Here is a 288,358-nt window from a genome sequence, read left to right on the forward strand (position 1 = left end):
CTTGCCTGACTAAATGCATATACTATGCTCAACAAACTGCCCTGTAAGCACTTTACTTAATGTTCATACCCATATATTAAGGCTACTTTCACTTTTGGCTAGAGAAGCTTCCCTTTTCAGATGGTGGTGACCACTGGGATGACCCAACAGGCACCATAGCAATGACAGGAGTATTTAGCACTGAAATATCTCTACCATATCTTCCGAAGTTCAGAGTCCACTGAGGAAGAGGTGGCAGAAATAACGTCAGAGCCAAAGGAAGGGCAGGACTGCTTACAATGCACTGCTCCAAACAGAAATTGGCCACAATATCCATGACCTCAAAGTACCTCGCAGTGCCTTCACAAGACCCTCATAATAGGAGGAAACGATGACATCAAAATAAAAGAAAGACTAATGGAAAGAGGGAGGGGATATGATGGAGAATGGAATTGTGAATTGGAAAGTGGGGGGGGGAGGTAATTAACATGGTTTATTGCCTGTAACTATGGAAACTATAAATAAAAAGTTTAAAAAGGGGATCAGTTGGGATGATCACATGGCTCAACAGATTATACTCTTGCCTGCAAAGCCTAATGACCTAGGTTCCATTCCCCAGTATCCAATTAAAGCCAGATGCACAAAGATGCGCCTGGAGGCCATGACATGCCAATTCTCTCACCCACACACTCTCTCCTCTGCTTGCAAGTGAATAAATAAAAATAGTTTTTAAAAGAGTCAATTTTTCAATGTCTGTACTTTCACAGTCACTCAGGACACAAATGCTTATCTCTAGGGGCAACAGGGAAGAATGAGATGTATAGGCACAGAGGGAGAGAGGAGAGCTATATCTTTGTACCTCTCTTCAATGTCTGAATCACATGAGCTCTTAGAAATTTTAAAAATGTGGCTAATGTGGCTGGGCATGAATGGATCATACCTTTGATCCCAGCACTCCAGAGGCAGAGGTAGGAGGATCTCTAAATTCAAGACCTCCCTGAGACTACATAGTGAGTTCCAAGTCAGCCTGAAGTAGAGCAAAACAGTTCCTTGAAAAGCCAAATACATTTTCATCCATAGTTGGCATGTGGCTCAAGGTCACATTATTGTCATAAGATGGATGCAAAAACCCCAGGCATCCTCTACATCTTCAAGGAAAAAAAAAAAAGCTGTTGGGCGTGGTGGCGCATGCCTTTAATCCCAGCACTCAGGAGGAAGAGGTAGGAGTGAGTTCGAGGCCACCCTGAGACTACATAGTGAATTCCAGGTCAGCCTGGACTAGAGACCCTACCTCAAAAACAAAACAAAAAAGCTGATGCACCAGCTTAGTTAATCCTATTTAGAAACTTTCCAATAATCTCCACCAAACAACTTCTACTAACATCTCAGCAGAACTCAGTCACATGCATGTCCCTAGTGTACAGGAAACTAGAGCCAGGTGCTGTCCTGCTAAAAATAAATCAGAGCTCTGATACTGAGGAAGTAGGAGGGCTACTGATATAGATCACTGGTATAGGACCTTGGGTTCAAACACCAATACAGATGAAGTAAACAGCTAAACTGCTGGGGATATATGCTTGGCTGAATCTGTTGCTTCAGCCCTGAAATCCCATCTATTAGGCGGATTAGGAGGAGGATGACAAGTTCAAGACTAGATTGGGCACCTTAATAGAAAAATAAAGAAAGAGGGGAAAAAGGAATGACAATTACCTTTACTTCAGCCACATAGGAGAGAGAAAAGAAGCAATCAGAAACTTTAATGTTCCACCATCAATTCTTGATATTTGTTGGTTCATGAGCCAGGACCTTGCTATGAAACCTTTAGTGGCCTAGAACTCACTACGTAGCCCAAGCTAGCCACAAATACAAGGAAATTCTGATGCTCCAGCCTCCTGAGTGCTGGAATTCGAGGAGTGCACCATAAAACCAAGCATTCTACCACCATTTCAACATCCAACCTAAACTTGTCCTCAAACACTGACTGCATCCTGTGTCAGTAGATGAAGATCATATTCCATTCCAAGGCTGGCTCTCCAGTAGCACACTTGGTCCTTTCATGGGAAGTTCTTCATCCAGGTGCAGTCGTGCACACCTATAATCCCAGCTACAGGAAGGTCACACGTTTGAGGTCAACCTGGCAAACAAAGTGAGTTTCTGCTTCTTTCACAACAAGAAGGGAGAGGCTGCAGATATGGCTTAGCAGTTAAGGCACTTATCTGCAAAGCCAAAGTCCCCAGGTTCAATTCTCCAGGACCCAAGTAAGCCACATGCATAAGGAGGTGCATGCATCTGGAGTTCATTTGCAGTTACTGGAGGACATGATGTGCCATCCTCTCTCTCCCCCTTCCTCTGAAATAAATAAAAATTAAAAAACAATAGGATGGAAATATGGCTTAGCTATTAAGGCACTTGCCTACCAAGCCTAAGGAACCTCTCTCCCTCTCCCTCTCCCTCTCCCTCTCCCTCCCTCCCTCCCTCCCTCTCTCTCTCTCTCTCTCTCTCTCTCTCTCTCTCTCTCTCTCTTTCTCCAACCCCAATAAATGATAACAAAATATTTAAAGAAAAAAGAATTGAGCAATTTTTTTAAAATTTAAAAACATAGAGGGCTGGGGCAATGGCTCAGTGATTAAAGGTGCTTGTTCACAATGCCGGTTGCATTAAAAAAGAAAGAAAGAGAAGGGACCTTCCCCAAAGAGAATAGGATACTCAGTGTAATGGGGATGGGGTAGAGGGGATACCATGAGAGGAATAGGATCAGCACATGATTTGTTCAGCAGTGAGGTTCATAATTAATAAAAATAATTTAAAAAAGACAAGAGGGGAAACTCTTTAAGATAGCAAACTACTTTCCTCATGGATTAAAGCCGTAACCAGGAGCCTATATCTGACTCTGTATCAGATCCAATTCATTTTTTTTTATTTTCAAAATTAATTTATTGGAAAGGAAAGAGCTGCTACAAACAAACTACATATGTAGCTGGACATGGTGGCACATGCCACTAATCCCAGCACTTGGAAGGCAGTGGAAGGAGGATCACAATGAGTTTGAGGCAACCCTGAGACTACATAGTTAATTCCAGGTCAGTCTGAGCTAAAGTGACACTCTATCTCAAAACACACAAACAAACAAACAAAAAAAAAAAAAAAAAAGAAGAAGAAGAAGAAAGAAAGAAAGAAAACTACAGATGCACGCACGCACCACTTTGTGCATCAGGCTTTACGTGGGTACTAGGGAATCAAACCTCAGTCATTAGGCTTTGCAGGCCAAGTATCTTAATTGCTGAGCCATCTCTTCATTCCCAAGACCAGGTCAAACTCCCAAGAAAACTGAAGATGCAAATGTTCAGAAAAGGGAAACCTGTTTGCCTGATTTGTCCCCTGGGACTGAGTACATGAATACTTTTTAATGGGGTTCTTTAATGGTGGTTTGTGTAAGGGTAACTACTATAGTTTGTATCTTGGATGCTCCCCCAAAGTTGAAGGCTTAGTCTCATAGTCTGTGACATGAGTGGGAGGTAGAGCATTGAGGAGTTGGAACTCAAGGGAAGGAAGATTAGGTTAGTAAGGCAATGTTCTTGAATCACTATAAAATATGGGATTAGTAAAAATAATGAGACTACTATGAAGATAAAGCCAGCATAATTTATTAATATGGAATAAATGTATGTTGAGAATGATTGCAAGTTAATAATGGTTCTCACTCACCACTTCATTTCAATCTACAGTCAATTAGCACTACCAAGTCCCATCACTCATGGGGCCCGGTGCATGATGGCTGCATCTCAAAGAAAGAACAAAAAGAACCACGGTGCTTGTGGAACAATACCTGAGGTTGTCCTCTGGCCCCCACATGCATGTACACACATGCATACGTGCCCACATATATGTGCATCCACACATGCAATGAACAAATGAAAGCCACATTCACAACTTTGGTGCTAGGCTAAGCAGTTCAGAGCTAAAATTCAAGAAGTGAGAGAGAAGACAACTGAAGGGATAGTGTATAAATTATTTTTTAGACATAATGAAGTATGATTTGTCCTTAGGTATAAAGATACTGATGGTATGATAAATACAAGTTTTCTGACATCCTACAGCATGGTGGTAAAATTCAAAACCTTTCACCTGTCTACAACACCCTTTCTCCCATTTCCAGCTCAGTCTGTCTCCCCAACTACAATGGTTTAAAAAAAAAAAAAAACTAAAGGAAAGAAATGAAATTATCAAACAGAAATAAGTCCTCCAAGCAGAGAGGATGGCAATTTCCATGCTGCAAGATTTTGGGTGCCTGGCTATGTGAGAGAAGGGATGGCAGACAAGTGGCTAAAATGGGATGCAGTTTGATGTTGAAGTTGGAAGACACTGGATAATAGGGCAGGGCTAGAATCCACAGGCCTCATGGGTTGGTTATTGATGAAATTTGGAAGGTTTTTATCTGAAGGCAGTTACCCTTGTTTGAGTTTATTCAAATTTTCTAATTGTGTCTCTGTATGAAGGAGATTCAGGTAATTTAGGATTTTTTTCCCTAGCACTCAGATCATCTGATTTATTGAGGTATAGTAATTCATAGGATGGGCTCTCTCTCTCTCTCTCTTTTTTTTTTTTTTTTTTGAGGTAAGAATCTCAGTCTGGCCCAGACTGACCTGGAATTCACTATGTAGTTTCAGGGTGGCCTCAAACTCATGGCAATCCTCCTACCTCTGCCTCCCACGTGCTGGAATTAAAGGCTTGTGCCACCACGCCCGGCCTATTTATTATTTCTGGTTAAACTGAGTGCTTGGCAATAAATGGAAATTTTGGGAATTTTTTCCAATAACAAACTTTCATGTTTCCTGATTTCTCAACTTTGTTTCTCTCTAAGGTTACTTTTTTCCCCTACTGCTAGATTTAAGTTGTTGCGGACAGGATCACATTGCTGATAGAAAGCGCCCACACAGAGCAGCTTGTGGGAAAAAAAGGAGGGCTAATTTTGTCTTACAGGCTCAAGGGAGGGGGGCTCCATGATGGCAGGGAAAGTGATGGCATGAGCAGAGGGTAGATATGATCCCTGGCCAACATAAGTGGACAATAACAACAGCAGAATGTGCAAAAAACACTGACAGAGAAGGATGTGGTGGCACACGCCTTTAATCCCAGCACTCTGGAGGCAGAGGTAGGAGGATTGTGGTGAGTTTGTGTCATGAGTATGTAAGGACAGGCTTGCCTGTCCAGAGTAGATAAGTTAGAAATTAAGAGTGAGGATTTGCAGTGACGTAATGATAGATAAACAGACATGTGTGCATTAAGATTGATAAGTCTTAAAGTGTATAAAAAGAGACCTGAAGAACCGAAAGCGTCTCTCTCTCTCGCCACGATGACTGACTGAGACACGCAGTTCATTAGTCCGAGACTGAGAACAACATCAGCGAGCCAATCCGGAACGCTCATCAACGCAAACTCCAGATCGTCCGTAAGTCAATCCAAAGACTTATGCCGGCGGATCAAGACTGCAGCCGATCCAGTCACCGGAGGCATCGCTACGGTGAAATCGAAACTGAACATCGCAGCTCGAACCTCGCTCGGAATCAGGTCGTATGATGTTAGACCTAATCAAGATATTGTTATGTTAGGATGAGTATTTGGATTTATGTGTTTTTGGCTTTAGTTGCCTTTTGCATGATATGGTCTTGCTTGTGTGTTATAACAACATCAGTAAACTCTCTTGCAAACTTACCAGCATCTCTTGTGCCTTCATCTGCGGAATCCTCTCTGTGTAGTGATAATCTAGAGAGTGCTCACGACAGTTTGAGGCCAGCCTGAGACTACACAGTGAATTCCAGGTCAGCCTGGACTAAAGTGAGACCCTATCTCAAAAAATCAAAATAAATAAATAAAACCACTGGCAGAGATGAAAACATGCCCATACATGCACATGTAAATAAAAAGGAAAAGGGGGAAGGGAGGAGGGCTGGAGAAATAGCTCCATGGTGTGTGGGAGCCTGCCAGCTGAAAGGGTTCGAGCCTGATGGGGAGTGAGGATTAAGGAAAGACAGAAGAAAGACTGAAAGCATGGACCCCAGTCCAGGGCTGAAGCAAGGCCTCAGGCCAGGACTGAAGACACGGTTTATTTCACAGCATTCCTTTTTATATCTTTTTACAGTTTTTCCATGGACAAAGATTTTATGAACTTCACAAGTTTCCATCAAAAAACCCTTCCTGTTACAGAGTTTTTGCACTTCAATCACTTCTCAGTACATTGAAAAATCGGAGATTCAATGAAAACTATGCCAGATGGGTCCAAGGTTACAAAAAGGCCTAAATGTTTGTCGTTCAAGTGGATATCCTAGACAGAAATATGGACGTGACTTACATTTGACCCAAAGATATTGCTATCATTTTCTGGCAAGCAAAGATATCATTCCAGTACAATACCCAAGAAGCTGTCTGGAAAACTGGAGTCGCTGGTGTGCAATGTCGCCCACAATGTCACCATAAAGCATACTCATGCCTGCTCTTTACTTGCAAGTCACATGGGAATTACTCATGATTGTGAGGGGCATGTAAAGCCACAACAAATTCTCACTGTGTTCACAGTGGACCGTGTGTTACGTACTTATGGTAGTTCCCTTGATATTTGTGAAAGTGACTCAATGAACGGGGGCACGGCTATGACTATCCAATAAATACCCTTCTGGTTCTTCAATCCACCTACATACATGGTCGGGCCAGGATGGTTCTGGAGAGCCTGCAAGCGGGATATGCAAACCCTCCGAATACATGTTTGGACCCCGATGCTCCTAATTCTTTCTTGCCTGGCTTCAGCAATTTTTCCCTGGGCCTAGAAGGCATGAAGTGTAAGACCCCCAGAACGAGGACCCCACGCTCCGCCCGGAAATGGCGACACCCCAAATCACTCATGAGAAATGGTCTTGATGCAAACAGCAAGAGGATTTTTATTCCAAGCGCGCTGGGGCCCACAGTCGTACACCACGCAGGGGTAGAGGACTGCAGAGCCCCAAATGCAGGAACAGGACAGCTTTTATATGATTTCTAACAAAGCCTGTGCATTAAAACCAATCATTCTTAGCATCAGGAGCCTGCGCAGTGCAGGCCAGTCAGTTAATGCCACTCCATAGATTCTAAAACAAACATTTTAAATTACTCAAGCCCATGCTCCGTGGACCAATCAGTTTCCCATAACCTCAGCGGTCAGCATTTGCGCGGGCTCTTGGGTGGGGGTGACAAAATGTGGTTAAGACAGGCTATTAGGGCTTATGGTGCAAGCAGTTTACAGAAGCCAGATAAGCGGTTTAATCCGTTACTCACTTCCCATCCTCAAGGGCCTGTCTTATGCCCTTTTACCTAGTTTTATATCGAGGGTGGGCTCTAACAATAAGAAGAGTGACTTTTTAATTACTTTCTAGCAGAGAGTAGGGCCTGGAATTTGAGGTATGCAGGGCACTGCTAAAGCTTCTTTGGGAGCGTGATAGTATTTCTGGGCTCCTGGCTTCTTGGGCCTTTCATTTCCCATTTTTTCTCTTGTTAATAGTTCTAATCCTAGAACTGGGAGGACTAAATGCCAGTTTCCTTTTGGCTTGGAAGGCCCTTGTACTGTTGTCTAAGTACCATGATCTGGACCGCACTCACTCATTCTCTAACAAAAGGAATAAACTTACTAATTATGCAAGGCCCAACTGTAAGCATCAGGAGCAAAACCATTAAGGGTCCCATTAGAGTAGAAAGCAGAGTGGTCATCCAGGGGGACTTGTTAAGCCATCCCTCAGACCATCCTTGGTCAGCTTCCCTCTCCCTTCGACGTTTCTCTAGCCTTTCTCTGAGCTTGCTCATGGAGTCTCTGATAGCTCCTGAGTGATCTACATAAAAGCAACATTCTTCCTTTAAGGCTGCACACAACCCGCCTTCTTTTAGAAACAGTAGGTCTAATCCCCTCCAGTTTTGTAGGACCACTTCAGACAAGGAGGTCAGGGATTTTTCTAGATTGCTAACAGATTTCTCTAAGGCTTGGAGATCTTCAGTTATGACAGCATGTAATTCACCAAGTCCTTTTTCTAATTGTTGTGGTCCTGTGACCAGGGCTGTGGTCCCTGTCCCTACACCGGTGGCTATCCCTAACCCAAGCATGACTGCTAGGGTAAGGGCCACAGGCTCCCTTTTGGATCGAATAAGTCAATAGTCATACTCATTGATGACCACTTCCTCAGGATGGTAGTAAACTCGAGGGACAAGCTGGACCATTATATAGAAATTTTTGGATTGGTTAAAAACTGAGGTGGAAACACAGGGAGTTAACCCAGTATTGCATGCCCATCACCTGTTATATCCTGGCACTAGATATTGGTTATCTGAGGTCTGATTATAGATCAGTGTATTATCTTTGGCTATACATTTCTCTCTGAGTGTTTAAGACCATGCAGATTGCCGAATTTAATTAAGGATTAATTTTGGAGGTCATTAATGGCTCTCCAAAGAGACGTTAGGGATCCAGGAGTAGCCCCATAACTTACTGGTGTCTTCTGTCAGGATGAGTCAGGGCCATGCTGGCCAAGTAGTTTTCCCTTCTTTGGGAATTCTGGAGGACTGATTGTTCCTCAATTGTGACTCTCCTGTTTTAGACTTAAATTTGATAAAGCTTAAGCACGCTGTCCCAACATATCCCAGGAAGATGAAGGTTATTACTGAAATTAAATCATTTAAACCTAAGTGATTAAACCTAGTTATGACCATTTAATAAAGTCACAATGTCTTTAGGTATGAGTACTTTACCTTTGGAAATTAATCACTTCTATGTGAGCCCTTATCTTAAGAATAGTTAAAACCTTGATGAAAAGAGGAATCTAATTTATTTTACTGAGCAAGTCTTAAAGCCAGTTTTATAACCCTTAAATCATAACAAATTAGCATCAGTGACCTGTTAATGAGTGAGGCCTTATCATAAGACTCAGTTTCTTGTGGGGCGGGGAGGGAATTAACACGGGATTTTTTTATAATCATGGAAAATGCTAATAAAAAAAAAAGACTCAGTTTCTCCACTGGTTAAAACCTTGGCATCAGGTAAACATTGGATTTAATCCAATTAAATGTTTCAGTAAAGGGGCCCTTACCCTGATATACACATTAGATAAGCCTGATGTTTGTCTTATGTAAGGAGTTTGTAAGCTGATCAAATACCTTGATTCAGTTTACCTATTTAACATTTTGTCTAGTGAGAAACTCTATCTAACAGATGTGACTTTAGGTGTTCAAAAGAGAAGAACTAAAGAGAGCCACAGTTATATGTTGTACTCCTTTTAATTTGTCAGAGACAATTGGCCATTTTGTCTTTAGTCAGAGGGCTTAAACTTGCATGGGGTCTGAGATAAAAGGGGGTTTCATTTGTTTTTTTCAGAGTCCAACTTTCCATGAATTTAAGTAGCATATGTTGGAAAGCAAGATAAAATGAAGTTACACAGCCAAGAGATAAACATCCTGACATTCCTTATCCTATTCTGAAGTTGCTTTTACATAGCAAATTCACCCATTTACAAAACACAAGGTGATAGACTCTTGTCTATGTTTAACCTGGTTAAACCTCTAATTATATCTGTACTTATAACTTTGTGACCCACCTACTATAGGCATCACCTGTGTCTAATATAAGATGAATTTAGATTAAGACTATGTCCCTATATAAAACTTTTAGAGTATCCTTAAGAGTCTGGAAACAGTTGAAAAATCTCTAACTTTAGGCATGGTGTTTAGGTTTAGCCTGAAAATTTTTTCCTATATACACACATCTTTATTTAACTACTTTAACATTTTTATCTAAGTACCACTCAAAAAGCATTTTTAATGAACATTTTATGTCCAAAAATTGAAAAAAAAATTTTTCCCAGTTCGTTTAATCAATTTATCTTATCCCATTATTAACCACCTTTCTTATAAGGCTGTTATGAAAAACTACGCAAAATTAATTAATCTCATTGCTCATTAACAACTGAGTAGTGTAAAGACAATAATATGTCATTAATACCAATAAGACATTAAACTAAGGCAAAAATGGTTGTTATCTTGAGGCAGGATAACTTTTTTTTCACTTGCTGCTTTTTGGTGCGCTGTTGCGACTGGGTGGGGCTTGTATCACCTTAGATCAGCCCTCCCTTACTCCCAGCATTCCCCAGAGGTCCTGTCTAGTACACATGAAGGTGATGGCCAAGATGACTGCTGAGTACAGGCCCTCACTCACAAGTGGTGAGCCTACTGGGATGGGGCTGTATGAAATGTGAGGGAGCAGGGCACGGAGGGTGTGTTTCTCTGGGAATAAGAGAACTCCAGAAAGTATCCTTGAGTTGGCTGGAGGAGAAGGGCCACCCCGAGCGCCAAGCCAGCTGATGAAGCAGGAGAGCCTGCCTCACATATCAAACATTCAGAGATTTGAAAATCATCAGGAATGTCTCAGTCCACTTCCATGGACTGCTCACTTAGCCTTGTCACTGGTGATGATGAGGTGCCACCTCTCCTGAAACGTGTGGGGATGCTGGTCCAGGTGTCTTGAGAGAGAGCCTGACAACTGGAGGACTTCTCAGGAGCGCTGTTTCCTTTCCACCCAATGACAGAGGCCGCAAGGCTCTTGCTTGGGGGTTGAACGCCACTCCCACAGGTTCTTGACTTCCTTCTTGACTTGTCTTGGATAGGAGTTGATTGGCTTACCTCCTACCAGAATAAAATAGCGAAGTCCACGTGACGGGAGCTGGCCAAGGAGGCCCTCTCTCTTCAGAAACCCGTGTTGAGCACATTTTCACCCGCTCCCCCTCCTCCCACGCAAGGGGGGTGATTTTGACTTCTTGAACTATGAGAGAGAAAGTGATAGATCAAGAAGAGAAAGGGACAGATGCAGGGAATGGGCACACCCAGTGCCCTAGCACACATGAGCACCCCCTTGTGTCTCGGGATTGGGTGCGTCCCGTGCCAGCAGCTAGAACCGTGGTCCTTTGGCTTCAGAGTCAAAGGCTCTAACCCCAAGCCATTTCCCAGGTCTCATGCCTCCCGTGGCTGCCTTCCTTTGCCCTTTCTTTCTCCAGCTAGGCTTGATTTCTAGTATCTGGTGACCTGTAATTCAGGATGTAGCCACAGGGTGGTGGTCTTGTCATGCTCATCCTCTTCCCTCTGCTGGAAATCAGGTTGCCTGCCGTGACTTCAAGCTCCCTGTGTTTATGATACTCAACTGCTCTGGTCATTGAAAATCGGATATTCACTGAAAACTATGCCAGATGGCTCAAAGGTCACACACAGGCCTAAAGGTTTGTCCTTCAACAGGGATACCATAGACAGAAATATGGACGTGACTTCCATTTGGTGCAAAACATTGCTATCATTTCCTGGCAAGCAAAGACATCATTCCAGTACAATGCCCAAGAAGCTGTTTGGAAAACCCTAAACTCTAACCCCTAACCCTTATCCCCTAACCCTAAGCCCTAACCCCTAAACCTTACCCTAACCCCAACACCTAATCCCTAATTCTATACTCTAATCCCTAACTCATGCCCATAACCCCTAACCCTAACCCTAAACCTTAAACCCAAACCCTAACCCTATCCCCTAACCCCTAAAACATAGCCACTAACCCTAAGCCTAACCCTAACCTCTAAACCCTAACCCCTAATGCCTAACCACAACCCTAAACCCTAAACCCTAAACAGTAAACCCTAAACTCCAACTCCTAACACTAACCCTCACCTTGCCGTCTAACCCTCTATCCCTCTAACCCAAACCCTAACCCCAATCCCTAAACTCTAAACAATAAACCCTAACCCTAACCTTAACCCTAACCCTAACCCCTGACATCTAACACCTAACCCCAAACCCGTAACCCTATCCCAAACCACCAATGCCTAATACTCTAACTGTAACTCTCTAACCCTAACCTAACCCGAACCCTAAACCCTAAATCCTAATCCAAACCCCCAACACCAACCCCAACCCTAACTATAACCCTAATCTTAAACACTAACCAAAAACCTAAAAGCTAACACAACACCAAACCCTAACACCTAACCAGTATCCCATAACCCTTAACCCCAAACCTAACCCCTAAACCAACCCCTAAACCAACACCAACCTTAACCCCTAACCCCATACCCAAAACAACCCCAACTCCAATACCAACCCTAACCCCTAGCACAACCCCAACTCCAACCACAACCCTAAACCCTAACCACTAACCCTAACCCTACTCAAACCCCTAACCCTAGCCCCTAACACTAACCCTACCCCTAGTCCTACCAATAACCCTAAACCAACTCCTATCCCTACCCCTACCCCAAACCCTAATCCTTTATTTACCTTTACACCTAACCCTACTCCTACCCATACTCCTGATCCTGACAATAACACTGACCCTGACCCTAAACCTAACAACCCTAAGATTGACCCTACCTTGACCCTGACCCTGACCCTAACCCTAAAAGCCTAACCCTACCCCAATCCTAACCTTAAATCAATCCTAACCCTAACCCTAACCCCTGACCCTGACCCTAAACCCTGACCCTAGACCCTAGACCCTGACCCCTAAACCCTAACCCTAACTCCAAACCCTAAACCCCAAACCCTAAACCCTAACCCCTGACCCTGACCCTGACCCTAACCCTCACCCCTAACCCTGACCCCTCTCCCTCTCCCTCACCCTCACTCTGACCCCTCACCCTCATCCTCAACCTCACCCTGACCCTGATTCTAACCCCTGACCCTGACCCTGACCCTAACCCCTAACCCCTAACCCCCGACTCCGACCTTGACCCCGACCCCAACCCTGACCCTGACCCTAACCCTAAGCCCTAGCCTGAGTGCTCAGCACACGGTGAGCCCAGCTCTGGACGTCTAGGAGCAGCATCGGCACCATTAGTGCAACTGCAAAGTCCCATCTACTGCTGTCACCGCCACTGCCACCAGAGACTCGGATCCATGGGTTACAGGGGTTCTGTTCCCACCCAACCAGAAGTCTCTACTACCACCCCTCTCCCCTCCCTAGCTCCCTCCTGGGGGATCTTGCCTTCCTCCGGGTGTGGACACACTCCCCACCTGTATCCGGTCTGAACATGGGAGTTTAGTGCACATCCGTTGGGGAGGGCATGGAGACTTGCGGAGAGGGTCCAGAAACCCAAGGAGGTGTGTATCCAGAGCAACTAGAGGCTGAATGGAAGCAAACACCTAATTTTAAAGTCTTAGCTGTGGAGCAGACACCGCCTTTCAGGGAATCCCAGCCCTGGGGGGCAAAAATGGATTTCAACAGTCCTTTGTGATAGATTGAGCAGTAAACATTGACTAGACACTTGATAAAAGTTCATGTTTTCATCTCTCAAAACTGCAAGTGACCAAGTTGAAGTCTCAGGGGTAAAATGTTGGGCTAGTTTTGGTAAAGGAGTCTGCCATTTGGGAGTAGGGAAGGGATGAGGGGGAAATACATCATAATGGAGTAGATACGTGCAGTAGGTAATAATGAAAACATTCTTTATTACAGCAGAATTATGGAAAGGATGGCTTTGCTGGTTCTTGCAGCCACATGACAGCAAAATCAATGGCTGCCCCTCCCAGCTGCAGACTTAGGTCACTTCTGGTTCTGGTGGCAACTGCTCTGTCCACCCTTTTATCTCTATTGTTGGTGGAAACATTATAACTGCATTCAGGAAAAAAAAAAAAAACACGACATGGACATGTAAAAAGATTCTTAAGAAAAGAAGAATTTGTTTTCTGTCCTCTTGTATATCTGAAAATCCAGTTTTAGCAGCACAGTTGAGAAATGGTTTCATCCAACTGAAGCTTGGTTTTTTCTTTTTCTTTTTCTTTTCTTTTCTTTTCTTTCTTTTTTTTTTTTTTTAAAGAAAACTTCTTGTGATCCTTAGGGGCTTCTCTGGAAAATGTACTACAAGGTTACATTCCCAACTCAGAAGACTTTGGGGAATGCTGTATTTTAAAGGGATAATTTGTAAGTTTGACTATAAAGGAAGCTGAGGCCATGTTTTGATGATTATGGTTATGTTTTCCACACTAATTCTAATGTGCTATAAACAGTTCTGTGTTCCACTGCTGTTGGGAGCTGTAGCTGCTCTTTGACAGTGGGAACTGCAGCTGGTCTTGGATCTCTGGGCACAGAGGCCTTATCGTACAGCCTTGATAAAGCAGACTTCAGACCCAGAGGCATTGATGGCCTTGGTGGAGCAGACTTTAGGCACTTAGGCATTGTCTAGAAAGTTTTATTTTCTGTATATAAGCTTGTGCTTGCCTGAATAAATTTGAGACCTTGATCAGACTCTAGACTTGGTCTCCTTCTTTGTGTCTGTCTTGTCTCTCATCCAGGTTAATTTCTCCTTGGGTCCTTGTTTAACTCCCCTCTGGCCAGGGCACACTGCAAAATAAAAAGCAGCTAGCACATGCAAATGTAGTATCTGTCTTTCAGTCCAACATGAGGGAAAGTGGGCCTCACCTGTATAACCTATATAATTGATGTATAATTGTTAATTGTATAATTGATGGACACTCTCGCAAGCCATGACTGGGTGAGAAGCCCTTAGACGAACCTGAGTTGAAGAGAGCTGAAGCATCACTCTGGCATTCTACATTTAGTTTGTTATAGGTAGAAAACAATTTTACTACCTAATGATGTCAACTATTAGTTTTCTATATTTGAAATTAATCATGTTGTCTTTATCTTTTACTGAGGGCTTAAAGCAAGATATATATGGCTTGTTTTTCCTAAGTAGTGTTAGCTCTATTATTAACATCATAGATGTAGATCTTCAAAATCAGATCCTAAGATGCCTCATGCACTGACAGAAAGTGCTGCACCACATTGCTGTGGGAAGGCATGAGGAAAAGTATCCAACCAGTATCATGTCCTGAAAAACAAACGTGCATACCTGTGAGGAATAGATGACTGCTTGTAAGTATTCTGCAGTCTGATGGCACTTTGTGCAGTTGGTATACCCAGTACCTATTTCATTCACGTTACCTGACAAAGGTAGCTCTGATTGGGGAAGGGGAGTGAGATATGTTGCTCTCCCTTTCAAAGCTGATTCCTGCCAGGCTGCAGTCATTTTCCTGATTGGTGTCTACTCCTGGTTATAGTGTCTCAGCCAATGTTTAGAGAACTTTGGTATGAATGCCATCAGTGATAGAATGTGACAGTGCAAAAGGGAAAGATGGTTTGTGGAGTTAGAATGTTGACATGGGGTTTGGGTGGCGGAGTTGACTAGTATAGATACACACAATGGGACGGACTCAGCATAATGCATGTGGCTTCTCAGAGGTGCATCTACTACTCTCTTGAACAGATGCTAAAGTGCGTATTTGAAGCCTGGTTTCACATGTCATTGTCAGGAGCTGCAACGATTGCTTATTGGAAGCTGTGCTTCACCCAAACTGAATAAAGAGAAAAAAGCCTCTTCCATCCACAGGGTCTGGGAGCATGAGCTTGTTTTCTACCTGCAGAAGGCTAGAGGAGAAAGACTAGCCCATAATTCTTGATAAGATTACCCTTTGCCCATTTAGGTTTGCTTTGGGAAATTAATGGGCTCTGTAGAGAAGGGGAAGAAATCTAGGAAAGCTAAGAGGCAGACCTATCCATTTTGCTCATTTGTTGTTGGAAGTACATTCATACTCACATACTAATGAGTACCAACGTCAGCTACTCAGCACCAACATGTTTCAACTTCAGGATTTTTTTTAAAGACAAATGCTTTCCATATCCAAGTGTATTTATCAGTGAAAAGTCATTATGACTCTTACTTTGTATATATATTCAATGTGTCAAAAACATTTGGAATGCCAGTCACCGTGAATATTTCTTACAGAGCATATTTTGTTTTAATTGAGGTATCTCTACATATCTACACTGAAGTAATTACATATGGGTTGTATTGGAGTGATCCACTGTAGAAAGCTATTGAAAACCACTGCAGCATACAGCAGCTCTATGGCCACAGAGGAAACTGGAACCCTTGAAGTTAAAAGAGCAGACTTCGGCAATGGATTCATGGATTCAACATACAAATAAACTTTGAATGTTGGAAAGCTTGGAAATCTTGAGTTACCAAATCCTCAAGTTATAAACAAGTTACTAACTAAAGAAACAGTGAGAGGCTGGAGAGATGACTTAGTAGTTAAGGCACTTGTCTTAAAAGCCTAGGACACAGGTTCAATTCCCCAGTACCCACATAAGCCCAATGCAAAAGGTGGAACATACATCTGGAGTTTTTCTCTAGCTGCCTCTCTCATGAAATAATATAAAATATATTTTAATATTTTAATAAAAAGAAACAATGGAAAGAATCTTAAATGGGGAAAATAAATTACAGAGATAATTTTTTTTTTTTTAAAGCTGACTCAGTAACTTGTCATTCAATGTGATGTCAGCTTGACATGCTGAGATTAGAACACTCACTTGTTCCTGGGGCTGGGAAATGATGGCAGTGTTTTATTCATCTGACTTTCTCTTGGAAAGCTTACAAGCAAGAATTGTTCACCATTTTTTTCTCCTTCAGTCCCATATTTCCATATCACAGGTATAGGAGCTGCTGGATGAGCTAGAGTTTCAAGAAGCATCTCATTATAGTTGATCTTCTGCCTCAAAAAAACACAAGTTTAAGTTCACTTAGGACTGTCAAAGCAAGTCTAACCTTGCCCTACTTACTTCAGAGAGATGCTTTCACATTTATTACAAGCACATCCATTCAACTTTGATCTTGAATATCTTTGACCAGAATATGTTTGATAGAGCATAGCGAATTGTAATAGAGTCTAGGAAGGATGAAATGCACAACACAGAGAGGTAATAAATAATGCCAACTAAATTTTTTTTATTTTTCATTTTGCAAACCTCTAATAGACATAAAAAGTTATATTAGTTATTTGTTACTAAACATAGTGAACTATATCCACATTGCCCTATTTGAGGGCCACAACACTGAATTTAGGAGACTAACTCCTAGAATTTTCTTACACAGAAATGGGCAAACTTTTCAAAGAAGAGCCTGAAAAATAGACTAACCCTTAGAATTTCCCCACCCAAGGATCAGTAAACACCTTTAGGAAGTAGCCCAAGGAAAAAAAGAAGCTAAAGAGAAGTTTACTTTAACTTCCATGCATATTGATAGCAAACCATTATCAACCCATTTTGTATAAAAGGAAACAATGTTTGTTAGTATATTCCATGGTGGAGGAAGCCAAAAGGAATGCATACATTCTTTAGTGTTTGCACAAGAGGCTAACATAATATTCAAACATCACAAAACTACCTCCTACATCTGAGCAATCAAACTTGTACTTTCTTTTTTTTTTTAATTATTTATTTATTTATTTGAGAGCGACAGACACAGAGAGAAAGACAGATAGAGGGAGAGAGAGAGAATGGGCACACCAGGGCTTCCAGCCTCTGCAAACGAACTCCAGACGCGTGCGCCCCCTTGTGCATCTGGCTAACGTGGGACCTGGGGAACCGAGCCTCGAACTGGGGTCCTTAGGCTTCATAGGCAAGTGCTTAACCGCTAAGCCATCTCTCCAGCCCACAAACTTGTACTTTCATGAGTAGTAGCTCCTCTGTGGGTGTTAGTAAGAAAGCATGGTCCTAGCCAGGTGTGGTGGTGCATGCCTTTAATCCCAACACTTGGGAGGCAGAGGTAGAAGGATCACCGTGAGTTCAAGGCCACCCTGAGACTCCATAGTGAATTCCAGGTTAGCCTGGGTTAGAGTGAGACCCTACCTTGAAAAACCAAAAACCAACACCCCCCCCCCAAAAAAAAAAAGAAAAAGAAAGAAAAGAAAGCATGTTCCTAATATCAGTGAGAGGGAAACATGTGAGTTAATCTGGGGACAATACAGTTGTCCTGAAGGATCAGAACACATGTGAGAGAAATGCATCCTCTACATGTGGAAAACTCCTGAAAACACATGGAGGCCAGAGAAATGTTGCCTCTCCTAGCTGGGACTTCTCAACAAAGATCACTTTCCCCTCACCCTGGCTCTGAATAGGCTGGTGTCTGGACATATTGCTTATAAAAGAATTCCAAAAATATCCCCCAAATCATAAGCCTTCTTTTACTATACTTCTATTGCTAGCATGCATGAAGCAGAGTGAACAGCCACTGAGGCAAACCCATGGGTTAGATGTAAAAATTCATGAAGTAACAGAAAAATCCCATGTATTAAATTTTACACAGCTTCTCAGCAGGACTTGAATTAAACCAAGAAAATAATTCAATATCAAGGAGCACTGCCCACAAGACAGGGAAATTCTTTGAAGCAAACTGTAATGAACAGTGTGTCCTTGGTCCCCTGGATGAGGGCAAGGAGAAAAGGCACATAATGAGGATAACTATAAGGCAATGAATTTCAGATTTCTGAAGTCATTTCTTTAACTCTGTAAGGACCATCAGCTATTTTTGAATTGAAAAAAGTACAAAAGAAGTGCCTAATTATAGTCAGAACACAATCAAAGATGACGGGATGATTTATGGTTTGGTTCAACAGTTCCCACTTTTGTTTTTCTTCTTTCCTTTCTTCCTTCCTCCTTTCAGAAATGGCTTTAATGGAAGTTGTTAATTTAAAAAAAAAAAAAGGAAGAAAAAAAAAAAGAAATGGCTTCAGCCGAAAGCTTAGTAATAACAAACAAAATTCCAAATTTAGCAAATAGAGATAGATGATGGATAGAAAGATGATTGACTGATAGATAGATAGATAGATAGATAAACTGATGGTGTCTTACAACATGCTAAAAAAGCCCACAGAATCTTCACCTGTCCCCAAAACACTTGGCTCAGTCCAATAACCACCAATCATTTTCTTAAATTTTGTTTGAAGTGGGGACTCATTCTAGCCCAGGCTAACATGGAATTCATTATATAGTCTCAGGCTGGTCTCAGACTCATAGCAATCCTCCTACCTCTGTCTCCCAAGTACTGGGATTAAAGAAATGTGTGACCATGCCTGGTTCCACCAAGTTTAACTTCTGAAGTCCCTGGGTTCAAATTTCCAAGCATCCACTGGATTTTACACTTCTTTATCCAACTCTACTTGAGCTTTAGCATCTGTTATATCTGGTGGACATCAGGTATCTTTGTACCTTGCTATTAAAATGAGTCATGATGGAGACCAATGGGATGAGGAATGACCAAAGAGGAAAATGGTAAGGGTAAATATGAGCAAAGTATGACGAAATACGTATGAAAATGTCATAATGAAATTCAATGTGTGTACATTGCCTTGAAAAATAAATTTAAAGGGCTGGAGAGATGGCTTAGCAGTTAAGGTGCTTGCCTGAGAATCCTAAGGACCCATGTTCGACTCTCCAAGTTCCACATAAGCCAGATGCACAAAGTCATGCAAGGTGACACATGTGCATAAGGTGGCACTAACATCTGGAGTTCAGTTACAGTTGCGGGAGGCCCTGGTGTGCCAACTGTCTCTCTCTCTCTATCTTGCTCTCTCTATCTTGCATAAAAAAGGCCAGTATGTTGGGCTTGCCTAAAAAAAAATAAAATTTAAAAATTAATCCTGCCCTGTGACTGGTTTTGACTGCTGTAACGGCCACACTGGTGCACATATTTGGCCAAGCATGGCAATCTGAGGCCTGGAAGCAAGGCCTGGGCTATCTGTGGTGACATTTCTGGCTCTGGCCGAGGGTGGAAGATTTTCTTTCTCTCACATGGGAGGTGGTTTTGCTGATGTACCCATAGAGACTAGGATACATCTCATTGGATATCGTCTAAAAGAGCTTTATGAACTAGTGACAATATCAAAGTGAAGGATCGCATCAGTCAGGGAAAAAAAAAAAAAAGGTGTGACTTTCTTTGAAGCTGTTCTCAAGGAGCCCAAATATTCTTAAGTTTCCTTTGGGGAGGCTGCAGTTCCAAAATGGCCCAGCCAACTAGAGAACCTGTTTAACAAATGTGCGGATTGACAGGAATTGGACCTGCTTCTCAGGACACCAGGACTGCAAGTGTTCCGGCTATGGCCAGCACCCAGTGCTTGAGGCAGATTAAAATCTCTGTAGACTCCCTAGTCTTGAAAAGGCAGAGCTGCTGGGACCAGCTGGTCACTCGGTTTCTTTGGGGACAACTGTTTGTGTCTTAATACAGGTGTCTGTGGAACCAATCCACGCATGCGCCCTCCGCGGTCCAGGAGCGCAGGTCCTCCTTCCGGGAGATGTAATTGCGGCCGTCATAGGCGGATGGATGGTACCCGCAGACCCTGCACTCCACCGCCCAGGTCTCGCTCAGGCCCAGGGCGGCAGCGAGCAGCAGAGGCAGCGTGCAGAGAGCCATAGCTCCGGTACTGAGCTCAGGGACCTTTCGTGTCCGGGCGCGTAGGCCTTCGGGCCTTAATGACCCGGGCGGAGCCGTGCTCAGATTGGTATTTCCCCAAAAAAACTCCAGCCAATGGAAGCGAGGGTTAAAACGCGTCATCAGTGTCCGGGCCGAAGTAGCGGAGCGAGGTTGGTGGAGGGAGAAGTGAAAGTCCAGGAGATGGGGAATCCCCAAGGCTGGGTTTCCGCTCCGCGGACCCTCCCGAGCCTGACCGGGGACTGTGTCCCCCTGTCCTCCTAACCCGCGGGCTCGTCACGTGCCAGGGGAGGGCGGGTCTTAGCAACACAAGTTTTCTTATGTTTTCCTCCTTTTCCGAAATAGCCTTGTAGGAATTATGTCTGTACAGATGTCTCAGAGGTTAGAGGCACTTGCTTGAAAAATAGCCTTGCTTAGTTTTCTAGAACATTCAAATCAGGATAAAATTTCAAAATAGGCTACCCACTAAATTTGTTATAATATTCAGTAAAGTACTCATGTATTATTCTCTATGCTTCCAAACGGCTTGTGTCTCAAATTGCCTCGATTCGACATTTTCTTTGTCTTTTCCCCAGAGTGACGTGGGTTCAGAGACTCTGATGGAAACTCCCTTCGGTGCAGATAAACACGGGTCTGAAGGTCAAACTCCAGCTTTGCTGTGCTTGGGGCCATGACCAGCCACCAACACTGAGACACTGGATATCCATCTGGAACAAAAGACCAACCCATGAAGAACAGAAGAGGACAGAGACGCTCAGAGAAAGTGAGTGCCAGTCCTCATCCAAGCTGGCTGTTCTGAAGTTACTTTCGTTTCTGGTTGCATATTGTTTCTGCGTTTTAATTTTTTAAAATATTTTAATTAGTTACAAGCACAGAGAAAGACCGACACACACACACACACACACACACACACAGAGAGAGAGAGAGAGAGAGAGAGAGAGAGAGAGAGAGAGAGAGAGAAAGAAAGAAAGAAAGAAAGAAAGAAAGAAAGAAAGAAAGAAAGAAACAGCGCGCGCCTGAGTGAGAATGGGCATTTCAGGACCCCTGGCAGTTCAAATGATCTCCAGACACATGTGCTCCATTTCCTTAATTTTTGCAGGCAGGCTCTGTAACCGTTGATCAGTGTGTCCAGTCCTGTTTTCAGTCTTGATCTGCAAGAGGAGAATACAAACATGAGAAGGCATCAGAGAGGAAAGAGAGGAGGTGAGTAGGGAGGAGGGGAGATGAGGGTCTCAGGAAGCAGGAAGGACACCAGGAGGAGAGTCATTGGAAGGCTCCGTGGTCATCTGCAGACTGTGCAGGACACCCTCTGTATGTCACCTGTCTGTTCTGGTGAGGTGACTGCAGGGAGCTCTACTTCTTCAGAGATGCTCCTGTCACAGCTGCCGCTGGGTGGCACTGGTCACCTGTGTCACTCCTGTGAGATCCCAGCTCCATGGAGACCTCCTGTGGTGAAGAGGACAGTGAGCTGCTCTGCCTGTGGGAGGCATTTTCATGGTAGCTCTTCCTCTCTTTTAGAAAATTGCTCCAGATCAATCTTTTCATTCCGGCGTGGTGGGGGTAGGGGGGTGAGGAGGAATTACAGACGCTCAGGAGACTCAAGACCTCTACAAATCTGGCAGTACTGAAATTTTGAATGTCATAGTACCTCCTCCCTAAAGTCACATAAAGGTCCACAATGCTGGGGAGATTCTGCAAGCATTTGAGCTGCCTCCCAGTCCTGCAGTGAGTCCCAGAGATCCCATTTCTCTGAATCCATGATTCAGCTGTGTGTTCTGTGCTCCTGCGACTGACCCCTCCTCACCCCCATGCAGGATGTGTGGGTACAGGGAGGGATTTCCTAAAGATCCAGGAGATGCCAGATCTGTGTTTCCCAACTTTTGGGTCCTTTACCAATTTAGGAAAGAATTTTAAAAGAAAATCTGATAAAAATTTATGAATTATGAGGTTTATTTGAGGGAGAACTAAAGTACAAAGGAATGCTAGCTGAAAGACTCAAGAGAGAAAACAAATTCTTGTCCAGTTTGACAAGGGATAATGGAATCACTCTTTTTGGTTTTTCAAGGTAGGGTCTCGCTCAGACTGACCAGAATTCACTATGTAGTCTCAGGACGGCCTCAAACACATAGTGATTCACCTGCTTTTGCTTCCCAAGCACTGGGATTAAAGGTCCACCAGCACCATCATACCCAGCATAAATATTTTTTGAATAGTTTATTTATTTATTTGAGAGAGGCAGATATATAGAGACAATGGGTATGCCAGGTTTACTTCAAAGGAACTCCAGACACATGAGCCACCATGCGGAATTGAAGCTAGGTTCTTTGGCTTTGCAGGTAAGTGCCTTAATCACGAAGCCATCCTTCCAGCCCGAATCATTTCCTTTTTAAAATTTATTTTTACTAATTATGTGCAGTCAGAGGAAGAGACAGAGAGAAATTGGTGTTTCCGGTTCTCTAGCCACTGCAAACTAATTAGACACACTGCCACCTTGTGCATCTGGCTTTACATGGATACTGGGGAATCAAACTTGGTACATTTGGTTTTGCAGGCCAGCACCTTAACCGCTGAGCCATCTCTCCAGCTCCTCAGGTCTTTTTAAAAATATTTTTATTTATTCATTTACAAGCAGAGAGAGAGGAAGAATGGATGCACTAGGACCTCTACCCACTGCATATGAACTCCAGATGCATAAGCCATTTTGTGCATCTGACTATATGTGGATACAAACACCTGAACCACAGAGCCATGACTCCAGCCCCAAATCACTTCTTTCTCATAAAGAAATATCCAGGGAAGAAGCCTATGGTGAGGACACACACTTATAAATACACACACACACACACACACACACACACACACACACGTGGGAAGCAAAGCCTGAGAGCTGAAGCCTGTCACCTTCACATAGGGGGTCAGAAATGCTGAAATTTCTAGTGAGGACTCAGAGCTTCAAGAGAAATCTTACAGGAAGCAAAGCGAGACATCACCCAAAGCCTGGACAAGAAGGAATTCCCAAACGAGGATGAGGAGATTCCGGGCAGGAGGAGAGGATGGGGAAATGAGTAACACATACCTGCCAGGCCAGGTATGCATGTCCCACATCCAGTTAGGATGAGCCTTGTCCTCAGACTCAGGTGCTAAAGGGAGAGGCCTGACTAGTTGGTGGACTCAAGGCTGTGTGCTGGAGAGCTGGGTCCTGTCAGTCACTCCTGTGCAGGGTGGGGCCTGGGGCCTGTCAGTCACTACAGTCAGGACCTGGGTCCTGTCAGTCACCTCTGGGTAGGACTAGACCTGGGAACTATCACTAACTCCTTTGCAGGGTGGGGCCTGTGTCCTGTCAGTCGCTCTTATGCAGGGCCTGGGTCCTGACAGTCATTCCTGTGCAGGGCAGGGCCTGGAACCTGTCAGTCAATCCTGTGCAGGGCGGGACCTAGGTTCTGTCAATTACTCCTGTGCAGGGCAGGGCTTGGGTCCTTGCAGTTATTCATGTGAAAAACGGGTCTCATTCCTCTGTCCTTTCTTTGAGGGCAAGGCCTAGGTCCTGTAAATCACTCGTGTGCAGGGCGAGGCCTGGTTCCTGTCAGTCAGTCCTGTGCAAGGGGAGGTCTGGGTCATGGCAGTCAGCTTCTCTCTTGGGCAGGGACTATGTCCTGTCAGTCTTTCCTGTGTAGGATGGGGCCTGGGTCCTCTCACACACTCCTGTGCATGGCCGAACCTGTGTCAATCACTCCCGTATAGGGCAGGGCTGGCTCCTGTTAGTCACTCCTGTGCAGGGCAGGATCTTGTTCTAGTCAAGCCATTCCTGTGCAGGGAGGGGCCTGGGTCCTGTCAGTCACTCCTGTGCAGGGCAGGCCCTGGATCGTGTCAGACCCCACTGTGCAAGGTGGGGCCTGGAACCTGTCAGTCACTCCCATGCAGGGCAGTGCCTGGGTCCTGTCAGTTATTCCTGTGCAGGGTAGGCCTTCAGTCCGTCATTCAGTCCTGCGTAGGATGAGGTCTGAGTCCTGACACACCTAATTGACAGGAGAGCAATTTTAGGCTCATGTTTTCTCTCCTGGCCCTGATCTAATATTATGAGACTATCTTCCCAGGAAATGTCAGACCAATCCCCAGAGCATGACTTTACCCAGCTTCATGCCTGCCTGTTGCTGGAGAAACCTTCACTTCAGGCACTCCTGTCTCACAGTCCAGAGACACCAGCTCCCTCTTAGGTAGTGATCTCCCTTCAAATGCAAATAAAACAAATCCACCCATTCCTTTGTACTGGTGGAAAAGAGACAGGGGGATCAAAGACCCCTTCCCCAGAACAAATTTACCAGAAAGACTCCTCTCACCCTCTTGACCAGCACCAGTATCTCCTCATTCCTGAGGCCAGGAAGGGTGTCATTCCTATAGTTAGGAAATTTTTTTTTAAAAGCCTATTGATTAAATTCTCTGCTCTGCATGACACCCCATCTTTGGTGACAAATGATTATTCCCAAATCTTAGTTGAGATTCAGTGGGTTCAGGGTGGTGTGGCTGAAGACAGTAAAAGATCTTTGATTAATGAGGTAGTAGTTCCCTTAACCACGTGGTTCCATGTCTATATACTCTTGTAACTCAGTTCCCCTCTCTCATGACTCATTATTCTGTGCAGGCTCTCAAAGTCACTAAGAAGACCACGCTGTCTATGGTGCCACCACAGCACCATGAGCCCTGGGAAGTGATGGTCATGTGGCACTGATACTCACCAATAAAACCACACACACTTGAAGGAAACCACAGTGTGAGGAAAAGAAATTCTAAGCATTCTTTCTCAAGGCAAAGCAGAGAGAAGACTTACAAGTCTGTGAAGAGACATTCCCACTGTGCTGGTATGCAGGGAGCTGCTGCAGCAGGCTGGGATCCTCAGAGCTCAGGGTTTGAGGGGATCATCCCTAGGGACCACTGAGGGACAAAGAACTCTGGGCTGTTCTCACCTGCGTTTTGTGAGGTTTGGAATTTAGAAAACCATGGAGTCACATTATGTATGTATGTATTTTGGGGTATTTGAGGTAGGGTCTTATTCTAGTCCAGGCTGGCCTCAAACTCACAGCCATCCTCTTACCTCTGCCTCCCAAGTTCTGGGATTAAAGGAGTGCACCACCATGCTGGGACCCACAGTATTTATTAAAGACAAACAGGGTGCTAGTGGCCTCTGCATCTCAGAGAAGACAAGGAGGAGGTCCTGAATTACCTAGGAAGAGAAACGGATCATTTTGAAGGTCTACTGGACAAAGAGCAGGGGTGGAGAAAGCTAGTATTCTGCACTGGGGGGAGTCTGGCCCATGATGCAAGTGCAATCACTTTAACATGGAGATGGTAGAACGTGTGTGGTCTGTGTTTAAGTTCTGTGTCCTTACTGTCTCTTATCTTCTCTGACCCCCTGTCTGAAGGGGTTCTGTTGGTTTGGGCTCTCCTGTTTGCCTTCCATGTATATGTGAGTGTGTATTTCCCAGAGGCCTCTATCCCAGATACATTAAAGTAGATTTTCTCCATCTTCCCTTCTTTGTCTTGGGCTTCCCTCTTAGCCTTCCCTCTAATCCTAACTCTCCCTAAAGTGAACCTAATGATTCACAATTTACACTTCCGTGAGTCTGTGTTTTCAATTCTTTGCTAACTTGAATGAGGACCTAAAATTAGGGTCTACTGACCTGGGAACTCCTGCATGTTTATGGAATTTAATTATTCCCTTGACCCAACGTTCTGCATCACTGACATGGCTGTCCCTGCCCATGTGGTATGTGGTGGCTTGCATGCCTGCGGTGATGAGGCTTACATCAGGCATGCTATGGGCAGCAAGACATGGCACTAAGGCTGATCTCTCAGGAGGAAGAGTGTCTATAGGACTCCAAAGGTGGCTGTCTTCCTCTAAGTGGCATACCCTTGTGAAGAGTGGGGTCCTCTCGGTGAGTATGGGGATATTCTGAAAATGGCTGAAGGTTCAAAGGAAGTGTTGAAATCCATGCATGTGGAAGAAAATGATTAATAGTGTGACCAGGCTGCAATAGAGGGGCTTGGGCTATAGTTATGGGTGATAAGTGATGCAGCAGAAGCTGAGATGGCTGCCCTGACCAAACTTGTGTGAGTAAAAGAGGAGTTACAATGAGAAAAGGACATGTGGAATGTGCTCTGCATTAGCCTCTGATTTGGCAGGTAAATTGGACAAAAGAAAATGTGGTAGAGATGATGGCTTAACGCCTTGCTAGTGCACGACGCAACTGCCAAGCCAGACAAGGTGGTGGAAGGGACACCTCAGCTCTATGGGTGCCTGGTGCATGACTGGTACAGGCAGGAGCACCACCCAGGAGTGGGCGGCTGCAGCAGTGCAAATGGACACAGATCCCTGTGGACAGAGGGAGGAGAAGGAAATGGCAGCCAGTTGTCAAATTGAGAACAGTTTTTATGGCGAGAACTCGTGAACTTGCCCAAGACAAATTCTACTGGTAGTTGAACTGTGTTCTGAGCCTTGACTTTATGGATGGCCTAGTGGGAAACCAAGAACTGCCAAGTACTGGGATGGCCACTGTGGGGACAACAGATGTGGAAGGAGACACATAACAGAGTCCTACAGGAGTCAGAGCCCCTGGTGGCTCTCCACATGGCAGCCCAGGGCCCACTGAGCCCTCTGGAGACCAGGAGACAAAAGGATGCCCTTACAAAGTATAGGTCTAAGCTGGGCATGGTGGTACTCACCCTTAATCCCAGCACTTGGTAGGCAGAATGAGTTTGTGAGTTTGAGGCCACCCTGAGACTACATAATGAATTCCAGGTCAGCCTGGGCTACAGCAAGGCCCCACCTTGCAAAATAAAAAAGTAAAGTACAGGTCATTAACTGCCGTCAAGTACCACTCAAAGCTGCTCACTGGGTTTAAGTAGAGATGGTCGTAGTGGAGCCAACATGGGTAGCTAAAGCAGCTTGCATTTTGCTGAAATAGTCTCATGCTGCATGCTTGCTGGGCTCCTTATCGCTCAGGTAGTGCCAACCCAGAAACCTCTCCTGGCCACCGGAGAAAAACCACACTGAGTCTGGAGTCTTTTTGAAGCAGGAACTCACTTTATTGTTAGAGGCTGGTGTTTAAGGAGACTTTAGGGTGGGATGAGATGTAAGGGCCAATAGTATACCGAGACCTCTGAGATGATTGGTTCTAAGCACGCATGAGTGGGGACTCTAACTTCCTGTGCGGAAGTGGCAGGTCAGAGGCCATTTGGCCCCCTGCTGAGTTCTAAGTGCCCACGGGCAGGAATTCTAATTTCCTGTGTGGAAGTAGCAGGCCAGAGGCCATTTGGCCCACTGCTGAGTCATAATTGGGCGGAGGCAGTTAGGCTCAGGAAGTTCCACTAGGCCTCAGGTCCAGGCCTCTCAAGGCCCAACACATGCTGTCTAGTACATGAAGCCTGTTCTCCGTTATGAGGTGGAGAGATGGATGCTGTGATGGAACAGGTACATCAGTCAACGTGCCCTGTGGCAGAATGGCAGATAGACTATAAAGGGCCTAAACCTACCAGTGAGGGGTACATATATGTTCTGACCTGTGTGGACCCTGCCACAGGACTCCTACAAGCCTTTTCCTGCAAAGGAGCCACAGGTGGGGCCACCATCGGGGTGAAGTAGGAGGCTCTCTGCTAGTCTGTGGCTTCTGTGTGTCCATAGAGTGAGTTTCAGGGCAGCCTGGGCTAGAGTGACACACCATAAAGACAAACAAAAAGGCAAATAAATCATGAAGACAAATCACCACTAATAACGTATACAAATTAACATGAATATCCAGGGCCCCCAGAAATGGATCAGGAGGTGGACAGCCAGAGGAAAGGTGTCTATCCTTTATTGTCTCCTACCTCAGGTGGCCCAGAGAAAAGATTCCCCCAAAGACCCATGTTCCTGAGGGGGAATTGCTTTTACTCCAGGGAAGACCCACATTGGATTGAAATAGTAGCCAGTGGACTGCATCTGGAACATCAGTGGAAAAAACATCTGTCTCAAAGTGTCCTCTCTCTTTTGAGTTATTCTATATCACTAAACCATCCTTAATATAATAAATGTAAAGCCAGATGTACAAAGTGACCCATGTGCCTGAAGTATGTTTGAATTGGCAAGAGGCCCTAATGCACACACATACTCTCCTTCTCTTTGTGTCTAATAAATATAATGAAAAGATTAAACAAAATAATATGTGTACTTCAAGAGTCTGAGTGGTTTTTCAAAACTCACCTCTTAAAAAGAGTCTAAGCTGGGCATGTGGCTTCATTTGTAATCCCAGCACTGTGGAGACTGAGGCAGGAGGATCACATGAGCTCAATTCAGCCTGGGTATGGTGGTACTCTCCTTTAATCCCAGCACTTGGTAGGCAGAGTGAGTTTGTGAGTTTGAGGCCACCCTGAGACTACGTAATGAATTTCACATTTTCTTTCTTTTCTTTTAAATCCTCAGTTTTGTTTTTATTTTGTATTGTTTTGCCTTTAAACAATTTTGTTGCTTTTTAGTTTTTCTTTTTCTTTTCTTTTTATTGACAACTTCCATGATTGTAAACAATATCCCATGGCAATTCCCTCCCTCCCCCCACTTTTCCCTTTAAAACTCCACTCTCCATCATATCCCCTCCCCCTCTCAATAAGTCTCTCTATTATTTTGATCTTTTCCTCCTATTATGATGGCCTTGTGTCGGCAGAGTCAGGCACTGTGAGGTCATGGGTATCCAGGCCATTTTGTGTCTGGAGGAGCACCTTGTAAGGAGTCCTACCCTTCCTTTGGCTCTTACATTCTTTCTACCACCTCCTCCACAATGGACCCTGAGCCTTGGAAGATGTGATAGAGATATTTTGGTGCTGAGCACTCCTCTGTCACTTCTCAGCACCATGATGCCTTCTGAGTCACCCCAAGGTCACTACCATTTGAAAAGAGAAGCTTCTCTAACCAAAAGTGAGAGTGGCATTAATTTATGGGTATGAACATTAAAAGAAGTACTGACTGGGCAGTTTGGTGGGCATAGTATATACATTGAACCAGACAGCAGCAGACCTCATACCCCTAGCACTCATGACTAACCCTGTTGTAGGTTTTCAGTATCAGGGATGTATTCCCTCCCATGGAGCAGGGCCTTCAATCAAATTAGAGGGCAGTTGGTTTCCCCCATAACAGACATGCCACTATTCACTACCCATTGGCTCATTTGGCCTGGCTGGCCAAATATAAGGCTTGTAGTGAGACACACATTTTCTTTGCCTCTGGTCCTCCAGAGAGCAGCTGTAGTGTGTGAAGGACCAGCGCAGCCTGGAGGAGGAAAGTTCTATACTCCACAGTGGTTAGGCCTAGGGTTAGGAATGTGAGGGTTGGGTTTTTGGGTTTCAATTACACCTATGGTTAGGGTTATTGTCAGGGTTAGGGTTAGGGTAGAGGATCAGGTTTAAGTTAGGCTCAAGATGAGGGTTAGGGTTAGAGTTTCAATTGGGTCTTTGTTTAGGGTTATTATTAGGGTTAGGCCTAGGGTTAAGGTTTCCATTAGGGTTAGGGTTAGGGTTAGGCTTATTGTTAGGGTTAGGATGAGGCCTAGGGTTAAGTTAGTGTTTCAATTAGGCCCAGTTCAGGTGGGGGTTACAATAATGTTTTTTGTTAGGGTTGTTAAGGTTAGGGCTAAGGTTCAGGTAATTAGGGTTAGGGCTGGGATTAGAACTGGGGTTAGGGTTGTTAGTGTTGGGTTTAAGGTTAGGGTTATTAGGGTTAGATTAGGGTTAAGGTTAGAACTGTTGGTTTTAAAGTTAGGATTGTTAAATCTAGGGTTGGTACTAGGGTTGTTAGGGTTAGGATTATTAAGTTTAAGGCTAAATTTAGGGTTAGGGTTTGAGTTATGTTCCATGACATTCCTGGACAGCAGCAGCATTCTCGGAAACGCTGGGAAACTTCATTCCTGTTGACAATAGACACCTGGTCAGCCCAAAGCCGAGATTTTCTGTTCCAGCTGCTATGGCGACATCCACATAAGTTTTTTAATTACTTATTATTTATTTTATTATTAAGTTATTTACTATTTATTTTTTTACCTCATTCATTCATTTTATTATTTATTTATAGTTATTTGGTTTTTTAGCAGGTTCCCATAGTGAATCTGTTCATTGTTCTGGGCGATCCTCGTGTTCCTGTCCCAGTAGTCTGCCCCCTCCTGCCGCATGTACAGGCTCCGCAGCTCCATCCTCGGCGTCCCCGCGGGACACAGCGGTGAGGAAGTAGCGCAGAGTGGGCGCCTGGGGAGGACGGGCACTCCAGGGGCGGGGCGGGACCACCCGGCGGTGACCCCCAGGGAGGGTCTGCGCGAGCGCCGACGCGCGGCGTCTTCGGGCCCTGTGCCATGTCGGTCCCTCCTTTTACCCCGCATTCACCCGCCCAGGACTCGCTCAGGCCCGAAGCGGCCACGAGCACCAGGAGCAGCGCGCGGGGCGACGTCGCTCCGTACTGCACTGGAGGACCTCTGCGTTCCGGCGCGTTAGCAGTCCTTTATTACTGCTGACCAATGAGAGCGAGCGGAGGAGCCGCGTCATCAGTGTCCCGGCAGAAGGAGCCGAGTGGGGTTGGTGGCTGGAGAAGTGAAAGATGGGGAGTCCTTGATGCTGGGCTTCCCCACTGCGGACCCTCCCCACCCTACCCGGGACTGTGTCCCCCAGTCCTCCAGACCCGCGGCCTCGTCCCGCGTGGAGGGGGCCGTTAGCAGCACAAGTTTTCCTTTTATAATTTGTAAAAAAAGCCTTGTGGGAATTGGGTCTGTGGAGATGGCTCCGTGGTTAGAGAGACTTGCTTACAAGATAACCTTTACTATAAATTTTCTATAACGTTCAAAACACGGTAATTTCAAAATAACCTATCCACTAAATTTATTATAAGATTCCAGACAGGATTGCCCATCTATTTTTCTTTATGTTTCCAAACAGCCTATGTCTCAAATTGCCTGGATTTGACTTTTTTTGTGTGTCTTTCCCCACAGTGACGTGGGTTCAGAGACCCTGGTGGAAACTCTCTTCTGTGCAGGTAAACACGGGTCGGAAGGTCAAACTCCAGCTCTGCTGTGCTTGGGACCATGACCAGTCACCAGCACTGAGACGCGGGATATCATCAGGACAAATGACCAATCCATGGAGAACAGGAGAGGAGAGAGGGACGCTCAGAGACAGTGACTGTCAACCCTCATCCAAGCTGGCTTCCCCCCGGGGTGTGGACAGTTCTGAGCCACCTCTCAGGAGGACTCTGTTACTTTCGCTCCTGGCTATATAATGTCTCTGTGTTTCCATTCTTTTTAAAAAACAATATTTTTATTTATTTGCAAGCAGAGAGAAAGACACACTGAGAGAGTGAGAATAGGCAAGCCAGGGTATCTAGCCACTGAAATGAACTCGAGACGCAAGCGCCCCTTTTATGGATCTTGACTTTTTGGGTACTGGGGAAGCAAACCTGGGTCGTTAGGTTTTAGCTAACGGCACAGCTGCTGCTGGTGGCAGTGGTCACCTGTGTCACTTGTATGAGAACCCAGCTCCATGGAGACCTCCTGTGGTGAAATGAACAGTGACCTGCTGTCTGTGGGAGGAGGCATTTTTACATTAGCTCCTCCTCGTGCTTAGCACTTTTTTCATATTGCATGGTAAATTCTTCCAGACTGAAGTTTCACTCCTGCTGGGAGGAGGGAGGCTCAGGACACTCAGGAGGTCAAGTCAGGGGATGCTGTAACTTACAAGGTCACAGGACCACTCCCCAAGGTGATAGGATTAGTAAAGGACTTCTGAGGGTTGGACTGACAGTGCTGGGTAGCAATTTTCTCTGAATTGAACATTCCCTCCTGGAGGAGGATGGAGAAGCAGGAGTTCAGCCAGCCTGGCAGACCTGAAATTTAGAAGGTGGCCAGCTGCCTCCCTAAGGTTGTGTACAGGAAAACCACTGCTAGGGAGGCTCTCCCAGGAGCAGAGCTGTCTGCAGGTCCTGCAGTAAGCTCCAGAGAGGCAGTCCCCAGGACCCATGTTAGCCAGATGCACAAAGGGGCATATGCGTCTGGAGTTCGTTTGCAGTGGCTGGAGGCCCTGGAGTGCCCATTCTCTCTCTCTCTCTTTCTCTGTCTGTTGCTCTCAAATGAATAAAAAATATTTAAAAAAAAAATTCCCTATTTTACCAGTTGTCTAGCCTACAACCCACATCCCTGTTTTTAGGTTCTTGGTCTTAGAACCTGCTTTTGATGACTTTTGTTTTTTGCAGGGCATGTGTAAGTAACATGAAAATGGCTGTCCTTAGGCTAACTTGCTGGAGACTGTTTCACATAGACCAAGATGGCTGCCCTGACCAAACTCCTGTGTGTAAAGAGGAATTACAATGGGAAAAGGGTATGTGAAGCATGCTTGGACTCTTACCCTCTGATTTAGCAGGTAAATTGGATATAAGAAAATGTGATCTGCATGCTGGTTTAAGCCCTCCCTAGTGCACAACTCAACTGCCAAACCAGACAAAGTGGTGGAAGGAACAACACCATCTCTGCGGATGTGTGGCCTACAGATGGTACAAGCAGGGGCAACACACAGGAATGGGTGGCTGCAGCAATCCAGGTGAACATAGATCCCTGTGGATAGAGGAGGAGAAGGAAATGGTAGCCAATAGCCAAATGAAGAGGAGTATGGGTAGTGAGAATTTATGAGGTTATCATAGGCAATTTCTTCGGATAGTTGAACTTTGTTCTCAGTTTTGACTTTATGGATGCCCCAGTGGGACATGGAGAAGTGTCATGTACTGGGATGGCCAATGTGGGGGCAACAGATGTGGAAGGAAACACATAACAGAGTCCTACAGGAGTCAGAACCCCTGGTGGTTATCCATGCGACAGCTCATGGCTTATTGACCTCTGTGGAAACCAGGAGGCTGACGGATGCCCATAGAAAAGTACAAGTCATCTCCCCTCAGGTGCCACTCAAAGCTGCTCCCTGGGTTCATGTAGAGTCAGGTCACAGGGGAGCCAGCACAGGTGGAAAATAGTTAAAGCTACTGGCATTTCAGTGGAATATTCTCATATCCTCCATATTGTCCATAATTTGAGGCCTGTTCACAGTTAAGGTCTCCACGGATGGATGCTGTGACAGGATAGGTACATCAGTCATCATTCCTTTATAGGGCCTATGCCCACCAGTGATGGGTACAAATAAGTACTCACTTGTGAGGAACCTGTCACAGGACTCATGCAAGCCTTTTCTGCTACTGAGCCACAAGTGAGGCCATCATCTGGGCTGAAGAAGGAGGATCCCTGCTAGTTTGTAGCTTCTGTGTTTCCATAGAGTGAGTTCCAGGACAGCCTGGGCTTGAGTGACACACTATACAGAAAATAGATTTAAAAAAATCACATATACAAATTAATATGAACATCCAGGGCCTTCATAAATGGAGCAGTAGGAGGAGAACCAGTGGAAGGGTGTCTGTCCTTTATTGTCTTCCCACCTCAGGTGGCCTAGAGCAAAGATCCCCCAAAGTACCATGTCCCTGAGGGGGGAATGCCTTTTACTCCAGAGAACACCAACATTGGATTGAAGTAGAGACCAGTGGGCTGCATCTGGAACATCAGTGGAAAGAACATGTCTGGTTCATAGTGTGCTCTCTCTTTTGAGTCAGTCTATATCACTAATCAATCCTTAATCTAATACACAAAACCCAGATGCACAGTGACCCATGCATCTAGAGTTTTCAGAGCCAAAGGTCCTAAAAATATGAAACAAAATAATACATGTAATTTTTCAAAGCTCACTTAAACAAAAAAGCCTAAGCTGGGCACGTCAGACTCCACTGGTCATCCCAGCACTGTGGAGGCAGAGGCAGTGGAATCACATGAGCACAAGCCAGCCTGAACTCATGGTCCTCCTCTGGACCAGGGAAGCAGCTGCAGTGTGGGAGGGGCCAGCATGCCCTGAGGGGAGGGCAGTGCTGTGTTCTATTTTTTTCTAGGATTAGGGTCAGGGTCAGAGTCAGGTTTAGGATTAGGGTTAGGAATGTGAGGGTTAGGATTATAGATTCTGTTTGGCCTAGGGTTAGGGTTAAGGTTTCAGTTAGGCACAGGGTTAGGGTTATTGTTAGGGTTTAGGAATAGGGTTAGGATGAGGTCTAGTGTTAGGTTTAGGGTTAAGGTTGTTAGCATTAGGGTTAGTTGTAGGATAAGAATTAGCATTTTGCCAGGCATGGTGGCACGTGCCTTTAATTCCAGCACATGGGAGGCAGAGGTAGGAGGATCACTGTGAATTCAAGGCCAACCTCAGACGACATAGTGAATTCCAGGTTAGACTGGGTTAGTGTGAGACCCTACCTTGAAAAACCAAAAATAAATAAATAAATTGGGGTTTTAGTTAAGTCCAGGGTTAGAATTATGGTTTCAATCTGCTCTATGGTTAGAGTTATTGTAGGGTAAGGGTGAGGCCTAGGTTTAGGGTTATGGGTATAATAATGTTTTTTTGTTAGGGTTGTTAAGGTTTGGGTTAAGGTTCTAGGGTTGTTAGGATTAGTATTCTTAAGGTCAGGGTTAGGGTTAGAAGTTAGGGTTGGGGAAAGGGTTAGAATTTAGTTTTAGGGAAAGGTTAGGATTAGGGTTAGGATTAGGATTGGTCGTGTTAAAGTTAGAATTGTTAAATTGAGGGTTAGTATTAAGATTGTTAAGGTTAGTGTGGTAGTTTGAATAGATGTTTCCCAATATATTCAGTGTTTTATTAGTTTTTAGTTTGCATCTGCAGCCACCTGGCTGGATTAGGTGTCACTGGGCAGATCTTAAGGTGTGGTGGTGGGTTTGGGATTTCAGTCTAAAGATATGCAAAGTGTGCCTAGCTGGAGTTCCTGAAGTGTGCTGTGCTGTGTCACTTTTGGTCTGTGCTTCTCTTTCTCTGCTTGAACCTGTGAAGGCAGGCCAGCTTCTTCTGCCATGTATGGAATTTCCCCTGGATCTGTAAGCTTCAATAAATATCCCTTCCTCCATAACTGTGCTTGGTCTGGAAGTTCATCTCAGTGAACCTAAAGCTATCTGCTACAATCAGGGTTAGAAATAGGGTTGTTAGGTTTAGGGTTATCCTTAGGTTAAAGATATTTTGCTTATGGGCTGGAGAGATGGCTTAGCGGTTAAACGCTTGCCTATGAAGCCTGACGACCCCGGTTTGAGTCTCAATTCTCCAGGACCCACGTTAGCCAGATGCACAAGTGGGCGCACGCATCTGGAGTTCGTTTGCAGAGGCTGGAAGCCCTGGCACGCCCACTCTCTCTCTCTTCCTCTATCTGTCTTTCTCTCTGTGTCTGTCGCTGTCAAATAAATAAATAAATTTTTTTTTTTAAAAAGATATTTTGCTTAGGATTAGAGTTCAGGTTGTGTTTTAGGTTATGGCTACAGTTAGGATTAAAGTCAGATTTACTATTAGGGTTGGGTTTAGTTAGGGTAAGGGTTATGTTTAAGGTTAGGGATAGGCCTAGATTTAGGGCTAGTTTTAGTGGTAGGTTAGAAATAGGGCTAGAGGTATGGATAGGCTAGGGCTCTATCTATGTTTAAGGTTAGGGTTAGTACTACATGTAGGATTAGGGTTTGGATTTTTGTAAAGGGTAAGATTAAGTCTAAGGTTTGGGCTAGTATAAAGTTTACAGTCAGAGTTTTGAAAGTTAGGTTTAGGGTTAGGGAAAGGGGTTTTCTTCCTGCTTGTTTTGGGTGCTTTCCTGCTGTTTCTCTCCCTCTCTCTCTCTCTCTCTCTCTCTCTCTCTCTCTCTCTCTCTCTCTCTCTCTCTCTGTGTGTGTGTGTGTGTGTGTGTGTCCCAACATCCTTCCCTATGCACACATTAATTTCTCTGTCTCTCTTCTTTCTTCCCATCCAGCCTGGAAAAGGAGAAATTTTATTTGGCTTGGGCTTCCCAGCTAGAAATCTCTGTAGCTACTTACTCTTCCTAAAATAAATCTCAGAATTCATAATTTATCCATTTCTGAGTCTGTGTTTTCAATTCATTGATAACTTGGACAAGGACCCAAAGTTGTGGTCATGGGCCTGGAGTCTCCTGCATCTTTATGGACATCTCATCCCTCCTGGAACTCCAGCAATCCCCACAACAATGAGGCCACCATCAAGGGTCTCACTTATCTCACTGTTATGATGGATTGTGTAAAAGAAGTGACAGTGACAGGGCTTCATATCACAGTTATGTGCAGAATTGAACTGAAGACCCACAAGTAAAATGGTACTTCCATTCTCCCTACATCCCTACTGGGGCAGCCATGATTAAATGCTAGAAAAAGCCTGGGTTGGGTATAGTGTACTGGGTGCCAGTGAGTCCATCACCCCTCTGGCTGCTTTAGGTCCCTTGTGTCCCTGTGTGTCCTCTAGCTTGCCCTGCCCAACCTGGCATGGGCAGTCTTCCTGGTCCACACTGATGTGATATGTCTGGGGAGCCACGACTACCAGGACTGCAAAGATCATGTCCTGTTCTGGGTAATCAAGATGGCTTTCAACTGATTCGAGACTTGGTTCAGGAAAAGACAATGAATCTGAAGCTATGAACATCACCAACAACCTTGTGCATCTGGCAGGTACTGGGGAATCGAATCTCAGTCCTTTGGCTTTGCAGTCAAGTGCCTTAACTGCTAAGCCATCTGCTCAGCACCAATGAAGTATGCTTTGAGAGCCAGGTGTGGTGGCATAAGCCTTTCATCCAAGTACTCAGGAGTCAGGTTTAGGAAGATTGCTGTGAATTCAAGGCCATCTCAGTTACTACATTGTGAATTCCAGATCAGCCTGGGGTAGACTGAAACCCTACCTGAAAAAAAAAAAAAATCAATGTGTGTGTATAAACTCATGGGCATGGTTTCTTTTATGACCAGTATTTATCTATTTATTATTTGTTTGTACATTTGTGTATTTATTTGGAAGTAGGGTCTCACTCTAGCTCAGGCTGACCTGGAATTCACTCTAGTTCCAGGCTGTTTTTGAATTCAAAGTAATCCTCTTACTCCTGCCTCCCAAGTGCTGGAGTTAAAGGCATGTGCCAGGATCTCTGGCCCCCCAGTATTTAGTATAGCCAAACACCGTACTGGTGGTCTCAGAGATCAGAGAAGAAAGGAGGGGCCCCAGAATTGCCTAGGAAGAGGAGTGGAAGGTTTTGAAGGCCTTTCGTGGAAAGAGTAGGGGTGAGTGAAGTTAGTACTCTGCACTGGGGGGTGTCTGGTCAGTGCTGCATGTGCTGTCACTTTAACATGGAGATGGTAGATTATGCTGGACCCATGCTGTCCCAGTATTTCTAAGGTGGGCCTTGATCTCTGTTTAGATTTCACAGATAGTCACTCAAGGCAGGGGCTGTTTCATCCCTTGCAAGTGAGGAAGGCTTGGGAACTACCTTAACAGAACATGTTGCTTCTAGGGTCCTAGACTAGGGCCTGGGTTGACTTACAGGGACGAAGTAGGAACCACACTTTGGAAACTCAATTTCAGAATTTCAGTTTGTGAGGGTGAGCTCAGGGAGAGACATATTAGCATTTGATTTGGAAGCTAAAGTGGATAAAAGAGCAGATGAGATAGAAGTGCTGGCTTCCTGTCTCTTATTACAGTTTTGAGACCAAGAGGGAACAAAGCATGAATCACCTTGGTGTTGAAGAGCCCTTAAGGGATCCCAAACTTAGAAGCCTTGGCTGGAGAGGTAGCAGTGCTTAAAGTAGCTTACAATGCCTGACAGCCTGGGTGCCATTCTCCAAAGCCCACAGAAAGCCAGATATAGAAAGAGGCGGGGCTGGAGAGATGGCTTAGCGGTTAAGCGCTTGCCTGTGAAGCCTAAGGACCCCGGTTCGAGGCTCGGTTCCCCAGGTCCCACGTTAGCCAGATGCACAAGGGGGCGCACGCATCTGGAGTTCGTTTGCAGAGGCTGGAAGCCCTGGCGCGCCCATTCTCTCTCCCTCTTTCTCTCTGTGTCTGTCTCTCTCAAATAAATAAATAAATAAAATTAAAAAAAAAGAAAAAAGAAAAAAAGAAAGAGGCGTATACGTTTGGAATTTGTTTGCAGTGGCAAGAGTTTCTGACATTCTCTCTGCAAGTAAATAAATCAATATATTAAAAAAATTAAGCTGGGTGTAATGGCACATGTCAATCCCAGCATTTGGGAGGCAGAGTTTGGAGCATCTCCATGACTTTGAGGCTACCCTGACATTGCATAGTGAATTCCGGGTCAGCATTGGCTAGAGCTAACCCTACCTTGGAAAAAAGATAGGAATAGTGGCACAGGCCTTTAATCCCAGTGCTAGGGAGGCAGAGGTAGAAAAATTGTTGTGAGTTCCAGGCCAGCCTGAGACTTTATAGTGAATCCAGGTCAGGCTGGGCTAGAATGTAAAACCAAAAAATAAAAATAAATCAATATATAAATGAGGCTAAAGAGATTGCTCAGTGTTTAAGGCTCTTGCCTGAAAAATTTAATGACCTGGGTTCAATTGCTCAGTACCCACATAAAGCAAAACATATCTGGAGTTTGTTGATAGTGGCTGGAGATCCTGGGGCACCAATTCTCTCTGTCATCTCTCTGTCTTTCTCTGCTTGCAAATAAATAAATAAACATTTTAGATAAATAAATAAATAAAACTACCTGGTATGTGGTCACACATCCTCTGGACTTTGAGAGGATTTGGGGTGGACTACATTATTTCATCCACAATACATAAAAGTTCTCAGGGTTATGAGTGGGAATCTGAAGGGTCTCTCAAAGGTGCATGTATTCTATTGTTGTCAATGAAAGCATCCTTGGGAGTGTGCTATCATGAAATGATAGGGCTTGGGAGGATTTGTTAGGATTTAGTGTAATGAGTTAGGGTGGGAATGTGAGGGTTGACGGCTAAGGGCAGGTTGGGGTGAGTGTTGAGTTAATGTTAGGATAAGGATGTTAAGAGTTAATAGTAAGGATTATGGGCAGGGCTAGGTTAGGTTAAGGTTAGTGAGACCCTATCTTGAAAAACAGACAAACAAAAAAAATCTGGAAGTAGATCTACCATTTGATCCAACTTAAATACTCCTGGCCATGCACCCTAAAGCTTCTACTCTTTACTACAAAGATGCTTGCTCAGCCATGCTTGTCACTACCATTGAGTGAGATTTCTGTCTTCCTGACATAACCAGGCTTGTCTGTACTTCAGTTCCTGTTGCTGTAGACATCCTGCTTACAGTCTGGATGACCACCAGCACTGCTGGCAACTGTTTGGAGGTGGATGTTGAAGAGGCACATTCTCTCTCTAGTACTGGCTTGCTCTGTGCAGTGGCAACTTAGTGGCTAGAGGAGTACATATGTTCAGTGAAAAACTGAACTTTGAGTAAGTATAGATTAAAATAAAGAATTCACTGTCAATATCACAAAGTCAACGTGAAGAGAACTATTATTTTCTTTTCAAATTTTTTATTAACAACTTCCATGATTATAAAAAATATCTCATGGTAATACCCCCCCCCCCCACTTTTCCCTTTGAAACTCCATTCTCCATCATATCCCCTCCCCCTCTCAATCAGTCCCTCTTTTATTTTGATGTCATGATCTTTTCCTCTTATTTTGATGGTCTTGGGTAGGTAGTGTCAGGCACTGTGAGGTCATGGATATCCAGGCCATTTTGTGTATGGAGGGAGCACGTTGTAAGGAGTCCTACCCTTCCTTTGGCTGTTACATTATTTCTGCCACCTCTTCTGCAATAGACCCTGAGCCTTGAAAGGTGTGATGGAACTATTTCTTTTCTTTTTAAAAAATATTTCTTTTGTTCATTTTTTATTTATTTATTTGAAAGTGACAGAGAGAGAGGGAGAGAAAGAGACAGATAGAGAGGGAATGGGCACTCCAGGGCTTCCAGCCACTGCAAACAAACTCCAGACGCGTGCGCCCCCTTGTGCATCTGGCTAACGTGGGTCCTGGGAAAACAAGCCTCGAACCAGGGTCCTTAGGCTGCACAGGCAATCGCTTAACTGCTAAGCCATCTATCCAGCCCTCTTTTATGTTTTAAAAAATGAGATGAAGAAGCAAAGGCCAACCTCTAGGTTGTCTTCTGGCCTCTACACATGTGCTATGGTGCTCACATATCCATATACATGCTCGCAAACGTGCGCACACATATTAGCAAACAAAGATGTAGTCTTAAGAAATTAACTCTAGAAGTAGTTAATTGTACACTTGTTTCAACTTAAACTAAAATAATAGGTAAAATGATGTTCAAAACTGTGAATAAAATGGAGTAAATGTGGGTTGGGGAGATGGCTGTCCAAGCATGAGAACCTGACTTCAAATCCCTAGCATCCACATAAAACCTAGGCCCATGATGTGCACCTGAAACCCCAGCACTGTGGAGGTGGAGACAGGAGGACCCCCAGGCCTTGTTGGCCAGGTCATCTAGCTGAATAAGTGAGCCCTGGGATCAGTAGAAGACTGTCTCAAGAACTAACATGACTGATGACTAAGGAAGACATCTGATATTGGCCTCCACATGCATGTATGTACACATGTTCCCACCACATCTGGATACACAGGCAAAGATGATGGAGCAATGCAGAGTGCAAAATCAAACAGAACAATAAGCAGCCCAAAGAAAATAAATATGTAAAGCCAGGGTTCTGCTGTGGTTTGGATAATAGTCCTTAAAGGGTCCTATGTAAAAAGTTTGGTCCACAGCCTACAGCATTATGGGGAGGCGTTGGGAACTTTAGGAGGTGGAACCTAGTAGAAGGATCTTAGGTCACTGGTGGCATGACTTACATGGCACACTTACTGGCACACCAGCCCCTCTTCAACCTCGCTTTGCTCTGTGCCACCACCAAATGAGTAGTTTGTTCTGCTATGTACTCACCACCACAATGACCTACTTTTTCACTGATCTTGAAGGTAACAGGACCAGTCCGCTGTGAAAACACAAGCCAAAACAACCCTTTCTTCCTTTAAGTTGATCATCTCAGGTATGTGCCACAGCAATGGAAAGCTGAGTAATTCAGGCCTTGAGTTTTAGTTTTATGGAAATGGCACAGATGGATGCCCAGGAAAAAGTAGTCAAAAGGATGATGGGGAGGGAGGGGGAAGAAGTGAGGAGGGAGGATGAATACAGGGGGAAAAGATAAGCTTATAATAAGAGCAAAAAGTGAGCTGGAGAGATGGCTTAATGGTTAAGGAGTTTGCCTGCAAAGTCTAAGGACCCAGGTTTGATTCCCCAGAACCCATGTAAACCAGATGCATAAGGTAGCGCATGTTTCTGGAGTTCATTTGCAGTGGCTATAGGCCCTAGTGTGCCCCCTCTCCTCTTTCAAATAAACAAATAACAGGAAAAATTTTTTTAAGAAGAGCAAAAGGTAACAGAGGGTAAAGAAAACTCAAGAAACCCCATTGCAGAAGAGTAGGATACCTCTCATCCCCCAGAAAGAACTCCAATGCAGCTCTACCCATGGAATCATGAGGCTTCCTGTATCAGTTTTTAGCAGCTCTCTGGCTATATCAATTGTAAAAGATGACAACATCTGATCTCAACATGACCCTTTAAAATGTAATTGCTGACAGAAAGGAGCACAGAGTAAACCTAAATCTTCCTTCTTTTGCACAGGGCTGTGAGAACACAGGGAAGAGAAACAGAAGGGGTCACATGGAGAGTCGAAGGCTGCCGTGTCAGAAAATGCACACATGCAAGCATGCCTGATTTTAGTAACAGAAAAAGGACAAGGAAAGTAGAGTATGTACCTTCAGCCAAATAGCATGCCACAGTGCTGTTTTTTTTTTTTTTAAATAGAATTTATTTGTTTATACTTGGTAGACATTACATGGCACCAGGATATATGATAATAGGGATCTTCCTTTACTATTTATACCCAACAAGCCAACAGAGTGGAAATGATCATGTTTAAAACATAAATGAAGCTACTTCCAGCTTTAATATTTTATTTTTTTAAACTTTTATTTATTTGAGAGATGGAAAGAGGCAGAAAGAGAGATAGAGAATGGGTGTGCCAGGGCTTCCAGCCACTGTAAACGAACACCAGATGCATGGGCCACCTTGTGCATCTGGCTTACGTGGGTACTGGGGCATTGAACTGAGGTCCTTTGGCTCTGCAGGCAAGTGCCTTAACTGCTAAGCCATATCTCCAGCCCCTACTTCCAGCTTTGATAGAGGCCTGTCCTATAAATTGAGGGCTTGGGTCATTGGCCTGTTGACAGTGACAGTCAGTGTGTGGAGGAGACTCTGTAAGGACTGCCTTCATAGCTGAGGCCTATGCAGTCTGTTTGCTCCCTTGTCCTGTCCTGCTTGGCCAGAGCTGTGTTGATACCAGTGCTAGAGATACTGAAGTTTGCCAGTCTCTAGTGTTGTCAGGGTCCCCTTGAGTGTTCTTTCAGAGTGACTAGCATAATGACCCAGAGAAAGTTGCCTTCTCTGACCTGAGGACTATGTTTGCCCACCCCTGAAAATATCCTTGAGGCTCTACCCCTATCTTCCTAGGCCTACATCCTTAAAAAGTCCTAGTCCTAAACTCCTAGACAGAACCTTTTGTTATCTCCAGTGAGCTAGTGAGGCCAACACCTCACTTCACATCTTCCAGCTGCCTGTTTTTGTATGTGTGTGTTTTGTTTTGTTTTGTTTTGTTTTTCAAGGTAAGTTTTGCTGTAGCCCAGGTTGACCTGGAATTAGTCTCAAGCTGGCCCTGAACTCATAGCAATCCTTCTACCTCAGCCTCCCAAATGCTGGGATTAAAGCTGTGCACCACTACGCACAGCATAAACTTTTTTTTCAGGGTAGGGTTTTGTTCTAGCCCATGTTGACATGGAATTAGTCTCAGGCTAGCCGCCCACTCACAGCGATCCTCCTATTTCAGCCTCCCCAGAGCTGCCACCATGCCCGGCAGCTGTCTGTTCTTAGTTTCTGCCTGGGCCACCTTGGCGTTGATTACATAAGTCTCCCTACATTGATAGTAAGGTGACTTTTGTTGAGCTGAGGGAGGTTTGGAAAGGATCTGAGTGGCAAGCTTTGAATCTTTCAGCCACTTGCTGGTTCTGCTAATGCAGCCTGAACATCTGCAGTGTCTCATCCTCTGAACAGAGCCCCTGAGTATCTGAGCAGCCAGCACATGAGCCTCACAGGGCTGACACTCAAATTCCCAGTCAAAGCATCTCTGAGCACCCCAAAGACATGTCCCATGCAGGTGGGATTGCTGTCTGCTGGCCATGGTCCCTTGTGGGACCCTTGACCTTTCACAGAGATTGATTTACTTGCTTTTCCTAAAAACCCAGTTTTAAGAAACTGGATTGATTGTGTGACTTTCCAGTTGAAAGATGGCCAGAAGCCAGAGGTTGAACCTGGGGTCTTTGGCTTTGCAGGCTAGCACCTTAACCACTAAGCAATCTCTCCAGAACTACCCTTTGGCTTTTTGAGACAGGGTCTTATTGTGTAGTCTAGGCTGGCCTTGAACTCGAGACCCTCCTGCCTCATTCTCTTCAGTTCTGGAGTTATAAACATTTGTCACCACACATTGCTTCACTCTGCCATCTTTAACACGGGGCTTCTAAACTTGTTTGATGGCTCCCTAACACTCTGAGAAGACAGCAGCATGAAGAGGGTATGTGGGGTGTCATTGGAGGCAGAAAGGCTAGGTTCCCCACTTTTTAAGGCCCAGGATGACACAGCTGAGATCACTGTAGACAGACTGTGCAGCAGCCGGGTACCTGACCACAGCTCTGTCAGAGTCAATGAGTAGGAAACAGAGTGGGTATGTCTTCAGCTCAGTGTAATTCTAAGCACTGCACTCCAACACTATTGTTTAACATTCTAGGGAGACTCAAAGGGTCAAATGGGTCCCCAAGAGAATCACCAGGACTATACAGGCAGGTGAGGAGACTCCAAGACATATTGGAAGTATGTGGCCCCAGGTTCTGAGGCACCAGGAGAGAACACATCTTTATCAAACATGTGACAGAAAACCTGTGGGGTGGAGAGAAAAGTAAGTGAACTGTACTTGGTTAATTTGGCTTGGTGCAATTTACAGATAGTATTATGGTTTAACATCAGGAGGGAATGATGGCATCATAGCAGCTGAATCTATTCACAACACATAAAGAAACACTAGTGACATGTGGAGGAGCTGACATAGACCTGGCCATTCATCACAAAGGGACTATATCTCTGAGTCATATAGCAGGTTCTGTTCTATCTACTGAACTGAGCTTTTCTATGCCCACTGAGTAAGTTTGGAATAGAGACAAGGAGACTGCAATGCGATGGGTATCACTGGTATGCACATTTGTAGTTCCGGAGAATTTAACTTTCAGTACTAACTCTCACCATATAAAGGTCACCTCTGGCCCAACGTTCTGTGGAGCGGACAAGACTCAGCCCTCCGTCTAGCTCCCAAGGCCAGTGTGTTCTTGAACCCCATCCACTCAGAATGCAAGACAAGACAGTATTTTACAAAGAGTTTTGCCCAAGAATAGCCACTATCACCTCCTTTAAAAAACTGATGTTGCGGGCTAGAGAGATGGCTTAGTGGTTAAAGTGCTTGTTTGCAAAGCCAAAGGACCTTGGTTTGATTCCCCAGGACCCAAGTAAGCCAGATGCACAAGGTGGCCCATGCATTTGGAGTTCATTTACAGTGGCTAGAAGCCCTGGTACACCCTTTCTCTCTCTCTGTCTCTCCCTCCCTTTTTCCCCCCTCTCTCAAATAAGAATAAAACTGATGCTGAGCTAACAAGTTGTTTTATTCATAACAAAGTCAAGACTTCTTGTCCTGTGAAGAGGTTCTCAAGTCATTGAAAGCATATTCTTTCCTAGCCTTAAGGCAAGGAAATAACTTATCTAAAGAGTACCAGGAATATACCATTGTCCTGACCTAGCAAAACGAATGTTTCCATTTATTTTTCAGACTCCATCAGTAAATGTGGATCCAGAAGTAGGAAGAATTGGACCTTGTTGATAACTATGTCCTACCAATGTTTCCCAGCAAGACAAGCCATTCATGGCAAAAACATGCTGACATTTGTGTTATTATTATTTTTTTGAAGAGCAAGTTGTCAGTTCACTCAACCATAATATCAATGATAATTGTTTTTTTAAAATATTTATTTACACCAGCTATATATCTGATAGAGGATTAATATCTAGGATATACAAAGAACTTAAAAAGTTAACTAATAAGGAATCAAACAAGCCAATCAAAAAATGGGCTATGGAGATAAATAGAGAGTTCTCAAAGGAAGAAATATGGATGGCATATAAGCATCTAAAAAAATGTTCTACGTCACTAGTCATCAGGGAAATGCAGATTAAAACTACATTGAGATTCCATCTCACTCCTGTCAGATTGGCTACCATCATGAAAACAAATGATCATAAATGTTGGCGGGGATGTGGAAAAAGAGGAACCCTTCTACACTGTTGGTGGGAATGCAATCTGGTCCAGCTATTGTGGAAATCAGTGTGGAGGTTCCTAAAACAGCTAAAGGTTGATCTACCATATGACCCAGCTATAGCACTCCTAGGTATATATCCTAAGGACTCATCTCATTTTCTTAGAAGTACATGCTCAACCATGTTTACTGCTGCTCAATTTATAATGGCTGGGAAATGGAACCAGCCTACATGTCCCTCAACTGATGAGTGGATAATGAAGATGTGGCACATTTATACAATGGAGTTCTAGTCAGCGGTAAAGAAAAATGAAGTGATGAAATTTGCAGAAAAATGGATGGTTTTGGAAAGGATTATACTAAGTGAGGTAACCCAGGCCCAGAAAGCCAAATGCCACATGTTCTTCCTCATATGTGGATCCTAGCTACAGATGATTGGGCTTCTGCATGAGAAGGAAAAACTCAGTATCAGAGGCCAGTAAGTTAAAAAGGAGATATAAAGGGAAGAGAAAGGAAGGGAGGAGGGTACTTAATAGGTTGGTATTGTATATATGTAAGTAGAATGATTGAGATGGGGAGGGGATATGATGGAGCATGGAGTTTAAAAGGGGAAAGTGGGAGGGAGGGAGGGTGTTACCATGGGATATTTTTTATTTTCATGGAAAATGTTAATAAAAATTGAGAAAAAAAAATAAACGCTAGTGAAACCTAAAAAAAAAAAAAATAAATTATTTACTTGAGACAGAGAGAGAGAGACATAAAGAAAGAGGCAGACAGAGAAAGTATGGGTGCCAGGCCTCCTGTCACTGTAAACAAACCCTAGACACATGCACCACTTTGTCCATCTGGCTTTACATGGGTACTGGGGAATCAAACCGAGGCCACCAGTGCTTGTAAATGAATACCTTTACCACAGGGCCATCTCTCCAGCCCCAGTGACAGTAGTTTTAGACAATACATTTATTTATTTTTGAGCAGAGAGAGAGAAAGAGGGTGGGTGTATGGGTGCACCAAGGCCTCTTGCTGTTGCAAATAAAACTATGGATGCACACGCTACTTACATGGATACTGGGGAATCAAACCCAGGCCAACAGGCTTTGTAAGCAAGTGCCTTCAACCACTGAGCCATTTCTGCAGCTCAACAATACTGGTTTATAATTCAAGCAGTGTCCATGTTCCTGAGGCTTGGCCAGTTTGTCCACTTGTTTTTCTTGCCACATGCCTTGCCCATGTGTGTAGTGGTGATATGGCTTACTGATACATAGTACTATAAGTCCAAAGAACCTAGAATTCTTGTACTTCCAGTGTGATTGGATCTTACAGAATATGAAGGCAACTCTTTCCCTTCCCTCCTTCCCATTTGGACTTGGTGCAGTGGAAAGTAGAAACATGCTGCAGGGCCACCAATGAGGCTAGAGTCACTCTGGGTGGAAACCAAAGTTATTCATGATATCCGGCTTCTACAGGGGCTCAGAAAGCTTCATGCTGTGGAGAATTCATCTTGAAAAGACAGCTGGGGAAAGGAGGATACAGGAGCTGAGCTAGAGAAATGAAGAGTCTAGGAATAGTCTTGTCATAATGCACATGGCTGACTGTGGACATTGATACTTGAAAGTGTTTCTGAGTTAATACCAATTCAGTTTATACTAATTTTATATGCCATATAACCATCTTAAGTTATTTACTGCTGGGCTTGGTGGCACATGCCTTTAATCCCAGCACTCAGGAGGCAGAGGTAGGAAGATCACCATGAGTTTAAGGCCACCTTGAGATGACATAGTGAATTCCAGGTCAGCCAGGGCTAGAATGAGACCCTACCTCAAAAAACAAAAAAACAAAAATCAATTTAATTTTATTTTTGCTTTGAGTCACTTGGAATTGTAAGAAATAATATAGAAAAAGTCCTACATGCCTTTTACTTGGTTTTTGTCAATAGTGACATTTTGTAAAGCTGTAGGGCAAGGTCTACAACATGACAAAAGCAAGAAACAGAACCTTCCATTGCCAAGCTCCTGCTAGCCTTTCTTAGCCATGCTTCCCCTCCTCCACACCCAGTACTTGTTGGCCCCGGCAGTGCTGATTCTACTCTCCACTCCTATTATAACATTGTTATCTCAGGAATATTATATAAATTGAATCAGGTTGAGCTCAGAAGTGTCACAGTATCTGATTTCTTTGTATTCTGGAATATAATTAAGTATCTTGAGGATGGGACCCATGTGTAAACACAGAATGCATTATGTCTCATATATACCTTATTCACACAAACGGAGGGTGATGGCATACAGTATTCTAATAATTTTATACAGGCAACAAAGTTCTTGTAGTGTGAAATTTTCCACTGTGGTCTCATGTCACATTTTGGATTTTCAAATTAAGGAAGCTTGACCTGTAGCATGTACCCCTTCAAGATGGGCAGTGTGTGCTCGGCCTAATTCTCTGGGGATTTACTCAGCATCAAAAGTCCTTTCCCCTGTGTTGTTGAGTACTGCTCATCAGCAGGGAAGTACCCCAGTTTCCTTCACCCCTCAACAGAAGATGTCTGTAGGGTTCCAATTCAGAGGTGGAACTATGGATGCTCAAACACAGGTCTTTGTTTTATTTTGGTTTGTTGAAGCAAGGTTTCATGATGTACACTAGGCTAGCCTCTTCCTGCCTAAATCTTCTGGGTGCTGGGACTATTACTTTATACCACCACAACTAGCTATATGGGAATCTAAGTCGTCATATCTCTGGGGAATGAACAAGGGTATGATTTTGGGGCTATGGCTTTTCATGATTTACTTTATAAGAGACTGCCATGCTACTTTGCACAATAACTGTAGCAACTATGTACCTACCTGCAAGGTCTGTGATGTGCTGTCTGCCCATGCTGGCATGTGGTGGTGTCACTGTAAATTAGTCATCCTCAGGTTTGGAATGATACCTCATAGTGGTACTAATTTGCACTTCCCAATGGCAGTGATGTTCACACCATGTGTTTGTAAATTTTCAAATTTCTAACTGGATTCTTGTGCTTTTACTATTGATGTCCAAGAGTCCTTTAGACAGAGCAGTCCTTTGAAATATGTATGGCCTGCAAATATTTCCTTCCAATACATACACTGTTGTCTCATCTTCATAAGAGTCATTTCAGAGCAAAAGTGGTTTTTTTTTTGTTGTTGTTTATTTCAGAGCAACAGAGAAAAAGGAAGAGAAAGAGAATCAGTGCCTCCAGCCACTGCAAATGAACTCCAGATGCATGTGCCACCTTGTATAGCTGGCTTACATGGGTCCTGGGGAATCAATTCTTGAACCAAGGTCCTTAGGTCACAGGTAAGTGCTTAACCACTAAGCCATCTCTCCAGCCCACAGCAAAAAGTTTTTTTTTTTTTAAATTTTGGTAAGGTCAAATTCATCATTATTTCTCTTGTGGATGGTGTGGGTGTTCTTCTTTACCATCTCACCCAATGTTTTAAGTCTTGTGTTTTGTATTTAAGTCTTGTTCATTTTTAGTTATTTTTACATAAGGTGGGAAGCATAGGTTGACATTCTTTTCTTTCTCTTGCTTCTCATGCCAAATGTGAGTATAACATTGTTTAAAAAGCTAAGTTTTCTTCACTGAATTGTGTTTGGACTTTTGTCCAAAGTGAGTTGGTCAAATTAGTGTGAGTTTATTTCTGGGACCTATGTGTCTTCCCCTCTGCCATTGTCATATGGCATCACTGCTGTGGTTATGTAAAGCTCAGCAGCTTTTGTGCCAGGTACAAATCCCTCCCTCTTCACTCAGACTCAGCATTGGAGGAGCCAGCAGCCTAGGAGCATTACAAATTGTGTTATTTACAGATTTTATAACAAGAGGATCAGCCCCTGCAGGGCAAAAGGTGTTGATGTGTATCTCAGAGGTCAGCACACATTTCTGAACACATGGTCAAGGTTTCTTACTCCTGCCTGGCAGCAGGGTCAGGATGATGGCAAAACAAGCCACTAACTTGTATAAGGATACAGGCAGGATGATCCCTGGGGTCCTAACTACAGAGGCCCTGGGCCATTCTGTTGAATCCTTGTTGAGCACACCTTGACAACTTGTGTGTGTGTGTGTGTGTGTGTGTGTGTATGCATGTGCATATAGTATGTGTGGTGATGTGTGTGTGTGTGGGGGGGTGTATGTGCAGATGTGTTACCTCACGTGCACATGTGGAGGCCACAGGGGAACATCAGGTGTCCCCCCTCATCATTCACCCACATGTTTCATTGAGACAGAGAGGAACTTTCCATTTCCATAAGCCCCAGCAAGTCTCCAGTCTCTGCTCCCCACAGGACTGGGGCTTACACATGTGCATAGCCAGACCCAGCCATACACATGGTGTTGGGGTCTCAGCCCCCCACACTCTCAAGCATTGAAGCATTCTTTTTTTTTTAATTTTTATTTATTTATTTATTTGAGAGCAACAGACACAGAGAGAAAGACAGATAGAGGCAGAGAGAGAGAATGGGCACGCCAGGGCTTCCAGCCTCTGCAAACGAACTCCAGACATGTGCGCCCCCTTGTGCATCTGCCTAACGTGGGACCTGGGGAACCGAGCCTCGAACCGGGGTCCTTAGGCTTCACAGGCAAGCGCTTAACCGCTAAGCCATTTCTCCAGCCCTGAAGCATTCTTAATTGCTGAGTCATCCCTCTAGCCTCCTAAATGTTTTTTATTTTTTATTTTAGAGAGAACAAGAGTTAGAGAGAGAGAGAAAGACAGTGTGAGAGAGAATTGGCATGCCAGGGCCTCAGCCACTGAAATTGAATTCCAGGTGCTTGCGACCTTGCACTTGCCTCACCTTTGTGCATCTGGCTTACATGGGATCTGGAGAGAGACCGAACATGGGTTCTTAGGCTTCTCAGGCAGGTTCCTAAACCGCTAAGCCATCTCGCCAGCCCTCCAAATGCTATTCTTATAAAGTATTTCCTAAATCAAGATGTACTTAGAGTAAAATGAAAAAAAAAAAGAATTTTTTGAGCACTCTGTTTCCCTTTTTGTTAAAGTAGTAGTGTTCCTTAAAATACTTGAATTGATGGAAAACTGTGTAACACTTGTCTTTCAGTATATACGATTACATAAATGTATTTGCGGTGTTTTGAACTACGACCTCCACCAAAGGCAACAAATGTTGGTCATTCCTGGCAAACTAATACAGCAGTTTATTTGTTGTTTGGGCAATAATTGCATCCTAATCATTGGAAATTCAACTTTCATGAGCTGCACTAGAAAGAACTTGGCTTTTGTAAATAAATTATGTCTTCACAGTAACACAAAAGTACTTGATTATACACATCGCATCACAAGGGCTAGTCTAGCATACATCCAAAGGAAGAGGGAGGGGCAATAATAGTCTACTTGATTGAGGCCTGTATTCCAGGAAGGAGTAAATCAGTGACTCTAGGAACATTGCTTCTTATGAAGTTATCTCAGCCAATCCAGTATAATCCATGGGAGCAAAGAAATCTTATCTTGGAAGAATGTCTGAGGTAAAGTGCTCACCCTCTGGCTGTTCCTGTCTTACTAGCATTCATAAAAGCAAGTTTCGAGGAAATACTTTGGAGTAGGGGTGGTAAAATTATCTCCTGGCATCTTCACATTGCCCTGAAGACTGCCTGGCAGAGAAGGACCCACTGTGTGGTGAGGCTCCTGAGCTCAGCAAGAGCCAGGAGCAGCGACTTCTCTGAGTGAAGACCAAGGCAACTGAGTGGTAAGAAACAGCCAAGAATCACCAAGTGAGCAACAGCGTTGGGCACAAGGAGGCGGTGTTGGCTGTCAGCCCTCAGCATTCTATGGCCATGACTCACTTAAGCAAAAAGGACAATGTGATCTGCAGGTGGTTATTGGTAACCTCAAGCACCCAATCCTTTTAGTTTATAAAAATTTTTTAAAAATCTTAAGTTATTAATGGTTAAGACGAAAAACAGCTGCCTGAAGTTAGGAAATTCAAACGGATTGTTTTCTTGGCTGCCATCATACAAAAGGCGGTCTGTTATGCCAAATCCAGCAGCTTGACCTGTTCCAACCCTGCTTATTCCCAGCAGGGCCCACTAACTTGTGATGTGGAAACTGGGCACTGCAGGGAGAGGCCTACATGACCCCACTGGCTTTTAATGAATGTCTCATTTTGGTGATTGTTCAGAAACAACTGTACTTCCAACACTGCTGCTAAGTGCTTCTGTAATCACATGGCAGATGTTGTGTCCTTAGAGTGTACACCCAATGTCACCATAGTGAACTTGCTTCTCAGGTATTAGGAAATCAATATAGGGCCCTGCCTTGGTTTGTTCCCCAGCACTATTTTTAACGTGCCCTTGTGAGTTTTTTGAATTCATTTTTTAAAAACCTTTAGTGTAGGGCTGGAGAGATGGCTTAGCAGTTAGGCGCTCACCTGTGAAGCCTAAGGACCCCAGTTTGAGGCTCGGTTCCCCAGGTCCCACGTTAGCCAGATGCACAAGGGGCACATGCTTCTGGAGTTCGTTTGCAGTGGCTGGAAGCCCTGGCGCGCCCATTCTCTCTCTCTCCCTCTATCTGTCTTTTTCTCTGGGGCTGTTGCTCTCAAATAAATAAATAAAAAATGAACAAAAAATATTTAGAAAAAAACTTTAGTGGAAATGCTTCTTATGTACCACTGGTGACATAGTAACTGGCTTTTAACTGGCGATAAATTCTTATTTTACAAAAGCAATCCCCCCCTTTTTTTTTGAAAGAGGGGGGGGGAGGGAGGGAGAGAGAGAGAGAATGGGCATGCCAGGACCTCAGCCACTTCAATTGAATGCCAGATGCTTGCGCCACCTAGTGGGCATGTGTGACTTTGCACTTGCCTCACCTTTATGGGTCTGGGCAATGTGGGATCTGGAGAGTCAAATATGGGTCCTTAGGCTTCACAGGCAAGTGCTTTAACTGCTAAGCCATTTATCCAGCCCTCAATCCCTTTATTATTATTATTGAATTTTATCAACTATAACTATGGATAAAATCAAATGATGCTTTACTCCCATATTTTGAGCAAAGGGATAATGTTTTAATACTAAGACTTAAAACCTGATTTATACCTTATGGAATATTATTCTTTTAATCTGCTGTTAGAGCCTATTCACTACCATTTAATGTGGATTTTGGGGATTTTTAAGTTGAGCTATTTTTGTATAGCTTGTGTAGCAATATGTTACTTGTTTCATAAAATCACATGTGGAATCAATGTGGAACAGTTCACAAAACACTCTGCACTAGGCTTTCATGATGGCTTGATAAATTTTCTTTGTTTAAACTTTTTGGGTTTTTTTCTCAATTTCTTTTTTATTAACAACTTCCATGATTATAAAAATACCCCATGGTAATGCCCTCCCTCCCCCCACTTTCCCTTTGAAACTCCATTCTCTATCATATCCCCTTCCCATCTCAATCAGTCTCTCTTTTATTTTGATGTCATCATCTTTTCCTCCTACTATGATGGTCTTGTGTAGGCACTGTGAGGTCATGGATATCCAGGCCATTTTGTGTCTGGAGGGAGCACATTGTAAGGAGTCCTACCCTTCCTTTGGCTCTTACATTCTTTCCACCACCTCTTCCGCATTAGACCCTGAGCCTTGAAAGGTGTGATAGAGATATTGCAGTACTGAGCACCCTAACCTGTCAATTGATGAGAGTGGGGTGTTGAAGTCACCCACTCCAACTGTGTTTGGTGTTATCTGTGACCTTAGTTCTAATAGCGTTTGTTTGGTGAAGTTGGGAGGCCCCATGTTAGGTGCATATATGTTTAGGATTGTAATATTTGCTTTTTGGACTGTGCCTTTAATCAGTCTAATGTGACCTTCCTTATCTTTCCTAACTAATGTTGGTCTGAAGTCTACCTTGTTAGATATTAGGATAGCAACCCCTGCTTATTTTCTAGGCCCATTTGCTTGAAACACCATTTTCAAACCTTTTACCCTAAGATAGTGTCCATCCTTTGTAGAAAGGTGAGTTTGTTGGTGGCAATAAATTGAAGGATCCTACTTTTTAAACAGCCTACAAACCTATGTCTTTTGGTTGGGGCATTGAGGCCATTGATATTAAGAGATATTATTGAAAGGTGTGTGTTTATTTTTGCCATTTTTTGTAGTTCTTCTGGTTTTACCTTTGCTCTCTTGTATTAACTAGTATTTGAATATGGCTTGTTTTTTCCAGGTTCCTTATATGCATGTTTTTCTTTCTTTTCAGCATGGAGGATTCTTTCAAGTATTTTCTATAGAGCTGGTTTTGTCTTCAAATATTCCTTTAGTCTGCTTTTGTTGTGGAATGTCCTTATTTCTCCATCTATTTAAATGGATAGCTTTGCAGGATAAAGTAACCTTGGTTGACAGTTGCTATCTTTCAGAACTTGGAATACATCACTCCAAGCCCTTCTGAGTAATCTGCTGTGATCCTGATGGGCTTGCCTTTGTAGGTAACTTGATTTTTCTCTCTAACTTCTTTCAATATATTTTCTTTGGTTTGCATGTTTGGTAATTTAATTATAATATGGCAAGGAGGGGTTCTTCCCAGGTTTTGTCTGGTTGCTGTTCTAAAGGATTCCTGTATCTGCATTGGCACCTCTTTTCCAATTTGGGGGAAGTTTTCTTCTATGATTTTGTTGAAAATGTTACTATGCCTTTGGAGTGAAATTCTTCTCCTTCTACTATACCCTGAATTCTTTTTTTTTTTTAATATTTTTTGTTCATTTTTTTAATTTATTTATTTGAGAGCGACAGACACAGGGAGAAAGACAGATAGAGGAGAGAGATAGAATGGGCGCACCAGGGCTTCCAGCCACTGCAAACGAACTCCAGATGCGTGCGCCCCCTTGTGCATCTGGCTAACGTGGGACCTGGGGAACGGAACCTTGAACCAGGGTCCTTAGGCTTCACAGGCAAGCGCTTAACCACTAAGCCATCTCTCCAGCCCTACCCTGAATTCTTATGTTTGATTATTTCACAGTTTCCCAAATATCTTGAAATTCCCATTCTTCCTATTAGTTTGTCTTTCTTTTTTTTGGATTGTATTAGATTTGCCACCTGGTCTTCTAGTTTAGATATTCTGTCCTCTCTTTCTTCCATTCCACTGGTGAGATTTTTCTACAGTTTTTTTTTTTTTTTTTAATTTCATTGACTGTGTTCTTCATTGCTAGTAATTCTGGCTGGGTTTTCTTTATTATTCCTATTTCTTTATTTATGTATTGTATTGACCTCTTAATTTCATTAAACTGGTTTCCTGTGTCTTCTTTGATTTCCTCTTTCATTCCTTTGATTTCCTCTATGACTTCTTTCAGCATATTTGTAATCATTCTTTTGAAATCTTTCTCAGGCATTTCCTCTAACTCATTCTCACTGGAAGTCATTTCTGATGCACTAATACTTTTTAGTGGATTTATATTGTCTTGATTTTGGGAGTTTTTTGTGTTACAATGTATATATTTTTGCATTTTGGATTAATTTAATGTTTGGATTTTCTAGTTAACTGCAGTATTATTAGATGCATAAATCAGTCTGATGTTATAGATCTTCAGGGTAGGAACTTAAGGTTCTAGGTGTGGCTCTCAAGACTCTCAGAGTATCTACAAAAGTGACCCTTAATTTTGGGTTTGTCTGTTATGAGAGTATGAAAATAGGCTGAGTGGAGCAAAATACAGGCAGATTCTAAAATTTAACTAAACAATGTACACATTCAATGAAAAATGGTACAGGGTATTTATGCAAGAGTAGGTATTATGACAACCAGATCCTCTATCAAAGTCACTGTCCCTTAGTGTGTGTGTGTTGCCCCACACTCTCAATCCTGCCAAGTAGGAGGTTACGATTTCTGGTCTGTTGAGGGCTCCAAGTCAGCTTGTGACCAAGTGAGACCCTTCCCTAATGAACAACAGAAGAGGAAACAAAGCCACTATAAATCAAGAAGCAACAAGTAACAAGCCCAAAATATAGCTTATTTAACAATGGCAAATCCAACCACCCATCAGATTTAACATATACTTTATCCTGATATGGAAGGTGCAATTAGCACTTCTGGTTCAGGCCTCTATACCAGGCTTATGTGGCAGGTACTGACCTGGTACAATCCCAGTTACCTTTGGGGATGATTTTGGTCTCAGTTATGCTATGCTTCTGCTTGGGTCCCTCTTTAGTGCATTGTGGGTTCAAGTAGGCTGTCTGGGTTGCTGGATCACTGCTCTGGTTGCTGGTGCTGGGTTCTGTGAGCTCCCTTCCCCAGGTTTCTGATGCTTGCTGGCACCTGTGCTGGTAGGGGGAAGGGGAAGCAGTGGATGGTGGCTCTAGTTCTCCTGCTGGTCCACATGATCCTCTACCTCATGATCTGCTCCTCCGTTGGTCACTGTGGTCCTCCCTTCACATTTCTTGAGTGTGCGAGGAGCTCTGGTGTGAGTGGAGAAACCCCTCACCTGGCTTTTCCTGCAGCTCGAGCACAGCCTTGCAGCTGTGGCCCTGTGGACCTGCTGCCACTGCAGACCTGTTGCTGCCACTGCTGGAGCTGCTTCTGCCTGCCTATATGGGCTCTAGATGCTCTGGATCATGCCTTCTCTGCTGCCATTGGTAATTTCTTATACACCTCATTTTTTAGTAAAAGAGTGTATTTTGCTGGTTTTTTTTTGTTTTTGTTTTTGTTTTTTGTTGTTGTTGTTTTGTTTTTGGCTTTTTCTCCCCTGGGCTGCTTTGGCATGCATGGTTCCTACACTGCCATTTAAGTGGAAGTCCTAGGATCATTTAAAAAAAAATTATTTTTTATTGATTTATTTGAGAGCGACAGACATAGAGAGAAAGACAGATAGAGGGAGAGGGAGAGAATGGGCGCGCCAGGGCTTCCAGCCTCTGCAAACAAACTCCAGATGCATGCGCCCCCTTGTGCATCTGGCTAATGTGGGACCTGGGGAACCGAGCCTCGAACCGGGGTCCTTAGGCTTCACAGGCAAGCACTTAATCGCTAAGCCATCTCTCCAGCCCCCTAGGATCATTTTTTAAAAATGTCTTTAAGTATATTTTTCAGTTTGAAACTTTTGGGCTTTTTATAAAGGAAGGATTACATGAGTTATACATATTTTAAGCCTGGAAAAGAATAATATACAGGAATATTTTGATTATTGTTCCTAAAATCAATTAATTGCTTTAAATTTTTTTGATTTTAAAATTTTTAAATATTTTTATTTTTATTTATTTATTAGAGAGATAGACAAGAGATAGAAATAGAGAAGGAGAAAGAGAATGGGCACAGCAGAGCCTCTAGCCACTGCAAACAAACTCTAGATGCATGCGACCCTTTGTGCATCAGGCTTACATGGATCCTGGGGAATCAAATATGGGTCCTTTGGCTTTGCAGGTAAGTGCCTTAATCACTAAGCCATCTCTCCAGCCCAATTGTGTGTGTTTTTTTCTTTTTCTTTTTCTTTATTTATTTGAGAGTTACAGACAGAGAGAGGAAGAGGCACAGAGAGAGAAAATGGATGCATTGGGGCCTCCAGCCACTGCAAACTAATTCCAGATGCATGCACTCCCTTGTGCATCTGGCTACCATGGGCCCTGGGGAATAAAGCCTCAAACCCTGGTTGGGTCCTTAGGCTTCACAGACAAGAGCTGCCGGGCTCCTCCCTGGCGGGTAGGTAGTGCTGAGGAGGGACCAGGCCCGCTGGTTCCTCCCAAGGGTTGAGGAAGAAGGGATGAACATCTGACGACTCAGAACCTCTCCTAGTCACCAGAGAAAAACCACACTGAGTTGGGAGTCTTGTCAAAGCAGGAACTCTCTGTTAAAAGCAGTTGCCTATATAATGTTGAGAATGAAGGCAGGGATTTGAGGGGGGGATGGAGAGGTAAGGGCCAATAGTAAACCGCGACCTTTGAGATGATTGGTCCCAAGTGCGCCCACGGGAATTCCAACTCCTACACGGAAGTAGCAGGCCAGAAGCCATTAGGCATAGCTGGCCCGAGGCAGATCACCAAACTTTAACTAGGCTCAGGAAGTTCCATTAGGCCTCATGCCCGGGCCTCTGAAGGCCCAACAAGAGCTTAACTACTAAGTCATCTCTCCAACCCCCCGTTGTTTTTAAATTTTGTTTTGGTTTTTATTTTTGCTTGGTTTTCTCAAAGCTTCATCAATATATTTTGTTCTTTTCTCTGTTTTCTCTTCCATTCTTATCAAATGATTCTATTTCATCTTTGTCATGTTCTTGGCTTTGCATTCTGCTTTCAAATAGGTGCTTTTTCAATTTTTTTTGTGAGAGAATATTTCTTACAATTTTAACCTATCCATGGCAATTATTCTCAAAAGTGTGCTCCTCACTGCTTTCTCCTTTACTTGTTTATACTGCTTCATTGTTGTTGTTTTTTTTTCTCTGCAACATTTCACTGTAACTACTCCCCTCTTCAGGGGCAAGCTTATCTTTACACAAGGAAGTTCCTCCCAGGAGGAGAACTGGAACAAGACCATGAGCCAACAGCAGGTGGTGCACATTCTCCCATCTCAGGGAGCACTCTCTGCCACTTGGACAAGTAAACATGACCACTGGCAGGGCATCTCTCTGGAGGCCAGAGAATTTGCCCCTGGAATGCACTTAAGGGAGCACGGTGCACGTCTTTCTCTTCTACTGTGTAACCTAGCACATATATGAGCATCTGTGTTGACCGTGGTTGATGAGTGGTCTATAGACCACCAATGTTTCCTCCATTAGGCTCCCACAGCAATGAATAGCTCCTCACAAAGATGGCTTCTTGCATGTGCTCCCTCCATTCCTTGTGTCTGCAGATCTGTGTCACTAGGGTTCAAGATTTCTTTAACTCATTTTTTTCTCTCTATAATCTTTTCTTCCCCAACAGAGGTGTCTGTGGTTGGCACCTGCGGATGCACTGTCTAACTTGGAGAACTGTGCATGCTCTTGGATGTGGTAGCACCCTTCCCCCCCTCTGACGTCATTCTCAGTACCCGGAAGATTTTGTAGGATCTATGAGGTCATATTCTGGGGTGTAGATAGCCTCTATCTCCATTCCTGCTTCTCAAGTCTTTTTGCTGATTGCAGTTGCCGATAGGGGTGGAACACTTATGTCATCATATTAAACTGAAAGTAAAGCCATACATGTTAAATTATTTGCAGTTTTTCAGTCTAGCCAGAGCACATCTTACCACTAAGTTTATTTTTGGAGGGTATCTATGCAAATTGATCTTGGAATTTGGAACAGTAACACTTCTAAACCAACTCTAGAAAATAAAACATATGCTGAGAACTGGCAAAAATAATTTGTGTGTTCTTACCTGAGTAGTGTGGTACCCTGCAATGCCCACTATGGAACCATCTTCTGCATCTGACTCCACCACCCTCCTGAATTCTGTCTCCAGGGGAGGAAGTTCCAGTCTGTCACACAACTCATTAATCTTCAGTAGAAGTTCATCTAACAGACTGGAAAATTCCTCCAAGTAATAATTCTGAAGGGAAAGAAAATCAGATTAGTAAATACATTCAAAGCCTATTTCTTATTTTTCCCTCATCTGAAACACCTAGTGGTGCTGGCTTTCGATGGATCATGCTATGTCTGAAAAAATACTTGGCCCTGGAGTCAGAACCTGTGTGCTGTGCCTTCTCTGTACCTCAGTTCCATCATTTATGACATGCACATGCTCACACACACATAACTGCTACAGCATTGGAGGAATTTAAAAGTAATGGAGGGTGGGGATGCATGTGACAGGCAAAGCACACAGTGTCATGATTGCACACGATGGGCTTTAGAACTGCACTGGATGCTGGGTAAATATCAACCATGGAGGAGAGTTGAGTATTCAGTGTGCAAATAACAAGCTTTCATCATTTGCATAAGAGTTTCCAAATTCAAGGTGGTGAGGGCTCCATGTTTTAGGTACAACTCTGGGTGTGGTAGCAGGTGCCAAAAGCAAGTGACTAAAGGTTTTTAGAAACATTAGCATATATGTTTTCTAGGAAAGATGAGACACTCCACATGTCCTACTGTCTAGGGTCATTACAGGAACGCAGTGAGCAATGGAAAAGGACACACTTGCCAGCCAGCTGAGTGCTTTAGGCATTTCAAGGGGAGCTTCCAGGAATTGCACTAGGGTTGAAAGCTAATGCCAGCCAAGCCTCTGCAGAGGTCGTACCACTGAACTATGGTGGTACTGATGACAGAAAGCAAGACTGTGAGGTGGAGCCAGCAACCTAGTGTGCCTCTGTCTGTGCTCGCTGCACTGAGGTCCCACAGCTTACATGCTCTGGAGCCAGCTTCATCTCTTCTACCTTCGGTGTTTCCAGCCCCAGGAAGGCGAGGACGTTCTGCCACATATAGCTAGCAATATCTGTCAGTGTCACAACGGATTTCCTGTGGAGAGACTTTCTTTTTCGGAAAAAAGTCACCAGGAAAGCTTTTAACTAGAGAGGATGAAAAACAAAGTTCTGTGTTACTAAACTAAAATGAGACTTTGTTAACTTGGTAAACTATAAAATAGAGATTATATCTGATGATGCTGTATCATGAATTTTTAGTACTTGCATAGCAAAACAAAATTATGAAAATACCACTCAGGAACTCTATGACTGAGCTTCATGACAGTGAGTTGAGCCTAGCAACAGAAATAAACCTTTTTCATAAAGGATGTTTCAGCATCAAACAGTTGTTTATTATATCCCCACCTTAGCCTCAACAGTCCCTGCTGAGCTTCTGTGGGCTGTGGGCTGTGGGGAGCCCCTTGCAGGAGTGTGTGGCCATGTCTGGGCAACAAGCAGGGGCCAGAGTTCAGCAGTGTATTTTGTTCCCATGTGTGGTGTGGTAGTAAGTGAGCCAGCACCAGCCCCGGGTGTGGGTCCCTTGGTTCTTTGTGCTCTCATTGCAGGCCGAGACCTGTACTCTCAAATGTTTAACCCCATTTCTTTTTATAAATAGCCCAAGCAAGCACATTTTGTATATCCTGCAAAGCCTCCTGTTGTGCTACTCCATATAGAGGAGCCATGGTGATTCAAGGACTCAGGAACCAGAGGGATGCCATGACAGGCTTCAGAGTCACCAGTAGGCCTAGGTTTCTGTTTCCTGGCAAGGTTTCTGTATCCCAGCAAGGTTTAAATAAGAATTTAACTGTTACTGAGAAAAGATCACAAACTGCTTATGCCATATATTTCTATAGTCATAAAATAAGTTGCTTAAGTTCCTCAAACACACATAGCCAATCACAGTAAAGGTTACCTAATCTGCTTGAAATTCTCCTAGCCCTCTGCCCACCAGCTTTGTCCCCCCAGCATCCTAAGCCTATCAGAAAAACACAAGTGCAGTTACTACTTAAATCGACCAATAATGTAACCATTCCCCTACTTCTTTGTTCAAATCCCTATAAAAAAACCTGCCCTCCCCCCCCACCCCCTGCTGCTCAGGGCTCTTGTATGGACCCACTGCATTGGTGAAGTCAAGAGTCTGAGCTTAAGCCCAAAATAAAGCTCCTTGCCTTTGCTTGCGTGTTTGGTTCTCCTTGGTGGTCACTGGGGGTGCCGAGAACTGGGCATAACAGTGATAAGGCCCAGATGCTGTCCCTTGGAATTCACTGACCTAGAGCCTCTTCCTTGCCTGTTACTGAGTTACAAACATGACAGTACCCCTCCCAGAAATTTTTCTTCCCTTTCCTCTCTGGGTTTCCTTTGATTCACTCTGCCATAAGCCTGCAGGTGGTCTCATGGTGTAAAGGTCATCCCCCAGGTGGTAACCTGTCCATACATCACTCCAAATAATCTGTGTGTGTCATTGTCCCTCATGGACGTGTCCTGTTTCTTGTTCAGCCTTGGCAGAACTGTTCAGAGACCCCCAGAGCTGAGAGGACGAGGAGATACACACATGTCTTCACATCTGAGACTTCCTGGCGTGATCGATTCTCTACTTCCCATCTACATAGATCAAGTGACTCACATGGCATTTTTGGCTCTAAATCCTTCCTAAACCTTAGGTCTGCTCATCTCAAAACCCTAATACGGACCTCCCCTAAGGCTGCTGTTCTTACACAGTCTGTTTCCTGCCTAGGATGTTGTCCTAGCTATTGCCCACAAGCTGAACTCACTGAGCTTCTGAAGTTCAAGTCAAATACTTCTCCTGCCTTGTGAAGACTTACTGGAGAAACCAGGAACAACTGAGTCTCTGACCTAAGTTTCTCACTCTTTGAGAAACATCTAGGCTTTAAAACTATGTATAATTATGCAGTATCTGTACACCCACACCCACACCTAAGTAAATAGAGAGACATTGTAGAATTCTAGCATTGAAAATCAACAACTTTATTCAAACCTTAACATACATTGTAGGGAATCAACCAGGTGGGCTTCTTTCCATTTCTAAATGATTATTTTATCAGGTAAATTGAACAGTAAATTTATCTTAATTTGCAATCTAAAATAGTGACCTGAAATTTTCTGGTGTGTGTGTATGTGTTGGCTTTTCCAAGGGGGGATTCTAGTACCTATGTGGAAAGGCAAAAGGAGTAGAATCGCCAATGCCAAAAAAAAGCAGACTTGGTGCAGCCAAACACTTGCAGTACTACAGGAGTTTAAGACTGTGGGTTTGTTATGAAAAGATGAGGAAGTAGAAACCGGAACTCAGTGTGACATAGTCATTGTTCTTTGACAAGATAAAAACCCAGTTAAATGGAAAAATAACATTTTTTTATAAAATGGTGTTGACCAATGGGATATTCATCTATTAAAAACACAGGCTGTTATCCATTCCTCATCCTTACATTAAAATTAACTGAAAATAAGTCAATTTAAACGTAAAACATAAAACTGTGAACATTCTAGACATAAAGAAAAGACTTTCAATTTAGGACTTATTGTTTGACAACAAAAGCATAATCTACAAAAGAAAAAAATATTTTTATCAAAATTAAAAACTTCTGCTGCATATAGATAACTGTGAGAGACCAGCCACAGATTGGGAGAAAATATTCCCAAATCACATCTCCAATAAAGGAATTGTATTTAAAAAATGCTTAATGTACTTATGCTTAGAGTTTTCCCTATGGGCTGTGATACCATTATCTTTGTTTTGCTATTGTCTGAATGAAGTAGTCAGGGGTTGAAAATGTACGTGGATGAACAGATGCTTGGGCAAATGAATAGATGAACTGAAGACAGTTGAGTGGGTGGATGAGTGGGTAGATTAGTGGGTAAGTGGATGGATGATGATAGCCTGAGTGTCGCGAAGGTGAGAGCACATGCAGTCACTTCTAGTTTCAATGTTAACCCAATGAGAATAATCAGTAGATATTTTAAGACAAAAAGAATTTTAAGTCATGAAGAAAGCTTGCATGTCAATTAATTTAACTCCTAGTGGGCTTAATCAAGGAAGGTAGAGTATCTTGGCATACATGCTGTGAGTGTGGCCAGAGTTGAAGGGAGACAGGGAAAGACCACTCAGGGCCATGGTGCAGTAAGTTTTGCTCACAGACTGCAGGCATCAAGGGGAGGACCAGCTGGCTGAGACCCAGGAATGGGAAAGCAACACACTGGACACTGTCCTGTAAGAATAAGTGTGGAGGGAAGGAAAGGGCTCAGTAGGATGGGGAGCATAGCTTCCCTTCTTCTGGCCAAGCCCAGAGCAAGGCTCCCAGTCCTAGGTCTTCAATAGGAGCATCTGAAGGACTATTCTCAAATCAGAGGTGACTGACCTAGTTGTGAAACTGATAGAAGGAAAAAAGAGAGGTTAACATGCAGAGACACCATGCAGCCTGAGTCTAAGTTCAGTGTGAGGAGATACAATGCAGAAGGTGAGAAGCCCAGGGAGACTTAATGGGAGAGGGAATATCCTCGATGGCTGTAGTGCTGATGGACTGTTTCAAATGAAGAGTCAGGCTGACTGTACTTAATTCCTGCCCAGGCCACATCGGATAACATTCAGGGATTCATTCCCATGAGATCTGGTTTGGGCATCTTGGAACTATCCGTCCATTATGGACAGAGAGCATTGACTCCCAACAGCCAATGAAACTCTTCACAAATGTTGATCCCCACAAAGTATAGGATGATCTGTGCATCTACTTACCATTCTGAAGCAAAATGTGGACAGCAATAGAAATAGGAATCTACAGTAACAAGTCATGGCTCGCTGGCCAGGCTCCAAAAAGTCATGGAATAAGTCTTTTGGGCTTCTTCCTAGAACACAAAACAGCAGCCCAAAAAAGCCATCTGCAGAGGTGCCAGAGGAAAGCATCCAGGTGAAGAGCAGAAATCCACCCAGGTAGGCGTGGGTGACCAGGAGCAGAGTCCTCACCAGCTGCAGGATAAAAATACCATAACTGACCGAGTCAATTCTCCTTCCAGTGAAAGACTGCTTTGGGGTTTCCAAATGCTGTCAAGCAGTGAAAAGCTTGGAGAAAGGTGAAGGGAGAAATTCTGAAGGGTGGCTTAAGCCCTTCCTAGTTTAAGAGCTCATCCCAGAGAGTCTCCACCCTGCCAGTCCTCCCAGGCCTCTGTGTGCTCCTACCTGCCCCACACCCTTCCACCCCAGCAGCTCTGCCCCTCCTCATGGGATTCCTTCTGTCACACACCACTGCTCTTCTCCCATTGCAGCTTTGGAGGCCATTCTGTGGCCAGATCACAATACACACATACAGCCTGTGTGGACCTGCAATAGATAACCAGCTACAAGGTCCAGCTCCCTTCTCTGTGTTCGACATCACCTCTTAAGCCTTTGGCCATGGGCATTTTGCCTGTGCTTTCCCTATTGGAAGCCAGTGCTACCTTGGGGAAAGGTCTCTCCTGTATGTCCTCAGCACCCAGCAAGGCCTGGGCACAATAGATGACTCAAGAAGCAACAAGAATGGCTATTTTGAAGCAAATTGGTTCTGGTTAAGTTTGTAGTCCCCCCTGTAACAGGCAGGCATATGGCATGGGTTTCAGTTGAATCACTTGCCCAGTTTATTTCTGATTTCATCCATTCAAATCAACCGGTGCTGGAAATCACTTTCTCAGGTTGATGCAGACCATTAGTCTGCTGTATATCACAGACCATACTGCCTCCATTTGTCCCCTTGGCCCTGCACTCAGACTTTTCATTACCTGGCACTAATTTGAGTCTTATTTACTCAGGACTTGAATAGGGCAGATATGTTGGACTCAAGTAAACATGGTCCATGCTAGACATATGGCACAGGCCTACAATCCCAGCACTTTGGAGGTAGAGGTAGGTAGGTCAAGAATTCAAGGCCATCCTTTGGCTACATAGGGAGTTCAAGGCCAGCCTGAGCTATACGAGAATCTGTCTCAAACAACAACAAAGTGTCATTCAGTAGTCCACAACTCAGAAAACAAAGATGAGGGGCTTGCTGGGACCACCTCCCCACCAGGCCCCACAGTGAATACTTTTTGGATTTAGAATGCTACTACCTAAGTTAGACAACATTGGTTATATCTTGGGCTTCGTTTTTCTTAGCATAAGTGCATTTTTATATTTTACCAAATAATGTTAATAAAGACTAGCTTTTACTGCTAGTTAAATTCCACATATAATTTCTACGTTTGGCACATACCAGCAATGAATTTCCAGGTGGTGGAGGTTTAATTAACCATCCCATTTGTGGTCACATTTGCGAACTATGGAGGGGGCAGGCTAAGTTTGAACACAGCTCTCTGACTCCAAGGTCTACTCTTTCTACACTCATTTGTTGACATGTCCCTCCAAACCTGGGACAGCAAAGTATGGGGACCACAGATCTGTGCTTGCTGTTCTGTATGCTGCATGAGCCCTGGGCTCTGAGAACCAGAACCTTCTTACTGAAGCCACATGGCTGAGCGGCTCTCTCAGCTTCAGCGATACTTCTGGGCTGGTGGGGGTGGGGGCACCCATGGCCCCATCTGGCTAGAGCAAGCTCCATCCATGCAGGACCTGGTAAGAAACATCAGCATCCAGGTTCCTCATCGGGCCTCACGTTGTAGTGTGGACCTAATGATGTGAAGCTTCACTGTCCAGCCTAGATTTTAGGCCAGCCCTGGTGGAGACCTGCCTCACTCTGGGGTTAGGCCAGGCACTGCTAGGTATCCATGCAAATAGCTGAATGCTATCATCTTTGCTGTTCTCTTTGTCCTAACTAGTTTTCTTCTGTGTTTCTATTGACAGTGACTGATTCCACTAGTGAATTAAATAACACAAAAACAAGTTCCAATGTAGTTGTAGGAAGGTCTTTGGGTGCAGAACCAGGGCTATGTAAGTACCTGTAAGTTATAGTTCCCAGGCAAGTCTTATTCTCTTTTTGTCACTTGTTGCTCTATCCTCTAAAAACCAGTTATTCCTACACACAGGCCATTATGTTCATTAAATGTTGCCCAGTACACCGTTCCTGACACCAAGAAAGCTCTGTAGGTGATAAGACCTATTTTATAATCACAACCATACGATGCTCTGGGAGAGTATGATCCAGATCAAGTGTTAGTAAGTCATAGCTACTACCATGAGCATAATTTATCAGATAATAATGATCTCTTTTACTTAAATTCCACTGTAAAGGATTAGATGGCTAGAATTCTGAATGGTACATCACCATGTGGGAAGTTTGTTTTTCTCTGATGAGAATAAGCCTGGGAAACACTGGATAAGGGTGCAAATTCTTACCGCCGGTGCAAAGACTCTGGAGAGAAAGGAGCATGTTGAAGAGGACGCTGTCATCTTTAAGCAGCCAAGAAGATGGAGCATGCATCTCAGTGTGCAGAGGAAGAGAAGGGTCCCCTGGAGCCATCGTGCCCTCTTAGGGAAGATAAAGTAGATCAGCGTGTCCTGCCAGTGGCTACAAGGTGCAGACTCAAGCATATACCAGGGAGTCATACTGGAGTACAGGGTCATTAATGAGTGACACAAAGTCTCTCAGGGACACCAAGAGTCAGTGTCTGCCTGGGAGAATGAGTCAAAGCAGGAGTAAGTACAAAGTATGTGTCATGTCGGAGTCCTGGCCTTCCACTTCTGTGATAAGAGGGCAAGACTAGGCGTGACCATTTCTCCTCTGAGCCTCAGGCTTCTGGGCTGCAAGGAAATGGCCATAGTGGTGGAATGTGATAGCTCTCCTTCCCTTCATTTGTATGATCTATTCCTTATTAATCAAAAAATTTCATGTAGACTTTAATAATTTCTTCTTGTGATAACTGAAAGCACTCCTACTTTATACCTTTGGAGTATATGGCTCAAATAAATGTGGCATGACAAAAGCCACATAGCAGAGGGCCACATCCAGCAATCCAGAGCCCAACATCTGTGTCCCACCAGCAGCTCCATCAGAAGGCTGCATACTTGTGAAGGCTTTCTGGGAAAGTGTTTTTGCACGTGACCTCATCTGCTCTCACCAGATGAGATATAAGAGCTGTTTCTTAAAACTCCACATGGGTGGGGCTGGAGAATTGGCTTAGCAGTTAAGGTGCCTGCCTGCAAAGCCAAAGGACCTTGGTTTGATTCCCCAAGACCCATGTAAGCCAGATTCACAAGGTGGCACATGCATCTGGAGTTTGTTTGCTGTGGCTAGAAGCCCTGGCAGGCTCATTCTCTCTCCCTCCCTCCCTCTTTCCCTCTCCCAAATAAATAAGTAAAAAAACTAAAAAAACAAAACAAAAAACTCCACATGGGTAAAGGACTAAGGTTTTCTGTTTATTTGAGTCAAGGTCAGCAATGACCTGTGACAACCAAGACCTACGCATCTCGGCAAGTCCTATGCTGTTATGCCTATTGTCCCTTTAAAGCAGGAAGACAGAGCTGTGCTTGAAAAAAAAAAAAAAAAAAAAACAGGGATAAGGTTATAGCAAGTACTGGTCAGGAGCAAGCTACTAGTGGAAATTTCAAATTTCTTGCTGGCTGCAATTTAAAATGCAAATGTAAGCAGGGACATTTATTTTAGATTTTATTTAAACTAACATCTAAAATAACACGTTTCAGCATAAAAATTGAGATATTTTTCGTATTAAATTCGGTAAGTATTTCACACATGCAGAACATGTCAAGTTTGGGCTGAACACATGTATGTTCTATAGAGCCACACTTTGCTAATAGTTGTGGTGCTAGACAACACAGCTATGTCCTCCCCATAGGAAGGAGAAATGACCCCTTTCTTGCCTATGTCTGATTTGAAGAACACCAGAACACCTTCTTAACTGTTTCCATTACTATAATGTTTACTTGATAGACATTGACTACATACCAAGCTCCAAGGTAGAGTGGTATGTATGTATGTAACACACACACACACACACACACACACACACACACACACACACACACACAGACTCAACTACTAGCAAAATTTTCCAGGAAGAGATTGCTTAGTGGTTAAGGTGCTTGCCTGCAAAGCCAAAGGACCCAGGTTCGGCTCCCCAGGACCCACGAAAGCCACATGCACAAGGGGGCGCACACATCTTGAGTTCATTTGCAGTGGCTATATATATGTATGTGTGTGTATATATTTACACACACATACACACACACACACACACACACACACACACACACATTATATATATATGGCCACCTCTCCTGTGTGTCTGTACTCAGAGTAGCTCAGCCCTACCTCCACCAGTGGATTCCATCTGATGCAGCATCTCCTCTGCCCTGCAACCATGTCTGTGCGTGGGTCTGGGCTTTCAATGCCAACTTAGTCCAGTGTTTCTTCATCTGTGCCCAGAGAACCCATATGGCTGGCTTTTGTGACACACTTTGTAAGATGCTCTTTTCACTGTTGGTGGGCAGAGCAGCTTTTCTAGAAGGGGTGTCATCAGGGCAAGCAAGAATCTGACAGAATGTTCTTAGTGAGCAGCAGGAATCCTCCTGATTCCTGGCCCACAGAAATGGATTCCTCTTTCATAGTCCTCTTTCCCCATGAATGTCCAGTCTTTCTCACCATGTTCCCTGCCCTTGCCAAAAAATAATTGCCTGTAGAGATTCCCTCTTCCCTAAGGGTTCCGTCACACCCTGGTGCCAACTTCAGCTTCTTCAACTAAGCTTCTGAGTAAGAACTGTCATGTTCAACCTTACTCTTACCAAGTGCTCTCCACATTTTATCAAATCATCTACCGTCAAGTGACGCACTATCTATTGAAGTAGGCAGTGCTAGTTCACCACTTTACAAGTGATCACACCTATGCTCTGAGAGGAGAGACAGCCATTTACTTAGAAACAGCTAGGGAAATGGTCCCTGGGACCAGGGCAACCAGGTGTTAAGAGAGTGAGCTGTGATGCATGGGAGACTTTGAAGCACACTATCATTTCCTAAGCCCAGAACTGCTTTTGTGTGTAGCCTGTAGCTCAGGCCTTTCAGATCTGTGGCTATGTTGTGTATTCAGGGCCAGTGTGTGCTTGTCGGGAGCCATAGAGCAAAAGCCTCTCCATCCAGCTTTCTGTTAGGTACTTCTGGAACTGGTCAGCAGGCTTCTTACAGAATCTTATCTTTTGCTAAAGGCCAGTTTATGATCAGGATGTGAAGCCTGGAGCAGTCAAGATGTTAAGCCAGTGAGGCAAGATTAGATGAACACCTAATTACATCCCCTCTAGGTTTCCTAACAACTCCTTGCCCTGGCCACGTCCCCTTCCCCTACAACTCCTTTCCCTGACCACGTCCCCTTCCCCCTACAACCCTATATAAACCTACATGTAAGAATAAACTCTCGAGGCTGTGACAAACATCTAGCATGGTCTCCTTCTTGTGTCTGTTTGCCTTCTTTCATTCAGGTTATTTTTCCCCTCGCTTCTTTGTTCGATTCCCTGCTGGCCAGGGCATGTGCTGTAGACAGCCAGCCTGTCCCCGAGATGCTGTCTCTGTGCCCACGTCTGACCTCCCGCCCATCAGATAGCTTCCACTCCCAACCTCACTGTGATGTTCGTCCCACTAACCCCCCAAGAGTGTTAGAGACACTCAGCTCTGACTTCATCTTAAGTTATACCGAGACTCTGGACAATGAACACAAATGCTTTTCTAGGGACGGAATTGAACACACAGCACTAGAAAGCTGGTGTAAGTGTGTGGGAGTGAAAACGTAGAGCACAGAATCAGAAGACCTAACACTCAACTCCTCTTTAGCCATAGCCTCAATAAGGTAGAGCTGTGATGCATAACTAGAAAAAATTTTTAGACCATGTATATATATATATGTATATGTGTATATATATATATGTATATATATATATATATGTATATACACACACACACACACACACACACACACACACATATATATATATATATATATTATTGCTGTCTCTTTCTCTGTCTGCCTGTCACTCTCAAGTAAGTAAATAAATAAACAATAATTTAAAAATCTCTGCACATAATCTGCTTCCTGGTGCTATACAGATAATAGACAGGAGGTGAAGGAAGGAGGCTCAAGAAGGAGGTAACATTTACTAATGATGGGAAGAGGGGTGGGTGTGTAAATTCTACTCAGGAGGGTAGAAGTATATCTTCAGGGCTCCCACTGTGCATGGCTTTCTTCCTACCCTGGGAGGGCCCCAGACCATACTCATAAGGTCACAGTTCTAGAGACATTTGAAAAAGAACAAGTGTAGTCTTATCTTTCAGGGAGAAACCCACATTTTCTGTTGCATGAAATCCTTCAAAGCACATTTCTTTAGTGCTTTCCAAAAAACAACTGTTGTGACATGGATAGAGACAATAGTGGCATCCCTCAGCCAGAAAAGGAAGGCTGGAGTTCTTGCAGAGGAGAGCATCCAGCCTCTTGCTCCCCAGGTCTCCCATAGAGTGCACATGAGAGCCAGGTGCAGGGTGGAGTATAAGAGGAACCACAGAGATGATAGAGGTGGGTGGGGGAACATGAGATTGGAGAGGAATAAGAGACCTTTCTTCAATTATTTTTGTGGGTTAAGTTTCCATTTTTGAGGATGTGAAGACATTCTGGGCTACAGGGTGGCCCTGGGACTTTCACTCTCCTCAAGGTGAGTAGAGAAGGAAACTGGGCAAAGTCTGTGACTGTAACAGCACAAAGGAGTAGTATGGGCTGTTTCCACATCCCCACTGTGGCATGGAGCAGTGGACCTGCTGGGGCCCAGCAGACTGTCATATGATCCCCTGACCTGCAGGCCTTCTCCCATGAACTTGCAGTTGTGGTTTGAATGTGAAATGTCTCCCACAGGCTCATGTGTTTGAACAGTAGGTCTCCAGATGGTAGTACTGTTTTGGAAGGTTGCAGAACCTTTAGGAGATTGACCTGCACTGGAAGGAGTGAGTCATGAGGGATGGACCTTGAAGCTTTGTAGCTCAGCCCCACATCTTGTCTACTTTCTGCTGATTGCAGATGTGATGTGACCACCTACCCCACATTCAGATTATCATGCCTACCCTGCCCTGACAGATTGTAACCCTTCTTTTCTTATTGAAGATAATGTGATATCATCATAATCTTCTCCTAATACCTTCTCTATTTTTGGTTTTTCAAGGTAGTGGCTCACTCTGGCCCAGGGTAGCCTCGAACTCATGGCGATCCTCCTACCTCTGCCTCCTGAGTGCTGGTATTAAAGGCATGCACCACCACGCCTGGCCTAGTACCTTCTTTTTGTATCCCTTCTAAAACTTGAAGCCAAAGTAATCCTCCCTTCGTTACATTGCTTCTTGTCAGATCACAGTATTGTAAAAAGTAACTAATAAGCCTGTCTAGGCCTGTCCTGCACATGTCTGTCTGGCTGTCCTGGTGGAGGCCTCAGCCTGCAGATGGGAGACTGGGGAATGAGAGGTCAAGGACTTCAAGGTCAAGTTCCCTGCAGGTCTTTCCCCTGAGCTGTCACTTACAAAGACCACCAAGGACTGTGAAATCTGTCACCAGATGAAGAGAGAAGAAAGACACAATGCACAATGTCCATGCCAGCCTCCCTTGTCTAAGCTGTATCAACTAATCAACATCTGCTTCTTCACGCCAAACAGGTTCAGTTGTTCTTTGTACACAGAATCCAGCCATGCACAGGTTGGCAGCATGTCTGAGGTCCTCCCCTACTGCTCTGAGTATCACCATCTGTGAATTCAGAGTACTGCCACTCAACAGAATAAATCCATCATCTCATTCCCTTTAGACTCTGGGTGTCCAACCTTCCAGCATTGCAATCTGATGCTGTCACCTGTAAATGTGTTGGGACACACTCAGCTATCCTGGGACATATGCAGCCCATGGGCCACAGTTTGGAACGCTGGTCTAGACCTTGTGTGATGGATATCATGAGACAGCATCGAGGTGGTCCTGAGTCCCCTACCATACCTGGTTCCACAATGCCACCAGGCTGAGGTACACAAACATCTGCCAAAGTCCTTCATGGAGTTGGTCAGCAATATCTCCAGCAAGTGTGGTGAGGTGGCCCGATGTTATGTAGTAGGCCAGGGCTACTCCAACCATAGAGAGCTGTAACATGGAGGAGTAGAAAGCTCAGTCAGTTTTGAGAGAGGATTTAGCTGGCATCTGTGACACCAGGGGTATAAACTGCCTGTCAAAATGCTAAGTAGACCTGATCTCAAATGCAAGTCTTGCCTTCACACTAGAAGTCACAGTGATGTTGGAAGTAGCTTCCCATGAAAATTATTTTTCCTTTCAGATAAGACTTTACAGTTATTGTAGTACATGAAGAAGATGGCTTTAGTTAAACTACCTCCAGCCAGTGTCTCGGTTTTCGCCAGTAGCTGAGGAGACCTTCCACAGTCATTCCCCAGAGTTGGAAACAGAGGTGAGTCAGGTTGAGCACCAGGAGCACCAGCTGTCAGGGGATATAAATAAGCAAGATACATGAAAGTTCAGATAAGTTGCTTTTTCAAGGACTAATCTTTCTGGTTCCTTCTTATCTCCTTTTTCAATAGCCATGATGTGAGCTACTTTCTTGTTCTGAGCTTTTGATAAAATTGATCCTCAGTAGGTACTTGGGCAGCTTGGTACCACTTCACACCAAACCTTTGCTGAAACTCAGCTCCATGCCAGGTATTAGGACCCACCTTGGCCCCTACAAACATCGAACCCAGCTGTATGGGTGTCCATAACCACTACTGGACCTTCTGACCTCCATGCCAGCCCATCATTTATTCATGGATTTGTGAGGAATTGAAAGCCACCAGCAGGAATGTTATGCATTTATCTTCCATCTCTTGGGGAGCTCTGTGCCTCATGGGTCCATACTAAGAGACTGCATGATAAGAGCAAAGTTGGATGTGGGTGTTTAGGGAAGGCATGGAAATTGCAGTGCGTGCCAAGAAAAGGCAGGGAAACTGGATTGCTCTTCTAAAATCTTGCCTTTTCCTCCATAATGAGGTTTGTGTGCTTGTTTTTTCATAAATTTTGATATTTTAAAACATTGCACTAGAATGGTATTTATCCTGATTCCTGATTTGAGGTTCTTGAGACAAGGGCCTTCCTGCCCCAGCCCAGCCTAGCCCCTGCTCAGTAGTCCATTCTGCCTCCTGCCTGTGCTATCCACATGTCCATAGCCCTCAGCTCCATTCTAGTCTCAGCCTTAACTATGTCTCTAAATAGTCTCCTAGACTCAACACCTTTTGAGATTTCCCCTCTCCATGCCTGAGACCTTGACCTGACAGGCTGGCAGGACCTGGTTCTTTGACCAGAAAAGCTAAACAAGGCACAAAACCAGCTGAAGACAATTCAGGGGGGCCACTGGAGCTCTCAACTGTTCTGTGAAGCTATAGAAGCCATTCTATCTCACCCCCCCTCCACGGTGCTGCAAACTGAAGACTGTTGCCCCCAGAAGGTCATAGTTTGGTACCCCTGTGTGTTTATATTTAGAAGCGGGCCCTTAATGGACATGATTAAGGGTAAGGTGGGGTGGAGTTCTGTTCCAGTGTAGTAGTGTCCTTACATAGACTGATGCCTGAGAGCCTACCTACTCCTCATCTCATTCACATGTGCAAAGAAGGGCTCATGTGAGATGTAGTGAGATGATGGCTGCCCACCAGGAAGGGAGTCCTCACCAGAACCCCAACCTTCCTGGCACCTTGATCTTGGACTTCAACCTCCAGAACTATGTTAAATATATTTGACAGTTCAATCTGTTATTTAAGCCACCAGCCTTTGCACAGTAGCTCTCCCTATCTGAGCAGGGATACATCACAGGCCTCCAGTGGCTGTCTTAAACTGCAACAGTACCAAATACATACATAGCTGTAACAAAGTTTAATTTACAAATTAAGCACACTAAGATATTAACAATCTCTAATGACAAAATAATCATAACAACCTACTGTAATTAGGTTATTTAACATGTATGAATTAGTTATTTCATGAGGATTCCATTTCATTTTTTTTTTTTTTTTTTAGATCACAACTAACTATAGTTAATGGCAGCCACAGAGAGCCAAGTGATGAATAAGGGGGGAACAACCATATTTTGTCATGGCAGCTGAAGTTCACCACAACCTTGCAAGGAATTTAGTATCTCAAGGTAGCTGCACATTGGTGCTCCCCTCATATGTGATGCAGAAATCCCTCTGGGGATTTGCCTTGTCTGAGGCCCCAACACATAGTTTGATGCCTGCAGTGTGACAGAAGTTAATAAGTATATATACGGGGGAGGTGGGCCAATGGGAGAGCCCTTGCTCTATCTTGTAGGAGTGCCCAGCACAGGTGAAGCCTGGTTCCCTGTGTTCATCCAGGAGACCCAAGGCAGGTGGACTTACCTCAGAAAGCACAAGATGGTACTGTGGAGCTGAGTCACTGTGAAAGATGCTGAATGACTCCACCAGGGATGAGGGGATGAGACCTCCTGGGGGGAGCACGTCTACGCTTAGGGTCACACTTGAGAAGAGTCGGGTTGGAGGGTTGTAGAGGATGAAGTGTACAGACACAGCCCTAGTGTTGTGGTCTATCCACCCGCTGGCCCTGAGAGCGGTCAGAGCCGCATGGGCTTCAGGCCTGAAAAGTAGCCTGGGTTCAGAGGGAGGGCAGGGAGCAAGGTGTAGGAGTCCATGCCAAAACACCCAATGCAAGCCTTCCCAAAGACAGACGACACCAGGCTTCAGAGGTCACAAAGATGTCCTTCTAGAGGTTAGAAAGGCATCCCTGCCAGGAGCTCACTGCTTCTTTCCTTGATCCACCTTTTCCCTGTAACAGTCAGGATGGAACCCTGGCCAAAAGAGGATTTCCACTCCTCACATGTGAGTGTGAGGGATAGATGCCCGGCATCCCTCCCACAGTGAGCTCAAATATCCACTTCCCTCTCTTTGTGATGGTCAACAAGAAACCATGGTGTGTTAAAGATGCCCAATATTCTCCCCAAAGTGTGCTTGAATACTCACTGTCTTTGTGATGGGCTACAAGAAACTGTTCTGTTCATTCATATTTAGTAGCAAGTCATTTCCTGTTTTTATATTCCTCCAAGTACAGTACTGGAACTGCACAGACTGCCTATGTAGAGCCCCATCCTGGGGTGGGTGAAGGTGGCACAGGAAAGCAAGGGAGGGCTCTGGAAGCCTGACCACAGCAGGTGTGGTGTCAGAGCAGCTCCAGGCAGTGAAGGCACTTCTCCAAGACCTTGGAGAGGAATAACCAGGCCTTGTAAGTACCCCTGCTTGGCACACAGTGACCTTCTCACACCTTCTCAGAAGTTCCACCTCCTGCAAACATACTACACACAGCAGCACAGGGGTGGGGAGGTGTTGCCCAGCTGCCTAGGAGGCCTCTTTTTTTTTTTTTTTGGACTTTTTATTTTTTATTATTTTTTATTTTTTTTAATTTTTTTATCAATAATTTTTTTATGTAGTTTTTTTTTTGCCGGTTTTTTTTAAATTTTTATTAACATTTTCCATGATTATAAAATATATCCCATGGTAATTCCCTCCCTCCCCACCCCCACACTTTCCCATTTGAAATTCCATTCTAGGAGGCCTCTTTCCTGACCCACACTGACCTTGTTCTTCCTAGGCTGTGCACACAGAAATCCTTCCTCACTCCACAGGCTTCAGGACCTCCAGTGGTCACAGTTTGGTTCTCAAGGCCAAGTTCAGGGTGATGCATAGAGAAAGAATCTTCCAAGAATGCTGAGAATGGCTTGTGAGGCTGGGACACAAAGCATCAACCAGAAGCAGCTCTGACCCTTGTTCCCAAATTCACATGTTTTGCAAGCCCTGGCCATACTCAGGACAATCTGCATTTGTGACCAGGCACCCTGCAACCTTCAAGGATCTTATGGCTTCTGGGCACTAGCTGAAGCTAGAAGGGTATGGCTGTGCCAGCTGATGGCTCACCTGAGCATCTAGCAGAGCGGGGCTTGAACAATCTGCAGAGTTCCCCACTATGGGATGACGTATGTAAAATGCCATCACGGGGCACTTTTTCCATCAGAAAAGAATATAAGAATATTCTGATTTTAGATTTTTAGATGAAAGATCCTGCTTTTGCCTAGAATGCCAGCTTCAGACATTGATGAGAACAGCCTGTGGCAGAAGAAGGTTGGCACCTGACAACTTCACACTACCCCTGCACTCGAAGAATCAGCTCTGCTGGTTTCCTGCCCCAGTATCTCCTCAACATACTGACTCTTACCTTGCATGTGTTACTAGGAGAAACTTTCAGCTGCTTGATGACTGAAGTGCCTATCAGGTGGCATTGTCCTCCAAGAGCACCAGGCTAAAAAAAAGAGGCTCAGAGGATTGGGGAAAGCTCCATGTAGTCCATCAGACTTAGTTATCCTAGACCTGCTGAGGAGGCATCCAGCATTGTAAAAAGCCTCTCCCTCCACCACCTCATTCTGTGAAATGGCTGGGGTTCAAATGTCATCCCTGTGAACCCAGTAAGAATGATTTATTTTTATCTTTCATCATAGCCCTCTTCCCAAGTTACTGCCTTGAATAAGCAGAATGAAATGGGAGATTAAAACATCTGAGGAATGCTGGAAAAAGAAGGAGGAGGAGGGCAAACAGAAGATGAATGAGGAACATGGTTATGCAAAAAGCACATTTGCTCTTTCTTCTGACTGTGGGGCCAGCCTCACCCTTTTCTGGAAGCTTAACTGATGGCTAAGGCCTTAGCCATTGGTTTTTCCTCAGCTCCAGGTTCTCCATTTCAGCAATTCTATGTACTGAAAAGGTTTTCTTCTTCCAATGACTCCCCCTACACCCCATCAGCCTCTCATGCATGCATTCTGTGCCTTGCTCACACTGGCAAGTGTTCAGTATGAAGGGCCCACTTAGCTGAGGTGGGTGTCATGGGAGCAGTGCATAGATACCATGCAGTTATGGAAGATGCTACATAGCACCCTAGTGCCTTCGTTGCTGTATGGCTATTGACAAAGAGGGAAAAAATGCCCACCTGAACCCCTGAAGCTCCAGAAGAAGGGCCTTCTGGGTGCAGCCCATCCAGCAGCGTGCTCAGACTCCAGTCCCACCAGTCATCAGCACTTCTTACATCCTCCAAGGAGCGTCTGGCATTTCTTAATTCAACAACAAAAAACAAAATATGTCTCCATAGCCATATGAAATGAGGTGGGGGAGTGTTTGTGTTTTTCTTTTCCCCTGAAAAATTTCCCTTTATTCACGTTTTAGGTAATTTGTGGGAGCTAAGTGAAAGATATCAGTATGAAGCACAAGGGATCTCAACAGGCTGAAGCAAAGCTCTGGAATGTACTTTGCTCCTCAGTGGCAGAGAAGAGAGAACAGGGAAAAAAGACCTGCTCATGTGCTCAGTCACTCAACAAACATGGCTCTTCTAGATCCTTGCTCTCGCGTGGGGAATCAAGCACAAATAATACACACACACACACACACACACACATATGCATACACATGCACACACACACACATCCTCTGACAAAAGTAGTGTTGTGTGTGTATATGTATTTACACATGTGTATGCAGATACATGCACCCCAGGAGCACAAGTGCAGAGCCCAGAGGAATATGTCAGGTGTCTTCCTCTATCACTTTCAAACTTAAGTTTCCTCAGACAGAATCTTGTTAGAGTGGCTGGCCATGGAGTCCCAGAAATCCTCTTGTTTCTGTCCCACTCAGCACTGGGATTACAGCTGTGCATGTGTGATCATGCATGCCTTTTTAAAAATACATGTCCTAGGGATCAAACTTGGGTCATCATGCTGACATGGCAAGGACCCTTCTGAGTCATCTCCCAAGCCTACAACTCACACATTTTTGACTTTACAGTGGCTTAAGAGTTCACCTCTCATCCATTCTGTTTTTCACTTCCAGTCCAGCATTGAATAGATTCCAAGAGATGTTCAATTCCTTATTATGACTAAGTAGGCTTTGTCTTAGCTGAGGGAGCCCACCTGCAGGCAGATGTAAGTGTTCTGAGCATGCTCAAGATGAGCTGAGGGTGAACTAGAATGTTGGGAAGTCAGGTGGATTGTAAGAAGTAGATCTTTTTTGTTTGTTTTTCAAGGTAGGGTCTCGCTCTATCCCAGGCTGACCTAGAATTTACTATGTAGTCTCAGGATGGCCTTGAACTCATGGCAATCCTCCTACCTCTGCCTCTTGAGTGCTGGGATTAAAGGTGTGCATCACCACACTAGAAGTGGATTTTTGACTTGTGACCCTTTCAATTTATAATGGGTTTATCAGGAAAAAAACCCATAGCAAGTCAAGAAACACAATGATAAATATGAATGAGAAGAAAGGAGAAATGACAGACAGGGAGTGGTGGGTGAGGGATAGAGATATCAAATATGTTCAGGGGGCATGGAACATAGTAATAATATGTGCTGTGTCAGCAAAGCCAGGAAGGCCATGAGGGAGAAGCCCCATGGCCACGAAGGGAGCATACCAGGTGGGGTGCTGGCCAAGGTGCCCAGGAATCACAAAGTGTGGAGGTCAATGTGGCTTTGCAGCATACAGAGAAAGAAGAGACAGGGAAAATGGGGACCCACCGGTCAAAACTCAGCACTGTCTGGACTGACTGCCAGTCAGGTATGGTGTGCCACCTGCCTTCTGGTAGCTGTGAATGCTGAATGAGATCAGGTAGCACTAGCTCTGGTACATTGTAAAGAGATACCTGGTGTGGCAATTTGATTTAGGTGTCCTCCATAAACTTTAAGTGGTCTGGATGCTAGGTTCCCAGCTGATAGAGATTTTGGGAATTGGCGCCTCCAGGAGGTGGCATATTGTTGGGGGCAAGCTTATGGGTATTCAGCCAGTTTCCTTTTGCCAATTTTTGGCACACTCCTGTGTTGCTATTGTCTACATTATGTGCTCTGTCGTCGTTTTCCCTGCCATTGTGGAGCTTCCCCTTGAGCCTGTAAGCCAAAATAAATGTCTTTTTCCCCCAAGCTGCTCTTTGTTGGGTGATTTCTGCCACAAATGAGAACCTGACTGCAATACCCAGGATAGAACTTGGGGCTTTGCACATGCTTTACAAGGACCAAATCCCCAGTTCTCATTGTTACTAGATATCTACTCCACTTTTCCACCATAGAACCAATTACAGATGGCATTGAAATGACTCCAGACTGACAAAATGTAATTTTGCCAGCTTTCTCACAGAGCTCCAAATTGGCCAATGCAAAATTGACAGCTGTGGAGTCAGAGGAAAGGGAGGCAAAATGTTCCCTACAAGAAGGCAAAGTGCCTCTCACCAGCATGAAAGAGTCGCGTGTGGCCTCCCATGAAGGATGAATATAGGTAAGGGGTTTGCTTGGAGCATGCCCACAGCAGAGAGATATGGGTCTGAGTGACTTTTCCCAAGAAAAGGGGAGATCAAAATATTTCTCAAGGAAAGTAAGTTTTCTGGAAAAACAAGTCATCCAAACACACACAATTTCAACTGTTCTATGAGCCAAATCCAGACCACTCCAAAGAGTGGGCTGAAGACCCGTTCTTCAAATGGTGTTTTTGATGAACTTGGTAACAAAGTGGAACAGCGGAGAGTAGGACACCTGAGCCAGTGCACACTGGGCAGACAGACAATTGCAGGTACTTCTTCCCAACTCCATGTTTGGGGCATCACCTTCATAGTGTGAGGTGAGCTTTGGCAGAAGCATTTATACCAGAAAGCCTGGCAGAAGGAAGCTTCTGTGTCAGTTCTATATGTGGCAGAGATCTGTTCTCTGGTTATGGCACAGAGCAGGCATTCCTTTAGCAAGTAAGAGCAGGTTTTGGACACAATTCAAGAAAAGTATTTTAATTCCTTACAGTCATGCTAGGAAGTAGAAAATTTAAACAGAAAGAAATTAAGAAGAAGAAGGAGGAGGAGGAGGAGGAGGAGGAGAAGGAGAAGGAGGAGAAGGAGAAGGAGAAGGAGAAGGAGAAGAAGAAAGCTGGGCATGGTGGCACACACCTTTAATCCCAGCACTCGGGAGGCAGAGGTAGGAGGATTGCCATGAGTTCGAGCCCATCCTGAGACTCCATAGTGAATTCCAGGTCAGCCTGGGCTAGAATGAGACCCTACCTCGAAAAATCAGAAGACCAAAAAAAAAAAAAGAAAAAAAAAGAAAAAATTAAGGACAAAGAAAAACCATCAACACACAGGCCAACAGAGAGAAGCAAATAGGCTTCACCTAGCAATTTATACATACTCTAAATGTGTTCAAATATTTCCATAGCACATGGAAACAAAAGTCTTGTGAGCTATTTGTTTATCTGATTGGTTGTAGTTCCTTTTTCTTGCACAGAGCTGAACTCCTGCCCATCCAAGCATTTGATTTTCACTGGTTTTGCAATTTCGGAGCCTAATCTGTACAGGCCTCTTGTGTGGGAGCTTCCAATGCTTACTGGCTCTGAAACTTTGGTCAAGCTTTGCAGCAAACTCTGAGGGTGTGAGATGGCTGCAAAAACATCCAGAATGTGGGATGGAGAAACAGTGGTACCAGGAGTGTGGCTCAGAGCTGAGATGTCCTGAACACAAAGGAATCTCTCTCCTGTTCATTGCTGGCACACTGAAGGCAAGGTAGTGAACAAAAGGATCCAAGAATGCTCTGGTCTTGTCTGTACTAATTACAGCAATTATCTAAAATGGCCTCAAGAACCAGCTTAGCAAGGAAAACGATAAAATCAGTAGTTCCTTCCCTGTCTGGCTCTTGGGTACAGGGCCTCAGTCAGCTACTGGTGCTTTACTTGGTGGTTAATCTTTGTTTGGTTGACTCAGAACTTAATGAAGACTTTCTTGCTTGTAGAAGCACTTCAAATACAGACTAATTGCAAGAGAATCCTTCACCACTCTAACTTTTTGTTGAGACAGAAATCCAGCAGCCTACCACCCTCACCTTACAGAGGAAGATGCTGCAGCCCAGAGCCCTTATAAGGAATGGCAGTCACCAGAGCCCAGCCCTGGATTCCATCCACTCCACTTCCACCCTGGCATGGCCCTCTCTCTGTCTGGAATGCTGCACATAACAGATCCTTACCTGCTGACTTGTTTAGGATTAGGTACTGGGGGTGGGGTGAGGCAGACAAGGTTCACCTTCAACATTCTGTCTTACACATAAATATATCCCTGCCTGTGGCCAGGGCAGCCTGAGGAAGAGAAGGTTGGTATTCTTGTAGGAAATGTGAGGCCTTTTCAAGCCCACCTGGGTCAACATCTGAGAAGTTATCTAAGTACATGAGGCCCTTGTGTATGTGGAGATCTCACAAACATTATCCCAGCTGTAATATTGATGATTTGAATATGAAGAACAATATGAGAAACATGTCAAATAATGCTGATGTATGAAATGAAAGATTTTGTTTAAAAAATGAACTGGTCAGTAGTTTGTTGTGTTTTGATGTCCATTTCTGGAGAAATTGCCCCACACTGTTCTTTTGGTCTGCTCACTCTGCCACCTACTGGCATAACCAGTGTATCTGCTAGATGTAAAATACCAAAAGTCACAACAAGCTTTTGAAAAATGGGATAATGTATAGTTCGCTTTGTCACTGGAGCTGCTCAATAATTAGAAGTCCGTTATTATTGAACTCAAACTTCCAGGTTTGGGTGACTTGCAGAACAAAAGGTAGGGTGGGAGAAATACTTTGGTCAGTAAAGAACTTGCCTTGCATGCCTGGGGACCAGTTTGAGTTTAAACCCCAGAGCCACCTAAAATATTCTCTACAGAAAGAGAAAGTAAACACAAAGAATTACTTTACTTCCTGTCGCAAGAACCTAAACAGTTCAATTCATACCGTGAAAGTCACAGCTCATGCTGCCTTGAAATAATGGTCAGGTGCCCGGGTTTGGCACATGAAATGAAGTCTGGTCAGGGCTTCACTAACAGCTCTCAGCGGCAAAGAAATTCTAGGTTGAGTTTGTAGGTTGGTTTCACTGGGCAATGCCAGCTGCCATCAGTGTTCCTTCTACCTGGGAGTATCATGAAAACTTCTCTGCTGTGGCTTTTTCATTTGTTAGGGGTTTACTGATGATGAAAGCCTACTGACTTGTTTTTTTTTTTTTTTCAAAGTAGGGTCTCACTGTAGCCCAGGCTGACCTGGAATTCACTAGGTAATCTCAGGGTGGCCTGGAGCTCAGGCGATCCTCCTACCTCTGCCTCCCAAGTGCTGAGATTAAAGGCGTGCTGCCACCACACCCAGCATGCCTGCTGACTTTAAAAGTAGGAAAGAAAGGAATGTGTTAGACGTGGGAGACAACATTGTGTATGTGTGTGTGGGGGGTGTCTTACAGTTTGAAATTGGGTGTCATATATTATGAATTGCAATCATAACTTTTGGTTAAAGAACTGTGATGCTCCCGTTTGGACCCAGAATTCTTTGCACGATTGACCCATGATGGATGAGACTTTAGGCACTTTCTTGAAGTCTGTGAATGAAGGCTTCCTGATAACATGGGTGAATAATGTGCAGTGAGAGAGTTAGCATTTCTCAGATTTCACATGTGAGATGGGATAAAGCCCCTTCTCTGGGCCTCAGGCACACATGGGCAGAATGGATTGAAGGAGCAGACTGACCCATACAGTCAGCAGGGTGCCCTGTGTGTACTAGAAGACAAAGGTGCGAGGAGGCTTGTCCACAGTAACCAAGTAAAGCACTTCCCCTCTGGAATGCTGAGTGTGGGGCTCCCTGTAGGATGGCAGTGACCACACACTTCCCAAACCGCCTACCTTGTAAATTCCTTCCGGATAGCTTGATTGAGAGAACATTCATCTGAGGAGAATTTCCCATGCGTCATAAACAAGAGCAGCAGCAGCATGAGCATGCTCCCAGCCGTGTCTCTGTGAAGAGAGCCCAGAGTCAGCATGCATGGAGGCCCGGGTCTACACACCCGTGCCCCTCGCTTCTCATGGAATGGAGCTTTGCCATCCCCAAGACTCAATATTTATCTAAAGCACAAGACTTAAAATTTGCTTTTCTTCCTTTTTTTTCTGTGGTATTATCAACATCCATTTTCCCAGCATTGTTTTGAAAAGGCTTATCCCTTCTCTGTTGAATTGTCGTTGTACTTTAGTCAATGAGTCTGTTTGTGTGGGTCTGGTTCTGGTTCTCTTTTTCACTTCCACCATCAATTGTCACCAAACGCCACACAGCAGTTTCTGTACTACTTAGAGTTTCATTGCATCAGTCCTCCAACTTTGTTCTTTTCCAAAACTGCAATAGCTCTGCTAGTTCCTGACTTCCACATACATGGTAGAATCACTTGTCAATATCTGCTCTGAAAAGCTTATGGGATTTTGGCTGTGATTGCATTAAGTCTACAGACCAAGTGGAATTAATCAACACACTATTATCTCTCCCTCAATATATACTTACTTAGACCTTTCTTTAGTTTTTCAGTATTATTTTATGGGTTTAAAAATTATTTATTTATTTATTCATTTATGAGAGAGAGGGAGAGGGAGAGGGAGAGGGAGAGGGAGAGGGAGAGGGAGAGGAAGAGGGAGAGAATAAGCACACCAGGGCCTCCAGCCACTACAAACGAACTCCAGATGCATGCACCACCTTGTGCATCTGGCTTACGTGGGTCCTGGGGAATCAAACCAAGGCCCTTTGGCTTTGCAGGCAAATGCCTTAACCACTAAGCCATCTCTCCAGCCCTATTTCATGGGTTTTAGTGTACATCTCTGGCATATTTTCATGTTTTATTTGAATACTTCATTTCTTTGATGCTACAGTAAATGGCATTGCTTTTATCTGACATTTTTATTGGGAATTTTGAAACATGGATGTACTGTAGTTTGATAATAATCCCCTCTTATATTTCGTTTTTGTCCTCCTCCTTCACCCCCATTCAACTGAACTCTCTCTTCTTTCCAAGTAGTTCCCCTTCTGTGTTGATGTCTCATTCTTTTTTTTTTTTTCTTTTTCCTTTTTTCATCATTTATGTCAACTTGTTGATGGGCTCAATATTGTGCATGTCTTGTGGAGGTAGTGACCTCCACTGTGAGGTCATGAACCCACCAGTCACTTCATGTCTACACAACAGTGTCCCAGAGTACTCATTCCTACTCTGTCTCTTACATCCCTTCTGCCTTCTCTCCCATGATGTTTCCTGAGCCCTGAAGGATGTGATAAAGATGTCACACTTGGCACTGAGTTCTCAATAGCCTCTTATTTCAGCATCTCAGTGAGTTCAGAGTCTCCGCAGTATACACAGAGAATCAGAAAGACATATTTCAAAAACCTAGATTAAAGCCAGGCGTGGTGGGGCACTAGGGAGGCAGAGGTAGGAGGATCGCTGTGAGTGCGAGGCCACCCTAAGACTCCATAGTGAATTCCAGGTCAGCCTGGGCTAGAGTGAGACCCTACCTCATAAAACAAACAAACAAACAAAAAAACAAAAAAAAAAAAACTAGATTCCACCAAATAAAATATACAAGAAATGGATAGATTTCTTGAAACATATGATCTACTAAAGCTAGACCCAAAAGAGAGTGATAATCTAATTAGACTAGAGCACCTAATGAGATTTAACGCAATGATTAAAAATCTCCCAACCAATAAAAGTCCAGGCCCAGATGGGATCACTGGAATCACTGCTAATTCTAACAAGCCAGTATATAGAAGAACTGAAATTATTGATTCTCAAGTTATTTCATAAAATTGAAAAAGGGTATGCTTCCTGAGTTCATCTTTAAAACCAGCATTATGGGCTGGAGAGATGGCATAGCGGTTAAGCGCTTGCCTGTGAAGCCTAAGGACCCGGGTTCGAGGCTCGGTTCCCCAGGTCCCACGTTAGCCAGATGCACAAGGGGGCGCACGCGTCTGGAGTTCATTTTCAGAGGCTGGAAGCCCTGGCGCGCCCATTCTCTCTCTCTCCCTCTATCTGTTTTTCTCTCCGTGTCTGTCACTCTCAAGTAAATAAATTAAAAATTAAAAAAAAAAACAAAAAAAACCCCAGCATTATAATTATACCAAAACTAGACAGATATGCAGCAAACAAGAAAGAAAAATATAGACCAATATCACTCATGAACCTGTAGATGCAAGTATTCTCAAAAAAAATTTTTTACAAGTCAAATTAAAGAATGCATCATATTGTTTCAGGCACAAAGTCCCATTCAGCAGCTGGATTTGATCACAGATCTGTTGGGCACACCATCACTGGAAGCAATGAGGATGGCTTGTGAAGGCACTAAGGCACACATACTCAGGGGTCCTCATAAACAGCCATTTCTCCCTGTACTCTACACCCTGTCTAGTCAAGCTACACACGAAGCTGTTCATCTACTTTGCAGGATGTTGGTCTTTGACCCATCAAAAAGAATATCCACTAAGGATGCCTTAGCCCACCCCTACCTGGATGAAGGGCGACTAAGGTACCACACGTGTATGTGCAAGTGCTGCTTTTCCACCTTGCCTGGAAGAGTCTACACCAGTGACTTTGAGCCTGTCACCAATCCCAAATTCGATGACACTTTCCAGAAGAATCTCAGTTCTTTCCGACAGGTTAAAGAGATTATTCACCAGTTCATTTTGGAACAGCAGAAAGGAAACAGAGTGCTTCTCTGCATCAACCCTCAGTCTGCTGCTTTTAAGAGCTTTATTAGTTCCACTATTGCTCAGCCGTCTGAGATGCCCCCGTTTCCTCTGGTGTGGGAGTGACAGTGGAAGACTGTACTACTGAAGATGTAATGTAGTTTTCCACTGGAGTCTGGGATTTACAATTCTGGAGGTTAATCATTCTTTTACTGTAATTTTACTAATGAAGTTTTAAATTAACAACCACTACCTGTATGATATGAATAATATTTAGAAATGTTACTAGACTTTTTTTTTTTAATTTATTTATTTGAGAGTGACAGACACAGAGAGAAAGACAGATAGAGGGAGAGAGAGAATGGGCGCGCCAGGGCTTCCAGCCTCTGCAAACGAACTCCAGACGCGTGCGCCCCCTTGTGCATCTGGCTAACGTGGGACCTGGAGAACCGAGCCTCGAACCGGGGTCCTTAGGCTTCACAGGCAAGCGCTTAACCGCTAAGCCATCTCTCCAGCCCTGTTACTAGACTTTTAATCTTGTAAAGTGGTTGTGCTTTTAGAAGAAAAAAATTATTTTACCCAGAGTTGCACATGTTTTATGAATTTAGTGCAGCTGTTATGGCTCACCTCAGAACAAAAGAGAATTGAACCAAATTTGGGGGTTTGGGGATTATGTTTTGATTTTTCTTTTTTCTTTTTTTTTTTTTTTTTTTTTGGTTTTTCAAGGTAGGGTCTCACTCTGGCTCAGGCTGACCTGGAATTCACTATGTAGTCTCAGGGTGGCCTCGAACTCTCGGTGATCCTCCTACCTCTGCCTCCCGAGTGCTGGGATTAAAGGCATGCACCACCACGCCCGGCTGATTTTTCTTTTTTAATGAAGTGAGATTGTTCATGTACACACACACACACACACACACACACACACACACAGAGGACAGTCATACATTTTGATATTTGAGCCATTCCTAAAGATTTGGGGTTTTCTAAAACTAAAGAATCTAAAAAGCTTGCCTGTGACCAATCATGGAGCCACGTGAGCTGCACGGGGAAGGGGTGGGAGGCGGGGCATGCCACCTAATGATCAAGCCCTATAATTAGCTTCTCATTAGAGCCATGACGGTGACGTGTGCTATCTAAAATCCAATGTTGTGGGTAGAGAGAATGAGTTTGTGACTAGGAGAGACTAAACTTCTGTTTTCCTTACCCGGCATAAATATAAATATAAATATAAATATAAATATAAATATAAATATAAATATAAATATAAATATTTAATCTATTTTTATTAGAAGTTTTTCTGCTCTTTCTTACATTAAAAAAAAATCCAAGCCAAAAAAAAAAAGAATGCATCAAAGATATCCACCTCAATCAAGTAGGTTTCATTGCAGGGACAGAGGGATGGTTTGAGATACAGAAATCAATAAATACATAAATAGACTTAAGGACAGAAATCAGATGATCATTTCACTAGATGCAGAAAAGGTTTATAACAAAATACAATATCCCTTCCTGCTAAAAACAGTGGAGAAATTAGGGATGGGGGGGGATCATATTTCAATCTAATAAAGCCTATATACAACAAACCTAAAACATCATACTAAGTGGGGGAAAACATGGGTTGGTCCTACTAAATGCTGGAAGAAGACGGGGTGTCCACTCTCCTCACTGCTATTTTACACTGTTCCTGCAGTCTTCCCTAGAGAAATAAGAAAAAGAAATCAAAGGGAACAAATTGGAAAGGAAGAAGTCAAAGAAAGCTTATTTGCAGATGAAGTGATTCTGTATTTAAGAAACTCTAAATTCCCCACCTTCTTCCCCAGAATGAAGCTGTGTTCTGTGGAGCTGGTCTTGTTTCTGGATGTTTCTCTGGTGTCCTCCGTGGTTCCCAGAATGAAGCTGTGTTCTTGGGAGCTGGTCTTTGTCTCTGGATGTTTCTCTGGTGTCTTCCTTGGTTTCCCAGTATGAAGCTTTGTTCTGGGGAGCTGGCTTCCTCAGTAAGTTTAATTGTCCTATGCTCTGGACCTTGTGCTTACCTGTGAGCTGGGTGTGCAAACTATCCCCAGAGGTGTATGACTCAGCAGAAGCTCTGGGTTCTCCTGTTCTCAGGGGTGCCACATCCTACCAGTATTTTCATGTCCTTGCCCTGCAGAGATGTGCTGCTAGAGGTCTCTGGGGCCACAGTAGTTTGCCTGCACCTGGGATTTGAAGGTGTATGCGTGTGTGTGTGTGGGGGGGGGATATATCCTTTAGTTCTGCTGTGAGTGTTTTCTGTGAGTTTTGCTTTTGCTACCATAATTTCTCCTCTTTTATGAGGAGATTGAACAAGATTAAAAATCATTGCCAGTATTCCATCATCCCAGAATTCCTTCCTCACCCACTTAAATTTTTTTTCATTTTTTATTTTAGAGAGAGTGTGAGAGGGAGAGAGAATTGGTGTGCCAAGGCCTCAGCCACTGTAATTGAACTCCAGATGCTTGCACCACCTAGTGGGCATGTTGGACCTTGTGCTTGTCTCACCTTTTGTGCATCTGGCTCATGTGGGATCTGGAGAGTTGAACATGGGTCCTTAGGCTTCACAGGCAAGTACCTAAACTGATAAACCATCTCTCCAGCCCACTCACCCACTTTTAAATATCACATCCCAACACAAGTACAGCTCTTCAATTTGGAAAAAGATTTGCATATTTAAGGGAGACCTAAGCATGCTCTAGATTGTAAAGAAGGGATTTTTAAGAATAACTAGAGGTGCCATTGCAAACTTTAGTAATATGGTTGTAAAGAAAACACCTGAAACTTCTTAACCCTTGACAAACTACATCCTAAACCTGGATCTAGAATTCACAATCTCAAGGAATGTTTTGGCTAGACTTCACAGAAGGCTTATAGGAGCTGTCACCCAGTGCCCACCTTTGACAGGAAGAAATATGGCTAAAGTCTAGTTTGGATAAGTCCTGCCACCACTATGATATTCTCTAAGTTTTACCTAAAAAATTTGAACAGATTTTGTATTGAGCACCATAATGTCTGTGCAAACTGTAATGTTACTTTAAAATACTTGTCCCTGGGTCAAATGAAGAGGAGTTGTATTTGCCACTGTCTCCCCATAGCCCCATGTGCCCCACCGGAGAAGCAGAGCCCCGGGTCTTGTGCAGGGAGATATGTGGCTGGATGACATGCAGTACATGTGAGTCTACCTGTGGGTGGAGATGCTGAGGCACAGCAGCTGGGCTCAACCACTCACCCTGGGCAAGCTATAAAAAAGTCTCCTCCCCTAGTACGGTTCCCCTCTCCCTTGCACTGGGGTCCAGGTGAAGATGTGGGAAAGGATTTTTCACCCTTGCAGACAGATCTTGCTACTGTTCCCTGTGAAAGGGGCATTGGTCCAGAACAAGCCTGTTGCCCCTAGGCCTGCACCTACCTCAGGGCTGCCTGCTTGTGGCTCTCTGTCCTCAGTCTCTCCCTGGTTACTCTGAGCTGAGCTGCGGATGGTGCCTGAGCCCAGTGCTGGGGGCACTCTTGCTGTCGAGCAGATAAAACCTGCGAGGGAAGAGAGGGCTGTGACCCTGGGGCTGGCAGTGGAGGACCAAGAACCATCGTCACTCTGCTTTGCTTGGCATTTGGGAATAATGTGGGACTTTGCACAGATAATATTTGCTGTGTTGCTGGGGAGGCAATGGGAGATAGGGGTAGGTCCATTTAAAAATTGTTCATGTTCCAGCCAATCTCTTTTGGCAGGGAATACAACTGGGCCACTACAAAGAACCACAGCAGGTGAGTGGCACGTTCACCACTGTCCACTCACAGGAGCAATAAGAACTGGTATTTGCACAGTAGTTCCTGTTACAGACCTTCAATGACTTGAAAAGTCATTTTAAAGTAGTCTTGGGATGAAATTACCTCTTTTTTCTTTTTAAATAAAAGCATTATTGCCTTCATACTGTATTTATTTATGGGCAGGGCATAACAGTAGCCAGGAAAAGGGACCCTAGGAAAGTATTCATTCCTTTATTTCTTACTCACTCCAGGAGCTGCCCCTGGGCAGGCTCAGGGAACTCTGAGAGAGCACACCTAATCTTTCCTCCAAGGCTGGTGGGCTTCTAAGAAATACAGAGCAAGTACAAGTGCTACAAACTGAACTTGGGGATTGGAGTTTGGGGTTCAAATACACCTAGACCTCAGGAACCTGGGCTGAGGCTGGGTGTGAGGGAAGCTCAGCGGATGGGGCATAGTAACTAAGATGTGTGGAGATTCCAGCCTGGCCCTCAAGGTCAGGGCTGAATTCATCAAAGGCTTGGATGCTTGGATGAGACTGGCTAGACAAGGACCAAGCTGCTGCTGGGCCTACCACAGGTTCCCATGTGACAGAAGAAGAAGGAGCAAGAAAGACCCTGCAGGTGTGTGGGGAGTAGAAAAGCAGCATTCCTGAACCACTAAGGCATGAACCAGACCCAGGTTTGGGTCCCGAGCCTCCTACCTGCTGTGTGAAAGGGACAGAGGGAAGCAGAGGGAAGGAGGGAGCCAGTGGTCTCCAAGATCAACATCACTGCTAGCTATACATTTCTTGTTTGCCTCTAGATCTCACTGCCTTAAGACTGATTTCACTGGAATTGGGTTGAAAGTAAAAAATGAAATTTTGATGCCTCAGTATTACAGATGTTCATGCAAAGAAACACAAGGAATTAAAGTATAAACTAAGATGCTCCAAATTGCAGCCAGTTTTGACATCAAGGTCTGAATTCCAACCTGCAAGCCAGGACAGCTCATGGCACCATGGCCTCATCACCTTTTCAGCCTCTCCAGCTCTGGCAGTCTTGAGGCAGCTGGGAAAAAGGCAAACATGGGTTCCAAAGCACTCTTCCAAACCCAGAGTTTTGGTCGCATCACATAAGGATTCAGTAAAAAACTGGTCATCATCTTTTCTTTTCCAAGCAAAGTGCAGTGCCACGGCACAGATCTGGAGGGAGATGGCATACACAGGTAATGTGGAAGCATGTCTGTGCCCGTTCCATGCACAGCCATCTTCCTGGCTCACACCTACTACCCTCAAGGCCCACCACCCAGTTACCAGATATGGCCCCACCCAAGAGATCCTGGTCCTCTAAGCTCAGATTCCTCAATTGAAAATGGGAGGTAACATTGATTCATTCATCATGGGAATTTTTAATGAGAATTTTGAATAACTGCCCCATATGGGGCTTATCCCAGGGCCTGGCTCCCAGTTCCTTATCACATCTCAGATTGAAATATAATGAGAAGGAACACGCTACCAAGGTACTGTCCTCCCAGGTGCCCTGATATTGAAGAAAGCTCAGTTGCTGAGGGTTTCTTACCATGAGTGGCTGGGTGACAAACACACAGCAGATCAAGGAGAGAGACAGCAGGTACAGCCACCACATACACTGTGCTGGGACAAACCTGCTCAGAAGACAGGGGTCAGCCAGCTCAGTCATGGAAACAAAGATCTCACAAAGATGAAGACCCAAAGGAGCCAGATGTGGTGGCACACGCCTTTAATCCCAGCACATGAGAGGCAGAGGTAGGAGGATCACTGTGAGTTTGAGGCCACCTTTAGACTACATAGTGAATTCTAGGTCAGTCTGGACTACAGTGAGACCGTACCTCAAAAAAAAAAAAAAAAAAAAGATGAAGACTCATCCAGAGGGTGTCAGTGTCCTTGCCCTTGAGAGACGTCCAGTGAGGGACTGCTGGGTGGACATTGTGTCTTTCTGCCCATCAGAACAGAGTACCTGACACCAACCTCTCTGAAGCCTCCCAGTGCTAAGGGAACAGAAAACCCAAAGTAATGATGAGGCAGACCGTAGGCAGGTTGTGTGGTACAAACAGGACTGACTACACTTAGCATTTCCACTGCCCCTCCGCAGGTTAGTCACTTCCAGGACCCCTATTTTACAGATGAGCAAACTGAAGCATGAAGAGGGTCTAAGTGCACAGTCCAACCTCACAGAGTGGTTAGCATAAGCACATGGGAGAAGGGAGACTATTAGGAAGAAGAGGCCTTGGGCAGCTGCTCCTCTGCCTGACCTGGAAATGTCCCATGGAGCCCAGGTGACTGAGCTTGGGGTCTCCAGTGGCCACAGAGGAGTCAAATGGAGAGGCAGCATTTGGGAGAGACAGATCGGGGTCTATGGTGTGTGCACCATACCATGTGTCATGGGAGTATGGGTTTTTAAATACCACTAAACAACAAATGGCTGGTTCCAGCCAGCATCAGGGCTTGCCCTCCTATGAATTAAGTGACAGGTTCTGGAACATTCCTTCCTTGGTACCAGTCTTCTTGTTTAGTACTGAAGACTCCATCCCAGCAGAACTGCTTTTGCAAAGCTGGTGGGCCCAAGTGACCCTTGGGAGTCCCCAGAAGGGGTAGAGCAAGGGGGAAACCAGTGAGTAACTTCTTCTGTCTGCATTGTCTGGGTTCCCAGAACTGCACCAAACTCTTTCAAAATGCTATATGTGGTGGTTTGATTCAGCTGTCCCTCATAAACTAGGTTCCCAGCTGATGGATATTTGGGAATTAACACCTCCTAGAGTATTGTTGGGGGCAGGCTTATGGGTGTTACAGCCAGTGTCCCCTTGCCATGTTTGGTACACTCTCCTGCTGCTATTGTCCACCTTATGTTGGCCAGGAGGTGGTGTCCACCCTCTGCTCAAGCCATAGTTTTCCCCTGCCATCATGGAGCTTTCCCTCAAGTCTGTAAGCCTAAATAAACCTTTTTTTTCCCCCAAAAGCTGCTCTTGGTCAGGTGAGTTTTGCCAGCAATGCAAACCTGACTGCAACACTAGACTTTTATTAAAGAATCTGAGGACATTTGAAAACCTCAACAGGGCTGGAGAGCTGGCTTAGCAGTTGAGGTGCTTGCCTGCAAAGCCAAAGGAACCAGGTTCAATTACCCAGGACCCACGTATGCCAGATGCACAAGGTGGCACATGCCTCTAGAGTTCACTTGCAGTGGCTGGAGGCCCTGGTGTGCCCATTCTTGCTCTCTCTCCCTCTCTCTGCCTCTTTTTCTCTCTAAAAAAAAGAAAGAAAGAAAGAAAGGAAGGAAAGAAAAGAAAAGAAAAGAAAAGAAAAGAAAAGAAAAGAAAAGAAAAGAAAAGAAAAGAAAAGAAGACCTTAACAACTCACCTGTAGCCCAGGTATCCTGTTCCCAACCCACAGGCCAATGACGCTGACATGCAGATGGCCCAAGCCACAAAGCCTGACCAAGGCAGATGGGCTCTTGACCGCCGGGCTGTACGTCCTTCCAAACTACTGTTGGGAGCTGAGGAAGAGCGAGACAGAGAGTGGTAGATTAACCTAACATGTCATCCCTCCCACCCACAGTGTGATTGGGCTCATGTCAGAGGCCAGACATGTGGCCAAATATTGTTCAGATGTGTTGTTTGTGAAGGAGTTTTCAAAATAACATTAGTGGGATGAGTGAAGCAGATGGCTCTTCCCATGTATGCAGGCTCTATCTAACTGGTTGAAGTTCTACATAGAACACATGGGCAATGAGGGAACTTCTCCGGCCTGATGGCCTGTGATCTGGGAAAGACAGGGTAATATTGTTCAAGGGGCCCATGAAATATGTCTTCCTCAGCCAACTGAAAGGTCCCTAACTTTAGAAGAAGAGGGATCAGCTTCCATCTTAGACTTTAAATTTCTAGGCAGGCTCACTTGGATCTACAGTCTGCTGTAACTGGATCAAGGGGCCTGAGGCTGTGACTTGGCTCCATCTGCTCTCTTCTGGGCTAGTCCTGCAGACATAGGCATAACCCCTCCTTTGTACCCTGGAGGGTAGCTGTCAAAGTTCACATCTCAGGGATGGTTGTTAGAGGTAAATCTCTAGGAAGGCACATCTGGGAGCAGATGACAATATTCATCTAAGGCAAATGAACTCAGCACAGTGTTCCGGGTGTTTCCATTGTGCACACCGAGGGACACTAGCTGAGCAGGAAACAATGCAGAGCTGTGGTGGGGGCAGTGGAATCATCTAGAGCCACACTTTCCTTATATGGTCTTAGTGTCTGGTCCACAGTGTGAGTTCTTTACTCCCAGGCTCTTACTTCTCATCCTAACGCACTATCCAGCTTATCCAGGCAAGGTCTTTGGGACAGGTCACCAGTATCAATGGTTGCACCATGAGCTTCCCTAACTGAAGTCACATTTACACACAGGAATGACCTTTTCCTATCCCTACAGTGGGCCTTGGCCAACTGAATACCCAGGCCTTACTGTCTACAGAGCAGCCTCCACCTACTGCCCAAAGCCAATGCTCTAGGACCTGTGCTGACCACGACTTCCAGGCCCTGACTTCTTCTCTTCTCTACTCTTACTGGTCCAGGCCCAGCATGCCCCCATCTGCTGCCTAGGACCCAGACACTAGCAAAATCTGCCTACCTCCCAGCCCTTCAGCTGAGTCGTCCCTCATAACTCCTTCAGTGAGTCTTCAGCATAATTTGTAGATGGAGCTGTTACCCTAATTTGCTTAGGTAAAAGTGAAGCTTCAAATTTCAGAATATTTAAAGAGAAGTTTAGGGTCTCATTTCGAGTTTTAAATATATAACCAAAACTATGTTAGGAGTCGGGCGTGGTGGCGCACGCCTTTAATCCCAGCACTCGGGAGGCAGAGGTAGGAGGATCACTGTGAGTTCAAGGCCACCCTGAGACTCCATAGTGAATTCCAGGTCAGCCTGGGCTAGAGTGAGACCTTACCTCGAAAAACCAAAAAAAAAAAAAAAAAAAAACCTATGTTAGGTATCAACCAGAAACCACCAGGATTTGGACTAAAGCTGGATTCTATAGTTTCAGATGTGCCCTTGTCCAAGCTCCAATATACCCTGGTCACTCTGCCAGGATGGAGGCTGCTCACTACAACCACAGGGTGATATCACCTTGCAAATGGGAAGGGCAGTGGTTGCATTTCTTCCCCAGAGCAAGCTCATCAGTCCTGCAGGCTTCCAACTCTAGGGGTGGATGGGCCACACCACTGTCACTGGCTGCTGTCCTCCAGGTGCTGTCCCTCCCAGAGAGAATGGCTGATGCAGGATGCTGGAAGAACAAGATCAAGCCATAATCAGAACTTCCACAATTGTCATGCCTTTGACACCTTTTGCAGCCACCTCAGAAGATAGGCATGGCCTAACAGTATGTGGTCAAGCACAGGCTTCTGGTGACTTCTGAAGGAAGTCATCTCCTGGGGCCAGCTGCTTAGTATTCTTGGGGTCCCATGGAGGCAACTAGGGTGGTCTAAAGATGGCTCCAGACAGTCAAGCTAATTTATTGCACCCTGTGCTGTAGGAGGCAGAACTCATCGGAGGAGGAATTCAGGTAAGGCCAATGGATGGAGGGTGGGCAGGCCAGAGCCCCAGTGCATACTCATGGGTGGTGACACCGTACACACTGAGACTCTGGGGTGCCCAGAAACAAGCTTGAAGTGCTGTTGTGTGGAGGTGAGTGACTGTAATGCATGTGAACCAGGTAAGCCTGACATCCCAGCAGAGAAGGAATTTTCCAGAGTACTGCCACACAGATCTAACAAGCAAAATCCAATGTGATTCTACTTTTGTGCCATTAGCAACTTCATTTATCTTGAGTCCTAGGTGGATAAGAGATCTGGGATGGACCCCCACCCTGGGGGCAACCCCTTCAGTCTCTACCTGCAGGGGCAGGCAGATCAGACACCAGGCTCTGCTGCCCCATAGCTGTTCTTCACAGTCCCCTCCCATCAACCCTTTGGTATCCACTGCACACACTCCAGACCTGCTGGGCTCAGATCTTTCCCATTGTCAGTCCCTGCTGAGAACCACTACCTGATCCTACCTGGATGTCACCCTGCTACTCTGGCTTGGAAAGAGCCCATCTTTTGTGGAGGATGGGTTCAAGTCAGTATAGTGGGTTTCCCTTGGTCCCTCACTTACCCCAACCATGGCCAGACCACAGCCAGAGGAAAACTCCAGAGAAACCCAGGAATTTGCATGTTAGGGCAAAAACTTTGCTATTGCATGTTGTGTTCACTTACCTCGAGTGGCTCTTGCATGGGACCAGGGCCTGAGTGAAAAGAAAGGCAAATATATGATATTTCCAGAGACCATTCTTCCTGTCCCAGTCAGAGATAAGGCAGGGTTGGTGTAAGGACTTTGAATGTTACCATCCTGTGTGGCCTGGACAAGGTCTGCTCTCAAACACAAGAGTATGAGCAGACTATGAAATTAAAAAGTAAAAAGAGGGATGTAGAGATGGCTTAGGGGTTCAGGGGCTTGTCTACGGAGCCTAAGGACCCAGGTTCAATTCCCCAATACCTAAGTAAGCCAGATGCACAAGGTGGCACATATGTCTGGTATTTGTTTGTAGTGGCTAGAAGCTCTGGTATGCCCGATCTCTCTCTCTCTCAGATAAATAAATTAATAATGTAAAAAGTACCATAAGGGGAAAAAGTGATAAATGTGACTATACAAAAAAAAACACAAAAAGTAGGGCTGGAGAGATTGCTTAGTGGTTAAGGTGCTTGCAAAACCAAAGGACCTTGGTTGAATTCCCCAGTACCCACGTAAGCCAGATGCACAAGATGGCACATGCATCTGGAGTTCATTTGTAGTGGCTGGAAGCCCTGGCGTACCTATTCTCTCTCTCTCTCTCTCTCTCTCTCTCTCTCTCTCTGTTCTTCCCTGACCCCTCCTTTTCTCCCTCCCTCTCTCCTTCTCTCAAATAAATAAATAAAAATAAAATATTTTAAAATGCAAAAAGTAATTACTGAAAACAACAATAGTAACAGGTAAAAGGTGATCATTCTCATCTCACACTACCTAGTCTACCTAGTGGGTGGCTGACACTTATGTAACACTCAGCAAGAAGGTGTTTGTTTACAAGGTCAGTGTAGACAGGGACAAAGGAGATTCCATGGAAAACAAGATGGTTTTAAATACATGGAATTAGGGGACGGGGAGCATGGCTCAGCAGTTAGACACTTTGTTGCAAAGTCTTCAGTTCCTGGTTCACTTCCCCAGTATCCACATAAAGTCAGATACAAAAAGTGGTACATGCATCTGGCATTTGCATTGTCAAGAGATCCTGGCATGTCCCACTCTCTCTCTCTCTCTCTCTTTCTCTCTCTCTCACATACACACACACACACACACACAAATATACCCACATAGATTAAGTATTTTAAAAACATAGAATAAGGTTCATGTGCAATAAGCAATGCCAACATACAAAGTGACAGTAGGGAACACAGTGCCCACTCAGGAGACTGGCTGTTTCATTTGTTAGCTCACATTACCCTGAGGTGCCGCCATCTCTGCTCCTCTCAGGGGTCGTTGTGACTCAGCCCAGGGATGACTTATTTCTTCCTGGGAAGTTAAGAAGTTGGTTGATGAGTGCATTCCCACACTGGGGCTCTGCCCAGGAGTACAGGGCCCTACAGATGGCTGTGATACCTTGCTGAGCCTGAAGAGCAGTGACAAGAACTGTGCTCCAGGAGAGGCCAAGAGGGTGCACAGAAGACCCAGACTGAAGGGTCTCACCATGAAGCTTGTGGGGCCCACATCCAGCAGGGCCTATAACAGGTCAACAGCAGCAATTACATCCCTTGAAGAAGTCCAATCAAAATGCACAGAGAATCAAAACTCTAAATGTTTGCAAAGTGAGCAAGTGGAATCAGTCTTGTCTACATGGAGCTCTATCCCAGGGTCAGACTATTTGAAGGAACCATGTATTTTCCTTTAGACATGGTCTTATGGGTTGAACATTCAGTTTCCATGAGACAATGATTTAATCCTGGTTAACATCCCACAGGAAGGCACAAACCACTTCAGTGCCCCTTGGTGAACAGTCTACTCTAAATTCCTCCTGAGGCCCTGAGGTTTCCCAGGTTGACGTGGCAGTTCCTTTGTGGCTACCTGATGACATTTCTTCATCACTTTCTAGAACAAATTCTACCTAATTGTTACCATAGCTGCTGTCACATAACGAAGCCACCAGACCCCGCTGTCTATGGACAGGTACCTGAACTTGACCTCTGACACACACACCATTACTGTATTCTCCAGCTGTTTGGGGGACCATGTGAACCCAGTGGGCTGGCCTCATGAATGACTATGAATTTATCATAGGAAACAAGACTGTTTCCCTTCACTCTTAGAGGTGTGCTTTGTGACACCTGTGGCATGAGTTCTCACAGAGCAACAGTCTTCTGCCCAGACCCTTCACTGCCCCATCTCCAGCCATGTCACCTGTGGGCCTCCAGATACACTTTATTTGCTCCCCATGGTTTAAACCCTCCTCCAAGGACTGTAAGTCTGACTGATTTCTGGGTTAAAGAAAGCCAAACAGTATGGCTAGGATTTGGAAGTTACTGTGCAGGAAACCCCACTGCCTCCTACTTGTCCATGTCCTCCCGCGGAGATGAGGGCAGCAAGGCATGCATAGACACAAAGCAGACAGAAGGACACAGCGAGCCGCTGGGTGTGCTGGTAGCTGCTGGAGGGAGGGTGACTGTACAGTGAGAGCCACACATGGAAATCCTCCAGGTATTCCATGAATGTTGAATAGAAAAGCTGAAACAGAAGCCACAGACCAGATTCTACATGGGGTGTCTGTGTGAACAGTCATCAGCCAGTTTCAGAGCTGACAGTCCCCCAAACTTCTTGGCTTTTCTGTCTTGGAAAGAGGGATACCTCCTGGCCATTGGTGGAGATAGAATCCTTACATTGTCATTTGTTCCATCTCTTTCTTTTCCAACTCACCACCCCACTGGGAACATCTCACTGTGACCATGGTCTCACCATCCTGGACCCTGCCCAGTCCTCCCTCCTGCTGGAGCTTCCCAAGCCTTTGTATCTTGAATACATCCATGATGGCTCACAAAGTCCTCCTCTCTAGGCCCTCCCATCATTTCTTTGCTTTGTGAGCCCTTTTAACCTAAATCTCTCTGTTTTCAGCACTTTTCCAAGCTACACTTTAACCCTCACCCATGCCCCAGTAAGTAACCCCTCACTCATGATCCTGTAAGTAATCCTCAGTCATTCTCCTGTAACCCTCATCCATGCTCCTGTAAGTAACCCTTTACCCATGATCATGTAAGTAACTTTTGCCCATACTCCTGTAAGTAACCCTCATCCATGATCCTGTAAGTAACCCCTCACTTATGATCCTGTAGGTAAACACTCACCTATGATCCTGTAAGTAATCCTCACCCATGCTCCTGTAAGTAACCCCTCACCCGTGCTCCTGTAAGTGACCCCTCACCTGTGCTCCTGTAAGTAACCCCCTCACTTGTGCTCCTATAAGTAACCCTCACCCATGCTTCTGTAAGTAACCCTCACCCATGCTCCTGTAAGTAGCCCCTCTTCCTATGCTGCTGATAGTATCCACTCATCCACATTCCTATGAGTAACTCTCATCTATGTTCCTGTAAGTAACCCAGTAAACTCATTGTTTTGCCAAGATAGATTTGGGGTGGAATGAATTTTTTTGTCTGTTTTTTGTGCCCTACCTGGGCTGTTTATAACTCTACAGGAAAAGTCATACATTATGTGGACTATATTGATAATTAACTAAGAGAAAAACTAATATACTTTGAAAATGTTTAAAGACACATCTCTGGCAAGAGCAGTAGAGCTGAGTACCACATTTTGCCAGCTGTTCAGTTATGCCATGGAAGAACACCTGCATGGGGCCTACCTTCCAAAAGCCAATCCCACAGCGCAGACACGTGAACTCTCGCTGCACACAACCATCACCTCGGCTCACAGCAAGCCAGCACTGGGAAGGGAAGAACCAGCCTTGTCCTGAGCACAACTCCTTCACCATCACATGGCTGATGAACCAGTTTGGAGAAGGCCCACTGCTGTCATGCCAGAGGCAGATCTTCTGGAGTGGGCCCAGATGGTTGGGAGCACTGGTGACATATGACAGTGTATCATCAGCTGTGTGTGGGGGCAGGGGACATGTGGCATCTCACCAATCTCAGTGGAGCCTACAGGCACAGCGGATGCCAATGAGTGCTGTGACCTGCGAGACACACAGGTCCTTAGGACCCACCACCATTGCCCCCTTAAACTCTGGTTCCTTCCCATGATTACAGCTACTCACCAACAACCACAGACCAAAAATATTAGTCTGAAAAATCCCAGAAGTACACAATTCATAAGTATTGAAATTTGCTTATAGTGTACTGCTATAGTTATTTGACTTTCTTATCAGTGTCCATTGATCTCTTGCAGTACTTGTTCATCACTTAAACTTTATCTTATGAATGGGTGTATGGGAACAGTAGACACAGCCTTTCTGCAGATCCTGGGACCCACTCTAGGCCTGGAGGACTGCTCCTTAAGGAAAGGGGAGAATGACTGCAACTTCCCTAAGCCAAAATCATTCAAATATCAATTGGCATCTGGTGTGAATTAGCCTGAAGACCTGAAGACAATACCCTAAATCAGTAAATATTATAAATGAAATTTTCTGTGAGAAAAAAATCACCTCAGCACTTTGGTTTTTCAACGAATGTGTGCATTCTTATCATGACCTACTATCTATGTGACATAATGTGTAATTACTCTTTCAAATTTGGAATGATATGACTACCTTAAGCAGGTGTAGTGACATAGAAAACAATGATTCTAGTATACAAAATGAATGAATCTCCATCTCTCATCTTCTTCCTTTCTGCCCTCATGTAAATAAAACTATTTTAATTTGTTCTAAATAATAAAAACAACACATAAGTCAACCATGGTGATGCATGCCTGCCATCTAAGCACTCAGGAGGTAAAGTCAGAGGGTTCAAGACCAGCCTGGTCTACACAGAAAGTTCCAGACCTGCCTGGCCTACATAGAGCCCACCTCAAAAACTAAACTTTCATAAAATTATTAGTATGAAAATCAATTATCATCATCTCTTATTATGCTTCATTAATAACTTGAACTTTATCTTAGGTGTGGATGGATAGAAATACTAATGTTCTCTATGCTACATCTTTGGGTTTGTGGTAAAATACCTCATTTTGATTAGGCCCTCTTTCACAAAGCATGTGGATGGAATATTCTGGAATACCTCAGGACAAAGGTGTGTCTGGAATTCCTTTGAAACAGAAGCTTCTCTGGACAGCAGAGTTCTTTAGTTCCTGAAAGTCCATTTTTACCACATAATGCAATGAAAACCTTAAAACACAAACAGGGAAACCAGCTCAAGAGATGTCACAGAAGGCATAAGTTCTAGCGGGGCAGGGCATCCTGACAGCAGGTCCCAGCATGAAGCGCAGGGTCTAAGAAGGTCCACACAGCCTGCCAGCCTGCTGCTGCTCTTCCAAGGCAGGCTGGGGTTTCCTGGAGATGCCAGTGTAGGACTGAAAATGGGATCCCACGTGGAATCCCCTAGTATTTGTTTCCCTCAGCAGGGAAGGAGAACCCCACAGAGGGAAGCACCTCCCATCCTTGGCCTTGGACACAGTGCATGGGTCCTTTATGAACCTGAGGTGAGGTCAGCGCTGGCAGTGAGGCACCCACATGTTTCCAAGTGTACCCTGGAGAGACATGTTCCCAGTCACACTAGGCTTATCACTCTCCCTGGTGCCTTGTGACAGAAATTTATAGTTCTAATGTGGTATAACTTATTCATTTTCATTTCACAGCATTTATTTCTTATCTTTGAAATACTTTCCTATTCCCCCAAATAGTTTTGAATAGTTACTAAATTTTATCATTTTTGTCGCTTTAGACTTCTAGAACTTATTTTTTACATGCTTATAAAGTCAATTAAAGATTTCATATCACTGTCTTCTGCAAGAGTAGCTGTTGCTCTTAAGTATTTTGATGGGCAGGCTGTTTCTTCTCTGGTTTATAAGACCTGACTCACCCCTGAGTCAGTTCTGGGGTGTCTAACCTGCCCTACAATCCTACTGGCCCACCTCCTGAGGACACTACATTGACACTGCTCCTGCCTGGCTATCTGGTGGGCATCATCTGCTCTTGCCATTCTCAGTACTCTTGTGATTGCCTCCATAGGAGCTTTAGAATGAATAATTCATGTTCCACAAAACATCTTTCTGGAATTATGATTGATTTCACTAACTTTAATCTCTTTATGTCCTAGGTTTTCATGTATAAAATGCGTGAAATGGATATATTCATAAATTGTAATTAACATTGTTATTATTATTATTATAGTTACAGATTAATTTGGGAGATATGACAAGAGAAATGTAGTTGCCATGAACAGCTCTTTCTTAGGTCTTTATGAATATGGGGAAAGTTATCTCCACAGTGGTCTTGCACCTATTTGGTGAGTTCATTTCCAGGCACCCATCATTTTGCGACTGGTAAGAACACTGTTTCTAGTTATGTGCAACAAAGTGCCATCAAGTCTTTATAGGGACGACTGATGACTTTTTCCTAATCATGAATCTGCTTAACTCATCAGTTTTGTTCCACTGATAGTTCTTCTGTATCTACTTTACTCGGTCACATAATTGTTTCTTTCCCCCTTTCTAGATGGGCCCATGCCCCCTTCTCCATACCCCAGACCTATAGACTTCATAAAACAGTCACAGTTCCCACTAAAAGTAGGGGAGTGTCAAGTATAGATGCAATCTTCCTTCCAGTCATGGAGAATTCTCAGTGGATTTGTGTGGAGATATTTGCTAATACACAGTTCTGACTAGGGATCATTTCTGCTTATGCAGACTTCTCTCCTACAACCCTCCTTAGCCTGGATCTCCCCTGGGCTGCCTGGCTGGACCTCCTTTTCCATCCTCCTACCAATTTCTCTTCCTCCCCACCTGATACCTCATCTTCCATTTGCTTCTCTGAGGAAAATTGCCTTTAGCTCCAAACATGGCCCAAACAGTTTCCCTCTTAGCTACAAAAACAGTCTGGACAATCCTTATCCCTGTCTTCCTAGATCCACCTTTGGGTCATCAATCCAGTGTTAACTCAGAGACCCATTCAGAGAAAGAATCAATGTTTAGGTCTGCTTTCTATTGTGAAGACAGGAAGACAAGGAGAGGGAAAGAGATATGAGTCAGCAGAAGGTGAAAGCTACTTTCTGCCTTTACAAATCTTCACATGAAGGGGGACATTGGAAAAAGTGGACAAACTTCACCCCACAAATTACAATGAACTGGTGGTGACAGGTGATTCACAGGGCAGCCAGACCATCAAGGGGTCACTGATGGTGCCTACCAGACCCATCATACCCTTAGACCCCACCAAAGATGTTGCCAGAAGCCTCCTGTCACCTTTGAGGTAAACGTTGCTGGTGACCGGAAGCCAGTGTCAATGACGACTGCGTACAGGTGGTGGCCTGGTGGAGTGTTTTCTTCCAGAAAAATGCAGCCAGTTTTCTTTTTCTCACCAGAATTTGCACATCTGCTTTTAGCAACCAACAATCCATATAGAACCATGGAACCCATAATAAAAATACTGGGAAGCAGGTTTTGTGAGTGACTGTGAACAAAGGAAAGAGAAATGAAAAGAATGACTCATGACAACTGGCATTTAGGAAGATGGTGAACCCCCTTTTTCAAGTGCATAAGCTCTTGTTGGTCTTTGGGGATATATTTTCAAACATGTGCTGCTGGCTGGATGGAAGACTCCCTGAAAATGCAGCATTGCCCTATAGTCAGTGACCAGCACCCCATGACCCAGACTGTAGTTCTATGGAGACCTGTGACAATCCAGCCCCAGTGCAGGAAGCTGTACCCTGCTGCATCTAAGGAACTTGTACTGGAAATGTGGGAAATAATGAGATAACACCAGGGTTGGGGTACAGCTCAGTAGTAGAGTGCTTGCTCACCGTGCTTGGGACTCTGGGTTCAATCTACAGTACAGTACACCCAAAAGAAAAAAAAAAAGAAAGACCATCAGCATTGCTGTTTCTGTGAACATTAAATGGTGCAACTGAAGAGAGAAGCTTTAAACACATAGGTAAGACAGTATCCCTCCCTCCCCCTCTCTCCTAGAAGAATAAGGCAGATGTTAGACATGCCCCGGTGGTCTGTACTACCTTTCTACTATCCCTGTGGGTAATCCTGTTTATCCTCATCTGGTCCCTGGCACCAGTGCTGGGAAAACAACCATGTAGCCCCCTTCTCTCTATAGATCTACAGAACAGTGTCCACACAGAGTCCTTTGGGCTGGGACCTCAATATAATAAGCTATTCCCCCTGGACTCAAGCCATATGGACCACTGACAAGATTTTTAAGAGTCCCATGCTGCCTGCTACCTCATCACTCTAATCCCATCTGAGGACTTGGCTGCGCTCTTGGTTTCTGACCAATGCCCTTCTTTCTTCTTCCCAGCAGGACCAGGGCAAGTTTGGTCTAAGCCACATGCCATCAATCCCAGCCACTGACTCCTTATTTCTGCAGCTTCTTGGATTTTGCCCAAAATGTCCCCAAGGCCTCTATGTGACTTCAGGTGTCAGATCTGGACATATATTCTCTCTGTCCCTCCTCTCACTGTTGCCCCCACGTAATGTTCATGAGACTAAGGTTAAAATTTCTATGGTTCAAGCTTTTAGTACTGATTGGCCAGTGACCTTTACTGGGGCCAGTATATGTTGTGCTAGTAACCAATGACTTACTGACTACCTATCAGACCCACAAACTAGTCTACCAAAGTACTACGGCTGAGTAAAGCAAGGCAGAGTTTCCTGTTACACCATTCTAAGGGAGGAGAACTCAACATCTGGAATGTATAAACCTGCCCCTGCTGTTGCTCAGCAAATGATTATCAAGCACTTGTCATGTCAGACATGATGAATTGGACAGGAGGAGTTCCTGTTCACAAAGTGCCCACATTACATGTGGGGGCAAGGTGATGAATTGGTCAGGGAGGGGTCCTGTTCACAGGAGGTTGCCTTAGAGCAGCCATATTTCACATTCTAAATGAGATTGTTCCATATGAAATAGTAACTATGAGAATAGAGCAATTTTTAAATGTATAATCTAGAGTAACTACTTCTGAGAAAAAGAAGGTACTATTAATAATTACGTTATGACAGTCAATATAAACTAAGACAAGCAAATTGGGTGGTGTTTTTAGTCACTGGATATATTAATGAATCCAGTAATATTTTATCATGTTCACAGTGAACTACAGATAATCTTAAAGGAAAAATATGCTGCCTTCCTTGTGTTGGAAAGTCTCATCAGTGAATATAAGTGTAAGCAGTTGAATATGTCACTTAAAAATGATTGTCTCCGGCTGGAGAGATGGCTTAGCAGTTAAGCACTTGCATGTGAAGCCTAAGGACCCTGGTTCAAGGCTCCATTCCCCAGGACCCATGTTAGCCAGATGCAGAAGGGGACACACGCATCTGGAGTTCATTTGCAGTGGCTGAAGGCCCTGGCACGCCCATTCTCTCTCTCTCTCTCTCTCTCTCTCTCTGCCTCTTCCTCTCTCTCTGTCCATCACTCTCAAATAAATAAATAAAAATGATAAACACAAAAATGTTTTAAAAAATGATTCTGTTGCCAGGCGTGGTGGTGCACGCCTTTAATCCCAGCACTCGGGAGGCAGATGTAGGAGGATCGCCATGAGTTCAAGGCCACCCTGAGCCTACATAGTGAATTCCAGATCAGTTTGAGCTAGAGGAGATCCTACCTTGGGGAAGGAACCAAAAAAATAATTGTCTCCCAGCAATTCTCTCCTTCATCCCTTCTTGTGAGATTTTCTACAGAGTTTTTTCTATTTGATTTACTATATTTTTTTAAAAAATTATTGTCTCTGGGAATAGAAGCAACATATCTCAATAAAATAAAAGCTATTTATGACAAGCCTACAGCCAACATATTACTAAATGGGGAAAAACTGGAAGCTTTTCCATTAAAATCAGGAACAAGACAAGGGTGTCCACTGTCCCCACTTTTATTTAATATAGTTTTGGAATTTTTAGTCATAGCAATAAGGCAAGAGACACACATAAAAGGGATACAAATTGGAAAGGGAGAAATCAAGTTATCATTATTTGCAGATGACATGATTCTATACATAAAGGACCCTAAAAACTCTACTACGAAACTGTTAGAGCTGATCAAATTCTACAGCCATGTAGCAGGATACAAAATAAATACACAGAAATCAGTATCCTTCATATATGCTAACAACAAACACACAGAGGTTGAAATCAGAGAATCGCTCCCATTCACAATTGCATCAAAAAAAATAATAAAGTACCTTGGAATAAACCTAACGAAGGAAGTAAAGAATCTCTACAATGAGAACTTTAAAACACTCAAGCGAGAAATTGCAGAAGACACTAGAAAGTAGAGAAACATCCCCTGTTCCTGGATTGGAAGAATTAATATTGTGAAAATGGCAATCCTACCAAAAGCAATCTACACATTTAATGCAATCCCTATCAAAATTCCAATAGCATTCTTCATCGAAGTAGAAAAAACAATCCAAAAATTCATTTGGAATCACAAAAAACCTCGAATATCTAACATATTACTGAGCAACAAAAATAAGGCTGGTGGTATCACCATACCTGATTTTAACCTATACTACAGAGCCATAGTAACAAAAACAGCATGGTACTGGCACAAAAACAGATCAGTGGAACAGAATAGAGCACCCAGATGTAAGCCCAAGTAGCTATAGCCACCTGATATTTGATAAAAATGCCATTGGAGAAAAGACAGCTTCTTCAGCAAATGGTGTTGGGAAAACTGGATATATATCTGCAGAAGGATGAAAATAGATTCTTCTCTCTCTCCATGCACAAGAATTAAGTCCAAATGGATTAGAGACCTTAACATCAGACCTGAAACTCTGAAACTGCTAGAGGAAAAAGTAGGGGAAACCCTCCAACATATTGGTCTTGGCAAAGACTTCCTGAATACAACCCCAATTGCTCAGGCAATAAAACCACAGATTAATCACTGGGACCTCATGAAATTACAAAGATTTTGCACTGCAAAGGACACAGTGAAAAAAGCAAAGAGGCAACCTACAGAATGGGAAAAAATCTTCGCCAGCTATATATCTGATACAGGATTAATATCTAGGATATACAAAGAACTCAAAAAGTTAAATAATAAGGAATCAAACAAGCCAATCAAAAAATGGGCTATGGAGCTAAATAGAGCATTCTCAAAGGAAGACATACGAATGGCATATAAGCATCTAAAAAATGTTCTATGTCACTAGTCATCAGGGAAATACAGATTAAAACTACATTGAGATTCCATCTCACTCCTGTCAGATTGGCCACCATCATGAAAACAAATGATCATAAATGTTGGTGGGGATGTGGAAAAAGAGGAAAAAGAGGAACCCTTCTACACTGCTGGTGGGAATGCAATCTGGTCCAGCCATTGTGGAAATCAGTGTGGAGGTTCCTAAAACAGCTAGAGATTGATCTACCATATGACCCAGCTATAGCACTCCTAGGCATATATCCTAAGGACTCATTTCCTTAAAAGTATGTGCTCAACCATGTTTATTGCTGCTCAATTTATAATAGCTGGGGAATGGAACCAGCCTCGGTGTCCCTCAACTGATGAGTGGATAATGAAGATGTGGCACATTTATACAATGGAGTTCTACTTAGTGGTAAAGAAAAATGAAGTTATGAAATTTGCAGAAAAATGGATGGACCTGGAAAGGATTATACTAAGTGAGGTAACCCAGGCCCAGAAAGCCAAGCGCCACGTGTTCTCTCTCATATGTGGATCTTAGCTACAGATGATTGGGCTTCTGCATGAGAATGAAAATACTTAGTAGCAGAGGCCAGTAAGTTAAAAAGGAGATATAAAGGGAAGAGAAAGGAAGGGAGGAGGGTACTTAATAGGTTGATATTGTATATATGTAAGTACAATGATTGTGATGGGGAGGTAATATGATGGAAAATGGAATTTCAAAGGAGAGAGTGGGGGGGGGGGAATTTACACGGGATTTTTTTATAATCATGGAAAATGCTAATAAAAATTTAAAAAAATAATTGTCTCCCCAAAATGAAATAAGCAGCATGGGTTTTCTTTCCTCTCTCTCTTTCTTTCCCTCCCTACTGTCTTCCCTCTCTCTTTCTCTTCCTTCTTTCCTTCCTCTCTTTTCCCTTTCTGCATTACAATAATCATGTTTTAATGTACAGAACTGGAGGAAGAGAGGGGCACTGAGGCACTTGTGGAAGAGGCAGTACAGTGTCTGTCTATAGCAGTGGGTATCTGGTCAGGTCAAGGGTTGGAGCAAACTCTCCCCACGGATGAATCAGTCTAGTGAATAATCAAGACAAGGAGGGCAGCAGGTGATCCATGTGCCTGCTTCCTAGTGTCCACCACTTGGCCCTTGCACAGCATTCCTCCTGTGCTGAAGAGGCCATCAAATATTCAGAGAAGGGCAAACAGCAGTGGGACTGGCTGTCATCACTTTTAGTCCTCCTTTAAGTTTCAGTCTCTCACACTGAGGACTTCAATGTGCATGCTGTGACCCCAGTTCCCTGCACTCAGTGGCACTGCAAGCCTCACAATGCCAGCAAGCTAGGAATGCAGTAGGTGGGTGATGAACTGCAGCCCCCAGGTCAGGTTGCTGCTGTGGTGAGTGGAAAGCCAGAACTGAGTGTGGTGATATGGAGAGCAAAGTGCACTCCAAAAGGGTCCAGAGAACAATGTGAATTTGTACATCTATTAATTATACATGGGCTTCTCTTATGAGGGCAGAAATGAAGGTGAAACAAAGTTCTGCTTTGGAAAATGGAACTTACTTCTTTAATTTAGAAATGTCATTTACTTCGAAACTGGCATTCAATTTTCTTCGTAGGATGGAGAAAGGTGCAAGGCGATCATAGCTAGGAGATAAACACACATTAGGTACCGAATGTGAGGCAGGCAGAGCTGTTTGCAGCAGGATCACATGTTAGCTAGAAAGTGGGAAAACAGACAAGTTCCATTTGTTCTAACTTTATGATGTAGACCAGTTGACAGCTCTCATCTTAAACCAAGGTAAGAAATGCTCTTGTTAATAATTCTTCTCATGAGTCAGATGGCCTCACATCAGAGTACTGGGGCTCATAGATCCCATGGAGATGCCAGGCATCAGAGAACACTGCCACCTCTCATCAGAGACTCAGGTTTGAGACAGCCTCACTGTGAACTGACTTCGGCAATTAGCCCACTTGTAAACCTTTGCCTAAGTGTCCATTCCTTGCTGATTCCTGACATGACAATCACTTAAATACTACCTTAAAAAGAATAAAAGCCCATCATCACGTTGCAGGTAGTTTCTACATGTTCTTCCTTTTGTACCCCTGACTCTTAGAAAAGTACCTAGCAGGGAGTGTTATGCAACAGAGAATTAAGGGCTGCATTCATGCATAATTTAACATCCCAGTGGAACACTAGTAAGTTTGAATGACCCCAAATAATGTAAAAGGATCAGGCATAGAGAAAGCATCCAAGGCTAGAAATGTGTCTGACAAAGCACCATTTGAACAGATCTTACTTCTTCCAGATGAACACAATACACAGCACCTCAGCGCTTGTCTGTTCTTGAGGAGCAAAGGACTATTTCTATTCTAACAACTGTCAATTCTCCATCCTAATTGAAAGAGTAAGGACAACAAAAGTAAATGAACTAAGCCTATCATAGAATTGCTAGTTTTGTGGCTAGATGTTAAATTTTAGTAACTTAGTAATATGACCCATAGACCCAGAAATTCCTGTCCATGCAGAGACCTTGCCTTGTGAAGCTCACCTTCAGCCAGGCTCTGTGGAGGAGAGTTCATCTGCAGACAAGGTTGCATCTGCCTGACTACAAAATGCACACCATGAGGATGCCAGAACATCAATGATAACAAATCTAATTGCCCGTCAAATATTATCTGCTGACACCTCTCTCAGTGAGCAAGCATTAAAAACCCACAACACAGGCTGGAGAGATGGCTTAGTGGTTTGCCTGTGAAGCCTAAGAATACATGTGTGAATCTCCAGTTCCCATGTAGCCAGATGCATAACATGTGCACAAGGGGCACACACATCTGGAGTTTGTTCACAGTGGCTGAAAGGCCCTGGCATGCCTCTCTCTCTCTCAAAAATAAAATAATAATAATGATGAACTCTACAATATGTCAGTCATCCCAGGCAGGAGGATTATGCAGCTATACCATACACCACATGGGGTGACATGCAGTAAGGTAATAGGCATGGCCTACCTAATAAGGTTGCATCAGTCAAGATTGCTTTAGCTTTTATGGGAGGCCACAACTCAGGTAAGACCCCAGAGGTTGGACCAAATACAGTAGAAAATGCAGTCATCTGATAAAAGTGCCTATACCTGCATTTAACTTTTCCAGGAGAAGTTCCTGGCTGTGGAAAGAAGCCTTCAGATCTCCACTCTCTCTTATCCCAAAACAGGCATCGGACCCACTGGAACTGTACTGTATAGTTCACTGCCCCAGCAAAATATTTGTTTGGAGGCCTTCTGTCATAATCAGCATCCAATAGGGAAAAATACCCCACATTGGCTCCTAAGAATGAGAAAATAGTTAATGACACATACCGGGTGAATTCTGAAAAGGCCACACTCCAGCCAACTGCAAACAGAAGAGGGGACAAAGAGGAGAATGCAGGCAGGACTGAAATGCCACCTGGTATTCCGGCCCTTCCTTGCTCTGGGGATTTTAACAATGAATGAAATACATCATAACTTTTCTTTGAGAATGACAGAATGACAAGAAGGAACACTGACTTGTGCTTGCCACATTCCAATTCCCCCCTGTCATTCTGAACAAACAAACCATCTAACTTACACCTGCAGTAGCTGCCATTCCTGCCCTGTCCGGCTCATTGGCCAGCCTGTCAAAAGCAGGCTAATAAGGAAATCACAGAGACTCTATCAGGTAAGGACATCACAGTGACTGTCATGCTTAAAAGTGAAATCATTTAAGCTTCATTTAACTTGTGAGGCTCACCTTCAGCCAGGCTCTGGGGAGGAGGGCTCATCTGCAGACAAGGTTGCATCTTCCTGACTATAAACTGCACACCAAGAGGATGCCAGAACATCAAGATAACAAATCTAATGTCCATCAGGTATTATCTTCTAACACCTCTCTCAGTGAAGGGGATGGGGATATAACACCCCAAGGTCTGCCCCAAGCCACACACCTCCTCCAGCAAGGCTCCATCTCCCAAATTGCCACCAGCTATGGACTGAGTCTGAGCCTTAATCATGAGCACATGAGGTTATGGGGACATTTCACATTCAAACCACCCCACAGTCCTCATACCACATACAATGATATACATACCAACTGCTCAGAAAGCTAAATGCAAAAATCCCTAAAATTGTATAAGTACTAAAAGAACACCTAAATGCATTCTTTTGGAACTTAGATATAAACAATTAATTTCTAACAATGGCCTAAAATCCAAGAGTAAAACATAAAGTGGGTAAATTTCACTATTAAAATTCCTTTGCAAGACAAAATATTGCCAGTGAAAACAAAGAATAACCTACATGACTAGCTGTAAGAAAATACATTCAAGTTGGGTGTGGTGGCACACACCTGTGATTTCCCTCACCCCTATCCCCAGAGACAAAAGCATCACTGCAAGTTCGAAGCCAGCCTAGGAAACAGAGTATGTTACAGGCCAACTAAGGCTACACAGTAAAATCATGTTTCAAAAGTAACTATCACAACAAAAATGTACAACTTAATAATGAAATGTGACAAGTCAATGTAATATTACACAGAGCTCTTAAAAATCAAGAAGAATGGACCTGGAGGGATTGCTTAGTGGTTAAGATACTTCCCTATAGAGCTGGGCGTGGTGGTGCACGCCTTTAATCCCAGCACTCGGGAGGCAGAGGTAGGAGGATCGCCGTGAGTTCAAGGCCACCCTGAAACTAGAGTTAATTCCAGGTCAGCCTGGACCAGAGTGAGACCCTACCTCAAACAAACAAACAAACAAACAAACAAACAAACAAAAAGATACTTCCCTATAGAGCCAAAGGACCCAGGCTTGATTCTCCCCATAAGCCAGATGCACAACGAGTTGCATACATCCAGAGTTTATTTGCAGCAGCTGGAAGCCCTGGCACCCACCCCCTCCTCTCTCTCTCCTTCCCTCCCTCTTTCTATCTCTGTCAAATAAAGAAAAATAAAATAGAGAAAAAATTAAAAATTAATAAATTACACTGTATATTTCTATGAAAATACCTTGATGTAAAGGAGTACCATGTACAATGAATATATGCCAAATGGCAAAAACGTTTTGTGAGTGCCTTCCATCCACATGGTGTGCATACGAAGATAACTTGCAGAAACGTCAACCAATGGTGAGTGTGGATGGTGTAGTGCAGGTGTTTGTGATACTTTTAAATTGTCTGTGGTTTTGAAATTTCTCACAATAAAATACTATGGAAAAGTAACCCCTAAATGCCAAAAATTTTAATTTGCTATTTGAGAATTTGAATTTGATCAGTGGAAGTTTGACCCACTTTTAAAAGAAATGAGCAGGGCTGGAGAGATGGCTTAGTGGTTAAGTGCTTACCTGTGAAGTCTAAGGAACCCAGCTCAAGGCTTCATTCCCCAAGACCTACATTAGCCAGATGCACAAGGGGCACACATGTCTGGAGTTCGTTGCAGTGGCTGGAGGCCCTGGCGCACCCATTCTCTCTCTCTCTCTCTATCTGCCTCTTTCTCTATCTGTCATTCTCAAATAAATAAACAAAAAAAAAAAAAAACTAAAAAGAAAAGAAAAGAAATTAGCAGCCATGAAGTGGCCAAGTCTAAGGAAAATGACTAATCCTACTAAGTTTGGAGTTAAGAGACCAGTTCCTCCTCTCAGGGCCACATCCTGGTGGAACTCACTCAGAGTATCCAATCCTATTTCTGTGAGGCTCACTTAAGTCTTGACCTTCAAGTGGTCACTGAAGCTCAGGGGCTGAGCACTGAGGATCGGAGTGCTATGAAGGGCTGAGCCTAAAGCCAAGTCCTGCCCACCTCCTCTGCTTGTGCTACAGCACTATTGACTTACATGTGCCTCACTTCTGGAGTGATGGCATCTGATGGCCTGCTGCGAGGAAGAACAAGACTGAAGCACGTCCAGGTGCTCAGGTGCTGGAAGAAATGAGCTGCTTGGACTATGGGGCTCAGCAGAGGTTGAGAAAAGCAAAGGATGGCCCTGCAGGTGGGACCAGCCAGAGGCATCCCATGACAGGGAAGTGGCAAGAAGAGCTCGTTTGGATGAGGCCTTGGGAGCAGCAGCTCCTCCTCCACACCTTAGCACCACAGTATACTGGTTAAGGTGGTTTTCACAACTGGCTCCACTGAGAAATGGTTTGGTATATAAGCAGCAGAGAAATGACTTTAATGTTTATACCACAGAAAAGGAGATCATTACTATGCACAGACGGGTTTTAGCAGTGTCCTTATCATGTAAAGAAACTTGAAATTTAAAGTTTCCTCCCCACTGACCTTTCCTAAGAGTTGCAGGTATGTGGATTTGTACAGTGTGCTCATCCCAGGTATAGATGTGTTTCAGCAGAAAATCAGTGGGCTTAGGTTGTTCAGAGAACCTGGGAAATGAAAAGGAAGTAGTGAAGTATGGCTCTCTCAACACTTGGTTATGTGTTTGTCACAGATATACTTCACACTATGAGGAGGTAGCTGGAGCTGAAGAGGACTAATATGCTTATCCCAGGCCATCACTAGTTTTTTTCATTAAATCTCTACATAACACTTTCATCTCTCATTTCTGTGAAAAAGTAAAAAAATAAAAATAAAAAATAAGCCGGGCATGGTAGTGTACACCTTTAGTTCCAGCACCCAGGAGGCTGAGGCAGGAGGGTCACTGTGAGTTTGAGGACAACCTGAGAGTACAGCCTGGGCTAGAAAGAGACCCTACCTCAGGAAAAAAAAATCCCAGACCAGAGTGAAATAACCAGCACTACTTGCAGGACAGAAACAAAGTGTGCCTGCTGGCCTCATGTCAAGCAGGAGCAAGGAGGACATGGGTGCATCTGTCCTAATGCTTCCCCATGACCCACCAGCAGAACTGGGACTTGGCAGATGAAGGACAGTAACACAAAATCATCAGACAAAGAATTTTTCAAGAAACCATTTCCTTCCTGTGTGTGACTTGAATAATCAAGTGAAAATCCAACTTCTTTAAGGCAATAGGCATCTTAGACATTTGATGGCTGAGCACACTTGATAGAGGGAGAGTGCAGCCAGACAGCAGAGATTCAGCTGTGAGCACAGCCTATTTATAGATATAGAGTCCTTGCATGATGCACAACCCTTGCTCCTGAGTTCCCATGTCTGTTGAGGGACACATTGGGTCAAGTGGATACAATGGAATGGCCAACACTCTCCAAACACAAGGGGATACAGAAGAAAGGAATGACCCATAGCTACCTCTCCAGGAATACTTTGCCCTTTCATACCTGCTGCAAACTTCAAACTAATGGTTTCCATGAGCATTTTCATTACAAGAGTCCAAAGAATCTCCAGTAACCTTTCTGTGTAATGTAGCCACACTATGGGGCCCATGCAATCTCACATATTCAACATCATTAAGAAAGATAATTTATCATGTCTCCCTAAACAGGAAATATGAACACACTTTCTCCTTTTGGGGAAAAAATGAAGGAAAGAAGGAGAAAAGATGGGAGGGAAGAAGAAACAATATAATTGTGGCCCAGATCTGTACTGTGACTGAGACTCCTAAATGAGATCACACATTTATCACTGATAATTCATGTTTCTCACTCCAGTTAACAGACAAGAATTCAACTTAAAAAAAAGTGAGAGCCGGGCGTGGTGGCACATGCCTTTAATCCCAGCACTTGAGAGGCAGAGGTAGGAGGATTGCTGTGAGTTCAAGGCCACCCTGAGACTACAGAGTGAATTCCAGGTCAGTCTGGGCTAGAGTGAGACCCTATCTCGAAAAACCAAAAAAAAAAAAAAAAAAAAAAAAAAAAAGGTGTGGAAATGTAAATATAGACATTACAATTTCTTAAAACTATAGTCTTCATTATTCATATTGCTTTGAAACTGCAATTTAGTTCACTCATTTCTTCACAATGTATTCTAGGTTCTTTGTTTTGTTTGTTTTTGGTGGTTTGTGGTGTGTGTGTGTGTGTGTGTGTGTGTGTGTGTGTGTTGTACAGATGTGCATGCCCGGTGGGTATCTGTGTGGAGGCTGGAGGATGACATCAAGCATCTTCTGTCACTCTTCCTCATTATTTCCTTGAGAAATAGTCTTTCCCCTGAACCTGTGGCTTGTGCAGCTTTTCTGTTAGACTGGCTGACCAGTAAGCCCCAACAATTTCCATCTCTGCCCACCTAAGCCCTGGGGTTACAGGCATGTGTGCCCACACTGGCTTTTTACACAAGTGCTGGGGAATCAAATTCAGGCCTTCATAATTGTGCAGCAAGTGCACTCACCCACTGATCCATCTCCCCAGACCTCACAAAACAGAGTTGCTGCTTTCTCATTTCCAGGGTGATGGTCACCCTTAATGTACCTGACTAGCAACATGATGGGAAACATTCCAGTGATGGGCTTAGAAAATTCAACTTGTATCTGCAGAGATTCCTGGGGGCTCTCAGAAAGCCCATAGAACTGATGGGAATTCACCTTCTCCTGAAGTAACACAAACACCGCATTTCTCTGGTCCTGCCATTGTAAAGAAAACAAGTTAAGCAAAGTTTGTCTCAGAAAAGAAAGTGCATCAAAACCCAGTCAGCACTGCCCTCCTTACAGAGCCAGGCTCCTCTGCAAACTCCACCATCACAGGGGTCTCCAGCCGTCCTCTGCAGGCAGGTCTTCTGTTGGAACAGCTGTACAGCATGAGGTGCACGCTACCACCAACCTTGGAGAAAAGACCATCTTAGAGAATGAAGCCAACTTGACTCAAACAGGAAGTGCAGGAAGTAACACAGTGCTGGTGTCTGTCATTCCAGCTCTGCATATATGGGCCCAACATGAGAAGAACACAGGGAAAAACATGTGGCAGGACTTGGGATGATATAATGCTTCTTTCACGGTACTCATTAAAGTTATAATAATTTCACAGCTAAAAGACTAGTTTTGACATTTTATTAAGAGGTCAAATGAGGGGTGGCTGGAGAGATGGCTTAGCAATTAAGGCACATGCCTATGAAGCCTAAGGACCCAGGTTTGATTCTCCAGGTCCCACGTAAGCCAGATGCACCTTGGTGGCATATGCATCTGGAGTTTGTTTGCAGTGGTTAGAGGCCCTGGTGTGCCCATTCTGTCTCCCTCTCTCTCTCCCTTTCTCTCCTTTTCTCTGTCTCTAATAAATAAATAAATGAAACTAACATTTTTTTTAAAAAAGAGCTCATATGAAAGAAGTATCTGCTTGATATAGCTAACACAGAAGTACACTTAAGAGTAAAAACAGCTTGCCTATATTACATTGCTTAAAGAAATCATATTTGCAGGTTGTGCCTTTCAGATTTTTTCCATGAATTAGGTTCACAATGGGAAACAATTCTGTCTTCTATATTTTTTTCCCTAAAACTCTGGGGTGGACATAAATTTAATTGGTTATAGGTAAATTATACCTGTTAAATGACCAGTGAACTAACCTGATGTTAGTTAAGTATGTTTTTTGAGGTTATTGTAAATAATGTTGTTTTGACTATATAAAATATCATGCAATGAAAAAATTTAAGTGTCTTTGTGTGTGGGGGGCATGTGCAGGCTATGGCACATGTGTGGAGTTCAGAGGACAACCTCGGATATTAGTCCTCACCTTCTACCTTGCTTGAGGCAGGATCTATTGTTCACTGCTGCCTGGATGCTGGGATTAAAGGTGTGAGCCACCATGCCCAACTGTCTGGGTATCCTTCTTTTATTTATTTATTTATTGTTTTTTTTAATTAATTAATTATTTATTTTTGAGAATGACAGTCAGATAAAGAGAGAAAGAGGCAGACAGAGATAGAGAATGGACATGCCAGGGCCTCCAGCCCCTGCAAACCAACTCCAGATGCATGTGCCCCCTTGTGCATCTGGCTAACGTGGGTCCTGGGGAATCGAGCCTTGAACTGGGGTCCTTGGGCTTCACAGGGTCCTTGGGCTTCACAGGCAAGCGCTTAACCACTAAACCATCTCTCCAGCCCAGGATATCCTTCTTATCCAGAAGAAAATAATTATTTTCTTTTTCGGTCATGGAATCATACAAATGTAACTGGATCCAAGGTTTTGAAGTCCCTGCTGCCCAGTGACAAAGTGTTTTCACAAAGTCTTAGCTTACTCACTACACCTTTACAAGTGGAAAAAGTCACTATAATTGCTATCAGCATTTTTAGAATGAATTGTTTTCATATCCTAGTTAGCCATTTCTAGTTCTCTAAATAAATGAGGAAATGCTCTGTGAGGTGAGTGTGTGTGTGTGTGTGTGTGTGTGTCCAGGTACATGTGTGTCACTGCATGTGTGTGCAGGTGGGAGGATGACTTCAGTGTCTGTCTTCCCCACCCACCTGCTTGAGGTCCGGTTTCTCATTGTCCACTGCTGTGTTCACCAGATTAGATGGACTGCTTGATTCTAGCACATTCTCCTGGGTTCACCTCCCATCTTGCCATAAGAGCGCTAAGGTTACATATGCTTGCTATAGCATCTGGCTTTACATGAATTTGGTGATCTAGACTCAGGTCTCATGCATGGCAAGCACTTTGTTCACTGACCCACCTCCCCAGCCCAAGATGAGTGCTTTTGACTAAAACAAGATGCACACCATTCATTTGAATATGCATGTGATAAACATCAGAACTTGAGTCAGGCAGGAGGCTAAAGTTTCTGAGAATACAGAGAGCATTGGCTCTTCTATTCTTCTGATCCATGAGACTGGGATCCCATCTGGGTGTATAGGCAGTTTCTGAGGGCAGAAGTAAATCATGACATTGAAAAGGCTGTGGAGTGACCAGGATATTCCTCCCTCATTGACTTCCCTGCCTGACCCAAGGAATATATTCCAGCCCACATGTCTCTCAGGTGATTGTGGGATGAGTGAATGTTCTCATGGCTCATCTGCAGCCCCTTCTCATGTACCATTCCACTTGAATTCTAGTTCAGTTTAGGAACTGAGAAGCCTGTCAAGGCATAATTGTTCCACTACATGCTCCAGTCCACTCCAACCCTGTGGTGACAATGGATTAAAATGTCCTAGAGGGAAAGAACACTAAATGGCTTCACTTACTCAGATACTAGAGACCCTTCATTTTGCCAATATTTTATGAAGAAACGGGTAAAGACAAAAGGCCAAAATAAAAACAGAAAATCCCATACTTTAGCAATCGAACCTTAACTACTTAGAGCCCAACCTCAACAAGTTGCGATGTCTTATACAAACATTTATTTAAAAAAAAAAATTTTATGGGCTGGAGATGGCTTAGCAGTTAAGCGCTTGCCTGTGAGCCTAAGGACTCCGGTTCAAGGCTCAATTCCCCAGGACCCACGTTAGCCAGATGCACCAGGGGGCGTACGCATCTGGAGTTTGTTTGCAGTGGCTGGAGGCCCTGGCATGCCCTTTCTCTCTTTCTCTGTCTCTGCCTTTTTCCCTCTCCCTCTTTCTTTCTCAAATAAATAAATATTAATTTTTTTTATTTTTTGGTTTTTTCGAGGTAGGGTCTCACTCTAGCCCAGGCTGACCTGGAATTCACTCTGGAGTCTCAGGGTGGCCTTGAACTCACAGCGATCCTCCTACCTCTGCCTCCTGAGTGCTGGGATTAAAGGCATGTGCCACCACACTCAGCAAAGTTCGAGGCCACCCTGAGACTCCAGAGTGAATTCCAGGTCAGCCTGGGCTAGAGTGAGACCCTACCTCGAAAAAACCAAAAAATAAAAAAAATTAATATTTATTTATTTGAGAAAGAAAGAGGGAAGGAGAGAAAGAGAAAAAGAGAGAGAGAGGAAGAGAAAGAGAGAGGGAGACAATGGGTGCACCAGGGCATCTAGCCACTGCAAACCAACTCCAGACACATGTGTCACCTTGTGCATCTGGCTTATATGGGTCCTGGGGAATTGAACCTGAGTCATTTGGCTTTGCAGGCAAGTGCCTTAACCATTAAGCCAACCCTCCAGTCCTATACAAACATTTAGAACCTAACTCCTAATGACTCATGGTACCTTACCTCAAATGGCCAGTCTCAGAAAAGGAAAACTGATCTGGGGGAGGTGGCTCAGTGGATAAAGCACTTGCTGCTCTGGTGTGAGTACTTGAGTTTAATTTAAAAGCTGGACTCAGCAGTGGGCATCTGTAATCCACGGACACTATACTGAGGTGGGAGGCAGAGACAGGAGAATATGCAGGAAGTGTGTAAGACAGCTAGCCTCCAATAAGCTTGTAGGCAAGGACTGACACCAACTTGTCCTCTGACCTTCATGCGTGTGTCATGGCACATGTACGTCTACACTCATACCCCTGAACATGAACATACACACACACACACACACACACACACACACACCCCAAAGCAAATTTAAAGAAAGACAACTTCTTTGGCCGGGCATGGTGGCGCATGCCTTTAATCCCAGCACTCGGGAGGTAGAGGTAGGAGGATTGCCATGAGTTTGAGTCTACTCTGAGAATTCAGAGTGAATTCCAGGTCAACCTAGACAAGACTGAAACCTTATCTGGAAAAAACAAACAAACAAAAAAAGACAACTTGCACTATAAAGTGTACTACTTAGCCACTTCCTGTCTGGCCAGATATGGACCCCCACACAAATGGCTGAAGAGATAAAATCAGCTCATTGCTACAAAAGAATTCCCCTCCTTCCCAGCTACATGACACCTCACTGGGACTTGCCTGCTATACCTTTTGCAGTTTAGTTTAATCAGTTGTCTCCTTGCCTGTCCTTATCTCTAGTAAATACATCCACAGTTCACTTGTCACCAGCCTTGTAGAGACCATCTTGGACACAGCAAACATGATGTTCCAAAGGAGTGGGATCAGCACCATGTTTAGAGGCTTCTCATTTAGAAGGAAAGAACACGTGCAAGCATGGACCCTCATTCCCCATTTTACCATGGAAGCCCAGGCACAGAGAATTTGAAGTAGCCATTCAAAGAGGCAAGTGGCCACCCTTCTATACCTGCCCAGGAGCTTGCATCGCTGGGTAAGGGTTCCTTTTGAAGAGCACAAGCTGGCTAATGTAACATGTGCTCTGCATTTCTACTTGAGCAGGACTGAGGCAGGCCAGGTCACCAGGTAAATGCACCTGGATGAAGCCCAGGCTCTGGACAGAACTCTTCAGGGTGTGATGGAGACGTGTCCGGAACTCCATCTGCCCAGTTGCCATGTCAAGTTGATGCTTGCGGCTCAAGGAGAGGCAGTCCTGCAACACAGAGCCGGGGAAGGCATGCTGGCAAGGCAGAGGAACACTCTGCCTCCAATGCATGGCGGGGGAGAGGTGGAACTTCCAAGGCAGCTTCCTGAAGTGAGACTGGACTCTGAGCAAACAGTTTGACACAAGGACATAGAAGGCAAACAATACTAAAGCACACATGGTGTTCTTTTGTGACATCTTATTTTTTAAATATTTATTTTATTTATATATTTGACAGAGGAAGAGGGAAAGAGAGAGAGAGAGAGAGAGAGAGAGAGAGAGAGAGAGAGAGAGGGAGGGAGGGAGAGAGAATGGGTGATCCAGGGCCTCCAGCCACTGCAAATAAACTCCAGACGTTTGCATCTCCTTGTGCATCTGGCTAACATGGGTCCTGAGGAATCAAACCTGGGTCCTTTGGCTTTGCAGGCAAATGCCTTAAATGCTAAGCCATCCCTCCAGCCCCTCTTACTCATTTTTAAACTGTTGTGCTCCTTGGTGCTTCGCAGTGGATGAAGAGCTTTGACACTTTATAACCTAGAGGTTAACTTGAGGGTGGTTCTGAGGGCTTAGCACAGGGCCAGCCCCAAGACATTTATCATGTGCTCAAGTGTGGTGATGACCTTTGCCAGGTTCAAATCCATCATAAGTTACTTTCTAACTCTTTAAGTATTTTAATAGCTGTCATTTAAACTAACAAGCTTGTGTGGGAGGGATTCGAGACAGCTTGGCAGGAAAGATGAAAAATCTGTCTACTAACTTCTTGCTTCCTCAGTGCACTGGCCATGTCATAAGAGGGAAAAATTAATTTATGAGATAGGTTTCAAAAGCCTGCAGCAGAAATAAATGAAATAAACATGTTATTTCATAGTAGCTGTGGTTAGCAGGTCTACTTTGAAAGTTAATGCACAGAAGAGCTCATTTGCATCCTTTTTTGTGTAGAGTGTTTTTTTTGTTTTGTTTTGTTTTGTTTTGGAGGTAGGGTCTTGCTCTATCCCAGACTACCTGGAACACACTCTGTAGTCTCAGGATGGCCTTGAACTCATGGTGATCCTCCTACCTCTGCCTCCCAAGTTCTGGGACTAAAGGCGTGAGCCACCACACCTGGCCTTCATTTATGTTCTTTTATATTATTCCCCAAGACCCAGACTTAATCTCCAAAGTGTCACAGATGAAAATCTATCAAAGCACTGGAATCAGACATGGTTGCCATGAAACATTTAAAATTCAAAATGAAGATTTCCTGAATGCTGAATTATCTATCAATCAAGATTATAAGAAGAGTCTCTGGGCTCTGATTCTAATTCAAGTTGTGAAAAGCGATTACAAACATGGATTGGCATGGGAGAGAGGGGAGCAGCTGTGGTGCTGTGACTGCTGTGTCCTCAGCACATGCTTTGCCACTGGGCTACAGCGAGAGAAATATCAAACTTACTAGTAACACATCTGAGATTGCTTTCAGTCCTTCTTCCTGTAGATAGTCTTCATTTCTCATTTTTTCTTCCTTGGTGGCTTCCCAAACTCCAGAGACAAGAAGGACAAGTTCAAGACTGAGATTTTTGTAGACCACAAACTTCCCTGAGAACTGGTCTTGAGCAAGGAACATCTGGGTGTATTTGAGGATGTGCACTGCACTCATGAAACTTAACTACAGGGAGAGAGGAGATGAAATGAAATGTTTCCAGTATGGTGCATAGACCCTTGCACCTTTTAATACTACCAAGACGTCCTGGTTAAATGGATGCTCAGCCTTTAGTTGATAAGTGGACCCAGCTTCCTCAGTAACAATTACTCAGATGTTCAGCTTCTCACCCCTATAAGACCCAAGGAAATAGAAGAGGCTTCTAAAAGTCCTTTATGTTTCAAGATACAAAGTGGCTTGGACTTTAAAAACACTTCACATTCCTTTAACATGTTGGTCCTAATTGTCTTTTTCTACAGACTTCTTTCTTTCTATCACCCATCTATATTTGAGCCATGCTGAACTTTTACTGTCCCCAAATAATCACGGCTTTTTCTTCATGTCACAAATATTCCTCACTAGAAATAACTTTATTCTTTCTTTGCCTAGCAAAATCCTACTGTTCTGCCTCTCTCTAAACCTTCACCACAAACACTTTCAATCTTTTGCAAAGGTTAACAAGACAATACAGTGGCACTGTGAAACTCCTACCTACCTGCCACTATGACTCTTTAGTGCAAGATTTGTTCTCACATTCCTTACCTGGTGTTCTAAGATTATGCAAAAGGAAATCTATGATACTATTATACATAAATACTTGATAGAGAGATGACAGATAGATAGATACTCATTCTGAAAACCTGCTCACTTTAATGTTATCACAAACCACCATATTCTCTCCTACCTGTCTCTAAAATCATCTTCAAATGTGCCCTGTAGTTTCTAGTGTTTCTGCAGGATTGTGTCACTCTCATAGCCATGAGGCATACTTATTGAAGTATATCTGTTTCCACACCTAATTTCATGCATCAGTACTTAAAAGGCAGGACTAAATATGTTCTCCTTTCTCCCTTAGTAGCTCATAGCAACTGCCAAATAAATATGTGTGATAAATAAAATAGATTATATTTTCTGATAGTCATACAAAATATGGCTTAGAAAAATCCTTTAAAATAAAACTCTCCTCCAAAAACAATACAATTAAGCTAGCTTTAAAGAGCATTCAAACTGCTTAAAGGTATGAACTAAGAGGCAAAAATTTCAAAATAGGACTTAAAATTTAAAAATAATCTCCCATCAAAATTGGGCATTTATGCCCAGTTTTCACAATGACTGCTCTTCAAACAACATGAGATATGACTGCTTTAAAACACATCATGCTCTGTCCAAGACTGAGGTTTTTTCCTTGAGTCTTGTAGAGGTAGGAGGCTGAACATTATCACCCTGAGATATGTGATATTGCATATATAATGTATATATAAGATATATAAGACAGGAGCTGGTAAACCTCCAGAACTTTTGTCCTCTGTGACATGGCTTGCCTTCTTCATTCTCTACCCCTATGAGCTAAAGTGGAGATGTGGAAACTTGGCCTCCAATGGAGGATCACAAACTGAAACTCTCTATGTGAATGGGGGATAAAGTATGCTTTTGGCTACTGAGATTCAGGATTATTCGTTATAGCAGCTAATATTACTTTAATACTGTTTGGTCCTGAGGGAATTAGTCTAGAGTCAGAAGACAGATTTAGCGAAAACAATTCCAACACAGAAATATTAAAGCACCATAATAAAGTTATGTATGCATTTGTCCAGGAGAAAAAAGATAGCCTATTCCAGGTTAAGAGAAAACATTATTTCAGGGCCATGATGGAACATGGAAGAGGTAGTATGCAAGAGGAAATACAGAGTGAGCTGGGGCCAGGTAAGGGCCTTGTGTGCTGTGCAGAAGATTGAATGTTACCCTCAGTATACTAGGGAGCCATCAAATATTTTAGAGCAGGCAGGTGCATGGACAGATGGGCAATGAAGACAGCTCTGTGAGAAGAAAGGAGGATGTCTGGGCAGGGGAAGCCCAACCTCCATTCCCACAGTGATGGTGGATGCAGTAGAGTAACTAAAGATGAAGGTAAGACTTGGGAGAAGAAGTAGGAGGTAGGTAACAGAGCCACCTAGTTTTCATTTGTTCCAAATATGTTCTCTGCTGTCATGCAGTTTAGCTCCAGTGCAGGAACAAAGATATACATACAATGGCTCATCCAAGGGAGAGAAGCCAGATAAAGAGAAGAGAGAATGCAGGACAACTTCTGCGAGGAAGCCCTCTGACCAGGGCTGTGTGGCAGGACAAGAACAGTTACCCAAGCTCCAAGCCAGTAAAAGCCTGGATGCTGAAGGGTGGTAGAAGACCAGGGACACAGGTAGAGGAAGTACTGAGGCACCAGTAAAAAGGAGCCAAGCTACAGAGGCCATGGTGAAACTGTTCTTACATGTGCAATGAGAATGGCATTGATAAGTGACTTAGTCAGGCTTTTCCTGCTTTCTTTATTTTTTTAAAAATTTTTTTTAGAAAGATGGAGAGAGAGACACACACAGAGAATTGGCACGCCAGGGCCTCAGCCACTGCAACTGAACTCCAGATTCTTGCAACATCTAGTGGGCATGTGAGACCTTGAGCTTGTCTCACCTTTGTGCATCTGGCTTTGTGGGATCTGGAGAGTTGAACCTGGGTTCTTAGGCTTCACAGGCAAGTGCCTTAACCACTAAGCCATCTCTCCAGTCCCAAAATATATTTACTTATTTGCAAGGGGGAGGGGAAGGAGAGAGAGGAAATGAGAATAGGCACTCCAGAGCCTCTTGCTGCTTCAAGTGAACTCCAAACACAGTCCCCACTTTGTGCATCTGGTTTTATGTGGGTATTGACGGATTGAACCCAGAATGCCAGATTTTGCAAGCAAGTACCTTAACTGCTGAGCCATCTTTCCAACCCTGATTTATATGGCAAATGTTATAAGGCAGCATGAGGAGACAGAGCAGTGAAAAGCTCCATGGGAATCTGCCTGCCTCATGTTAGAATAGGAGCAGTAGAGATTGGGGAGATGGAGATTCTGTCTATGCTTTTGAGGAAGAACTGACCCCTTCAGTTGTAAGTAATGGATGTGTAAAAGGAAAGATGTGTGGGTAATACTGGAGGTTTTGAATGGATTCTGGGTGTCAGTATCACATTTCCCTGAGCTGAAAGAATCAGGGGGATAAATGTGGTGGCTTTGAGTGTGGAAATGCAAAGTAGATCTGCAGCACATATGAAAAGGTTGAGATAAAAATATAAAACAGAGAGAGTCTGAGAGCATCACATCAATCTAAGGTTAACGAATTAAATGAGGTGATGAGTGCACAAGGTTAGACAGAGCCTAGGAGGCCCCCAAAAGACTGATGAAACATTGACTATGTCAGCATAGATGAAAAGTAGACAACTGTGGTCAGTGACATCAACCAAGGAACCATATGTGATAAAACCACAAGAAGAATTATCCCCTCAAAGCATGTGCTATGAGGGAGCGGGAGGTGGCAGAGGCATCCAATGGGTTAGGCAGTATGAAGATCTTTGGGCACTTTGGTAGGAACAATCTCAGAGTTAAAGAGGAGATGTAAACCCTATGCAACAGCTTAAAAATATAGGAGAGACAGCAGGCATTGGTCACAGCAAGCTCGGATGACACCTCCTTAATCTTTGTTATGAAGAAGTACATAGAAATGAGGGGACAGCTGAAGGTGATGTGGCATTACCAAAGAGATAAAGAAATAGATTCTTAGCATGTCTATGGTCATCTAGAAGAGGGAGAATGGAAGAAGGTGTACAACACAATCAACTTAAGTAGATAAACCCAAGACAATACAGTGTGGTAGAGGCAGGACCACCAGTGGCCACTGATCCAGGGCCAGCAGTCACAGAGGCTGGAATGAAGCACAGAAAGGTGGCAGTACATGGTTTCCTGTGCACAGACATGTGAAGGATGCTTGCTGGAAGTGGGGGATCCTATTTCATGGTGACACAGTGTGGAGACAGGTGCAGCTGCAATTAGATTTGCTGCCTGGTGGCAAGAAGGGTGTGGCAGTTTGAAATGTCTCCAGTTGGTGGCCTTTGGAAAAGGGGTGGAGCCTTTGAGATGTGTGGCCTTGTTGGAGAAGGTGTGTCACTGGGTGAAGATCTTGTAGCGTATTAGTCCAGCCCACTGGGTGTTCAGATTAGCTCACTATTGATGCATGATAGGAAAAGATGTGATGCTTTGCTGTCTGCTCTGACATGCTTTCCCCACCACAGGGAAACTTCTCCTCAGAACTGGAAACTGAAGTAAACGCTTTCCATTTATAAGTTGCTTCTGGTCAGGTGTTTAGTCCCATCAATGAGAAGGTAACTGCCACACAGGGGCTCTCATGGGCTCTTCTCACATCTCTCAAAGCATTGCACAGTGAGGACTCTTGTCAAAGGACTGCAAGGAATGTCAGGGATTTGAGCAAAGCAGCTGTGACCATGGGATACCATGGATTAATAATGCTGTGCATTAATAGGAAAGAACAGCTCACTCACCAAGCAATGCATACCATGAAGAACACTTATCCAAACCCTTTTGTACTTCTACTTCCACATGAAGAAAGGAAGTTTTTCAGCCATAATGTGAGGTGGGAAATTCATGCAGAAGAATGCTCAGGATAAAGTCATAGCTCTAATCTAAGTGTCAAAATGTGATTCTAGACAGCTAGTCATAGCCCTCAGAATTATGAAAAGTAGGAAAATATGCTTGGAAATAACACTTACCTATCTGGGCATGGTGGCAGACATCTTTAATCCTAGCACTCAAGAAGCAGAAATAGGACCACTGTGAGTTCAAGACCAGCCTGAGACTACATAGTGAATTCCAGATTCCAGGTCAGCCTAGGCTACAGTGAGACTCTACAACAAACAAAGAAATAGCACTTACCTTATTTGGGAAGCTTATGAGGTCTCTCAATATGTGAAGAGAGTCAAACATTGCTTCCTGAATAGCAAAACCAACCACATAAACAAATAAAAAAAAGAGAGGAAATTAGTTAATAGTTACAGCTCGTTTATGGAGAAATAGAGAAAATGTTTCATCTAAGGGACTTTCTGGAGACCATTAACTTGATCTCAAGGTTTCCTTCCATCCAGCATCTCTCTTTCTATGTGCCCCTGACCAGACTCATCAGACTACATTAGAAAAATGACACAAGAAAGGAAGACATAAGGGCTAGAACTAAGTAAAACTTTGAGAGACAACAGCTGCAGAAGGGGAAAACATGAGTTCTAGTGAGTGTCATATAGATGTGGTGAACAAGCCCTGTCTTTGTACTTGCAAGTACTCTTTCATGACCACTGGAACGTCTGACTCTGATTATTTCTTAAGAAGTTACACAAGGGTTGGAGAGATGGCTTAGCGGTTAAGCGCTTGCCTGTGAAGCCTAAGGACCCTGGTTTGAGGCTTGATTCCCCAGGACCCACGTTAGCCAGATGCACAAGGGGGCGCACGTGTCTGGAGTTCATTTGCAGTGGCTGGAAGCCCTGGTGTGCCCATTCTCTCTCCCTCTCTCTCCTCCTCCTCTGTGTCTGTCATGCTCCAATAAATAAATAAAAATAAAAAAAATTTAAAAAAGAAGTTGTACAAAAATCTTGATTTTAACTGTCTGAGGTATCTGAATTATATTTTAGAGAAACATCAGAAGAATTATCTGTAAAAACAATCAAATTATATCTTTTTTTTCTATCATAGACCAGAAGCATTCATGGGAGCCTAGCTGGATACACACCTGGCCTCCTCACTTGTCCTGGTTCTTTAAGCATGAGCCCTTGCTGGGGAGCCAACCATTCAGAAGCCTTGCTACTTGATACAGATTTACAGATAGTACCTCCCCCTACTGTGGGCCATACCTCATCTGTACAAGGTAGTTTGCATACTGAAGAAATTAATGCATCCTGTATTTGTGACCATTGGCCACATGAAGTGTTCCCATTCTCCTTAGCCAGACGACTCAAAATCCCAGTGACCATGGTGATGTAGTTCTTGATTTCCATGTAACTTCCCACCAGCTGGAGGGTAGACAAGTTTTTCAGGCTGGAATGATATCTGAAAGAAACACAGGTTGTATGCTTACAGACAGTGTGAAACTTTTCACTCTCCTTACTAAAACTGAAATGGAATTTGTTCTTGAGTGGGTATGTACAAGAGAATCAGATGAAGGAGAGTTGTGCTGTGCAGAGGAAAGTAAACACACAGTAAGGCATCATATCAACAGTTTATATACATCTTTGATTGGGATGGGAGAAAGCACAAAGACACAAACTAGATACTGATGTAGAAGCCTCGTGACAAGTGAGGACTATGGTCCAGAGCCAGAGATCACAGTGGCTACAGCTGGCTGAAGTCACACAGGTGTCCTCACAATCATGCCTTCACAGTTAGTGTCCAGACTCAAAGTAATTAAACATGTACTCTGTATTTGTGCTTTGGTGTAGGAAGTACTAGTATATATATTCATATTGCAATGACTGTGCATTTCCTTATTTACAAATGGCATACTTTCCTTATTTGTACTGGGAGGAGCAAATAAATACTGTCCTGGAGAAAGCTCTGTGCAAGAAACCAAGGCTGCTTTCAGTCCTACCTCTGCAATTTTGCTGTGTGATATCAAACTTGCTGTATGGCCCTGAGAACATTATTTAACTGAATAACTGACCTCATTTTCCAAAGGCAAACAAATTACATCTAATAAAAAATGTTTTATGGGGGCTGGAGAGATGGCGTAGCGGTTAAGCGCTTGCCTGTGAAGCCTAAGGACCCCGGTTCGAGGCTCGGTTCCCCAGGTCCCACGTTAGCCAGATGCACAAGGGGGCGCACGTGTCTGGAGTTCGTTTGCAGAGGCTGGAAGCCCTGGCACGCCCATTCTCTCTCTCTCCCTCTCTCTGTCTTTCTCTTTGTGTCTGTCGCTCTCAAATAAATAAATAAAATTAAAAAAAAATGTTTTATGGGTATGGTAGTTAACTTCTTGTTGGGAGACAAAGCACACAATAAAAAGTAGCAGATAGGAGGACAGGGTTTATTTTGGTTTATAGTCTTGAGGAGAAGCTACGTGACAGCAGGAGGATGCATGGCATGAGCAGAGACTGGACATCACATCTTTGCCACAGCAGGTGGAAAAAAGCACAAAGACTTGAGCTCTGGCAAAGGGCAGTGATAACATCACAAAGTGTTGGGAGCTGTAGCTGCTCTTTGACCATGAGAACGGAAGCTGTTTTTGGATCTCTGGGCACAGAGACCTTATCGTATGGCCTTGGCAAACAGTCTTCAGACACAGAGGCATTAATGGAGCACACTTTAGGCACGTAGGCACTGTCTGGAAAGTTTCATTTTCTGTATATAAGCTTGTGTTTGCCTGAATAAACCTGAGATCTTGATCAGAATATAGACTTGGTCTCCTTCTTTGTGTCTGTTGTCTCCCATCCAGGTTACTTTCCCCTCATGTCCTTGTTTAACTCCCTGCTGGCCAGGGCAACAAAGTCCACCTCCAACAACACACTTCCTCAAGTAAGGCTCCACCTCCCAAATTGCCACCAGCTGGGCACCAAACATTCAAAACACATGAGCTTAAAGGGGTCATCTGATTCAAACCACCACAATTTGTATTGAATTACATAGTCTTTTTAAAAATTATATTTATTTATTCATTTGCAGAGGGGGGGAGATAGAGAAAGAGAGAGAGAGGGAGGGAGAGAATGAGCAGGTCAGGGCCTCTAGCCACTGCAAATAAACTCCAGATGCATGTGCCACTTTGTGCATCTGGCTTTATGTGAGTACTGGGGAATTAAGCCTGGAAACTTGCTTTGTAGGCAAGTATGTTAACCACTGAGCCATCTCTCCAGCCCAACAAATTACTGAGTACACATTTGACCTATAAGTGATTAAAGACCATAGGAATCCAGGTTAAAGATAAAAACACAGAACAGTCTAAGTAGAAACATCATAGGTTGCATAATGTGGGGCAATATATGTCACAGTATTCACTTCCTTAAGTCAATAAACATACCAAAAAAACACCAAGGAGTACAGTGATGATAAGCCCCAGAAAAGTTGGGGGCAGCCCAGAGAGGCATAACAGATTATCTATGTGTAGTTTTCAGCAAAACCTTGTGAGGCACCCAAAGAAATAACCCAAACACAAGAAAAACAATAGGCAACAGAAACTGCCTATGAGAGACTCAAATATTGGACTTAGCAAAGAGTTTAAGCAGATATTATAAACATGTCCAAAGAACTAAATAAAATTATTTTTACAAAGTATGGAAAGTCATAACAAAGATTAATCAAATAGAGAATAACAGTAAACTATACATTTATAATATTAAAAAGAAAGTGGAATTTCTGGGGTTGCATGTGCATTAACCAAAATAAAAATTCACTGAGGAGAAATTTCAAAAGCAAGTTTGGGATAAAATATTCTGTGAACTTGGAGACACAACAATAGAAATAACAAACAACAAGCAGAAAGAAAATGAGCATAGGCATACAGAAATGCTTGATATCAAGTTTGTAAATTATGTTTTTCTTTTATTAAGTATTTTAAAAAGCTATTGTAGGGGCTGGAGAGATTGCTTAGTGGTTAAGGCATTTGCCTGCAAAGCCAAAGGACCCAGGTTTGATTCCCCAGGACCCACATAAGCCAGATGCAGTAGGTGGCACATGCATCTGGAGTGCATTTGCAGTGGCTGGATGCTCTGGTGTGCCCATTCTTCTCTCTCTCTCTCTCTCTTTCTCTCACTCAAATAAATAAAAATAAAATATTTTAAATAATAAAAAAGTTATTGTATAAGATAATGTCTATAAGATGTTATATTGAAACTAAAATGTGTAGAAGTATAACATGATATTAGCAACACAAGTAATAAGGTGGGAATGAAGCTAAATTAGAATTAAAATGACACCAGACAACAATTTGAATCTACAGGAATCTATGAAGACAATAAAAAATATATACTTTAAAATGCTTCTATAAATATACTGTATCACCCTTTTCTCTAATTTCTTAAAAAATGGAAGACTATATATAAGAGACTAATCATAACATTGTATTTATATTATTTTGAATAGTGGCCTATAGTGCTTATGTGTTATAGATTTGCCAGTTATTTTTGTTATTCATTTTCAACTTAATTCCTTCATTGTCAGAGGACATAATTAATTTTATTATCATAATTTAATTTCATTGAAGGTGTATGGCTTATTATATAGTCTAGAAAATTCAATGTGCACTTGAAAAGAACGCAATTTTGTCAGGTAGTTTTCTGTGGATGTCTGTTTGGTTAAGTTCATTTATGTTATTACTTGAGTTCTGTATGTCTTCATTGGAAAATCTATAATATGTGAACAATGAACAACACAATTCAAAATAATCATGGCTTAAAGAAGCAAGGGAGATGGAATTTTAAAATCTTATGAAATGAATAAATGAAAACATAACACTTCAGGGCACATAAAATGCAGTTAGGCAAAGAAGACAAAAGCAAATTTAACCTAGACAAAATAAAGAACCAAATAATAAGGATTAATACAGAAACAAATGAATACACAATAGAGTAAACAGTGGGGAAAAAATCAATGCAATCAGAAATTGGTTCTTTGAAAAATATCAAACTGGGCTGGAGAGATGGCTCAGTTGTTAAGGCACTTGCCTAAAACCCTGGGGACACGGGTTCAATTCCCCAGTACCCATATAAAGTCATATGCACAAAGTGGCACTTGCATCTGAAGTTCATTTGCAGTGGCTAGAGGCCCAGGCATGCCCATTCTCTATCCACCTTTCTCTTTCTCAAATAAATAAAAATATATAAAATCTGAAAAAAATCAAACTGACACATTTTTAGCTAGACTAACAGACACAAAGAGAGAATAATTAAATTTCTCAAGACAGGAATTTAAAAATATATATTACAACTGACCATATAGAAATAAAAATATTATATCAGAATATCATTTTTTAAAAGTCCTGTACACAAAAATATCAGAGAATTGGGCTGGAGAGATGGCTTACCGGTTAAGTGCTTGCCTGTGAAGCCTAAGGACCCCGGTTCAAGGTCGATTTTCCAGGACCCACGTTAGCCAGATGCACAAAGGGGCGCATGTGTCTGGAGTTCGTTTGCAGTAGCTGGAGGCCCTGGCGTGCCCATTCTCTCCCTCTCTCTCTCTCTCTCCCTTCCTCCCCCTCTCTCTCTCTCTCTCTCTGCCTCCTTCTCTCTCTGTCGCTCTCAAATAAATAAATAAAAATAAACAAAAAAATCAGAGAATATAGGTGAAATGGAAATAGTCTAATAAAGAAAGAAACAACTCAAACCAACTCAAGAAGAAATAGAAAATTAGGATACTAATGAAACTTGATTAGCAAATACAAAAATTCCCACAAAGATAATTCTAGCCCCAAATGGTTTCACTGGAAATGTCTTTCAAATGCTTATAGAAGAATGAATACTAAAAAGGCAATCCATCTTGCTCTTTCAGTACACCTGTTGAGGAACTACAAGCTCTGCTCTAGGATGTCTGTGTGGTGTGGTTTTACTCACAGATCTGTAAGCGGGCAGTCATTTCCATGGTAACGGGGCAGCACGGTCACTGCCACAGTGCACGGCCGTGCCTTGGAACCTTGGCCATCTGTGATTTCGGTGGAAACCATGACTGAGAGAAGGTGACAGAGGAGTGTCATTTTGAACATACTGCCGTGGAGCTGCATAGTCACATTCTGACATCAATCCTACAAAGCGACAAGCAGTCAGGCAAAACAAGATTGGATGAAATAGCAAGCTGTTTTCCCTCTCATATTGTCTACGCAGTGGTTATCAACAAGTCAGTGACTAGAATCTCTTTTGGGCAGAACTGTGAGCGATGATGGTGATAGTTGTAGCAAAGGATTCCAAAACAAAGTACGAGAGAAGAACCTGGCAATGCCTTACACCTCTACTTAAAATCAAAGCACCAGGGCAGGGAGACTGGGGCATCACGGAGGAGAGGTGCCCAAAGCCACCACATATGCTGCAGGAGGAAGGGGTGAGTCACGCATGCTCACACTTCACTCATCTCACCTGCATCGCTAGAGCTTGTGGAACCATCAGCAGGACCTTCTCTGCCTCCCAGCATGTCCCCGCCCACCAACAGCATGAGGAGTGCTGAAACAGGACCACCAGGGCCACTGGGAGCCCAGAGACTGTAAAACCAGCTCCACAATGTACCTTTTTCAACTAGTTCCTAAATGCGGTAGGCAGATTGAACAGAAAAAGGTGAAGAACGATGAGGGGAGGTTTGCATGAAAACATAAGGGCGTGAAGGAAATAGCTATTCTGGGGACACAGGAATCCCTTCGTGTAGCAAAGGTCCAGGGGTGTGGCAAGGACATTGGGATGAACTCAGGGTGCACCACCTAAGAAAATCAGCACGCAAGTGTACTCTGGGAGTCTTCACTACTGTTTCAACCCGAAGTCTAGTGAAGAGCTGGTCACTTAATTTGGAGGTCAGTGCTTCTCAATATCTGGGCCCTGGACTCTGGTGTTCCAAGCACCAAGAAGTTCTTCAGTTCCTAGGAAGTTTGTCTACAAGCAAATTCTGGGCTCTGCATTCTGCCAAAGATTTTGACTTAGTAGATATTGTATGGGCCCTTGGAAGCTCCAGTTTTCATAAATGACCTTGCTTATAATAAATTCAAAATTCACCAGATATCATGTTTTTCATTAGCAAATAAGGGATATCTTATTCTTACATAATTAATTCAAACACAAAATTCTTTGGTGTTTGATCACTTATGTTATATTTCACTAAAATTTAAGAAAAAATTCACTGATGATATTTCTGTTTTAAATATTTATTTATTTATTTGAAAGAGAGAGAGAGAGAGAAAGAGGAAGATATATAGAGAGAGAATTGGTACACCAGGGCCTCTAGATGCTGCAAATGAATTCCAAACAAATGAACCATCTTGTGCATCTGGTTCTATGTGGATAGTAGGGAATTGAACTTGGGTCCTTTGGCTTTGCAGATATGTATCTTGACCCACTATGCAATCTCTGTAGCTTCCACTGATATTTCTAATGTTCTTTCTGTACAAAAATTATAACTGACCTAAACTAAATAAAATTAAACTTATCAAAGTGAATGAATTATTTTTACACACAGTGTTAATAATTATTTGTCTTTGGAAATTAGGGGTAAGTATTTGGAGCATCAGGTAGGCATAGGTGGTCACCCCACTTGGCACTATGACTTACCTTTGTGATCATCTGAGGTCTCACCCGCTGGCAGTGCAAAATAATACTGGGTATCTCGTCCATGGTGCAGGGTATGTGGGGAAGCATTTCCTATCCGGTAACTAAATTTGTAACGAAAGTCCTTTGATCCATGGAAAACAAGAAATAGGATGGCTGAACATATGGCATCACCAGTAAACACCAAATGCCTCAACCTTCATGGCTACTGCAGAAATGTTGAAGACAAGGTCTGAGACCTCATACCACCCTCACTGCTCAATGCATGGCGGGACACTCCTGTGCTCCAGCTCTGAGGGCTTCTCACATGACACAGGATTCCCTGCTTGAGGCCATACACCCCTCTTGCCTTAGAACCTCCAAGAGTCCCAAATGAGACTATCATAGACCTGTCACAGTGACAGAGTCCGTGCTGTGCCTCAGCTTTCCACACTGGGCTTAATGCAGGAAAGGCAAGGGAAACACAGTGCATTGCAAGCAGAAATCACTGGAACCATGTCCTGAGAGGAGGACTGGACCCGCCCCTCCTGTACATGAGGGAAGGCAGGATGGGGTCAGGTGTACCCAAGGCAGACAGGAACTGCAAGTATGTAGATTCCTGCTAGGCACCAGTCCACCTCAAAGGAAGCTTTGGTCTTTTTCCACCAGCATTCTCCTTTAATTGTCACCAGACCGTTTACAAAGAGTCACAGTTAGGAGAAGGTCTTCAAGTCTGGATCAGACATGTGCCCTGGGGGATGGTGTTGGGCTCCTCAGGCTAAGTTACCCACCTACTGCTTATATGCCCAGTGATAATAGAGCCCCTCATGGTTGAGGCCTGGATGCAAGGGAAGGCCTCATCTCCCTCTCTATGGAGGAAGAGGCTGCCCTGCACCCTCTTCTTTAGTGGAGAGAAGGCCTTATTCCTGCTCAACAGCTTTCCAACATTGCACTGCATGCCCCACCCTCTGCAGTCTGCCACACAGGGAGCTCCTAGAACTTTCCAGAGCTGCCTGACTCTTGCAGGACAGACAAAGGATAAGTCACTTACCGGTTTCCCTGACATGCAAGACACGCTGAAGATGGTGTGTGCCTCGAGACCATGGTGTGGCTGCACGTGACAAGCCATGTCTTGTGGCTCCCGGTTGACTGTGAAATAGACCTGAGCTTTGCCCCATAAGCCATGCTCTGAGGCTAGGAGAAGGACAGGATTGAGAGTTCAGCCAGGATGGAGAATGGCAGTGGAGAGCAGCAGACACTATCAGTCTGTGTTAATACATGTATTTTCTGTGTCCTCACATAGTGTCCAGCATTGTAAACAGCTGCCTAAGACTTGGCTGGGCAGATAGCTCAGTTATCACTCCCCAGTGACTAAACACTATATTTTCCACTATCTCCTTTACTACATAAAAGTGTTTGTAATTTGATGTCTTTTCCTTTAGATGTTTTGTATGTAACACTGTTTGACATCTTTTCTTTGAGGTAGGGTCTCACTCTAGCTCAGGCTGACCTGGAATTCACTATGTAATCTCAGGGTAGTCTTGAACTCATGATGATCCTCCTACCTCTGCCTCTCATGTTCTGGGATTAAAGGCATGCACCACCACGCCCGGTTGTTTGACATCTTTATAATGACCAACAGGCCCTGTGGAGACCATTCATGTGACTTTTCCAGGCTCGATGCTGTGCTAGTTAACAGTCACATTAACCACAAAATAGCCCCTTTAGTACATATAAAATCCAAGAGGAAGCAGTGACTAAATCTGCCCTACTGACCAGCAACATCTCTGCAAAATGAGAAGCAATCTGAGCTATCAGTCCTGAGGTGTAAGTCATATACTGGGTTAGGCAGGACACGTGGATGACAACGCTATCAAAATAACCACAGAGAAGGCTGGAGAGATGGCTTAGCAGTTAAGCGCTTGCCTGTGAAGCCTAAGGACCCCAGTTCGAGGCTCAGTTCCCCAGGTCCCACGTTAGCCAGATGCACAAGGGGGCACATGCATCTGGAGTTTGTTTGCAGAGGCTGGAAGCCCTGGCGTGCCATTCTCTCTCTCTCCCTCTATCTGTCTTTCTCTCTGTGTCTGTCGCTCTCAAATAAATAAATAAATAAAATAACCACAGAGAAAATTAAACCTACATATTCACTAGCTAAAAAAAAAAAAAAAAAAAATTGTTAAAAGAGAAAGAGAGAAATCTTGGGCAGAAGTACCCTGTGGGGTGGACAATGATGTGCCCAGAAGCCATAGATGGATTATTAAAGAAAAATTTCAGTCCCTGTGGTGGGATACCTCCTAATGAGTTGTTGGTCAGGGAGGACCCTTGATGTTCCTGAAACAATACAGGCTATTGACAAGGCTTTTGGTTGCCCACCAGACCTAAATGTTAAGACACCATATGCTTGGGCTGCAGGACACTGAAAAATCAAGCTGGAACTGAGTTAGAAGCTTCTCCATGTTGACTGTCACAGTGATGGAAAGTGCTTTGCACCATGTTTTGGGGAGAAAAGCCATCAGTGAGCTTAAATAGCAGTGGTCACTGCAAGCTCCACTGTTGGTCCAGCAGGCAAAACATGCTGCTTGGTGCAACAATAGCATATTTGTTAAGGGGGAAACCAATTGCTCTCTGTTTGAATAAGAGGTGTGCTCCATGGGAGGGAATTCATGCCTGGTACTGGAGCCCAGTCAAAATTTTATAGCCGAGGAAGTCATGAACCCTGGGGCAGGAGTAGGGGAAGCTACTACTGCTATTTGGCTAAATAGATATATTATACCCACCAAATTGCCCATATGTTAATGGTAGTCTCACTTTTGGTTACAGAAAATTTCCCTTTTCAGATAGTGGTGAGTACTAGGGAGACTCAAAGCTCATCAAAGTGCTAAAGTGTGATTTGTAGAGTGTTTAGTACCAACAGACATTTCTATCATTCCCTCCAAGGCTCAGGAATCACTACAAAAAACAATGGCAGAAAGAATTTTAAGACGGAAAGGAGGGGGAGGAGGGTTTTGGAATGCTGTCTTCCAGACAAAGAAGCCATTGCATTCATGACTACATGATGGAACCTACCCCAAACCTGCATGATATGAGGGCAAAAATATGATATCAAAATGGAAGAGGGACTAGTTCAAAAGAAGAAAGGGTTTGGTGGAGAGGGAACATGGGAAGGGACACAAAGGGATGTATGTAGTCGGAGGGGATTCTCATCAGGGTACATTGTGTATGTGTATGGAGGATGTCAATAAAAAGTTTCTAGCTGGGCGTGGTGGTGCATGCCTTTAATCCCAGCACCTAGGAGGCAGAGGTAGGAGGATTGCCTTGAGTTCAAGGCCACCCTGAGACTACGTAGTGAATTCCAGGTCAGTCTGGGCTAGAGTGAAATACTTCCTTGAAAAACCGAAATTTAAAAAAAAATTTTTTTAATTCTAAAATTTTTAAATAGCCCACAGAGGAAGACAATGACACTGTGCCCTGTCTTATGACAAGAGCACAGTAGGAGAATGATGCTGTCAGGAAGGGCATGGGGGGCGGGGGGAGAGGACAGTGCAACAGATAGCTGAACAGGATACCTGGAGCCCATTCTTTCAGGTCGCAAAGAAAACAGACCCTGGGGGCCATGGACAAGATCTCAGGTCTCCTACAGCAATAAGGAACATGGCCTATTTAAGGGAATGGCCTTTGGTTTGTCACTTGGATGGATTTCAGAGGAGAGAGAGAGACAGAGAGAGAGAGACCCTTGTGAAGGGCAAACATGCTCACTGTAATAGAAGCAAGCACAGGCCCTCTTCTGGCAGAAGGCGGAACCCAGGGCTGAGTGTCTAAGGGCAGCTTTGGACAGGGCAGGCAGAGGTTCACAGCAGCAGTGCTAATCCACAAGCCCCTTGGGCGGTGTGTGTGTGGGGGGGGGCGGTTATGGAGCCTATGTTTCAAGTATGAGAAGGAAGCTAACTTTGTGTATATTCCTTGGGTTATGTACAAACTTAGAAATGCATGGTGGGCTTTTGTTTGTCAGTTTTTGTTTTGAGATAAGGTCTGGTCTTGAACTTGCAACCATCCTCCCTCAGCCTCCCAACTACTGAGATTATAGGTACAGGTCACCATACATAGGTTATAGTTTGTTCAAATGAATGCTAAAAGTGTGGACCTAGAAGTAAACCAACACATGCTGTGTCCATATAAAGTTTCTACTTAATAAAAAAAAGTAAGTCTGTCTGTTGATGCAAATTATTGAATCCTTTGTTCTTATTAAATGGGACTAAAAGCTTCTAGAATTGGGAGGAAATTTCTAGAAGTTACCCAAAAGGATACTTTCAAATTGAGTCATGGAAAGGCAGTGGGCAGAGTAAATATGTGGGGAAGTTCAAGGCCACATGGATGGTGTGGAAGACTGTAGGGACACCTGGTTGGGATTAGACACATGCAGGGAACGAACTGATTTACTCAGTTGTATAGAACAAATAAGGTACACATGTAAGAAAAAGGCAACTGCTCAGTCTTTACTCTGTTCTAAACATGCACTTAATTCCACAAGGAAGAGAGAAATCACAGCAACTGACCTAAGACAGCAGCAAGGTTGGGAGGTGTGAGTGGGACAGAAAGGACAGCTGGGACCCAGAGCAAGAAGTGGCAAGACTAAGAAGTCACTGTCATTTCTAGGGAAAGTATGACTACCACCTAAGCCCTCCTAGTTCCCCACATGAGACCTCACTGGCAGTATAACATACCAACAGAAGCCTGCAGGACGTACGTCTCACCACTACTCAGGGAGTATGGTTTTACTGTCAGAGCTGGTCCTGTGACACCTACAAGCAGAGGAAGTGGCAGCATGGGTGTGGTAGTACATGTGATTTGAAGAGCAGAGAACAAGAACCCAAAAGCAGAGTCCAACCTTGCTTCAAGGGTGGAGGCAAATGATTCCCTAAGTTATATATTCTGTTCCTATTTGGAGGTATTAGTTTCTTGGTTAGCTGACTTTTCTGAGGAGCCAAAATCTCATCTGTAGGGTCTTCCCTCCAATAGAAGCAGTGCTGAGGATAGACCAGTCATTCCAGGTCATAAATGATGCAGATCTCCCAAACAATAAGAAAATGATGGTGGAATTTTATTTTCCATGTAAATAATAGCTCCAGCATTTAGTTTTTCTAGTTTATGGCTTTTACCTCTATATTAAGCATGATTAAGATATTTTAAAGTGGGCTGGAGAGATGGCTTATCAGTTAAGGGGCTAGCCTGCAAAGCCTAAGGACCCATGTTCAACACTCCTGATTCCATGTAAGCCAGATACACAAAGGTGAGGCAAATGCAAGGTCACACATGCCCACTAGGTGGTGCAAGCATCTGGAGTTTGATTTCAGTTGCTTAGGCCCTGGCATGCCAATTCTCTATCTCCCCCTTTCTGTCTTTCTTGCTGTCTCTAAAAAATAAATAAATAAAAGATTATGTGTGTGTATTATTTGCTTGTTTGTTTTGGTTTTTCGAGGTAGGGTGTCACTCTAGCTCAGGCTGACCTGGAATTTACTCTGTATTCTCAGGATGGCCTCGAACTCACAGCGACTCTACCTCTGTCTCTCGAGCATTGGGATTAAAGGCGTGCACCACCACACCTGGTAAATAAAAGATATCTTAAAGCAATATTTAACTCTTTGTAGAAAAGTGGGTTATGAAAATGTCTTAATCTAGATGTAACTGCTGCTCCAATGACTGAGTTCCTGCCTTAGCAAGAGCAGACTGACCCCATACTACTTACCCTGAGATCAAGAGAGACCCAAAACACTGTATCAGTAACTGGAAATGGTGAGGAGGAAACCCCACAAAAATAGTGTCAATCCATAGCTTCCACAAAAGGCTTACTGGAGTCACTGACTCACATTTACTATTTTAATAGGCAGCAACCCAAAGAGTAGGTCAAAAAAGCAACCTGTGCTGGGGAAATGGGTTAACAAGACTCTTGTCTCACAGAGCCAGCTTCATTTGACCTGCTCATGCAAGTGGCTCATCTAGTAATGCAGATGGAAGACCCCAAGAATTTGTGGGCCATGCACATGTATGGCTCCTTCATGATCTACACCTGGGATTTTTTTTTTTTTTTTTTTTTTGAGGGAGAGCAACAGAAACTTTGTCCATACAGAAGTAGCTATGGGCTGTTGTCCACAGACATGTAGAAAAGTTTGGATAACTCCAAAAACTTGTCTATTCCGATGAAAGTCTAAAGGAAAACTTGCAGGCTAATATTCAAGTTCTGAAACAGATAGGGATTCCCGATTCAAACAGCATGCTCATACCTGAGGAGGTATAACCACGGAAAACAGTTGGGCTGACCAGGGTCTTGGGCCAGTCAATTGTGAGGGTTGGCTTTTCTCTGCCTAAGGAGAAGGGGCCCAGCAGGTTATCCCCCTCTCTGGGGTTCCCCTCAGCATTCATGCTTGGTACCAACTCTGGGAGGCTGGCGCTGTTCCCTACAATGAGAAGTTAAGGCCATGGGAAAGGTCAGAATCATCCCAAAGCATAAGTATTCATGGTTGATCTTAATACTTATTTCTACAGTTGCTGGATATTGCAAATTTGAAATGTGCTCAGCAAGTATACATATGTGCTCCATCATGAATGACTGGAGACCACCCTTCTCCCTCCCCACTCCCTCCCCACTCCCTCCCTCCTTCCCCTCCCCCTTCTGTCCTTCCTCATATGTTCATGCTGGCATACAGGTCTAGGGACAGAGACATCGTGAACCAAGTTGACAGAGTTTTTGCAATCTGGAATTTCATAGTGAGGGAATCTGAACCAAAGTGCAAAGTCAGATAATGGCAACTGGTGAAAAAAAAAAAAAATCAGGATTCTAAAACTAAAGAGAGTGTGGGGAATGGAAAATGAGCTCTGTTGGAAAAGTTGGACTTCAGAACAGAGACCTCAGGAACTCTATGATGCACTGAAGGAAGACGGCTCCAGAGTGAGTGGAAAACAACTGTTGTGAGAATGGTGCTCTATATGTGGCTGCCAGAAGGAGATCAAGACTCAGGTGACCGTGAGCCAACAGGCTTGACCACAGTGCTGGAAGCCACCAGTAAGATAGGCCAAAGAGAGGCAGACATCTGGTTTGTGGCTGGGGAAAGCCTCTGGGTGCTGTGTGGAGAAATGACTGTGGGCAGCGGGGATAGAGGCAGGGGGCTACTGCGCAGTCTGGGGAAGTGCGACACTGAGTGGAGCTGTAAAGCAGAATTACCACTTCAATGAAGGTCACTGAAAGAAGGCACAGTCCTCAAAGAGGGGTTAGAATTGCTCCTGTTACAGCAATATCATGAGTATGACAGGTGACATGCTCATCTTTAAAAAAAAAAATTTTAAATTTTATTTATTTATTTGGCAGAAAAAGAAGGAAAGAGAGAATGGGCATGCCAGGGCCTCCAGCCACTGCAAACAAACTCCAGACATGTGTGCCCCCTGTGCATCTGGCTTACGTGGGTCATGGGTAATCGAACTTGGATCCTTTGGCTTTGCAGACAAGCACCTTAACCACTAAGCCATTCCTTCAGTCTGATATACTCTTCTTTATTGATTTGATACTATTGAGAAATGCCTGCCATGAATGTAAACATGGGCCCCAAGACATATGTCTGGATTATACATTGAAATTTTTTTTTTCTGTGTACTGTGATTTTATAGTTTGAATATGAAATGTTCTCCCTCACTGGCTCCTATGTTCCCATAGTTGGTGACACCATTTTGGAAGTTCTGGGAATTTAGAGTGTAGGGCTTAGCTTAAGGAAGTAGATAGGGGTATGCTGTCCTTTCCAGCTCTGATTTCTTCCTGCCATTCGGAAAGACCTCTTCCACCACACTCTGTCCCCACCATGATTTTCTGCCCAAGAGCATGGGGTCAAGTGACCATAGACTGAACTTTCTAAAGCTATCAGCCAAACTGAGGGATTCCTCCACTGAGTTATTAAGCATTCTGCCACAGCAGCAAGAAAACTAAATAATTCCACAATGGTTTGTTATCTTATAGACAAAATAAAATGAAAACAACAACAAAAACCACCTTTCTGGTTAGAAAGAGACCACCCCTCCAGAGCTAGCCAATCTTTAGCATATCAAAAGCTCAGCCAAAAGCAAGTCTACCTGATCCAGTGACAAACCTCACTGATCCTGGCTATATACTCTGGGAGACATTCCTCTGCTTAATCACTGGAGAGCCAAGGTCCAGAAACCTTCAACCTCATAGTCCTGGCCCAATGCCCATAGTTCACAGCTCACTGAAATTATTCAGACCAGGTGACCCTAAAGCATCTGTTACCTGTCTTTTTCTTCCCTCAGAAACGTTTGACAAAGTTGGGCTTCAGATCTCTCTCTCTAGCTTCCTGATTCACCTAAGGCTTCCCTACAAGGCCCTAAGTGGTGGGCCACATCTCCAACTCCAGGACCTAGAGGCAAAATACAATGTTTTCACGGCCTCTCTTCTTGTGGGTGTCTTGAGTGACCAATGCATACAAGTGCACAGACTAGCCTAATGCTCAGGAGAGACCATAAGGGAGTTGGAGAAGACATGAAGCCAGAGGCAGCTGAAGAAAACACTGCAGTGAATCAGAAGACCAACATTCACTTACCCACCTGTTCACTCCACAGAGAGGTCAGCCATCATCTATGAGCTCCATCAAATAAAATCACTGAGTGATTCATTTGGTAGCTGCGCTTTTCTCTGACCGTCCACCTAGTCACTAGAGTGATGAATCTCTTCTTCGCTCCTGTCTACTCTTCTGATACATAAACCATGCCCTAATCCTCCATCTATTTACCTGACAGACCAATCATCCTGTACTCATCTATGCATTCAGCAGTGTACTCTATTGTATGCCAATGCATTGGACATTAAAATAGTTCTGGGGACACAAGTGTAAGCTAGCCATGAAAGCCTTCCATGATGATCTCGAATGTAGAAGAGACAGATGCAGAAGACATGATTAGGCCAGGTGGCACCTGCTTGAGATAAATAGAACTGGAAGCACTGGGCTGATAGGTTGTCACAGTACTGATAGAGATGTCGGAGGGGGAATGAGAGTGGTCCCTCAAGGAGGATGCTTAGCAAGGAGGAAATATAAAGAGCACCAAGGAAGGCCTGTTGGATAGCTGTCCCCCATCCAGAACCAGAGACCTGGACTCTCTACTGGGGATGCTGAGGAGTTTTGGTACATAGAACACTATATGTTCAGATTTAAGTCAACCAAGAGTGAGTTCTGTGCCATGCAGTGTGTATGTGGGGAGGGGGTTATACTCTTCTTTAACAACTCCTTGGAGGAGCTCTAGGTGGCCTTGATGTGAGGTACAGGAATGACCAATTCAGATGTCACAGGAGGGCAGATGTGCAGGTGAGCACAGGCTCTCACAGTGAAGACAATTCCAGAAGACATCACCTGGCTGTCTGCCTCCAGAAGGAACTGCTTCTTGGATGTCACTGTAATAGGCTTCAAAATCTATATAGGAGGATAAAATTACAGAATTTCAACTTATGCCATAATTATTGAATGTTGGGTATTGAAGACTACGGACACACTCCTCCAGGAGAATCACACCTGTTTGTTTGACACAGGGTCTCAAAGCTGAGTCTCATTATGTAGCTAAGGGTGACCTTGAACTTATCATGCTTCTGAGGCTGCCTCCCAAGTGCTGGAATTACAGGCATGTACCATCATGCCAAGCTCTATTAAAGGCTGATTGGCTGATAAAAACTTTATCATGGTTAGACTCTTGCAGTCCAGCCAAATTAGCTTGGGTTATTTTTAGTCCTTTTCTTCTTTTATTATTATTGCTATTATTAACAACATATTTCATATGGATGCATCATGTGTTGGTACCTTCTTTTCCCTCATCCCTGCCCCCATCCCACTGGGGATCCTCCTCAGTGGGGTTGCAGGTATTTCCTATGGGGTTGTGGTTTATGCATTTAATAGTTATTCATTGCCTATTCCTGTGTCTGACCTAATATAATAATGAGTATAAAAAAAAACAACTACTTTAATGGGCCAGGGATATGGCTCAGTGGTTAAAGGCACTTGCTTACAAAGCCTACAAGTCCAGGTTCAATCCTTAGTACACACATGAAGCCAGATGCACAAAGTAGAATATTCATCCAGTATTCATTTGCAATCACAAGAAGCTCTGGTAGGCCCATACTCTTTTTGTCTCTGTCTCTTTCTCTCTGCTTGCAAGTAATTAAAAATAAATTTTAAGTGTATCTTTAAAAATATTATTTATTTAAAGCTGGGCATGGTGGTGCATGCCTTTAATCCCAGCACTTGGGAGGCCGAGGTAGGAGGATTGCCATGAGTGCAAGGCCACCCTTAGACTCCATAGTGAATCCCAAGTCTAGCCTGGGCTAGAGAGAGAGAGACAGAGAGAGAGAGACAGAGAGAATGGGCACACCAGGGCCTGTAGCCATTGCAAATCAACAGCAGATGCATGCGCCACCTTGTAGCATCTGATTTTATGTGGGCATTGTGAAATCGAACCTGGGTCCTTTGGCTTTGCAGGCAAGTACCTTAACCACTGAACAATCTCTCAAGCCCCTTAAATGTATCTCTAGCTCCCACCAAACCAAAAGCTAAGAATATCATCAGATATCATATAAAACCTATAAAGAATTTTCCACACTATAATATAAGCCACCTGCCTATGAGCTATACCAATGCATCTGGTAAATGCCTTGATTTATAACTTCCTTTGTTCTTTAACAAAATCTCATGTACTCACTTCCATGGTAGAACACATTATTCGGAGAAACCTGTATCCATGTTCTTGGGCCATGGTCACTCTTATTCAGCTCCAAAGTAAACTATCTTTCATATATATAGATATATAGATATAATTTATTTATTTAATACAGAGAGAGAAAGAAAGAGGGAGAGAATGGGTGCACCAGGGCCTTCAGCCATTGTAAACAAACTCCAGACACATGCATCCCCACTTGGGCATCCGGCTTACGTGGATCCTGGAGAATCGAACCAGGATCCTTTAGCTTTGAAGGCAAATGCCTTAACCACTAAGCCATCTCTCCAGCCCAAAAGTAAACTATCTTTAAGCTGGGCTGTGGTGGCACACACCTAGAATCCCAGCACTTGGGACATAAAGGCAGGAGGATCAGGAATTCAAGGCTAGCCTTGGATACATAGGAAGTTGAAGGGCATTTGGGCTACGTGATACCCCTGTCTCAAAGAAAACAGAACAAAACATAAGACTTTTTATTCCCATGAGATTAGACCTGTTTTGCACCAACTGTGTGAATCCAGCATTCTAACTCAAGGCAAAAGGTAGGTGTGATTTCAAACCTGACCTATCGGTTCTGAGGTTACTCCAGGTGTGTATTGGAGGGACAATGTGTAGACAAGGTGGCACTTACCATCAAAGGCAGGAGAGGAGGAGGGGAGGAGCCAAGTGCCCTCAGGTAGGATCATTGTCATCATGTCTTCACTCAGTGAAGGTGGCTCTGAGCCCAGTGGTCCCTCATCAAAAGAATCCCTTGAACCCACCATGAATCTAGCAGTAGGAATGGGTTGGCTCCTCGACATGGACTCTGGAGAAGCATCCGGGGCCATGGGTGAAGGCAGCGGTGAGAAGGGAGTGAGTGTTCCATTGGGATCTTCCAGCAGATTTGACTCTGAAGACTTCAAAATGGCCCCAAGGGCAGAAGCACCCAGCAGCCCCACAGTACTACAAAAGGCAACTTGAACACAAGTGTGACAGTGTTAAGATTCTGGACTGAAAACTCGAAACATTTGTTTTTAAACCTAAGCAGGTTATACAAGCATGTCTACTTGATGGGACAGAGCAACGTCCTCTGAGCACAGCATGACCATCCCCACCACAGAGTGGCTGCCAAAGTGAGTTACAGACACTTTGCCCCAGTCATGGCAGCACAGAGAATGAAGAATACAGTGACCACTAGGCCATGGCCATGGTGACGGGGCTGTCAACACTCTCTCTTAGAAGGAGTGGAAGGTCACAGACTTCTACTGTCTTGTCTCTCAGCTGCTCTATGTTTGGGGTGCACTAAACAATACAGGAGGTAGAAGGTTAACTGAAGGTGAGATTCTAGAAATGCATTGTTTGTGAGTTATCATCCATGCTGGGTGAGGCTTTTTAGTGGTACAGCTGTTTACAAGTCATCCATACACCTGTAAGTAACCCACAACCATATTCTTATAAGTAACCCCATTAAATTCACAGGCACACCAAGCTGGACTACAGTAGATTGCCTTTGGTCTGTTGTTGATGCCTTATCTGGAGCGAAGATATGTTGATTCATATTTCTCCAAGAAAAGTCACACAACCCTATTTTAAATAAATTTGAGGGCTGGAGGAATGGCTTAGCAGTTAAGGTATTTGCCTGCAAAGCCAAAGGACCCAGGTTGGATTCCCCAGGACCCATGTTAGCCAGATTCACAAGATGGCGCACACATCTGGAGTTTGTTTGCAGCGGCTGGAGGTCCTGGCACGCCCATTCTCCCACTCTCCCTCTTTCTCTCTGTCAAATAAATAAATATTAAATATTAAATAAATCTGATGTGAATCAGAACCCCAACCAGGCTCTAGCTCCTATCTGATGGTGTAGAGGCCAACACAGGACACAAACATGTCAGCAAGATAGGAATTCACAGCTCTCCCCTGAAATTTGCTGTCCACTAGGTTCCATAAGGACCTGAGAGGGCCAGCTAGGCCTTGCATGGTGAGTCCTATTACCATGGAAATGATTTAGAATACATGGAGTTTCTCCTAACTCTCCTCTCCTACCTGATGGTGAGTATCTAATGTAACAAGGCTAAATGTGATTGTCAGAAATTATGACAAAGGATCAATAGCCAAGAAAAAAAAAAAAAAACTCCACAGACATAAATGACCCTAAGAGGGGCAGCTTTTGTTTTTGACAAAAGTGGAGTCAGGTTCTTTGGAGACACATACATCTCAGTCACTGGCTTTGCTGAAAATTTAAGTGCAGGCTGTGTCCTCAGTACAAGGCCATTACTCATATGTGGTTTTGATTTAAGATCGTCCAGTTTGCCTAAAAGAATTTGAGACTACCCCTCCCGTGCAATAACATGGATGTCTTCATGTCTTCTGAGTCATGACACCAGCTGTACCTGGCACTCTCTGCACAGATACCATGGAAAGCCTGTTGAGTGGACTAAATCGGACATGGCAGGAGTTCTGCAGGAGAAGCTTAGTGCTCCATGTGGAAATACAACTGTGTGCCTCGGCCTCATTTCTCTAAACATGGCACTACCATGCAGAATGGTCTTAATCCTTGTTCACACCTCCATATCCCACAGAAGTTCATCATGCACACACTCTGCTGTGTCATCTTACCACCACGCTGTGGGTAGTGTGAGAAATAATAAAGACAGAGGAGGAATGAGATCACATTACTCAGTCCAGGCAAGCTTAAGGCTCGAGACAACAGTCCCTGAGGTCATTTTTAGTCCAGCCTGGCTGGTTTCTATGGATATTCTGACACTGGGGAGATAACCCTAACCCCATGAAAGCCCAGAAAGAATGGGTGCACCAGGGCTTCTAGCCACTGCAAATGAACTCCAGATGCCTGCATCACCTTCTGCATCTGGCTTACATGGGTCCTACCTCTGCCTCCCGAGTGGTGGGTGTGCACCACCATGCCTGCTTCCTATGGCTTTAAACCAATAAAATTGCCCAAATAAACCTGGACTCAGCCTCCCTATGGCACCAATGGGGTGGGAAGGAAGCCACTTTGGATGCCTTTTCCCTTCTGCTTATTCTCAGGAGGGTGGCTGAAGGACAAAAAGTTGATGGGGCACACTGCTTCAGCAACCTCAGAACAACCCTGAGCCGTTGCCTCCATCAGCAGTATCGAGCAAGACATGATTTTACCTTCCATCCTATTCTTTTCTGTTGCATTGACTAGGAAGAGATCCCAGAAGTAAGAGAGTCCCTGAACATCTCCACAGTTTTCACACACAGCTCGAAGAGAAAGTTCTTCATTCCAGTTGACATGTGTGTCTTTAAAGTTGACCCATGAGATGTGGACAAATCTGGAACACACAAGTCACTTTGATATGGTAGGAAAACAATGTGAGGGACTGGCCCTTCACCACGTTTGCTCAGGATGAATAGTCTTGAACAGCTCATATTGTACTGTGAGAACTGAAGGCAATGTTACACACAGCCTGTATGAGGAGAATGAGCTGTGCCACCAACTTGCCTCACTAAATACCTGATGTTGTGACCTAACACACCTGGCAGGCACATCCACAACTCACCAACTCTGGAGAAGGTGTGTGACTTCCATGAGGTCACATAGTACTGTGCCTACTCCTTCTATCCTTGAGCCTCCACTCTGGCCATGCTGTGTACACACAGAGGCTGAAACTAAGTTCTCTTCTCACCTAACAAACAATTCTCTCCTCTACCAACTACAGACCACCTTCACCGGGGCATTTCCAAGCCACCTAACTTTGTCATTGCCATTTGCCTCAGTTTTACCTCCATTGGGTCATGGGATGCCCCATGCCCTCTACATGCCCCCCAGATTTCCATAATCCACATAGTCCTACATGCTATGTCATATATGTGCCCCTAAGCCTCCCTGACTACTTCCTGACATCTCTCTAATCTCTGCTGCCCTAAAACATCTTAGGGACTTGAGTTTTCAAGATATTACAAGATGGTCTGTGTGTTGGGTCTTGTTACATGGGTTCTTTTTCAACAGGACCACAGCACCCTTTAAAAGGACAAGTACAGGGGCTGGAGAGATGGCTTAGCGGTTAAGTGCTTGCCTGTGAAGCCTAAGGACCCTGGTTCGAGGCTCAGTTCCCCAGGTCCCACGTTAGCCAGATGCACAAGGGGGCGCACACATCTGGAGTTCATTTGCAGAGGCTGGAAGCCCTGGTGCACCCATTCTCTCTCTCCCTCTGTCTTTCTCTCTGTGTCTGTTGCTCTCAAATAAATAAAAATAAATAAATAAATAAATAAATAAAATAAAAGGACAAGTACAGGGTGATACTGTAAGTAGTGTGCAGTGCTTCCCATCCATGTGCTCTTGTGCCTTATCTTAAAGGTCCACATTCCAGGCCATGGCTTTGCCACATAACACCAAGTGGAGTAGGTTAGAGATGCCACAGCACGGTGGGACTGAAGCTTCCTGAAAGGAACCAGGCACTATCACATTTTGTGTGTGCCTGTGTGTGTGTGTGTGTGTGTGTGCGCGCGCACATGTATTCAGTAGCCCTTGTCCATGGTTTCACTTGTCTACTGTCAATCAAAGTCTGAAATATGAAATAGAAAACTCTCAGGCTGAGGAGATGACTCAGTGGGTAAAAGTGCTTGTTGCACAAGCATTTGGACCTGCGTGTAGATCCCCAGCACCTGTGTGAAAAATCTGGGCCTGGCCATGCATGCCTGTACCCCAGTAGTGAGGGTGGAGACAGAGACAGGGAGACTGCAGAGGCTTTCTAGTCAACCAGTCTACCCAAAAGAACAGGAAGCTCTGGGGTCAGTGAGAAACTATCTCAGAGAAATAAGGCAGAAAAGAGATGGGGAAGGGTACCTGGCATCTTTCTCTGACCTCCGTGTGTGTGTGCATGCATGCATGCATGTGTGTGAGTGTGTGTGTGTGTGTGTGTGTGTGTGTATACACTGCACATATACATGCAGTATACACAGAGACAAAAAGAGAAAATCCTAAAAATAAATGGCTTATAGGTTTTTCAATTATGCTATTCTGAGTAGTAGGGCACAATCTGGTACCATCCCTAGAGTGGACTCCTCTGAGCTGTATGCTGTGTTCATTCATGTAGTAACCAAGCCATTTGTAGAAAGAGGCTGGAAGCTGCTACAGCACTCAACCCAGCCTGGCAGCCCAGCTCTGTCCTGGTACTGTGTTGGTACCTGGGGTTACACATGTGGGTGCTGTGCTGGCCTTGGTGATGTGGGGCTATGAGTTTGCCTCTGCTACCTTCACGGTCTCAGATGTAACAACTGAGATCATACTCGTAACCTTTCCACCCTGCAATTCCTAGAAGTTCCCAAAGCCTGGTTTGAAACTCAGGTGGTTTTGTCTCCTCATTTTGGAGAAGGAGCTTTGGAGAAGGGGCTATAGCTGGAGGGGTTCCCCCGTGGCCTTACTGAGAGTCCCTGTTGTATTAGTACCCACCCAGGGGATAGTCAGGAGCTGTGTAAGTTGCCCTCCTGCATTCTTCCTCAGCAGCAGGACCCCCACCTAGCCCAACCCCACACACGGGCCATGAACACAGACTTGTTTCAAGCTGCTGTAATCTGCCAGAGTACTTGGCTCCAAAGGTGCAAGACAGAAGTACCTGAAATCTGGGTCAGTGTGGGTGGACAGGAACACCTGGGACTCAGAAGAGTTCCTGCCATTGCTAGACACTGTCAGCGTCACAAGAAACTGGTCACAGCATTCACTGAGCCATTTTGCTGGGAAGGAAAGAGTGGGAGCTCCCATGTCCACTCGGTATGGAGTAGAGTCATCAAAGCAGGGCTGCCCAGGCAAGCTGGCAGCAGTGCATGTCCAGTGATACCTGTGGAAGAGAACATTGGAGGGGCAGAGAAGAGAGGCACCACTGCACGTCAAAGGAATATGTGAGTGGGGAGGAGATAACACTCCCTTGTTCTGTGGTGTCAAGACACAGTGAATGTTGGAAGCCCAGGTCTATTCCACTCCATGCTGGGTCCTGCTTCCTGTGACCTGTACATTTCACCCTGGCCTGGTAGCTGCTCCTACTAAATTCTACCACTGCCTGTAAATAGTGAGCCCCCTGCCACAACTCTGCCTCCTTCAAGTAAAATGGCCACTCTACCCGCGGTCACTCTAACACTACATCTCACCTTTGTGACAATTCCACATGCCACAGTATCCTAAATCTAGGAAGAAAACAGATTTGAACAGACCGTAGGGTGCTGCCCTGTCTCAGGGCTAGAAAAGGTGGGTCTGTCAGCAGTTCCAGATGATTCTCCTTGAAATCTCACCATCTTTCTGGAATAAGAGCTGCCACATGCAACAAGACAAAGGTGGTGGCCCCATCAGAGTTCAAGCATCCTAGCTTCAAGCAGTTCTGAATACAGAGGGGGAAACACTATCATGGAAATGCTCTGGCTAACGGGTCTGGGCCAATCCCCCCTTGGTGACCTGTTTCTGTAGGTGCTACTTAAGTCTTAATTATTGCTGAGCCTTGAGGGTCATTTCTTGTTTGTTTTACAGGTGTCATCTCTGTTCACAAAGCTGCATGAAGTGCTCCTGGGGCAGCCTGTTAACTTGTTGGGCAACAGTATCCTCTGGGCACAGCAGGCTCCGTGTACAGTTTAGCTTATAGGCTGTGCAGAGCAGCTGCCCTCGGGGTTCAGCTGGACCAGCTTGCTCCCCAAAGGCAGTTCTGCACTTTTCAACAGGAGACACTGAGCTAACAGGTGTGGATGGCGAAATGAAGGAAACAGCAGCTTCTGTTTGTCAGGCTTAGGGGAGAGGGAGAAATTCTGCCTGCTGAGAGCTGTGCCTACTGCTGTACACAGATGGAATCAGGAATCCAGGGATGTCTCTAGCCTCCACTGCACTAAAGAAACACTACATCACACACCTGGATGCAGCAGAAAGACATGAGATCCCAGGAGTTACAACAACAACCTGACTCCTCTCCTTATCCATGAACAGAGACCTTGTGCCTGGCACAGAGATATAGCCAACAAGTGCCCTGCTCTTCTGGCTCATATACTCACTGAGGACAGTTGCCAGTAAGTAAGAAAACAATGGAGAAAGGCAGACTTCGCCATTTTAAGTGAGGCCTTATTGGGGAAATGTTTGCTTGAGTACCAAGTCAAAGGAGCACTATGGCAGCAGATGCTTGGGGGAGCTCTCCAGCCAGAGAAGAGTACAAGAATACAAGAGGACTTCTAGCTTTCGAAGGAAGACTCTATCCTCTGCCTTGAAGAATCAGCTGCAGGCTGGAGAGATGGTTTAGCAGTTAAGGTGCTTGCCTACAAAGCCTAAGAATGCATGTTTGAATCCCCAGGTAACACGTAGACAGACAAGAGTGGCACAGTGATCCAAGCATGAAATGTTGCCCATGGGCCACAAGGGGGCGCATGCGTATGGCGGTTGTTCACAATGGCTGAACGGCCCTCGCCACACCCATATTTTCTCTGTCTGTCTCTCACTCAAAAATAAAGTAATTTTTAAAAGGTGGGGAGCTGGTGAGATGGCTTAGTGGTTAAGGCACTTGCCTGCAAAGCCAAAGGATCCTAGCTCTATTCTCCAGGACCCACATAAGCCAGATGCTCAAAGGAATGCATGCATCACATCTGGAATTTGTTTGCAGTGGCTGGAGGCCCTGGTGCGCCCATTGTCTCTCTCTCACTCTCTACCTCTTTCTCTCTCAAACAAATAGATAAAATATTTTTAAAAAAAGAAAAGAAAAGAAACAGCTGCAGAGGAAGGTGGACATGAGCAGAGGACCTGGTAGCCCAGCCCAGGCAAATCAGGAAAGGTGTGTAGAGTTGGTCGTTAGTTGAAGCCTGGGACCATTTCCTGACAGAGGGGTCATGAAGTGTGACAGCAAGAGAGCAAGAGCTGTCAAAGATTTTGCTGAAGGTTTCCGTCTAAGCAACTGCAAGAACCATTCCTTGGGCAGAGTTGGGGAAGACCAATGGGATGGGGAATGATTTGTAAATGAGGTGATTTAAGGCACCAGAAAAGTGATCCAAAGTTGAGGCCAGATGCTCAGTGTGAGGCCATGAGGGGCATGGGTGAGTGGAGGGTGAAGGCTGGAAGGTGAGGGATCCACATCAGGAGACTGAGAAGTCTCCTGAGATGGGGCTGTTTGGCACCGTCCTCCAACAGCAAGAGCCCTGCTCCCACACCCCATTAATGTGTAACACACCTCCCACCAAAATATCTGACCTAGCAGAAATCGAAATGAGAGAATAATATTTACACTACACGTTCCAAAATCACAATTTAAATATCACCTCAAAAACTTACATTTTACTCCCCCTTCCCTATATTACCTTATATTTGGATCCTAAATTAAACCATTCATCTTAAGAAAACTGATACACTTAAATGCTTTGAAGCTATTGTGGCAGAATTTCAAAAGTAACTCTCTCAACATTCCTGAGCCAGAGTTTGAAGAAGTCAGAGGGATGGCTTTCCAGCTCTAGACTCACCTGAGAGCAGCCCCTGGATTGTCAGGGTCATAGGACTGGGACCCTCTGAGGATGAGGGGGGTTTGGGTGGCTCTGGAAATGAACAGGTGTGTGCCCTCAGAGATCATGCTGATGGGCACCCTGGCTCGCACCTCCACACCAACACAGTAGTTGCTGTGCACCACACTGCCCTCAATCTGCACCTGCAGGACCAATGACAAGGAAGCCTCACATAAGGATGGGCAGAGGCCTGCTTGACCCACAGATGTGACACTAGCCTTCAACTCCAACTGAAACAGTCACTTACAATGTGCCCAACTGAGACACAGCCACAGTCAAGAGTATGAACAAATCCGGTGGTCAGCTGCCTATAGCCTGGATTAGGACCAAGCCTCAGTAGGACCAGGGACCCCCCACAGAGTGAATAACTGCATCCCCCACCAAGCCGATTCCAGGGAGTGTCTCCTCATCCTGGTTTCCATCATCTCACTCCACATTGACTCCAGAGCCTCCTTCCAGGGTCCACTCACCATCCCCGGTCAGCTGGTTCACCTCTCCTCCTACTTCCTGTACCTGTGGACATTCTGCCCAGGACCTCTTTCAAGAGGTCCTCTCTTGCCACAGTGATCTTCCTCTTCTAACAACATTTCCACCATTTCTCTAGCCAACACACACTTAGTTCTGGTGGGCAGTCATTGTGAGTGCCTCTTGTGTGGTCCTGGCCTTTGATGGACACCCTCCCTTCTCCTAAATGGCATTCAAACTTCTCTTAATACCAGTACCAGAACAGGGCTTATTCAAAGGAGGTGCAGAGAGGATTTCTTAAAATAACAAGGGTTTTTTGCTGATGACTTGACCACATGGGAACATATGTTCTCTTGGGGGAAGTACTGATTTCTCTTAAAATCCTACAGGCCTTTTTAATAATAATAATAATAATAATAATAATAATAATAATAATAATAACCCCCTTTGTTAGATAAAAGAGGTTTCCTCAGTGCTTGTGGAATGGAATGGTTTCACTGGGAAAGCAGTACCAGAACTGAGCAAGCCAACCTTGGCAATGGCAGTGTAGTTTCCATACTCCAGTACATAACGTGGAAGCACAATGGTCTGCTTGTTTGTGTTGATGGCAGCAGGAAGGGTGACAGGGGATGCCTCGGAGTCCATGAATGTCCATGTGTAAGAAAGACGACCTTGAGAAATGTCACAGAGGATGGCAGCTTCAAATGTCACTCCTAGTCTCAGGGACTGAGACCTCCATACCTGAGAATTGACAAGAGAAGTCATCGCAGTAAATGTCTGTCAATCCTGACGATATGGAGAAATGCTACACATTCACTTACAATTCACTCATTGTCTGTTTATATAGTCACAAGATGACATCTAGGACTGGACTTTACACAACACCAGAGAAAATGCTACATCTATTTTACAAACAGAAGTAAAAGGAAAAATATAAATGGAAAAAAAAAAAACTTTCTAAGGACAAAACTAATGGGAAAATGTCAAAGGTTGCTAGATTTCATTACATCAGAACTTTATTCACTCCTTTGTTTATTTTGGATCTGTGGCTTGAACCCAGGGCCTTGCACATGCTATGAAAACACTACTGCCGAACTAGATTTCCAGCCCTCTTTATACTTTTAATTTGGAGACACGGTCTCACTAAGTTGCCCAGGCTGACCTTGAACTCATTCTTTAGCCCAGGTGGGCCTTAGACTTGTGAGACTCTTGCCTCAGCCTCCTTGAGTAGCTGGGATCAAACGCCTGTGTTTCCAGGCCTGGCTACAACAGAACCTTAGAAGTTCTGAATGATGGGTTGGATGGATTTCTTAGTGGTTAAGGTGCTTGCCTGCAAAGCCAAAGGACTCAGGTTTGACTCCCCAGGACCCACGTAAGCCAGATGCACAAAGGGGCACATGCACCTGGAGTTTATTTGTAGTAGCTGGAGGCTCTAGCATGCCCATTCATTCTCTCTCTTTTTCTCTCTCCCTATTTCTGTATCTCTTTCACTCAAATAATTTTTTAAAAAAATTCTGAATGTCAAGGGGCACAATGTGTTTGGGGTCTATACATGCTGGACACCAGCAAGTTTGGGGCCCATGCACTCCAGGTTGCTGAGGTGCATGGTGTGTTTGGGGCCGTGCACTCCAGGCTGGTGGGGAGTGCAGCATGTTTGGGTCCTGTGTGCTCAGGGCAGGTGAGCAGTAGAGTAGACAGTTTGGGACCTGTGCATCCAATGTGTGCTGCCAGTGCTCTGGAGGGTCTCCTGCCCCACCTCTTTAGCAGAGCTTTTGGACCTCAGCCACTCCTCTGATCTTGCCAAGCCACAGCTCTGGCTGCCTTCTCTAACCAATGCCCCTATACCAGCTAACTCTGGTGATGGAGCTCCAGCCTGGCCTGTGGAGCCTAGTGCCCACGACCTCCACTGCTGGTATCTGTCTATCTGTGCCCCCTTGGGACATCACTCCTGCCTCACAAGAGAATCACAGGAATATCTGGCAATCACCCACCAGGAGGTACCAGTGAGTCCTCTACAACCTGCTCAGCTGGATACAGGAGGGGGGCAGGGCCAGGGGCTATACTCCTGGGCCCCACTGGCAAGGCAATGCTGTGATTGTGGGGTGAAGAGATTCCAGGCCTCCAACCACAACTCTCTTATCAGCCACCAGGCACTAACTAAGGAAGTGAAAGACATAGATGGAAGGACCTTCCATGCTCCTGGATAGGTAGAATTAATATTGTGAAAATGGCAACTCTACCAAAAGCAATATAGAGATTCAATGCAATACCAATAAAAAAATCCCAGCATCATTCTTCACAGAGATAGAAAAAATAATCTCAAAATTCATATGGAATGGCAGCAGGCCCCAGATATCCAAACATATCCTCAGCCTTTGGAAGTATCACCATACCTGATCCAAATCTATACTATAAAGCCATAGTAACAAAAACAGCATGGTATTGGCATAAAAACAGACATAGACCATTGGAAAAGAATGGAAGACCTAGCCCTTAGTTCAAGCAATTACAGTTACTTGATCTTTGACAAAAGGAGCCAACATTGCCCACTTGAGAAAGGACAGCATCTTCAACAAATGATTCACTTGTAGGAAAACAAAACTAGACCCACTTGTGGTGGTTTGAATAGAATAGATGGCCCTCAATATATTCAGTTGTTTATTTGTTTATAGTTTGCATCTTTAGCCACCTGGCTGGAGGCAGTGCCATTGTGTGGATCATAAGGTGTGGTGGTGGGTTTCAGATTTCAATCTAAAGATATGCAAAGGGTACCTAGCTGGAGTTCCTGAAGTGTGCTGTGGCTTTTGACCTTTTGGCTTGTGCTCCTCTCTCTCTCTGCTTGGGACTGTGAAGGCAGACCAGCTTCTTCTGCCATTATGGAACTTCCCCTGGATCTGTAAGCTTCAATAAATATCCCTTCCTCCATAACTGTGCTTGGTCTGGAAGTACATCTCAGCGAACCTGAAGCTGTCTGCTACACCACTCCTCTCAACATGTGCAAAAATAAACTCCAAATGGATTAAAGACGTCAACCTATATCCTGAAACATTTAATTGCCAGGAAGAAAAAATAGGGGGATCTCTCTATGGTATAGGAATAGGGAAAGACTTCCTGAACAATACCCCAGTGGCCTAGGAAATTAAACGGTCACTCAACCAGTGGAATTTCATGAAACTAAAAAGCTTTTCTACAGACAGATGTACCATAAACAGAGAGATGCACAAGGCCTCCAAAACAATACAGGCTTCTCTCAAAGCACTTGAGTACCCACCTGAGATGAAAGAAGATTGCTGAAGACTCCACCTGCTGCCTATGAATAATACCAAGAAATTTGGCTAAATCTGGAAGAAAGTCAGCTCCCAGATGGGTAGCCCGTATAGTGCTGAAAAGCACTACCTAAGCTGCTGGGGGGAAATTGCCAACAATGTTGTGAGCGAACAGGGAACTCTGCTACATGAAAGCAACCAGCCTGACAAGACACACACCTGGGCAAGACTGACACACAATCTAGGTGGGTAACCAATGGGTCTCTGACTGGCTAAGAGATCCACTCAGTGGAAAGAAACCCATAGCTGGAACTGGGAACCAAGTCATAATCCTATGGAGAACAAGATTATGGACTCTAATGAGAATCTTCCACTAGTCTTTGTCCAAAAGTGAAGCTACACCCATCAAAATCTCTCCAAACTAACAATGCTTATCCCCCTGATCTCACTCCATTGGAGTCTTTTTCTTTTTCAGAAAGCAGCGAGAACCTAGGGCAACCAAAATCTATCAACCAGAAAAGAACATATAGCTGACTCCCCGTCAACAGATGACCCACCCCTAGCACAGCAGTCAAGGCCCAGACAAAACCACAGAAGAACTGGCGAGTGAGCAAGAGTGCTGCTTCCATGGCTAGCCTGACAACCTGCATCAGGGTGATGGAGACAAACATGGAAGATACTCAAGATTCACCAAAGCAGAAATCCAAAACATGCTAAGAGCTCAACACTAAAGTAGACTTAAAGCATACCCACCAAGGCTCAGAGAATTTTGCAGAAGAGGGGGTGGAAAGAATCAAGAACCACAGGGTGGTTAGGAGGGAATATTCGGAGGCATTGCCACCCCCACAATGACTGACTGACGTTCTCACATCTCATAATCCACAACTCCATGGTGAATACCAGCAATCCCACTAAGGAAGGCCCTCAGTGGAATGGTGGCAGGGAGAAGGGAAATGATTATACTGACACATAATGTACCCATACAAAGTTTCTACTTAATAAAAAAATAAAATTATAAATGTTCCAAATATAAAAAATGTAAATTAAAAAATAGTAAGAGTTATTTGTAATATATGTGATACATACTTGGCTTTTCTATTTTTCTTTGATGAACCATTCTGTCATTCTCAGAAATAATGACATTTTTAGAGCTATATTGAGAGATATTCTCAATAAACTTAAGGATACAACTTAAGGCTGTTTTCACACAAACATAATTTTATTCCACAATAACAAATAGCAACACTTTCTTAATATAAAGTCAGTTCATAAAAAAATGTATTGTACTGTCTCTAGTACATATCTTTAGACAACTGGTTCATTTGGTATGCAAAAAAAAGCTCTTTTGTTTTGAAAAAAACAAAACAATAAACAAAAGAAAGAGAAGAAAACCAGTAAAAGGCAAAGTGATTTTTCATAATGGAGGACAATAAAGCTTATTAAGAAAAGTAAAAATAAATGCCTCAATTTTTATTCACTGCAGTCAGAGCCAGAAACTGGGGTGCCCATTACTTCTACAGGAAGCCTGTGACTTATGTGTGTTTGCTTGCTTTGTGGGGACAAGAAAACTTGTCTTTTAGCATCACTGCATATTAGTTCCTGGCATTGATCCCAGCACCTTGTGCATGCTAAGCAGTAACTCAGCCCCTGAGCCACATCCTCAGCCCTAGTGTCACTGTTTTTTTTTTTTTAATTTCTTTGTATTTTTATTTATTTATTTGAGAGCAACAGACAGAGAGGGAAAGGCAGAGAGAGAGAGAGAGAGAGAGAGAGAGAGGGAGAGAGAAAGAGAGAGAGAGAGAGAGAGAGAGAGAAAGAGAGAGAGAGAGAGAGAGAGAGAGAGAGAGAATGGGCATGTCAGGGACTTCTAGCCACTGCAAATGAGCTCCAGACATGTGTGCCCCCTTGTGCATCTGGCTACCGTGGGTCCTAGGGAATCGAGGCTCGAACCGGGGTCATTAGGTTTCACAGGCAAGTGCTTAGCCACTAAGCCATCTCTCCAACCTTTTTTTTCATTCATTCCTTCTTTCTTCTTTTTTTTTTTTCTGTTGTTTTTCAAGGTAGGGTCTCGCTCTAGCCCTGGAATTCACTATGTAGCCTCAGGGTGGCCTCAAACTCTTGGTGGTTCTCCTACCTCTGCCTCCTAAGTGCTGCGATTAAAGGCATGCGCCACCATGCCCAGCTCCAATCACTGGTTTTTAAAATACTAATATATTCAGCTTATAGACAGTCTCTTTTAGATCCCCTAGGTGGCGTGTTTGAATCCTGGGGGACTCTCTTTGGACTAGCTCCAGCAGTCTTCTCATATGATTCTGCTAGGTTTTCAAAGTGATGGGTATTTCCTACTGTTCTTTCTATTCTATTTTTGCTAAGAATCTCAAAACTAGGCTTATAGTCCTAGAACTCAGGAGGCTGTGAAAGAAATACTGTGAATTTGAGGCTAGCCTGGATTACATAGTGAGTTCTATGCCAGCCTGAAAACAAAACAAAACAAAAACCCAAAATAAACATTTACAATACTCATATCAGTTCATAAATACACAAAAGTCCACTTGCTAATAATAAACTAAAAGGGTCAACAACGTCAGGGCAATATGATTGCTTGCTTCTACACAGCCCTTTCCCTCTCAGTCGCACTGTGCTTCCCAAGCTCATCCTTGGGGAACAGTGCTTGTACACCTCCTCAATACCCAGGACCTGACTTCACACCAGTCCAGTCAAGTTTGCCCTTAAAATGCATGGAAAATCAATCCAGGTGAAGGGACCTCAGGATGGAACCTCCCAAGGACAACCCCTACACTGAAGCTGGTGCTGGGTGCAAGGGCTCCCCCAAGAAGACGTTTTCCTCTACTGGTTCCAATAAAGCTGGCAAGGGAGAGCCTTCTGGAAGAAACTGAAGAGGGGTTTTTAATCAAATTGGCATTCTACACTGAATATGATATAATTCTAGAATTTGTTCCAAGGCACCTAGGCTTATGTGGGCTACAGCAAATTTTAAGACCAAAATCTCAATTTTCAGAAACTAAACACACATTAAAACAATAACACACATTAATAGCCATGCATGCAGGATCACACCTATGATTGCAGTACTCAGGAGAGGTTGAAGTAGGAGGACTGCCATGAGTTCAAGGACAGACAAGGCTACAGAGTGAGACCAGGTCACCCTGGGCTAACCTACCTTTAAAAAACAATAATAGCACACATTAAAACTACATAGCTCCCAAGTGAGGTTAAAGTTGGCTCCTCACTGTGACACACTGGCGGTTGCACAGCAAGGCTGAGGAGTCAAAGTTCCAGAAGGAGGTCCTTGTTCCTCAGCTCTGTGGCATGCAAATATTATTACTATGCAAAGGCCAAGGACCCACAGAAATATATGTTCATGGAGCACCTTTGCCAGTATTTGTAGTTATAGAAAGATGGAAACAACCAATGCTCAACAATGAAGACATTGGTAAATGGTGTTGAATTTGTGCTTAGAATTTAGTACAATGCCTCCTTTAAAATCATGTTGTCCACTACCTACACAAAACCATCATAATAGAAAGAAAAGATCATGACATCAAAATAAAAGACTAAGATTGAGAGGGGGAGGGGATATGATGGAGAGTGGAGTCTCAAAGGGGAAGGTGGGGGAAGGGAATTATCATGGGATATTGTTTACAATTATGGAAGTTGTCAATAAAAATAATATTAAAAAATAATAATTTTAAAAACTTTTTAAAAAATCATGTCCTCCAGATCATTTAATAAGAGAAAGTGATCACACTTCCAACAGTGAAGTGAGTCAGACTTTATGACCAATACACATACTCACAAGCATGCATGTGCACATGTGTGCACACGCACCATGTATAACAGCACCAGAAAAACAATAAAAATAAAGACATCATATAATTAGCAGTGGATTTCTATCTCCTGCTAGCCAGATTTCACATAATTCTAGTTTTTCTTTATAACTTTAGAAAACATATTCAGTATAAAGAACAAAAGTTACTGATATTGTTTCCTTTATTTTACAGAAAACTCAAATAAAAATGTTTTTCAGGTTAAAAACCAAACTCTTTAATATGTATAATGCTTTGGTTTCTATGCATCAGGCAAAAATAGGTATAAATTAAAAAACATAAGAGCCGTGTGCAGGAGCAATGGCCTAGAATCTCAGCACTCAGGGGCTTTGAAGCAATACAATGAAGAGTCTGAGGCCAGCCTGGGCAACATTGTGAGTTCAAGGACAGCCTGGGCTGCACAGTGAGGTTCTATCTTCAAAACAATAAGGTATAGTAAAATAACAACAATAACAAAAATTAGAAATAAAAAATAAATCAAACAAAGGTGCCATCCATGGGTCAATCCCATAGCAAGCCAGATTTCTGGCCATACCCCTGGCTGGTCAGAAGCTGTGCTGGCTATGGCCCTTTCCTTGAGTCCCTTCAGTTTTCCCAGAGGCCCCAGTCTGCAGGCTAATGGCATGTGCTCTTTGATATCCACTGCATGCCTGGGGCTTCTGGGACCTGACCTGGCACAGAAAGCATTTTGGCAAATGATCAGTAACAGACAGATATGATTTGCATGTGTCAGCTGAAAATAAAATGACTTGAAATAAAGATCTCAGGAATGGGAGGAATAAAAGCAACCCTACTTGTCCCAGTCTGTAGTTGGTGCTCAACACATGATTGGCCATTTCTTTTCATTTTGGTGTCAGATTTTCCTTTCTCCTGAAAATGCTATAATTTTTTACACCATCAAAAAAAATTTTTTAAGAGCTACTCAAAGCAAGTCTGTGCTGCTGCCAGGGTCAAATGGGCAAATAAAAGTCTTATTCACATATAAGAGGCCAGGCTTCCAGTACCCTGCCTCCATCTATGCCTTCCCTCCAAAAGGACATGCCCATCCTTCCAAGCCCACAGGGGCTCCTTTGTGTAGAATGCAGTGGGGTGAACTTGACAAAGCTCCTTCTTTCCCCAACAAGCTCAGTAATTTGGAGGTAGCAGGCAACGTGGCTAGAATGACTGCCCAAGTCTTACCCTACCTGCACCTTCATGGGCCCCATGTTCTTCACTGGGGGTGGCTGGCAGGGCTCACGCACAATGAAAAGCTGCTTCCTTAGGGGAACAGAGCTGATGTTATTGAAGGCAAGGACTTCCACCGTAAATTCTCCCTCTCTGGAAGGGCAGAAAATAGAGAAATGAGATGAAGATTGCTGTTCATAAGTCTTCATTCACTCTTCAGGGTTATCTGGAATCTGTGTAAGTCCCATACTGATGGCAAGCTAGCCCAACAAGGAGGAACACAAGAGGCCTGGATCATGAGGCTGATCTCCACAGAGGCCATTCACTGTCAACTTCATGGATTCACTGTCCACCCAGCATAGGCACAGCCAATTGCTCAAAAAACTGACACTGATGCCCCCCAAACAACCTGACACATCCAGATGAGGATATGCTATACCCAGCATCCACAGCCCAGCCAATTGCTGACCACAGGGCTCCAGAGTTTTCTTGGTGTAATGTGCACTCCTGACCCAAGCTTGAGGGTCTCTGGGCACAGTGTACCTATTCTATTCTCTGTTGCAGGGGTCAGATTTGCTAACCAATCTTTAAGGGCTCTGCCAGTAATACATAGCTTTACCCAGGCCTTGAGAAGGGTGAACAGTCCCAACTGTGGAAAGATGTGGCACAGAAAGACTGTGGGAAGAAGTTAGTTCCTAGCTCAACCCACCAGGAAATACATGCTGATAGGACAAATGATACAAAATAGGCAATAATTCAACACTTTTGGGCTTTAAATGGTAAAAGAGTCCCAGATCACAAATTGGAGTTTACAAAATCCAGACTGTCACCAGCCATACTGGACTCCCAGGAAGAAATGCAAGTTCTCCTGAGGAGCAGCCTAGACTCCCAGAAAGAAATGCAGGTTCTCCTGAGAAGCAGCCTGGAGCTCGAGGAAGAATGCAGACTCTCCTGAGGAGTAGCCTGGACTCCCAGAAAGAAATACAGGTTCTCCTGAGGAGCAGCCTGGAGCTCCAGAAAGATATGCAAGTTCTCCTGAGGAGCATTCTGGAGCTCCAGGAAGAAATGCAAGTTCTCCTGAGGAACAGCCTGGAACTCCAGGAAGAAATGCAAGTTCTCCTGAGGAGCAGCACGGGATCCCAGGAAGAAATTCAGGATGTAATGTAATCATGATTCCATGGTTAATGATGGGGGTCTAAAACAGGGATCATAAAACTGCACAATTCCCAATGTCTAGTGAAATCATAGCTGTCCAGATATATGAGTGTAATGCACTGCTCATGAGTCCATCATGACGCTGAGATAAATATAAGTACCATACTGCCAGTCATACAAAGCTTTTTTTATATATAATTTTTATTTATTTATTTGAGAGTGACAGACACAGAGAGAAAGACAGATAAGAGGGAGAGAGAGAATGGGCGCACCAGGGCTTCCAGCCTCTGCAAACAAACTCCAGACGCGTGCGCCCCCTTGTGCATCTGGCTAACGTGGGACCTGGGGAACCGAGCCTCGAACCGGGGTCCTTAGGCTTCACAGGCAAGCGCTTAACCACTAAGCCATCTCTCCAGCCCCATACAAAGCTTTTGAAAGTAGTTTTAATTACTAATGTATGTGTATGGTTGCACCATAGACTCTTGCCATTGAAAACGGATACCAGATACTTGCAACATTTTTGCTCCTGGCTTTACATTGGTGCTCACAAATTGAAACCAGGCTGAAAGGCTTTGCAAGAAAGTGCCTTCAACTACTGAGCCATCTCCATGTTCCCATATAAAGTTTTATCATACTAAGAATTATGTGCAGCACTTGATGACAATGCTCTGTTGTGTCACTCTTTCTATGTTCAGTACACAAGGTCACTCACTGCTCACTTAGAATGTACTCCTGACACTGATGACAATGAATGTTCTGTCACTGGTTTCTGGGTTCAGTACACAAGGTCACGCACTGCTTCTTAGAGTGTACTCCTGACACTGATGACAATGCATAGTTGTGTCACTGGTGTCTGTGTTCAGTATCCTTTATTACTCTGTTATTTTAGAATGTATTCATACTTATCAAAAGCAAAGTTTGCTGTATATAGTATAGAGCATTACCTGGCCATTGCTTCATCTCTCACCTCCTCTCTTAACTGTATCAAAGGCCACATCAAGTGGCTCATCTATGTCATCTGGATTTGTTTAAGCACACTCTGTAATGTTCACACACTGATAAAAATCAACTAATGAATGCTGGGCCTAGTGGCGAGCACTTGGGAGGCAGAGGTAGGAGGATCGCTGTGAGTTCAAGTCCACCCTGAGATTCCATAGTGAATTCCAGGTCAGGCTGGGCTAGAGTGAAACCCTACCTCGAACCCCCCCCCCCAATAAAAAAATCAACTGATGAAGCCAGGTGTGGTGGCACATGCTTTTAATCTCAGCACTTGAGAGGCAAAGGTAGGAGGATCATTGTGAGCCAGAGGCCACCCTAAGACTATATAATGAATTCCAGAACAGCCTGAGCTAGAGTGAGACCATACCTCAAAAAAAACAAAACAAAACAAAACGAATGACATTTTTTCAACATGCCTCTGGCTATTCAGTGACACATGACTCTATCTCCATAATGCTTTGATCCAGATAAACAGCAGGTGCTCAGTAAAAGCTGAATTAAGAGCCACGTTCACATTCTACCTTCTGACACTGAGGTCCCTTTTCAGTATGCACTGTGTAGCTCCCTTTGTCCGCCCACCTCCTTCCTTCTCCCATTCACTTGGCCTGCAGCAGACCTGCTCCATCGGTGCCTGTCTTTGCATCTCTGTTGGGGCCCTCCCCTATTTGTCTCTGGCCATCTCCTGTTCATACAGCTGCCTGTGAGTACTGTTCTAGCTTGGGATCCAGGGTGAGCAGCCCACTGTACCCCATGGTTCCCTTGCAGACAGACTAAAAGCATCTTTTCTCCTCTTCCCCTTTCCCTGGGACAAAGAGCTACTCCAGAACCCCAGCCTGTCTCAGATTGTCTCTGTTCACCATCTGCCACCCACATCAGCTGTGGGGTACCAAGTACATGTCTTAGGGGAGCTGACCCCAGGTATCAACTTCAGTGGGCTATTTTCCAGCCCACATTCTTACCTGCTGTAAACATGGCTGGTGGAGCTGTTCCCCAGACTGATAGTGCCATCCCCAAAGTTCCAAAGGTAGGCAACATCAGTGCCAGAATTGAGTCTGCATTCAAAGGCCACACTGGTATTCACCAGGGCAGAGGTGGTGGACATAAGCCGATTAGCCACAATTCTCCTCTGCGCTCTGACGAGGTGGGGCCCCGAGGCTACACTGCTGATGCTGTTGGAGGCCTTGACCATCACAGCATACCTGAGGATGGGGCACAAGGGCAGGAGAGGCACATGAGAAAATAAGAAAACAAAGACGAGGAGAAGCCCCACGTCACTTCAGCAGACAGGCAGGGGCATGGGGCTTAATTTGTAGGAATAATCAGTCACCAGGAACTTGCACCTTGTGGGGGGGCAAGAAATGGTATTTTTAGCTTCTTTTCTTCACTATTTAGTTTGTTTCTCTAAATGGGATGAGAATTCTGCCCTTGAAGGCAGTATTACCTATGGTGACCCTGGTGGCTGAGATGACATTCAAACCTGGGATCATCCTGTCAGTGAAGGGAAGCGAGCCCTATTTCTTTGCCATCATATGCCTGAAATACTTAGTAGTTAGTTAGTTATAGCAAAAGCATGATGCCCTTAAAACTATTTTATAGTGGAGATAATCTTTAGCCTGAGTGGTGGCTGTTCCATCACCAATGACCACATTGACGGACCACTGCGGGACATCAAGTCTTCTTTGAATGCTTCTGGAGGTTGTCCTTATTGGAAGATCATCTCCAAAATACCACACAAACTCCAAGGGTGTGGCTTCCTTGGTAACAGCCACAAAGGTGACTTCTGTGTCTGTGGGGAACACGGTTCCATTGGTGTAGACAGACACTGCTATAAGAAAGAGAGGGAGATGTGAGTACAATGTCATAGTAGGGTTGGAATTCTCCTAGAGGTGAACCTCTCTATTTTGTCACTTAGTCAAGGGCTGAGTGAATGGGATGAGCCTCCAAATGTGAATGCAGGGCTGAGCAAAGGTGCAGCTGCAAGTCAAAGGTCATCATAGACAGTGCACAAGGCAGCAGCTCTTTTGAGAACTGTGTTTGGAAGGCATAGAATGGGTAGAGCTAGCAGATAACTGTATGAGGTCCCACCCTCTTTCAGATTCTATGGGAGCCCCAGATCCTGTGGTTTCTAGGGAAGTCTCAGAACAAATTGTAGGCAAGCAAGAGCTGAAGGGCCCGGGGAAGGCCTGAGGCTGAGCAGAACCTGTGCTGCCTCTGTCTTCAGGGCTCTCATCTGACAGTGAGAGAGACTTGGGTAAATCTGAATTAGAGGAAAACATACCTTGCAGCTCATATTCTACATTCACACTGGACAAAGCTTGCCTGTTTCCCACTAGGGTCTGAGAAGTAAATGACACATTATATGTCAAAATGGATGAAAAATGATGCATCACAACAGTGCCTAAAACAAGAAAAAACATGGTAAGAGAAAGAAAAATCTTAACTGACTTTTCCTCAAGCACACATATCATTATTTTCCATTTTTAGCTTTATATCTTTTAATTCCAATAATTTTCAAAATCTGTTGCTCTGAAACCAGACAGGCTTGAAACTATGAGTTTTGTAGACTTACACTAGATTAACCAGTTACTTTTGAGCTAAATTAAGACTTAGACCTTGTGACTCTAAATCCTGGCACAGAACCCAGGGAGGTACATGGCTTAGACTTACCCACGGGCTAGACAGGCTGTTTGTTTACTCAAAATTTACATAAGACAAATAAGTATGAATGGCCAACTGGCTGTCTACAGTGTACTGATAGGTTAAAAAAAATGGATGTTTTCTATCATTTATATTTCTGTGTGTGTGTGTGTGTGTGTGTGTGTGTGTGTGTGTGTGTGTGTGTTGAAAGCAGTTGCAACACTGCTGAAGGGGAAAGTGGGACCAATGGGAGTGTGAAGATGAGAAAGGTAGAAGGGAAGTGTTTGAATAGAGGTGCCTTGAATGGGTTGAAAATGTCTTTCCCAGAAACCATAGGTTATTAAATGAAAATTTAGGTGTCATAGTAAGTTATTTTCCTATAAACTGCTGGCTGGGGAGGTTCCCTAAGATATTCTATAACAACTCAGGCTAATATCACTGCTGCTATCTAGCTATCCTTCACTAGCTCCCATCTGGCTCTGTTGGAATGTGATGTTTCCTCCAAAATATGTGCCAAGAATTTCTCCTGTGACTTTTGCTGGCCTCTGAACTTCAGATTCCTCCTCTATGAAAACTGGAAAGGTGAGTAACAAGGTATTGGCCGTGGGGAGAGTGTGCAGACAGAAGAGGGTTAGAAAGTTCGAGAGCTCCTAACACTGTGAGAACTCAGTGTCACATTTGGCTTGGGCTATGGCTATGCCATCCACTCAGACAGTGCCCCATACCTGTTCTCATGGCTCATCAGTTATACCAACTCCTACCTCAGGTAGGACATGTCTCCTCATTTATACATAGTGCCATCTCCAGCCCATGGCCATGCCCTTCTTTGAGCAATTTTCTGTCCTCTCTCCTGCTTTTTAAAATATATATATATGCTAGAGACAGAGAGAGGGAGAGAGAGAGTGAGTGAGAATGAGCAGGCCAGGGCCTCTAGTCACTAAAAATGAACTCCAGATGCATGTGCCACCATGTGCATCTGGCTTACGTGGGACTTGGAGAATTGAACTTGTATTCCTAGGCTTTGCAGGCAAGTGCTTTAACCGCTAAGCCATCGCTTCAGCCCTCTCCCACTTTTTATATGTATATCCAAATGCCTTTGCTGGATTATAAATTGCCTAAGGTTAGGACCTTGTATAAATTCATCTTTGAAACCCCCAGCACACAACACTCTGCAATAACTATTTTCTGCACGAAGGAACAAATAACAATGGTTATGTTTAATTCAGAATGGCTCTAACTTGGATACAACTCAGAGAGTCAGGCAGTGTTTACAGAGAATGTCTGGTTGCGCAACATCCAAACACAAGTTTTACCTTCCTGCTTCAGGTGGGAGTCAGCAAAGATAAGGGTTTCATCCTCATGAACACTGCTAGCATTCATGAACACAGAAATATCCTCATGGCCAATTTTCACAAAATATGGTCCCAGCTCCATGTCAGTTCCATGAAACTCATGAACAACAGCCCTGAGCTTATAGACTCCTTCTGGAAAAAAGAAGACACAATAGACAGCTTATGAATTTTATTTCTATTTTTATCTGCTTGTGTACGTGTGTGGCCTGTATGCTTCTGTGTTTGTGTGAGTGTGTACAGGCAAGTGGAGGTTAGAAGTTCATGTCAGGTGCCTTCCCAATTACTTTCTACCTTGCTTTTGACATAGGGTCTCTCACAGAATCTTGAGTTCACCAATGCAGCTATGCTACAGAGCAGACAAGCCCCAGGGGACCCATCTCTCTATCCTCTGCACTGGGATTATAAGCATATGCTAGCATGCCCAGCTTTTATTGGGTACTGGGGTTCCAAACTCAGGTCCACATGTTTATATGACAAACACTTTACCACCTGAACCATCTCTCCAGCCCTTGATGATGGTTTAGAGAACCATAAGAGTTTACATCTTCAGGACAGTCACCATCAAGTGACTAGTCTGCAAACTGATACTTCAAAGGGGATTTTTCTTATCCTTTGCAACAATGGGGTCATTTAACAAGTATTCATTCAACATAGCTATGTGTGACTCAATATTCTACTATCTGGAAATTCTCAATATTTTTAGCAAGGACTCCTCCTGCATTTTCTTTTACCACTGGGTCCTGAGAACAGTATAGCCAACCTTGTGTACTAAGGATTGTTAATAGTATGAAAATAGAGAAAGTAGATATTGGTTATCTCACAACTAAGCAATTTGGTGCATTCATACACACACACACACACACACACACACACACACACACACACATATTTGATATTTGGACAGTTAAATTTCTATTATCAACTTGGACAGATCAAATGCACCTCTTGGATAAGCCTGTGAGGGGGTTTTCTGAGGATGATGAATTGAGAGAAGACCTCCCAGAGAGAGCTGGAGGTGTCTGCTGGAAATAGGAAGTTGACATATCACCATTTTTAAACAATATGCTTACATAGCTGAGACTTACACTTGTGAATATATTGCAAACTAAGTAAAAACAAGATTAGTTTAATAAGATTAACAGGCTATGTAACAGTGAGCAAACTTTATCACTTTTCTAGATTCCAGTGACATCCAGTTTGAAGATAAAATGGAAGATGTGTCATTTGTTATATCCCCCAAAATAAAATGGCATATAAAAATATGCATGTGTCATATGGACACATTTTTAAGTGCTTCTAAGATATAAGGAGAGATTAGAAGGAGAAGCACATAGACTATCAAAGGGGGACTCTGGACATAAAGACCCGGAGTAAATTAATTTATAGTTTTGTGGTGTTTTTTGAATGTGAATTCACATCCCTCACAGTCTCAGAGATTTTTGGTTAAGGTTAAATTTCCTATGTATGTCTCCTATAGCCTGCTAGGTGTCACTGATGGCAGATCTTGTCATCTAGCCCTACTAAGTGTAGGGGGAGCCAGTTGGAGCTCTGGCTGTTTTTGCTTGCTAGTGTCTCTATGCTGTAAATTGATGGAAGTAAGGCAGCTTCTTCCACCCTTGATAATGTTCCCTCTGGAGTCTGCAAGCCTGAAATAAACCATTTCCTCCTATAGTCTGCTTCTGGTTGGATGTTTGTCCCAGCAACAAAGGTAATTGCAGCAAACTTAAACACTATTCAAACAGAATTTACAATGAGTTATCTTTATATGGGTCACTGAAGCTCTAAAGTTCATGTGGAAAAAATGAATAAATAAACATGAGCAAAATAGTTCTAGAAAAGCTGAATGACCAGGAGAGCCAGCCATACCACCTATGAGACAAAGTGTCATGACATGACAACAGTGCAAGCACACACAGACTGGGCAGAGGGACTAGAACAGAAAGTTTGAGAAGGACAAGAAGCCAGCATAAGATGGAGAGAGCATTCCAGGACTATCTGTAAGGGGGAATCCTTTGGCAGATCCTTTGGCTTTAGGCCAGGTGTGTAGGCATTCAGAACATAATAAAATAGAATCTGCATCTTAGATTTTATGTTAAAATATGTAGTCAAACATATTAAATATTTAAACATGTGAAATGCAATGATAAAAACACTAAAAAGGGCTGGAGAAATGGCTTAGCGGTTAAGCACTTGCCTGTGAAGCCTAAGGACCCCGGTTCAAGGCTCGGTTCCCCAGGTCCCATGTTAGCCAGATGCACAAGGGGGCGCATGCGTCTGGAGTTCGTTTGCAGAGGCTGGAAGCCCTGGCATGCCCATTCTCTCTTTCTCCCTCTATCTTTCTCTCTGTGTCTGTCGCTCTCAAATAAATAAATGAAAAAAACATAATTTAAAAAAAGAGAAAAAAGAAAAAAAACACTAAAAGAATCCATGAGGGTATTGTTTTATAAATTTGAAAAAGGGCACATTTTAAACTAGGACATAAATCTCAGAAACCATGGTTATAGATCTGTAGAGCACTTCCACAAAAATAAATATATCACCACATGATAGATAGATAGATTGATTGATTGACTGGTGGAATTTCCACCTTATAGATAGAAAATATCTATAAAGTTAAGACATAAGGACTGGAGAGATGGTTTAACAGCTAAGGCACTTGCCTACAAAGCCAAAGGACCCAAGTTCAATTCTTAAGGACCCATGTAAGCCAGATGCACAACGGGGCGCATGCATCTGGAGTTTTTTTGCAGTGGCTGGAGGCCCTGGCACATCCATTCTCTCTCTCTCCCTATTTATTCTCTCTCTCTCTCTCAAATAATTTTTCTCTCTCTGTCAAATAATAAATAAATAAAAGTAAAATATTAAAAACATAAACAACAAATGGAGAAAACAAACTTGCAACTTATAATCTTCAGAAATAATTTCCTTAGCAATGAAAAATACTCATAAAACACCAGTATACACAGTTGACAGAAAGCTGGAAGAAGCCATTCTGCATGCAATTCAATGGGAGAGAGAAAAATCCAGTGAATATACTCAACAGTGGACACTGCAAGCGGTATATTTTGTCAGCCAGGCCAAATGAGCCAATGGGTGCAATAGTGGCACATCTGTCATGGTGGAAACCAACTGGCCTCTAATTGGACTGGAGGCCCACTCCATGTGAGGGAATACATATATCCCTGATAAAACATCTGCTGCTGTCTGGCTAAATGCATATACTATGCTTATCAAACTGCCCAGTAAGCATTTATTTTAATGTTCATACCCATATATTAATGCTACTCTCACTTTCAGTAGAGAACCTCCTCTTTTCAGATGGAAGTGACCTTGGGATGACCCAGAAGGTATCATGGTGCTGGAAAGAAGTGACTGCAGTGCTCAGCACTGCAATATCTCTATCACACCTTCTAAGGCTTAGAGTCCATTGAGAAAGAGGTGACAGAGAGAATGTAGGAGCCAAAGGAAGGATAGGACTCCCTACAATGTGCTCCACCCAAACACAAAATGGCCTGAATATCCATGAACTCGCAGTGCCTGACACTACCTACACAAAACCATCATAATAGGAGGAAAAGATCGTGACAACAAAATAAAAGAGAGACTGATTGAGAGGGAGAAGGGATATGATGGAGTTTCAAAGGGGAAAGTAGGGGGAGGGAGGGCATTACCATGGGATATTGCCTACAATCATGGAAGTTGTTAATTAAAAAAAATTAAATAAAAAAAATTAAATAAAAAACTTTTTAAAAAGTCACTGGTAATCAGAGACATGAAAGTACATATATCCTGAGCTAAGTGTGGCTAAATATGGCACTTTAACATGGATGAAGATAATAAGATGCAAATTAAAACTTTTTCCATCTGTCAGGGTGACATCTGCACTGTTCACAGGAGTACAGAGAGACCTAATTGAGAGCAAGTTGACAGTAACTAGCAAATTATATTTGGCAATAGCATTTACGGTAGTAACTTCTCTTTTCTATGAATGGGAATGCACATGCAACTTATCTACTGCAATGCCATCTGTAACAACAAAAGATTAGAAACAACTCCAATGACCACCAGCCAAAAATCCACCTAAATAGATTTGGCCTTTCAAGTTAATGAACTAGTCATCAGTTACAGAGAAAAGACAGGGATGTTCTTTCTGTGTGGATGGGGTGGATTCCTCTAAGATGGGGATTTTCTCCTAAATGGGCAGAGTTGGACACTGTGTGATGTTTTGAACCACATCTCTCTCATAAAATGTGTGGTCCCCAGATGGTGGCAATTGGGGAGGTGTAGCCTTGCTGGAAAAGGGGTATTGTTGGGGTGGGCTTATGAGCATTATGGCCAGCTTCTCCCTTGCTAGAGCTGGGCTCACTCTCCAGCTGCTTTTCTTATCCTGCTATGTCAGAAGTGATGCCCAGCCTCTGCTTGTGCCAAGCTTCTCCAGCCATCATGATGCTTCCCCGTGAGTCTGTAAACCTAAACAAAATCTTTCCTCCCATAAGCTTCTTTTGGTTCTATTCTTTGTCTCAGTAATGTAAAGGTGACTACAACACTGTGTACAGTATACTTCCCATTGTGAAAGAGAAGAAAAGCAACCCTTCTGCTTGCTCAGGTGCACACAAGATGTAAGAAGTAGTAGACATGGTTGCCAGTGGGTCAGTCAGTAAGAAGAGGACTTTTGCCATAGGTCTTCCCAAATGAGTGGGTGTGCAGCACAATAAAATAAAATAAAAAAAGATTTTAAATCCTGGCAGTAATCAGGAAACATGAAAACTCCACTCATTTCCCCTTCTCATCATTATGGTTTACGTATTACCTATGTAGACATTCAGCACCAAAATTCTATATAAAGTTTGATATTTCCATTATCTGTTATTGTTTTCTTTGGTCAAAATAAAAGTATTGGGAATTTCAGTTCAACAGAATGAGTGTGCCACATGGGACATGAAAGAGAAAAGAAGGCTGGGGAAGGGGAGGAGGGTACCACGGGTGACGGGGGAAATGAGGAAAGAGGAAAATCAACAAAACCAAATTTTGTTTGAAAATGCCATAAGGAAACACAACACTTTACATGCTAGTTAAAAATAAAATAAAATTTAAAATAAAAATGAATCTTCAATAAAAATGGCATGTGGAAAAATAAGAAAGCACTATTATGAGTACCTTAAGCATTAGAATATTTCCTACATGTTATCTCTCAGATTTGGTGACAATAAAGCCTTAGACCTTGAGCTCTATATATTGGAAGCAACTGATTCCAACTGCAAATATGTTAAAGTATAAGTGTGTGCATTTTTCACATTAGTATTCTTTTTATCTTATATATATAATTTTTTTTTTTGAGAGAAAGAGAGAAAAAGAGGCAGGTAGAGGATGGGTGCTCAGGGCCTCTAGCCACTGCAAATGCACTCCAGATGTATGTACCACCTTGAGCACCTGACTTATGTGGGTCCTGGGGAGTTGTCCCTGGGTCCTTGGCTTTGCAGGCAAAGGCCTTAAAGGCTAAGCCATCTGTTCAGCCCCACATTAGTATTCTTATATTTCAAGAAAACATATACCAAAATTAACTGTTATTGTACTTAGATGATAAAATTATAAATTTAAAAAAATTATTATTGGGCTGAAGAGATGGCTTAGTGGTTAAGGCACTTGCCTGCAAAGCCTAAGAATGCTTGTTTGCATCTCCAGGTCCCACATAGCCAGATGCCAAAATGATACAAGGGTTAAATGTCACACATGTGCACAAGGAGGAGCATGTCTGGAGCTCATTCACAGTGGCTGAAAGTCCCTGACACACCCATTCTCTCTCTAGCTCGGTCTCTTTCTCTCTTTCTCAAGAATAGAATAAAATAAAATAAAAAGTTTAAAAAACTGTCAGTTTGTTTCATACGTGTAAGGGTAATTTAAGTGACTTTTGGGATTTGGGCATGTAGGAAGAAGAAAAAAGTTAATCCACAGTTGTCTCATTCTCCTACCCCACAGGGCTGACAGAGCAAACAGCAAGATGGACTATGCAGAGTTGGCCACAGCCAAGAAAAGGTGAGCACACAGCAGGCAGGTTCAGAACCTGGAAGGATGGAGTGGGCTTCCTCCTGACCGCCATCTCAACACTGCCTCTTAAGTCTCCAGGCTGCCATTTCCCTCCCAGGCTTCCAGAGCAAGACACACCATATCATACCTTTCCTGTACTGGTGGTAGGCAGTCATCACTGCTGTGTCAGTCATGTCGCAGAGCCTCATTGCAGCTTTGGAACTGTCCCCAAAGTCCACTAGCAGACAAAGGTTTGTTGTGGAAGGCATGTGAACATGGAATCCCAGAATCGGAGACACCTGGGCATCAGTTTCCGGGAAGCGGTGGAGGGCAAGGTCCCCAGTATTATTAGTACGTCTTGCTGTGGTGGTCCCTGGAGGATGCTGAAGGAAGGAACAGAGCCTCTCACAACAGGAACTGAACGTGGGAAGGCTTCGGGTTTGAAGAATTCCAGGAGGAAGGTCCAGGGAGCTGTGGGAGAGAGGGAGACTTCAGACCTCAGGGTACCCTCCTGGGGTCTGGAAAGAGCTTGGGTGGATGGGATGGTGGGCATGAGCAGCCCAGCTTGGCCAGCTGAGTGGAGTGGGTACGAGGACCTGAAGAAGGGCACTGGTGCTCCCAGTTGGCAACCAGCCGGCAGCAGTATTATCACTTGGCAGGGAACACCAGGCAGGCAAGCAAGCCCCTTGGACACTCCAAGGCCACAGAAATTAAAGCTCTAACTACAGAATGTAAGAGTAAAATCTTGACTTTCCTCTGACCAGTGAAGTCATGAACCTGCTGTGTCTTTGTACACACTCTCTGTGGCTTTCCCAGCCAACAGATTCCTGATTCCATGAGAGGTTCATGTGCTGTAAACTGAGGGCAGAGAAGTGCCTGGACTTTTGAAAGCTTTGGGGGTGCAGCGCCAGAGGGGTTAGGCAGCAAGCAAGCCCAGCAGGAAGGTAAGGCCCCTCAAGCAGAGGAAGTACATCCCCAACAGACATGGAAATGGCCCAAGGTCTGAAGTTCCCACTTCCTTCCCAGCCTTATTCGGCTAGCTCCTGCAGACAGAGCTATGGTCTGGACACATGACTGTCTGAGAAATAAGAGAACTGGGCTGGAGAGATTGCTTAGTGGTTAAGGTGCTTCCCTGTGAAGTCAAAGGACCCAGGTTCAATTCCCAGTACCCATGTAATCCAGATGCACGAGGTGGTGCATGCGTCTGGAGTTTGTTTGCAGTGGCTGGAGGCCCTCGCCTGCCTATTCTCTCTGTATGCCTCTTCCTATCTTTCCCTCTCCCAGGACATGGATCATAAAGAGCAGTCAAATAGATGTCTCCAGCGGTTGACTTGAAAATTTCTCCTAGTCACATATGTAATGAAATCCACCAACAGAGCAAACCAAACTCTCCATGTGACTGAGCACTGGCTGGGGTGAGGTGGGTGGAGCTCTCCACCCTTGCTCTGCTTTGTGGGAATGGTGAAGACATGTAAAGGCAGGCCCTGAACACCCTGGTCTGTGGGGACCGGGCCACCCTATTGGGAGCCCCCATGGTGACAGGCCATATTCTCATACCAGCAACCCAAGCCTAGTGGGGGAGGGGCTCAAGTGATGTGTGTCACTTCCAAAGACACAGTTCAAGGGCCATGGACAGGACCTATTACTCTCCTTTCTCTCTGTCCATTGAAGAACTTATCCACAGAAGCCAGTTCTTAAAGCCATACCCCGGAAGTCAGAGACTGCAGGGCTGGGTGTGGCTACAGATGACAGCACAGCAAAGTGTTCTGGCTGTGAAGCTCTGAGTGTGGTGTTTTCTACCTATCCCGTGGCACAGTCACTGATGACTACTGATGGTCACGTGATTTTCCTACTGTCCTCAAATGTGATGCATTGTTACTCCTGCTTAACTGCTAAGGCTTGGTTCCAAACTTCCTGTGGTTCCCTGAGCAGGGTTTGTTATTCATAAAGGAGTTCCATGAAATTCAGAATATCTTCCACCATGGCATTAACTATTTGTGTTACTGCCTCCTGAACTGGACTTCAAACTCTCTGAAATGGAAAATTATTAATAACCCCAAGTCCATTGTCCATGCATATAATATGAGCTTTAACAATGGTGGGATTTGGGGTAGCAGAGGGAATTTTACAAATGAACAAAAGTAAATAAAATAATTCTATATTGAATAAAACTTCTCAACACTGAGTCATTAATAGATGAAAAGGACGGTTCAGTCGGTCTGGAGGTAGGTCCAAGGGGGCTATGACTAATGTTGTCCAGGGCCATCACTACTCACTACTTTTGACACTGCCATGGAGGGTCCATGTGCGTTGGTGAAGATAAGAGAACTATAGTGATGACAAACCCCACATAAGCATCAGCACTGACTCAGCCCTTTCCCCTCTAAGCAGAAGTTGCATTGCTTTCTTTGCATGCACATTTAGTTTCCATTAAAAAGAGTAGAAAAGGCCTGGCATTGTGGCACATGCCTTTAATCCCAGCACTCAAGAAGCAAAGGTAGGAGGATCACCTGGAGTTCAAGGCCACCCTGAGACTACATAGTGAGTTCCAGGTCAGCCTGGGCTAGAGTAAGACCCTACCTTGGGGGGAGAGGGGGAAATAAGGATAGAAAAGGGCTGGAGAGATTCCTCAGTAGTTAAGGTGCTTGCCTTCAAAGCCTAAGGACCTGGGTTGGATTCCCCAGTATCCACATCAAGCCGGATGTACAAAGTGGTGCATGCATCTGAAGTTCATTTGCAGTGACTAGAGATCCTAGCACACCCATTTTCTCTCCTTCCTCTCTCTCTCTGTCTCTCTCTCTCATAAATAAACAAAATATCTTTTATTTTTTTTTTTGAGGTAGGGTCTCACTCTAGCCCAGGCTGACCTGGAATTTACTATGTAATCTCAGGGTGACCTTGAACTCATGTTGATCCTCCTGTCCTACCTCTGCCTCCCGAGTACTGGAATTAAAGGTGTGCACCACCATGCCCAGTTTTATTTTTATTTTTGATAAATAAACAAAATGAATAAAAATTATGAATAGCATAATATTATAGAATCCAAAAGTTCAAATATTTTAGAGTTAACTTTTTTCAAAGTTTTGTTTTGTGATTTAACTGTTTTCCTTTTTTATTGTGGCAAAATAAAATGAAAACCAAAAAAGTACCATGGTCCATTTTAAGGTGCAGTGGCACAGACTTAAGTACATTCACAGTGTTGTGCCAACAATATCCAGGATGTTCTTGTGAAACTGAAACTGTACCCACAAAACAATCCCCTGCCCTGGCTGCCCCATCTACATTCTGTCTCTGTGAACTAGACTTCTCCAGGTGCCTCCTATAAGGACAATCAAACAACAGTGCTTGCTTTGTCTCTGCTGGCTTATCTCACAGAGCATGTCATCCTTAGGGTGAGACTAGTGGTACTGACCACAATCCAGTACTTGTACCCCACTGAGGCTCATCAAGCTAGCTCCTAATGTTGAGATCAGACTGTGCCCCGTTCTAAATTACTCCATGCTGTATGAAACAGTGGCTTTACAGCTGTGTCTTACTCAGGGTGACTCCAGTTTACAAACAGCATTTGGCTCCATTTTGTGTGCAAATGCACAGACACTACCATAGACCCATGAAGAACAGACTCATAAGTGACTTATGCCTGAAAGTAAAGAAATCCCACACTATAGACATATCAAAGCCTTTAGAGTCCATGTAAACATGTGGGTATATTAAAACTATACCAGAAAAACCAAGCTCAGGCACGTAGTGACCACACCAGGTAGACAAAGACACAGCCCCCACACTAACCTGGACACTACATAGAGAAAGACACCTGACTATATGATGGTGGTACTGGCTCCCATTGACCTGCCATGTGACCATTCAATGTGGATGTTAAGGACCAACAGGCAGAGAAGTTCAGCTAAGCTCAGCCTCCAGCACAGGTACTTCCTATTTGTGAATTCCTCTCTGTCCAGACCCTGCTCTGCGTCTTGCCTTCACAGCTTCCGTGGCCCTGCATATCTGGAGCTGTTGGATTCAACCCCAAGGCCCAGCTCAGTCCCATAAGCCTGCAGCTCACCTTTATCGCAGCAGTGTCACCAGCAGCTTGCTCTCCACCTAGGCTCAGTGTCTGTTTCCTGCATTCCTCTTCTCTGCCTCTCTCTCCAGTCAAGCTTCCTTGAACTCCCTGAACCATGCATGCTATAGCCTCTTTCACCTCTGTGCCTGCCCTGTAACCTACTTACACACACACACACACACACACACACACACACACACACACAGATGATAGGTAATATGTGATCTGAGCATTAATATCAGGGGTTAAGATTGAGGGACTACTTGGCAAACTGCACCCAAGGAAACCAACGAAGCTTGCAAATGTATTGTTGTTCAGTAAACTCTGTGGAAAGCCAAAAACATGTCAGTTGTGTTCCTACAGGGTACTTGTGACCCTGTACTCACAGTAGTGATGGTGAGGACTTTTGCCTGGCACCCCCTTGTGTGGCTCCCAACCTTCAGGGTTAAGTTCATCATAGTACCTGGTCTAGTTACAAATACATGCTTTTGACCATGAGTGCTGAGAGGTTCGTTTTCAAATCCAACCTGGGGTAGTGGTACAGACCTTGACTTTGACATCTGAGCCAGTCCTCATAAGAACCAAGTCATTCATATGCTAACAAAGCCCGACTACTTAACCTACCTGGCAGCACCGCTATCCCAATCCAATGGGGCCGGTGTTTTTCTGTTAACAGCACTTAACAGTGTTTTCAAAATGTTCTGTAAGAAAAATAAAATAATGTAAGCTGCTTTTGAAAACTCAGGACATTTGGAAAAGGAACACTGCCTAGTCCCTGTGCTTCAGAGGTCACAGCACCTTGTTCTAAGGAAACAGTACTAATTAAGGAGGAGTAAGTAGCTCTTCCATGCCATGGGAAGCATACAGAGCCTGTGGGGCTAGAGTTGGTGAGGTAATGGCACTGTTTTGTGAAACTTGTAGATGTGACATTCGAGCAGAGGGGAAGGAAGAGGGTCCCAGAGTGTGCTGAGGACTGTGATGACAAATGGTCCCAGATGGAATACACCTGCCTGTTAGAAAAGTGTTGGGGGTTCAGTGGGACTACAGTATCCAGTGGGACTCAAGGGCTCAAAAGGTTTCCTCAGAACTAATGGAAGTCAGGAGGGTGGTCTGGAGGACCCCAGCTTTCGTTCTGATAGAGGATTCTGAAGTCATGGGGCTCCGTCTCCCAGATGCTGAGGAAGAATCAGTGTATCAGTGTAGCTGCTGTATTGACAGGTGACCGTGGAGGTTAGGATGAAGGCAGGGGACTCATGTGGATGGAGATGACAGTAGCATACCTTTCTGTGACCAGAGAGGTGGGGGTAGACAGACGCCTCTGATTTAACCTCTGCAACCCTCCTTGTGACAGAACCTCAATTCCCATGTGTGACTGGGTCAGCAGGAAGACACAAGAAACAGGAAGAAGGCCCTGCTCATAGCTGACGCATTTCCCCACACCTTCTTAACTAATCATAGTGACTCTGGGCTGATGTTTGGTTTCATCAAAGCTCCTTTGTTAAGAGCTAGTCATTCCAGGTAGCTTTTGTTCTCTCTGCTACCCCCCCCCACCCCCCCGCCACAGCATGGCAAGCAGCACTCCCTCCTCCATTCCTAGGTTATTTCCTGTAGTCTCAACTTCTGGTGATTAGGAACACCAGCCCTTCCACAGGCCTTCAGACCTTTTCCCTTGGCCTTCAATGAATGTATGGGGGAGTTTAGGGGTAACAGGGCCTCCAAAACTAAAAGTGAGAAATGCTCTTGAGTCTGTAAAGGGAACCTGACTTTTCCTGATCTCTTCTCACTGATGGAGTCCTCAGAGCCACCACTTTGCTGAGACCTTTCCTAGAAATGTAAATGGGATACCCTCTTTCTTGGAAAATTAAGATTCCTGGAAGAGACCCTTTTTCAATCCCCATCCAGAAAATTCCCATAAAAGACCCAAATCAGGGTCGCCAAATGGACATACCCATTTCTGAGAACCCATCACCTGAACTACAGGAGGAGCTCTGCCTTCTTTCCTTCTCTAAAGCTTACTTACAGTAAGATCTTTCTAGTCTTCACCATGTGCTCTGTGAATTTCATTTGTTGAAATTCATAAGAATCTGGAGGCCCCTGAACTTTTGTGTGGCCATGAATGTCTAGCACCATAACTCTGGAGACACAGCCCAGCCAAGAGCCAAGTAATGCTCTGTCACACTCAAAGTCCCATATCAATGGGGCCTTTACAAGCTGCCCAGACTTCATTAACAGGGGTCTTCAAAGAGTTCCCACAGCCCACAAAGACAGCTGGCGTTTCAGTGATTTGAACTGTTAGCAGCCTTGCTTGTGTTGGAGCCATGGTTGGGGGCTGCTGTCACCCCCACCAAAGGGCATCATCACCTGAAGGGTAGCCTTCCCCAGCCCCCAGAGGCAGCCATCACTGCCCTGGGCTGAGGCAGCCTCCTCCTCTGCCTTCCTGTTTTTTCTTGTCACAGCAGAATGAAGTCTTTAGAACATTAAATTTGCACCATAGGACAAACACACATGATGTGGAAGTGACCTGAGGAGCTCTAAATCTGAATACAGAGGCAATTTGAGTTGCATGATGTGGATGTCAAGCTAATTGACAACAGGTTAATCTTTGTACAGGCTAGCCCAAGGACATGGAGGACTATACATAAGGAATTCATCAACTTCTTCAAAGATCTCCTAAAAAGCCAAACAACTCTTGATCTGAGCTGAAGTGACTCTGATCTGTCTTGTGCTCAGACTCCCCATAGCTTTGACTGCCTAGAACTAAATAAAAGCAGCAAGTCCAATCAATTCAAGGAGTACTCTAGTGTATCCCCAACCCTCCAATAAATCAGATTTTGTGTGCTGCGTGCTCAGTTAGCATTATGGTGGCAGCATGATGCTTATGTGTGAGTGCACACACTTGCAGGCATGAGTGTACACACATACACACAGACAGAGACAGAGAGAATGTTCTCAGGAGGAAAGGTAAAGGTTGGAGCTGCCCAATGTAAGGGGTACCTTGTCCCAGGGAGCTGGCGAAGATGGCTTTTGAGAATCTGTGTGTCCTATTGTCCCTTTTGAAGCACATGGAAGAAAGCTGCCCTTCTCATCACTCACGGAGAGTTCAAGGTTAGCTTGGATTGCTAGAGAAGGAGAAAAGTACATTCTGTAAATGGGAAGATGGGAGCAGAGACAGACATGATGCCCTGTACACAACAAATGGGAAGACAGGAGCAGAGACACACAAGGCACCCTGTATACAAGGTTGAGGCCCCTTCATAGGGCCCCTAAAAAGACCCATATCTTTCATAGATGCTCTGACAGTTTCTGCATCCTTTGATTTGTGTCTTTCCTTGCTCTCTGCAGGGTTTTAGGTGAGAGCTCACCAGGCAATGTGGGGAACCCACGGCACTGGCAATTTGATGGGAAATGAAACATCCGCAGTCACTCCTGAGGGGACTTAGGGGACTGCACAAAAGAGGATTGCAAATCAGAGGACCTGGGGGATGTCTGTTTGGAGAACAAAGGGGACATCCCAAAGTGTAAAGCCAGGATGACCCCAACTGACAATCAGATCACAACCAAAGTCAAGACAGGCAAGAGGGACCAGCCACTACCTGGCTAGGGGGTGGTGGGCCTCACTATATCCCACATATATGGGAATAGAGAGGCCACATCTTCATTGTAGGACCCCTTTAGGAGGTGAACTGGGCCCAAGGGACATCATACTGTTGTCTCTGCTCATGCCAGTGAAACACTATAGGAGCTAGATGGTTTCCTTGCCTAGTCAGAGAGATTAAGGGAAAAAGGGGCCTTTGGTCAGTGACTATATCCTAACCCGAGATGGTGAAGGTGTGATGACACTTCCTCCTTCTTTGGCCTTAAAGAATTTTCCTGCATGGCTGGGTTGGCGGGATTTCTGGAACCTATACAGTACTGTATAGAATATGGGCCAACCAGCTCCTTCATCGTCATTTAAACTAGCCTGTGGGTGGGCCTCTTCCAGTCAATCAAAATCCATTTTCTGGGCTGGAGAGATGGCTTAGCGGTTAAGTGCTTGCCTGTGAAGCCTAAGGACCTCGGTTCGAGGCTCGGTTCCCCAGGTCCCATGTTAGCCAGATGCACAAATATGATGCAAGGTCACACATGCGCACTAGGTGGCACACGCATTAGGAGTTCATTGCAGTGGCTGGAACCCTGGTGTGCCATCTCTCTCTCTCTCTCTCTCTCTCTCTCTCTCTCTCTCTCTTTCTCTCTCTCTCTCTCTCTCACACACACTTTCGCTTTCTCTAAAAAAAATTCAAGTTGGGCGTGGTGGTACATGCCTTTCAGCACTTGGGAAGCAGAGGTAGGAGGATCACTGAGTTCAAGGCCACCCTGAGACTACATAGTGAATTCCAGGTCAGCCTAGACTAGAGAGAGACCCTACCTCAAAAAAACAAAATGCCAAAAAGATAATTCAAGTTTTACAAATGCTAAAGAAAACGTTTCTCCTTGACTCAGCCTAGCACAGAGCCCCACCACCCAGACACAGGTGTACTCATGGAGTGACAGCTGCTCTCTCTGCCCCAAGCCCCATCATGAAAAGTCCTTGTCCCCAGAGCAGCAGGAGTGGAGGTGGGCATGGAGGGCAGTGAGGTACAGGAGAACATTGCTGCTGTTTTAACTGGCTACAAGTCCCCACAAAGGAACATGGTCTGCCTCAGATCCTCTAACCCCAGCTTCTTATTTGGACTAGCTTTGCTCATGCAGCAAGGAGACTGGAGTGCTGCAGTGCTGTGAGCAGAGCAGCCCATCTCAGAATGAAAATGAGACAGGACAGAGCCATTTTAACAAGAAATTGTTTGGGGATAAGCAACAATAGTAAAATGCCAGGCTGGAGAGATGGTTTAGCTATTAAGGTGCTTGCCTGAAAAATCTAAGGACCCAGTTTTGATTCCCCAGTACCCAAGTAAGTCAGATGCACAAAGTGGTACATGCAACTGGAATTTATTTGCAGTGGCTGGAGGACCAATCCTCTTTCATTGCATCTTCCCCTTCTCTCTCTCTCAAATAAATAAAAATAAAATATTCAAAAAAGAATAGCAAACTGTCTTTTGTGTCTCTGATTAGTCACCTAAGTTACTGTGAAGACAAAACTGGCCATCAAAAACAAACTGATATATCACCAACATTTTCTTTCAAAAATTTCAAAAATAGGATTTTTAAAACTTCAAATCCATCAAATGTAGAGCTCCAGTTAAGAATTCAAAACTACCAAGCTGAGCATGGTTGCATATGCCTTTAATCCCAGCACTTGGGAGGCCCAGGTAGGAGGATCACCATGAGTTTGAGGCCACCCTGAGATTACAGAGTGAATTCCAAGTCAGCCTGAGGTAGAGCAAGGCCATACCTCCTAACACCACCACCCTCCCCTCCAACAAAACAAAAAGAATTCAAAACTTCTTTCTTTTTAAAGGAATATTGGCAGTTAAGTTTCAGGAAACCCAGCTAGGGAAGGCAGCTTGGTTGTAGAGTGCTTGCCTAACATGCACGAGGCCTTGGGTTGAATCTCTGACACCATTTAGACATGTTTTAAAATCTTTTAAAATTTTTGTTTACTTATTTGAGAGAGAGAGGCAGATGGAAAAAAAGAATGGACATGTCAGGGAGCTTCAGCTTCTGTGAATGAACTCCAGATGCATGTGCCACCTTGTGCAACTGGCTTACGTGGGTTCTGAGGAATCAAACCTGGGTCCTTTGGTTTTGCAGGCAAGCACCTTAACTGCTAAGCCATCTCCATAGTCCTTGGTTTTTTAAATTATGCCAAACATCACATGTTCTTGCTCATATGTGGATCCTAACTAAGAGACCAAGGAGAAGTAACATGCTGCATCTGGCTTCTGTGACCTCGCTTAGTGGCTGGACAGTGGTGCTTCCATTTTAAATCAGACAGCCATTTTGACTCAGAGGAGGAACTAGCTGACTAATGGGCTATTTTTGCTTCTGTATCCATGCTTGCTTAGCTATAGTTCCCCCCACACCTTGATTTCTGAGAAGCCTCTACCCCAAAACATTCCAGAGATACCTAGCTACAGAGGCCCCAGCCTCTTGCAAATGATAAGTTCTGCAAACAGCTCTTGCAAGAGATAGGTTCTGCAAGCAGCTCTTGCAAAATATAGGTTCTGCAAACAAGTTACTGACCTAAGATAAGTAGGCTGGAGTTCCCACGCACCTCTCTGAAATTCTTGCGCACACCCTCTTACAACCAATCATTTTAAAAGTCACAATATGATATAACCTTGGCAGTCTTTTTCCTTTATAAACTCTTCCCTCTGAGGGTCGGGGCTCTCTCCCTCTCACTACCGCTGTGCTGGACTGTGGACGGAGCCCAGGCCTAGGCTTGCAATAAAGAAATCTGTTACTTTTACATTCGAGTGTCTTGGCTTCTGTGGCGGTTCCCTGGGTGACTCCTGGGTGACCCGGGGTCTTGGCTCCTGGTCAGGGGTCTTGGCATAACACTAGCTACATATATTTAGACTTGTATGTGAGTTGGAGTGAAACTTGGTAGAGAGGCCAGTAAGCTATAAAGGGGCTATAAGGGAGGGAGAAGAACAGAGGACTTAAAAGGATGGTATTGTATATATGTAAGTGGAAGAAAAGATTACTGGAGGTGGAAACGTCTAAGTGAGGTCAGGGGAAGAGACTGCATAAAGGAAAGGTGGGGGAAGGGCTAATCAAAATCTAAGATGGTATGAATAAGCCATATGGAAACCTGCTTTTTTTGGATAATGACACACCCAAAAGCCAGACTGTTATTAGAAAAAATTTAGTGTTAGAGATGGGATGTCTTCCAGTGAGTTGTTGGCTAGGGAGGGTCCTGATGACCTCAAAATATTATAGGCCATTGCCAAGGTTCCTGGTTTCCCACTAGAAATAGATTGTAAGACCCTATTGCTGAAGACTTCACATGTGTGGGCAGCAAGGTCACTGAAAAATCAAGCTGTGGCTGAACTGAAAACTTCCTCCCTATAGACCAGATGAAGAAAGCTGGAAAAAGCTACACTGCATGCAACCCTATGGGAGAAAGAAGTGATCAGCAATGAAAACAGTGGACATTGCAAGCCTTTAGTCTGGCCAGCCAGGCCAAATGAGCCAATGGGGACAATAATGGCATGTCTGTTATGGAGGAAACCAACCACTGTCTAGTTGAGTTGGAGGCCTATTCCACTGGAGGGAATACATGCCTGGTACTGGAACCCTAATCAAAAGCCTATGGTAGGGAAGGCCATGAGCCTCAGGAGTTTAACACCTACTCTTACATGGCTAAATGTATATATTATGCTCACCAAACTGCTCTGTAAGCAATTTTCTTAATGTTCATACCCATATACTAACCCACTTTTGGTTAGAGAAGCTTCTCTTTTCAGATAGCAGTGGCCACTGGGATGACCCAAAAGGCACCATAGTGCTGCAAGTAGTGACAGAGGAGTGCTCAGCACTGAGAAATCTCTTTCACACCTTCCAAGGCTTGGGGTCCATTGTGGAAGAGGTGGCAGAAAGAATGTAAGAGCGGAAGGAAGGGTAGGACTCCTTACAATACAATCGTTCAGACAAAAATTAGCCTTGATATCCATAAGCTTGCAGTGCCTAGTACTACCTTCAGAAGCCTGTCATAATAGGAGGAAAAGATGATGACACCAAAAGAAAAGAGACTAATGGACAGAGAAGGAGGGAATATGATGGAGAGTGAATTTGTGAAGGGAAAGCAGGGAAGGGGAAGGAATTTATATGGTTTATTGTCTATAATTATGGAAAATGTCAACTAAAAAGTTTAACATTTTTCGAAGTCTGGGGCTGGAGAGATATCTCAGTGGTTAAAGGCACTTGCTTGCTTGTAAAGCCTTACAGCCTGGGTTCAGTTCATCAGTACCCACATAAAACCAGTGGCACATGCATCTGGAGTTCATTTGCAGTGGCTAGAGGCATTGGTGTGCCCATACTTTCTCTCTTTTAAATAAATAAAGAATTTTTTAAATTAAACTCTGACATAATGCCACATGCCTGTAAATCCCAAGACTCAGAAAGCTGAGGCAGGAGGATCACTAGTTTCAGGCCAGCATAATGAGTCCCTATGTCAAAACACTTATAGTCATACAAGGGATTGTGGGAATGGCTCAGTGGCAGAGTACTGAGTGAGGCTCTGGTCTCCATCTCTAGCACCTTGAAAGAGAATTGGCACACTTCCATTTTCAGGGCCTCCAGCCATTGCAATCGAACTCCAGATACGTGTGCCACTTTGTGAGCATGTGCAACCTTGTGTGTTTGTGTCACCTTGTGTGCCTAGCTTATATGGGATCTGGAGAGTTGAACATGGTCTTTGCAGGCAAGTGCCTTAATTGCTAAGCCATCTCTCCAGCCAAGAATTATTCTTTTATGTGAAGACCTGGGGCAAGGGAGCTACCTTCTGGAACCTAATCACCCCAGTCACTTGTCTATTGGCCCCATTGTAGATTCAGGGTTTCTCCAAATATAGTCCTTGCACCCCTCCCAAAGCAGCAAATTTTGGGTTGAAAATGTCCCCCTCCTGGCATAGTGACCATTTCAAATACAAGATCACTGTGACTTCATTCTGCTTCTTCAAAGCAGGAGATGATATCCTGAGTGATGAGCCCTCCAGGTACTAGAAACAAAGCAGAATTCTTATGAAGGACAGGAAACAGAGGTCTGGAGAATTTGTTAACAACATGTTAAATTAAGTCTTACCTTCCTGGCTACTTCCCTGCCTGATAAACTACCAGAGCCTAGCCCTTGGGCCTGTCTCTTTTCTGTAGCTTACAATGCTCTGTCCAATTCAGTATGTAAGTAGCTGTCAATAACTCTGTCTGTGGATCCCAGGCCACAAAAAATAAAAATAAAAATAAAAATAAACTTGTGTTAGATTTATAGTCCTTTATTCCTGTTCATCTGCCTTATGTTAATTTAATCTGTGGGCCCAACTTGTCCTTTCAAGGACAAGGGTGAAGGTTTGTTTTTATTATTTTATTTTATTTTTATTTAAAAGCAGAGAGAAAGAGAAAAACAAAATGGGTACATCAGGGCCTCCTGCCACTGTAAACAAACTTCAGACAAAAGTGCTGCTTCATATCACAAAGAAAATGAGAGAAATCTGGTAACAAGAAGCCTGGGTGTTTCAGGGAACAGTCCACCTTTGGGAACAGCGGTGACAAAGTGGCCAGCTCCACGCTCTCACAGCCTTCTCTCTGGAGACACACCTGGGAATGAGCTAATTCCAGCACCTCTCAACCAGTTCCTACTTTGCAGCACAGAGGCTGGTACCAAGATTCTCTGTCGCCAAGCATGTGTTAATTCCCCTCACTCTAATTTACGTCTGCATTTTAACCTTCACAGAGATTTTACAAAACCTACTTTTAAAAATTTATTTATTTATTTATTTGAGAGAGAGAAAGAAGGAGAGAGAGTGAGAGAGTGAGGGAATTGGCACACCAGGGTCTCCAGTGGCTGCAAATGAACTCCAGATGCATGTGCCACCTTGTACATGTGGCTTATGTGGGTCCTGGGGAATTGAACCTGGGTCCTTTGGCTTTTCAGGAAAACACCTTAAGTGATAAGCCATCTTTCCAGCCCCAAAACTTAGTTTTGCCTTACCTAGATAATCAGAAAGTCAGCCAGGCATGGTGGCCCACACCTTTAATCCCAGCACTGAGGAGGCAAATGTAGGAGGGTTGCCATGAGTTTGAGGCCACCCTGAGAGTACATGGTTAATTCCAGGTCAGCCTGGGCTAGAGTGAGTTTACCTCGGGAAAAAAAAGAAACGAAAAAAAAAGCAAGAAAGAAAATCAGAAAAATTTTCTGTCTAGAATTGTTTGTGAATCCACAGGTAGTGAAAGAAGGAAGTGATATCCAGCAGTGGGAATGTTTTTGGGGACAACCCTTTTTCAAACGAGAAAGGGAAAAACCCCTAGCAGGATGAGGGAAGAGCCTGCAGGCTTTGGCACATCTGCCTACATCTTGAGTCTGCTGGAGCAATGCCGCAGCTGACCTGTGAGAGAGCAGAGCCTCAAGGCCCCTTGGAGGGCAAGTGTGCCTGATGTTGATTGAACAGTGCCTCACCCTTTCCATGGCAGATGGTGGTCTCCACCCTCCTCACTATGCATCAACAATTCTCATTTCTGTCCCAACATGTTTGTTGGGGGTAAATTACAGAGATTTTGGAACTTTCCAGCTTTTTTGGTTACATGGCTTAAAGGGTCCTTGTGCCCAAGGAATAGGCCAGTTGTAAATGTTAACTTGTTTGTAAGCAAACAAAATTTTGTCTCTCTAGTGCCCTGTGATTTGCTCAGATGCCTTGCTGGAAGATCTAACACCTCATGTCCAAAGTGAGTGCATGGGTGAAGACATCTGCCACTGGCCTACTGGTGGGCATTTATATTATTCTTCAGAAATAGACGCTGGGGCTGGAGAGATGGCTTAATGGTTAAGGCGCTTGCCTGCTAAGGACCCATGTTCAACTCTCCAGTAGGATCCTACCTGTCCTTTGATAAAGGATAAAGAGGAAGGAACATAAAGGAACTCTTCCACTTTGTAGGAAATTAATGTGCAAGGATGAAACCTGGCTAGAATGAGCACTGGGGAGGGGGGCACTAGGGGAGCACTGAGAGCCTCCTGGAAGGCAGAGAATGGAAGATAGCTATCTCCTCCCATTCCCCTTGGCCACTGTCCTTCTCCTCTTTGCCACTGGAATAGATGATGACTATCCTTTCCCCTTCCCTATATGTCATTAAGCTTTGAATAAAACTACCTCCTTAAAATTGTTTGAAACAAAAATTATATATTTAAATTTAATACTAAATTTTTTAAAGATTTCTTTTATTTATTTATTTATTTATTTATTTATTTATTTATTTATTTATTTGAGAGAGAGAGAGGCAGTTAGAGAGAGAAAGAGAGAAAATGGATGCGCCAGGTCCTCTGGCCCCTGCCAATGAACTACAGACACGTGCCACCTTGTGCATCTGGCTTACATGGGTACTGAGGGGTTGAACCTGGGTCTTTAGGCTTCGTACACAAGCCCCTCAACCACTGAGCAATCTCTCCAGCCCCAATACTAAATTTTTGACATGACTTAAGTAATAGTTTAAAGAGTCTTGCTTATTCCACAAAAGGTTTAAAGAGATTAAACCATACATAGCTCAAGTGGTAAACAGACACCTGAAGGTGGATAATACTGCCCCATTTCAACAGTCTAAGTGAAAAGGCAAATGTGTTTGTTCCCACAAGTCACAGAATAAAAGGCAAAAAACTTCAATGGCATGAAGTTCTTCCTGAGATAGGTCTTCATGTTTATGATGTTGTGAATGGTATTTTAGTGATACCAGATTCAGACTTGGGGGAGTCAACACATTTGCAGCTTTGACAGGTGCATACATGAAACATACAGGGAAAATAACTAGAATGGCTTTTGATGCTTTTCAGGTCTCAAGACCAGGCGCTGATTAGTATTACCTATGACCCAAAAGCCTCAGTTCTCACTTTCAAATAGAGCTTGGGGGAGGGCAAAAAGCTAGCATCATTTGACCTTCTCATTCACAAGGAATTGTAGTCCAGCCTGTCCATTTTTGGTAGCAAAAATGTCAGTCATGCTCATTTCCACTCTGTTCCTAGAGATACTTTGTACATATTACCTTGTTTTCTATTCTTAGATACCATGCATCTTTTAAAACACCCTTCCCCACCCCATCACTCCTTGGGGTCCCAGCACACACACAACATCAAACACAGTGCCTATGCTAATTTTGGAGGCCATGGGGGGTATGAATTGCTAAGATCTTGACAGAATGTGAAACTCACCATTTGTTGAACTGATTCCTGGAATGGACTGCAACAAGCAGAACAGGGCACAAACTCTGATGAGCACCTTCCACCCCATTCTCACACAACCTCCTCCCATGGGATCTCCCACAGGATCCAGGCTACAGAGGGCTCAGGTGAGCAGATGGAACAAAGTTCACAGAAGGGTCCTGGTGCCACCAGGTCTGCCTTGCCCTTCCCTTCCCTTCTCAGGGGTCAGAGCAGTGAGCCCTCTCCATATACCATTAGCCTGCTGGGGAATTGAACCAATCACAAGCCTGACCTCCCACTGAGAAACATCCTCCCCAAAGGACCTGGACCCCTAACAGCTGCTGTGCTGTTTCATCTAAGGACAGGGGGAAATGTGTAGCCTGCCTGTGATATTCAAAGGAAGCTCCACCAAAACAAACAGTATTCAAGTATTGTGACTTTGGTAAACATAGTGGGGTGTGCTGCAATTTACAATGCTGGGATGTCAGGGAACACTTTTAATTTATTTTTAAGTAACAGAAAGCAGTTTTGCTACATTGGGTACTAATAGTAAGAACTTTAGGGCTAGGTGTGTGGCTCAATGATAGATCATGTATCAAGCATGTGTTAGGTCTTGGATTCAATAGCCATTGGAAAGAAGATAAAGAGGGGCCTGGAGAGATGGCTCATCAGTTAAGACACTTGCCTGCAAAGCCAAATGACCAGGGTTCGATTCTTCTGGACCTACATAAAGCCAGATGCACAAAGTGGTGCATGCATCTGGAGTTCCATTGCAGTGGCATGAGACCACTGACACATCACTCTCTCTGCTTGTAAATAAAATATTTGTAAAAAGAAAATAATGAGTGTTGAATCACAAAAAGAACTCATTTATTCTATAATGTTCCATGCTTCTCATTACTTGCAAAACAAAACAAAACACAATACTCATATAACTCAATATTCAAACATCTCAATAGGTTGCCACCAAGTGTTCTGGTTCTTTGGCTAGGTGGTGTGTAGGGCAGACATCCACTTCCTAACTGCTCCTCTCTGCGGTGCCAGGCAATAGCTCCGCTACGCAGAGAGTGACCACAGTGGGACTCACCTGTCAGCCCTGTTGTGGTTAATAACAACTCAACTTTGATTTCTGTCTCACATGATACATATATATAGGGAATTAATGTTACCACCTTTGTATTTATTTTACTCCAAGGCATTTGTTAAGAAAAACACAATGCACATACAGTCTTGGATTCTGAAGCACATATTTTTTATCTGATCAGTGTGACAGTTATGTGTCACCTTGGTTCCCTGTGCTCATCCCTGACCATGCTTGCATTTATCTGGTTTCTCCACATAATTTTTAAAAATATTTTGTCTATCTATTTGAGAGAGAGATTCAGAAATAGGTAGATAGAGAATGGGAGCGCCAGGGCTTCCAGCCACTGCAATCGAACTCCAGATGAGTGCGTCCCCTTATGCATCTGGCTTATGTGGGTCCTGAAAAGTCGAACCTGGGTTCTTTGGCTTTGCAGGCAAATGCCTTAACCACTAAGCCATCTCTCCAGCCTTTCTCCACATTATTTGATGAGACTGAGGCATCTGTGCTTCCCTTGTTAAATCTAGGATAGATCAATAAATAGGTAGGTAGGTAGGTAGGTAGGTAGGTAGGTAGATAGATAGATAGATAGATAGATAGATAGATAGATAGATAGATACAGATAGATAGATAGATAGATAGATAGATAGATAGATAGATAGATAGATAGATAGATGAAATATTGTTGATGCCCCACTCAGGACAAGTCACTGTATCCTGGGCATGGCCCTCTGTCCCAAGGTGGCACCACTGAGCACCCCCCCCCCCGGGGTACTTCAAACTTGTTTAGCGTTCATAAGAGAGGTACATCACATTTATTTCAGACAAGTAAATTCAAGTAGCAGTGAGCATTTCATTCTTGACATGAAAATACAACATCCTCCAGAAATTGGAAAAGCTCCAAGTCATGGTTGCCTTAGGAAGCCTGAGTAGGAATGGCAAGGCACAACCAGGAGAAGGCCCTGCGTCCCATGCGGTACCGCCTGCTTAGGAGGCTCCTTACAGTAACCTCTGACTCTTGGGTGAACAAAATGGAGAGCGTACAGTGCAAATCTCAAGGATGGAGCTCAAGACTTGTCTAGTCATCTGCATTTCCTCCCCTCAATGGAACATTCCTCACAGGACAATTAAGTAGGATCTTCTCACTATAAGGAACATGGATGGATTATTTGGAATAGGGCAGCTGTGGTAATAAGTAAAGAGTTTGCTCAAAGATGCATCAGTTACAACTTTTAAGTAGCCCTAAGCAAGAAATAGGGCCATGAGGGTGTACTTGGCACACAGCTCAAACCTCCACAAGCTGTGGAGGGCACAGGAAACCACTGAGCCCACTCCCCATGCTGCTGTGAACTCAGGGCTATCAGCATCTTGGAGACAAAACTGGGTTTTTCATTTTTATTTTGGTAAGGCATTTATCACCTTTTGCAGCCTTATAGTATGCCTCTGAGCCTGCATTTCATTTCCCTCCAATCTGTACCAGTAATCCTCTTTCCAGGAGGCTAATTTTCCCAGGATTGAGAGGCTGGGAAAAGCCAGGAGCTAGCCTTGAATGTTACAGTGTGGAATTCAGCACCTTTCAGGGGTGCTGCTGGCAAACAGGAGCTGGCCTCCTAGCGGGTAGCTTCCTTTTATCCCATGGTGTCTGGGATTATCTTGCTACTGCTCAGTGATCTGTGAAGCACTCTGGTTTAACTAGTCTCTCCCAGTGACTGAACAACACTGTTCTCACTAAGTCACAGACACTGAACCTCACTTAGTGCTATAGTTTAGATCTAGGATGCTTCCCAAATACCCACATGTAAAGACTTGTTCCCCAGCTTGTGGACAGTGGAATGTGCTTGGATCTTTAAGATGTGCAGCCCTGTAGAAGGAAGTTAGACCACTGGGGCATGACCTACAAAAGGGTATTGGGATCCTGGCCCATTTTCTTTGGCTGTCTTGAGGTGAGCAGCTTGCCCTGCACACGTTTTCACCATGACACCCTGCCTCATCACAGGCCCCAACACAACAGGTCCACTCACCATGAACTGAAATCTCTGAAGCCATGAGTCAAGCCTTTTTTTTTTTTTTTTAAGTTGATAGCCTAGGTATTTTGTCACAGGGTTTAAAAGCTAACACATTCACATTGTGCCCATAAGACATGTGTCTTCAATACAATGCTGCATTGTTAGTGCAGGTTTCATTATTCTGAACCCAGAATTATTTCACCATGAAAAGTTCAATTTTCTACTGAGGAAAGTAAGAATGTGCTGTGAAAAATAAGCCTAAGACTAATGTTCAGAAAACTGAAATTCACAACTGAATATGTACAAATAATAAACATTGAAATGACAGTTAAATAAGATATTTATTGTTTAGACTTATAAATTTTTTTGTTACAAAGTTAATTATAAAATTCTTAGAAAAGGGCTGGAGAGATGGCTTAGCGGTTAAGCGCTTGCCTGTGAAGCCTAAGGACCCCAGTTCGAGGCTCGGTTCCCCAGGTCCCACGTTAGCCAGATGCACAAGGGGGCGCACGCGTCTGGAGTTCGTTTGCAGAGGCTGGAGGCCCTGGCGCGCCCATTCTCTCTCTCTCCCTCTATCTGTCTTTCTCTCTGTGTCTGTCGCTCTCAAATAAATAAATAAAAAATTTAAAAAAAAATTCTTAGAAAATACAAAAGCATACAAAGACTAAATAAGAACCATTTAGAATAGCCAGAGTTAGGTGTTTGTTTCCCAGTCTTCTTTTGCCAAACTAGGCGTACCAACATCTGATCTGTTTTTTTCTTCACTCATATCCATTGCCCTATGCACACTTTCTTTACCTGCAACATCAGTGGATGAACTACTGCTATCTCTATAAGTTCCAGGCCCATGGGGAACTACAGAGTGAGTTCAAGATCAGCCTGGGCTAGAGCGAGACCCTACCTCGAAAAAAAAATCATAGATGCTTTGGCAATTTGGCAATATATGCCAAGATTATGAATACCAGTGAACATTTTGTCTGGTGGCAGAACCAGAATTCCAACCCCAGGGCTGATGCTGAAGCTGCCTTCTAGCAACAGTACAGGGCCTGCAGTGGGGGAGTGCCAGGTGATAGCCTCAGCCTGGGGACCTGCTGGACTAGGGGATGCTACAGAGGCAAAGCCACTTGTATGTTTGCACAAGTGGCTGGATTGGAAATTCTTCCACATCCCTGACCTGGTTTAGGATGGTATTAAAGCTCCTAAGACAAGGATACAAGAGACATAGGCTCTGAGTCTGGGCAGGCAGAATGAGGGGACAGCTACTGATTGGGACACAGAATAGTACTTCCTCATCTCCACAATAAGTGAAAAATGTGTCACCAAAGCTCAGACACTGTGTTTCTTCTAAATGGACTGAACTGCTACTTGCCATATATCTTGCCTTGGTACAGTGCTCAACAGACAGCAGCTTGTTATTGGCTCCCGCTGTTTATACCTCCGTGAGATGCAGACAGGGAAGATCTGGTGAAGACTGTAAGGGAGACTGTAGCCAGAACCAGCAAGCCTCCAGCTGTTTGACTGCCACACACATCGAGGAAATCCTGAACCATCCATAAAGTCATGAGCATATGCGACACAGCAAAACAAATATTACAACAAATATTAATTGATTGCTGAATCACCAGTAATTTTACACATAAATACAAGTTTTAAAAAATAAATTTCAGAGCCGGGCGTGGTGGCACACGCCTTTAATCCCAGCACTTGGGAGGCAGAAGTAGGTGGATCACCGTGAGTTCCAGGCCACTCTGAGACTACATAGTGAGCTCCAGGTCAGCCTGGGCTAGAGTGAGACCCTACCTCAAAAAGCCAAACTATAATACTATTACTACTACTACTACTACTAATAATAATAATAATTATTATTATTATTAATAATAATTATTATTATTATTATTTTCAGAAATTCCATCCTGCACCATGATTTTTGGGTTTTATAACTACAGCTATACTTAATTTTGTTGCAAACAAGACACAAATGCTTTCAAAATTAAACTATCTCTAACTTACTTGCCATTTCCTTATCTTGACTTTATAATGTGATATTAAGATACTATTAATGATGCCAGTTCCAGGAACATATGACATTTAATTAAAACAGGAAATCTGAGGGAAGAGAGGCGAATACTCATGTGCCAGTACTTAGCCAGACTGAGAAATAAACAGAACATGGCCCATTACTTACCACAGATGCTGACTTCAAGCTCTCATTTGTCTTAGTTAAAATACAAATGTATACTTTCCAGAATAACATATCTGACACACAGGGGAGAAATATGCAGAACTATAATCTAAAGGGCTAGAGATGTCTTTCCATTTCCTAGTGTCTTCTGCAATTTCTTGCTTGAGTGTTTTAAAGTTTTCATTGTAGCGATCCTTCACTTCCTTAGTTAGGTTTATTCCAAGATACTTTATTTATTTATTATTTATTTGATGCAATTGTGAATGGGAGTGATTCTCTGGGCTGGAGGCCCAGTTTTCTTGCTGGCTATCAACTGAGGATGTTCTTAGCTTCCTTCTAGAGGTTGCGGTCCTTCCTCATGCCCTCTGGCTTCAAAGCCAGCAATGGAAGCTAAATCTTTCGCATATAGTATCTCTCTTTCACCTGTTCTATCATTCTCTTCCTTAAATATTATTTTTAAAAATGAGACAAAGCCTATCTCTGTAGCCCAGGCTGGCCTCAAACTTGGAATCTTCATTCCTCATGTTCTCAAGTGCTGGGATTACAGGTGTGTACCATTTTGCCTAGCCGCTCTCTCACACACACTCATAAGCATTCTTGTGATTTCGTTGGGTCTAGTTTCAAGATTCATAACAATCTAATCTAGAAAGTCCCTTGTGCCATTAAGGTGACATGTGTTACAAATTCTCACCTGACCTTTCTCATACATCACCACATGATGGCAGAAGAGATCATGATATAACCCCAGATGCCCACTACTGATGGTGACATGAGTATGTGCTCACATTTTGGGTATTTATTGTGTGCTAGGTATGTTTTAAATACACCACAGGCCCCATCTTATTATGATTTTCATATGGGGAAATGCTATTGTCTGAAATAACTAAAGATTAGAGTGGGGGATGGACAGATGTCTTAGCAGTTAAAGCATTCACCTGCAAAGCCAAAGGATGCCAGTTTGATTCTCCAGGATCTCCCTTAAGCCAGGTACACAAGGGCACATGCATCTGGAGTTCATTTGCAGTGGCTGGAGGCCCTGGTGTGCCCCCCCTCCTGCATTTCTCTCTCAAATAAATAAATTATTGCTTAAAAGATTAAAGTGGGCCATAAAATCTGTTTATATGACACTGCTGCTAATAATGGTTTTGTTATATATTTGGGCTTATCTTCATACAATATGCATACTTAATTAATTAGCAATACCAACTTCTTATAAGTGTATTAATATATATGACAAAAGGCCTCGGCGCGCGCATTGGCTCCTGTGGCTGCGGGCTCGTCGGCGACGCGCTCTTTCCCCCGCCGAGCCGCTCACTGCATGGTAGTCTGGTGCCCCCGCCGCCTGCACCGCCGCTGCCGCCTCGCCAGGACCACCGCCGCCTCCTGCCCTGCCGCCACCGCCGCCTCGGGACCGGCTGTATGATTAGGCCACAATCTTCAATGAGTAGACATATTCCTCAGTTCTGTGGTGTTCTTGGTCACACATTTATGGAGTTTCTGAAGGGCAGTGGAGATTACTGCCAGGCACAGCACGACCTCTATGCAGACAAGTGAACTGTAGAGATCCATTACTACTCCACCAAGAAGCCCCCATAAGAGTGGTTAGCCTGGACACAGCAGTGTTGAAGTGAGATCCACAGCTTTAACAAGAGCTCAGACCTGGATGGGGTAAACCTCAGTGCACTTCTTTGTATTGCCTCAGTATTACTGGATTGAAGAGTTGCTGCTTCTTGTTAGGAGGTTCATTTCATTTCCCATTTCTCTCAGCTCCATACTCAAAAGCACTGAGAAGTTCAAGTGGAGTATATTGAAGTAGACTTCAGTTTGTTTGTTTTTTTGTTTGTTTGTTTGGGTTTTTTTTGCTCCATTTCTGTATTCAGTTGTTTTTTTTTTTACTTCTTTCATAACCCAATTGGGTGTTTTTCTGGTTTTGTTTTTTAAACTAAATTAACATGGCTCGAATGAACCGCCCTGCTCCTGTGGAAGTCACATACAAGAACATGAGATTCCTTATTACTCACAATCCAACCAATGCAACCTTAAATAAATTTATAGAGGAACTTAAGAAGTATGGAGTGACCACAATAGTAAGAGTATGTGAAGCAACTTATGACACTGCTCTTGTGGAGAAAGAAGGCATTCGTGTTCTTGATTGGCCTTTTGATGATGGTGCACCACCTTCCAACCAGATTGTTGATGACTGGTTAAGTCTTGTAAAAATCAAGTTTCGTGAAGAACCTGGTTGTTGTATTGCTGTGCATTGTGTTGCAGGACTTGGGAGAGCTCCAGTGCTTGTTGCCCTAGCATTAATTGAAGGTGGTATGAAATATGAAGATGCAGTACAATTCATAAGACAAAAGCGGCGTGGTGCTTTCAACAGCAAGCAACTTTTGTATTTGGAGAAGTATCGTCCTAAAATGCGGCTGCGCTTCAAAGACTCCAATGGTCATAGAAACAACTGTTGTATCCAATAAAACTGGGGTGCCTGATGCTATTGCCTTGGATGTGGAACTTCAGACAAGACCTGTTTTGTCATACATAATTAGCCAACATTTTGGCTTGGTGAATAATTCTAATGAAGTCCATAGGAGTGTTTTCCCAGGCTATACGCTTGACAGAATTGCAACCTCTAAGTTTGGGTTATGATCAACTTATTTGGACACTTAGCAAAAGATTCTTGCTGGTTAGCATTTAAAATGTGATTATTATTTGTACCAATTGACCTTTCCTAAAATCATGTGCCCATGGGTGTCTTTAAATGTTCCCTGCGGCAGAATCTTGTCAGTACATAAGACATGTAGGACAATTAGTTGCCAAAGCGTTCAGCACATTGTACATTTTTAGTTTCACACAGAACCAACGTTCAGGAGCTAAGGACACTAGACCCTGGGTGGTTCATTCCTTCAGTCATTTCAAATGTAGGGTCTATATAGATAGTTTTCTGCTCACTTTATGTTTATATTTCCCACACATCAGATTTGCTCAAGTGTTGATTTTTTTTTTAACCAACTCTTTTGGTGATTATTTAATGTCATTCTGTCTTTTATGCTGTTATGGAAAAACCTCCATTTTGAAAATCTGCAATGTTGAAGAAGCACATGTCTTTAATGTCTCCAGACAAACAAAAAGCCTTATAGTTAATTTAATGTTTGCACTCTGAGGTGCACACGAACAGGGAGGGCCTGAAGAAAGAATGGGAGAGAGGCTGTTCAATATCTCAGTCAGATGTTGCCTTTGTCTTGTATAGCAGAGAATGTGCTCTTTAATTTAGTAAATGTTTATAAAGGTAGAGATGCTTTGTTGTAAGCAATTCTTAATCAAAATTTCTGAAATGCTTAATTTTTTCCATATTTAACAAAAGTTCTTTACCAGCTTTTTTTTTTGTTTGAATTATGATTTTCCTCTTTCCAAACTTGCAAAAAAGTGGGGTCTGCTAACGAACTGAGCAGACATCTAATATTTTATATGCCTTTTGAGCTATGTAACTTAATAATTGGATACTTGATAATTTGTTTTATTATGTAATTGATAAAATGGTGACGTGTTTTAATGTGAGTTCAACCATATATTTATACTGTCTAGGAATGTGTGGTTGTAGTTCTGTGGGAGAAATAATTTGTCAGTGTTCACCAGCTTGTAAAAACTTAGTGCAAGAGCTTAAACATCTAAACAAATAATGAAATGCATTTATCATTACAAAAAAAAATATATATATATATATGACAAAATGTTAATCATGTGATACTATCTCTCTATATCTCTAGATATCTATTTATCTATTATCTATATATCTATCTATCATCTATCTACTTCTTTGTTTGAACAGGGTCATGCTAGGTAGCTCAGATTGGCCTTGAACTCCTGATCTTTCTTTTATTTTTATTTTTTATTTATTAATTTTGGTTTTTTGAGGTAGTCTCACTCTAGCCCAGGCTGACCTGCAATTCACTATGTAGTCTCAGGGTGGCCTCGAACTCATTATGATTCTCCTACCTCTGCTTCCAAAGTGCTGGACTCAAAGGCATGTGCCACCATGCCTGGCTATTTTTTATTTTTATTTATTTATTTGAGAGAAAGAGGAAGGGAAGAGAAGGAGGAGAGAGGGAGAGAGAGAATATGGGCACACCAGGGCCTCCAACCACTGCAAATGAATTTCAGGTGCATGTGTATCTGGCTTATGTGAGTCCTGGGGAATTGAACCTGGGTCCTTTGGCTTTGCAGACAACTGCCTTTACCACCAAGCTATCTCTTCACAAACTCCTGATCTTTCTATCTCAGCTTCCTAAATGCTGAGATTATAGACATGTGACACTACACCTATATTTGTATATCTAAATGGCATTATCAGTGAGTTCAAACAGTGAGTTCAAGAAATTGGAAAATAAGACAAACTACCACATTTTACATCCAAACATTTTGAAGAGATGAAGATTCTATGGATCTTAAATACTTTCTATTCCTTAAGTTTTGGTTGTAGCTGTAATCCATTCATGTACCCCACTGTGCATGTACCAACTATAAGTCAGAATGGGTAACCATAGGGACTGGAGAGATGGCTTAGCATTAAGGCATTTGCCTGCAAAGCTAAAGGATCCCAGTTCAATTCTCTAGGACCCACATAAACCAGATGTGCAAGGGGTGCATGCACTGGACTCCATTTGCAGTGACTGGAGGCCCTGGTACTCTCTCGCTTGTGCCCTCTCTCTCTCTCAAATAAATAAATAATTTTTAAAAACCCTCATGCACCAATTCTCTCTCTCTCCCTCTTTCTCTATCAAATAAGGAAATAAGTAAAAATAAATTTAAAACAAAGGGAAGTCTTGAGGAATGGCTTAGCAGTTAAGGCGTTTCCCTGCTGCAAAGCCAAAGGACCCATATTCGATACCCAGGACCCACATTAGCCAGATGCACAAGGGGAAACACACATCTGGATTTCATTTGGAGTGGCTGGGGATCCTTGCATGCCCATTCTCTCTCTCTCTCTCTTTCTCTCTCTCTTTCTGTCAAATAAGTAAATAAATAAAAATAAAATATTTTTTAAAAATAACAAAAGAATAGGTAACCCTGTCCAACCTCACACCCCATTCAGGCACCTCAGTAGTTTGTCATCACTGACTTTCTGACAGGGGCATATAGGGACCATGCAAGGGTTACTTTCCATTTGTATTAGTACTATATTTTACAAAAATGTTAGTGTGCTGGGTGTGGTGGTGCACACACTTAATCCCAGCACTTGGGAGGCAGAGGTAGGAGAAGCGCCATGAGTTCAAGGCCATCCTGACTCCATAGTGAATTCCAGGTCAGCCTGGGCTAGAGTGACACCCTACCTTTGAAACAAAAAAAAAAAAAAAAAAAAAAAAACCCGAAAGTGAAAGGATAGCAAAGCCAGCTGACTGAGAGAAGTCCTGGAAAAATGGGAGGTCACCAAGTACCCTAAATGGGAGAATTTTATATATTAAGAAGGAGTTTGACTTGTCCATACCTATATGTAAATCAAGTGTCCAGTTAAGATGAGCTTTATTGGTTAAGTATAAATGCATAAAGAGGACCCTGATTGGTTGGTGGGTCAGGGAGAAAAACATAGACTCAGAAAGAGCCGAATGGTGGGACACAAATGCCTGCAAAAGCAAGGCATGGTGGTGCATGCCTTTAATTCCAGCACTTGGGAGGCAGAGGTAGGAGGATTGATGTGAGTTCAAGGCCACCCTGAGCTAGAGTGATACCCTATCTCAAAAAAAACAAATGTCTGCAAAAAAATTCTTAGAAGGAGGAAGAACGGGAAGTAAAGAGAACCAAGGGCTGTACCCAGTTGCTGTCTTGAGGAATAAAGTTTCAGTTTGGATTGGAACTCTAGCCTTCTAGTCTTGCCAGGGCAGATGGATATCTACATTTGCTTAGATCTGTGTCCCCAACTAGCTGTCTACAAAAGATCACTATTGCCAGGTGTGGTAGTACACACCTTTAATCCCAGCACTTGGGAGGCAGAGGTTGGAGGATTGCCATGAGTTCAAGGACACCCTGAGACTGCAGAGTGATTTCCAGGTCAGCCTGAGCTAAAGTGAGACCCTACCTCAAAAAAGAAAAAAAAAATCATTATCTCGTTCCTGATCTATTATTGGAATCATACTATTGTGTAACTTTTTACACTTTACTATTCAGGTGTTATCTGTTGCCTCATAACTATGGCATGACTTATAAGCATACTTTGATTGTTGCTTTATGGTTTTGTGGCTGATAGCCTCTGTTGGGTGATTCTTCTCCACAGGTGTTCGCCAGGTCTACTGTCTTTTGACACCCAGTACTGGAAGATGAGACTTCCAGATGATTCCTTAGCTACTATTGGTTTTAAAAAATATTGCCTTAGGAGAGATGGTTTAGCGGTTAAGGCGCTTGCCTGCAAAGCCTAAGGACCCATGGTTCACTCCCCAGATCCCACATAAGCCAGACATACAAGGTGCCACATGTGCAAGGGCGCACATGCACACAAGGTGGCACATGTGTCTGGAGTTTGATTACAGTAGCTGAAAGCCCTGTCAAACCAATTCTGTCTGTGTGTCTCTTTCTTGCTCTGTCTCTCATTAAAAATAAATCAATTAATTTAAAAGGCCAGTCTGTTGAGCTTGCTTCAAAAAAAAAAAAAATGCTGCCTTGATGAATTCTTAGGACAGAATTTGAATACACAAATCAAATAAGTTTTTTTTTTTTTTTGTTTGTTTTTTTACCCAGGTAGAATCTTGCTCTAGCCAAGGCTAAAATAGAATTTACTATGTAGTCTCAGGCTGGCTTTGGTCTTGAACTTTCGGTGATCCTCCTACCTCTGCCTCCCGAGTACTGGGATCAAAGGCGTGTACCACCACACCCAGCAGAGAATTGTCATTAAACCATAATTCTCTGTTTATAGTGCTAAAACTGGAGTTTCTTGCTCATCATTTCTTCTCTTTTACTGGCATTAGGGACTAGATGGGTTATTCCTCAGTTTCCTCCATTCCTCACTCTTTCTGTATCAGTTTTAGAGTCCTGCAGATCAGATTCTGGACAGCTGTTTTACTTTTGATGAAGGGACATTAAGCATTGTCCACACCTGTGCAGAGAGACTCACGTGAGAAGAACCTTAGACTAGAAAACTGCTTTACATAAAAAACATTTAGTTTTCAGAGAAATATAAAATGTTTGTATGTGTAGGGAAGAGTATAGTACAAGGCATTGAAGGAACTGCTTGCAGAATCTATGTAGAGGCATGGTTTGAGGCAACTGTGGAGTAATCAGAAAGACTAGGAAAGTATATAAAAACTGAAACCCTAAATGGCAGGGATGTGCCAACATTTCTCCAGAATTAAACAAGTCACTTTTTTTGACTAACTTAAAAGAAAATTAGTGCACTAGACCCTATAGGACACTAAACATGCTGGGAAGCAGGCAGTGAACATAGTACACTGGACTGGAACACCAGTCTGTAATCTACTGACATCTAAGATTACCTGTAGGAGAAAATAAAGGATGTTCATTAACTGAAGTTACCTAGTCAAACAATGTGAGGACAGAGTTTATTAGCAGGTTAATGGATTCATTTACTGGTCTTAGGGAGTGACCTTAGACCCTTCTTAGACTCCTCTGACTCCTGTTCTGTGTATATCTCTAATATAAACCCATGTAGGAGCTGGAGAGATGGCTTAGCAGTTAAGGCACTTCCCTGCAAAGCCTAAGAACTTATACTCAAATCTCCAGGTCCCACATAGCCAGACTCACAGTGACACAGACAAGCAATGTTGCACATGCACACAAGGGGGCAAATGTGTCTGGAGTTCATTCACAGCACGCTGAAGGCCCTGGCTCGCTCGCTCTCTCTCTCTCTCTCTCTCTCTCTCTCTCTCTCTCTGCCTCTTTCTCTCTCAAAATAAAAATAATTTGGGCTGGAGAGATGGCTTAGTGTTTAAGTGCTTGCCTGTGAAGCCTAAGGACCCCAGTCCGAGGCTCGATTCCCCAGGACCCACATTAGCAAGATGCACAAAGGGGCACACATATATGGAGTTTGTTTGCAGTGGCTGAAGGCCCTGCCGTGCCCATTCTCTCCCTCTCTCTCTCTCTCTCTCTCCCCCCCCCTTTCTCTCTCTGTCTGTTACTCTCAAATAAGTAAATAAAAATAAACAAAATAAAAATACTTTTATGTGTAATTTTTTTTAAATTTTATTTATTTATTTCTTTGAGAGTGACAGACACAGAGAGAAAGACAGATAGAGGAAGAGAGAGAGAATGGGCACGCCAGCGTTTCCAGCCTCTGCAAACGAACTCCAGATGCATGCGCCCCCTTGTGCATCTGGCTAATGTGGGACCTGGGGAATCGAGCCTCGAACCGGGGTCCTTAGGCTTCACAGGCAAGCGCTTAACCGCTAAGCCATCTCTCCAACCCAAAAATACTTTTAAAAAACATATAGACTTCTCATGGGACCACAGTCACATTCCTGAGGTTTCCTCTGAGGTTTCCAAAGCCTGTACCCCACCTGGGTCTCCTGTCAGGCTAAATGAATATGTGTACTGTATAATCTTTTATCTTACATGCCTCACAGACTAAAAATGAAACCAGAATCTGAATCTGTGTTCATCTTGTGTCAGGTAACTAGACAAAGCAGGAAGTTGGCCTCAAGCCCTCACCAGCATTGGTGGCTTGGTATCTGAGCCCACCTTATCCCCAGTCTCTAATTCTGGTAGCTTTGCTATTTTTTTTATTTTTTATTTGTTTGTTTGTTTCACGGTAGGGTTTCATTCTAGCCCAGGCTGACCTGGAATTCACTATGTAGTCTCAGAGTGGCCTTGAACTCTTGGCAATCCTCCTATATCTGCCTCCCAAGTGCTGGGATTAAAAGTGTGCACCACCATGCCCAGCTGCTTTACTGTTTTTTTTTTTCTAATTTTTTTTATTAACAACTGCCATGATTGTAAACAATATCCCATGGTAATACCCTCCCTCCCCCCACTTTCCCCTTTGAAATTCCATTATCCATCATATCCCCTCCCCTCTCAATCAGTCTCTATGTTATTTTGATGTCATGATCTTTTCCTCCTATTACGAGGGTCTTGTGTAGGTAGTGTCAGGCACTGTGAGGTAATGGATATCCAGGCCATTTTGTGTCTGGAAGAGCACGTTGTAAGGAGCCCTATCCTTCCTTTGGCTCTTACATTCTTTCTGCCACCTCTTCCTCAATGGACCCTGAGCCTTGGAAGGTATGATAGAGATATTGTAGTGCTGAGCACTCCTGTCACTTCTTACCAGCACCATGATGCTTTCTGAGTCATCCTAAGGTCACTGCCATCTGAAAAGAGAAGGGTCTCTACCAAAAGTGAGAGTAGCAATAATATATAGATATAAACATTAAGAGACATGCTTACTGGCAGCTTCATGAGCATAGTATATACATTTAGCCAGACAGCAGCAGACATTACACCCATAGGGCTCATGACTACCCCTGTTTTAGGTTTTCAGTATTAGGGGTGTATTCCCTCCCATGGAGTGGACCTCCAGTCCAATTAGAGGGCAGTTGGTTTCCACCATGACAGATGTGCCACTATTACACCTGTTGGCTCATTTGGCCTGGCTGGAAAAATATAAAGCTTGCAGTGTCCGCTGTTGAGTATCTTCACTGGAGATTTCTCTCTCTCCCATTGAAATGCATACAGAATGGCTTCTTCCAGCTTTCTGTCAGCTGGTCTACAAGGAGGAGGTTATCAACTCAGTTCCAGCAGGATTTCTTGCAGCCCAACTATGTGGACTCTTCAGCAATAGGGTCTTACCATCTATTCCTGGTGGGAAACCAAAGGCCTTGGCAATGGCCTGTAATGTTTGGGGGACATTAGGGACCTCCCTGGCCAACAACTCACTGGAAGTTATCCCATCCCTGGCACTGAAAATTTTCTAGTAAAAATCTATGGCTCCTGAGTGTTCCATTGTCCAGAAAGTAGGTTTCCATATGATTCATTTATATCCTTTTAAATTTTGATTAGCCCTCCTTCCACCTTGCCTTTACTCAATCTCTTCCCCTGACCTCACTTGGGCCTTTTCAGCCCCATTAATCTTTTCTTCTACTTACATATATACAATACCATCCTATGAAGTAACCCCTCCCTTCCTTTCTCTTCCCTTTATATCTCTTTTCTATCTTGCTGGCCTTTGCTACTGAGTTTTCTTCCTACTCAAACAGAAGTCCAATCATCTGTAGCTAGGATTCACATATGAGAGAGAACATGCCAAGCTTGGTCTCTGGGCCTAGTTACCTCACTTTGTATAATCCTTTCTAATCCATCCATTTTTCTACAAATTTCATGACTTCATTTTTCTTTACTGCTGAGTAGAACTCCATTGTATAAATGTGCCACATCTTCACTATCCATTCATCGGTTGAGGGACACCTAGGCTGGGTCCATTTCCCATCTATTGTGAATTGAGCAGCAATAAACATGGTTGAGCAAGTATCTCTAAGATAATGATATGAGTCCTTAGGATATATGCCTAGTAGTGCTATAGCTGGGTCATATGGTAGATCTATTTTTAACTGTCTTAGGAACCTCCACACTGATTTCCACAATGGTTGGACCAGACTGAAATAGAAGGGGTCCTCTTTTTCTGCATCCTCACCAGCATTTACAGTCATTTGTTTTCATGATGGTAGCCAATCTGACAGGAGTGAAATGGAATCTCAACATAGTTTTAATCTGATTTCCCTGATGACTAGGGAATAGAACATTTTTTTATAATGCTTATATGCCATCTGTATTTCCTCTTTTGAGAACTCTCTATTTAGTTCCATAGCCCATTTTTAATTGGGTTGTTTGATTACTTATTATTTAATTTTTTGAGTTCTTTGTAAATCCTAGATATCAATCCTCTATCAGATATATAGCTGGCAAAGATTTTTTCCCATTCTGTATGTTGCCTTTTTGCTTTATTCAGTATCCTTTACCATACAAAATCTTTGAAATTTCATGAGGTCCTAGCGATTAATCTGTGGTTTTATTGCCTGAGCAATTGGGGTGATATTCAGAAAGTCTTTGCCCAATACCAATATGTTAAAGGGTTTCCCCTACTTTTTCCTCTAGCAGTTTCAGAGTTTCAGGTCTGATGTTAAGGTCTTTAATCCATTTGGACTTGATCTTGTGCATGGAGAGAAAGGAGGATCTACTTTCATCCTTCTACAAATACATATCCAGTTTTCCCAGCACCATTTGCTAAAGAGGTTGTCTTTTCTCCATTAAGTATTTTTGGCATTTTTGTCAAATATCAGGTGGCTGTAGCTACCTGGACTTATATAAGAGTCCTCTATTCTGTTGCATTGATCTACATGTCTGATTTTGTGCCAGTACCATGCTGTTTTTGTTACTATGGCTCTGTAGTATAGATTAAAATCAGGTATGGTGATACCACCAGCCTTATTTTTGTTGCACAGTATTGTTTTTTATATTTGAATTTTTTTGTGCTTCCAAATGAATTTTTGGATTATTTTTTCTATTGCCAAGAGAAAGCCATTGGAATTTTGATGGGGATTGCATTAAGTGTGTAGATTGCTTTTGGTAAGATTGCCATTTTCACAATACTGTTTCCTCTGATCTAAGAACAAGGAATGTCTTTCCATTTCCTAGTGTCTTCTGAAATTTCTTGCTTGAGTATTTTTAAGTTTTCCTTATAGAGATCCTTCATTTCCTTGGTGAGGTTTATTCCAAGGTACGTTATTTATTTATTTATTTATTTTGATGCAATTGTGAATGGGAGTTATTCTCCAATTTCATCTTCTCTGTGTTTGTTGTTAACATATAGGAAGGCTACAGATTTCTGTGTTTATTTTGTAACCTGCTACATGGCAATAGGTGTTTATCAGCTCTAACAGTTTGCTAGTAGAGTCTTTAGGGTTCTTTATGTACAGAATCATGTCATCTGCAAATAGTGATAACTTGATCTCTTCCTTTCCAATTTGTATCCCTTTTATGTGTGTCTCTTGCCTGACTGCTATGGCTAAGACTTCCAGTACTACATTAAATAAAAGGCAGACAGTTGACACCCTAGTCTTGTTCCTGATTTTAGTGGAAACGCTTCAAGATTTTCCCCATTTCGTAATATATTGGCTGTAGGCTTGTCATAAATACCCTTTATTATATTGAAATACGTTCCTTCTATTCCCAGTCTCTATAGGACTTTTATCATGAAGGGATGTTGGATTTTTTCTAATTCTTTTTCTGCATCTAATGAGTTGATTGTGTGATTTTGTCCTTCAGTCCATTTATATAATGTATTACATTTATTGATTTGCGTATGTTAAACCATCCCTGCATCTCTGGGATAAAGCCTACTTGGTCAGAGTGAATGATATTTCTGATATATTCTTGTATTCTCTTTGCCACTATTTTGTTGAGAATTTTTGCATCTATGTTCATGAGGAAGGTTGGTCTGTAATTTTCTTTTTTTGTTCTATCTTTGCCTGGTTTTGGTATCAGGGTGATGCTGGATTCATAGAAGGAGTTTGATAGAATTCCTTCATTTTCTATTTTATGGAAGAGCTTAAGAAGCAATAGTGTTAGTTCTTCCCTGAAGGTCTTGTAAAATTCAGCAGTGAATCCATCTGGGCCTGGACTTTTTTTAGTTGGGAGATTTTTGATAACTGCTTGGATCTCCATACTTGTTATAGGTCTATTTAAGTGATTAATCTCATCTTGATTTAATTTAGGTAGGTCATATAAATCAAGTAAATCATCCATTTCTTTCAGATTTTCGTACTTTGTAGAGTATATGTTTTTAGTATTTCCCTATGATTTTTTGAATTTCCCTGCTATCTGTTGTGTTGCTGCCTTTTTCCATCTCTAATTTTATTAATTTGTGTCTCTTCTCTCTTTCTTTTGGTCAGATTTGCTAAGGGTTTATCAATCTTGTTTATCCTTTCAAAGAACCAACTCATTGTTTTATTGATTCTTTGGATTGTTTTTTTGGTTTCCATTTCATTAACTTCTGCCCTAGTCTTTATTATTTCTTCCCATCTACTGATTTTTGGTTTGCCTTGTTCTTTTTCCAAGGCTTGAAGGTGAAGCATTAGGTCGTTTACTTGAGACCTTTCTAATTTCTTAATATAGGCACTTAAAGCTATAAATTTACCTTTTAAGACTGCCTTCATTGTGTCCCAGAGATTTTGGTATATTGTGTTCTCATTATCACTTGACTATGAAATTTTGATTTCCTTCTTGATTTCTTCATTGACCCATTCATCATTTAGTAGTGTATGTTTAGTTTCCATGATTTTGTGTATGCTCTATAGCTTTTATTGCTATTGATTTGTAGTTTGAGCCCATTATTGTCAGATAGAATGCAAGGAATTATTTCAGTTTTCCTGCATTTGTTAAGATTTGCTTTGTGTCATAATATATGGTCTATTTTAGAGAATGTTCCATGTGCTGCTGAAAAGAATGTGTATTCTGCACCATTTAGATGAAATGTCCTATATAGATCTATATAAATATATCTGTTAGGTCCATTTCTTCTATGACCTCATTTAATCCAGATGCCTCTGTTTGTTATTTGCTAGGCTGACCTGTCAATTGATGAGAGTATGGTGTTGAAGTCACCCACTACAACTGCCTTTGGTGTTATCTGTGACCTTAGTTCTAATAGCACTTGCTTGATGAAGTTGGGAGCCCTCATGTTAGGTGCATATATGTTTAGTATTGTAATCCCCTCCTGTTGGAGTGTGCCATTCATCAATATAAACTGACCTTCCTTATCTTTCCTAACTAATGTTGGACTGAAGTCTACCTTGTCAGGTATTAGGATAGCAACCCCTGCTTGGTTGTTTTCTAGGCCCATTTGCTTGAAACACCATTTCCCAACCTTTCACCCTAAGATGGTGTCCATCCTTTGTAGAAAGGTGAGTTTCTTGGAGGCAATAAATTGAAGGACCCTGCTTTTTAACCCAGTCTGCAAACCTATGTCTTTTGGTTGGGGCACTGAGGCCATTGATATTAAGAGACATTATTGAAAGATGTGTTTTTATTTTTGCCATTTTTTGTGGTTCTTCCTGTTTTACCTTTGCTGTCTTTTATTAACTAGTATTTGAGTATGGCTTGTATTTTACAGGTTCCTTATATGTGTGCTTTTTTTCTCTTCAGCATGGAGGATTCTTTCAGATATTTTCTATAGAGCTAGTTTTGTCTTCAAATATTCAATTAGCCTACTTTTGTTGTGGAATGTCCTCATTTATCCATCTATTTGAATGGATATTTTTGCAGGATAAAGTAACCTTGGTTGACAGTTGTTATCTTTCAGAACTTGGCATACATCACTCCAAGCCCTTCTGGCTTTTAAAGTTTGTGTTCAGTAATCTGCTTTGATCCTGATGGGCTTGCCTTTGTATGTAACTTGATTTTTCTCTCTAACTGCTTTCAATATTTTTTCTTTGGTTTGTATGTTTGGTACTTTAATTATAATATGGTGAGAAGAGGTTCTTTCCAGGTTTTGTCTGGTTGATGTTCTAAAAGATTCCTGTATCTGCATTGGCATCTCTTTCCCAATTTGGGGGAAGTTTTCTTCTATGATTTTGTTGAAAATGCCTACTATGCCTTTGGAGTGAAATTCTTCTCCTTCTACTATACCCTGAATTCTTGTGTTTGATCTTTTCATAGTGTCCCAAATATCTTGAAATTCCCATTCATACATTCCTATTAGTTTGTCTTTCTCTTTGTTGGATTGTATTAGATCTGCCATCTTGTCTTCTAGTTTAGATATTCTGTCCTGTCCTTCATCCATGCTACTGGTGATATTTTCTACAGAGTTTTTTTTTTTTTTTTAATTTTTACTGACTGTTCTTCATTGCTAGTAATTCTGACTGGTTTTTCTTTATTGTTTTTATTTCCTTATTTATGTTTTGTATTGACCTCTTTATTTCATTAAATTGGTTTCCTGTATCTTCCTTGATTCCTTTGATTTCCTCTTTCACTTCTTTGAGCATATTTATAATCATTCTTTTGAAATATTTTCTCAGGCATTTCCTCTAACTCATTCTCACTGGAGGTCATTTCTGATGCTAATACTTTTGGGTGGATTTATATTGTCTTGATTTTTGGAGTTTCTTATGTTATATTGTACTTATTTTTGCTTCTTGGATTAATTTAATGCATGTATTTTCTAGTTAGCTGCAGTATTATTAGATGTATCAATCAATCTAGTGTTATATATCTTCAGGGTAGGAGCTTAAGGTGCTAGGTGTGGCTCTTTGGACTCTCAGAGTATCTACAAAAGTGACCCTTGATGTTGGATTTGCCTGCTATGAGAGTATGCAAGTAGGCTGAGTGGAACAAAATGCAGGAAGACTCTAAAATTTAACTAAACAATGTACACATTCAATGAAAAACAGCAAGGAGTATTTATGCAAGAGTAGATATTATGACAACCAGATCCTCTAAAAAGTCACAAGCTCTTAGAGTGTGTATTGCCCCATACTTAAATTCTGTCAACTAGGAGGTTAAGATTTCTTGTCTGTTGAGGGCTCCAAGTCAGCTTGTGACCAAGTGAGACCCTTCCCTAATGAACAACAGAAGAGGAAACAAAGCCACTATAAGTCAGGAAGCAACAAATAACAAGCCCAAAATATAGTTTATTTAACAATGGTAAATCTGATCATCCATCAGATTTAACATGTACTTTATCCTGATATATGGAAGGTATAATTAACACTTCCAATGTAAGTGTATATACCAGGCTTATTTGGTGAGTACTGACCTGGTATAATCACAGTTATCTTTTGGGATGATTTGGGTCTCATTTATGCTGCGCTCCTGCTTGGGTCCCTCTTTGGTGCACTGTGGCCTCAAATAGGCTGGCTGAGTCACTGGATTGCTGCTCTGGTCATTGGAGCTGGGTGCTGTGAGCTCCTTTCCCCAGGTCTCTGGTGCTTGCTGGCGCTTGCATTGGCAGTGAAGGACAGGAGGCTGTGGGTGGTGGCTCTAGTTCTCCAGCTGATCCATGTGATCCTCTACCTTTTGATCTGCAACTCCATTGGCCACTGTGGTCCTCCTTCCATGTTTCTTGAGTTTGTGAGGAGCTCCAGTGTGAGTGCAAAATCCCCTCACCTGGCTTTTCCTGTGGCTCAAGCCGAGCCTTGCAGCTGTGGCCCTGCTGCCACCACAGACCTGGTGCCACTGCTGCTGGAGCAGCTTCTGCCTGCCTATGTGGGCTCTGGATGCTCTGGATCTCTCCTACTTCTCTGCTGCTGTTGTTAATTTATTGTACACCTCACTTTTTAGTAGAAGAGTGTATTTTGCTGGATTTTTTTTTTTTTTTTTTTTTGCTTTTTCTCCCCTAGGCTGCTTTGGTATGGTTCCTATGCCACCATCTTAGCCAGAAGTCTGCTGTTTTTAATTTAATTTAATTTAACTTAACTTATTTATGTGAGCAAGAAAGAGGGAGGAAGAGAGAGGATAGAGCAAATGGGTAGGCCAGGGCCTCCAGCAGCTCCAGAGCCATGCACCACCTTCTGCATCTGGTTTACTTGGATCCTGGGGAATGAAAGGTGGGTCCTTGGGCTTTGCAGGAAAGTGCCTTAACCCCTAAGCCATCTCTCCAGCCTGTTGTTGTTTTTTAATAAGAAAATTTTTATTCTAGTAAAAGATTTTACCATTAAACCTATCCTCTTAACAAATTGTTGTCTAATACATATTGTTAACTATAAGCACATTGCTGTACAACAGATCAGATCTTGCAGACTGGAAAGTTAGACAGTCTCTGAAGTTATCAAGTGGTGAGTGGAGGATGCAGGCACTGCCCAAGGTGCTAGACAATAAGCCAGAAAGCAGAAGTTTTGATTAGTCATTAGAAAGTGCCAGAACAGAAGTGAATCTTAGCTACTATTTAAAACAAACAAAAAAACAACAACAAAAAAAAACAGCCCAGACAGTTAACCTGATTTGTTCCCTAATGTAGCCAAGTGTCCTTAATGTTCCCCTTTGTTCATTTCATAGGACGCATTACTATCTGGTGAGGGTCCTGCTGTATTCCTCACCTCCCCCATGTCCACAAGCTCCTAGCCTCTCAGTTTGTCACATTTCCCACTTGCCCCCCTTCTGCCTGGCATGCTCTGTTTCTTGGGCCAACCTTGTGTGCCGTTGATTTTCCTGCCTGCCCAGTCAGTAATTGCCCATCCACCTCTGGCCTGCTAGCCCACCATGTCTCTCCCACCCCAACCTCTACTGCTATAGCACCCTCTTCACTAACTCTTCCTAGTTGTCAACCTGCCCTGGGAGCTAAGTGTCCTCTCCCACCCAGGGCACCCTGTTCCAGTCCAACCAGCAAGCTGTTTCTCAGCTCACTCTAGTCCATTACTACCTCCCTGCCAGTCCTCACTGTTATCTAGCTCCCCAATACCTGGAATGCCTGGCCTGCCTGCTTGTTCTGTTTCCAGCTTACTTTACTCCACCCAGTACAGCACATTCCCCACCTCACTTTGTACATCCACCTGCCATGCTCCAAAACTCACATTAGTCCTCCATCTCCCAGTCACCCTTCCTGCTCTGTATACCTTGCCTTATTCTACCCAGCCTTCCGAATCCCAAATCACTACAGTCCACTTAGATTTCTGTGCTCTCGTGGGTCTCAATAGTTGCCCGTCTTCCTATACCACGCCACTGCCACCTCACCATATTCCACCAATTCCTGGCCTTTCAGTTCAGAGACCTACCCACCTCATCCTGTAATAGCACACAGAATGCCCTGTTCTCCACTGACCCCATCACTCTGCATGCTCTGTTACCTACCTCACTCCATCTGCTACTGCATAGCCTGCCTGATTGTGATAATACTACTGTGCTACAGTTCAAGACACCTTCCAGTCTTCCCCATCCCCTAGCAAGCCTTCCTTCTAAACCACCACACCCTTGTCTGCTTCTGCCTCACTCGCCTGCTCTGTTCTCTAACTCATCTTGGTTGGAATGCTGTCTTACATGATTCCACTGTTGACTGGAGTGTTTCTTTGTTTTTTGGGTTTGTTTTTTTTTTCTCACTTTAAGCTGCTTCCATCTTTCTTAATAGAACACATTTTGTCTATCTCACTGTATGTTTCATGATGGTCTCCATTCCCCAATTCATACTTCTTACCCAGGGTATCACATTTCTTGCCCCACCCTTGTGCACTTAGGTTACCCTATGGCCCATTGAATTGAAGTCCACCCAGCTATCCTTGTTTCCTAAGAAAGCCTGGTCTGTTCCTTCATAGTTTGTTAGCCTTCCTTCCGAACCACCGAGACCTTCTCCACCTGTGCCTCATTTGCCTACTGGCCTTCTGTGTCCCCTAACTCATCCTGGTTGAGGACACCTTCTCTGACAGCTAGGCTTGTTGCCACCTTACCCTAGCCCTCTAGTTCCTGGCCTCTGGATTGCCTATTTCCCAAATCAGCCAGGTCAAACTCAGTGTGGTCTTCCAGCCCAATCTGTTCTCTTAGTTACCCTTCTTCACAAAGGTCACTAAAGTCCCCATGCTGCTCTAGGTCACCTAGCATGCTCTGTCCCCCGATTCACCCTGGTCCATCCAACATGCTCTGTCCTTTCACTTTAACATAGTCAGCTGCTTTCTTTCCCAGATGCCTGCCCAATGGCCCAACTGCACCTTATCTCCACTCTCTTGGCCTGCTGGCACTTGCTGTTCCTCACCTTACTCCATTCTACTAAGTGTTCTAATTTCCACACTTCAACCTGTGCATCCTGCCCCAAATAACAGTCTTCTTCTGGCCTGTCAGATAGCCTGGTTCCTTGCTCACAAGAGACCATGAAACCAGTTGAGATCCTCCATGCATCCTCTCTGTCCCTGCTTGCTTGCAAGCCTCCTGCTTCCCAACCCACCCTAGTCCACATGGCACTCCCATTTCCCCACTCTATCCTAGTTTATGGTTGCCTGGCCTATGCCCTGCTAAATTTCTCACATTACCCTAGTCATCATACTCTTGTGTGGCAGCCTGCCATGCTACTCAGCTGACAGTTTCACACCATGTCACACATTCAACAATATACCACGAAATAAGTTGCTGCCTATCCTGCCAGACCATCCTCTTCCCCAGCACATGCTAATACCAACCAGCGTGTCTGACTCTGCAACTCACCCCAGTCCCCAGCTGCTTGGCATTCCAGACCATCTTGGTCATCCTAGTACACTACTACAACACCTACCTGCCTATAATATTCCACACACCTCAATCTTTGCCAGCTCACACTGTTCCCTACCTGAGGTGGTTTGAATGTATAAATGTCTCTCATAGCCTCAGGTATTTCTGGTTAAGCTTTTTACCTAATCTCCAGGAGGGAGCACCCTGCTGGAGAAGGTGTATCACTTTGGGCAACTCTTGAGTATAGCCTATGTTAGGTCAGGACAGAACAGAGTTACAGCAGGAGGGCAAAGTGAATTATCCACATTCCTCAAGAAATTGTCCAGCCATTATCCCTCCATTGCCTAACAAGTCTCCAGGTCTAGTTTTGCTGCCCTCTTATCTCTCACTGGGTCACTTCTGGTCTCACCCTGAGATCAGAGATTTACTGTCCCCCTATCTCTCACCAGGTCACTCCTGGTCTGTCCATATGGCTAATGTAAAAGAACAGAGATTTACTGCCCTAACAAGAAAATTCCTTCCCCTTTCTCAACTTCCTCCAATTGAAAAAACCTATAAAGCCCACTATCTGTAACTCCAGACTGACTTCTCTGATCTTGAGAGTCAGTCCTGGCAGCTTGTGTTTTTCCCCAAATAAAACCTTCCATCTTAACATCACAGAGGTCTCCGTGGTCCTTGGTCACTCCTGAACCTTAAAGCCTATTATGTGGTCACAGCCAGCCTGAACTCTTGCTCTTTTCTCTCTGCTGTGGATCTTTGATTAAATGAGCCAGCTTCCACTGACAAGATGAAGCTTTCCTTGAAAACTATAAGCCAAAAATAAACCCTTTGCTCTCATAAGCTGCTTCTTTTTGTCCCAAAGCAACCAGAAAGTAACTAAAATATAAAATTGGTACTGAGAGTGAGGATATTACTACAACAATTCTGACTATGTGGTTTTTGGTCTTTTGGAACATGTTTGCAGGAGGAATATGACTTGAGAAGTCTTGCAGTGCTGTAAGCAGAGTTTTATGGGAAATTCTGATAGTTAAGCAATCATAATTGCCAAGAAAATTGTGAACTGTGAAGGACTGGCTATGAGGTTCTAAAGGGAAAGGAACAAACTTTGTTTGAACTGGGCTACTGTCAGGTGGGCTGACTTTGTTCTGCCTATGTACTGAGAATTTTAGTAAAGTTGAATTTAAAAGTTATAGACTGGTATGCTGGGTGGAAGAAAGTGTTCAAAAGAAAGATATGAAAGATGTAAAGTTTGCTACAGAAAGAATGTAAGTTTAAAGTAACTTCAGAGAGACTGATTTTTAGGCCACTTAAGCTTCAGTTGTAAGATCACCACCAGGAAAGGTAGGATAACTGTTTTGCATTGGGACAATTGAAATGATGCTCTGGGGGCTGAAATCCAACCCATGGAAGGCTCGAGCTAGTAAAAATGCAAATTCTTTTGCTAGTTGGGGGCTTGAAGGAAGATTGTTGAAGGCACATTCTGCTATCAAGGTCAAGCTTTATTCCCCTCTAGATTTACACATTTGACTATGTCACCCACTTGGTACTGGTTTTAGAAGCATGAGGAATGCGTAAAAGGGGTCTTGAAGTGCACATGGTTCCAGAAGCTGCTATGATGAGGTGACATGATGCATAGTTGAAGTTCCTGTATTGAGGCACAGTAAGGCCACTGTGTGGAGTTATGAAGATGAACAGTGGTTTGCAATGGAGATCCAGAAAGTTGGAGATGCTAGGACTGTGAGATGGCTGCCAGGAAGAGCTGCTACCTCTGGTTCTGGTAGATCTGCCTGGAGTGCAAACTGCACAGCAAAGGGGCAAACCTTGTTGAAGTCATTTGGAATCAAAGGACTTCATCATGGGTCCCAGATATACAGATATACAGATGTTTGATGTTTTCCCTGCTGGTTTTTGATATTTTTTTCAAGGTAGGGCTTCACTCTAGCCCAGTCTAATCTGGAATTTACTATGTAGTCTCAGGGTGGCATTGAACTCATGGAAATCCCCCTACCTCTGCCTCCAGAGTTCTGGGATTAAAGGCACAGGCTACCATACCCAGCACTTGATTTATTTTTGAGACACTGAACCTTAAACACAAGTAAATACCAGGAAAACTTCTGTCTCTGGCTTCCCAGTTCTGAAATTAGAGGCACATGCGACCATGCCCAGCTTTTACATAGCTGTTACAGGTATGAACTCAGCAAGCACTTTACTAAGGTATCTCCCAAAAAAAAGGAGATAGAATTATGTGTTTATTATGCAGACCAGCCCTGGCACCATGCAATGGTGATATGGAAACTCACTAAAAGTGTGGACACTATAGGGGATACGTTGGTCTCCCCATGGAAGACTGGCTCCCACAACTCTGGATCTATGGTCCTCTGGGAAGATTGGATACCACAGTTGGCCTTTCCTCCCCCCCCCACCCCAAAGTTTCCCAGCTTCTTCCTCCTGGCTTCAATTTTAATTCAGTCCAAGAAGACATCTCTATTCTCAGAATGGGATCAAAAGACAAATAAGCTAATATGAAAGAAGCTATGGCAGGACGGGGTCTGCTGGTGTTTACAGAGCAGAAGTTTCATTCTGTTGACATCTATGAGGGCCTCTGTTTCTGGAGATTTAACAGTCAGCTAGCTGTAGGTCTCTCTCTCTCCCTATCCCCTGCACAAGAGCCTCACATCTGTCTGACAGACATATTGTCTTGTAAAATTAGGGCCAAGGATGCACCATGATTGGTTGTGCAGGACCATTTTGGGACTGGGGAATTAAGAGAAATGATTATAAGGCATTTTACAAACAGCAAGCTGACTGCTACTCATAGCACCTTGGGTGCAGAGGCTGTGTATGACATCACATGAGTGGGAGCAGCTTGGCTCAAAGGCCTTAGACTGATCTGATCTGGTGCTGAGGGTACATCATGGGTGGCCTCAAGGAACTTTGTGTTTCTTTCTGTTACCCCAGGGAGGAGACATTCTGGCATCAAGTAATTTATAATTTATAGAAAGATCCTGATTTTCTGAGAAATGAGTTCAGAAGCAGCTGCTGTTATGCACTTGTGTGAAGCCTGTGAGAGTGACAGGCAAAGGGCTCCCTCCATTCAAGAGGTTCTGGGACTAGGATGCCCTGGAGCTACTATACACCTCCCTAGACACTTGCTACCTTCTATGTAGAGCCCTTGGGCCAGCAACAACAGCACCATCTGGGAGCCTGTGGGAAATGCAGAGCCCCAGACCCTGCCCAGACCTGCTGAATCAGAATCTACATTCTGGCCAAATAAGTTACATGAACGTCAAATTTCAAGAGACCTGGGCTAATAATGTGGTGAGGGCTTAGAGATGGCCTGTGGGTCCTTTCCTCCTACATGGAGGCTCTCTACCTCCAAACACATAGGGAGCTTTTCTTTAGGTTATTTTATATTATTTATTTTATTTTATTTATTTACTTCACAGAGAGAAAGAGAAAGGGAGAGAATGGGTGCATCAGTGCCCCCAGCCACTGCAAATAAACTCCAGACATGTGCACCCCCTTGTGCATCTGGCTAACATGGGTCCTGAGGAATCAAACCTGGGTCCTTTGGCTTTGCAGACAAATGCCTTAACTGCTAAGCCATCCCTCCAGCCCAGGTCTTATTTTATTTTATTTTTTATGTTTGTTTTGTTTTTCGAGGTAGGGTCTCACTCTAGCTCAGGCTGACCTGGAATTCGCTATGTAATCTCAGGGTGGCCCTGAACCCACAGCGATCCTCCTACCTCTGCCTCCCAAGGGGCTGGGATTAAAGGTGTGCACCACCACACCTGGCTTTATTTTACTTTTTAATATTTTTATTTATTTGTTTATTTTTCAAGCACAGAGAGTGAAAGAGAAAGGAAGAGAGAATGGGCATTCCAGGGCTTCTAGCTACTGCAAAGTCTAGGTTAATGTGCCACTTTGTGCATCTGGCTTTACATGGTTACTGAGGAATCCAGCCCAGATTGTTAAGCTCTGTAGGCAAGCAACTTAACTACTGAGCCATCTTTCCAGCTCATAGGTTTTAATTTTAACTGATAAAGAATAATTGTATATATTTATGAAATACAATGTGATATTTCAGTCTACACATGGGGTATATGTGGGAATGAGCAAATCAGGCTATTAGCATATCCAATACTCCAAATGACTTGCATGAAACAACTGCTTCTGCATTACAAAGAAAATGATTAACAGAAGGAAGACAGTTCAGATAGGGAAAAAATATTTACAAAGCACATATTAGCCAGCTTTTGCAATACCATAATGAACTTCCTAAGACAATTAACTTATATAGAATGAAGGTTTTTGTTTTGTTTTGTTTTGTTTTCAAAGTAGGGTGTCACTCTAGCCCAGGTTGACCTGGAATTAACTAGGTAGTCTCAGGGTGGCCTCAAACTCAAGACAATCCTCCTACCTCTGCCTCCCTAGTGCTGGAATGAAAGGTATGCACCACCATGCCCAGCATGAATGTTTTTTTTATTTGTATTTTATTTTTATTTATTTCTTTAAGAGAAAAAGAGGCATGGGTCTCAAAAAGGTTTAAGCTTTCAGTGTGGCTGGCTATCTCACATATTAAAAGAAGAGAGAAGGGGCATTCCAATACCTCTTTCCTTTGATTCTGCCAGTGATATCCTGGTGGCTTGCTCCATCTCCCCCCACAAAAAAAAAGTTTGCCAGTTCTAGGGAATATCTCACCTAGAGAAGAGAAAAAGCAGATTTGTAACAGCAATCCATGTCACCCCTAAGGGAATCCCTTCTTCTGTCAAATTAGACCCCAGGTAAAGAGAAGACACTAGAGAGGCAGGGCTTGACCTTCCTTCTGGGCTTTAGAGCCGAGGCACCTCACTGAAACAGGCTGAGTTCAGCATGGAACCTTCTTTATCTTTCTGACACTTCCACAGAAAGAAGCTAAACTCAAACTGCTTTGCTCTTAATACCACTTCTCATTGATTTCTTTACAGCAAATCTGTACATGCTTGTACTCTATTTTTCTAATTAGTACCCATGCCACACTGAATTCGTCTTTCTAAGGAATTTTTCCCTCAGACATAGCGCCTTTTCTCAAGTTAGCCCTTAGTATTTACCATTTATAATATTTTTCATAGGGGCCAGTGGTGGCTTGAATAGAATATATGGCCCCCAAATATATTCAGTTGTTTATTTGTAGCTTGCATCTGTAGCCACCTGGCTGGAAGCAATGTCACTGGGTGATCTTAAGGTGTGGTGGTGATTGCAGATTTCAATCTAAAGATATGCAAAGTATGCCTAGATGGAGTTCCTGAAGTGTGTGCTGTGGTTTTTGACCTTTAGGCTTGTACTTTTCTCTCTCTGCTTGGTCCTGTGAAGGCAGGCCAGCTTCTTCTGCCATTTATGGAACTTCCCCTGGATCTGTAGGCTTCAATAAATACCCCTTCCTCCATAACCGTGTCTGGTCTGAAAGTTCATTTTAGTGAACCTGAAGCTGTCTGTTACAGAATTTGGTACTGAGGAGTGGGGTGAGATGAACCTGACCATGTGGATATTGATCTTTTGGAACCTTTGTTTTGGAGGAATAGGCATGGACTTGGTGCTTGCAACTGAAGATGTCTTTTGGAGTGGTTTTTTCCAAGTTTTATGGACTATTCTGATGAGAGTCTGAGAATGCTAAGTGCAGGCAGCATTGAACTTCAAGGTTTGGCTTATGAGCTTTCTAAGGGGAAGGAAAGACTGCAGAGGACTTTGTTGGAACTGGGTTACTGGCATAAGGGCTGGCTGTGTCCTGCTGCCCAGGCCCAGAGAGTTTGATCAAGGTTAAATTTGTAATGGACTGATGTGCTTGGTGAAATATATTGGACTGAAAGATTTAAGATTTTAAGCTGGAAAACCTCAAGCAAGTTAAAATTACAGGCACTGAGACTGGTTTTAGGTTACTGAATCTGCTATTGTCAAACACATTAGCAATCTTAAAGGAAGATGGTCCAATTGCTTTACCATGGAAAGGATGCCTGAGGAAACACTATCATAAAAATGCAAACACTTTTGAAAATAGTTGACTGGAGAAGGAACCTGCTTTTCAAGGTTATGATTGATTTTGTCTGTGAATTAAGAATATGGCTGTGTCCTGCACATCTGGTATTGGCTTCAGAAGCATGAAAAATGCGAGAAGTGGTCATGAATTGCACGATTCCAGGAGCTGCCGCTGAGATGCGGCATGAGGTAGGGCCTGATGCCCTGATAGGCTAAAAGAGCCTTTGGAAAATGTGAGGAGTGGTCATGAATTGCACATGGTTCCAGGAGCTGCTGCTGAGATGCATTATGAGGCAGGGCATGATGCCCTGATAGGCTGAAAGAGCCTTTGGAAGATGGACCATGGTTTCCATGAAGACCTCAAGAGATTTTGGATATACCAGAACTATGCAAGGGCAACCATAGAGCGCACTACTGGTCTGAGATGGAAGTGTTCCCTGGCTACTCTGCCCAACTGGAAGGGCGGAATTGGAAAGTCTGGAGACTGTTAGTCTCTGGTTATATTGAACTTGAACTGCAAAAGTTTGATGTCTGTTTGATGGTGGTTGAGTTTGCATTGTTTTAGTCTCTCCTTCGTATGCATTATGCCAGTTGAAAATGTTTACTCTGTGCCTTTATGTTAGAAGTGCTTAACTTGTTTGATTTTACAGGTCTTAATATCTAAAATTGGTCAAGACTGTGGGGACCTTTGAAATTGAACTGAGTACAATTTACAATGTGTAATGGTTATAAATCTATTGGGGGCCAGGGGCAGAATGTGGTGGTTTGAATAGAATAGATCCCCTCCCCCCAATATATTCAGTTATTTGTTTGTAGTTTGCATCTTTAGCCACCTGGCTGGAAGCAATGTCACTGGGTGATCTTAAGGTATAGTGGTGGGTTTCAGATTTCAATCTAAAGATATGCAAAGTGTGCCTAGCTGGAGTTCCTGAAGTGTGTGCTGTGGTTTTTGACCTTTAGGCTTGTACTTTTCTCTCTCTGCTTGGTCCTGTGAAGGCAAGCCAGGTTCTTCTGCCATTTATGGAACTTCCCCTGGATCTGCAGGCTTCAATAAATATCCCTTCCTCCATAACTGTGTCTGGTCTGAAAGTTCATCTCAGTGAACCTGAAGCTGTCTGTTACAGGGCCCTATTCTCTTTTTGGACCCACTGTCATTGTTGGTAAATTTTCTGGAACCATGTATATACACAGTCTTCATCTTTCATAAACCTTGTGCAACATACTGACCTTCTGTGACATGTATAAAAGTACTAGTTTTGTCTTCGTTTTCATTTTTGCCACTTTGGAATAATCTAGTCATTTTACTTTAGGTCCAAATCATACCATTAAAGATCTCTCCTTAATAAACACAGATCCTCATGTTTGTATCCTTCTTAATATTTCCCTTTTACTGTTTGGGTCCTTTTATTTTCTTATTATTTCATTAAAATGCTTCTCACAAAATTTTATAGGCAGTTAAAGGACTTAATACTTAAAATCTTTTTTATCACTGTCATGTCACCAAGAGGCTCTTTTAACAAAATGCCCCAATCTTTCAGTTAAAGAGTAAGTTTGAGAGAAATCTAGTTGTGTTCTTGGGAGGTAGCCAGAAGGAACAATGGTGGGATATGTTTCCCATCAGCCTTCTCAGGAGAGGGCATCTTTCCCTTAGCATCATCATTAGAAGTATTGTTAAAATCATTGATCTATATTCAGTGGTATCAAACCTGGGCTGCCAGGCTTTGCAAACAAGCAAAAGGGCATTTTTTGGAGGAGGGGTTTAAGGTAGGATTTCACTCTAGGCCAGGCTGACGTGGACCTCACTATAGTCCCAGACTGGCCTCAAACTCACAGCTGTCTTCCTCTCAGGCATTTTTAACAAAGATTTTAAGCATGGGATAAAGAGACACTCAGGGGAAAAAATGAGTGTGGGTACTGGCTTCTCAAGACAGAATGTCAAATGTGGTAACATTAGACCTCCACAGCACTTTGGTGGCTTTCCAATTACATCTCAAAGACTGCTAAGAAACTCCCCCTCCCTTCTCTCTGTCTTCTGTACAAGTGAAAGTAAAGGGTGGCTCCCAAGATCCTGGGATGAGATTGTAATGTGATAAAGTTAAACTGTAAGCCAACAGGGTTGTACAAGAGTTTAGGACATGTCTTTGTTTCTGGTAAGATGTCCAGATAGTTACAAGCTGACACCTGGAAAGGGAGAATGGACTTCAGCAAATGTCATTAGTTGTGTTGGAATTTTTAATTCTTAGCTAACAAGAAGTTTTTGGGTTTTTTTCTTAAATCCAACAAACATTTATTGAGTATGTGACACACATTAACACTTCTGTTGGCCCTAGACAGTCTTGTGGACTTTCTACTTTGGAGACACTCAGAAAATAAATGAAAGTTCAGTTTGGCAGTACATACACAGAAAGTAAAATAGAGCAAACAAGGTATTAGTTTGTAAGAGGTGGATGTGATGCTCCCAAAGGATAACATTTAAGCTGAAACTTAAGGACAAGAAATACCAAAATATGGTTTAAAAATGCAGGCTTATACTCTATAAATGGGTAATTTAATTTTAAAAAAAGCTTGAAGACCCCTAAAAATTGAGGCCCATAACTTAACAAGTTCACATTTTTAACTCAGAAAAATCTAAGTTTTCTTTAGCAATACAATGCCATTTTAGAACTTTCAATAAAATAAAGCAATGTATTTTAAATGTTCCATCCACAGATGATGTAACCAGAGTGTCTAGGATCTATATCTGTGCTTCTTAATTTATGTGCACACAGATCACCTAGGACTGTGAAAATGCATCTGAGTCAGTGGGTGAGGTCCTGAGATTCTGTACTTTCAACTGCCCTATAGGGATACCAGAACTGCTGGTCCTTGACTATGACTTCTGTAAGGCATATTTATAAGACTAAAGTACAGCTCATGGCATTTAATAGGCAATGTGCGAACATCTTTTATTTAGTAGTGCTACCGTGTCTGATTATAAAAATAACACTTCAAAAGTTTAAATTTTGATGCCTTTACCAAGTAACTCACTCACTCTGGACAAACACTAGAGTTTTTTATATAGCCCTTGGAGGTGGTATACCTGCCATGGCAAGCTGAAAGGAAGTTCTGAAGGGTTCCAGTCACAGATAAGGAGGCATCTGGTTTACTTCTGAAACACAGAACTAGGAGCAAGGCGGTGGCATACTGACATCCTTACTGGTCAGAGGAACGAGATTAAAATGACAAAATGCCCCTTCTCCCTTGTCCCATCTTGTTCGCATTCCAAATTGACAACTGCTAAAATGAAATCTGTTGCTCACACACCATAGCCTCGCTGTACAACAACCAAAGCCACAGCTAAGAAAACGGGTTGTTTTCTTCTCACAACGAAGGCTTCATTTTTATCATCCCCAGTGCAGTCCATGCTGGGAATGTAATGCTGGCAGTCAGTAGACCAGCCGAGTTCCACTCATCCGTGATGGTTTTGCATGAACAGCTCCCGGGTGTTCTGCGCTCGGCTCAACCCCCTGCACCTAGCAGTCTCGGGATCAGAGCAGGTAGCCTTGACATCAAGCCCCATACTAAGGCCGGGTTGAAGAGGCCGCTCCCCCTCACCTCGGCTACAGCGTGCAACCCGCCACGTGGGTAACATCCTTGACCTCGCGACAGTACAGCATGTTGCTGGGCAACGGGCGCCGCCAGCGTCGCGCGGGTACCAGGAGCCGGCGGCCGAGCAGCCCGCGCAGCGCGCGCCACCCGGCACCTCCCGGGCCCGCCGCCGCCTCGCCGGGCTCCTCCTCGTCCTCCGGGTCCCCGTCGCCGCTGTCCTTTCCCGGGCTCCGCGTCTCATGTCGTTCGCGCTCCGCCCGAGCCTTCTCCTCCAACCGCGGCCACAAGCCCGGGTCGAGAGCCACCTCCGCGACGCCGCCGCGGGGCAGCGGGGTGGGCGCGCGGCAGAAAGGGCACGTGACGACTCGGCGCAGGCGCACCACGCGCGCGGCCGCCCAGCCGCCAGCTGCGCAAGCAGGCGGTGCACAGCGTGTGGCCGCAGCGCGCGCGCGCCGTGCCGGGCAGGCGGCGGGGCGCGGGGCCCCCCGAGGTCGACGGGTCGGAAGCAGACCGCGCAGTCCAGCTCTCCCCGCTCGGGAAGGGAGGGCTCGAGGGCCAGGAGCTGCATTGCCGAGCCCTCCCGGGACCCAGGCCGGGTCTTGGGCGGCAAGAGGATTTAAGGAGACTCCTAGTGAGGGATTCCATTCCCTTCCCACGGCCCTGTAATGACCCCTATCTTTCTGTTCTCTCTCATAGGGATGCTTGACCCTGAGCCAGGCTGCTTAGGAGCAGTAGCAGCAGCCCCAGCAAGGAGGCTTCTGCCTCCACCCTGGGTCCCAGGGGCATGTTTTGCAGGAAGCTCTTCCACCCAGACTCACGGGGAGCATCTTGTTTCCTTTCCTGGTGTTCCATGTCTGTCAGAGGTCATCTTGGGGTTAGTATTTTTTAATTTTTTTTTATTCACTCATTCATTTATTTTTGTGTACTTGTCTGGGCATGACAGTACTTTTGCTGCTGCCAATGAACACATCTTGCATTTGGCTTATTTAGATGGCTTGGGAGTTGAACTCATGCCAGGAGACATCAAATAGCTATTTACTGAGCCATTTTGCTATAACCATAAACCGTAATTTTAGAGTGATTTTCCTCATTTAAGAACTTATTACACACTTGTGAAAGAGTGGCACACAGCCTTTGTGGGTAGCCAATTGCCCTCCAATGGGACATGAGGCCCACTCAGTGGGAGAGAACTCATAACCAGTACTGGAAACCAAGTCAGCACCCCACAGGCAGGAAACTCACAACTCTTAGAGAGGAGCCCTCATTGTTCTCTGAACAAGTGAGTATTCTCATCAAAATGTTTCTCAAAACTGCATATCCCCCTTAATCAAAGCTGCTCTCACACTTGGTTGGGGAATCTGTTTTATTTTACAGATGGCAGAGAATACTGGGGAGATTCAAGATCCATGACTTCAACAAGAAGGTAGCTGATAGCCGGGCATGGAGGCGCATGCCTTTAATCCCAATACTCGGGAGGCAGAGGTAGGAGAATCACCGTGAGTTTGAGGCCACCCTGAGACTACATAGTTAATTAAAGGTCAGCCTGAACCAGGGTGAGACCCTACCTCGAAAAACATAAACAAAAACAAAAGCAAAAAAACAGAAGAAAGTAGCTGATTGCTCACCATGAGATATGCTAACTTTCCCACATTGACCTGGGTTCAGGAGAAACTGCAGAAGCAGCAGCTCCCAATGCTAACTGAATAATCATCCCCAGGGAAAAACAACAATAAACAAGGAGGTGAACAGAAACATTGTAACAGAAATACAAAAGCTATAGAAATAACAACACCGGAAACAAACTGCTTACACACCCACAAAGGCTCAAGGATTGTTGAGGAAGAGTGGGTAAGAAGACTGTAAGAGGAACTGGATAGGTAGAAATATTCTGAGGCACAGTTCCCCCACCCTGCCTGGAAACTGACACAGGCACTCTTACCCCACAGTAAACCTCAAGCACTGAACTGAGGAAGGCCATCAGGGAAATGGGACAAGGTGGGAGTGGGGGAAATACAAGACTATAGCAGAAAGAAAGAAAGAAAGAAAGAAAGAAAGAAAGAAAGAAAGAAAGAAAGAAAGAAAGAAAGAAAGAAACAAACAAACAAACAAACAAACATACATACATACCTTGCTTTAAAAAGTAACTGCTTAGGGTCAGGGAGATGGCTCATCTGTTAAAGGTATTTGCTTATGCCGGGTGTGGTGGTGCAGCCTTTAATCCCAGCAGAGAGATAGGATCATTGTGAGTTTGAGGCCACCCTGAGACTACATAGTGAATTCTAGGTCCGCCTGGGCTAGAGTGAGACCCCACCTTGAGAAAACAAACAAACAAAAAAAAAAGGTATTAGCTTATAAGCCTGCCATTCTGAGTTTAATTCCCTAACACCCATATAATGCTGGAAGGAAAGTGGCACATGTGTCTAACCCCACCATGCCTACTGCAGGGAGTCATAGAGTGAGGAGAATCCAGAGGCTCACAGGTCAGCTTGACTAGCTTATCCAGTGGTTAAAAAAATAATAATAATAGGAGAACTCGTATCAAAAAGATGACTGGGCTGGAGAGATGGCTCAGCAGTTAGGGTGCTTGTCTGCAAAGCCAAAGTCAAAGGACCAGGTTCGATTTTGCAGGACCACATAAACCAGATGCACAAGGTGGCACATGTGTCTGGAGTTTGATTGCAGTGGCGGGAGGTCATAGCAAGCCCATTTCTCTCTCCACATATGAAGACAGCCTCCAGACATATGCCATGACATACATATGTACACACACATAAACAAATATACATAATGAAAAATCCTGTTGCAGAGACAAGTGAAGTACTATCAGTGTGCTGCCACAGGTAAGGAATGATATGGAGGATTTGGGAGGTTAATATTCAATAACATCATTATGTGACATTTGGGAAAACTTTACAAATAGGGAAAAGTGTGTTATGTTGGCATTCCCACCTCCCATCAAATTATGAGTGCTCTCAGTAAATAAATTGAAGAATAATTTAGAGCACACACCCACACAAAACTAGGCGTTGCATATGTAGGTTGGCTGAAGGACTATGACCCTCCCTTAAATATCATTTCTGATTTTTCATCAAGCTCTCTTTTTTTTTTGTTCTCATCCCTGTCCAAAGCCTTTTCTCTGCTTAGTCATTTGAAGTATAACTCCTGTCTCTGGAGCCAAGTATGCTGGTTTAGTTATCAAGAATGCCAGTTTTAGCTAGGCATGGTGGCATATGCCTTTAATCCCAGCATGTGGGAAGCAGAGGTAGGAGGAACACCATGAGTTCAAGGCCACCAAGACACTACATAATTAATTCCAGGTCATTCTAGGCTAGAGCGAGAACCTACTTTGAAATCACCCACCCCAAAACACGCATGCGTGCGAATTTTATTTATTTATTTGCAAGCAAAGCGAAAGAGGAGACAGAGAATGGGCATGCCAGAGCCTCTAGCCACTGCAAACAAATTCCAGATGCCTGCGACCCCTTGTGCATCTAGTTTACATGGGTACTAGGGCATTTAACATGGATCCTTTGGCTTCACAGGCAAGTGCCTTAATCATTAAGCAATCTCTCCAGCCTCCCGCCCCCCACAATTTTTTAAGTGCAGTTTTTCTTAGCCACTGTCCACTCTAGATTTTATTTACTGTAACATGACTGAAATTTTTTTTTATTTTTTTTAATTTTTATTAACATTTTCCATGATTATAAAAAAATATCCTATGGTAATTCCTTCCCTCCCTCCTGACACTTTCCCCTTTGAAATTCCATTCTCCATCATATTACCTCCCCATCTCAATCATTGTACTTACATACATACAATATCAACCTATTAAGTACCCTCCTCCCTTCCTTTCTCTTCCCTTTATATCTCCTTTTTAAATTACTGGCCTCTGCTACTAAGTATTTTCCTTCTCACGCAGAAGCCCAATCATCTGTAGCTAGGATCCACATATGAGAGAGAACATGTGGCTCTTGGCTTTCTGGGCCAGGGTTACCTCACTTAGTATAATCCTTTCCAGGTCCATCCATTTTTCTGCAAATTTCATAACTTCATTTTTCTTTACCACTGAGTAGAACTCCATTGTATAAATGTGCCACATCTTCATTATCCACTCATCAGTTGAGGGACATCTAGGCTGGTTCCATTTCCCGGCTATTATAAATTGAGTATCAGTAAACATGGTTGAGCACGTACTTATAAGGAAATGAGATGATTCCTTCGGATATATGCCTAGGAGTGCTATAGCTGGGTCATATGGTAGATCAATCTTTAGCTGTTTTAGGAACCTCCACACTGATTTCCACAATGGCTGGACCAGATTGCATTCCCACCAGCAGTGTAGAAGGGTTCCTCTTTTTCCACAACCCCGCCAACATTTATGATCATTTGTTTTCATGATGGTGGCCAATCTGACAGGGATGAGATGGAATCTCAATGTGGTTTTAATCTGCATTTCCCTGATGACTCGTGACGTAGAACATTTTTTTAGATGCTTATATGCCATTCGTATTTCTTCCTTTGAGAATGCTCTATTTAGCTCCATAGCCCATTTTTTGATTGGCTTGATTGAAATTTTTAAAAGGAGCTAAATCCACTTACATCTTCACTATGCCAGTGCCTTATCCATTTTCATTTTTCTGTACATCTTTGATGGCAGGCACACAGATAAGCTTTATTGTGTCCATCAAGCAGATATTCCCTCTTTCCACCTAGACATGCCCAACCTATATTAGAGATAAACAATGACATGCAGGCTTTTCAAAGTTTTGATGATAGTTGATATAATTATTCCTTCGAAACTAAAGGGTGTGTGTGTGTGTGTGTGTGTGTGTGTGTGTGCAAGTGTAGGTCAGTATGTGTGTGGAGGCTAGAGACAACCATCACTATCACTTCTTACCTTTAACCTTGTCTGTGGCTGGGCCTCATTGTTCAACACTGCATTCCCCAGACTATCTGATCTGTGAGCCTCCAGAGTTTTCTCATGTCTTCACCTCCCATTTCACCTTAGGCTTGCTGTGATTATAGATGCCGATGACTGCTGTATGTGGGGTCTTTATCCACTAGCCATCACACCATCCCCCCAAAATTGCTCTTTGAGTTAAGCAAAATTTAGTTCATTTTTTCCTATTATTATCTATTTATAAACTAGCTCCAACGTTAATATACAATTTTATTATAGTATTAAAGTTTAAAACTAGTAGCACTGGGGGTACAACTTTAATCCCAGCACTCAGGAGGCAGAGGTTGGAGAATCACCATAAGTTCAAGGCCACCTTGAGAATACATAGTGAATTTGAGGTCAGCCTGGTCTAGAGCAAGACTGCCTCAAAAGAACAAAAGGATTAAAAAATACATGAAAATAAAATGAATATTGCTGAGCCTTGTGTAATAGTATATGTAGCTCTGAGATTTCAGGTAAGACAAAACAGAAAAAGAACCACCAGAGCTGGGGATGTGGCTGAGTCCATAGAGTGTTTACCTAATGAGTGAAGCCCTGAGATGGGTACCCAGTATCACATAAATAGGAAGAGGTTACCTGACTGGAATCCTAGTCAACAGGAAGTGATGACAGGAGGATCAGAAGTTCAAGATCATCCTTAAATACATAAGTGATATGGAGCAATCTGAGCTATATAACACCCAAAGAGTGAATTAGTCATTCTCCTTTATATGAAAGCAAGCATGCCATCCCTCTAATGAACATGTGGGTCCCAACCCTGTGTGTGGGGAATTGAAGGGAATTAAAAGCAGAGAGGGGAGACAGCAGGTATAGAGAGGGTCAATTCTTTAAAGGAGCTCCACTGTGGAGAACAGTAGCTATCACGTGGGAGAGCCTGTTTCCATGTAGGTGAGGTGGATTCTACAGAGGGGCAGAAACTGAGGACTAGTGGAAAGGGTTTAAGGTTCTGAGAATCACTGAGAATTTGAGGGATTTGCTGTAGAATTCACTAGAATGGCCTTTCAAATTGACATTTCATTGTGACCAAAACAGAAAGAGGTGATAGAAATGAGTGAAATAGAATGTATTTTAGACACTTAGGGGCAATTCAGGGTGATGGTTTAAAGAAGGAGATAAAAGATTGTGACAGAGGGAGTTAGAGCCTGATAAGAATAGTGCTATGTACTGCTGTACACTGGGCATGACATAGAAATTGTCTTCTTGAACTGTCGATAACCGTGGCTTGTAACTTTCCATGGAGGCAAAAGGTGCTGAGGCTTCTAAAAAACCTTTTTTATGAGACAGAGAATTTGATGTACTAGGGCCTTCCAGCCACTGCAGTTGAACTTCAGACGCATGTACCATCTTGTGTGTGTATGTGTGACCTTGCATGCTTGCATCACCTTGTGGGTCTGGCTTATGTGGTGTCTGAAGAGTCAAACATGAGTCCTTAGGCTTCACAGGCAAGCACCTTAACCATTAAGCCATCTCTTCAGTCCAGGTGTTTTGTTTTTTTTTAATTTAATAAGGAAGTTGGAGAGATAGCTAAGTGGTTAAAGGTACATTCTTCCAAGCTTAATAGCCAGAGTTCAGTTCCCCAGTGCCCATGTAAAGGCAGATGCAACTGGCATACCCAGCCTTTTGTAATGCCAGTGCAGCAAGACAATGCAAGATGGAACCAGGGGAATCCAGAAGCTTGCAGTCCAGTGAGAATGGTGCACTTGAAGTAGTAAAACAAATAACATACCCAAGTAAAATGAGGAAGACCTTGTTTCAAGTAAAGGAGAGGTTGTCCTCAGAACCCCACATGTGTTCTGTGGCACACACATGCTCATTCACACATTGTATGCATACACACACACAAGAGGGAGAGAGAGAGAGAATGTATTCTATCTTCACCTATTACTTGCTGTATTTCTTTTTCATGTTTTCTGTCTTTTTCTTTACCTTTAAACTTTCCAGTCTAGAATGGAGTCCAGTGCCTTGCACATGCCATGACACTGGTTCCACTGACAACACTGCCCCATTTTCTTTCACTTTGTACCTACAGATCTTCCCTTTTCCTTTTCTATTTATTGTCCATTTTTATTTTTAAAATTTCCATTTATTTTCCTTGTTCGTCTAAACTCTGCACTATGTTTCTTTGCTTTCTTTTCCTTTCTTTTCTTTTCTTTTCTTTTTTTTTTTTTTTTTTTTTGAGGTAGGGTCTCTCTCTAGCCCAGACTGACCTGGAATTCCCTGTGTAGCCTCAGAGTCGCTTTGAACTCACTGTGATCCTCCTACCTTTGCCTCCGTGCGCCACCTCACCTGGCTGGATTTTTATTTATGCTTTGGGAATATTTTTAAAAATATTTTTGGGGAGCCCTGGCCAGTGAGGGTAGGGAACCCGGACGTTCAGCCGCTGGCCACCTGCCCAGCCCAGCTTCGTCCTGCGCTGGTGGTTGGTCTTTGCTCCACTGCCAGGGCACCCCTCCCCCACAGGGCTGCAGCTCCAGACCTGCTTCCTCCCTCTCTCTTTCTCCCTCCTAATCCCTAACCCCACCCCCACCCACCCCCAACCTGAAGATCTTGGATTCCCTCCTTAAAACTGTCCTCAGAAGCCGGGCTTGGTGGCACACGCCTTTGACCCTAGCACTCAGGAGGCAGAGATAAGTTGGAGGGCAGCCTGAGACTTCACAGTGAATTCCAGGTCAGCCTGGGCTAGAGTGAGACCTAGCCTGGAAAAACCAAAAGAACAACAACCAACCAACAAACAAACAAAGCTACAACAATAACAACAACAATAAATCTGTTCTGGGGTGCAGAGATCCAGACCCCCATCACATCACTCCAAAGACTACAAGCTGCTCTCGGGTACACCATGTAGGATATGTAACTGGCATATCTCAACGCTGAGACCTAGCCCTTAAATCTCCCCCACCTACCCGGACTTCATCATGTTCAGTCCCCCCCCCACCTCACCCCTGTCCAGCTCTGGGACTCATCCAAACACTCCCTCCCACCCACCCTCCTTCCCGGGCACAGGACATCTTGGAGAGAAAGATTCTGCTGCCTAGACCCAAGCCTTTTCCAAAAACATTTCACATCTCCAAATTCAGCTCGTTCTGGGGGTCGCGGGGACCCCAAACGTATTTGGTGCTGGAGAGATGGCTGAGGGGTTAAGGTGCTTACCTGTGAAGCCAATTGACCCGTGTTTGACTCCCCAGAACCCATGTCAACCAGACACACAAGGTGATGCATGCTCACAAGGTCATGCATGTGCACAAGGTAGTACATGTGTCTAGGGTTCAATTGCAATGGTTAGAGGCCCTGATGCATTAATTTCTCTCTCACACATACACAAAATTAAAAAAAAAAAGAACTTGAGTTTATTTACTGGAGAGAAAAAGAGAAGGAGGAGGAGGAAGGGGAGTGGGGAGTGGGAGTGAGGAGAAGCAGCAGGCCAACAGATAGTATGGGCATGACAGACTCTCCTTCCATTGCAAATGAATGCCAGATGCATGCACTTTCCCATCTGGCCTCATGTGTGCACTGGGAAAGCGAACTTGGGTCCTCAGGCATTGCAAGCAAGCATCTTTAACTGGTGAACCATCTATTCAACCTCAAGTTTTGTCTTTTGAATCAGTCTCATGTAGTCCAGACTATCTTAAATTTTCTATGTGGCCAAGAATGAACTTGAACGTTTGATATTCCTGCATTGCCCTTGCAAGTTCTGCGGTAACAGGTATGTACAATCATTCCCAGCCTGACTGTGCTGTAAGGAATTTGAGTTCTTGAGTATCCTAGGTGTTGTGTAGCCTACACTCAAGTCTCATGAGGGCACCCAGGAATCTCAAATTGCTCCAGGTTGTGAGATGTACAACCTGCCCTTGTGTAGAGAGCACCAGGGATAAGGCTCCTGCGGGTGGTCTGGAGGTCTCTACTTGCAAGACACAGCTCCAAGGGAAATTCCCGATGCTCCAGATGAGTCCATCTGTGGGTCTTAAATCTTCTTCTATGGAGCAGGCTCACTCCATTCTGGTGTGTGATGTATTTACATGTGTGTACTGGTATGTGTACATTGTGCACACATGTACACTCCTCCAGTACTGCTCCTTCACCTTATTTCCTTGAAACAGAGTCTTTTGCAGAATCTGAAGCTCGGTGTTTTTCCGGTCACATTGACTAACTACTGAGCTCTAGCATTGCACTTCTACATGCTCAACTCACAGGTGGGATTCCAGACACGCACACCATGCTGGCTGATTATATTGATGCGGGGGGGGGGGGGTTGGAATTCAGGTCCTCATGCTTGCAAAGCAAGCTCTCTTACTCACCAAGCCAGGTCCCCTCCTTCAACTTTTGGCAGGGTAGGAATGTCACTTCCAGACTATCCACCTCTCACCTTATTCCTCCTCTACGTCCCTGACCATCTGATATTGTCTTCTTGATTAAGTTTCATCCCTTTCCTACTACTGTCCTTACTATCCTCATAACCAGAGCCTGGAAGAAGAGAACACTCAAAATAACCCTTGACATACAAGAGTATTGGTATTTCTGCTCATTCCAAAAAAAATACAGTTTTGTTATAGAGTGGTTACATGGCATATGTTTGAAAATACTGGACTACACTGTGGTGATGCATGCCTATAATTCCAGTGAATGAAAGGTAAGGCAGAGGATCACTTGACCTATGACCTTAAGTTCCATTTACAGAAAACTGCATTGAGATTATATCTCAGAACAAATTGAAACACAGCTATCAGTATTTGTTGACTGTTCTTGTCCATGACCTCTATTTTCTGCTATGACTTAGCTGAGGGTCTGTCTCTCTTGTCCATGAACATGTACATTCTGCTGTGACTTAGCTGAGGGTCTGGCTGCTCTTGTCCATGAACATGTACATTCTGTTGTGACTTGGGTGAGGGTCTGACTGCTCTTATCCATGAACATGTATATTCTGCTGTGACTTAGCTGAGGGTCTGACTGCTTTTGTCCATGACCATGTACATTCTGCTGTGACTTACCTGAGGCTCTGACTGCTCTTGTTCTTGACCATGTACATTCTGCTGTGACTTAGCTGAGGGTCTAACTGCTCTTGTCCATGACCATGTGCATTCTGTTGTGACTTAGGTGAGAGATTGACTGCTCTTGTTCATGACCATGTGCATTCTGTTGTGACTTAGCTGGGGGATTTACTGCTCTTGTCAATGAACATGTACATTCTGCTGTTACTTAGGTGAGGGTCTGACTGCTGTTGTTCATGACCATCTATATTCTGCTGTGACTTAGCTGAGGGTCTGACTGCTCTTGTCCATGACCATGTACATTCTATTGTGACTTATCTGAAGGTTTACAGCTCAGCCTGCAGTGGTCCGCAATGTTCAAGTCTAACAACCATATTTTAATAGAAGCTAAATGAAAGGTGACAAATTTCTTAGCTCTCCAATTCCCATGTCCAGATGATGGCCTTCATTATTCACACCTCTTATAGTTCTACATTGGGATTTATGTATCTGGGATTAGGACATTGGTTGAAGTTTTTAGTTAACTCAGTTCTCTGAGTTGGCCTCAAACTCACTGTGATCCTCCTATCTCTGCCTCCCACTGAGTGCTGGGAGTAAAGATGTGAGCCACCATGCCTGGCTTACTTGCTTTCTTTAGTTTTTTGTTTCGTTTTGTTTTGTTTTGTTTTTCAAGGTAGGGTCTCACTCTGGCCCAAGCTGTCCTGGACTTAACTATGTAGTCTCAGGGTGGCCTCGAACTCACAGTGATCCTTCTACCTCTGCCTCCTGAGTGCTGGCATTAAAGGCCTGCACCACCATGCCTGGCTTTACTTGATTTCTTAATGATTGCCATTCTTATTGGTATGAACTCTCAGTACAGGTTTGGTTTGCATTACCTTAATGGGCATTCCATCATTTGATAAATGTTATTAGAGTGGAGGGAGCAAGTGATATATTGGTTATTACTGTATTTTCATCGTGGGCCTTTCCAGCACGTGTGGTTGTTCATGGAGTTGCACACGCCATTAATCCCAGCACTCAGGAGGCAGAGATAGGAGGATCACAGTGAGATTGAGGCCATCTTCAGATTTCATAGTGAATTCCAGGTCAGCCTGGGCTAGAGTGAGACCATACCTTGAAAAACAAAAACAACAACAAAAAATAGAAAATTCGAGCTGGGTGTGGTGGTGCATGCCTTTAATCCCAGCACTCGGGAGGCAGAAGTGTTGGGAGCTATGAACTAAACCTCAGTCATGTTAACAGAAACCACCATATAACAAGTTAAGTTTCTACTTCCTCACCTAATATTCAACTACCAGAAACAAAGACTGCCATATGACAAGTTAAGTTTCTACTTCCTCACTTAATATTCAACTACCAGAAACAGTGGGATCATACACCTGGCTAAACACTCCCCCATCCTGCCGGTAGCTGATGAAGAAACAAAGGCATTGCGGTTTAACCAGTAACTCTGTGATCTTTGCTCTAACTACCTCCCCTTCTCCCTACAACTCCTTGCCCTGACCACGTCCCCTTCCCCCTGCAGCCCTATATAAACCTATGTGGAAAAAAATAAAATCTCGAGGCCTTGACAAACACCTAGCATGGTCTCCTTCTTGTGTCTGTTTGCCTTTTCCCATCCAGGTTAGCTTCTCCTTGAGTCCTTGTTCAACTCCCCGCTGGCCGGGGCACAGAGGTAAGAGGATTGCCATGAGTTCGAGGCCACCCTGAGAATACAGAATGAATTCCAGGTCAGCCTGGGCTAGAGTGAGACCCTACCTTGAAAAAAAAAATACAAAATTCACTGAATACATATAAATAAGCCCCAGTTACTATATGTCTGTAACACTGGGTTTCAAATTTTCTCTGGCTGTTGAGGAAAGCCTCCCTGAAAGCTTTTCAAGTAACAAGAGTGTTTCCTGTAGTCAAGCAGAGGAAATACAGGCCAAAGCTTAGACAGTAGGAAGCCCAGCTCTCACCCCACAGCACTGTTTTGACTTCAGACTCCTGGCCCTTTGAAAGTCTCTTCTTACACCTTTGTAGGTACTGCTCACAGGTTCTTTATTTCTGGACGGTCACCATCCAGAGATCCTATCAGTCTTTGGACAAGATCCTACAAGTCCTTGTGCAAAACTGATTCTCAAAGAAACCTATTCTATCCACTGTGTAAAAATGGATAGTTTCCTCATCCTCGACTCTCTTGTCTCCATTGTTCTATATTTTTTCCCTAGGTGCTCATCTTTTCTAATGGAGTAGGTAATTACTACTAATGAAATGGCCTGTTCTCTTTGGGTCATTGATAATATACTAAAGAAGAGAGTGAACTGTAGGTAGAAGATGGTGAACAAACAAGGATTTATTTACATGAAATATAACAACTTGAGAGAAAAGTGGACTCCTGGTGGCAGCTGGTTTGCCAGGGACAAGGGCACAAAGTGTCATAGCTCTAACTCTTGATGACAGTGAATTGCTATCCAACAGAACAAAACAGAGTTACAGCTCTAAATCCCTGACAGGCTTATGGATACCAGTTGGAAGGTATTGAAGCAGGACCCCTGACTACCAGAGCAACAACAGGTTCCATAGATCAGGAGCCATGTGTTGTGAGAGCATCAGTGGGTCTCCTCTGAAGCAGGAGCCAGAAGAGGCCAACCAGCAGGTCATATTAGGTCTCTTTGCAAGGCAAAAGAACCCAGGCAAAGATGGCATTGGTGTCCAGTTGAGCAGCTCTCACCTTGCAAAGATATGTATAAGTTCAGGGCCCAGAGAATGAGTGGATTAAAGGGTTCTTGAGTCCAACACCCCAAGCTCAATCAACTTTGAGGACTTTCAGAGGCAGGAGTAGACACAGGAGCCCCAGTATATACTCTTGCAGGGAACTGATCTTGGCAGCACAGGTCCAAGCAGCTTGCAGGGCCAGATCCAACTAGATGTCTGAGAGAGGTGAAATGGGAATTTGGGGGTTCCTTGTCAATAAACCAATATGCCAGTATACCAATAAATTTAGAGTACCCTAGGTTCTTGTCTTATATACTTAAATAATCAAAATCCATAGACTATCCAGGTGTGGTAGTGCATGCCTGTAATCTTGGCACTCAGGAGGCAGAGGTAAGAGGACCACTGTAAATTTGAGGCTATTTGAAACTATATACTGAATTCCAGGTCAGCCCAGGCTACAGTAAGATCCTTCTTCAAAAGACAAAAAAAAAATTAAAGTCCATAGACCAGAGGGTAAGGTTTAAAGAGATGTTATTCAAATAAGGGAAGGAAAAAGAAAAAGTGCAGAGAGCTCCTGCCATGTGGAGAGCAGAAGGGTGTAGAGAGCCCATGTGAGGGTAGGGGTAGGAAGACCCTCTCATCTCAGCCCAGGTGGCTGAGATGGGTGAAGCTTACCAGAACCTGGAAGTTCAGGAGCCAGCCAAGAAAGATGCTTGTCCCTTTGCATGCATACATTTATAACCTTATTGTGGTGGGTTTTACTTTCAGGCTCAGGTGAACCTGAGAAAGAGCTGATCGATCTGGACTAGAGGCTGGCTCAGGAAAAGGCCAGTCATAATGTCAAGCTCTGGGGGCTAAATTTGACTAACCACAATGTCAGAATTAGATTTAAATTCCAGGAAAGGGGAACTCCCTCCCAGGAGGGCCTCAGGTTGTTTTCAGAAAAACTGATCTAAGTAACTCTTGTACTCAAGAAATGAGAAGCCAGCTTCTCTGATCTCTGGCAAAGTGGAGACTGCAAGAGGTAAGGACATTCTGCCTTTCCTTTCTGAGGCCCAGTCACCCTAACTGCCTCACAGGCAGGTCTGCTTTCTTCCTCCATCGTGTATCTCTTCAGGGTCTGGTGTTCCGCATGCTGTGGAGCTGGGGACAGGAGCTCACATAGACTCAAGTGGACCCTGATTGGTGTGTGCATGGAAGGGAAATCATGGGGTGCAATCAGAACAGCCAGTGAGTCTGCCAAACTTCTAAAATTGCTGCAAAGCAGTCTGTTTTCCTTGGCACTGTGGCAACTGGAAATAGTGACATCAGCTTTCAAACAGATGGTGATGGGCTTAGGAGATGGCTTCATGTTTATGAGCACTTGCTGTGTACACTTAAGGACCTGAGAGTGCCTGGTTATGACTTCAATTCCCCAGCACCCACATAAACAACTACTCATGGACACACCTGACTAGAACCCCAGTTTTGTGGGGAGAGAAAACTTCAGCTCAGGGATCACAAAGTGTGTTCAAGGAAATATGAGGACATCTGAATCCTATGGTTTACACACACACAAATCTGGGCATGCACACTCATGAACATACACTACTAATAAAATACATGTGCATGCCAAAAGAAAAGATGGAAGCATGTAGAGTAGCAGTGAAGCTCTCTGAGCTGGTGCTCCACTATTACCTGTAAAAGATCCTTTGTCCCCAAATGGTCCTGTCAGCCAGACAGCAGCACTCAAGTGTCAGAATGGTACACCAGACAGCAGTGCCTTTTGTAGACTGGATCTTGGGATTTTTTTTTTTTTTGTAGACCTTCCTGTGTCTATTACAGCAGGGGAGGTGGGACCCCTCCTCTCCTCAGTAGGGTGTACTTATTGTCTGCCAGTTCAGCTGGAATTTAAACCACAAGGAAACCAGAACTTTCCTGTGTCATTCATTGATATATAACATATTCCTAGAACTCAGCAAGCATTAAAGACTATTTGTTGAAGTGGACACTGCAAGCCTTACATTTGGCCAGCCAAATGAGCCAACAGGTGCAATAGTGACATGTCTGTTATGGGGGAAACCAACTGCCCTCTAATTGGACTGGAGGCCCGCTCCAAGGGAGGGAATACATCCCTGATACTGAAAACTTAAAACAGGGGTAGTCATGAGTCCTGGGGGTATAATGTCTGCTGTTGTCTGGCTAAATGTATGTATTATGCTTATCAAACTGCCCAGTAAGCACTTCTGTTAATGTTCACACCCTTATATTAATGCTACCATCACTTTTGGCTGAGAATCTTCTATTTTCAGATGGCAGTGACCTTGGGACAACTCAGAAGGTGTCATGGTGATGGAAAGAAATGACCACAATGCTTAGTACTGCAATATCTCTGTCACACCTTCCAAGGCTCAGGGTCTAATGAGGGAGAGGTGGTAGAAAGAATGTAAGAGCCAAAGGAAGGGCAGGACTCCATACAACATGCTCCCTCCAAACACAAATTGGTCTGGATATCCATGGCTTCACAGTGCCTGACACTACCTGCATAAGACCATCATAAGAGGAGGAAAAGATCATGACATCAAAAGTAAAAGAGAGACGTATTGAGATGGGGCGAGGGTATGATGGAGAATGGAGTTTCAAAGGGGTAAATGGGGGGAGGGAGGGCATTACCATGGGGTATTTTTTATAATCATGGAAGTTGTTAATAAAATAAATAAATAAATAAACTAATTAAAAAAAGAATATTCGTTGAATTAATGAAAACCATGTGGATATATTTGGAACAGATTTGGCAAAACAAAATTTAAAAAATAAAAGAAGCATAGCTGGGGAAAGGTCAGTGATTTAGTAGTTACAGTTAGATAAGTTCCAACAACAATAGATGAGAATGTGCTAAGCATTTAAGCAAAGCAGAATTTCCGGGTGTGGTGGCGCATGCCATTAATCCCAGCACTCGGGAGGCAGAGATAGGAGGATTGCCATGAGTTCGAGGCCACCCTGAGACTCTGTAGTGAATTCCAGGTCAGCCTGGGCTAAAGTGAGACCCTACCTCGAAAATCCAAAAAACAAACAAAAAAAAAAGGAAAGAAAGAAAGAAAGAAAAAAGAAAAGAAAAAGAAAAGCAGACTAAGTGGGCATGGTGGCACATGCCTGTAATCATAGTCATGTTTTCTCCTTAAGTAATATATTATGTAATGTAGTATAATTAATTATGTTAATATTATAAGCAGATAAGCTTATCCACAGATGTATACAAATTTAACAAAAAAAATAAATATCACCTATTTATTTATTTATTTATTTATTTGAGAGAGAGAAAGAGACAGAGAGGGAGAGAGAATGGGCACACCAGGGCCTCCAGCCACTGCAAATGAACTCCAGATGTGTGTACCCCCTTGTGCATCTGGTTTACATGGATCCTGGAAAGTCAAACCAGGATCCTTTCTCTTTATAGGCAAATCCCTTAACCACTAAGCCATCTATGCAGCCCCACCCTCCCCCATCACTAGGCAAAATACAAGAGAAAAACCAAGGAAAGCAGATCAGGGGAAAGAATCTCATACATGTAATGGATCAGATAGGGTGTAATGCAGTGACACCTGCTGAGGATTCTGTACACACACACACACAGCATGTAACAGTAACAAGATAAAGAAAATCTGGGACTTCTGGTTAAGATGGTGGCATAGGGACCATGTCAAAGCAGCCTGGGGGGAAAAAGACCAAAAAAACTCAGCAAAATACACACTTTTACTAAAAAGTGAGGTGTATAGGAAATTGAAGCAGCAGCGGAAAAGTAGAAGAAATCCAGAGCTCGCACAGGCTGGCAAAAGTGGCCCCGGCAGCTCTGCCAATCGTGGCGGCAGCAACAGCAGCAGTGCACCAGAAAGCCACCAGGCTCGGCTCCAGCTGCAGGAAAAGCCAGGCGCAAGAGCTTCCACTCACACCGGCGCTCTCCACAACTCAGGAAACGTGAAGGGAGAGTGGCAGTGAGCAACGGAGGAGCAGACCACGAGGTAGAAGAACATGTAGAGCAGCAAGAGAACCACAGCAGCTGCAGCTCCCTCCCCTCCCCCACCGCCTGAGCCCAGCTCCAGTGAACAGAGCAGCAGTTCCTGGGATCTGGCCACGCCAACTTGAGCCGACAGCAGGACCCAAGCAGGAGCAGAGTCCAGCAGCAACATCAGCGGCTCCAGCACTGGTAACAGAGGCCCCAACAGCAGCAGATCCAGTAGTGGCAGCAGCAGCAGACCCAGCAGCAGCAGACCCAGGAGCGGCAGCAGCAGCAGACCCAGCAGCAGCAGACCCAGGAGCGGCAGCAGCGGCAGACCCAGCAGCAGCAGCTTCAGTGGACCTAGCAGCAGCAACTTCAGCAGCAGCAGTGGCTCCAGAAGTGGCAGCTACAGCAGCAGCAGCAACAGAGGCAGCAGCAGCAACAGAGGCAGCAGCAGCAGCAGTGGGCCCAGAAGAAGCAGCTTCAGCTGCTGACAGACCCAGCAGAGGCAGCTTTAGCAGCAGCAGTTCCAGCAGTGGGGATGCTGATCTGCAGGGCCACAGTTGCCAGGCTCAGTTTGCCCCACAGGAAAAGCCTGTGCCCAGCTCCAGAAATCAGAACAGCAGCCCAACAACCAGGCATCAACTTGACTGAGACAAAATCATCCAAGGTAACTGGGATTGCACCAGGAAAGGGTCTCACTTGGTCACAAGCTGACTGGGATCCCTCAACAGACCAGAAATCTTAACCTCTATGTTGATAGAGGATCTGGTTGTTATAATAACTACTGTGGCATACATACTTGGGGCTGTTTTTGATTAAATGGGTACAGTGTTTAGTTAACTTTTAGAATCTACCTGTATTTTATTCCATTCAGCCTACTTGAATACTCCCATAGCAGGGAAACTCAATCCCTAGGAGCACCTTTGTAGACACTCTAAGTCTTAAGAGCCACACCTAACACCTTAAGCTCCTACCCTAAAAATATATAACATCAAATCAATTGATACAGCTAAGAATACCCAGCTAGCTAAAAAATATAAGCATTAACTTAATCCAATATGCAAAAATATATACATTATAACACAAGAAACACTAAAAACCAAGACGATATAAATCCACCTAAAAGTATTAATGCATCAAAAATGACTGCCAGTGAGAACGAGTTAGAGGAAATACCTGAGAAAGATTTCAAAAGAATGATTGCAAATATGTTCAAAGAAGTCAGAGAACAAATCAAAGGAGTCAAGAGGAACTCAAAGAGGAAATCAAAGGAATCAAAGAAGATGCAGGACACCAATTCATGAAATAAAGAAGGCAATACAAGACATAAATAAGGAAATAGAAATAATAAAGAAAAACCAGTCAGAATTACTAGCAATGAAGAACACAGTTAATGAAATAAAAAACTCTGTAGAAAATCTCACCAGTAGAATGGATGAAGGAGAGGACAGAATATCTAAGCTAGAAGACCAGGTGGCAGATCTAATACAGTCCAACAAAGAGAAAGACAAACTTATAGAAAAGTATGAGTGGGAATTTCAAGATATTCAGGACACTATGAAAAGATCAAACATAAGAATTCAGGGCATAGTAGAAGGAGAAGAATTCCACTCCAAAGGCATAGTAGGCATCTTCAACAAAATCATAGAAGAAAACTTCCCCCAAATTGGGAAAGAGGTGTCAATGCAGATACAGGAAGCCTTTAGAATCCCAGCCAGACAAAACCTGGAAAGAACCTCTCCTCGCCATATTATAATCAAACTTCCAAACACACACACCAAAGAAAAAATATTGAAAGCAGTTAGAGAGAAAAATCAAGTTACCTACAGAAGCAAGCCCATCAGGATTACAGCAGATTATTCAACACAAACTTCTAAAGCCAGAAGGTCTTGGAGTGATATATTCCAAGTTCTGAAAGATAACAACTGTCAACTTTATCCTGCAAAGCTATCCATTCAAATAGATGGAGAAATAAGGACATTCCATGACAAAAGCAGGTTAAAGGAGTATTTGAAGACAAAACCAGCTCTACAGAAAATACATGATAGAATCCTCCACGCTGAAGAAAAGGAAAAGCACACATATAAGGAACCTAGAAAAAACAAGCAATACTCAAATACTACTTAACACAAGAGAGCACAGGTAGAACTGGAAACACACACAAAAAAATGGCAAACATAAATACACACCTTTCAATAATATCTCTTAATATCAAGGACCTCGATGCCCCAACAAAAAGACATAGGTTTGCAGACTGGGTTAAAAAGCAGGATCCTACAATTTGTTGTCTCCAAGAAACTCACCTTTCTACAAAGGATAGACATTATCTTAGGGTGAAAGGTTGGAAGACAGTGTTTCAAGCAAATGGGCCTAGAAAACAAACAGGGGTTGCTATCCTAATAACTGACAAGGTAGACTTTCGTCCAACGTTAGTCAAGAAAGATAAGGAAGGTCACTTTATATTGATTAAGGGCACACTCCAACAGGAGGACATTACAATCCTAAACATATATGCACCTAACATGGGGGCTCCACTCAAGCAAATTGCAGAAGACACTAGAAAGTGGAGAAACATCCCCTGTTCCTGGATTGGAAGAATCAATATTGTGAAAATGGCAATCTTACCAAAAGCAATCTACACATTTAATGCAATCCCTATCAAAATTCCAAAAGCATTCTTCATGGAAATAGAAAAAACAATCCAAAAATTCATTTGGAACCACAAAAAAAAACCTCGAATATCTAAAATAATACTGAGCAACAAAAATAAGGCTGGTGGTATCACCATACCTGATTTTAACCTATACTACACAGCCATAGTAACAAAAACAGCATGGTACTGGCACAAAAACAGACATGTAGATCAGTGGAACAGAATAGAGGACCCAGATGTAAGCCCTAGTAGCTATAGCCACCTGATATTTGATAAAAATGCCCAAAATACTCATTGGAGAAAAGACAGCCTCTTCAGCAAATGGTGTTGGGAAAACTGGATATATATCTGCAGAAGGATGAAAATAGATTCTTCTTTCTCTCTGTGCACAAGAATTAAGTCCAAATGGATTAAAGACCTTAACATCAGACCTGAAACTCTGAAACTGCTAGAGGAAAAAGTAGGGGAAACCCTTCAACATATTGGTCTTGGCAAAGACTTTCTGAATACAACCCTAATTGCTCAGGCAATAAAACCACAGATTAATCACTGGAACCTCATGAAATTACAAAGATTTTGCACTGCAAAGGACACAGTGAAAAAAGCAAAGAGGCAACCTACAGAATGGGAAAAAATCTTTGCCAGCTATATATCTGATACAGGATTAATATCTAGGATATATAAAGAACTCACAAAGTTAAATAATAAGGAATCAAACAAGCCAATCAAAAAATGGGCTATGGAGCTAAATAGAGCATTCTCAAAGGAAGAAATACAAATGGCATATAAGCATCTAAAAAAATGTTCTATGTCACGAGTCATCAGGGAAATGCAGATTAAAACCACATTGAGATTCCCTCTCACTCCTGTCAGATTGGCCGCCATCATGAAAACAAATGATCATAAATGTTAGCGGGTATGTGGAAAAAGAGGAACCCTTCTACACTGCTGGTGGGAATGCAATCTGGTCCAGCCATTGTGGAAATCAGTGTGGAGGTTCCTAAAACAGCTAAAGGTTGACCTACCATATGACCCAGCTATAGCACTCCTAGGCATATATCCTAAGGACTCATCTCATTTTCTTAGAAGTACGTGCTCAACCATGTTTATTGCTGCTCAATTTATAATAGCTGGGAAATGGAACCAGCCTAGATGTCCCTCAACTGATGAGTGGATAATGAAGATGTGGCACATTTATACAATGGAGTTCTACTCAGTGGTAAAGAAAAATGAAGTTATGAAATTTGCAGAAAAATGGATGGACCTGGAAAGGATTATACTAAGTGAGGTAACCCTGGCCCAGAAAGCCAAGCGCCACATGTTCTCTCTCATATGTGGATCCTAGCTACAGATGATGGGGCTTCAGTGTGAGAATGAAAATACTTAGTAGCAGAGGCCAGTAAGTTAAAAAGGAGACATAAAGGGAAGAAAAAGGAAGGGAGGAGGGTACTTAATAGGTTGATATTATACATATGTAAGTACAATGATTGAGATGGGGAGGTAATATGATGGAGAATGGAATTTCAAAGGGGAAAGGTGGGAGAGGGAGGAAATTACCATGGGATATTTTTTTATAATCATGGAAAATGCTAATAAAAATTTAAAAGAAAAGAAAATCTGAAAGGTTTAAATGTCAAGGGAGATTAGGTCAATGTCAATTTGAGTCCTCAGTGAAACACGTTTGAAGACAGATACATTATGGGGATTCAAAATGAAAGGCAAGATTGTGGTGAATGAAACACACATAATAAGAAATATGAAGAAAGTTTAGAAAGAAACTGAGATGTGGGTATACTTACTGGCATAGTGCTTCCCTAGAGTGTGGGAGAAATTCCCCTCGGGTCAACAAAAGTTATCACAGAAACTGAGGCTGAGAAGATGGTTCCAGTTGCAAAGTGCTTGCTCTGCAAAGATGAGTATGTGGGTTCTGATTCCTAGGACCATATAACATCCAACAAGAGCCTGTAATCCCAGTGCTGGGGAGGTGGAGACAGGAGGATTCCCAGGGTTTACTAGCTGGTTGTCTACCTCTAATCATGGAACTCCAGGTCAAGTGAGATGCTAATCTCAAAAACTAAAGTGATCTGGTAGTGGTGGCTCATGCCTTTCATCCCAAAGTCAGGAGGCTGAGGTAGGAGACTCTGCACGAATTCAAGGCAACATGGTCTACACAGTGAATTCCTGTTCTTGCTTAGCTAGAGTCATGCACTCAAAACTAAATGCAAAATGGGTTGCTACCATAGAAACTTTACACCTGGATAGTAGACTAAAAGATATAACCCTCAATAGGAGCATGGGAGGGATCATCTGATAAGAAGGGCCATGGAAAGGGTGGGATGAAGCCTAACCATAAAACATTTGGCTCTGGCTTGTAATTCCCAGTGCCAGAATTTGGTTACAACCTACATTGAGCTGTTGATCAGAGAGAACTATGAGGTTCCCAAAACAAGACAGGCTTCTGCCAAAGACTTTGTTAGCTGCCTAAGAAGCAAGGCATGGTGGATCACACCATTAATCTCAACATTCAGGAGCCTGAATGGCATTGACAAGTGATGCCCAGAACAGGGACCTTGTAACTGCAGGAGGAGTGAAAGCTGAGGAAACTGAGAGGTTAAAAGGGAGCTTGGCAGTAACAGGACTTTCTACATCCTCAGGATTTTCCAACCAGGGTAACATGGAACAGATATTATCCACAGAGCAGAAAGAATACATTAAGGCACTTCAACACTTGTTAAAATCCTCAGGGGCTTGAGTGTAAGGGGAATAGCTCTTGAAGCTGGTGCAGACAGTGGTTGATACTAATCCCTGGAAAACTTATTCTCACTTTTATCTGTTTATCTTTCTTTCTTTCTCCCTCTTTCTCTCTTGAACTCATGATACTTGATACTAATCCTTGGTTTCCGCACAATGGCACAGTGTATGTGGCATTGTGGTATCAGGTGAGACAGAATATGAGACAAGCTCATGAGAAGGGAGACCTCCAGTGTCCTCCCTCCCTGTCAGTTTTGCTCTCTGACCTATGTCCTCCACCTGAGGAAACAACCTTCTCTTCATCCCATTAAACAGTTACTGTTAGCCACCTACCTTATCTGAGCCCAAGCAGGTGACCATAGTCCTCCTTCACTGTGCCACAGCAACAGCAATCTCTCTTTTTTTCCTTCAAAAGTGCTATGTATAACTTTACCTAACCTGCTTCTACAGACAACTTTTCCAGAGGTGACATCACTTAAGGGCTCATCCCCCAGATGTCTTAAACCCCGTAATAGTGGAAGAGCTACTCTTTTTGTTGTTGTTGTTTTGTTTTTGTTTTTCGAGGTAGGGTCTCACTCTAGTCCAGGCTGACCTGGAATTCACTATGGAGTCTCAGGGTGGTCTCAAACTCACCACAATCCTCCTACCTCTGCCTCCCGAGTGATGGGATTAAAAGTGGGCACCACCACACCCGGCGTGGGAGAGCTACTCTTAAAGCAGTGAATTCTGAATCCAAAAACATAAGAAATGGTCATTTCTAGCCTTTCCTTGCCTTTTATGAGCCTGATATATCTTTAAGTCTGGATCCTCCTTAGCTTTCAAGGGCAAAACATATTAATTTAATAAAAGAACAAAAAGCTCTAACACATTTAAAAACACATTTCCATCTGTGAGGACTTCTCTGTTGTTTAGCTCTCAAAAACAAACAGGGATAATTATCTGTAGATCTGCATAAGTAGCTCCACCAGTGATCTTTTGTATTAGTGAGTTGAACACCCTAGAGAACATATAAAGTTTCAACTTAATTTTATTTTCTTGAGGTGCACCTAGAATTTATATATTTGTCATGTGTGTACATGATCTTTTTATATTGTTTTTGTCAAAAACAGAAAGAAAAAAGGAAGAATCAGAATGACCACATAAGATTTCAAATATATGTACTGTGTCAACTTTAACTTTTCATTATTCTTATTTTTGCTTTTAATATATTGTTGGTATTCCGACTTAAAAGTGAATATGGATATTTTGATGATATATTTAAAAGCCTATTCATAAACTTCAATACTCTTAAAACCTATAAAAATGGGGCTGGCGAGATGGCTAGCGGTTAAGGCGCTTGCCTACAAAGCCTAAGGACCCAGGTTCGATTCTCCAGCTCCCACATAAGGCAGATGCACATGTTGGTGCACGTTTCTGGAGTTCATTTGCAGTGGCTAGAGGCCCCTGGGTTACCCATTCTCTCTATTTCCCTCCCTCCTTCTCTCTCTCTAAATAAATAAAAGATTAAAAAATTTTTTAAACTATAAAAATGTTATTTTTAGATTTACCAAATGTTTCATGAAACCTTAAATGCAACTTCTTTGGGTGACATAATATTTATTGAAATCTTAAGACAGAAGTTTCATTAGGCTATAGAGGTTAGCATTGGATGAATATATTTTGATGATTTCTTTTCAAAACATATTTTACAACAATTCTGTCTCATTTCCCAATGGTCAGAAATAATACAGATAAGACATCAAAATACCTCTAAATAACATACACACACATTCCTTTTTAAAAATTTTTTTGGTTTATTATTTATTTATTTGAAAGTGGCAGAGAGAGAAAGAGGCAGATAGAGAGAGAAACAGAGAATGGGCCTCCAGCCACTGCAAACAAACTCCAGATGCATGCATCCCTTGTACATCTGGTTAACGTGGGTCTTGGAGAATCGAGCCTCGAACAGGGGTCCTTAGGCTAACCTTAGGGTAAGTCATCTCTCCAACCCAACATTCCTTTAATTAGATGGATTATAAGGGATTTCCTTTTCAGGATTGATGTACCAGTACCAAGTAAAGTTTTCATTTTATGTGTTTATTTGGGATCTTTATGTTGTAAACTTTCTTCTCACAGTGGTAATTACAGAAGATGCAATTCTCTATCTATACTTCCACCTCTCAAATAAATAAATAAACTATTACTAGTACAAATTCCTTTTAAAACACAGTATAATTGGGCTGGAGAGATGGCTTAGCAGGTAAGACACATGCCTGTGAAGCCTAAGGACCCCAGTTTGATTCTCCAGGTCACACATTAGCCAGACGCACAAGGCAATGCACGCATCTGGAGTTTGTTTGCAGTGGCTAGAGGCCTTGGCATGCGCATTCTCACCTCCTCTCTCTCTCCTTCTGTGTCTGTAATAAATAAGTAAATAAATATAAATATTTTTAAAAACACAGCATAACTAAATTTCTATTTATTTATTTATTTATCTTAGACCCACCTTACTTTAAAGACAAACTGTGTAAAAGATGGTATGTGTAGGTTGTACAGCTCAGTGGTATGAACTTGCTCAGCATGCACAATGCACTAATTTCTACCCACAAAACCACCAAAAAAAAAAAAGGGGGGGGGAATGTACATATCAAACAATTATGTTCTCAATGCTCGTTGCCAGTAGCACACCCCACTAAGCCATACCCTAGAAACTTTCCTAGGTCTCCTAGCTTTCACATGTAGGTATTAATCATCCTATATAACATATCAGCATGTTAAGGGTAGAAGGAAGTCCCTCCATGTAGTGGGTTTGCATAAAGAGGGGTTTGCAATGAAAGCCCAGTAGGCATACCCTTTTACCTGGGATTAACCTATTACTTCACAGGAGATGACTGCAGTCATGTCCACACACACAGTAGGACGTTTATATTGTCCTGCCTCCCGAGTGATGGGATTAAAAGTGGGCGCCACCACACCCGGCGTGGGAGAGCTACTCTTTTTTTTTTTTTTTAATTTTATTTATTTATTTATTTAAGAGTGACAGACACAGAGAGAAAGACAGATAGAGGGAGAGAAAGAATGGGCGCGCCAGGGCTTCCAGCCTCTGCAAACGAACTCCAGACGCGTGCGCCCACTTGTGCATCTGGCTAACGTGGGACCTGGGGAACCGAGCCTCGAACCGGGGTCCTTAGGCTTCACAGGCAAGCACTTAGCCGCTAAGCCATCTCTCCAGCCCGGGAGAGCTACTCTTAAAGCAGTGAATTCTGAATCCAAAAACATAAGAAATGGTCATTTCTAGCCTTTCCCTTCAGGCTCCATCAGGTCGCAATGGGGCCTTCTTGGTCTGCTGCAGGAATGGAGGGTTCCGCAGAATTGATTTGAGTTGCCCTGAGTTTGTGCAGCCCTGAGACAACCTTCTTAAACATTAAAAGAATTTAAGAGTAATGAGAGCAGGTCTTGGCCATGTCCCTTATTTCCCCTTCTTTTGAAAATATATGGCTCTTAATATTTTGTGTCTTTTTTGATCTAAAACATGGGTTTTTTTTTTTAACTTAACTGAAAATATTTTATAGTTGTAATTTTATCTTTTTACTGGTTTCTTTTTGAATATTTTTATGGTTGTCATTAGTGTTTGTATCATAAAATTTAGAAATTAAAATAAAAATATATAAAGCTGTATTTTACAGAAACTATAACAATTATAAAGACAGACAAAATATATTAATACTCCTGTACTTTGTTAAATCCACATTAATCAATTTTTAAAGATTTGTTATAAAATTAGAAGGCAATTTTAAAAATACAATTAAAATTTGGCATAAAAACACTTGTCTATTCTTGTAGTAAGCAAGAACAAGCATAAAGCCAAACTGTAGAGATGAATTACTATAAATATACTGTAGACCTGATTTAGTAATTTAGCATCATCTCTTTTTTTTTGTTTATCTTTTCACAATTTTTATTAACATTTTCCATGATTATTAAAAAAAAATCCCATGTTAATACCCTCCCTCCCCCACCCTGCACTTTCCCCTTTGGAATTCCATTCTCCATCAAATTACCTCCCCATCTCAATCATTCTACTTACATATATACAATACCAACCTATTAAGTACCGTCCGCCCTTCCTTTCTCTTCCCTTTATATCTCCTTTTTAACTTACTGACCTCTGCTACGAAGTATTTTCCTTCTCACACAGAAGCCCAATCATCTGTAGCTAGGATCCACATATGAGGGAGAACATGTGGCACTTGGCTTTCTGGGGCTGTGTTACCTCACTTAGTATAATCCTTTCCAGGTCCATCCATTTTTCTGCAAATTTCAAAAGAGGGCTGGAGAGATGGCTTAGTGGTTAAGCGCTTGCCTGTGAAGCCTAAGGACCCCGGTTCAAGGCTCGATTCTCCAGGACCCACGTTAGCCAGATGCACAAGAGGGCACACGCATCTGGAGTTCGTTTGCAGTGGCTGGAAGCCCTGGCATGCCCATTCTCAATCTCTCTCTCTCTCACTCTGTCACTCTCAAATAAATGAATAAAACTATAAAAATTTTTAAAAAGAAAATAAGTGAATAAATTAAAATCATGTCAAAGGTTAAGACATTAATAATCAATTCAAAGTATTAAAATTCATTTATGAAACTATAAGTTCTGTGTCTACTGCAAGCATGATGGTATTATGGCAGAAGTTTCAACCTAAGTGCTTTTATCCACAATGGCTATTAAACAAAATGGCGAAAACCTGTCTCTACCTTCACTAGTTGAGCCTTTACCATGCCTGCCTCTAGGAGGACAATGGAAGTATATGCAGACACTTTCAAAGGAGAGCAGTTCATGAGAATCTCCCCTCCTCTTTGTACTTGAATAGTACACATTCAAGTTGAAAGACTTTGGAGGGCTGGAGAGATCACTTAGTGGTTAAGGCATTGCCCTGTGAAACTTAATGACTCTTGTCCGACTCACCAGGTCCTAACCAGGTCCTACATAAGGCAGACACACAGTGATGAAAGCTTGCAAGGCCACACATGTGCACAAGGGGGCACAAGCATCTGGAGTTGTATTGCAGTGGCTGAAGGCCCTGGTATGCCAATTCTCTCTTTCTCTCTCCCTCTCTCCCTCTCTCTCTCTCTCTCTCTCTCTCTCTCTCTCTCTCTCTCACACACACACACACACACACACACACACACACACATATAAAGAGAAGGCCAGTCTATTGGGCTTGCCTCAAAAAAAAAAAATTTTTTTTGGAATGTTGCATATAAAGAGTCTGCTTACCTTTAATTGACATTTTAAGATCATGTTTTATCCACCTGAAATTTATGGGAGATAAAATTAAGTGAGATTTTGCCATGCTGAGGAGAGAGGCTAGTTTCCTTCCTTCCTGGCTAGGTTTGGGTTTCAGTTTCTCCAACTACTTTTCAATGCAGTGTACTGAGCTGGTGAAATTTTTAGGGTATGGGCCACCCATATCCACACTTTGCCCCCTTGGAACGCCAAGTGCTGATACTTCTCAGGTGCACTTACCTCTAACTTCTACCAGGTAGCACTTCCGGCCTGTTATTCGCCTCCAGCGGAAGCCATCCAGTTCAGAAACAAAGTCGCTCTCCCACAGCCATACAGTGAGGCATGGATTAAAGTATAACTTGGCTCTGGAATGTTGAAGCCTGGTCTCAGAGTAGTCAGCTGTGGCCACTGCACGTGCCACTCTTAGTTTCACCACATGTGTAGTGTGGACCATCTCAGCCACAAAGAGCGACTACACTTCAACCCTATTGCAGCATAGTTCCTCTTGAGCATCACAATTATCCACTCAAAGAATTAAAGAAATTTAAGAAAAGGGGGGTAGTGATGGAGAGATGGCTTATCAGTTAAGGCATTTGCCTGAGAAACCAAAGAACCCAGGTTCTATTCCCCAGGACCCACCTAAGCCAGATGCACAAGGGGTACATGTATCTGGAGTTTGCTTACAGTGGCTACAGGCACTGGCATTCCTATTCTCTCTGTCTCTTTTCTATCTCTCTTCCTCTCTGCTTGCAAATAAATAAATAAAAATTCTCAAAAAATTGTTTTTTAGCTGGGCGTGGTGGTGCATGCCTTTAACCCCAGCACTCGGGAGGGAGGCAGAGGTAGGAGGATCACAGTGAGTTCAAGGCCACGCTGGGAATACAGAGTGAATTCCTGGTCAGCCTGAGCTAGAGACCCTATCTCAAAAAAAAAAAATTTTTTTTAAGAGATAAAAAAAAAAAAAACACTTTGTCCAGTGTCCTCATTCTACAAACACAAGTCCCAGTGCAGAAACACTAGACACTAGAAACATAAACAATCAAGGCCATACAATATCTGGACATGGAATTGGTGGGCTAAGAAATTTGCTACCCTTCATTTACCTTCACTAAAACTAGGGTTGTTCAACTTGAGCATTGCAGACCACTGCAGGCTACCATGTAAACTTGTGGCTCAGTCACAGCAGAGTGTACATGGTCATGGACAAGAGCAGCTAACGAACACTGATGGCTGTGTTCCAACATGTCATAGTATACGGACTCAGTATGTTTTTCCAGAAACTGTCCTGAAGGTCATAGTTCAAGTGATTCTCTGTCCCAGCTTTCAGTCACTGGGATTACTGGCATGCCTTACCAACAACAGCATAACCTAATATTTACAAGCACCACATAATAGCACTTGACAATACTTTGATTTGAAATTAAATTTTTTCATTGGAAATTCAAATATTTTTAATTTTATTTATTTATTTGAGAGACAGAGAGAGGCAGATAGAGAATGGGTGCCCCAGGGCATTCAGCTGCTGCAAACAAACTCTAGATGCATGTGCTACCTTGTGCATCTGGCTTATGTGGGTACTGGAGAATCAAACCTGGGTCCTTTGGCTTTGCAGGCAAGTGCCTTAACTGATAAGCCTTCTTTTCAGCCCAATGGAAATACAAATATTTCTTGGATGTCCAGGGTCACTTTGAGTCTTCTCTTCACTAAGGGTCTGTATTATGAGTATGGTAAGGGCAGTAGTAGGAGAAGGCTGAGACTTTATCAAGAAGGTTTAATGGAGGGCTAGGGAGATGGCTTAGTGGTTGAGGCATTTGTCTGCAAAACCCAACCCAAGGACCCAGGTTTGATTCCCCAGTACCCACATAAGCCAGATGCACAAAATTTGCAGTGGCTAGAGGCCCCTGGCATGCCCCTTCCTTTTTTTTTATGAGGTAGGGTCTCACTATAGCCTAGGCTGACCTAGAATTCACTATGTAGTCTCAGGATGGCCTTGAACTAATGGCAAGCCTCCTGCCTCTGCCTCCCAAGTGCTGGGATTAAAGGTGTGCAATACCACACCTGGCTCATTCTATCTTTCTCCACACCCCCATTCATAAAAGTAAATTAAAAAAAAAAACTTTTTAAAATTGAATGGGCTGGAGGAAAGGCTTGGTGGTTAAGGCACTTAACCACCTGTGAAGGCTCAATTTCCCAGAACCTATGTAAGCTAGATGCACATGGTGGCATATGCATCTGGAGTTCATTTGCAGTGGTTACAGGCCCTGGTGCACCTATTTTTTCTCTTTCTCTCTAATAAATAAATAAAAATAAAATATTTTAAAAGATTTGATGGAGGATAGAGGGTAGGGGGAAGGACATAAGACAAGAGTAAAGACGTGGTTTGCATGTGACCTGCCAACCCTACCAAAAATTTAAGAAGGAGGCTTGGTTTGGTGAGTAAGAGGCTGGCTGTGCACACATGGGAACCTAAGTTCAATCCCTGGCATCCACTTAATAGACCAGGCATGGCTATATATTCCTGGAATCCCAGCTGTGAGGGAGGCAGAGACAGAGGCATTATTGGGGTTCAATTGGGCAACCACTGTAACCAGAAAAACAGTAAATTTTAGGTTCAGCAAGAGACTCAAGGAAATAAAGGTGGAAGAGTGGTAGAGGAGGACACCCAATGTCGTCCTCTTATTCTGTACATGTGTACACAATGCACACACAGTAATACATACATCTCTCTCTCACACACACACATGCACACACGTACACATCAAAGAAAACAATCTCAGAACAGAGTGATCCTGCTACATATGAGAGTATTATAAGAGTATTAAAGACCCACAGAGGGACTCAGCTAGAGCATGGGGAATTTCCACTGGAGCTGTGTCTTGCATGTGCAGACCTCCAGACCAGGAGTAGTAAACCTGTTTCCTGGTCCTCTCTACATAAGAGCAGACTGTACATCTCATAACTTGAAGTAATCTGTGATCCCTGTGTATCCTCATGAGATTTGACTCTGGACCACCTAACACATCACCTAGGATAACCAAATCCTCAAGTTCCTATCATAAAGTGGCAGAGTGAAACTGGGAATACCTGTAACCCAGCACTTGCTAGGGCAAAGCAGAAAGATCAAAAGTTCAAGGTCTGTAGGTGGTTTTTAGCCTGTTGCATTCTGTTTGTATAACACTCTGTGATTCTGCTCACAGTATACTTTGAGAATTAGGACACCTGCTTATCCCAGAATGCTGGAAACAGAGTTTGTGGTGCCTACTCTTCAGCTGTTAGGGAAGTCTAATATTCATCTATAGTTTCAAGCTAGCCAGAATGTCTCCTGCTTCTGATAGTTGCTGTTTACTTTGTTTTGTTTAAACCATTATCTGCATAAACTCTGCATGAACCTTATACACAGAGCTGTTCTAATAAAAGTTCTGCAAGCTGCTGCCTCGGGTACACCTTAGCAGGTACACCTTTGAGTCCCCTACTTCTGTTGACTCACTCCAGTCTCAGCTTTGCCTTTGAGTGCTTGCTTCATGGTAAAAACACAAGTTTCAAGTCAACAAATTAAAAACAATATTCCTTAGCCCTGGGCCCAGAAACTTAATGGGGAACCTCAAAGAATTCAGTCTCAAGGACATTCCCCAATAATATGCTGTACACGGTAAGAAATGAAGAGGAGAGCACAGTAAAATATGAGACCCAACCAAAGGATATAAACTATATGTTTAAACTTGAAATTTAAAAAAGAAAACAAGAATTTCTTAAAAACAGAGCAGCCAATATTCAAGTTAAACAGCTGCAGCAAGATAAGGAAAAATTTATAATGAGCTCATTTGTCTTCTGTTTAAAATGGAAAAATAACAGAATTCAACATATGTATAAAATTTGTGGCCACGTTAATTTTTCGTTATATTTTTGGTATACCAACAAAGTGTGAATGTATGTGAACATTTTGATGATATATTAAAAATCTTGAGCTGGGCATGGTGGTGCACATCTTTAATCCCAGCACTCAGGAGACACAGATAGGAGGATCACGGAGAGTTCAAGGCAACCCTGAGACTACATAGTGAATTCCAGGTCAGCCTGAGCCAGAGACCCTACCTTGAAAAAAAGAAAATCTTTACAAGTACATATTTATAAACTTCAGTAGTCCTAATTTTTAAAAACCTGTAAAATGTTATCTTTACACTTACTATATGTTCCATGAAATCTTCATGTTACTTGTTTGTTTAGGTGATATAATATTCACTAGAGTCTTCAGATGAAAGTTTCATCAGGCTAAACAGGGTAATAATATTAGATGCATAAATTCTGATGATTTCCTTCCAAAGTAAGTTTTACAATAATTGAAGTTTTCAATCATCATAACCAATAAAAATATTAAGCACTTCTAATATACATGAAAGTTTCTTTAACTAGATTGATTATAATGAATTTCGTTTTCAGGATTGATATACAAGTAACCAATATAGTCTTTATTTTATATGCTTTTTGAGAATTTTTATGTTAAATGTCTTTTTTTAATTTTTATTTTTATTTATTTATTAGAAACAGAGGGCTGGAGAGATGGCTTAGCGGTTAAACGCTTGCCTGTGAAGCCTAAGGACCCCAGTTCGAGGCTCGGTTCCCCAGGTCCCACGTTAGCCAGATGCACAAGGGGGCGCACGCGTCAGGAGTTCATTTGCAGAGGCTGGAAGCCCTGGCGCGCCCATTCTCTCTCTCTCCCTCTATCTGTCTTTCTCTCTGTGTCTGTCGCTCTCAAACAAATAAATAATAAAAAAAATTAAAAAAAAAAAAAACAGAGAGAGGGAGAGAGAAGAAGAGAGAGAATGGGCATGCCAGGGCTTCCATGAAAATGAATTGCAGATGCAGGCACCACCATGTGTTTCTGGCTTATGTGGAACCTGGAGAATCTAACCTGTATCCTTAGGCTTTGTAGGTATGTAACTTAACTGCTAAGCCATCTCTCCAGCCTTAAATGTCTTTTTGGCAACGGAGATTTTAAATTATTCAATTATTAAAAACAGTGACATTCATAATCTGAATGGGCCAATTTGGGTGTAATAAAGATATATATATATATGACTTGTGTTTATATTTTATAATATTTATATAATATCAAATGGATTTACAGACAAATAGCCAAATAGAAAAATACTGTTGTTAATCCAGATTCCTTCTAAAGGCTAAAAATAAAAAACTTGAGACAATGAGTTATTTCTATTTTCTGCTCTCCTTGGATAATTAGCATATCAGAATGAGTAGTATATTTGCCTATGGAAGTATACAGAATAACCACTGAAAAATGTTTTTTAACAAGCATGCCAAGGTATTATCCTGACCTGGTTTTGAGATTACTTAAATGTTATGAAAATGATAATTTAAACTGACAACAAATTTATAAGCTATAAATTTTTTAATTTTTTTATTAACAACTTCCACAATTATAAACAATATCCCATGGTAATTCCCTCCCCCCCCCCATTTTCCCTTTGAAAGGCCACTCTCCATCCTATCCCCTCCCCCTCTCAATCAGTATCTCTTTTATTTTGATGTCATGATCTTTTTTTCCTATTATGATGGTCTTCTGTAGGTAGTGTCAGGCACTTTGAGGTCATGGATATCCAGGCCATTTTGTGCCTGGAGGAGCATGTTGTAAGGAGTCCTACCCTTCATTTGGCTCTTACATTCTTTCTACTACCTCTTCCACAATGGACCCTGAGCCATGGAAGGTGCGATTGAGATATTTCAGTGATGAGCACTTCTCTGTCACTTCTTCTCAGCACCATGGTGCCTTCTGAGTCATCCCATGGTCACTGCCATCTGAAAAGAGAAGGTTCTCTAGCCAAAAGGGAGAGTAGCATTAATGTATGAGTATGAACATTAAGAGAAGTCCTTACTGGGCAGTTTGGTGAGCATAGTATATACATTTAGCCAGACACCAGCAGACATTATACCCCTAGGGCTCATGACTAACCCCTGTTGTAGGTTTTCAGTATTAGGGGTATATTCCCTCCCATGGAGCAGGCCTCCAATCAAATTAGAGGGCAGTTGCTTTCCCCCATAAAAGACATGCCACTATTGCCCCCATTGACTCATTTGGCCTGGCTGACCAAATATAAGGTTTGCAGTGTTCACTGTTGGTTATCTTCACTGGTGATTTCTCTCTCTCCCATTGAACTGTGTGCAGCATGGCTTTTTCCAGCTTTCTATCAGCTGGTGTACATGGAGGAGGGTTTCACCTCAGCTCAAGAAGATTTTCTCAGTGACCTTGCAGCCCAAGAATGTGGAGTCTTCAACAATAGGGTCTTGCCAACTATTTATAGTGGGAAACCAAGGGCCTTGTCAATGGCCTGTAATGTTTGGGGGGCATCAGGGACCTCCCTGTCCAACAACTCACTGGAAAGTATCCCATCCCTGGCACTGAAAATTTTCTAGTAACAATCTTTGTTTCTTGTGTGTTCCATTGTCCCAAAAAGTAGGTTTCCGTATGACTTATTTATATCCTCTTAGATGTTGACCTTTCCTTTACTCTATCTCTTCCCCTGACCACACACAGACCTTTTCACCTACATTAATCTGTTCTTCTACTTACATATATACAATATCATCCTATTAGGTCCCCTCCTCCCTCCTTTACTATTCCCTTTATATCTCCTTTCTAGCTTACTGGCCTATGCTACTGAGTGTTCTTCCTACTTACACATAAGTCCAATTATTTGTATATAAGCTAAAAATTTATTTGGTCTTTGTGACTAGGAATGTGTGTGTGTGCACGCGCACATGCGCGTGTGTGTCTAAATTGCTAATATGGTAATATTAACTTATAAATGAGTACTCACATAAATTAAAAACTAGTAAACTATCTTAAAATCTTTATCAATTTAAAACATTATTTAGGAAGCTATAGTACTAAGGTAATACCAGAGAAATTAATTACCATCTGTAAATTATGATGGCTAGCTTTTAATCTAGAATGGTCTTCAAAGATAATTTGTAAAGTAATTAAGAATATGAACAGAAAAAAAGTGCAAGGTTCTCCTGCTCTTAAAAAAAAAAAAAAAAAGTGAAACAGAGAGGTCAAGTAACTGCCCTGGAGCCCTGAGAAAAATTCAAAATTCTCCCTGGAACACTTCAGCTAGAGTCAGACCAGAGGCTTCAAGGCCAGAGTGCCATTCCCCACATGCTCATTTGCCTCCAAACACACTTTCAGTAAAGAAGAAAGATGAGAGGCTGGCTGCAAGACCTGGGAATGGCAAAGCCCAAGGCCACAGTAAATGGGGAACACTGCTGTTTGGACTATTGGGGAATTCTATCACTCCACAGCCTGACTATGGAGAAGAGGTTATATGATGGAAGGAGACAAACCAAAGCACAGGTCTTACTGCAAGTTTATGCCAAGGCCTCTGAGCTTTCTGTGGATGAAATCTTGGGTCAGTTCTGAAGGGGTTTTTACACGGAAATTGCTTCTGACTCGTTGCTAATGGTAGGAATGCCAGCTTTTGTTCTTCCACAGCTTTTGGCTCTGAGAGAAATTTTGTATCTATTTCAAAATTTATTTCGTGTCCCATGATTTTTCTTTCATAAAACTTAAAGATTTAAATGCTTATTTATATATTATTGGTTTTGACCTGCTTTTATGCTCTTAGAATGCTGTACAAAAATGTCTCCTGTTAATATGTCATCTTAAATACCAGTCTTACATTATGCCCTAGTGTTTAAAAATAAAAATGTTTTGGGCTGGAGAGATGGCTTAGCGGTTAAGCGCTTGCCTGTGAAGCCTAAGGACCCCGGTTCAAGGCTCGGTTCCCCAGGTCCCACGTTAGCCAGATGCACAAGGGGGCGCACGCGTCTGGAGTTCGTTTGCAGAGGCTGGAAGCCCTGGCGCGCCCATTCTCTCTCTCTCCCTCTCTCTGTCTTTCTCTCTGTGTCTATCGCTCTCAAATAAATAAATAAATAAAATTTAAAAAATATAAAAATAAAAATGTTTTAATTTTAAAAAGTATTTCATGGGCTGGAGAGATGGCTTAGCGGTTAAGCACTTGCCTGTGAAGCCTAAGGACCCCGGTTCAAGGCTCGATTCCCCAGGACCCACGTTAGTCAGATGTATAAGGGGGCGCATGCATCTGGAGTTCATTTGCAGTGGCTGAAAGCCCTGGCGCACCCACTCTCCTCTCTCTATCTCTGCCTCTCTCTCTGTCTGTCACTCTCAAATAAATAAATAAAAATAATCAAAAAAATTTTTAAAGTATTTCATAAAATCTGTTCTTTTTTTCTAATATTTTATTTATTTATTTGAGAATGAGAGAGCAAGAAAGACAGGCAGAGAGAATGGGCATGCCAGGGCCTCTAGCCACTGCCAATGAACTCCAGATAGTTGTGCCTCCCTGTGCATCTGGCTTGATGTGGGTACTAGAGAATTGGACCTGGGTTTTTGGCTTTGCAGGCAAGTACCCTAACTGCTAAGCCATCTCTCCAGTCCCATAAAATCTGTATTTAAACCAATAGGTAATAGAGCCTGTATACGCATGCTGAAAATACCACAAAATAAGGTGGTTGTCACTTTTCCTCAAGTACATTTATAGAGAAATTTTGATAACACAAATAATAAAATGAAAAAACATTAAAAACTTCAAAGATTCATACTGAAAATGTTTAATGCTAAGTTTTTCTACTAAGTATGTTTCTCTGTAGACTTTCAATGATAAGATGGTTAAATCTTTGCTAGATTATATCAATGTGCTTACTTTTCTGTCAATTGATAATGAGCTACATCAATTAGGTGTGGTTTCTGTTAATAGTCCTATAAAATGGTTAATGAAATAAGGCTTATACCAGCCCTACTATAAAAACTCTCCATACAGCTTACACCTTTGTTCAATAAAATAAATTATTTGCTACAAATCTGTTATTAAGTAATATACATACATTATTTAATTGATTCACAATATTTTGTTACTTCATTACCATTATTGGAAATTACTGCTATTATACAAACCACACTAATCATATCTCACAGCTATTTTTGCAGGCACAGGAACTAATTTGTCAAAGAAGTAACCCAATATATGTTACCCACATCTGCTCCCATTCAGGCCTACCTGGACTGCTATCAGAAGGCAACACTCAAGCTGGTCAGCTGGTATCACTTGCCACTGTGGAAGAAGCTCAACAATGGCATTCTGTCACTGATGCTCCAACAACTTTTCACATAATAAATTTTCTTGACTTAAAACTCAGGTTCTTGATATTGTCATGTCTTGCGCTTCTTGTGCCCCACTTCATACTGTTTTCATTTTCAGGAGGAACTAATCCATGAGGGGTCAAATCTAATGACTTCTAGCAGAAGTATTCATGGGGTCCAATCTAATGACATCTGGCAGATGTATGGTACACATATCCCCAGCTTTGGTTGCCTCTCTTGTGTGCATGTTACAGTAGATATAGTTTCAGGATTTACCCAGGCTACTACTCAAGCAAAGAACATATTTACATGTTCTTACCCATATGCTTAACTTTTTCTATTGCAGGACTGCCCCATAACATTCATAATGATAATGCTCCTACTTACGCTAGTGCTCGCTTTCTTGCTGATTGGCATATAATGCATACTACTGGGATTTCATACAATCTGCAAGGCCATGCTATTGTAGAATGCAAAAATCTCACTCTGAAATTATGCCTTGCAAAACAAAAAGGAGAAAGTTATAATACCTCAAAAGAACAATGGGCTATGGCATTATATACTATAAATTATGAAATTTTGAGTGATGATGGGTACTCAACTGCACAAAGGCTCTGGACCAAGGAGACTCCAGTTGCCGTACCTCAGCCTTTTTAGTGGAAAGAACAAAGTAATGATTGGAAGCCAGGCCATGTTAAAGTATGGGGTCAGAGATTAGCTTGTGTATCCATAGAAGCAAGAGAAGAATATCTGGGTACAAGAACCAAGAGTGAAGCCCTGATATGAAGTGACAGTGGTGAAGCTTTGATGTTGGAGACAACTTGGAGATATCCTTCAAGAGAATGCCCATCATGGTTTCAAAAGAAGAAACTAGGGCTGGAGAGATGGCTTAGTGGTTAAGCACTTGCCTGTGAAGCCAAAGGACCCCGGTTCAAGGCTCAGTTCCCCAGATCCCACTTTAGCCAGATGCACAAGGGGGTGCACGCGTCTGGAGTTTGTTTGCAGAGGCTGGAAGCCCTGGCGCGCCCATTCTCTCTCTCTCCCTCTATCTGACTTTCTCTGTTTCTGTCGCTCTCAAATAAATAAATAATTTTTAAAAATTAAAAAAAGAAGAAGAAGAAACTACTCCCTGGACACAGCAAACTTTGATCCCCACCTGGGGGGGGAGGGATATTCACCAAAGAGGCCAAACAGCAGATAAAAGTGTCAGATAGGAACTGAACCCTATGACTCTGTTTCTAATGATGCTTGCTTTCATTAATTACTGTATAGTGCAAAGCTTATGTCTGCTACCTGTTAAGCAACTTGGTCCAGCTGTTATAGGTTCTCCTCTGGTTTTTAGTTGTACTTTTTTTCTGTTCAGAGATGGCGGTGGGCCCTATTAAATGGTATAAGAAAGGGAAGAAAATATTCAGTCAGGTTAATATGTTAGGCCCATAGAGAAATGTCACTGATCAATCTAGAGGGAATATTACTCAATATGGTATAAATAAACAGACAAAAAAAACCCAGACAGCTTATTCTCGTGATGCTGGATTATATAATTGTACAAAACACAAGAAGATCTCTAATGTAGATACTATTTACTGCACTGCTGCTATTAATATTAGTTTGTCTTTAAGCAATCCTAAACCTAATAATGATCAGAATTTTTGGATTCAATTAGCAGTAAATACCATGAATAAGACTGCATTTCTTTGTCAAGGAGGGAAACTGTAAAACAATTATTAGTCAATAATCTTGTATAATTATCTGTTAGACATGATGAATATACTAATATTACTAAAGATAACCTCACTCATCAGGTAGAGATTATTTCCCAGGCTGAAACTACACTGTCTATTCCTTTCGTTCTGAAACATCAGTGTTTGTGTATTGACTGTGGAAAATGCCTATTTCTGCAAATTGTTCTACTGAATGTAATGTATCCTTTCCTGAGGCTTACTTGGTTTTTAATGAGTTCACAAATGGAGGGGGCACGTAGGTGTTTTTTAGCCTGTTAAATTCTGTTTGCAGATCACTCCGTGATTCTGCTCACACTATGTTTTGATAATTAGGCTACCTGCTTATCCCAGAATGCTGGGAATAGAGTTTGTGGTGTCTAGTTCCCAGCTGTTAGGGATGTCGAATATTCACCTATAGTTTCAAGCTAGCTGGAACGACTCCTGTTTCTGAAATAGGGAAGTTGCTGTTTGACTTGATGCTTGGGTTTTCTACTTATCTGCAGTGTTCTTAGATGTGACAATCCACCTTTATATACTTTCAGGATATGAGTTTAAGGTGCCAGGTATAGCTCTTGTACCCCAGTCCAGCCACAGAAGTAATCCTAGGTGTTGAGTTTGCTTGCTAAACAAGTATTATTCTAGTGGACTAGGTGGAACAATTTATTGGCAAATTCAAAACTTACCATATGATCCAGCTATAGCACTCACTCCAGACATATATCCTAAGGACTCTTCTCACTACTTTAGAGATACTTGCACAACCATGTTTATTGCTGCTCCATTCACAATAGCTAGGAAATGGAGCCAGCCTAGATGTCCCTGCACAGATGAATAGATAATAAAGATGCGGTACACTTACACAATGGAGTTCTATTCAGCAGTAAAGAAAAGTGAAATCTGCAGGGAAATGAATGGATCTGGAAAGAATTATACTAAGTGAAGTAACCCAGGCCCAGAAAGCCAAACATCACATGTTGTCTCCCATATGTGGATCCTAGCTACAAATGTATAGACTTGTGTGTGAGCTGGAACTAAAACTTGGTAGCAGAAGCCAGTAAACTAGAAAAAGGCTATAAGGGAGGAAGAAGAGGGAAGGACCTAAGGGAATGATATGGTATATATGTAAGTAGAAGAACAGATTACAGGGAGAGGAAAGCCCTAAGCGAGGTCAGGGGAAGAGACTGTATAAAAGAAGGGTAGCCAGGCATGGTGGTGCACACCTTTAATCCCAGCACTCAGGAGGCAGAGCTAGGAGGCTCACTATGAGTTCGAGGCCACCCTGAAACTACACAGTGAATTCCAGGTCAGCCTGAGCTACAGTGAGACCCTGCCTCGAAAAAATAAGTGGGGGGGGGTCAATCAAAATTCAAGATACTCTGAATAAGATATATGAAAATTCCCGCCAGGTGTGGTGGAGCTCGCCTTTAATTTTTAAGCCAGCACTCAGGAGGCAGAGGTAGGAGGATCATTGTGAGTTCAAGGACACCCTGAAATGACAGAGTGAATTCTAGGTCAGCCTGGACTAGTGTGAGACCCTACCTCGAACCCCCCCCCCAAAAAAAAGTCAAATGAAAACCTAATTTTTTTTAATAATAGCACATCCAGAAGCCATAGATTATTACTAGAAAATTTTCAGTGCCAGGAATAAGATACCTTCCAGTAAGTTGTTGGCCAGGGAGGTTCTTGTTGCCTCCAAAACATTACAGGCAATTGCCAAGGCACTTTGTTTCCCTTGAGAAAGAGATGGTAAGACCCTATTGTGAAGACTTCACTTGTCTGAGCAGCAAAGTCACTGAGGAATCAAGCTGGTGCTGAGAAAAAGACCTTCTCCCTGTAGCCCAGCAAACTGAAAGCTGGAAATAGCTGTACTGCATACAGACCTATGGGAGACAGAAGTCATCAGTGGTGCAAACAGGGAACACTGGAAGCCTCAAGTTTGGCCAGATAGGGCAAATGACCAAATGAGTGCAATAGTGGCATGTCTGCTCTGGGGGAAACCAACTGCTCTCTAATTGGACTGAAGGCCCACTCTATGGGAGGGAATACATACCTGATACTGAAAACTTAATCAAAAGCCTATGGCAGGGGAGGTCATGAGCCTTACAGGTATAAAACCTGGTCTTGTCTGGATAAATGAATATATTATTCTCATCACACTGCCATGAAAACACTACACTTAGTGTTCATATTCATATATTAATGCTACTCTCACTACTGGTTAGAGAAGCTTCTCTTTTCACATGGAGATGATCATTGGGATGACCCAAAAGGCAGCAGTGCTGAGAAGAAGGCAATCCTCCTACCTCTGCCTCCCAAGTGCTGGGATTAAAGGCATGTGCCACCACACCCACCTACATATATATACATTTTTTTTTAATTGTTCTACTCTTTTTTTGTTTGTTTGTTTGTTTTGAGGTAGGGTCTCACTCTAGCTCAGGCTGACCTGTAATTCACTATGTAATCTTGGGGTGGCCTTGAACTCATGGCACTCCTCCTACCTCTGCCTCCCAAGTGTTGGGATTAAAGGTGTGTGCCACCAAACCCAGCTTGTTGTACTCTTACCAACTGAGGTTTCTATTGAACACTGACTAAAATATGTGTAAAAATTAAACATATGTTTTCCCAATGTACAAATATGACAACTTTTATAAAACATCTATCTTTATGCTTAGATATAGTTCTGATCTTATAGTTTCCTGGCTAGATAAAACTTCACTTGTTTAGTAGAAAGAAAAAAAAAAACTTATTCTAATGGACAAAACTTTGACCTAATTCTACAAAGGTCATGATTCCCATGATTAAATAAATAACTGACAATAATAATCAGCGCTTTCAGCTTTTCCAGCCTGACACACTTTCACCAATTCTAAATCAGAGCCTGTACCAATGAAGTAAGGACTTTTTTTAAAAAAAAAAAAATTATTTTTAGGGGTTTTTCAAGGTGGGGTTTCACTCTAGCTCAGGCTGACCTGGAATTCATTATATAGTCTCAGGGTGGCCTAAAACTCATGGTGATCCACCTACCTCTGCCTCCTGAGGGCTGGGATTAAAGGCATGCACCATCACACCTGGCCTAAGACTTTTTTTTTTTTTTTAAATTTTTATTTATTTATTTGAGAGTGACAGACACAGAGAGAAAGGCAGATAGAGGGAGAGAGAGAGAATGGGCACGCCAGGGCTTCCAGCCTCTGCAAACGAACTCCAGACGCGTGCGCCCCCTTGTGCATCTGGCTAACGTGGGACCTGGGGAACCAAGCCTCGAACCAGGGTCCTTAGGCTTCACAGGCAAGCGCTTAACCGCTACGCCATCTCTCCAGCCCAAGACTTTTATTTTTAAGTACTAGTTTCTTACACTTCAGGCAGCAATCCTTAATTAGTACATTTAATCTTAGATATGATATCTGTCTGATATTTCACCTATAAATGTCATGTCTCATACAGAAAATTCATGCAGATGTAATGACCATATTATAATGGCTAACTGATTTTAAATGATCCAGGAAATTATTCCCTTAATGACTCTGATAAGCATCACTCTCTGAAGAGCTGCCTCCATGCCTGTTAAGCATCAACTAATAGACTCTAAGAGGGAACTTCCTAGACATGTAGGACAGCAACCTGCCATGTGCAGAAAGTGAAACATAATATTTGACAAATAAGGAACTAAAGGCCAGCATTCATAAAATCCACACTGTGTTACTAGAACTTCAACAATGAACGGCACTGTCACACCCACCTCGCCAGCAAGGAAGACGCCACAATCAGGATTCTTCTGTACACACTTTATTGGGGACTGCCAAGCTGCTAGATGCGAAGACCTCGAACCAGGAAAGGCCACGGGTTATATAGGGTTCTTGACTGCATGTCCACTAATGATTGGTTACCAAAGGATATGTGACCGCCAGTGATTGGTTACTCCCTGGATACCTCATTAGCATCTGCCCACACCAGGTCACTTGCGTAAGTGAACATGCGCACTGTGCTTATTTACTTCAACTGTGACCAAGAAGAAACCAGAAACCGGCGCCATCTTGTAATGGCGTCTGCACAGCTCCTTACATCTTTTTTATTATCTAGACACCAAGAGACCAAATCACCGATCTAGCCTTTCCCACTTCTGGCAACAGGCGATCAAGGTTATAAGGCCTTGGAAAACTCACAACTCACCTTATCCCGTGCAATGAGTTATTCCTCAGGGATGTGCAAAGGCTGAGTGTGAAATAAAACTAGAAGTCTTATGCCTAACCTGGTGCAATGAGAACAAGCTCTCAGGGTGCAAAGGCCACAAGACAGCTTAACAGAGGAGAGAAATGTACAGGTCAAGCAATTGTAAAATTACGCACAGGCACATCAGGCAATTACCAAAGAGGCCCAGGGTAAACACCAATCCTCGGCCTCAGCTCATTATTGTTTCAGAGTTATCAACCAAGCATTAGGTGAATGTCCTGTTTCCAGTGCAGCAAATGCTTGCACTAGCATGGCATTGTCTCTGAGTCTTTGACTTTGCATCTTACAGAAACACCAAAGACATCCGACTGTAGCAGCGATCATCAACAGCATCATGGAACCCATTCCAGCCCATTCCTTCAAATAGAGGGTAGCTTTCTGTATCCAGTCCGATAATCCTGTAGCCAAAGACAAGTCCACTCGTGTCGAATTCACATGGGTAATAGCAAGTCGAAGTTCTCGTACAGATTGATCAAATTCAGTAGTCCAGTTAGTAAGCAAATAATGTGATAGTTGGCGTGACAGATTTGCAGCATAAGTGAAATTATGATATTGAACAGAGGTTATACACAATCCAGACATTTTCCATTCACATCCCAATTGTGCCAATTGCCATAAAGTATCAACTTGTTCTTGCACTAAATCAATTCTTTGATTAACAATCATTAACCCTCCTCTTAATTGCGCATTAATAGAAGTCATGCATTACAGGTAGAGGTTTTGGGAATACTGAGAGTATTCCCCAACGGGGTTCTGTCCATATCCCTGGCAGGTTGAACAGGGGTAATATCATCAGCACAGCAATCACGATCTTCATCCTTTTCAGGACTCTCTTTGACCACTTGCATCAGTCTGGCAGGAACCCAAATGGGATTATCTTGATCCTGTGGAAAAACACAAACAGCTCCCCTGGATCTTATTAAAACTGGATCTGGGCCCTTCCATTGATTAGATATAACATCTTTCCATTTTATTTTTTCTGAAACTGGTGATGGTGGCAGACAATGTAGGTACCCATCACGTCCAAATTTAAAAAATTAAGTGTAAAAAGAGCTAGGGAAATAGTTTCTCTAGATCCCAACATCGTGGGGCCTATTCCCCCTTTTTGTTTAGATAAATATGTCTTGAGTGTACCATGAGCACGTTCCACAATTCCTTGTGCTTGTGGGTTATAAGGTAGTCCTGTCTTGTGTTCTACACCTAAGCATTGACAAAATTGCTGAAAAGTCTTTGAAGTATAGGCCGGACCATTGTCTGTTTTAAGACTGTAGGGTTTTCCCCAAGCAGCCCAGGCCTCCAAGCAATGAGTGATGACATGGGACACCTTTTCCCCAGCAAGGGCCGTGGCATGTATAATACCAGAGTAAGTATCCACAGAGCCATGAACATATTTCATTTTTCCAAAAGCAGGAATATGAGTTACATCCATTTGCCACAAATGTAAGGGGCGCAAGCCTCGAGGATTAACGCCCAGACAAGGAGTATGTCTGAACTCTGCACAATTAGGACATTGGAGTACAATATTTCTAGCTTCAGCTCTAGTTAGCTGAAATTTATATCTTAAGGTTTGAGCAGGAACATGATACAGTTTATGAAAATCTACAGCAGCTTCGTACCTGTTTGCAACCCAAAAAAGGTGTTTTGTGGCGACATCAGCCAAATCATTAGCTCTAGCCATAGGGCCAGGCAACAGAGTGTGAGCTTGAATATGTTGTATAAAAAAGGGATGACACCTATTTCTGATAGAATTTTGAATATCATGAAAGATATGTGCTACTTTACTTTTAGTATTAATAGGTCCAGCAACTTCTAATTGTTTAACAGCATTTACAACATAATGGGAGTCTGAGATAATATTAATAGGTCTTGAAAATTGTCGCAACACCAAAGCAACTACTGCACATTCCACCAATTGTGGGGAAGTTAAATTAAATTGTAATTGTACTGGCACTTGGTCAATAACATAGCTCCCCAGACCTGTCTTTGATCCATCAGTATAAATGTCTATAGCTCCTAAAAGAGGTTGAGAACTAGTAATCCTAGGGAAAATTATTTCTTGAGTGAGAGCAAACTGTAATAGTGGATGTTTAGGATAATGGTTATCTATTTCTCCAGAAAAGGTGCATCTTAAAATGGCCCACATGTCAATAGTGGCATAGAGAGTTTGAACTTGAAATGTAGTATAGGGAACAATTATTGCTTCAGGAAATTTGGCAAAATGTGTGATGGCTAGTTGAAGTCCTTTTAAAGCAAGCTCTGCAACTAACGTAGGATAATGTCCAATAACTTTTCCTGGAGAGGAATGAGAATGGACCCATAACAGAGGTCCATCCTGCCACAAAACAGCAGTGGGTAACAAGGATGATTGTATTATACACAGTGAAAAAGGTTGATCTTCCATTATTCTAATTAACTGAGAACTTTGTATAGCCTTTTCTATTTTTTCTAATACCTTAATAGCTTCAGGGTTAAGATTACGAGGAGAAGTAATATGAGCTTCTCCTTCTAAAATTTGAAACAAAGGTTTTAACTCAGATGTGAAAATCCTCAAAAAAGGTCTAAGCCAATTAATGTCTCCTAATAATTTTTGAAAATCATTTAAAGTTTTTAAATGATCTCTACGGATTGTGACCTTTTGAGGGGTAATTTTATCAGGATATATTTTTGTACCTAAGAAATTACCTATTACTCCTTCTTGTACCTTTTCAGGAGCAATTATTAAACCTTTTCATTTTAAAGATTCATTTAATCTCGAATAAGCTACTTTTAGGTCCTCTCCAGATTGCCCACATAATAAAATATCATCCATGTAATGGCAAATTTTTATTTTTGGAAATTGTTGTCTTATTGGCTTAATGGCATGAGAAACAAGCAATTGACACATAGTTGGGCTATTGGCCATGCCTTGTGGCAGGACCTTCCACTAATATCTAGCATCAGGTTCCTCATGATCGACAGATGGTAAAGTAAAGGCAAATCTTTGTCTATCACTTTGATGCAAAGGGATGGAGAAAAAACAGTCTTTAATATCCACTATAATAAGTTTCCAATGTTTTGGCAGAACTGACAATAAGGGCAGACCTTTTTGTATAGGTCCCATAATTTGCATTTGAGTATTAATAGCTCTCAGGTCATGTAAAAGTCTCCATTTTTCTGACTTTTTCTTGATCACAAAAATAGGAGTATTCCAGGGTGATTGTGAGGATTCTAAATGTCCCTGCTCTAATTGTTCCTGCACAAGTTCTTTTGCTGCTCTTAATTTCTCGGAGATGAGAGGCCATTGGGGTACCCACACAGGTGCCTCCGTCACCCAGGGTATGGGCAAAGCATCCTCAATGGCCCCTAGGAAAAACCCAGTCCTTTTCGATCTAATTTTTGAGTAACAGTCACAGGCTCTGGACTTCCTTGTAACATTTTTCCTAATCCTTTTCCTGGAACACACCCCATATCTCTCATAATTTGTTGACTCTGACTAGAGTAATCATTAGTCAATTTAAACTTCATCTGATGTAAAATATTTCGTCCCCACAAATTTACTGGTAAAGGGAGTACATATGGTATGAATTCTCCCGCACGTCCTTCATGATCCCTCCATTTTAAAGCCTGAGCACTTATACTTGGAGAAGACTCATATCCCAGCCCTTGTAAGGTTTGTGAAGACTGATTGACAGGCCAATTAGAAGGCCACCATTTGGTGGAGATGATACTAGTATCTGCTCCCGTATCTAAGATACCAGAGAAAATTTTTCCTTGAATAATTAACTCCAAGGTTGGTCTTTCATCCAGATCCAGTGAGACATAGGCACATCCTCCTCCGGAGGATCCAAGACCTCTTGTTCCCCTAGTATCCTTTTTATGAGGGAACAAGCCATGTAGGCTAGGCAATACTAAAAGTTGAGCAATACGATCCCCACAGGAAATAGAAGATATCCCTCTAGGGGAAGAGCACAGAATTTTTACTTGTCCTTCATAATCCTCATCAATGACTCCAGGGTGAACAATTAAGCCTTTCAGAGCTGAAGATGAGCGTCCTAGCACCAAGCCTACTGTATCAGGGGGCAGGGGTCCTTTAAAATCAGAGGGGATTGGTTGACAGCCCATTTGTGGTGTTAATACTGCTCGGGTGGTGGCACAGAGGTCCAATCCTGCAGAACCCGGAGTGGCTCTCCGTGGCTCCCCGGTGGCCTCATGGATACCTTGGGTGGCTCGACACTCATGGCCCCATACATTTGAGGGCCCTGGGGTCGAGGGCCCCTCTGTCCGTTTTTTGGCTGGCTATTAGAATCATTTGTGAGCACTCTCCCCTTAATATCTTTAACTGACCTACACTCATTGGCCCAATGTTTGCCCTTCCCACAACGTGGACACATCCCAGGAACTTTCTTCTGTACATTAACTCTGTCTTGACTTCCTGGAATCTGACTATTACACTGCCTTTTTATGTGTCCTCTTTTCCCACAATTATAGCAAGTAATGTCTCTAACCCTTTGTGCAGCAAGGACAGCTGCTGCTATCCCCGCATTAGACAAAGGACCTCCTATCTCTCTGCATGCTTTCATCCAGGCATTAAGCCCTTTTCCTTTCCATGGTGTAATAGCATTTCTACACTCCTTTGTACATTGCTCATAAACAAGCTGTTCTATAAGGGGCATAGCAGTATCAGGGTCTCCAAAAATTCTACCTGCAGCCTCCATCATTCTTGCCACAAAATCCAAAAAAGGTTCATTTGTGCCTTGAACTATTTTTGTTAAGTTGCCAGTAACTTCTCCTTTATTGGGCAGGCTTTTCCATGCTCGTACAGCTATCTGGTTAATCTGTCCATATACCTCCACAGGGTAGGCCGTCTGATTAACCGTCCATTGTCCCTGGCCAGTCAACATTTCATAAGTCCAAAATGGCTGACCATTAGCAGCATTTTGTCTAGCCTGAGTGGCGCAGGCATCTTGATAGATAGATTTCCAATCAAGATATTGTCCCATTGTTAAGCAGGCTTTCACTGTATTATACCAATCTGCAGGAGTCATTGCATGAGCAGTGAGTCTCTCTACCTGAGCCTGAGTAAAGGAGGCATTAGTCCCATACGTCCTAACTGACTCTGCAAGATCCTTTAACTGTTTATGCCCTATGGGCTCATGATATCGGCCCTGAGCTGGATCGTCAAACACTGGAAATATTTGTTGAATTTTTCTTATTTCTTTTGGCTTACAGAAAGAAGTTCCCTCCATGTATCTCGGCACTTCCCTATTTGTTAAGGGTGGGGCAGAAGGCACAACAGGTGGGTCAGGGCGATATCTCTCAGCCTGATACTTGGCAGCTTCCTCCTCTAACACAGCCTCATCATACAAGTCCAACTCCCCTTCGCTGTCTGAGGATTTAAAAGATCTTACAGAAGCAGTCTCAGAACTTGATGAGCTTGCCACATGTAAATGTTTGAATTCACTTAATAAAGGATATAAATTATTACCTTCTAAATCTTTAAGCTTAGTTTCCTTTTTACCACTAACCTTCATTACATTTTGTTCTTTCCTTTTATTCTGTTTTCCTTTTTGTTCCCTTTTTTCTGTTTCTGACATACTGTCCTGATGTTCCGCTAAAGTCCTCTGGCCCTCTTTCACTTTCCTTTCACACCGCTTATCATCCAGACAAGCTCTAACCATCCTCCACAAAGGCAAAGTTCCCGGTCTTAGCGTATTGTTGTCTTTCTCCCGTTGCAGATCTTTTCCTAACTTTTCCCAAGACGGTACCGTCAATGACCCCGTAGCTACAAACCAGGGTGCAGCCCGGTCTATTTCCTTCAGAAATCCGTTTAAAGTTGCCTCTGATATTTTAAGATTTCTCTCTTTTAGCAATCCTTGTAAAGCACGGAGTAACGGTCCCGAATGAATATTGCCCATGATTGTCTCTTTTATGTACAAGAGCAGGCAGCCAGCAGAGTTATCTACCTCTGACTTACAGCAACAACAAACACAACAAACAAGAACTATAATGAGCACACAGGGCAAGAAGAAAATCACAACAATAGGATCAACCCCCCAGGGCAGCATACCTCTCAGAAAAAAGTCCGGATCCGTCCGTCCCGTGTGTCAGTTCTGAATCCTTCTAAAAACAGGGATCTTCGCTGGTGCAAGATGTCTTTGTTCCCGGGTTTCGGCACCACTTGTCGCACCCACCTCGCCAGCAAGGAAGACGCCACAATCAGGATTCTTCTATACACACTTTATTGGGGACTGCCAAGCTGCTAGATGCGAAGACCTCGAACCAGGAAAGGCCATGGGTTATATAGGGTTCTTGACTGCATGTCCACTAATGATTGGTTACCAAAGGATATGTGACCGCCAGTGATTGGTTACTCCCTGGATACCTTATTAGCATCTGCCCACACCAGGTCGCTTGCGTAAGTGAACATGCGCACTGTGCTTATTTACTTCAACTGTGACCAAGAAGAAACCAGAAACCGGCGCCATCTTGTAATGGCGTCTCCACGGCTCCTTACACGGCACCAATTGTGAAGAACTAAATGTTAACCACTGTGGTGGTTTGATTCAGGTGTCTCCCATAAACTTAGGTGTTCTGAATACTAGGTTCCCAGCTGGTAGAGATTTGCCTACTGGAGGCAGTGTATTGTTGGGGGTAGGCTTATGGGTATTACAGCCAGTTTCCCCTTGCCAGTGTTTGGCACACTCTCCTGTTCCTGTTGTCCACCTGATTTTGGCCAGGAGGCGAAGTCCACCCTCTGCTCATGCAATTGTTTTCCTCTGCCATCATGGAGCTTCTCAATAAAGCCTGTAAGCCAAAATAAACCTCTTTTTTTCCCCACAAGCTGCTCTTGGTTGCATGATTTCTACCAGCAATGTGAACCTGACTACAACAACCACCTTGAGCAAATATTATTTGGGGCTGTATTAGCCTCATAGAATAGCCCACTTATAATCTTTTTTGTGTGTGACTTGGCATCTCTGTGATCAGCTGATACACCTATTGCTCTGAGTTACAACTCTTCTTGCTCTGCTGTCTTCAAACTCAACCTGTACATGCCTCTGAATCATAATTCATTCTCATATACCAGGCCTCTACACCTACAATTAAGCCTCTTACTTGTTTCCATTTCAACAGAACCAGTTGTTGCTCCCTTGATAATCACTTTTCACATTCATAGGCCCTTCTCTAGCTTTCTGTGCTTCCAGATACAGACTTCTGTTTGCTTATGCAGGAATACAGATGAAGGCACTTAACATCCTACAAGAGAAAAGCCTCCAGCATAATTCCACTCCATTTTCAGCTCAAAAAAGCTAAAGATGACCACCACACCCTAAAACCTCTTGGGCTCCTTCATTCTCCTTTTCCTCTTTCAAAAATTGTCTCATATATGGACTACCAGTCGCAGAACTCCATCTCCCTTACAATTCTAAACTGAAGCTTTCTTTCAACCAGTCTTCTTTAGTCCATGCTCCATAGGAGACATCCTGGCTCTTCTCTTGAGTTTGCACCACACAATCCCTCTCCCACTGGCCAGCATCCTGGAAAAGATGTCTTAATGTTTTTTTGTTTCCCCTCTTGAAAAGCTCTTGTGTTACTTAATAGTCCATTCATATATTTAAGGTTTTTTTTTTTGTTGTTGTTTTTTTTTGAGGTAGGGTCTCACTCTGGTCCAGGCTGACCTGGAATTAACTCTGTAGTCTCAGGGTGGCCTTGAACTCACGGCGATCCTCCTACCTCTGCCTCCCGAGTGCTGGGATTAAAGGCATGCGCCACCACACCCGGCATATTTAAGGCATTTTTTATCTTTGGTTATACATTTCTCTCTGAGTGTTTAAGACCATGCAGATACCCAAAAGTTAATTAAGGATTAATTTTAGAGGTCATTAATGGCTCTCCAAAGACACTTAGGAACACAGGAGTATATTCCAATGAATCCAATTGGCTTTGGCTTTTACATAGGTGATTAACACACTTAGAAAGGAAGTTACACCAGCCTGGATATATGTACATATAGAGCACATTTAATTACTGAAATAGACTTAGTTAAAGAATGGAGCAAGGGCTTCTAAAATCATTTTGTCCTATCTTTAAATTTTTTGTTGTGGGCTGGAGAGATGGCTTAGCGGTTAAGCGCTTGCCTGTGAAGCCTAAGGACCCCAGTTCGAGGCTCAGTTCCCCAGGTCCCACGTTAGCCAGATGCACAAGGGGGCGCACACGTCTGGAATTCATTTGCAGAGGCTGGAAGCCCTGGCGCGCCCATTCTTTCTCTCTCCCTCTGTCTTTCTCTCTGTGTCTGTCACTTCCAAAATAAATAAATAAAAATTTAAAAAAAATTTTTTTTTGTTGTACTGTGGCAGCATAAGCCTTATATCTGAGTTATAGAAAGTAGGCACATCTCACATTTTAAATATCTAACATTTATAAATATAGGCAGAACCTGTTACCAGTCTTGAAAACAGTACCAATTGATTTACAAACTTAACTAATTTAACCTAGAAATTGTCAGAAAAGGACAAGTAAGACAGTATAAGGTCTTAGCACCTGTGTGAAAACATATTTGATTAGTTCAGATACGTGTGTGTACAAATTACCCAGAAAACAATGGAAACAGAACCATGGAGCTTGAACATATATATATATATATTCAGATGAGGACCATTGCTTGAGCATGAGGCTGTACCCTAAAGTAGGGAATATGTCTTAAGAGTTAATTTTGCTATAAGCACTGGACTTAAGATGCCAAAATTGAGACAGTTACTTTAATACAGTAGAATAGAATCTGGTCTTTTTTGAACCAAAACAGCTAGCTAAATGTTAATATAACCCTTGATAAATTTGTTTTTGAAAGAAAAACCATTATTTGACAACCAGTGATTTTGGCTTAAACTTGATAGCTATTGATTTTATGTGCCACAGAAATTTTTATTAACATAAAACAATTTTATGTTTTACCCATGACTTAAATTGATAAAGATTAAACAAGCTATCCCAACATATTTTAACCTGAAAATTCCTTTTTTTTTTTTTACATCTGTACACCTTTATTTACATACTTGAACATTTTGATCTAAGTACTACTCAAAAGGCATTTATTTTTATTTTGTTGTTGTTGTTGTTTGAGAGTGACAGACAGAGAGGAAGATAGAGGGAGAGAGAGAGAGAGAATGGGCATGCCAGGGCTTCCAGCCACTGCAAACGAACTCCAGACACATGCGCCCCCTTGTGTATCTGACAAACGTGGGTCCTGGGGAATCAAGCCTCGAACTGGGGTCCTTAGGCTTCACAGGCAAGCACTTAACCACTAAGCCATCTCTCCAGCCCTCAAAAGGCTTTTTTTTTTTTTTCGAGGTAGGGTCTCACTCTAGCCCAGGCTGACCTGGAATTCACTATGGAGTCTCAGGGTGGCCTAGAACTCACAGCAATCCTCCTACCTCTGCCTCCCAAGTGCTGGGATTAAAGGCATGTGCCACCACGCCCGGCAAAAGGCATTTTTAACAAGCACTCTATGTCCCAACATTGAAAAATTCCTTTCCAGTTCCTTTAATCAATTTATCTCATCTATCATTAACCATCTTTCTTATAAGGCTATTAAAAAATTACACCAAATTGATTAATCCTATTACTAAAAAGAAAGTAGTCTGAAGACAATTTTATGTCATTAGTACTCCTGCGGTGATCTGCATGCGGATCTTCACTCACCTGCCGGTGGGGTGGCGATCCAATGGGTGGGGGACAGCCGTCCACTCAAGCTATGTCCAGGTCACACTTCGTACCTCGGGCCCTACGTTCGGGCGCCACTTGCCCTGGCCAGGGGGGAGTCAAACAAGTACCCGAGGGGAAATTAACCTGGATGAGAGACAAGAGACACAAAGAAAGAGACCAAGTCTATGTTCTGATCAAGGTCTTCAGATTTTTATTTTTTACACAATGGTTATATAGGGGAAGAAAGCGGGGAGTTGGGAGTTAAGCTGGCTGATGTGATTTAGGGCTGAGGAATTGTTAGGGAACCTAGAGGAGATGTAACCGAGTGTTTGTCTAACTTTGCCTCAATGGCTTAACAGCCTGACCTCAATGGCTTAACAGCCTGACAGTAAACTGGCCTTTTGCAAAAGATAAGATTCTGCAGTCTGCTGACCAACATTCCTAATTGCAAGCTGGAGGGACCAGCTTTCTAATAAATGAGTCAACTTAAGAACAGGCCCAGGCAAAATGGAGAGACTTTTGCTCTATGGCTCCCAACATATTGCTGTTTTGACTTGGAATTTGTTGCTGCTTGCCATACACCACAGCAAATAGAGCTTCCTGCTTTGTCTCTTTACCCACTAGACTCTTGCTAAATCTTGGTTGATGAAATGGAAGCTATTGTTAACATGATCACTAAGGTGTATAAAAATCTCTATCTAATACACTAATTTCCAGTTCTTCAAGCATTAAATGAAACCCAGATCCAATTTTTTTAATTCTATCCCATAGAGGAGAAAGAAAATCTGTATGAATGAGTATAAACTGAAACAAAGTTTGGTAAAATTATGCCCTTAATTCCATGCCAGGGCTATCATCATATATACTTCTATGCCTTTAACACATTTCATGGTTCCAAGAGGCACATTTTATTTCCTTTGGGGGGGGGCGGGGGGAGTTCAAGGTAGGGTCTCACTCTAGCCCAAGCTGACCTGGAATTCACTGTGTAGTCTCAGGGTGGCCTCAAACTCACAGTGATCCTCTTACCTCTGCCTCCCGAGTGCTGAGATGAAAGGTGTGCACCACCACACCTGGATTTATTTCCTTTTTAATATCTTTGAAGTCATCCTGATTCTCCTTATAGTATTAGTGATACTTAGTATTCAAGTATATACAAGTATTCAAGGCCAGTCTGGATTATCTAGCAAGAATATCTCAAGGCACAAATAAACAATTTATTTTAAATGCTGGTGTGGTGGTGCACACCTTTAATCCCAGCACTCAGGTTTTTTAATGCAACACCCAATCTCTAAAAAATAATTTAAAATGTTTGTGCCTGAAGTAGCAGCACATTCTTGTACTGTCACATTCCTGTGCATACATAAGACTGTTTTCTGGGTAAATGTTAAAGGCAGAGTGGCATAAGAAATTGCCTATGAAAAGGAAATAGGTACAGTGTGTTATTTTCTTTCTGCATCATGTGTTTGGATAACAAAAGAACTCTTTAACATGGATTTCAAGTGCATTTTTGGACTGGGGAAATCATTTAGCAGTTAAGGTATTTGCCTGAGAAGCCTAAGAACCCATGTTTGACTCCACAGAGCCTACATAAGCCAGATGAGCAAGGGGGCACATTCATCTGGAGTTTGTTTGCAGTGGCTAGAGGCCCTGGTGTGCCCATTTTCTCTTTCTATTTGCCTCTTTCTCTCTCTCAAATAAATACTTTTAAAAAACAACAATAAAATGTATTTTCTTTCCTTTTTGGTTCCTCAGCTGTAAGAAAGTTCAAGGCAGCAGCTCCATCCTGTCTTCTCCTTTATCCCAATATTCACCAAATCAGTGGCTAACACAGAAAATGGTAGCCACATTCCTCCCATACCCAAGCATGTTCCCAGTAGGTAGTATCTGGACCTCAGTTGCATGTCTTATTACACATAGTAGCAGCTAAGCACAGATCTGACAATTTGTCAACAATCTCATCCCAAGAATATTACTCTCATGAATCTCAATACATGCTCAAATCTTTGATTATTTTCAAAGCTTCCCCATATTCACATGGTGAAAACCAATTATTAAGGAGGCTTTCCACTCTAGCTCACATAGAAGTAGTTGTCCCTTGGATTTCCGCAACAGGCTCATCAACTCCAGATAGTTCAATCTTGCTTATGTGTCCTACAAACCATAACACAGCCCATTCAGCTGCTACCATAGCAAGACTGCACAGCACCTCTTGCCAAATTAGGAAGCATGTTAAGGTAATGCCTATGGATGCTCCAACTCATATATGGTTCAGCCTCAGTTGCATGCCTTGCTGCCAATAGCAAAGACCATGCAATTATTCTTCCCAAATTATCTTTGGCTCTATTGTGTCCCATGTTCTGGCACAAACTGTGTTATGTGGGTTTTTTGTTTGTTTGTTTGTTTTGTTTTGTTTTTTTTGAGGAAGGGGTGTGTGGACAAACATCTGTTTATTCAGACAGGACATTAACATCCTATCAGTGTCCAACATAGAGAGCCAATTGTTAGGTAGGACAAGAATCAAGGATGGAGTCAAGATGAAGGAGGGGAATGACAGCAGCCTGATTGATGCAACTTCAGATGTTTACATTGCCTAACCCTTACTCTCCCGACCTAACAATGCCCTTGGCCACAGTTTTCCTACCAGACAAGCTGGCTCCTCTTCTGATGGCAATCCATACTCTGATTGATTACCTCCTTAGCTTGGTCCCTGCTCTCCCCTGAATTCCTCAGTCCTTTTTCTTCTGTAACCCCCTCTCAAAAGAAAAGCACCATAAAAACCCAAAGTATCCAGACTCAGGCCAATTGTTCTCTCTCTTTCCTCCTATGAGACAGCCCAGCAACTTGGGCCCCAATAAGCAGGTTTGTTTGTTTTTTTTTTCCCCTAAATCAGAGTGGTGTTTAGTCATTCATGAATCTTACACCAGTGAACTGGGCTTACTTTCAAAAGCATAGGTGAGAAGTTACTTAAAGGTGAACAAGGACTTCTGGTTAAGATGGTGGCATAGGGACCACACAAAAGCAGCCTAGGGAAGAAAAGACCAAAAATAAACCCAGAAAAATACACTCTTCTACTAAAAAGTGAGGAGTATAAGAAATTATCAACTGCAGCAAAGAAGTAGGAGAGATCCAGAGGGTCTAGAGCCCACAGAAACAGGCAGAAGTGGCTACAATAGCAGCACCACCAGGTCTGTGTGACCACAGCTGCAAGGCTTGGCCTGAGCTACAGGAAGAACCAGGTGAGGAAATTCTTCATTCACACCAGAGCTCCTCACAAACTCAAGAAACATGAAGGGAGGATGGCAAGAAAGAACAGAGGAGCACTCCTGAGGATCGCAAGGACCAGTGGGAGAACTTTAGCCACCATCCACAGCCTCCCCTCCCCCACTGCCAGCGCAAGCCCCAGAAAGCCTCAGGGGAAGGGAGCTCACCTACACAACACCTGGCACAGGCAATCAGAGCAGTGACCCAGCCACCCTACGTGAGCCTAGAGTGTAGCATAATTGAAACCAAAACCACCCCAAAAGGTAACTGGGATTACACCAGAGAATTTTCTCTTTTCAGATGGCAATGACCTTATGATGACTCAGAAGGCACCATGGCTCTGAGAAGAAGTGACAGAAGAGTGTTTAGCACTGGAATATCTCAATCACACCTTCCATGGCTCAGGGTTCATTGCGGAGGAGGTGGCAGAAAGAATGTAAGAGCCAAAGAAAGGGTAGGACTCCTTACAACATGCTCCTCCAGACACAAAATGGCCTGGATATCCATGACCTCACAGTGCTGGAGATTACCTACACAAGACCATCATAATGGGAAGAAAAGATCATGACATCAAAATAAAAGAAGGAGGTGATATAATGGAGAGTGGAGTTTCAAAGGGGAAAATGGGGGAAGGGAGGGGCTTACCACGTGAAATTGTTTACAGTTATGGAGGTTGTCAATTAAAAAAAAAAAAAAAAGGAGGGAAGAACAAAAAAGGTTAATAGGTGATGTAGAAGAAAGCCTTAGGTTTGCTAAGATGAACTTCCGGGGGAGGAATAGTATGAAGAAAAAGATTTATTAAAGCTTACAGATCCAGGGGAAGCTCTATAATGGCAGAAGAAGCTGGCCACCTTTCACAGGTCCAAGGAGAGAGAGAGACAGAAAGAGAGGAGAGCCAAAAGCCAAAACAGCACACTTAGGAATTTCAATTTCAAATTCTCCACCACACCTTGGGGCTAGACCCTAAGATCTGCCCAGTGACACTTCCTCCACCCAGGTAGCTGTAGATCTAAATTACAAACTGTAATAAAATCTTGAATATATTGAGGGTCATCCATTTAAACACATTCCACCCGTGGTCCTGTATAGATTCATAACCACTTCATATTGTAAATTGTATTCAGTTGAATTTCAAAGGTCTCCACAATCATTACCAACTTCAGATAGTCTCAAAATTTCAAGTCTCCTCTGAGATTTAATAGTGTCTCTTAGCTATGAGTCCTGTAAAATCAAGCAAGTTATATACTTTCAACGTATAAGGGCACAGAGTAAACATTTTTCAACTGGTAAAAGCATAACAGAAATACTAGAACAATGCAAACTCAACAACCACCAAGAAAACATCAAAATTCTGCAATTCAAGTCCAGTATCATAACCAGTGACTGACAGGCAGTCTCTGAATTTTCCAGTTCTGCCCCTCCAGCTGGGCTGAATAGCCAGGGAAAACTGCCATCCTTAGCCAATAGCTTCCATGGTAGCCCTTTCACAGTTCTAGTATATCCAAAACATCTCTGGGGCTCCACTCAAACCATGGTCCATTTTCCAAAGGCTCTTGCAGCCTATTTATGAGGGTCATCATACCCTCCCTATATGCCACATCTCAGCAGTGGATCCTGAAACCATGTGCATTATGACCACTCCACACAGTTTTCATGCTTCCAAACTCAATACCAGGTGTGCAGCACACAGCCATATTCTTAATTCAAGGATGAAATAAATCATGACCTTGAAAAGCAGGTTTCTTCTTCAGTCATCTCTTTACCAAAAAGAGTTTGCATTTCTATCATAGTCTTTCCTCAGGCATTTTCTCCATTGTTTTAATGTAAAGAAGTTGGCCATCTTCCCTAAGACTGCTAATGTGTTAACAATAGCAACTTAAACAAACTATACCCAGTCTCAGTGCCTGTAATTTTAACTTGAGGTTTTTTTTTTTTTTTCAACTTAAAATCTTAAATCACTCAGTCCAATATCTTTATCCAAGCACATCAGTTCTTTACAAATTTAAAGTTGATCAAACTTTCTGGGCCTGGGCAGGAGAATGCAGCTAGGCCATATGCCAGTAGTCCAGTTCCAACAAAATCCCCTGTAGTCTTTCCTTCCCCTTAGAAAGTTCATAAGGGGCTGGAGAGCTGGCATAGTGATTAAGCACTTGCCAGTGAAGCCTAAGGACCCATGTTTGATCCCATGTAAGCAAGATACACATGGTGGCAAATGCATCTGAAGTTCATTCACAGTAGCTACAGGCCCTGGTGTGCCCATTTTCTCTCTGTCTCTCTCTGTGTGTCTCTGTCTCTCTCTGTCTAATAAATAAATAAAAGTAAAAAAAATTTTTTTTTTAAAGAAAGTTCAGCCAGGCATGGTGGTGCATGCCTTTAATCACAGCATTTAGGAGGCAGAGGTAGGAGGATCACCATGAGTTTGAGTCCACCTTGAGACTACAGAGTGAATTCCAGGTCAGCCTGGGCTAGAGTGAGACCCTACCTCAGAAGAAGAAGAAGGAGGAGGGGCAGCAGCAGCAGTCAGGCGTAGTGGCACACGCCTTTAATACAAGCACTCAGGAGGGAGAGGTAGGAGGATCATTATGAGTTGGAGGCCACCCTGAGACTACATAGTGAATTCCAGGTCAGCCTGGACTAGAGTGAAACCCTACCTCAAAAAAAAAAAAGAAAGAAAGAAAGAAAGAAAGTTCATAAGCCAAGCCTCCAAGTTCAATTCCCTCTGCACTTAGCATTTTCAAACTCTTGCAAGAATAATCCATAATACTTGGCTTACCACTCCAGAAGGCATCCACAGTTGCAAGTGCAAAGTCCATGCCTGTTCCTCCAAAACAAAAGTTCAAGAAGACCAAAATCCACATGGTCAGATTCATCTCACCCCACTCCTGGACAACTTCAATTAGCTGAGATGAACTTACAGACCAGGCGCAGTTATGGAGGAAGGGATTTATTGAAGCTTACAGATCCAGGGGAAGTTCCATAATGGCAGAAGAAGCTGACCTGCCTTCACAGGACCAAGCAGAGACAGGGAAATACAAGCCTAATGGTCAAAAGCCACACAGCACACTTCAGGAACTCCAGCTAGGCACACTTTGCATATCTTTAGATTGAAATCTGAAACACACCACCACACCTTAAGAGCCACCCAGTGACATTGCCTCCAGCCAGGTGACTGCAGATACAATCTACAAACAAATAAACAACTGAATATATTGGGGGCCATCTATTCTATTCAAACCACCACACTGCCCTTTCCATGATGGAAGTGGTCCAATGTAGTCAACCTGCCACCAAGTTGCTGGCATATCAGGGGCTGAGAGTTGGTCTCTGCTGCTGGCAAATTTGGCATTCAGCAGTAGCCATAGCCAAGTCAGCCATAGTTAGTAGAAGTCCATGTTGTTGGGCCCATGCATAGCCTACATCTCTGCCACTATGGCCACTTTGTTCATGAGCAAATTGGGTAATGACAGGGGTGTTTGAGGTAAGAGGTTGACCACTATCCACAGAACAGGTCAGCTTATCTACTTGATTATTTAAATCATCCTCTGATGAGGTCACATTCTGATGAGCATTAACATGGGACACAATTATCTTTATATCCTTTGCCCACTCAGAGAGTTCCTCAAATGTCCTTTTCAATTGTGCTCCTTCCAAGTCCTGGACCATCCAGCCAAACCATTGGCCACAGCCCATGAATCGGTGTATAACTGCACATCTGGCCATTTTTCTTTCCAAGCCAAATGCACAACTATGTGAACTGCCTGAATTTCTGCCCATTGTGAAGACTTCCCTTTACCACAGTCCTTCAGAGTTGTCCCAGAAAGGGTCTGTAATGCTGCAGCTGTCCACTTCTGGGAGGTGACTGCATAATGTGCTGAACCATCTATAAACCATGCCCTTGTCCTCTCCTCCTCAGTTAATTGACCATAGGAAACACCCCATGATACCATAGGTGCATGCTTGGGAACAGAAGGCATTGTTACAGGAGTATAAGCCATAGGCATTTGGGCAACTTCCTTATGTAACTTACTCGTACTTTGCAGGCCTGCTCAAGCCTGATCATGTATATACCACTTTCACTTAATGATGGACTGCTGCTGTGTATGTCCAACTTTATGGCCTGGTGGGTCAGAAAATACTCAGCTCATAATGGGCAGCTCAGTTTGCATACTAACTTGATGGCCCATTGTCAAAAGTTCAGTGTCCATTAAGGCCCAATAGCAGGCCAAGAGCTGTCTCTCAAAGTGAGAATAATTATGTACAGAAGATGGCAGGACCTTGATCCACAATCCCAAGGGCCTCTGCTATGATTCACCAATGGGGGCTTGCCAAAGTCCCCAAACAACATCCCTATCTGTCTCTGACACCTAAATTAACATTGGATCATCTGGGTCAAACAGCCCAAGGGGCAGAGCAGCCTTCACAGCAGCCAGAGCCTGTTGAAGAGCTTTCTCTTGTTCTGGGCCCCACTGAAAATTAGTAGCTCTTCTTTTGTTTTTGTTTGTTTGTTTGTTTGTTTGTTTGTTTGTTTGTTTGAAGTAGGGTTTCACTTCTGGCCCAAGCTGACCTGGAATTCACTATGTAGTCTCAGGGTGGCCTCCAACTCACGGTGATCCACCTACCTCTGCCTCCTGAGTGCTGGGATTAAAGGCATGCGCCACCACGCCTGGCAAAATTAGTAGTTTTTTGAGTCACTTGGTATATGGGACAGAATAAGACACCCAAGTGAGGAATACACTGTCTCCAAAATCCAAAAAGGCCCACTAGATGTTGTACTTCTTTCTTTCAGTGGTAGGAGGGGCCACATGCAACAACTTATTCTTCACCTTAGAAGGAATATCCCTGCATGCCCCACACCACTGAACTCCTAGAAATTTCACTGAGGTGGAAGGTTCTTGAGTTTTGCATGGATTTATTTCCCATCCCCTGATGTACATATGCTGTACCAGCAACTCCAGAGTGGTTGCCACTTTCTACTCATTTGATCCAATTAGCATAATGTCATTGACATAATGGACCAACATGGCACCTTGTAGAAGGGACAGGCTATCAAGATCCCTGTGAAATAAGCTATGACACAGGGCTGGAGAGTTAATAAAACCTTCAGGTAAAACAGTAAAGGTGTACTGCTGACCTTACCAGCTGAAGGCAAATTGTTTCGGGTGGTCCTTATGGACAGGTATGGAGAAGAAAGCATTCACAAGATCAGTAGCTGCATACCAGGTACCAGGAGATGTGTTAATCTGCTCAAGAAAAGAAACCACATCTCGTACAGCAGCTGCAATTGGAGTCACTACCTGATTAAGTTTCTGATAATCCACTGTCATTTTCCAGAATCCATCTGTCTTCTGAACAGGCTGAATAGGAGAGTTAAAGGGAGATGTGGTGGGAACCACCACTCCTGCATCCTTCAAGTCCTTTATAGTGGCATTAATTTTTGAAATCCCTCCAGGGATGTGATACTGTTTTTGATTCACTATTTTCCCTGATGGTGGGAGATTCAATGGCTTCCATTTGGCCTTTCCAACCATAATAGGTCTCATTCCACAAGTCAGGGAACCAATGTTGGGGTTCTGCCAACTCCTAAGTATATCTATCCCAATTATGCATTCTGGGACTAGAAAAATAACCACAGAGTGAGTTCTGGGGCCCACTGGACCCACTGTTAGTCTAACATTTGCCAAAACTCCATTGATCACCTGACCTCCATAAGCACCTACTTTAACTGGAGGGCCATGGTGCTTTTTGGGGTCTCCCGGAATCAATGTAAATTCAGAGCCAGTGTTCAGTAGGCCCCAAAAGGTCTGATTATTTCCTTTTCCCTAGCATACATTTACCCTAGCAAAAGGCCACAGGTCTCTCTGAGGAAGGATAAGCATAAGCTTAATATTGAAACTTTTGGGGGTTGTAGAAGGGTCCTTCCTTGAGGGGACCAGGCCACCCCTTCATTCAGGGGCTCAGGATCTGTAAACTGACTCAAGTCTGGAAACTGACTAAGAGGTCTTGATTTTATGTTGCTAAAATTCAAAGTGGCTTTATGTTCCTTTGCTCTGGAACTTCTCTGCTTATAAAGATCAAGCAATGGGCTGGAGAGATGGCTTAGCGGTTAAGCGCTTGCCTGTGAAGCCTAAGGACCCCGGTTCGAGGCTCAGTTCCCCAGGTCCCACGTTAGCCAGATGCACAAGGGGGCGCACGCGTCTGGAGTTTGTTTGCAGAGGCTGGAGGCCCTGGCGCGCCCATTCTCTCTCTCTCCCTCTATCTGTCTTTCTCTCTGTGTCTGTTGCTCTCAAATAAATAAACAAATAATTTTTAAAAAAAATATTAAAAAAAAAAGATCAAGCAAAAACTCAATAGGCTTCTTATCTATTTGACTTCTGGGAACACCATGATTAATCAGCCAATTCCAAAGGTCCATACGAGTCATACCTTTATGTGCATAATTTTGTCTACGCTGTCTATTATGAGAAACACGTTCATCCTGCCATTGGAGATTCAGTGCTGCCACTTGGCCCTGTTGCCCCGAGATCCAGTTATACTCATTGCATCTAAATCATCTAATGCAGCAACTGCAGCTCCCATTTTGAGGTCTTCTTTACATTAAAGACCAATGATAGGGGACTTTAAGTATGCTGTTGCTCCCTTCACAAATCTGTTTCTTATAGTCTTAGTGAAGTGCACATCTTATGGACGCTCCCATTGTGGGGGCAAAGATGAGTTTACATGGCAAATCCACTCCAGCATTTCAAGTTCTCTGAGCCTTTTAATCCCTTCATCAACATTAAGCCAAGGCAGCTTGAGCTCATTCACAGTAGGCCATCTTTGGATCCATACTTCATCCAACCAATCAAATAAACTCTTGGCACCCCTTCCAACTGCATGGGCTGCAGTATTAAATCTAAAATCTCTGTTCAATGGGTCCATTTCAGTAAATTCAGCCTGGTCTAATCTTATGTTCCTTCCTCCATCATCCTACACCCTTAAAATCCATTCCCATATATATTCCCCATGCTTCCGCCTGTACAAGTTAGAAAACTCCTGAAGTTTTACGGTGTACCTCACCTCTTGTGTCACACTTTATCTCACCTTTAGAGGCCTGCCTACCCTTCTGTCTGGTTAATAGGCCTAGAGGCAAAGATGGGTGGGCACTGAGAAGCATCAGCAATTCCTCCTAATTCTTCCTACAAAGAGGGATTAATTCCCTCAGGCAGGGTGGGGCGGGTAATAATTCAGGGTGTGGAGGTGGGGAAACAACTGCTGCTAGGGGCAGGGAGGTCATATCTTCATCCAAAACAACTTCTTCAGAATCTGACACTTCAATGTCCCCAGGTTCTTGAGGGTCTTCCCACACATCACCATCCCAAGTCACAGGATCCCACTCTTTTCCAATCAATGCCCTCACTTTAACTTCTGATCGCCAGTGAGGCTGGGACTTGAGTTTATGATGTAAATTAGTCAATCTCACAATGAGAGCTTTGGTTTGGTTTTCTGCAATTTGAGCCCTGTTCTGGCTAAAGAGGAGACTCCTCCAGGTCACCCTTAGAAACTTTGAGATCATGTAAGTGGGTCTTAAACTTGGAATTTCCCTTTCTGAGCTTCTGCTGTTCTCTCAATAGTTTGTCCAGAGATGCTAGAAGCAATCAACCAGTCTCATCATTTGTCTTACTTTTCCACAAATATTCAAATGTTTTAAATACAGAGTCACTAAATTCCTTGCTCTTCACAAGACATGACTCAGGATCACCAAATGCATCTATCTCACGGAGTTCTTTAATTAGTTCACACCATGGATTATTAGTGCCCTCCTTATTTCCAGTAAAGGTGCTCTCCTTATCACCAGTAGGGCCTTTAATAGCCAACCCCATATAGCACCAAGCCCACTAGAGAAATCCATCCTTACAATTCTGTTTCTCTAGACCACTCCTTGTAGTTTACTCCCATTGTGGTCAGAGAGAGTACAAAGAATAATTTTAATTTGCCTGTATTTGCTAAGATTTGCTTTGTGTCCTAACATATGGTCTATCTTACGGAATGTTCCATGTGCTATTGAGAAGAATATGTAATCTGTAGCATTTGGATGAAATGTTCTGTAAATCTGTTAGATCCATTTGTTCTATAACCTCATTTAATCCAGATGTTTCTGTTTGTTTTTGCCAGGATGACCTTTCAATTGATGAAAATGGGGTCACCCACTACAACTGTATTTGGTTTTATCTGTGACCTTAATTCTAATAGTGTTTATTTGATGAAATTGTAAGCCCCCATGTTAGGTGCATATATGTTTACGATTGTAATGTCCTGTTGGAGTGTTCTGTTCTTCTGTATAAAGTGACCTTCCTTATTTTTACTCACTAATGTTGGTATGAAGTCTATCCCGTCAGATATTAGGATAGCAACACCTGCTTGTTTCCTAGGCCCATTTTCTTGAAATACCATTTTTCATGCTTTCACTCAAAGATATTGTTTGTCTTTTATGGAAAGGTGAATTTCTTGCATGCAACAAACAGAAGGATCCTTCATTTTAATCCAGCCTGCAAGTCTGTGTAGTTTGGTTGGGGAATTGAGACCATTGAAAATTTTTGTTTGTTTGTTTTTGAGGTAGGATCTCACACTAGCCCAGGCTGACCTGGAATTCACTATGTAGTTTCAGAGTTGCCCCAAAATCACTGCGATCCTCCTACCTCTGCCTCCCAAGTTCTGGGATTAAAGGCATGCACCACCATGCCTGGCTCAAGGCCATTAATATTAATAGTTATTTTTTAAATATATTTTATTTATTCGAGAGAAAAAGAAGCAGAAAGGTACGTGTTTATTCTCACTATTCTTGTTTTGTAGTGCTTTTTGTTTTCCCTTTACTTTCTTTTATTAACTATTTATTTCAGTGAGGTTTATTTTTTCCTATTTCCTCATATGTGTGCTTTCTTTTATCCTCGGCATGGAGGATCCCTTCAAGTATTTTCTGTAGCACTGGCTTAGTTGTCATATAATCACTTAGTCTGTTTTTATGGTGGAATGTCCTTTTTTAAAAAATAAATTTTCTTTTTATTTACTTATTTATTTGACAGAGAAAGCGGGGGGGGGGGGGGAGAGAGAGAATGTGTATACCAGGGCCTCCAGCCACTGCAAACAAACTCCAGATTTATGCACCCACCCCCCTTGTGCATCTGGTTAGGTCCTGGGGAATCAAACCTGAGTCCTTTGGCTTTTCAGGCAAACGCCTTAACCGCTAAGCCATCCCTTTAGCCCTCCTTTTTTTTTTTTTTTTAATCAATTTGAATTTATAGCTTTTCTGCATAAAGCAATTTTGGTTTACAGTTGTTATCTTTCAGAACTTGGAATATAACATTCCAAGCTCTTCTGGCTTTTAAAATTTGTGGTGAGTAATCTGCTTTTGTCCTGATGGTCTTGCCTTTGTGTGTGACTTGACTTCTTTCTCTAACTGCTTTCAATATATTTTCATTGGTTTGTGTGTTTTGTAGTTTAATTATAATA

General features: G+C 43.3%; 2 protein-coding genes, 1 long non-coding RNA gene and 1 pseudogene across 6 annotated transcripts; 2 read left to right on the forward strand and 2 right to left on the reverse strand.

The window, feature by feature from the left end:
- Nucleotides 1–20,119: 20,119 nt before the first annotated feature.
- Nucleotides 20,120–28,485, forward strand: LOC123457547. Of its 4 annotated transcripts, XR_006635039.1 has the most exons (5): nucleotides 20,120–20,437; nucleotides 20,861–21,048; nucleotides 21,385–21,488; nucleotides 24,925–25,141; nucleotides 28,151–28,485. It is a non-coding gene; the product is annotated as an uncharacterized LOC123457547 (long non-coding RNA). The 4 variants fall into 4 exon arrangements; XR_006635036.1 differs by lacking the exon at nucleotides 28,151–28,485 and having other exon boundaries at nucleotides 20,121–20,437; nucleotides 24,925–27,415; XR_006635038.1 differs by lacking the exon at nucleotides 28,151–28,485 and having other exon boundaries at nucleotides 20,123–20,274; nucleotides 24,925–27,415.
- A 5,057-nt stretch (nucleotides 28,486–33,542) lies between these two features.
- Pkd1l1 (polycystin 1 like 1, transient receptor potential channel interacting) lies at nucleotides 33,543–218,555 on the reverse strand. Its single transcript, XM_045141375.1, has 51 exons — nucleotides 218,532–218,555; nucleotides 173,806–174,128; nucleotides 167,595–167,765; nucleotides 165,923–166,042; nucleotides 165,301–165,469; nucleotides 164,604–164,843; nucleotides 161,511–161,643; nucleotides 153,744–153,953; nucleotides 152,709–152,890; nucleotides 149,849–150,070; nucleotides 147,405–147,565; nucleotides 144,904–145,227; nucleotides 142,922–142,981; nucleotides 139,799–139,972; nucleotides 138,242–138,319; nucleotides 134,572–134,714; nucleotides 133,545–133,665; nucleotides 131,853–131,964; nucleotides 127,173–127,368; nucleotides 126,208–126,264; nucleotides 121,206–121,418; nucleotides 119,540–119,782; nucleotides 115,178–115,288; nucleotides 114,941–115,092; nucleotides 112,887–112,987; nucleotides 109,742–109,934; nucleotides 108,174–108,257; nucleotides 102,705–102,912; nucleotides 100,523–100,629; nucleotides 99,151–99,367; nucleotides 97,851–98,024; nucleotides 96,906–97,025; nucleotides 96,749–96,818; nucleotides 95,489–95,517; nucleotides 94,362–94,518; nucleotides 92,611–92,746; nucleotides 90,797–90,881; nucleotides 90,250–90,420; nucleotides 88,885–89,003; nucleotides 82,655–82,765; nucleotides 76,924–77,044; nucleotides 76,159–76,242; nucleotides 75,524–75,672; nucleotides 74,295–74,529; nucleotides 72,266–72,370; nucleotides 71,881–72,021; nucleotides 66,260–66,391; nucleotides 63,695–63,925; nucleotides 59,890–60,051; nucleotides 58,926–59,096; nucleotides 33,543–33,635 (listed from the first exon to the last, which is right to left on the reverse strand). The coding sequence occupies exons 2-51, from the start codon at nucleotides 173,924–173,926 to the stop codon at nucleotides 33,543–33,545; spliced, it is 7,419 nt and encodes a 2,472-aa protein (XP_044997310.1). The 5' UTR covers nucleotides 173,927–174,128; nucleotides 218,532–218,555.
- LOC123457545 lies at nucleotides 180,715–224,090 on the reverse strand (annotated as a pseudogene).
- LOC123457546 (protein tyrosine phosphatase type IVA 1) lies at nucleotides 196,697–197,420 on the forward strand. Its single transcript, XM_045141429.1, has one exon. The coding sequence runs from the start codon at nucleotides 196,759–196,761 to the stop codon at nucleotides 197,278–197,280; it is 522 nt and encodes a 173-aa protein (XP_044997364.1). The 5' UTR covers nucleotides 196,697–196,758; the 3' UTR covers nucleotides 197,281–197,420.
- Nucleotides 224,091–288,358: the final 64,268 nt, after the last annotated feature.

This window comes from Jaculus jaculus, unplaced genomic scaffold, assembly GCF_020740685.1.
Source record: "Jaculus jaculus isolate mJacJac1 unplaced genomic scaffold, mJacJac1.mat.Y.cur u25, whole genome shotgun sequence".
NCBI lineage: Eukaryota > Metazoa > Chordata > Mammalia > Rodentia > Dipodidae > Jaculus > Jaculus jaculus.

Excerpts from the sequence above, each read along its gene's own strand:
- LOC123457546 (XM_045141429.1), top strand. The coding sequence starts at position 196,759 with ATGGCTCGAATGAACCGCCCTGCTCCTGTGGAAGTCACATACAAGAAC.
- Pkd1l1 (XM_045141375.1), bottom strand. The coding sequence starts at position 173,926 with ATGCCTTCCACAACAAACCTTTGTCTGCTAGTGGACTTTGGGGACAGT. Across the intron at positions 166,043-167,594 it reads CTCCCACCTGAAGCAGGAAG|GCACTGTTGTGATGCATCAT; the intron begins GTAAAACTTGTG and ends TTCTTGTTTTAG. Across the intron at positions 94,519-95,488 it reads CCATGCAAGAGCCACTCGAG|CATCCTGCATCAGCCATTCT; the intron begins GTAAGTGAACAC and ends TTGTTCTTCCAG.